This window comes from Maylandia zebra, linkage group LG19 (assembly GCF_041146795.1).
Source record: "Maylandia zebra isolate NMK-2024a linkage group LG19, Mzebra_GT3a, whole genome shotgun sequence".
Taxonomy (NCBI): Eukaryota; Metazoa; Chordata; class Actinopteri; order Cichliformes; family Cichlidae; genus Maylandia; species Maylandia zebra.
The window spans coordinates 16,068,194-16,329,028 of NC_135185.1; the positions used below are offsets into that span (position 1 = coordinate 16,068,194).

The 260,835-nt window shown below is 39.5% G+C and overlaps 1 protein-coding gene across 5 annotated transcripts; it reads right to left on the bottom strand.

Annotated features, from left to right (window-relative positions):
- Positions 1–1,842: 1,842 nt before the first annotated feature.
- On the bottom strand, positions 1,843–144,478 carry LOC101471592 (leucine-rich repeat and fibronectin type-III domain-containing protein 2). 5 transcript variants are annotated; one of them, XM_012921348.4, is made up of 6 exons: positions 143,654–144,478; positions 98,460–98,632; positions 65,999–66,117; positions 40,315–40,402; positions 11,361–12,757; positions 1,843–7,765 (listed from the first exon to the last, which is right to left on the bottom strand). In XM_012921348.4, exons 5-6 carry the CDS (start codon positions 12,734–12,736, stop codon positions 6,784–6,786), a joined length of 2,358 nt encoding a protein of 785 aa, XP_012776802.1. In that variant the 5' UTR covers positions 12,737–12,757; positions 40,315–40,402; positions 65,999–66,117; positions 98,460–98,632; positions 143,654–144,478; the 3' UTR covers positions 1,843–6,783. The 5 variants fall into 5 exon arrangements, with proteins under 5 accessions (XP_012776802.1, XP_004559318.1, XP_076733615.1 ...); XM_004559261.5 differs by lacking the exon at positions 98,460–98,632; XM_076877500.1 differs by lacking the exons at positions 65,999–66,117; positions 98,460–98,632.
- Between the last annotated feature and the right edge of the window lie 116,357 nt (positions 144,479–260,835).

Below are 260,835 nucleotides of genomic sequence, written 5' to 3' on the forward strand. Positions count from 1 at the left end.
AGCAGATATATTTGTTACTAGCAATTTACTCTAAAATCCCAGAACTGTTTTCACAAAAATCAAATCAAATGTGTTTGGTTATTTTCCTCTGGAAGGAAAACTCACCAGAGTCCACTGACTACACTGGAAAGAGGCTCTTCTGGCCACATTTGATTTTATAATTTATAATATAATATAATTAAATACACTAGAATTTGTTTCAGCTGAATAGATTCGAAGTGAAAATGCTTAAAGACATGTGGCCTAAGGATGAACAGTCCTTTTCACGTGCTGCACATTAAGGTCTCTGTTTCAGAAATAGAAGAAAAGCAAAGGTGCAAATTGCACAGTTGTTCAGTTTTGTGCATCTTGCAAAGATAATCCTGTATAATATAGAATTAGAGATCAGAAAATCATACAAACATTTACTGAACCTGACTGTTTTCCCCAATAGAGTGGCTGAGCAGCAAAAATCATGTCTGAAAAGTCTAGAGATTACAGATACAGTTACAGCTATTGTATGCACACAAAGGGACCGAGAGTAAGCCTGATGAGTGAGAGAGACAGAAGCTGATTTTTTTTCATGAGTCATCCAACCATTACACCTCCGGTTAAGAAATCACCAGACTGTGTAACCCTTCATCACTAAAGGACTTTTTTTGTATTACTCAGTGGTTCAATAAGTAAGCAAGTAAGACAATTCTGCTTTCCTCTGCATTCACTTTTTTTTTAAGAATTATTTTTGTTGTGGTATTAATATCTTAAAATATTTTATATTATTTGAAGTACCATGCTTTGCCATTATTTATGCTGTTTCTTTATAGCTTCTCGATTGCAAGAATCCATGTTTTCCTGTGTGGCAAATCATACCTGCGCTATATTTAGAAAGGTGGATGTAGAAACAGGCTGTATTACCTCATGTAGCTTTCTTCTTGTGGACTGTACGGTTACATTTTTTTTTCATCAACATTCCAACTTCAGCAATAGTGAGGGAAAAAACATTTCTTTGTTTTCCAGATACATCAAAACATCAGGTTTATTTACCAAGGCTTTATGCAAATATGATGACCTGCAGACTGGGCTCATGTTCAGTTTCAGTGAATAAATGCTAAGTGGCAGCAGACTTTGTAAACACATTGACGCTCTGATTTGTTTTCAATGTAGCTGTCACAAAAATAAACAACAGTGTAAGAAAAAAAACACACAAAAAGACTACTGTCAGGTTTGTTAAAGGTGCTTTTTTCTTCAACTTGTTTTACTGAATAGCAACCTGATAGCTCTTGCAGATCTCACACATAAACCTGTGATGTGAGAAAAAATGCAGTGTCCTTAATTTACTCTCTTAAAAAATGCTGCTGTCTATCTGATAACCTTTCAGCTCAGATCCTATAAAAGTGTATATCTGAATATCCGTTGTATCGTGAAAACACAAAGCCCCATTCCAAACGAACTTCCCGACGTTCAGCACGCAGCGGTCATCTTCCTCTTGAGCCTTCAGGAGGTGCACATCGCTGTCTTATCAAGCAGCGCTTGGCCCTTGTGGAGATTATATTTACTCTGTGCTGCCGTAAGCACCTTTCCTGACAGATTATATGAATTAAGGCCTTATTATGGGCTCTGGCCAGGAGCTGCATGTACCGGTGATTTGTAATAAGGGCAGTGCTGAGGTGAGTCAGCAGCAACTGGCCTGATTACAGCAGCTGGACCTCAGGAGGAAAACCCGTGGCTCATCTGCGGTAAACAAACACCGCATGAGGGGAAGAACACTCCATTAGCTTCTTTGTACTTTGTAGGCAGACGCGGTTAGACAACACTTTCCATTCATAAGGATCACATTTGAAAAATGTCATCAATAATGGAATCTGTAAAGTAACTTGATGTCGCAGGAAGAAGAAAGACAGAAGAGCCATTTTGGTTCATAGGAATTAGACAATATTTTATATTCTTTTGTAGCAAAATGTTTTCACACATAAACAGGTTTTTTTTCTTGTTTTTGTCCTGGAACCTCAGGTGAGAATCATGACTATGTTGAGTCAAATACACACTTAAATTTATATCTTAGTTAGCAGAGTGGAGGGGGATGTTATATGATGTCACAAGCAGAGACGGCAGGTTAAAGGGTCACTTCACACATTCACTAAAATACATATTTCAACGTGTACCCCCAGTGTCACAAAAGCAAATGTTTTCTGGTTTTATTTGCTCAAATTCCAAAATAAGCATCCTTGAAACTTCAGACGAAATAAAACAGATGGGAATAGATTTAGGTTTCTTCTGCTTATAGTCACAATGAATTCAATTTCAAAATCTTTAGCAAAACAACTTGTTTTAATATGTAAGGTAAAATGCTCTCCGCTTATAATAATGAGTGAAACTATCAGGATATAATGAGAAATTAATAGAAATGAAACCAAAAGAGGGAGGATGATTTGTTGCATGAAAGTGGACAATATAGATAAAAATGTACCTAACTTGGTTTTTTTTTTGTGACTTTGTTGCATCGTTGTCATTAAAACCAACTGTTATTGGCAAATTAGGCAGACAAGTGTCTGCAAACAAAATACCTGAGATACTAAAGTAACGTGCTGATGATATTGGGTAATCTGACTTATTCTGTTAAGAATAAATAATAAATGTTATGAATCACACGGTCTGTAGCACTCATTCATTTGCAGCAAAGACAAAAATCTTCAAAAATGTAAGCTAACAATTGTTTAAAAAGTTGTAATGTTTTGGCAAACATTAAATTGAGGGTAAAACGACATTCGTTGAGGACTCAAAATCTCAAAGATAAAGATTAACACTTTATTACGGGCTCAGTCATTTCGATTTTTTCTGTTCAGCATTGTGTAGGTATTCCTCAGGCTAGCAAATTCCTGCGAAAAGTTACATAGTTGGCAGTGATTCAAAGTGTTTCATACAGGTTTTCGTGGAAAACAATATGCTGGGAACAAAAAAAAATCAGACAGTGATACAGAAGCATGTCTGTGTAGCTTATTGCTGCACCTGGGCTACAGCTCTGGTACAGAAGAACATTTACACTGATATTGGAGGGTTTTGATGAGAACGGTTTTGCTGCTGCTGCTGCTGAATTAGGTTTTGTTCAATTCATGAATCAGATCATTTTGGAACTGAACTGGAAAATGGGAACGATTGTCAAAACAGTAGAAATGTTATTATAAAACAATATATGGTTCTTAAAGAAGTAAGGACTAATATGGGTACTTTTCTGTCACTTTTATGCAAACAAACAAGATAATTTTGCAAAAAAAAAAAAGAAAGAAAGAAAAAACTGTATAGATGTTTTTTCCTTATTTCCTTAGTTTTCTTTTCATTGATTTAATATCAATCAAACTTTTGAGTGTAAATCCAAAACTGCTGCTGGTTAAGTCGAACGTGGGTCTTAAGGTGAAATATGACATGTCTCTACTGATTAGAGTCACAACACTGACAGTTGGTAAATAATTGTGTGGTGAAAGCATAGAAAGAGCAAAGAAGGCAGAAAAGTCACTGCACAGGTATGTTTATATCTAGCCTTTGCCACAATAACACAAAGAATGTTTCGTTTTATAAAGGACTCCATGTAGATTGCTTTTGTTCAACAAACTGTGATGTGGAAACTGATTATGAAAATCCATATCTGGCTACAGGCAAAAAAAAGTGAAGTAAAATAATACCAATCGTAGTTTAAACATAACATTATTGCCATTACCAAGATGAATGTTATGTGCAAACACACCTACACATTGATTTTATGTCATTTATGCTCTCACTCTCTTATTTGCAAACTGTGGAAGCTGCCATGCTGACCAACAGAGACTGCCCACGAGAGTGAGCTCAACAGTAAAACCTTTGGATTTAAAAACAAGGTTGTTTTTTTATGTTTTATAATGCAAATGTAATATTTTAAATGACACAAAAGTAACTCCATGCCTCAACTGTCTCAGTCCTAAATGCACATGTGGCTTTCTGGAACAAAGTGCTATCCCTGCAACTGAATAATAAGAATAATAAGAAAAAAGTCTCATTCATCCATTGGAGCAGTGCACGCTTCGTCCCATAACCCTGTTGCAATCATCTTGAACAAATGATTTATGTCGTTGGCCACTTTGTAGGTATTACTCTGAATTTATCATTTATTTTAGACACATTATTAGAGAATGTTTGTGCTTTTTAAATTGCTGAATTTATAAGCTCATGATTTTAAAGCTCATTTGGATATACTGTATGTCATATACAGTTAAACACACTTAATGTCAGCAGTGTGGCTCACTGGCTAGAATGGATATACTGTATGGCACGGATACAGTGCAACTCAGTATTGCGGCAAAACATGTAATATACACTCTGGTCCACCGCGTCCATTTCACGCTTTGCCTCTCCAAAACATGAAATGGACACACATACAGAAGTTACATTACCGCATTACCAGCAGTGGCAGATAATATATTTAGAACCAAGAAGTCAGTAGTGACCAAAAAAACATATGCAGGACATTCCAAGGTCCTTAATCGCCACAAATGGTTAAGCTAGGGGGCTAATATGTATTTACATGTAAATGTGTTAATAATATCTATTTAAACACTTTACTGTGATTCTTTTCAAGTTGGCTTGAAATAAAATATCTCCCTCTTCTTTTACTGCAGCTTACTGGAACTTCGACATGCGTGTCCTTTTCACGCTTCGTAGAGGCAAAGAGTGAAACGGACACGGTGGACTGGCGTGTCTATTGCACGTTTTGTGGTGATATTGGGTTAAACAATGATTAAAGCTTTAGGTAAACAGGGTCCTGATCATTTTTGTAACAGATGTAACAGATCTATAGAAGAGATACATTGTTAAACTATATATATATTGGTCTGCATTTTCCAACACCGTTGTATTGCACTAGAGGCAAAGCTCTCTGAAACCATGAGCAAATAAAACCAAGATTGTCTACAGTGTACATGCAGGAATACCACTTGAGATAAGTTGGACAATAAGTATTTTAGTCATTTGAGTGGCTTGACCCTTTAACAAAAGCCACTCCTCCACTTCCCCCTTGCAGTATCACATAAAATCCCATTTCAGTAAGCCAACTAACAATGATCAAGTTGGTACGTCACAGTAAAGCACCTTCTCACTGTTTGCTTCACATAAAAATAAAAGTACTACTGCACGATTGCCCCCTTCCCCCATCCCCATTTACATTCTCACCCAGTTATTGTACAAAAAGAATGCCAATATACAGAACGGTACACCTACTGTAGGGAAGAAACGAAAACCGATGACCATCCCACATGTTAAAATGCAGCAGAGATCCACAGAATATCGAGAAAGGCATTAAAATGCAGAGATGTTGCAGTTTTGATCAGCAGTAATCTGAGTAGAGTCTAATTCAAAGTATTTTACTGCAATGTACAGCCCTGTATGAAAGAGAATGAAAGATAAATGGGCTCTCTGATGGATCAATTGAAATAATACATAAACCAACAAAGGTTCTGTATCATGTAACTTGGTGAAATGTTTGGCCCTTAATGAGTTATCGTTCCCCTTTTTTCCTTTCTTCTAAGCAGCACGATGACCTTTATCAAATGACAAATTCCTCCATTTAACCTGGCTAAATGAGTAATTGCCATACTCTCTTGTTTGTGTTACCTCATGAGAATAACAGCCTGACGATAGATCCTGCTTTTGGCAGCTTTGGGCAAATGATTAAGTGGGCTTGATGGATTTCAAACACCATCCACGTCCAGTGACTATAATATATCTTGATAACATCTGAAACCGTACCCTGAGGCGAACACTCTGTTTACATCAATGGGCCTTTTGCCTGCAGGGACCATTGTCACCAGGGCTAACCTATGGGGAGAGTATCAAAGCACTCAAACTGACATTTTGTTAGAGCAGGATTTAACCTGAGCTGGAAACACACTGGATTTTGACTGGATGGCAACAAATAGTTTTTTGACAGCTTTACAATCAAGCAAAGAACTTTGTGTGTGGAGCTGTTTGTGTTCAATCTTAGCTGTAGTCCTACTTGCTTTAAAATAACAACGTACGATACATAACCTGAGGTACAAATACAAGACTGGCTTGCTGTGGTTCATTGTTATGGTATCTAGAAAATAGGACCATATTGTTACTGAAAATTAATCATGTTATCAAATTGAAAGTGTTTGCAATGGCTGTATGAGAGATGGTAGCCTCTACATATGTGTATGTGTGAGAGGGTCTATTTGTATGTGACCAACAGCTACAAACTCAGTACCGAGATGTGCTTCTGCTGATGAATTGCCTCAAATAATAAATAGTAAAAATGATAGAAAAAATGACTGAAAATAAAAATGACTTTGTTTTAATTTTCTACTAGCTCCTCTGGTCTTTCTACTGTTGCAGTAGTCCCATTTCATGCTGAGGGTCCATGACATTATGATCCACTTCACCACAATCGAGGCAAATCCTCTTGGTATTCAGTTGTTTTAATAAAGACATAGTAAATCCACTTAGAATTTCTTGTCTTTCTTTCCCTTTTCTCCCCTCAGGGATAATCTCATGTACCCTGTGGTTTGGGAAATATTCCTTGTGGGCCATTTCTGCAGTTGTTTTAAAATGGGGACATTTTTCAAATACAGTTTGACACTGTCAGAGATGAGATCATGACCAGGAATCTATTGATTTGAGTGTCTTATATTGTCACTTGGGTTAGCTTCATGCAGAAGATAGTTTCCCTTTGGGATATCCTTCACTTTTCACTCATGTTTCTTTTATTCTCATATAGATTTATTGTTTGGTCATGAATCTCACATGTGGTCTTTATGGTCTTCAAACCGTGCTCTCCATTACCCACTCGGAGCTCTCAAAACTGGGCTTCTCATCCTCACTGTCATCATACTGCAGCAGCATGCCATTAACAGACAGACTGCGTTTAGTCCAGATATTACTGATCCTGCGTGGGTAGCTGCTGCGACTCTGTGTGGCCCCTACGTGACCCATGTCAAACGAATGGCTCCTCTTTGGCTTACCCTCCTGGGGGAGCCCTAGGATGCGTCCCAGCATGGTTGTGGACTCTGCCCTTCCAAGCAATGGTTCTTTATCAGACGGTGGTACCACAGCCACTGCCATAGCATTGGAACTGGTGGAGGGTCCAGAAGTCCCTGCGCCATCTCTCCCTGCCCCTCGCAGCTCCAGTGAGGTGAAGGCCCCTAAAAGGTGGTCCAAGTTTGGGCGTGCTTTGGGGCCGTGCCTCCTGAACTTGTTGCTGGGCAGGGTGGTGCACTCACTGCTTTGCATGCTGTAGCGGTCACCAGCCCCTCTTGCTGTTTGGCTGTCTAACGAGTTAGAAGAGGAGGAGGACGAAGAGAGACTGCTCTGGAGCGATCCACACTTGAACTCTACCATTTCCTCACGCATGACCACCACTGTAGATTTGACCTGTGGTGGGGCACCGTTGAACCTGTTCATTCCTCCGTTCGTCTGAGAGTATGTGTTACTCACAGTGGGCAGTTTATTAGTCTGGATCCCACTCGTCACCTTATAGCGAACCATGAGGATAATGATGAAAACCAGCAGTGTGGCCACGATGATGCCACCGATGACCAGGATCATAGTGCCACCCATGAAGCCACTGTGAATAGACTGACACTGTGGGTAATCCTCAGTGGTGACAAATTGGACACAGCCTACAATATTGGTGGCAGTGAGAGTCGTAGCAGTATCATCCCAAATGGCCAAGACACACAGGTCATACTGCATCCCTGGGACCAGATTAGTGAGTACAAAGGCCCTGTTAGTCATGGGAATCATTCTGAAAACAGAAACAGAGAGACGACATTAAAAATACAGACTTCTTGCCACAGGGATTTAAAACAAGGCCATAGTGCCAAAATGTTGAAAGTAGTTTGAATTAATATCTTATGCTTTGACATATCAAGGAAATAGTACACAATTAACCATGCTAAGTAGTTATTTATATGCACAAAGTAATTCAAAAAGATGACTTCATTGCTCCCGGTATATACCATTTGATATCCATGCAAGCAAATAGTAATGAGATAAATAGTGAATGGACAATTTTTAAATATTGTTTTGGCTAAATGTAATATCTTGTACAATCCATTAAACACGCATTAAGTTGTTTCAAGTCAATTTGTTGTTATTTCTGATGTTTTAATATGACTGCTTAATTAAGCTTCAGTGCTTTTTGAGTTAAACTGAAACTCAAATCTGCAGTAAGTTAATTGCCCAAGAGCTTTGCCAATGAAAAGGGTGTTTTCAAAACCTGTATTTTGTTGCACAGACAGCAACTGCTTTTATCCACTCATTCATCTGGATATTTGATCTCAGAGACATTTAATTAGTAAATCCTCTTTCTCCACGTGTCAAAACATGTAATTTAAAACCCTGCGCATGACTTTCCAACTGAATGCAGTAAAGTTTTTTAAGTGTTACAATTGTCTTGCTTCTTTGTAGGGTAATTTGCTGTGCTTGACAGGTCGCACATGCTGCCATCGAATCCAAAACTTCAAAGTAGTTGGATTTAAAATGCTGTTTTGATGCTAAATTAATAAATCTCTGGTAATGCCAATTAGTGGACATGCACAGTTTAGAAAATACTTTTTCTGTGTTTAGGATACTTTACGTATAATTTGACGACCACTTTCAGCTACCGTGCCCTAGACCATTAGATTTTTAAAAATCTAACACAGGAGCAGTACCATAAGGAACAGGTTGCACCTTGAAGTGACTTTCTGTGATTTGGAAACTGAACTGAATTAAACAGAATTAAATAGAATGGACGTTGGCCATTGATCTTCTGCCAAAAAAGACAATAGATGAATATAATTGGTCTTCAATCTTGCTTTAACATCATGGTTAGAGAAGCCTCAACAAACTTTCGAATCCAAGCCATTTTTGAGGGGTGTATAAAACATAATGTATTTCAACTTTTGATTTGAAAATGTATCATATTCCAACACAATTTTGTAATTACATGTACAATACAACAAATAATTTATTGATGTGAAACTGGAAAACACTGGGGTAAAAAAGGTTTAGACTCCAACATACCCATAAGGGCATGTATAAATAGATTCCTCAGTCATTCATCCATTGTTGCTTGCTGTTTTCTTATAGCATATGTGTTGAAAGCTTTGATCCCTCTGAAGTGCCTCCACCAAAGAGCCCAGACACCAGCGAGGCTACAGTTCATTATTCATCCTTAATTGCCTCTTTCTCCCATAACCAGGAAGAAGCTGTGCTTCCTCACATGTTCCAGTGGACTCATGCAATCCCTCCTCTGCTCCACATGGCTGTGATAGATTTTTAATCATGTCATTGTTTCAGTGCAGGCAGTGGGAAACTACATCGGCCAGCTAGGGGTGCACATATGCATGCTATGAAAGGATATCAGTATTAATTCAGAAACAGTAGTTGTCCTGTCTTTTCACATTATCTTTTCCTTCCAGTTTATAATGTGTATTCTGGTGTGCAGATAAATGAATTGCTTTAGGCCATTTTTTCTTCTGTATATAAAGTACATACTGAGGATTACATTAAAGAATAAAGCATCAAATCACATGGTAAGCAAAGTCAATGCTCAACACTTAAATTAATGGCTACCAACTGTGCACTAAAGTGAAGTTAAACTAAGAAATTCATCCTTAAATCTGCATTTAAGAACTTGCATGGTTTTAATATCTCAAACTAGCATTCAAACAAATAAATGTACATGTTTTGTTATATGGGGCCAGTCTTGACTGACAACATCAAGAATGCAATTTAAATAATCTCTTTTCAGGGAAACAATTTTGCTGCTGCGAATCACTGAATGAAAAAGGAAAATACATTTTACAAAGCTTACATTAGCCTTACAGTTGCAGTTTTGTACAAATTAGAGAAAATTCATAAGGCCGTTTACTAGAACACAGATGAGTCATCCACTGTTTCTGTCACTGGGATGAAAAAAAAATCTCAAAATTCATGTTGTTCCCTTTTTCTGGCATGAAAAGCTGGCACTAAGTATGAAAGCAAGGATATCAGATAAACAGCTTATTATTGAATTTACAGTGATGGCAAGTTGCATTAAAAGCATTTGGGCAGAGTGATATCTTTCACAATTGCTGTGCACAGTTCTATTCTTAGAATCCTAGCTAATACCCAGCCGTTTGGATTTTCTTATTATTTCATTAGATCAGGTATTGGTGATCAGATATGGTGTTTGATAGAGAAAGTAAGCCTCAGTTATCAGTGCTAGTAAGCCTGAAATGAAAATGCTCAATTTCCTGCCTAAAACAGACCATAATGTGGTAATGTATAAACTTCAGCATACTAGTCATTCAAGGATCCTTCAGTGAGTTTCTTTACATAAGTTAACATTAGTTTGAGGAAACAAAACACATTATGTGGCAAAAAAAAAGGTGTAGGGGGTCGGGTTAGATCAGTGAGTGAGCAGACAACCATATGCCGTATGGCCGGAGAGCACTAGGCCCAAGTTAGAGTCTGACCTGCGGCCCTTTGGTGCATGTCTTCCCCTCTCTTCAAAAAAGGCCAAGTTGTCCTATAAATTGGGACTCATACTGTATGAATAAATCTGATTGTTGTTACTCATCCTTTAACCTCCTAGGACCTGGTGTCCACATATGTGGACATCACATATTGGGTTGCCTAGAGTCTAGACCACAATACGAAATTTAGCTCTACGAGGGCCTGATATCCTCTTCTCAGAAACTACATCAGGTAAAAAGATAATTCTTTGGTTTTACATTCATCAGGTCCCAATCAGCCAAAATAGCAAAGACAAATTAAAAATGCATGCAATGAAAGAGTTGGGGTCTTAGGAGGTTAATGTACCTAAATGCATCAATTTAATATTAAACAGCATGGCTGTATTTTTGTATTTCCAAACAGTTATCTTTGCTGAATGTTGCCGCTTTCACTGTCTCATTTGACATAGGAAATTGATTTCACAGAGCCCAAAGATCTTCAGTAACAGTCTCCAAGCTCACACTTTATGGACTTGAGCAGCTTAAGAAGGATACATTGAAATGAGGGTCTATAATCCTTTTTCTTCTTGGATTTCTAATTAATGGTTCAGGGCAAGGATTGCACTTTGGATTGCACTTTTTGCTTAAAAATGTGAACACAGCAACCCGTCAATTCTTAATTTAAACAAAAAAAATCTCAAGAAGGATTAAGAAAAATGAATGTTGATCTTCAAGTAACACTTCAAAGGAACTGACTGTCTCAAGTACTCACCCACCAAACAATTAACAGCTGAGAGAAGAAATCCAACTGTATGTATTCTAAAGCTAAAGATTACAGTCAAGACTCAGTGTGCCACTTTGAAGAGAGAGTTTTTAGCCCATACTTAGATGTAATCAAGTTTCAGTAATCACTCTTACCTGTAAATGAGGACTTCATCTTCAGAACAATTGTACTGAAGCTGATACATTTTGACCTTTGGAGTTGCTTTGCTAACACTCCACTTGACCAGAGCAGAAACAGCGGTCACTTCTGATACAGACACCACCTTCTCTGGAAGAGTTTTAGGCTCCCCTTTACTGATCTTAGTAGAGCTTGTTATGTCTGACAGGCCTGACTTGTTCTGGGTGGTACGGTTTGTACCATTACTCAGATGGGGGAGTTGAATGATTGATAGTTCAATGGACGCTGTAGATTCTCCTGCAGCATTAGCAGCAATGCAGGTGAATGTACCGTAGTCCTTAGATGTGGTAACTGTTATATCCAGAGTCCCATTTTCATATACAGTTGCTCTGGAGGAGTTGCTAATCAAACGGTCATCAGGAGCAACCCAATGCACAGTTGGCATTGGATCGCCAACAGCTTTGCAGCGCAAGCTAGCTGTCTGTCCCTCGAGCACGAGCAATTTGTGTGTATGTTGTGTGATCAGAGGGGGCTCACACACAAATTCCTCCTCACGAACAGACCAAAAGTAGCGTCCCTTTAGACTGGCAGGAGAAGCACAGGTTTCCATATCGTCCTCCCGTTCCAGTCTCCGAAGCCAAAGCACTTCACAATTGCAGTGCAAAGGGTTTCCACCAAAGCTTAGTGAGAGCAGGGGTGCATATGGTGTGCTCATCACCACATTGCTCTGGGAACGTGCAAAGATAGGATCTGGAGGGAGCTTCTGAAGACGATTAGAGGTGAGGTCCAAGCGTGCCAGTTTGTCGAGATCTGTAAAGGTTCCCTCAGCAATGAAGGAGATGAGGTTATGGTCCAGACTCATTTGATGGAGGTTAACCATCTTTCGGATGGCCTCCCAAGGCACAGTGCGCAAGTTGTTATATGACAGATCAAGATCCTCCAGTGTCAGTAACAAGTCATCAAAGGCTACTTTAGAGATACGGCTCAATTGATTGTTGTTGAGGATCAGGTGTTGCAGGTTAACCAGTCCTCGGAGGTCATCTGGTCCCAGTTCAGTCAACCGGTTACTATCCAGGTGTAACGATCTTAATGTCTCCAGGTCAATAAATGAGAAAGGCTGGATGTCGCTGATGGTGTTCCGGGACAAAGTGAGATCCACCAGACCTGTCATATTGGCAAAGTCCAGGGTGGAGATCTTTAGGATGAAGTTGCCACCCAGCCGGAGCTCCACAGTTCGCCGGTCAATGTCTGGTGGAACAAAGAGCAGACCTTTGGAGGGGCATAAAGTCCCCAAGGACTCTGACAAGTTCTGGCAGACACAGTATTTGGGACATGCATGGACCATCGTAAATGCAGTTCCCAGGAACAGGAGACTGATGACCACTTTGTCCATGTTAGCTTATGCAACGAGGACCTGAAAAAAAGAAAAACAAAACAAAAGATAATCAGAATCAGAATACTTTATTGATCCCTGGGGGAAATTATTTTGTGTTACAGTGCTCCATTAAGCTTTATGATCAAAACTAACGTTATACATTTTCAGTTGCATGTAACTTAATGAGCCTGTGTGATCATGGATTGTGTACAGGGTTAAGAGCCATGAATCCAGTTCTGACAGAATGCCAGTATAGTCTTTGGACCATATGGTCCAAAAGCGCTTGTTTAATGAGCAGGTCTGATATTTATGCTTGAGAATATTTTACATTAATATTCTCTATTATAACCTTCATATGCATGTACTTTGCAATGCAAAGAAGGTGTGAGAAATCACACGAGGATTGTCTGAATGAAGCTCAGGATTAAACTGTGCTAAGAAGCTATTTTTAATGACGCACATGCTTATAAGCTGTCATTACAGATACCGACATACATGCAGTGGAAACTAGTTCAAGTGTAGGGTACCTGAACTAGTTTCCACAACAAACAATGCATGTTGTGTTCTTTCTTGGGATGTTACACAATTTTGTTAAGACAAAATGCAAAAGTTACATGAACTACTCATTTACTACATTTTTTTTATGCTGTGCGCTATATATGATTTTACACAGTTTTTCTCATTTGTTTCCTTTTTTCATTGTGTCTGCACCATTGTAGTCAGAAATTTGGAAAGAATATTACACAAACCACATGTGTTAGACATGGAAAAAGTCAGCCTGCCTCTGTACATTAACAGTCCTCACACCTGGCTGACTGCTCCAAATGGATGGCCACACTTGACTTCATACAGCTAGCTTTTAATTCCCCCAGATATTTGTATCATTAATTCCTAATACACTCAAAACCTAAAAATCAATTTCAATCATCCTTTTTTTTTTACATGAGCAATTTTGATTAATGGGAAACTCTGCCTTGTAGTCTGCATGGTTCTCTCTAGAACCATGGAAGCATGGTTGTAATTTGTTTTACATTAACTACGTCAATTCAGATATTCATTATTATGTATGTGTGAGGTGCTAGTTGCAGCATTGTGACTTATGTGTGACTACCTTGCAACATCTCTTCATGTGTAGGCTGTGCTTTTCAATAACTTAGAAGAAGAAATATATGACTATTTTTTCCAATTTACAAAATCAATCTGTAATCATATCACAAATGCTTCCTCATTTGGGTTGTGTGTCACAGTGAAATGCTTAGAAAGCTCATGCAAAGTGGTTTGTTTTTTTTTGCAATACTCACTTTCACCAAAGAAGTTAATTTAAAAAAACAAAGCCAAAAAAACAGCGGAACTACCAAAATTATGATCCACAGTTTTGATGAGGCCAAATGGTACTATAAACCTTTTAATACCAAGAAGAAATACAACACAAAATTCTTAGAAATAAAAAAGCAACATGTTATAGATATATGAGAAAGAGAGAGAGAAAGAGAGATTTCTCATTTTTCAGTTCACACAGCTAAAGTCCTTTTCTTAATTTTTAGTATCGTAGAAAAAAGCTACAATGTGGTGCTAATATTTATGCTACAGACTTTTCTGAGGTTTCACTGTCTCAATCCTAATGTAACAATTTAAAATCAGCACTATTTAAAACTGTGAAACTCTGTGCAAAAGGTTTTTCTTTTAGCCAAGTACTGCAGGCTGGATGCCTACTGTTCTGATCCTCTCAGCGCTCTGAAGCTGATCCCCAAAAGGCCTCATGGTGAGAGCTGTCAGTGATGACAGACAGGTTGCCTCATGTACTCATTTTAATGGACACCATCTAGAAACAGCAGCTGAAAAGTCCTATAACCTCAAAGAATCTGCCTTTATATTTTATGTATCGTTTTTCATTGGCAGTTTTTCACTTGAAGGGTACAATTTTGGTGGGTAAATATTATCAAAAAATATAGAAATTCTGTAGAAATTCATATGTATTAGATATAATCTCAGAAAGATTCCTAGTATTATCTACGTATATTCAACGTGTATTACGGTTACTGGGCAGAGAAATGTAGGCAGAAGAGATTCAGAGGTGACCTTTCAGGAAGAGAAGAGGTTCACTCACAAAGGCGTACAGTATAAACCGTGGACCATGTTTGAGGCCCATATCTATTTACTCATGACCTTTACCAAGCCTGCACCACCATCTAAAATTTACTGTAAGGGACAAAATAACAGAAATACCAACAAGGATATGTTCTATACAGTTCCACAGTACATCAATGACGCTGACATATAGTTCAATAAGAAGAGATCATTAGAAGGAATTGAGCATGGTTTATTTATGTACAGAATTCAATTTGAGGTATTTGGCGGTTAGACCTCAATGGGATTAGGGCAGGACCCCCTGGAGTCTAAACGCTGGTGGTGGAGATAAAGATGGAGTCTTGAATAGAGCCTGAATAATTAGAGATGGTGATCGGGGAGAGGGTTAGTTGGAGGAAGGAAACTGCAAGACAGACACAGTGAGATTTAAAGTACGCGGAGTGAAGGCTGATTGGCCGGCAGAAAGCCGATTGGACTAGACCAGTGATGTCACAATCAGCTTGACAGTGTGGGAAAGTGGAAGTGACTACAGATGAGTGACTACAGATGTTCCTTATTGATCTTACGGATAAGCTTCTGTGAAATTAATTCAACTTACGACACAACAATAGAAGTCGAACAAATAGACACAAAGTGTTCATCTACTTTGTTAGATATTTTATAGACATATATTTTATTGTAGTATTTTTGTAATATACTATATGTCTATGATTGCATCAAAAGTTCAGAGATCTTTTAGCACTGGGAAATATTCACCTTTTCAAATTTTTCGTATTGGTTGCTGTCTTTGTATGAGACTCTTTATCCACTTTATGTAAAAATGCCGCCCATATGTACTTTTAAACAGAATTCATGAGCAATAAAAGCGATTATTTTTTCCTGAGGCACGTAATATAGAATATTATTGCACCATTAGGAGCTTCTGCTTGAGCTCCTTGAATTTAGTTTCATAAATGAATTTATAAATCCATGAGCAAATGCAGTTTTCAAACTTCTTGTTCTTGTATTTTATCGGTAAAGGTTCCACACAGTAATGTGGAGAAATGCGAGATTAGAGTAATTAATGTTTTTTTTTTTCTTGTTTTGTCCATTTGCTGAAAGAGAACATGTATTATTGGAAATTATTTTCTGTCAGAAACAAACCAGAAAGAAATCTTATTGACTGCTAAAATGCACTGATTGGACAGCTGATGGCTTTCAGTCAGTTTGAACTAGATTGAAGTATTATTCAGGTGACCCCAAACTTTTTATACATTATAAACTGAGTAAGAAATCTAGCTGAAAGCAAGGTATATACTTAGTTGTATGGAGACTAGTTTAACTACAGTATTACTACAGTATTAGCATTGGTTAGCTTAACATAAAGAACAAACTGTCCAAAGGAAACAAAACTGGGCTGATTAATATATTTTATCTCTTTCTAAAGGCTATGTCATGTTTGGGAAAAAGATTGTGACTTGGGTTGAAATACAGCCATTCACAACAAGTTGATGTGATGCCTTACTTCAATGGTTTTAAAGATGTAAACAGAAGACACTTGAATCAGAAGACTAAATCCAAACACCATACTTTTAATCCAACAAGCTAAATATCATTAACAGGTGACTGAAAATGAAAATGTAAGGTCCAAAAAACAGACAAAAAAAAAAAACAATAAGATGCACAAAAGAACAAAAATACACAACAAAAATGTAGAAACTGGGAAAACACAAAGAACACTAGTTTGAAAGGAGAAAATGACATAATGGTGGAAACCATTAACTGCTTAGTACAAAACATAAAGATGATCAAGCAAGTTGATGGTAAAAGATTGTGAAGATAAGATATGGAGAACAATAATTGTATAATACGACCGTATGTAACAGAATTAAAACCCCATAACTATGACAATGACCAAGCATCTTTTTGTGACCCACTGTGAATGAGACCATTCTAACCATTGGTGTAAGGAGTGCATCAGCCCAACAACGCAAAGAAGACATTGTGCCTCTCTCTCAGATGCCAGTGGCTTTGATATAAAGACAGCATCCCACACCCTAGTAATGAGGACACGCTTGAATTAGGGGAACACAAACACACAAGGACGAAAAGTTTGTCAAAAACAAGGTGTATTTTGTAAGTGGAAATTTGTTGTACAAGGGTAACCATCACATGAACATGCTTACACAGCTGTGTTGCCATCTGTTAGACAAAAATCCGACTGTACTATATAGGTTGAGTTAGCCCTGAGGGAGATGACGGTCACTCTGATGGTTTTGCCTTCCCTTGGCACCAACAAAGCCTTGTCCGCATCAGTTTAATTCCTAATGCAGGTAAGCCAGGCTGTAAACGTCAGGACAATCTATGTTATACAAATTTTCATTCTTTCTTCGACCCATTGTCGTGTTAAAAGAAAAAACAATAAAACCTCTAGCTGAGTCCTTTCACCGAGATTTGTCCTTTTTTGCCTCAGTTGTCAGCTTTGTTCACAATCTTCCAATACATTGCTGTCTCCTTAACAACGGGAAGAGAGCGCAGTGCAGACGGAGCTGGACTCTCGAGCATTACATCTTTCTCTTTCTTCTGGTATGCTTTGATAAAACATGTCACAGGCTGACAGCTCAGTAAGCCTGACTGTGCTACATACAATCCACTGATGTCATGTTGCATCATTTGTGGGTGCTGACGCTCAAAGTAGTGACAACAGCTCTCTCTCACTACCGTACGGGGTTGCCAGCACATATAAAGGTGCCTTACGCAGGTGTAAAATGACAGGCTAAGCAGTCTTCTTCCTTTCACGTAATATAAATCTTTTGATTTGATTATTAGAATATATATGTGAGAGTATGTACAAGCATAAGAGGACAACTGCTCACAGGATTTAGAAAGTGAATTTTGCAATTCTGGAATAATCTCGACAAAAGATGGAAATTATCAGAGTGAAAAATGGAGGGAGGATACAATGGCTGAAACCTTCTCTGGATGTTAACCAAAGTAATCTGTGTGCTCAGTCAAACATACGTGTTGCACAGAATTGCCAGTGACTGGTAGCAAAGAAAAGATTAACTGAATAGCTCCACCTTTCCAGAACACAAAAGCCAGCTACTGAGGATTACATCAACCAGCTGTGAGCTCGTCTTTTCAGCTACCTGTCCTGACAAGCTTCTCAGACATGGCTCTATGAATTACATGCAGTCCTGTATCAGACTTGAACCTCCTGGATAGCTGCACAAGCAGACTGAGGCAAAGCTTGGAGGGAGTCTTGGCACAACAAAGTTCTGTTGTACCAAGAGTTTTTTTTCTTTTTCAGAAGGGTGCTCTGATGTTAAATTGGAAATTTCACCACTGCCAGCTGATTTTTGGATTCTAGAGACAATTTTTAAGCCTGGACAAGCTTCACTCTTGAGGGTGACAAGTGTCTAAATCCTGTCCAGACTTTCCTTCAGCAGATTCACACACACAGCCTTTTGTCTATAGAGATAATAGAAAATACTTTACTGTAGGATACTAAAGGAAGAAATGGGATCAAGCTATTAAACTGTTCTAAGGTCCTTTCTGTTCCCCATCTAAATCTGCACACTGCGTGTTATATACTGAATACAAAAATACAAAACCAATGATGAACTGAGTGTTGGTACAGTCAGTAGAGAAATGACAGATACAGATAATATCCTAAATTTAATGATATTTGTTGTAAACCATAAAACACTAATAAAGTGATTAAAGGACTGTAAATTTAGTTAGCTCTTCTGTGCGCTGTGGTTAAGCTCCATGCTTGGCACCTTTCTTTTTAATGAGGACAGAGTAACAAAGTGAGAACAGTTATTTCTGGTGTCCAGGAAATGCCAGTGCAGCATTAAGCAGTCTGGCTGGTTAATGGTGGGCATTGGGGCACTTTCTCTCTTTTCAATTATCCAGAAAAAAACGAAAAACAAACTCTACTTATTCAAGTTAAACATAAATTATTGATCCATCTTCTTCCACTAATCCAATTCAGTGTCATGGGGCAAGAGTGCTGGAGGCTATCCCAGCACAAGAGGCAGGGTATACCCTAGACAGGTTGCCAGTCCATCACAGGGTCAACAGAGAGAGCGAGGGAGAGACAACTATTCACAAAATTATTCACAAAGATTACGCAAAGACATCTGCCAATTTTCCCAGAACTGGACTTCCCAGGAAATTCGCCACATGGTCAGACTGCAAAATAACCCAAGAGCGACATCAGATACTCCAGACCTAAGTTGACATGTTAAACATTAAAGGTAATATTAGAACACTTGGGAAAAACACTGAAAGACTTGTCTTTAAAAAGATACATAAAAGCTTAGATTTGAGAGAGGGTGTACTTTCTTTTCATCATGGCTATATTTCTATAGTAGTAGCCAGGTAAGTACTTTAATCTTTGCAAGCAGGTGACTCAAGACTGACCAATTAAATCTAATCTAACAAGCTGTATATATTTTATAGATATACAAGCATTTCCCAGCCAGCATTTTTTTGTATTATGCTGGTGTTTATTTCACTGCTCCTAATGATGGTTTGAAAAAAAAGGAAATTCATATTTGCTGAGAAGGAAACTAAAAGTTAAGAAAGCTACAGAAAAAAACATCCCAAAACAAAACAAAACCAACTTGTCATATGTTCATAAATCTGTTATGGAAGAAAAAATATTACCAGTTGTATAGTTATGTTTCAATCTTACACAAACTACTCATCTCTTCTTGGTTTCTATCAGTCTCCTTTCCTCTCATTACAGACAGAAGTTATTCAAATATATCTCAAGTCTGAGATGAAATCTAACTGAAAGACATAAAATTTCCAGGATGTTTAACTATAAAATGAAAATAAAAAATCCACACTTTGCCTTCAGCCTCACACAGCTTATGAAGTCATTACACAATTAGACGGGGCTATGTAAGACACAACTAAACAGATCTATTCTTTGTGGGTGGGTAAAGAAGCAAACTTTGATATGGCAGACTTAACTTTTGTTGAAAATGAGACGTTCTTGAAAGCTGTGTTCACTTCAATTCTTAGTCAGTGAGTGTGTTAGCTGTGGGCTACAACTTCAGCCCTGTGTTTGCTACATTTTGGCTTTTAAAAGTAAATTGAATTAGTTGTTAACAGCACCTTTAATGTACAAAAAAGAAAAGGATCACTATCAAGAGTACCAAGAGGGATTTGTTTTCCCCTACGCTTTCTCTGTCTTAGATTTAAGGATATGTATTTCCAATGAACATGTAATATTGACATCCTTGCAAAGTTTAATTCACACTGAATCTCTGAAAATATCAGTTACTGATGATGTTGAACTTATTTCCTGTTGTTGCTGTTATTGCTTCACATTTCACCCTATGTAGCAGTTTTGCGTCGTGTTTCTCAAATAAGTTGTCCAATAAACGAACCAATAGTTCAGGAAAAGAAAGCCTAATTGCATTTGAGCAAAAAAAAAATCTCCCTAAGCTTTCTTTTCAGCACTGTTTGCAGCATGCACTTGCTGATACATCAACATCTTTGACATCATTAACATTTGCAGGGTGTGAGTGGGTGTGTGTAAGTTCTCTGTGAGCATATGAGTAACCCTTTGTTTTACTGTTTCTTCCCTACATTTTCATTCATCACACATGACAGCCACGTCATAAACAAGTCATCAAAGTAGCAAAAGGCAGACATGTTAAAGCTGTGTAGGCCTATCTTCTTCATTCCTCTAGTTTACCTTTGTCATGTGCTCAGTGCAGGCATATCGCTGACATCCAAAGGCAAACACATGTTGTCACGCACGTGATAATTAATCAAAGAATACTCACAAACCCTGCAATAAAGATAAAGATTTCCTGCCCTTGCACAGAAATGAGTGCTAACAACAGGAGGTGGGGTGCGGGGAAGATGGCGGGTACTGTAGGTGAGGAAGGGGGTGGGGGGTTGAACACCCTCAAACAGCAACAAATTAATTGATGCCAACTTGAGGCCTGCAGTTAGAAATGTGACTGTTCATCATTTTAAAGCTATTTTCTGACCCAATTAACCTTTATCAAATTAGACAATGTCCATCTATCGCTGTTGTTTTGTCTGGCATAATAATATCTCACATGCTAAAATTCCATAATGTTTTCAAGTCTAAAAAAGGCAGAGAAGCAATTTGGACAATGCTAGTGGTCTTTAGATTAAAAAAAAAATTAATAAAAATGTTAATAAGTTTTAAGATAAATTAAGACGTGAGCTGCCAGAGTCTTAAGCCAAGTAAGAAGCTTGATCATGATGGCTATACAATGTGCACAGGCAGTCTGGAATGTCTGATATGAGCTTAATTCATATTCAGCAGATAATGTGCCAGTGGAGGTGAAGCTGAATCATCTGAGCAGAACAGGTTGCACTGAATTGTCAGGGATATTGTGCAACAAAAATGTGCCAGAAGCATGATTAAGACGCGGATCCTGCAGATGGAGAGTCGGGCTTTGACAGGGTTTTATTTTCTTTTCAACCACCATAATGATGTAGGCTGCTTAAACCATCTGGAGGTTGTCGCACAGTGACACACACTTGACGCCGCTCCTCCTAGGTAAAGAAATTAGCTGGTGAAATCGTTGTTGGTCACTGGCATTTCAGTCCCGTCACGTGAGAGTTGTAATTACTCAGATTCTTTCACTGAATGCTTCAGTTTGAATTTTAGCTGGCTGAGGCAGTTTCCCCATTGATATCATTTTTCAGCAGATGTGTTGAAAGCTCGCTGTGGGCAGCTCGTCCAAACAAACTACAGTGAAAATGCTGATCATTGAAAAGCTGTCACACAATTATTTTATGCCAAACAGTGTAGCAAAGGCTCAACTATACCTGTATGTGTGACTTATCCGTCAGGTCTGTTGTTAGCCATAAAGTTAAGACTGCAGCAAAGCAATTAGTTTAAGAGGAGAGAGCTACAGCAAACCAAAAAGAGTCTGTAATCATGACTGCACCACAGTTTTTACAGTCCTTTCATTCATTACTTTTTTATTTTCATGTTTAACCATGTTTAGTTTATATAAAAGGCCCTGAATAAAAAGTAAAAAAAAAGCAACGAATAGAGAGAAGAATCACAACAAACTAGCGTTTTAGAATATTGTAATGACAAAATTACTAAAGAATTACCCAATTCTGTAGCTGCTAATAGGAGGGGTTTAGTAGTATACAAGGATATATTGTAAAACAAGAGAACCTTGTAGGGATGAGTCAGTATTCTGTGCACTTTCAGAAATCTCCCACTCAAATTTGACTTTAAAGCTATATATATAGTTCCAGTGGTGGATACGCTCTTGTATTCATCACATAACATCCCTCACACCACCTGAGGCAAGTCATAGGTTCTGCTCTGTATCAGACTTAAATGGGTAATTGACAAGTCATTGCCTACGCCTCATGCTCTTGCTCCCTTTATCCAACTAAAACATCTTACTTGTGTCTCTTATTCATTCAATATTTAGTTGGCCTCTTGCACAATACTGCTGAAATTTCAGATCAGACCTTCTGAACCGTTCAAGTGTGAGATGGAGCAAAGCGTAACATATTCAGGGTCATGACAGTGTACATGTGTATCTCTGCATTATCACTTTTTTTGTACGTATTCCTATGCTTGACAGCATGCCTAACACGAGAATCAAGATCCTGAGACACACAAGGCCTGAGGATAAGAAATTAATAAATATGCAAGTTGTGAAGTCATATTTTATTCATAGTGATTTGCCTCAAGCCTGAATTATACTTTTTGCACCCACGAGTCCGCTAGGGTCCACTCAGCTCCGCTTGACCTGAGTGAAAATCTCCATCAGATGGTGAGTAAAAGGGTCTGTGTGGATGCCAGTGTTTGCCTGAAATTTGTAACCTTGCAGACTAGACCATGGGGAATTTAAATTATGCCATTACAATGGACAAACTACACATTCACCCCAGCTGGTAGACTTCAAGCGGACATCAAAGAAGTATAAAAGGAATGATTGCTCATCTGTTGGGCCTTGAGCTGACTGTGTCTGTGTCTGCAACACAATCCAGGCATCAGTGTAAAAAAGCCAAAAGGCTAATGCTGTAGGAAAGAAAACATCTTAAAGACTCAAAGTTCTCGAAAATCTACAGTGAATTTTTATATGACAAACTTTTGGGCAAGTAATTATAATAAGTACATTACAAAATCATCTTGTATCTCAAATCCACATTATTTATTTACTGGGTTAAAAAAAACTTCATTCTTTCTTAATTACACATCTTAAAAGATATAAAAACTTGATCCAACATAAAAACATAGTTTTGAACATTTCACATGAAAGATTTTCCTTACTTTTTACCGTGGTTTTCTCACTGTAGCTAATATCATATAGAAATGCTCTTTAACTTTTATTATGATAAAGATCCCTCTGCTTCCTCCCACTAGCTGCAACACTTAGTTGCAGCGATGCTAACAAGCCCATTTTTTTCATAAAAAATATCTTATATGCTAAACTCAGTGATCCAAATAAATTAGTGTCTGTTGTTTGTTTTGAAGCAAAATACAAATACACTCCTTGTGCAGAGGATATCTAATACCACTGCTAGCAAAGCTACAATCAATCTGTGGCTAATGATGCCCCACATTCTCTCACAGGGCCTAAACATGGAGATGATTATAGCAGTTAGGTATGTCTGGCTCTTTCCCCAGAGGAACATTTTGAATTAATTGCAGACTGACAAATAGTGAAAGTCCCCATGCCCACCCTTCTAGCCCTAGGTCAAGCACAAAATGAAACAAATGGAAAAAGCGAAACAGGGGAGATGTTTCTATTAGGAAGGCACACTATTCAACAAAGGAGGACTGGGAGTCGAATTAATACACATAAATTGCAGTATTTGTCCTATGAGGTAAGCATAGCTTCTAGAAAAAAAATGACTGTGATAAACTACAGCCCATTGCTCAGATTTTCTATTCACAATCACTATGTGAAGGAATATTTAGATTTTCCAAGGTCAACTTTTACAGAGTGCCTCTTTGCAAGTTCAAACACACATTTCCTCACCTTTGTGCCAGTATTTGATAAACAGGCCACTCATAGAGCTTTCATATTAGCAGTGGATGAAACTACAGTGTAATGGTCATTTTTTAGTGATACAACCACAAAACCTATTAGCATAGGTAAGGGTTTCCTCAGTCTATTTAGGGTATTTTTTTACTTATTGTTTTGTTTTTACAGAAAGTGAGTTTAGGGGAAAAAACCCAAAAGGCAACAATAACAATAAAACTTCAGGTGCACAACTTCTGAGTGCACTCTGAGCACAGTGGCTCCCATCATTTGTAAATGGGAGATGTTTGGAACCACCAGGACTTCCTAGAGCTGGACAAACAGCTTAGGTCAGGGAGGTAACCAAGAACCCAATGGCCACTCTGACAGAGCTCCAGTGTTGCTCTCTGAAGAGCAACACTGCAGGCTGTCCTTTTGTGTGTTTTTTTTTTCAGAAGGCCTGCAGCACTTCACGAATCAGGCCTTGTAGAGTGACAGCCTGACTAAAGTTTTCCAAAGGCACTTGAAGGGCCCTCAGACCTTGAGAAACAAAATTCTCTGGGCAGATGAAACAAATACTGAACTCTTTGGGCTGAATGCCAAGCGTCATGTTTAGAGGAAACTAGGCACCACTTATCACCTGACCAATATCTTCCCTATACCGAAGTATGGTGGTGGCAGCATCATGCTGTGGGGATTTTTTTGGCAGCAGGAACTGGGAGACTAGTGACGGAAAGGTGAATGCAGCCATGTATAGAGACATCCTTGATGATAACCTGCTCCTGGGTTTTCTGAACCTCAGACTGGAGAAAAGGTTCATCTTCCAATAGGACAATGGCCCTTGAGTGGCCCAGCCAGAGACCAGCCTTGAACACATCTGAAAAAAGATCTGAATATGGCTATCAACCGGTGCTCCCAAATGAAACCTCCCCTAGAGGAGAGAAGAATGCAGAGAAGAAAGGGAGAAACTGCCCAAAAATTAAGTTTTGTGTGTGTGTTCCTACTGTACCCAGTCCAGACGTTGGGGCCTAAATTAAAGTAGCTGGTTGGGTTTGCAGTTCACAATTTCTGAAAGCTGGTGATGACGACACCATATTACACTGACAATTAAAATTATGTGTAAAGGCTTGTTGTTTTCTATGGGAAAGCATATAATTCCACATAACATGGCTCAGCCATGGAATATATAGGGTCATGATCATTTCATGTTTTTCTGTGAGACTAGGGTGTTCCACTTCTATTGTATAGTATATTCTTGGCACTGTCCTTCAGACATTGTGAAAAAAAAATCCTGGCCAGTGGTCTCCCTGGACACTCCGTCAAACCCCCCCCCAAAAAGAAAAAAAAAATCAAAAGAATCACAGAAGGAATAGAACCAGCTCACTCGCTCTCTTATCAGAGGCTGCCAGATGCCAACCCACAACATCATCCCACACACAGCCTGAAGGTGCACCACAACATGGAGCCATTGCAGTGGGGAGTGAGAATGAGGGGGAGAGTGAGATACAGTAGAGAGGAGGGTGGAAAAGGAAGAAAGAGATGTATAGCCTAGGAACATTCAGAAGGAAAAGTGGATCACGGTGCGAAGGAGGGTCGACTGGAGCAGAGGGAGTCCGGGCAAAAAAACTTATGGAGACCAATCGCCTTTTCCCCCTGCTGTGCCCGATAGGCTAAAGACCAAAGAAAGGAGAGAAACAACTGTAGATATGCTCTGTTACCATGAAAAGAGAGAAAAAATGTGTTTTATGATGGTTCCCACGTAAGCTTTGTGGCAACAGTAAAGATGATGCAAATCACTTGTGAGTAACAGCCTCCATCCATCACCCTTGTTACAGCTCCAATGTATAGCACAACACCAGCGGCAAAGCCACTCAAGCTCACATTGTATGCAAAAGCCTACAGGCTGTCTTTTTCTGTGGGTGGAAGATTTTCTTAATTTTACATGTGGAAGGCAGAAAACCTTTTACCAGAGTGAGACACACTGTTTGATCAAGCCATCTGTGATTAGATTTTGACAGGCTGCTCAAAGTGTGCTGGTTGACAGCCTCAAAATTCAATTTTATTTCACTTTCTCATGTGCTCTGCTTAAAGACTACCATCTATGGTGACATTCAGATGCACACACAAACAGACACACACTCATGCACACGATGGCTGGCAGCTGTTCAGTGCCTTAACTTCTTTTTCAAGCCACCAGAAAAAGCTGATTACTGGCACCAGTCATCCTCCAACCAAACGGCAGAGAGCTAGCAGAGTATGAGAGCAGAACATTTAAGTTTAAGAGGAAGACAGAGAAAGACAGGAACATACAAGAAGCTGTCATGGAAAGCACTGAGCCTTGTATAGATACATAATTTGAGCGTGCCAGGTGAAAGAGAGAGGGAGGCAGCTTAATGTGGATGTTTTAAATGGTTAAAGCAACACTGTCAAATGTCAAAGAATAGAACTGGTTGAACCTGATTAATGATGAATAGCTTATATAACAAAAAAAGGGAAATTGTCCATAACAAGCTAAGGTGCTACTTAGCAAAGTACAAAGTAAATGGCCTGTATGGTAAATGGCCTGTATTTATATAGCGCTTTCCTAGTCCCTAAGGACCCCAAAGCGCTTTACATATCCAGTCATTCACCCATTCACACACACATTCACACACTGGTGATGGCAAGCTACATTGTAGCCACAGGCGCACTGACAGAGGCGAGGCTGCCGGACACTGGCGCCACCGGGCCCTCTGACTACTTAAAGGCATCGTAAGAGTGGCAATCATATGGTTATTTAGGATAATACATGATGTACATAGTTTAGAAAATGCTTCAAGTCTCAGTTCTCCATATTCATTAGTTTTGGTGTGTGAATCTGGACTGTAGATTGCAGATTGCTACCGGCATAGTTTTTGTAGTGGTAGCTTATCTGCTACCTTGGTTGTAATGACTGTTTTGATTCTATTAGATTGAAGCAGTCTGGTCAATGTTCTCTGACCTCTTGCATAAAAGAGGTACTGAATATTTTCTCATTTCCACGCCACTTTCTGTAAACCTTACAGATGACTGTGCAGGAACCAACCCTTTGGGATGATCTCCCTGTTGGAGCTCAGTCTGGGGGGAGTTATTTTTTCTCCTCGTCTTTCCTCATGTTGTGCATTTTCCATTGTTATACCTCTCTGACCTGTCTTCCCCATGTGATGTTGTAATGTATGTATGGTTGGAAGGGTAAGATGGCACTGGCAAAGGTCAGTGGCCTTAACCTAACAAATTTCCCACACGCGGGACTAATAAAGGTTATCTTATCTTATCTTATCTTACTTTAGCTTCCTCTCAAAGACATGTGTGTGGTTCGGTTAGCTGGTAGCCACAGACGTGAAGGTGAGCATGAATTCTTTCCCGTAGATATTTGTTGGCCCTGCAACAAATTCCAGTCTGTACTTTGCCTGTTAATCTCGAGGACCATTAGGATTTGTATTTAACAAAATCATGTAGACTGATAAGATAATTCATTTTTAAAACAAGTCTGAAACATGACAAAAATAACAAAATGCACTACAGAGTGATCTCCTTTTAAATCAGTGTATTAAGATTACCATGCCACAACTCTTAAAGTATGTTTTTCTAATAAGATGAAATCATACAAAATCTTCCAGCAGCTGTAAAGTCTGAAATGATCAGAAATTAACTCATATATTCCAGTCATACACTGATATAAAGTATATTGACCTTATTAACTACTATTGGCCAACTGACAAATAATGTAGCACTTGCCAGTCTCAGTGGCCCATGTATTTGTTATTCAACATCAGTTGGAAGTTTTTATTTTCCATTGTTCGATCTCTGAAGTCCGAGTTATCGTCAATGCTGCCTCCATCCCTAGTCCTTACCCTAAGGATTGAGTGCAGGGTTCAAATTGGGGTCATCACTGACATTGGCTTAGATCTCATAGGGATACCTTATCTGACCTACTGACCTCACAGTAAGGGAAGTGGAAGCTTTACTTATTTTGGCTGACCTGCTCAAACAATGCAAGCACATGAAATGTCTAGACAGTCAGAGGGAAAGTGTTTGCAAGAGGAATTAATGCTGCCATCTGTAATCCAAACTTTACCCAACACGGAGAACTCTAAAGTGCTAAACTCCACCCATCTGTCACTGCAAGAAGGATAAAACAAATACCAAGAACTGTAAACAAATATAAATTTAACCCAAGCCTATCCTCAGACTGAGAGAAAGCTAATCAGTCTGTTGACAGATATGATATGAGGTGATTAGTCTCCATTTGTGGCTCGCAAACACTCATGCCAGGAAAATATGTGGCTATTCAGAAGACTGTCCATATGGGGAATTGTTATATAATTCATACTGCATGTGTTAAAGAGTTTAAGCTTGCTGAATGAGAGACAAGAGGCTTGAAATAGGGTCCCTCATATACAATGAGTCTACATGTTTGCAAAATGGCTGACAGGTAGAACTCATTGAAGAGAAATATGCCTGGGACAGAGGTACACAACGGGGGGAGAATATGAAGGGCACAAAAGTAATCAGCCAGCTGTCAGCCAGCTTTTTGTCAAACAGGAACATGTCTGATGTGAATCTTCCATTGTAGGGAGAATGAAGGATGTTTCAAATGTGTTTGAAGATGAGCTGCTAGAATAGATTCCCATCAAATCAAAATAATCTGCATGAAATTCAGAAAGCCAATATTCCTGCTACAATAAAAGGATTAACTTTTGTTTCTTGTTTCTTATTCAATATGTGATTTCCTTTCAAAGTCTGATAAGAGTCCATTTTAATTAGTATCAGCAATAATAAAAGATAATGAAAGAAATCAAAGTGACGTATGATTAAAGCTGGCAGCAATTTGGAGAATCGTCCCTTTGATGTGAGATGCACTTTGCTGCATATTCTGTATAGTGATATAGTGAACGTCCCTGTCACAGATGCTGATGCCTCTTTTTGTCATCTTCCATCAGTGAAGGCTTGCGCGCATATACATCCAAATAAATAAATAAACAGTAGCAGGAAAATTATAGTAGGCTTGAAGATAAATACTTTTCAGAGTCTCCCCACCTCTGAACTCTGTGGGCTTTGTGGTGTCACCAGTATATAATCAACTTGTGATACTGGAGGCAGCAAAGGCAAAGGCACAACTCTGTTATTTTTATTTTTTTATTTTTTTTGTTTTGTTCTGTTGGCGTCATCTGTTAGAGTTAAATTTCTAATTCAGCTCTCTCCACACTACATTCTCTTCTTCCTGTGCTGCATCACAGTTCAGAAAACAGATGTCTAAAAGTAACCATTTCAAAATAAAGTCTGGCCTAGGTTCTACTAATTTATCTTAACAACAAACAGGCTTTTTTTTACGATTGCATTACCACCATGGTTCAAATGGTATAATCCTTTAAGGTCTGACTAATGATAAATCACACGTAGCATTAGTATCAGTATGAAAATTGGGTTTTACGACTACAGCTGCAGAGCACATAATGCACACTGTGGCTCGATAAGCTGTGGGGATGATTGTGCTGACCATAGATGCCCATTCAGTAAAGTATATTGATTGAAATACAACATTCAAAGCAAGTGTCAGAAAGAGCAGTGTGTGTACTGTCAAACTCAGTCTGGAGGCCTCCTGAAATCCATTTATCGATCCTTGCTGGATGCTCACTGCTTCTTTTGACAAGGTACCCTCAGAAGGATGTCATTGATGCACAGTACTTCAAAAATCCTATACTCCTGCACCACGTAAAGCAGTTTGATTCTAAACTCTAGCTCTTTTGTACCTTATTGTTCTCTTTTTAAAGGAGTCCTTTAAATGTTTTAACAATATTAATGATCTGGAACAATTCTTTCTTCACTTTAAAGAGAACAAATCTTACTAACTTTGAAAATCTATGCTGAGGACATGTCACCTGTGAATTATGTTTGTAGTTAAGTGTTCGTGGTGTTTCTTCTCTTCATCTTTTCAGATTTAAATTAGATTCGATTTTCTGTGTTGGTTTATTTCTTGTCCTCACTGCATTTGAATCTCATAGACTCTGATAACTGTACAATATATTTTCCAGCACCATAAGAGACATCTGGCCTCATATACTAAAGAGGATTTGTCACCAGTTAGTTCCTTTTTTTATTCTGTCTGTCATTTCAATCAGACACTTTTTGAAAAAGTGCTCAATTTTTCCCATGCACTTTTCCCACGAGGAAAAAAACGATACAGTATCACAAAAAAGATGCTCTTTCTTATCAGGATTGATCTTCTGCCTTTTGACTCTGTGTTAAACAGCAAAACAACTTTTCTTCCTCTCCAAAGTGAGAAAAACACATCTGACAAAAGCACATGCCCGCTTGTGCAAATTTTAGCAGCATTAGCTGAGCTCCGGGGGGGTTGTCACACTGAATAGGGGAGTGGGATCAAAAACTTAGCGCTGATTAATTCTCCTCTTTTTCAGAAACTCTTCAATGTGTGCAACAGGTTTGAGCAACAGAGATGGCCTAGTTTGATTCAAATTTCTTTAGCTGATGGGTGCCGCTGCAGAGGGTTTCATTTGTGGACTGAATCTCATTAATTATCACACGTCAATAAAACACAAAGTAATCCCGTGGTAATAAGTAATTACATCAAGCGATAAAGAAATATTCTTGTTGTTGTTCCAGTTGAATGCTGCAATAATAATATTCATCTGCTTTGATCAAGTAAGAAGACCTGCTGTATTAAACTAAAACTGGGTTTGTAACGTCACCTTGACTGAGCTTCGTGACCCCTGCTGCGACTAAAATGGTAAAATGGCCTGTATTTATATAGCGCTTTACTAGTCCCTAAGGACCCCAAAGCGCTTTACACAACCAGTCATCCACCCATTCACACACTGGTGATGGCAAGCTACATTGTAGCCACAGCCCCCCTGGGGCGCACTGACAGAGGCGAGGCTGCCGGACACTGGCGCCACCGGGCCCTCTGACCACCACCAGTAGGCAACGGGTGAAGTGTCTTGCCCAAGGACACAACGACCGAGACTGTCCAAGCCGGGGCTCGAACCGGCAACCTTCCGATTACAAGGCGAACTCCCAACTCTTAAGCCATGATCGCCCCATAAAGGATGAGAAAATAATGTTGGAAATGTTTGAAGATTTTGAATTTTTAACTACATAAATAATACGTTTAGATCAGGGGTAGGCAACACTAGGCCTCGAGTACCAGTGTCCTGCAGGTTTTAGATATCACCCTGGGTCAACACACCTGAATCAAATGATTAGTTCATTACCAGCCCCCTGGAGAACTTCAATACATGTTGAGGAGGTAATTTAGCCATTTGAATCAGCTGTGTTTGATCAAGGAAACATCTAAAACCTGCAGGACACCGGCACTCGAGGCCTGGAGTTGCCTACCCCTGGTTTAGATCAACTTCCAGCTTGAAATAGTTATAATATACAGAAACTTGATTCTACAAAATACCTGCCTGTATTATGAAGCACTGCTGAAAACTCCAATTTAGAGGCATATGGCAATAATTGTGTAAAAGGGTCATTTCAAATGCATTGATGGGTTTTCCAGGATTAAAATGAAGAACAGTCAGGTCAGTCTGCATTACATTTTTCTGGTTTTAATGACTTCCTTTCAGTGATGATAACTACATCCGTCGTTAAACACAAGAACGCGTTTTGTGCTCTGGATTTTCAAAGGCGTCACTTGAAGCTGCACTTGCTGATGTCTTCATAACGACAATAACAACTACACCAGTCAGCCACAATGTGGATGACATTTCATAAAAATTCTACTTGGAAACTTTATTTTCCATCAACTTTTTTCTGCTTCTGAATTTTAAGAAGCAAAAACCAAAACACTTTAAAAGAAAAGACAATTTCTCTTTAATGAGACTGTGTTAAACTCCAAGAACACTGGGACTTACATTTCCCATGATACAACTCTGTGGTGTATTTCTTGTAAACACTTGTCTTAAAAAGTCATTGGTTCTGGTTTGTTATGCATGCTTTCAATTAAAATGTGATATCTCTAAGACAGCACTGATGCCGCTTAATTATTTATCCAAATTTCACAAAGATCCTCGAGCCTAAACATTGAACTGACTTGTAAAAAACGAAACATTTAAGGGTGACAAATGAGATCTGTGCCTGTAGTCTGATCTCACACTTCTTTTTTAATTACCAAAGGTGAAATACCAAAACAGTCATCAGTAATCTGAATCTGAATATAAAGATGATATTTTGAAATCAACAGATCTTAAAGGAGACAAGTTCACATTTTATTTTTGGACTTTACAAAAGTTACTTTGCATGATACACAAATGTAGTTTCTGTGCTCAAATCGCCACATTAGGGATACTCCCTCTGACAACATCAAACAGATTCAAGGAGGGAAAAAACATGTATGAAATCAAGCATTTAAAACAGTCTGAAGCCTGACATTTTCCCCTATAATGGCATACATTGATGTCAATATTTGGATAAAGTCTTTCCATGCTTAATAGGAGCAGCAACCATTGTGAGAGGATATACTGTATTTTGCAGAAAATATGTAAAAGCTTATTAGGTCCACTTTAAAGAAAAAAACCCATCAGTAATGCAAACCTTTGAGCTCATTAAATTCATGTTGCTCTGACACAGACTCAAAGACTTTTATTTTGTTGCACCAGACGTGGGCAATGTCGAAGGCGACAGAATGTAGTAATGAAAAGAATGAATAGGGATAAAACAAGTGTTACACCCACCCACAGTCCTCACTAATTTAGTTTCTATTCATCTTCATAAAGCAAAAGACAAGAGCTGTGTGGGTTTGCTGAGTGTTGTTCCTTGATAATTAGATCTGCAATAATGTTGTGTTGGGCAAAAAAAAAAAAAAAGCATCAGTCAATCAATTAATCTAGTACTATTGAAAACTAGACTGATGTACCGTATCTGGCAGTGGGGTAACATTACACTTGTTCAAAATGCATATCAGTTGTTCGTTTGAAGATAATAACACACCCACTAGCAAACTACATCAGCGGGGGGAAGAAAAGAACTAGGCATGAGAGAACAAATGGCCTGCTAAAAGGACATTTCTTGCAGTGAAGATGCTGTATGCTCTATACTCTACATGTATCTTGATATCTCCTTTGGAAATCATAACGTGGAACATGGGGCAGATCAGAACATTTTCCATGGCGCCAGTGAAGTAGAAAGAGCTTCTAAGCCTGATATAGATACTGTAATTGGTTGACCTCTGGAGTGTAGTAAGGCGGAGAAAATTCTCAAAGCAGAAAAAAAAGGAAAAGGTTAGAAAGAGGAATGCTGCAGCCAATCAATAAGGAGCTGCAAGTAGAAATAAACCAAAGTAATTGAAAAGGAGTGGCATGGGTGGTTGTATTGTGTTTTTTTACTATGTTAATATCGATGATGGGTCATTCAACTTCATAAAGAGTGGTCAGTATCGCATTTGAGCCACAATTGTGGTCCCCTGGAAGTTGGGAGAAAATAGGGTTAGATCTGTATAGAAAATTATTATTTTGCAGAATGGTTTTATAGCAGAACAAACTGGCAAAAAAACCCAACAAAAAAACCCAAGGCCAACAACAACGACGACAACAAAAAAAAGCACATAAAGGATACACAGTAAAGGAGCCATAAAAGCCATAGAAGCCAACATTCACAGCCAATTCCTTGGTATGTTTGGAGATTTGAAAGCTCTCAGAAGCATCAATGGTTTAATAATTAAACTAAAAAATGCAGCAGCTTTGCAGAATAATTGAAAGTGGTTTGTGATAGAAACAATGTGTGTGGCTGAAACGAGGAAAAGGTTTTTCCTTGTCCATTTTAATCACTTACTGCCATTACATTTTCTCAGTTTATGGGAAAGTGTTTCATTTGGTTTGTTTTAAACTCACTCACTCCATGTCTTAGCCTTAAAATCAAGTGATCTTCACACATAAAGAAGAGTCTGTATCTAAACCACAGAATAAAGATGCACCACATGGTTAGTGAAATTTCACCTGATAGCTTTGAGCTGAATGTTTTGGTTATCATCACCTGGGTATTTTGAAATCAGACATGATGTGGGAACCCAAGGGACTTTCAAATGGTGAACTTGTTTTTTTTTCCAGTGGGGTTTATTACTTACAAAACTGAACGTGTGAAACAGACTGTCACCTCATAAGGAAAGTATTTACTTAGGATCAAACAAGGAGAAGACCAGATTTGCCATAAACTTATCCACACTCACTTTCCACTTCATTAGGTACACTTGTTACTGTTACTGTCAGCTGCTTGTTAACATAAATATTTAATTAGGCAATCTTATGGAAGCAACTCACTGCATTTAGTTATGTAGACATGGTCAAGACGACCTGCTGAAGTTCAAACTGAGCAGAATCAGAATGGGAAAGAAAGGTGATTTGAGCGACTTTGAACATGGCATGGTTGTTACTGCCAGACAAGCTGGTCTAAGCAACTCAGAAAGTGCTGATCTACAATCTACTTTCCCACAGAACCATCTCTGGGGTTTACAGAGAATTGGCTGTAATAGCAAAAATATCCAGTGAGAAGCAGTTCTCTGGAAATAAAATGCCTTGTTGATCCCAGAGGTCAGAGGTGAATGGTCAGACTCTTTCAAGTTGATGGGAAAGCAACAGAGACTCAGATATACTTATTACTACCAGGGTATGCAGATGAGCATCTTTAACCTCACAGCATATAAAACCCTCTTTCTTATATCTGGACACTCTTGTCAGTTATAAGAAACGCAGGCTACAAGTTACTCAGGCTCAACAAAATTGGACAACAGACGACTGGAAACATTGCCTAGTCTGTTGAGTCTTGATTTTTGCAACAAAATTCAAACCCGTAGTTTGACATAACGAACATGGATCAGTCCTGTCTTGTCTCAAAGGCTGCTGGTGGTGGTGTAATGGTGTGGGAATATTTTCTTGACATGTGGCGAAGCTCAAAGCTCAAATCATTTCAAATGAGCTTGTTGAGAAAGACCATGAGTTGACTTTACTCAAATGCACTCCACAGTCTTCAGATTTCAATACAATAGAAGTTGCCAGCAAGTGTATATTCAGGCTGTGTTTGCAATGCAAATCTGATGACCATTAAACATGGGCTTATTTATACACAGTCTGTGGTCTAAATAAAACCTAGCAAGCTATTCTTTTTCTTTTTTCTTTTTTTAAGTTTCAATCAAAAGGCAGTGCAGATGTTTCTTTAACACATCTAGTTCATTCTGTCTGTAGATTAGTCCAATTTTCATTCAATCTTTTTATCTCTGATTATGCAATAAAAATGTAAAAGCATTGCGTATCTAAGAAAATGTGTATGCTTCACCCAAAGGATGTTAGATTGTTGAAGTTTCTAACATTGATGTTTGAAGTGAATTGTGCCACACTAAAAACCAATAGCGACTGGATGAGTAATTCAACACAGTTTATGTTGTTCTCACTGGAAGTGGATCCCATAGCAACTCCAGCAGCTGACTTCTCCCTCGGTATCTTTGATCACTTTTCTTTCATCTTTTGTGAGCCTGGCACAAAATTGCTGCATAGCATGATATATGACATTCCATCTCAGCAGCGTATGAAAAATAAATTAGATTTCCCTACACCATTTCCTGATCACCCCAACCCCCCTCTACCACCAGCCCTCCCTCCTGTCATCACACCTGCCTCTTTCTTCCTGCCGATGCATGTGGCTGCTCAGCTGCAAGACACAAACACTCAGAGTGTGTTCACACCAAGTATGTGTGAGGAGGTTTTTTTTCAAGCTAGAAGCCTTGATTTGTACTTTGAATGGTAGTAGAAAGAGCCAAACATGGACAATTTCCAAGACCTGTAAAATAGGTGTACTGCTATGGCACTTAGTAGATAGAGTGCATTATTTTACAAGATCAAATTGATTTTAATTTTACACACTGATGATGATGACCACCTGTTTTCATCCATTCAGTACTTCTGTGTAACATCTGTGACTGTAGCAGCAGACGTGTTTTGAATTTTAGGCTGTGAACAGATTCAATCCTGACAACCTAACTGTGACAAAATCTACTCTGTCATGGCATATCATATTTTCAGGCAGAAATAATAAGTGGTTAGGTTTTCCTAGGGAGCCATGGGAAGAAACAGAGGCCTCTTTCTCAAATTTTCAAGAGGATTCACCAAATCAAAGCTCCTTTGATAGGTTGTTTTCCAAACATATTTGCATTTCTTAAAATTGTCATTCACAATAGAAAACAGAGGTTGTTTAAGTCAGCTTAGCTAACTTACATTATAAGACCATGCCAATCTTAACATGTTAGAGAATAGCAAATACATTTGACAGATTTTTCTTTTTGTGTGATTTTTGTGTTTCAGCGGGCTGTTTTTCTGTTTTAGTGAGCATTAGATTGTTGACAAACCCAGGTTAACCACATTTCCCTATGCCTCTTGTATGCTAAGCTAGCAACAAAGAACATGGAAAACATCTACCATTTTAGATGCTACAATTTCTGCTCGTCACTGTTGTGAGTTATTCAAAACGTTAAACTTGCAAAGCAAAGACTCCTACAAAAAGATAGGAGATATACTCTTAGAGAGCCAAGAAGTTCTGCACAGGGATTAGTAGATGTGGATTTGGGTGATGGCTGCTTTCCTTCACAATGCACATGTCCACTGGGCTTAAAGTTTATATAGAATATTCATTATAAATTACAGCTTGGAGGTTGTGATACTTATTGTACATTTGTTCATCTTACTTAGTTATCAGATGATTAATTTGAAGCAGATTGCAATTAAGTACAAGAGAAAATGTAGATGTTATCTGACTATAGCAAGGCTCCTGTAATTTGAAAGTTAACATCTGTAGCATGTGTGCCAACAGTTTCCATTAACATTTCAGTGTTCTTGGAATCCTGGGATGAAAAGGGGGAACTAACAGAAACAATGCATGATGGATTTCCAGAGACATTCCAAAGAGGAATGCAATTACTGAGTCAGAGCTTGTCGGCTCCCCTTACTGTTGGTCAAAAATGATTTAGCAAGCTTTCACTCAGTGAGGTCTAAAAATATGTCCTCATCTATCTGTGTTTTATTTTCTCAGCCTCAGGAGTTTCCTTTTCACCAAAAAAAGATATTAATGAAAATATGTGACGCACCATCTTCCACGTCACAAAAGACACCTATGAATCATCTTGTACAACTGCACTTTACTTTATATTATGGGCATTAATATAATCACATTACACTGTATTAAATCCATCCAATCCAAACCTGTGTTAGATGTATAAAAAAGGTATGTCAGAGCCAAAGTACCAGCTTCAAATGATTTGTAACAGTTTGATTCTCTCAGTGCCAACAAAAACCAGACACAAATCCATTCTCTTTAAGTACTGTATGCTCTAAGCTGGACGTACTTTGGATGAAAACAAATCCCCCGCAGCTCTGAATGTAAGCATTGCTTTGTTTCATTGCAGGGCTTACTAAGACTGAGGCCAAATGGAGAAAGTAATGATATAAAAATAGAAAAAGTGGAAATAATTCTGCATGTCTTCAAATATCTCTATTTTTTTCACGAGCTTCATTTCCTTCTGAGTGAACCAGAATAAAGTGTCAAAAGCCTAAGAGCATCGCATTGAATCTCCTGCATATCATGATGGATTTAAAGTGTGCATCAAGAAAGTAGGACAGCTTTCACAGAGGCTCCAGACTGATGCTCAGTGACATCACTTTCACAGCAGAAGCCTCATTTTGAAGCATTTATAATCATAGAATCGCACCCATAATCATCATCACACTCTGCTGCACCTGCAACCTCTTCATACGTTTAATGTTATATTCAGATGTATAGGTGGAATAATGGGTGTCTGCATTTAACAACTCATCAGACAGCTACAAATGGTTCATAGTATGCACACTGTCAGTTTTTTCAGCACATTTATAGCCATCAGAATCCCATTGTGCAAGTAATTAAAAAAATTAAAAAAAAGCTCTGTGAGTAAGTATAAGAGAGGGCAAATATGTCCTAAACTGAGAAATAATTTGAGTTGTCAAATATACAAATACAAACTAAAATGCTATATTAAAAGTATTTAGTCAGTGTATCACTAAAGTGACTAAATGCACTAATTTTCAGTTACGTCCCTGTTCCAACTCCTTCTAAGTAATCCTTCTCAGTCAGTTGTGTAACTCTTTAGGTTGGTCAGGAATTTAACCTTTAAAGGAATTTAACATTTGGAGAACATTCTTGTGTGATTTTTGAGTAGACTGATACCTACTTAGGCAATAAAAAGCAACCTGGAACACTAACTTTAGCATATATACAAGAAATAAGGCAAATAAGTTAGTCAGCTAACTGCTGACCCCTGACCCAGGAAAACTTTGCATAGTTCCCTTAAGAATTTATTTGCAAAATCAGCATTTTTATTTGATTGTGTTTCAGACTGAACAGCTACTAAATATTGACACCAAAAAAAATCCTTCACACCAAATGAACTCCATTCAGAATAATCACAGCTAGTCACCCTCTTTTTCAACAAGTCATTACCATCTTGATTGGCTAATTTTAGCATCTCCCTGTTTGATGGCGGAGGTCATTTTGAATATTGTTGTACTATTACTGGGAAGTTAAGGCTTTGACGCTTGGTATGTGGTGATTGATTGACACTTGCTATCCCTCCTGCATTCCTTGTAGCTTAATCATCTAACATTTGCTCACGTGTGAATTCATCTTTGTTTGCATTACTGTAAGTTTTTACATTTTTTTTTTTTACTTTAGTCTCGCTGCTTCCAATTTGGGACCTTAGCTGGAAAAGTTAAAGTTGGTACAGTCTAAAAACTGCAAATCAGTGTAATTAATTGGTGGGACATGAATACATGAACCTATATAGAGAGTCTGTGGTGGAAACAGCAAGTGGTGTTTATTTTTTCCTATACTAATTGTATAGGCATGATATTGGCATCCTTAACATTGGCTTTCTTAATGCTTGTTTCTATGATAATTCCAAGTCTGTCAATCCAAAAATCACTCCAGATAACTCTTTGAGTGCTTTGTGCATCACCCTGTAACTCAAATATAAATTTGAACAAGTGGGCACTTCCATCTGCTGATCAAGATTATGTGATAACGCTTAAAGCCCCCGAATAGCTATTGTGTCAACATTGTTCTGTCAGGAGCGGGACTGTCGTAGTTTCACTGGAAACAGACAGTTACTGCCCATTTTTGTATTCATATTTCACAGGGACTTCAGACAAGAAAATCAAGATGAATAGGTAGGTGTGTGACAAAAATGTAACACAGGCAACCTTGAGACTGATTTGGAGCAAAGCTGAATGGTTTCTCCTTTGCTATTGTGAATGTTTCGGTATAACACTTTAATGAACACTCAGCCAATAGGATTGTTTATCTATCGAGTAATTTTGTCAAAGTTCTGCAGGGTCTCAGAAGATATTCAATTGTTTTCAAATGCAGGGTAATAATTTCCTGAGTAGATGTACTCTGACATGCAAAATTGGTGGAATATTTCTCACAGTGCATCCAAATAATATCATCTCACTGCTTATGTATTTACCCACCTTACATTTACTTTGTAGGCATTTGTCTCTGAATTTAGAAATCATCAGGGTTTTCTCTTTCAAACTTCGAAAAGCTCCCTGCTGAGTCACTGAAGATATTATGCAACTATTTTCACAAAGTGAACAGCAGTAATATTACGAGCAATGACCCGTGTGTGTGTGTGTGTGTGTAAAATTGGTGGTGCGTCACTTTAGATCATCAATATGATGTTAATGTAGTTATTAAACCTTTTCACCGACAGACCATACTAAAAATTACTCTGTAAAAACAGAAATATAGCACACACGTTTTGGTAGGTGGTTAATTGTGCAAGAACGCAACACTTTTAAGTCCATTTAATTCACCTTTTTGGCAGCTAAGACAGGCTATGTACATGACAGGTGAAAACTAGAATACTTTGTGCCTGCAATGACTAAATAATATGCAAGGCCTAATATGTGGAGGGCAGTGTTATTAGACTGTTTGACTTGTTTATGTTCTCCACATCTGTTATGGAAATTTTTAGGATATATTTTGACAGTTTCACTTTATTTCAAGACTTTGAAGAAAAGAAATGCTCACTAATGGCTGTAAGAGTCTGGTAGGAGTCAAATTGGGATTTCCTACTCAGGGCATTTAGGTATGGGGTAACAGCTGTATGTGGGAATGAATTTAATGGAAATGAGAGAAAAGAGGTTTCACTTGATGACAGTGAGCTATACACTTAATGAGACAGTCGAATATGTTGACATAGCTGCTAATTCACTGAAAGAAACTACAGGGTATTAAACACTGTAGTTTCTTTTTTAGCCATTGAGAGAAAGGTTACATACACTATAAAAAGAAACACTGTGCACTATCATGTCTTTCTTACATTTCCATAATATTTATTGGATTAAATATCTTTTGAATAGTGGATATCCTGCCAAGCCCTCATTTTGTATGTGTGCTGGGAAAAGAAAGGTCAAGGACTAAAACTATTCCTGTCTCCGACACAAAAATTGACAAAACGAGATCAAATCTTACCTATATTGTGCGGTATTTTGCCATATGGTCCCTTGGAAATATCTCAAGGCCACACATTCACACTCAAAGTGCAAGGTGAAGAATTAGCCTGGACAAAATAAAAGAGAAGTATATAAGAAGCCAAAAATGAAAAGGTCACCAAAGTTCAATTGCAATATACTTCTGCTAAGGACTATTTTAATTAGGAAGAACACATGCGGTGACGAATCACACTTCATATCGTACATGTCAGATATATGTCTGTGCGAAACAATATAGGTGTTATCATGCATACTTGCTGTGAACCAATCATGCCACTAAGCTGAGAAACCTTTTACAATTCAGGGAGCGCTATTATGATTTATAAGGAATTATCTGCTTCTCAAACAAAAGCCTATAAAATCTTCTTAAAGCACAGTGTAGGAGGGAGGGAGATTAGATTGGTTTATGGAAAATTATTGAAATAGAGCACAGCAGGGTGTTTGTGCAGGGCTGCAGCTCCCGAGTGACATTATAATCTCTGCAATGACTTAATGCACATTATTTGTCTCTTTTCTTTCATTTTTTGCGACCAGTTGTCCCTACAAGCTGTTTGCCTTTCTAAACACACAGTCTGGAAGCTGTGCTATGTCTTTGCCGTCTGTGGGAGTAAGAGTGTGGGTGTGTTTGAATGCGTGTCTATGAATCTGTTTGGGCACAGATTCATGTATGTGCTGCATTACAGACTTAATGCAGGATATCATGCATAACCATTTTTTTGTTCTTACGTGCATTATATGCCCTCTACAGTGAACAATATAATCTCTAAGAGTGTGCTTTGAAAACATGGTCTTGCTGTAAGTGATGTTCAGAAAATTAATGACTCTTTCTTTTCTACATTGATAACAAACATATTGGTATTCCACTTATCCTTTAGGGAGTATCACTTCTCTCTTGCTTTTTAATAAGTAAGTCAAATCAGTCAATTGAAGTCCAGAGGCAGGAGAATCCCCACAGTCCTCAGGGCATCAGCACCCAATTCGAAGTTCATTGTTGTACAGACTCCCCCATAGTCTCCAGATCGGAACTCAGTCAAATCCAACCAGTAGCAGTTCCCAGTCTAGAGCTTAGCCAGCCACACCCAATATTAGATTCTAGCTCAGGGCACACAATGATGCGTGCTGCGACAAAGTTTCTGGGCTGCCTTTCCTCAAGAGTCTCTCCATCTAAAGTAATGCATTATCAGGGACTGTAACATCTAGTCCTTCTTACTGAATCAGAACTCTGGAGTGATCCAGTGACCGCTGCAAAAGGGCAGGTGACAATCAGGGAAAGACCAGATGACAGCCTGGAAAGACTGCTGACAGGAGGGAATAGACCCTAATGGGGCTGGTGTGGGTTAGCGCCTCATACCAGATTCTTACTGAATCTTGCCTAACTACACAAAAGCCAAATGATCCAAATTCTCTAGTTTCAATTTTGTATTTTTCTGGAACCGAATCACGGGAACAATCACCTCAAGGTTCTTTATATTGTAAGGTAAAGACTATACAATAATACAGAGAAAACCCAGACAATCACATGACCAAGCACATGAGCGAGCACTTGGAGACCGTGAGAAAGAAAAATCCCTGTTTAACAGGAACAAACCTCCGGCAGAACCAGGGTCAGGGACGGGTAGCCATCTTTTCATAGCTAGTCAATGCTCCCTTTCACTGAAACCCCTTTTTATCTACTGTTCTCTTCTTGCCTGTCTTCAATGTCTCATAACACACCTTGTTTCATTCAGGTTCATTTTTCTCCTGCATCCCCTTTCCTCATCATCTCACAATGACAGGCTGGTGAATTGAAGGTGTCCAAGAGCACTACTAGCTGTAATTTCCATCCAGGCTAGATTTTGCTCATCAACAGTTGTCACAAGACCAAGGAATCCTACAAAAAGAACAACCTCAGCTTTTAGCTGGTCCCCAGTTGGACTTGACCTGTCAGTCTCAGTGTTACCAAACACAGCATGCACCACATACTTACCTAAGAGAATTGATCTGACTTCCTGGAATATTTAAGGTGAAATGATCTGAGAAGGTGTGTGGTGGGTTGATGCTGATCATTTGAGATTTCCCCGGTTATAATGTCATTATTAGCCTTTAAGGCACAGCAGCCAGGGAATGCAAATAACACATTATTGACCTGCTGTCATTAACTGTCTGCATTTAAAGACACTGCTTAGAGCAAATAACCTGCTGTGATGCCCATTCAGGCTTGGAAAATGACTGAGGGAATTGAGACTTTCAAAGATGCCAGGAGAGCAGAGTTTCATTATAACAACACAACAAGCCTATTAATAAAATGTATAATGCATTTGAAATCTGTTTGCTCCTCTTTCCGTGTTTCAGTCACCATCAAATTGATCTTTAAATAGTTCATTTACAAATATGAACTTAATATGAATGTAAAATCAGCAGCTTAATGAAGTGGTAGTGAGGGGACATTCTGTTTCAGCAGCTGAAATCAAATCTAGTGAACCAGCAGGCAATGAAGAAAACAGCTTGATGTCATAGGTGCTCAGAGAAACCATTTCACTGCTATTTGAATAATCTTCAGGCATTGTGGACATAATATGTAGTGATATTATTATGTGACTGTGCAATGGGAAAAGTTTAATTAGGTTTTGACACAAGAACAAAACAATCCTGACCAACAGGTGTATCATCATCAGGGCAAATCCACCTTGACCTACAGTCTAGACTTTGTAGTTTCTATAAAACCAGCTTGTTCTTAGTCCCAGGACTATGTCGTAGTTTCTAAGCCACTGCCATGTCACAGATATGTGCAGGATGTTCTCACACTCTATGCAATTTGGCATGATTTCAGTGACGTATGTAGCTTATAGCAACATTAGGGGCATATTTTAGTAAAAGATCCGTATTTGGACTAAACCCAACTGAGATTTTTGTGACTAAACTTCACCAGCAAATAAAAATGAAATGAATGAATCTAAGTGGAAAAAAGTGCAAAACATGAAGGTCCAAACAGGAAATAAACTGTGATCTTGAGAAGATATGACTTTTCACCATCACCTCTCGAACCTGAAAATACAGACTGAGGAGGAAGGCTGTGATCTAGACAATCAGCAATGCTGAAGCTGGTTAGAAATTGTTACTAAAAATATCACTCCGCTTCCTCCTTTATCCCTGTCATAATTGCAACACCCACTAGAGACCAATGTCTTCTGAAGACAAATGTGTTATCATGTAAAGTTTTTCACTGGTTCTTTGTTTGAATTTTATGGATCGGATTTTGCTATGAAGCATTATTTCCTGTTTAATAGTTGGTAATAAGAAAAAGGGATCACAAGTCTTTAATGAAAATATCTGGATATTGTGGATATTATAGCAAAACTCTGCTCACTGAAAAAACGAATTGTCAGTAATATAATGCATTTTCAAGTTCCTAGCAAAGATAACTAGTTCTAAAAAAAGAAAGAAGGTCAATCTTGGAATCCATATATTCAATTAAATAGGGCTGTTGATTTTTGTAGCATTATTTGAAAGACAAACTATTGAATCTGGGTGCTTAATCTCAGTATGGCATCAAGTAAAATGAATAAATTCCATTTCATTTGCCTTCTTTGAAATTTCACTTTGAGGAGTTGAGGTCTGGCAGAACAGATTGCCGTCTGGAAGAAAATAACATGAGAACAAAACAGAGACTGATGAAGATTTTAATGAAATGTTCTGTTCGCTTCAAACTCCAGACGTGGCTCACTGATTGGCATTCATGCTTGAAACCTGGAAACACACGGTGTCCCAAACCAGTGCCTGACAAAAATGACAGAATGTACAGTGGAAAGTTTTACCAAGTATATCCAAATTAAGATGTTTTATGATTCATTTGAAGGGTTTATTCATGTTATTATCAAGGCCAGTGGCTAAGAAATATATTATTCAAAATAGGGACGGAGAAACATACTTTTAGACTTACTGTAATTCCAGATTTATCAGCTGTATCTCTTACCTGTTACCTCCTACAATTACTCTATCATTTTACTATTAGAGCAACCAAGTACATATTAAGAAATAAGACAAAATGAAATAGTACTACAAGACTACAAGTAAAACGGACAAAGTTTGCTTGTTTATTCCCTTGTGAAATGTATGTTACCTATAAGCCAAAAGACCTTGAGAGAGTCCACACAGGCACATGTAGAACATGCAAACTCTACAGAGAAAGGCCTGACCCAGCCAACAAGTCAAACTAGAAGCGCTTTTGCTGTGAGACAACAGGAGTGAAAACTGCACCACTCTTCCACCCTCCCCCAAATATTATTTATATTAAAAAGCATTATGAAAACAAGATTTCAGCTCACAACATCATCACCTTGGGGACATGACCAAAATACTTGCAAGTAGATTTCAGTTTTATTCCTCTAGCAGGCATTGGTTAGCTCTGGATTTGTTTTTAACGTTCAGCTTCTCACTGGGGTTCTTTCCAAGTAATTGCAATGGCAGTTAAATGGATATTCTTACATTCCCACCCCATTTTTTCAGTATGTGCTTCAAGCTAAGACTTCCACTTATTTTAATTGCAGAACAGTGTCTTGTGCTCTGTACTTGACCATTTCACATGAGGAAACTGTATATTTGTCGTTCATTTTGAAAGATATGTTTTTCAGTAGGAACTAAAAGCCACTGGTAAAATATCAAGAGAGGAACTAAGGCATTATTGATCTTTTCATAACATTCGTTGACAAGAGAAACACCAGCATTATCCCTAAACATCAAAGGCAAAGCTATGGGCTTTCAGATGTTGGGCTTGCTAAAAGGATATCTTCAACCATTAATGTAAAGCATTAAAAAAAAGAAAAGAAAAGAAAGACTTTAAATATCAGCTATCATACATCTACTATGTCTACTCTGGCACACTGTAAGTGAGTTATTCATTTTCTCTTTTTCAGGAAAGTGTGTTTCAGTCACGAGAGCTGTTGGGAGCTGGCAGGCTTTTACCATTCTGGCTCAAACTAAAAACCCACTTTGTGACCACAGCATGTTGGTTTCTTCATTCACTCATATTTCAGTTCACTTTAACTTAATAGTCAGTTTACACCAGTGAGGCTACAACACATGCTGTCATCCTGTCATCCACATTACGCATCATTCAGTCATTATTAACTGACTCACGTTCAACTTAAAAAAAAAGAAAAAACAACAGAGGAAAAAAAAATCACACATAAATTCTTCCTCCGCAATCTGCCTCGGACTTACACGCGTCACAAAGATGTTAGTGGGTTGAGGTAAGAGACAAACATGGGTCTCAATGACAAGCCAGGTAAACCCCCCGCAACAACATGCTACACTGCACCTCCCGCTGAGAAGTGTAATCACATTTTCTGCCAGGGTGGTTCTAGTGCCCGTGAGAAAAGGGTTTATCGAAACACACACACTGTCATTATGCAGTGCGTGTGGTTTCCCCTCCATATCTGTGACCACTCATCCAGCCAGTGCAGTTTAAAGAGCTTCAAAGCTTCAGAACACACACACTCGTCATTACACTGAAAGCACTGGAGATAACAGACAGAAGAAAATTGCAAGGCAGGTGAGGGATGTGTACTGAGTGGTATTTGTCTGCTTTTGAGCACACATACAAGGATCTTGTGTTGAATCCTTCAAGCAAGACCTTGAAATGTGTATACCTACACAATAGCAGCAGCCATGACCTAAATAATTATGTTTTCGGATTGCCCGACAGTATCATATTCATAAAAATAAATACACTGCAAAAAAATATTTTAAATTATTTACAATTTGGCCTCCGTAATTCACTTAAGAGTTGGAAGGTCAAAGGTCACCGGCATCTCAAAAAATACATTTTGGTCATAACTCATACACCAGTTCTAACAAATTTCCATACAAATTCCAAATACTATGAACTGATGATTTGATCATTTCTTGGGTGCCTACCTATTGATTTCATTCAAAGACTTTACTTCATTCTGTATATGATACGAATGCAGACAGAACAAAACCAGAAGGGAGTAATTTTTGTTCCACTGTCATTAATTGATCATAATGGTGACTTAATCTATTCCACTGCAATCTTAAAGCCTCTCATTGATTTAACTTGTCATAGAGCTGACAATTTTTCTGTAATCGGTTATTTTTAGGGCCTTTCTGTCCAAGCACGACTGCAAAATCTACAGTGAAGTGATTTCCAAATGGCATCCATACATACACTGGTGCGTCATTAGGTGAATAAAGTGTGTCTTATGATTTTGTGTCAACCCTATATTATTATTATCACGATTACTATTATTATTACAACATACAATTGTCTATAAAGCAACAGATACGTACTGGAGTTTACTATATTGGCACTTTGTGGGTGATAGGTGTGTATGTTTCCATACCCCACTTCATAAATTGAGAACAGTTTGTAACTTGGCCCTGGCCTTCAGAGTCACCACATTTCAACCAACTCAACAAATGAATAAAAGTATTACACTTTTTTAAAAGTCTACTCCATCCATTATAGTTATATTTTTATTTCTTTTACTTTTTGCCAGGGACGGTTGGTTGATAAAGCCATGGTTGGTTGGGTATCAACATGTATTTAACCCATAATGTGAGCTTATTATTTAAATGTTTCTTCTGCAACTTTCATTATTTTACTGTAATAACTCTAAAAGTGGGCTAAGAAGTTCTTTGGCCTGCTTATAACTTCAAACTATGTTATATATCCCTGACGTCTAGGCATGGAGAAGTATGAGCATGTTTACTCCAGTTTGGATGACACAGTCAGATTGGCCATCTGGAGTTTTTTTTTTTTTTTTTTCCTTGGAGGTTGGTGGATGTGTTGTCCAGCAGCGAGCCAGGTTAAGTTTAAAATGCATCCCTCTGTGATATTGGCTGGTGGCTGTCATGAGTATAGTGCATCTTTCTTCCCCCAGGTAATGTTACTTTGGTGCCATTCAGACACTGAGCAGACAGTAATATCTAATGTTTAATGTAAAAATGAAATGAAGTGTAAAATTGAAAAAAAAGGAAAAAAAGAAACATCCCTGGGGCAAAAGTGGCCTTATGCCACAAATTGATTCAGTCATTTTGGCATGACAACAACTACTGTCAGGACAACAGTGCTCCCAAAAACATCCTCAATTCAGCTAAATACTTTGTTCTTTTGCCTATAATGGCTCACAGGATTTATTCCCTCCTGAAAGGTATCTCAATACAGATCCACAGCTTCAAAATGTGAAAAGCAGTCCTAATTTATATTGGCAGGTGCCAGGATCGTTAACCAAAAGAGCTTGAAAAGAAGATGAAAAGAGCCAGCAAAGCAACTTAAACAGGCTAACACAATCTTCCCTTTTCAATATGTATTGATATAGTTTATTTAAATGGAGTGAAGGTGACTCAGATCATTAGGTAACGCTTCAAGGTTTCAACTTTAAACTGGCCAAGTTTCCTCTGCACACCCATCTTGAATAGAAATGAGGACCACCGCCTCCACCCTTTGTCTCCCTGACACTAAGAATATTTATTAATTTAAAACATTTGTCTTTTTGACCTTCATTTTTTTCCTGTGTTTGGGCAAGATACACATATCTACTGTAGATACATATACTCGTGACATTGTAAACAACTTTAATGAGCACAGACAGTTTAATCACACTTTTTGCTAATAAACTCTTGACTGAAAAAAATGCTTGGAGAGGACACATGAAGCACATTCTTTTTAAAATGCTAACCATCAAACAGCAAGTCTAACATTGACGTGCACTGTGGATTCTTTGTGGAATCTAAAATATGAAGATTTTGGTTGATTTAGGACTGTTTTGTTTTACTTTATGAATCTACTTCTGTTGTCTCACAGTTCTGATGTGTGAAGTTTGCATGTTCTTCCTACATTTGCTTGGGTTCTTTCCAGGTACTCCAACTTCCTCCCACAGTCTAAACAACAGGATAGTTTCCAGTAACCCCACTCCACCCCACACCCCCTACCCCCATCATGGATGGATGAATGGATTTGCCAGTGAGTTAATAAGGCCATGATTGCTATATTATTTTCACTAAGCAACATAAACATTCCTTCTTGATTATTCATTAAAGAGAGAAATCAGCCATTTGATTGTATTTTTGATTGTAATCTTTTCCTAGTATGTTTCTAATTAATCTACCCAGCCCAGATTTACATGCATATTTGCTCCATTACATTAGTTGTAAAGGTGCTGATTTATTTTAAGCAACTTTCAGTGTTTTTATTTTATAGCTTTCAATGAAGCACTGGGGAGGGAAAACACATTTTGAGAGCCTGCCTGCTGCTAAATTGGCAAATTAAAACGTCTATAATTGCCACTCTGAGCATGTGGTCAATTTAGGAGTCTGTTTGGCTCCTGATAGCCTGACTTCTAGTGTCAAAGACTTTAGATGTGCATGTTTGAAGAGTACAACCCTTTGTATATTTTACAAAAATGGAAAGAATTTTTTGGATCTGTTGCTTGTCTATAACTTCTTCCGATGGTTGTTTTGTGATAATGTGGACCAGAGTAGAGCAATAGAAAATTCAGAATCTATGAGTTTGGACAACTTTGGACAGATTTCTTGACAATCACAGGAGCCTCACTTGAAACAACTAAAAATCAGTGTGCAGGCTTGTGCAGATACTCCACTTACAGTATGTCCTTTCTTTTAATAACAACCTGGTTTTTGTGCATAACCAAACCTGCCAGGATTCAAATCAGTTCTGTGAAATCAGTTTTACTGCAATAACAACAGATGGGAATTTAAAATTATGTGACTGTTTGTAGTGAACATGCATTCCCTACTGTGGTAGATGGGCCACTTTTTGAAAGCTATTTTAATGAATAAATACCTCACTTTGCAGTTGATGCGGTCTAGATTGAGGTTCAGCTTTGGTAGTTTTCATTTTTTTAATGGGGTAGTAACGGTGCATTTACTTGTATTGCAAAAGCTGTCTAAAATATAATTAGACCGAAAAACAAAATCAGACTGTGATAAAATAACTATAGAGAGATACTTGTTCATGACACATGAAACGCACCTAGGTGGTCTGGATCTACTATTTATGCACAATATTTTTAATGGTCTCTTGAATCAGCAGAAATCAGTTTTTGGAAGCTGACTAATCAGAACAGAATGGGCTCATTGGGGCCTTGAACAGATAGGAGCCAAAACAGCCTGAGCTCAACTGAACTGTTGCAAACAGGCCACAAAACGTTGTCCTGTTCACTGGTACCATCCTGTTTCAAAGCAGCAACCATCGTTCCCATCCCAAAACAGTCAAATGTCACATGTCTGAACGATTTCAGACCTGTGGCACTCACCCCCATTCCCGCCAAATGCCTGGAGAGACTGGTCATTAAAGACATCAGAGCTGCTTTTCCACCATCCCTGGACTCGCACCAGTTTGCATACAGGGAGAACCGGTCAACCGAGGATGCGATCGCCACAGTGCTGCACACATTACTGAAGCACTTGGAACACAGGAACACCTATGCACGGCTCCTCTTTGTAGACTACAGCTCGGCTTTTAATACCATCCGGCCATACAAACTCCGTCCCAAACTCCACCAACTGGGACTTAACTCCTCTCTGTGCAACTGGATTGTGGACTTCCTCACTAACCGTAGACAGAGTGTCAGAGTGGGTAAGAACACCTCTTCCACCCTTGTGGTCAACACCGGTGCCCCTCAGGGGTGTGTTCTGAGCCCTCTGCTATACACTCTCTTCACCCATGACTGTATTTCCTCCTGCGCGTCCAATCTCATTGTTAAGTTTGCAGATGACACTACAGTGCTTGGACTTATATCCAACAATGATGAGACAAACTATAGGACAGAGGTGCAACAACTAGAGTCATGGTGCCACGACAATAACTTGGTCTTAAACACCAAAAGACCAAGGAGATCATTGTAGATTTCCGGAAGAGGGGCCATAACAACCATCTGCCTCTCTTCATTGGCAGTGAGGCGGTGGAGAGGGTGAGCAGTTTTAAATTCTTGGGGGTAACTGTGACCGAGGACCTGTCCTGGGGCAACCATATCACCTCAGTTGTACGGAAGGCCCAACAGCGCCTCTACTACCTGAGGAGACTGCGGAGCGCACACATTCCCAGATCTCTGATGTTGAACTTCTACAACTGTGCCATCAGCAGCATTCTGACGTATGGATTTCTAGTGTGGTTCCCCAGCTGCACCAAGGCCGATCAGCAAGCACTCCAGCGGGTGGTGAAAGAAGCTGGCAGAATTATTGGAACAAGTCTGCCAGAGATCAGTAATATCTTCCCCACTCGCTGTCTGAGGAGGGTGCACAGTATCCTGCGGGACCAACATCACCCTGCGCGCCACCTTTTCCATCTGCTGCCCTCAGGGAGAAGGTACAGGTCTATACAGGCCAGAACATCCAGACTGGCCAACAGCCTGTATCCACAGGCTGTGAGGCTCCTGAACTCTCTGCCCCCCTCTCACGGACAATAACCATATCCAACTTCTTAATAGCAATGAACTGGTCTGCATTGGTGCATCATATCTTTATTCTCTTCCCCCTCCTGCCCCCCCCCCCCTTTCTTAAATAGATAACTATCATATCTGATATCATATCTCACAGTACAATAATATTGAATGGGTTGCATTGTTGTATTTTGTCATGTTTCTCAGGTCTTTGTCTGAATTTCTACGAACATTATTGCTAAGGATTGTCTTATTGCATTGGAGTCACACTGGGTTAAATATGTACACTTGGGTTTTAAGGGGTATTTATTATTTTCTTCTTTTTTTTGGGTTGTATGGAAGCCCCAAACGCAATTTCATTGTTCTTGACAATGACAATAAATAAATAAATACTAAATAGAAAGAGTGAAAAAATATATTGCGTACATTGAGTGATGACATATAAATTAGACAAAGAATGAAAATGAAGGTTTCTTTAAAGATACTTCCTTATGAGAGTATGAGAAACAATTAAGTTATTCTCCACAACCCATGTCACAGCTGGTTTCACTACAATTCTGTAAATGATCCCTTTCACTCTTGCTGGTACCCATATTTTGGGAATCATTCGTGACTTTTATGTTGTGTTTCCTGCCATATGTCAAATGCAACAATCAGTTGCAGCAGTGAAACACACTGGAAACCATTTTTACTCACTTATTGCTATTAAATATTATGTTGACTTTACCTTTTTTTAACCAGATCAAAAAATTTCACATGTAGACTCCATCCATTTATCCGCTTATCCTTATTAGGGTCACATGGGTGCTGGAGCCCACCCATCTAGACACATAATATTTAAATAAAAGAGTAAATTGTGTAACAAAATGTCCCATGTACCAACAATTTGCTAGAGTTACTGTCACGGTTCTGGGTCCGTTGGACCCAGTATTTTGAGTTTATTATGTTTTGGTTTATTTCTGCTTCATGGATTGTTTTCTTCTCGTAGTGATGATGATGATTATTATTAGTTTCTTGTTTCTGTTTATCCATGCTTAAGGATTTGTTCTCAGTTATATCTCACGTTTAGTTTAGTTCAGATTCCATGTGTTATTCTGTTTGTCTCTCAGTGTAAAGTCTGCATGCTTGTTTAGTAATTCATGTTTCCTGTTTTATTGTGAAAGTCTTTGTCTTATGTTAGTGTGTGCAGCTTAGCTCCCCCGTCTCGTTAGCCCTGATCTCTCCCAGCTGTGTCTCCCTCCTGTTGCCGATTCCCCCGTTACTACCCTGTGTATATAAGCCCTGTGTTTTCCCATGCTCAGTGTCGTGTCGTACCATCAGTTTTTGCCTGTGTGTTCTTGGTTCCAGTGTTCCGTCCTCACTTTGTTTGTTTTCCTGCCAGCAATAAAGCTGAGGTTTTTTGAGTTACATTCCATTTTCCGAGTCCTGCATTTGGATCCTCATCTCTGCCTGCCCGCACACAGAGCCTTGACAGAACGACGCGACCAGTAATGGATCCAGCGGACTCACCGTGGAAGCGCAGCTCCCGTTTTGACGGGACTCGGCTAGCGCTTGGAGGGCCTCCGTGCTGCCGTTCCTCACTGGCAGCCTACCCTTCGGCCCACTCGTCTGCTTCCTCCCCGCGGACGCCCAGGTCCTTGCAGAAAACGCTCCAGCCGGTCCCGGGAGGATTACTACGAGCCTGCAAGCAATCAGCTCACGCCTGCACAAGCCTTTTACAAGATGTTAGGGATTATTATCGTGCCACCTGACTCACCCAGCATTTCCACATCACAGCAGGAGCAGCCACAGCAGAGTCCTCCCTCGTCACATTCCGCCAGCGCCGCTCCCTCTTCAACAGGGAGGCAGCGAACACGCAGCCAGCACTCACAGCTCCAGCAGGAGCCTGGGATTCAGCTCAAACAACCGCCTAGGGTGAGTGACAGAGTCTCCCTTCATTCGCCTTTTTTGTCAAGGGATAGACAGACTGTTTCCCCCAAAGCTGCGAACGCCAGCTACATGAACACTACAGCTCGTGTTTCTCCGGTTCGGGAAAATAAGAGTTTTCGTTTTAAGAATGACTATTTTCCCATTGGTTCAGAAGACTGTGCGCCTGATGTTTTTTCAGATCCAGGAGTTAAGACTGTTCCGTCTGGATCTGTTTATTCTGGAGCTATGTTTATTCAGTTAGCCGCCCGGCCTCAAGCTCAGTTAGCCGCCCGGCCTCAAGCTCAGTTAGCCGCCCGGCCTCAAGCTCAGTTAGCCGCCCGGCCTCAAGCTCAGTTAGCCGCCCGGCCTCAAGCTCAGTCTCCAATTCCACCACCGTCGTCATCCCAACCATTGTTTCAGTCACCCTCAGTTCAGCCTCCTGTTCAGCAGCCACTAGCCCTGCACCCTGTGTCACTTGCTACCCCGGTACAACAAGCTCAGTCAAATCAATCTAAAAGGAACTGTGTTTCATCAGTTTGTTCTAAGCAGAGCAACAAACCTCATGATAATGTAATCATTCCTAAAAAGCTGGCCAGTTCAGAGACTGTGACGCGCTCCAGGGCCTCCCCAGAGGCTGAGTTTCAGCCCTCAGCCTACTCTGGACCCCTGGAGGCTAGGAACCCAGCTGAGGACTGCACCCGGCTGTCACTGCCTGAGCAGAGTCAATGCTCTGGGCGGCTGAAGTCTGCTATGTGTTTGCCAGAGGCCCGTGCGCCTGCTGGTCCTGTTGCGTCCCTGCCAGAGGCCCGTGCGCCTGCTGGTCCTGTTGCGTCCCTGCCAGAGGCCCGTGCGCCTGCTGGTCCTGTTGCGTCCCTGCCAGAGGCCCGTGCGCCTGCTGGTCCTGTTGCGTTCCTGCCAGAGGCCCGTGCGCCTGCTGGTCCTGTTGCGTCCCTGCCAGAGGTCTCCGCACCTGCTGGTTCTGTTCTGTGTGTGCCAGGGGCTCCAGTGCCCACTGGTTCTGAGACTGTTTTTGCTGGGGGGCCCGAGGAGCCCGTCCAGCGTCCTGCCTCGTCAGCTGGGGGGCCCGAGGAGCCCGTCCAGCCTTCTGCCTCGTCAGCTGGGGGGCCCGAGGAGCCCGTCCAGCCATCAGCTGCAGCCTCATCGCCAGCTGCAGCCTCATCGCCAGCTGCAGCCTCATCGCCTGCTGCAGCTTCATCGTCCTCGCCTGGTCCAGCCCCCGTGTCTTCGGCCTCGCCTGGTCCGGTTTCAGCATCTGCTTCGGCTTCATCCGCCTCGCCTGGTCCAGCGTCTGCTTCGGCTTCATCCGCCTCGCCTGGTCCAGCGTCTGCTTCGGCTTCATCCGCTTCGCCTGGTCCAGCCACTGCTTCATCCTCGCCAGCGTCGCCTGGTCCAGCCTCATCAGCGTCGCCTGGTCCAGCCTCCGCTTCTGCTTCAGCCTCGCCTGGTCCAGCCTCCGCTTCTGCTTCAGCCTCGCCTGGTCCAGCCTCCGCTTCAGCGTCCGCCTCGTCTGGTCCAGCCTCCGCTTCAGCGTCCGCCTCGTCTGGTCCAGCCTCCGCTTCAGCGTCCGCCTCGTCTGGTCCAGCCTCCGCTGGTCCAGCCTCTGGTCCAGCCTCCGCTGGTCCAGCCTCTGGTCCACCCCAGAACTGCTTCCTCGCCGCCGTTGCCGTCCGCACGGTCGGACCCCAGAACTGCTTCCTCGCCGCCGTTGCCGTCCGCACGGTCGGCCTCCAGAACTGTTTGCCCGCCGTCGCCATGTGCACGGTCGGCCTCCAGAACTGTTCGCATGTCGCCACCGTTGCCGTGTGCACGGTCGGCCCCCTGGACTTTTTGTAGACTCTTGGTGAGCTCTGGTTTCGTTTTGTTTTTGATATGCTTTCCTGCGTTTTTTGGACTCTGGTGCTCCTTGTTTTTTTTTTTTTTGCTTGGGCCTGGTTTCAGTGTTCCGTCCTCACTTTATGTTTGTTTTCCTGCCAGCAATAAAGCTGAGGTTTTTTGAGTTACATTCCATTTTCCGAGTCCTGCATTTGGATCCTCATCTCTGCCTGCCCGCACACAGAGCCTTGACAGTTACACAGTTTTAAATGACAACTTGTGCTCCATTCTGTGGAGGATATAAAGAAAACTGCTGAGTCATAATTAGCTGTTATCACCTAGACAACCCCTGGTTTTTCATCGTAATACCTTGTCATACACTTAACTCCTCTGGTACAGTATTTCACATCTATTCTCTTCCCCCTCTGGGATTAGAAAAAATCCTTACTACCAGTCATTTATAAATAGAACACCTCATCAGCCTGTGCATATTTTTTGACGGAAAGCCAAAGCTTCTCAACTTTGTGATTCAGTCTGAGAGCGGATCATTTTCATTCTTCAAGCCCATCTCCTGCTGCCTGTCACTGGCATTTTAGCACCATTTGTCAAAGGGCTTTATGCGATTGGATGGGCATGATGCATCACCAGGATTTTCAGATGCAGGTTGGACTCTGACGACGGTGCTCCCGATTGGTCTCAGTTGTTTCCGAGATGAATCAGAAAGGCTTTTAATAAGGAAATCCAAAGAGCTCACGGGCTGTATGGGTAACTTCAAAGGGAGGTTAATATAGATCCCTCGAGCACTTGCCACTCTGCCACAACCTTTACACAAGCTGAAGAGCAGGCAGAATTGCATTAAGTCAAGGAAACTCAATTTTTCAGCCTATGAAAAGTATATTTGTTTTTGTGCTCTCAGAACTTCAGGGTGAATTTGGTATAGCGCAATAAGATAAAACACAAAGAATAACAGCAATAAATGCAAGATGGATGCTGCCCGGAGGCTTAATGTGCAGTATCAAACAGCAAATACACACATAACATTATAACTATCCCTGCAACTCAAAGAGGAATATCAGAGTCCAAAAGAAAACACTTTAGCTCCAACGTAGGTGAATACAGTGTGTGCTAAAGGCCAGCTTTATAGTATAAAAAGTAACGTTGATAGAAGCTCACAGAGAGTCTGTAACAAGCAGCATGAGTGCAATCCAAGCAATTTTCCCTTCACCACCAAAATGAAGTGAGAGTAGCTGCCTTTTCCCATGTTATCTGGTCCTGCAGCTGACAGAGACATCAAAATCCTGACACACATACTATATTGCACATGGCAAATTCATGTCATCTGCACATGCTGCCAAAGATGAAAGCTAGAAGTCTGATACAAGGCATGTGGGAATAGATGTACAGTAATGAGAGCCCAGGGGCCTGACTTAATGAGCAGGATTAGTGAATCGTGATAGCGCTCTTGTGCTTTAAGAGGGGTGATGAGTCGGGTAGTGGTGAGAACTGGACAGCTGAAGGAGTAGCAGTTTGTCAGGTAGAGGACGGGCTCACCTCAGCTACCAGGAAACTCTGAGACCAACAGAATAGACCAGATTGTAAAAGCTGACAAGTGCAATCAATAGATCGCAAGTTGATATTAACTTGCTATCGTCTTTTTGATTTCCTGCTGAGATGGGACAGAATAGGAAGGCCATTCCCAGGTTCAGCAAATTTGCCATTTCTTCTCCTGGCTGCAAATTTTCAAGGTTGATTTTACATAGACATTGTGACCTTAGAGCACTTTAAAGTAATTTTAAGTTAAATTCAAATTAAAAGAGGCACTTTGATACTTCACTGTTACCTGCTACAGCACACGGGTATGAATGACTGCCATTTATCGACAAAAATGTTGCGAAAAAAAGGTTTTTGCTGAAAAAAGATTTATGATTTATTTCTTTTCATGTTCTATAAAAGTTCTACATTAGCCAGATTAGAAACAAGATGTATATTAATAAAAAAGAATTTTGTTTTAGGTTATAGTTCCTGTAATATGAGGTGTCTTTTATTATAGAACTATAACTCTGAGTATTGTCAATGGGTTAAGAAATTACAAGCATGATAACTAACCATCAGTTTCTGATCTAATGTGTGATTGGTAAAAATACTGCTCTTACATGTTGAATATCTGCTTAATAATTGACCCTCAGATTAGAAAATGTCACAATGAAGGTCACATAAGCTTACATGGGATACAGGTGTTACTAGAAGCTTTGTGAGGTAGGCATAACCTACAGGGTTACTTGATGAACTATAGTAGGGTCATATGGCTCTGTTCCCATACTTAATACAGGGTTTCTGAGAAGATTTAGTCATTCAAAGTATTCAAAGCGTCTTAAGCAGACATTATAGCCTGAGCCAACCTGAATGACCTACTAAAAGAAAACATATAGCATGGACTTTAGGTCATACAGAAATAAATATTTTGCCCTTCATTTTGGTTTAATAACTTTAGTAGTTTTAGGTAGGGGAAGGTATATTTTATCTTAAAACACCAGGTTTACTGTTTTAAAGCAAAATGTTGTGATATTATTTGATGATTATGTACAATGTAGGATCAAAGTGGGAAACAGTCTGCAACAAACCTATATAGTATTTGTGGCTCACGAGCTTCTCATTTCGTCATATTTTACTTCCAAGGAGACTTTCTTTTAATTTATTAACAGTTAGTTTCGAGCAATAGTTCTCCAGGCTTTCTGAAGGTTTTTCAAAGATTTCTTTGGACAATGGCTGCTTCCTCACTCATTTTCAATACCTGACTATTTTCCTTTTTTGCTTGTTCGTTTATTTTGTTAAGCCGCTCACCAGTGTGTCCTGTGAGCCATTCAAGCATAATACAGAAAGGGGAAATTCAAAGGATCAAACAGTCAATGTATATTTGCACATATTCAAACAAACTCTGCTCCTATTACCAATTTTCCTGAAGAAAATTATGAAGAAATGAGTGGTGACTCTGGATTTTTGCACAGTACCATATAACACCATGCCTGCAGCTTTCCCTTTGTTCCTGGCGACATCTCTAGAGTCAAAAGGGGGGCTGACACAATGAACCTAATATATGGGTCATATTATGCTCATTGTACAAGCACCTTGCACAGGTGCTGTACCACAAATTGAAGTAAAGCCAAAGGCCAGACAAAAGGTTCACACAAACTTCATAAGTAGCTCCTTAAAATGTGAACTCAACAAAAATCATTGTCAGGAATTTTCAAATAAAAATTCAAAGAAGAGCACAAACAATAAACAGAACATCCATCACTCAGGTGGTGGTGATTTGTTTGATTGAGAGCCAGTGTATTCTCAGGCTGGGCCAAACAGACCAAAGCTGTCTAATACTGCTGTGTAGAGGACTGAACAGGCCTCTGTGGAAATGTCAAAAGATGAAAAACACATAAAATATCAGACAAATATATATCTTTCCAAAAGAATATTTGAATGCTGGACCAAATAAAGAAAATAAAGAGCAGGATACATCAAGACAAACTCCTGGGATAGACAACAAAATTCATTTTCAAAGTGAAGCTGACAAGATGACAATGCTGGACAGATATCTGTTAGATTGAAACATTGCTCTGTTAAATTAAATTTGCTGGCGTCTATGAGTGCACTGTGTGTCAAACACTATATTTAACACATAAATGCATCCACAGTCTACTGTACCACACTCGGTTGTCTGCCTAAGCTCATGTTATGATTAAAGATAATGGACCGGGGATGGTGGGGGTGGAGAGGTGTTAGCTCCCATCCGATAACACATTTGCAGACCAGCACTCAGTATTTGAGAATCACTATTCGAGGTAACATTCTTAATAGCAATGTTGCAAACTCTGTTTCTCAGAGGAATTCAAACTATTGGCTATTAGATTTGCCAGCTTGAAATTAATTTTGTAGTACGCCTGTAATATTCTACGACAGCAATGTTTTTACTGTAAAAATTACAAAGCAGCGTGATCTATAGTGAAACATTTCAAAAACTGAAGTGTAATGATATGTTATAGAAGTATAATTATGTTATAAAATTATTTTTAACAGGTTCAATCTGCATGTCCTCATCTACGTACCACAGATTTAGTTCCTTTGCTTTGTTTTTTAGTTTTCTAGAATAACACAGTTCAGCTATCCTTTGTACTGGACAGTTACCAAAATGTTAACAACTACCCTGAGAATGACCACTAGCTTGACCTAACCAGTTGCTAACATTGCCCTCAGCCACATAAACACCAGAAACCACACCACACAACATATAACTATTAAACCACGTCTAAATTAATCATCTGAAGTTACTGCTCAATGATGCCACTAAATGGTAAATGGCCTGTATTTATATAGCGCTTTACTAGTCCCTAAGGACCCCAAAGCGCTTTACATATCCAGTCATCCACCCATTCACACACCCATGATGGCAAGCTACATTGTACACAGCCACCCTGGGGCGCACTGACAGAGGCGAGGCTGCCGCACACTGGCGCCACCGGGCCCTCTGACCACCACCAGTAGGCAACGGGTGAAGTGTCTTGCCCAAGGACACAACGACCGAGACTGTCCAAGCCGGGGCTCGAACCGGCAACCTTCCGATTACAAGGCGAACTCCCAACTCTTGAGCCACAATCGCACTAGTCTCTGTGCTTCTCCAGAGTCTCCAGTCTCCTGGATTTTCTGCAATATCACTCTACAGTTTAAATCCTTTACATTGAATTTATGATAAATAGCGGGATGTGATGCTTGTCTTGATTTTGCTCAGATGAGTTATGGGGTAGTCTCAAGCAAGAGAGTGTGACTCAGGACTAATGTACCTCAGGACAATGCTGTATTATACTATAAGTGTATAGAAACTTCCTGGTAATATTGATTTGCCTCAAAGGCATTTACAATATTCAGCTGGAGTCACAATAAACGGTACATTAAGCAAATTTTTTTTTTCAGGAAAATATTACAGTACAGTTTACTACTCTAAGGGTGCTAAAAATAACTTATTTTGAAACTTAAAACAAAGCACCCTTATAAACAGTTATTCTTAATAATTCTAAATTCTAGTCATAATACATGATGAAGTCTTAAAATGATGGTTTATTTTATTGTTTTAAATTTCACTTTTATATTTTGATATAGGCTATATATAGATATATAGATATTGGGAAGGGTATTTTTAGGTTTTAAATAAGGCTAGCTTACTCTGTTTCCCATTTCTCTGAAGAAATTACAGAAGGTATGTCACTGGAGGACAATATGCTGTCTTAAGTGAATGAATATTTCTCCATGTGTCTCCATATGGCTAGCTCCAGAACTAGTATCTCAAATAAACAGCTCTTCTTTTCTGTCTTTCCTGTCCATTCACTCTGGCCAGCTGCAGCAGATAGTTGCCTCCTTGAGTCTAGCTATGGGGGAGGTTTCATTCCACTAAAAGGGAGTTCTTCATCCCCACTGTTGCCAAATGCTTGTTCATAGAGGATTGTTGGACTTCAATATAAAATATAAAACGTACCTTACTGATCTGACCTATATTAACTGAGCTGAAACGAAGCCCAGTCAGCAACCACAGACTGTCCAAAAGCTAAACCTAAAAATAAAACAACACATGCCACATTTTGGAATGAGAAGAGAAATATAGGTCTGCCAAGTAAAGCCATTTACTTGTCCATGACGGTCTTATAGAAATCAGCTCAGTTCTTCTGTTATGCCTGGGGTATGGTGCCTCCTTACCTGAACTCTTTATCTGTTTTCTCCCCCCGAAAGCTAAATTGAAACAAGCACGGATTAACTCAATGTCACGGTAGCTTTGTCCCTGGGATAATGGGGGACAATGAGCTCCGCGGTGACAGCAGTAAATGATGCCAATTTTCTCCCAGAAAGAGAAAATGATAGAACAAGAATGGAGGGGAAGAGTTTGGGGAGATAGCTTAAGACTCTAATCCAACTTTGTAAATCAGAATGCTTGGGGGCTTTGCTGAGTGTTTTTCCTGTAGAAGTGATTCATATCATCACATCATTGCAATGTAAGCAGTACAAATGCTGGCTGAGGGCTTGTGACAGGATGGTTTTTAGAAGACTGGGTAAATGTCACATTTTGGAGAAAAGAAAATTTGACATTTTTCTTAAGGGAATGAAAAGGTTCAGTTTTCTCCTACTGGTAGGAGTGAACACTATGCAGTATAATTCTCTATACTGTGAACTTCTGTTCCAAAACTGTTCATATGTTTGGCTACCTTTGGCCTTTGTTACTCACTGACAGAAGACCCTTATCTGTAGCTAGCACATCAAGGCTTCAATTGACTAGATAAAGGAATCCTTTGGACTTATTTGTGCAAAGCAAGCAGTATTTGATAGGATGTCAGTATTTGAAGCCTTGGTATGGAAACGCTTTAATGTATGACAGCTAATCTTTTTAGGCTAGTTCATTTAAATAGTGTATTTATGCTTGCTTTACTTTTATTACATTTCACAGAAAACCGAGTCAGCTGTATGTTTGTTCATTTTTCATTCTATAAAATGGAGGATAGTTCTTATCTATTATACAGTGTTTTTTTTTTCCTTTTCATTTCTGGCTGCCCAGCACAACCTTTTAACATCTGAAGATATTAAATTTTTTTTTATATTGAAGTTACATTAAAGCTGTGTTTATTTTCATTCATTACATGAAGGAACCTTTAAAAAAAACCAAAAAACAAACACGTCCATGCTCACAGGTGTACACACGGGTGATCACACCCACAAACTACACCCTTTTTGGCTCCTACCTCAAAGCACACGGTGTTCTGTTGATCTTATGTGCTGCACAATAATGTTTAATATTTAGTATTTACTGTCATATTCCCATATATCATTGTGATGTTGTTTATTCTATTACTTTTGTTCTCTTCTGCTTGTTTTCTTTTTTCTTTCTCAGCAGGTGACCCAGGTGATTGATATATGCATTTTTTTTCTCTGCCCGTTCTGTTGGTTTTTGTCTTTTGCCCTTCTCCCCCGTCCCTCTTCTCAGCTGTTTCTCTTTCCCTCTTTCTTTCTCCCCTTCTTTCCCCCAGTCAAGTCTGTCCCGTATTCAGTAAGTGAAAATAAAATAAACAATAAAAGGTGAATCAAATGGACCATTACGGCAAGGCTGGGATGATCAATTTGGTAAAGTAAATCCGTTGGGCATCTTTCTTTGCCTTTAGACAACAATTCTGATGGCAAAAGAGCCAAACGTGACAGGCAAAAAAAAAAAAAAAAAAAAAGAAAAAAAAAGCTGTGTTTATTTCTGTTATTACTGCCAGTTACATTTCTGACTCTTGAAGCTCCTGTATAGTCTCATACCTTTTGACATATTGCTCAGCCTTTTCAACATCATAGGAAATAATCTCTAAGAAAGATATTGGGTGACTGACTTATCGGGAAAATAGAGCTGCACACATATGCTCTGTGTTTTTAAGTTAGCAAGCACAATCTGCACACGGTCAATCCCTGACAGATGCCTGATAGCAGTTCAACATCCACACAGGGCTGACCCGGGAAGAGCTCCGCTTGGACTCAGCAGGGGGATTTATATGATTTCTATCTCTGAGGTCTAAAAAGACATGATAACCTATTGATCTTAAACATCATGAGAAATGAAAAGAAGATTAACTGAAATGCTATGGATTATAAAAAAAAAACCCTCACAAAATATACACTGAGCACCAGAGAGAGAGAATAATACCAACAATCGCTTCAATATAAGCAGTCATCCCATACTAGGTCAGGCCTGCCTTTGCTCTGAAAATAGCTTTCATTCCTTGGAGTCGTGGACTCTAATGTTTTGGAAACCTCCCTTTAAGATTATGTGATGCTAACTATTCATGCTTATTTAAAAAGTGCTTCACATTCATGCTGCCAAGCTAACATTTTACCACATTCAAATTCAGACCTGCCAACTGGTGAGGTCCCTGACATCCACTGAACTGAAACCTGTCTAAAATTACTTTTGATTTATGATATGTTTGATTATCATGGTGGATGTTGTGAATGAAAGAAGGGTCCGGCAAAGGCTAAGGTGTGTTGTGCTTTCTGTGCACTCGTCACAATTGTGGTTATTTGGGTCATGGTATCCTTTCTACCCCACTTAATCTGGCCACTCTCCTCTGAACTTATTCATCAACAAGGAGCTGCAATCTGCAGACCAGCTGTTTGCTATGGGATCCCCACCATTCTGATAAAACTAAAAAAGCCCCCAAAAACCATTTCACACCCACACACACACACAACATTCCCCCTCCATCACATCATATATTGGTGATTGGATTAATACCTGAATATTCAGTCAAAAAGGTATTACTTTTTAAAGTGTTCAGTAAGCACACTTTAGCTGCATTAAACAAAACAGCAACAAAAGCATATCCCCATCCATTGGTCTATTTCTTGTCTTTCTTTTTGTCTCAGTAATATTTCTTTTTTCACCATCATAACCTTCCTAATGGTTCTGCCTTCAAGAGTTGGCAAATTCTTCCCGCAAAACCGAATGGGGCAGCAGATTAAATATCTAACCTGTGTCCTCCTGTCATTTTCAGTTATGAGAAGAGAAATGGAACCCGGGACCTCGTTCATCTATCTGAAAAATACATCACACACATTTGAGACACAATGTGTTACAGCTACACCAGAAACAAAAGCACAAAAGCCACCTAGCAAATCTACCCTTTACATATGCAGAAGTAACCAGGTTACTCTGACAAATCAGGAGAAATTGAACAAACACTGTATGTTACTGCAGTAGGTTAGTGTTTACTGCCTCTCCCTCGTCAAGCTTGTTTTGAAACTGTAGCTTTCTTACTTTATGCAGGATATGTGCTGCTTCCTGATTCATTGAGCATGTGGTGGAGTGCCCTGTACTGCGAATACACTGTTTTCCTTTACAAACGTCTAAATATTGGAGTAAGAGATTTAGTACTACATGACCCCTGCACCCTAGCAGTGCAGCGTGGGGAAGCAAGTCACCTGATAATTTGTTTTGTGAGCTCCAGCTACTACAATATTCACTGCTCTTTGTGGATTTAGCCAACTGAGATCAACAAGATATAAGCAGATGGTACGTGAGCTATATGGCTGATTTCCAACCTGTAGCCACTAAAGCTAGTATAAAGGTACAAATTCAGTCAGTAAATCTAATCAACACCACAAACCTTAAAAATAAATCAGTGCAACCAGTCCAAGACCTACTATGGATGTGAATTGGTCAACACTTACTGCCCTGAAAACCAACCCCCCAGCACCAAAGGTTTCTTGTCACCTACAGTATAGTGTAAAGGTCTAGCAAATAGAATGCTTTTGTAGTGAAAAAAGGGGTAAATACCTTATTTGGAAAATTTGTTATTATTGTTATTTGTCCCCTTAATTCTCCAAATTATAAGACGCTATAGATTATTTTATGACAAACAGACAGCTAGTGTACAACCGTGCTGCCATGGTGGAAATACATCCATCCATAATGAGTGAGAAGAAATTCAAAGAGTCTCCAAACATCTTTGGCAATGAAAAAAAAAGAAACTAGGAGACATCATGTCAAACAGCCAAGAATTACAGCTGTCACTGATGAGCTAGCTGATGAGCTAAGAAAAAAAAAAAAAAAAAAAAAAAAAGTGAATGTTTACTGTCAAAGAAAATTATTCAAATTGCTTCAACAGCCAGAAAGAAGAATGTGTGAATCTGTGCTTGACAGAAAAGATGAACAAATATGGATTTCAGCAGATATGGTTTTACTTTTATGAGTTCAGTTAAATTCACTTTAATGATATAGGTCAAATTAACAACAACAATTCCCTCAAGGCACTTTATATTGTAAGCTAAAGACCTTACAATATTAGAAAGAAACCCAGACAATCACGCAATTCCCTTTTAACAAGAAGAAAACCATCGGTAAAAGCAGGCAAAGAGAGGGGCAGCAAGCTGCCCTAATTGGTTGAGTGAGGGAAAAGAGAAGAGAACAGAGAGACGGGGCAAAATACAGACCGTGGCATAGACAGACAGAGTTTAATAATTACTAATGATTAAATACAGTAGTGCTTAAACACACGAGGAGTGAAACTGGGAGCTGGTTCCATAGTAGAGGGGCTCTATCTCCCATTCTATGTTTAGATACCTTATTGATTGATTGATTGAATCTTCATTTTGAACATGTTGAAAAAGTACAACAAAATAGAATTAAAAGAGACAAATGAACAAAGCAAAACAAAAGGAAAACGAGCAACCACAACTCCAAATAACGTTCATGTTCAAAAAGGAGCAGGAAGAACCTTAGCAACCATAAGTAAGACTGCAGTCTAAGAGCAAAGTGGTCTGTTAAGATACTGTGAGGATAAGATGTTTTAAGATAAGATGTGGGGCCTGATTCTTTAGGACCTTGTACGTGAGGAAAGATTTAAATTGGAATCTCAATTAAACATGGAGACAATGAAGTAAAGCTAATATGGGAGAAATATACTTGCTCTTTCTAGTCCCTGCAGTGTTCTGGATCAACTGAAGGCTTTTCGAGGAGCTTATAGCACAGCTTAATAATAATGAATTACAATAGTCCAACCTAGAATTAATAAATACATGAACTAGTTTGCAATGGAAGCTTTGCATGTAATCATTAGCTAATATTCATGTCTGGCTCTCTTCCACAGTATGCCTTTTGTCCTGGGATCGTGTGATTGTTGGCATTTTCTCTGTATTATTCTAGGGTCTTTACCTTACAATATAAAGCAGCTTGAGGTGGTTGTTATTATGACTTGCTGTGATATAAATACAATTGAATTGACAGGTCATTGAAGGTCATCATGTGGTATTTAGTGCCAATTTAGCCTCTACATAAATTCCATCCTTAGAGAACCACAAGCAAGTCTGGTGCTTTAAGCCTGTATTTGTGCATGGACACATACACAATGTAACTGTGAAACTGTTAGGAGTTGCTCACATAGTCATTTCTGTAACATGAGCTAAAGGGGTCTTGATATTATTATTGCTTTGGCACATTGGAGTGTCAAAGTGTTTAACATGACAAAATGATGCACAAAATGAAAGGTTTTTTTTTTTGTTTCTTTCTTTTCCAGTTGAACTTTTACAACTCCATTTTTTGTTGAAATTAAAACACTGAAGCACCCCAGAAACTCTATCATCAATTTGCACCTCCTGGGAAAATCAAAGCTCAGTTAACATTCTGTTTTTAAGTATTTTCAAAGAAATGGTGGAAAATATGAATAACTGAAGAAATTCTGCCTATACAAAAAAATAAAAAAATAAACATGTTGGAAGAGGCTACGAGGGAGATTAATAGAAACTGAATGCAAAGCAAAAGTGAACCTCAAAGAAGGATTAATTTGATGCAGAGCTCTGAGAGTTGGCAGGGTTCAAAAGTAAATTTTTGTTGGCAACGTGTGGTTGTGGTGGGGAAATATTCTCTTCCTACTTTAAGTACAGAACTTAAGTAAACTAACAAGTTAGACTCTACCACTATAGCTTGAATGACTATACTTTCTTGTGTATTATATTTGTACTCACAGTAAAAGCATCTGTTGTGTGGTCAGGTCAGGTATCCAAACTCATATTGATTCATCTTTATTCATACAACCACTCTTCTATGTGGTTCTCAATCACATCTGTTGAGTCTGTTAGGTGACCTAAAACAGAAGGTGCACAACAAAAACCCCACTGTTAGAAATAGGAAGTTATGTTCATCTGGTCATACTAAAAACAACAACAGTAAAATAATAAAAATGCTGAATTAAGCAACAGTTTTGGTATCTGGTGCCAAAAGCACACGGTTATATTGAAAGTGCACTTTAGAGTGTAGGAGGGGCAGAAAAAAAGAAAAAAAAAAACACCTTTTGCTTTCCGATTTGATGATTACATCACTCAAAGTGGATTTTTTTCAGTCTTCACAGTTAAGGGGAAACATATAAAGATGTATCTAAAAAGGTCAAACAGAGGCTGACTCAGGTCCAAGATGTTTCGGAAGAGGCCTCCCTGACCAAATCTCTTAGCTTCATAAAGGGAGGAAATGTGAATGGTGGAATAATACAGCTCTTAATAAATCTCCTCATTAAAATTCTGTGACCATGTCATAGCACATGTCCTCCCAGAGCCCACTGCAGCTTCTCATCCTAATGAGAGCAGATAAAAGCACCGAAAGTGAGGGAGAGAAAGGTAGACACAAGCTGGTTTCAGAGTGTTTATTTAGGCAAAAACTGTGTGTTCTGGCTTCAGGCTGCATCAGGTGAGGTGCACAAACAAAAAGCAATTTTGAAGTCCCATTACAATTTCTACTGTTCTTGTAGAATAATGCGTCTCTGCAAAAACAAGGCTCCTCTAAAGATCTGCATCTCTCAAGCACCCGTCTTTGCCAAATCTCACTGGATGAACCAGAAGGAGCCGCAATCTTATGGCAGCGGACAAGACACACCAAATTAAATAGTGTCACTTCGATACTGGATAATAAGCACTGTGTCGCAGTAGTCGAGCATAACAAAAAAGCAGATGGCTTGATCTCTGAAAATAGCCATTCTTTACAGTATCTCCATTAAAAGCTGCCAGTAGCTCCAGAGATGTGAAGCTTCTTTAAATGGTTTGCTCACATAAAATTATGGAAAACAAATATATTCTCAACTCAGTGTAGCCATGTTGATACTTTTTAGTCTGTTCACATTTTTTTTATGTTTCTCCAAATGAACAGAAGTGAAAGTATTTTTATTAGAAACCAGAAATGGATACCCTAGACAATCTGCAGAGTACACAGTCTGCAGTTTTCTGATCATTCTTAGCAGGAGAAAGTACTTCTAATGACTTTGTCAGTGTCACTCAAGCTAATGGCTCATTGTGCTGCAATGTAAAACTATTACACATGTACCAATAGTAAATTAATTGTTTTGGCTTAATTCAAATGAATAAAGATACTTTAATATATCTACAAACACTGTCAATATGGGAAAAGAGGAAATAAAGTTGGATTTCAAGATCTAAGACGTCACCTGCTGCTCAGAATGGGGACACTGAAGTGGGGTCCTCATCCTTGGCACAGATAAACAGAGCGCAACTGATTACATTTCTTCACCTCTATGTCATGGTCCATCTAGACTGTGGACACTGTTTCTGACACATTTTCGCATCAAGTTTTTCAAATGATCACTTTTTCAGTGCTGTAGGGATGATACATGTCCCCACTCACTCTAACGGTGAGCCAATTTCTGCCTCCATCCCAAATAATCTGGGTCTCTATAAATTCAGATCATCTGTGTTCCATTCAGTCATAAACTATGATCTATTTAATGATAACTCATGTTAAGCCAATATGCTTTTTAAGAAAACTCATTGATAGGCATTGCAATTTTGGAATCTTTCTCCATGCACAGTGTCTGAATGTTGACTTAAGAATACTGAAACTCTTTCAGAAAATGTTGGGGTTTCTTTCCAGATTGTAGACACAGACTGAGAGTAATCAGGTGAGATTTGTATTTCCAAACATCACCAAACCTGTACACAAATCCATCAATATGTTCTCCATAATGTTTGGTGCATAGCTGCATGGATTTTCTCAGCACATCTGTCATTGTAGATTTGACACCACTGTTATGAGTGAGTGGTGCAAAAGCTCATTTTAAATGCGATTTGTGCATCTCAAGTGTCCACAGTGAGACACATCTGAACAAATCCAATTGTAATCACATTTCAAACCACCTAACCACCAAACGTGGTTTGGATCAAATGTGCAAAATGTGATTTCATGTTGCTTTTTAGTGTATAGGCCTTTCTAAAATCAATCTGGATACAATCTTGATTTGTCCAAAGTAAGAAAGGCCTAAGTAATCATTTCCACCTTTATGCAATCATTGTTTATTCCAGTGACTGGAATCTGCCTCACAGTGGAAATGTTTGCTGAATTCAATACAACTAAGAACACAAGAACACACACAACAATAATTGCTGTAACGTGTATCTTGTAGCAATTAAGAAGTTTATACACTTAAGCACAGGTAAACGTCAATTTCTCACTTTTTTCCTACTAGCTGGAAATTAATGTTTGAGACAATATTTGCCATGCAAAATATAAATTAACCTTTCAAGCTAACTAATCAACGACCACGACCGCATTGTTCATTAGGAAACAACAAATTCATGGGAATGTTAAGCTGCAATTCCTAATAAAAACTACAATCAGTGAAAAAAAGAGAAAACAAACTTTTCCTTTAGAGGCAAAGTGTTATGTTGTTGTGTCAAGTGAGTTCTGCCTCTGTCACGGTGACAGGCAGCAGCATATCCTCCCAAAATCCCATTGACAAGCTCTTTCTGCAATGAGAGATGTTACTAAGCCACAGAGATTTCCTGACTCCCTTGGTTGAAGCGGTTAGGTGTTGCCAAGTACACCTCTGCTTTCATTCTGGCAAAACAATATACTTAATGAGATTCCAGAGCCTGCAAGCAGTGTTCTCCATCTCTGCGTAAACCCACCTACGGCAGCCCAAGTGCCCACACTGGCTCGTGGTGGGCTTAACATTGTTCAAGTGCAAACAGGCATGGAGTTGTAAAAGTTCAACTGGAATTCAGACAGTTACAATTTCATGCTGTATAATTGAGGCGCTGCTGTTGGCATACATGTGGCGTAGGTCATCAACAGCTGTCACTCTGGATTATGGTTGATGTAAGAGAGTGAAACATGGCACACTGAAAAAATAATATTCTTTTCCTTACTTTTCCTTTTTATTTCTCAGCACCTAAAAATTGCTAGAGTGGTACAATACCTCTGCTGTGGTGGTCCCTTCCTTCATACACTCAACAAAAATATAAACGCAACACCTTTGTTACTGCTCGCATTCCCCATGGGATGGACGTAGAGACCTAAAATTCATTCCAGATACACAATATAACCATCCCTCCCAAACAGTGGTCACAAATCAGTCCAAATGTGTGGTAGTGGGCACATCTGCTATATTGAGATAATCCATCCCACCTCACAGGTGTGCCACATCAGGATGCTGATCTGACATCATGAGTAGTGCACAGGTGTACCTCAGACTGCCCACAACAAAAGGCCACCCTGGAATGTGCAGTTTTTTGCGCTATTGGGGGTCTGGGGACCCAGAACCGGTCAGTATCTGGTGTGACCACCATTTGCCTCATGCAGTGCAACACATCGTCGCATGGAGTCTATCAGATTGTCAATTGTGGCCTGTGGAATGTTGGTCCACTCCACTTCAATGGCTGTGCGAGGTTGTTGGATATTCGTGGGAACTGGTACACGCTGTCGTATACGCCGGTCAAGCACATCCCGAACATGCTCAATGGGTGACATGTCCGGTGAGTATGCTGGCCATGCAAGAACTGGGACATTCTCAGCTGCCATCTGCCCTGAACAATGTGAACCATGATTCATCCGTGAAGCGCACACCTCTCCAACGTGCCAGACGCCATCGAATGTGAGCATTTGCCCACACAAGTCTGTTACAGCGACGAGCTGGAGTCAGGTCAAGACCCCGATGAGGACGACGGGCATGCAGTTGAGCGTCCCTGAGACGGTTTCTGACAGTTTGTGCAGAAATTGTTTGGTTGTGCAAACCAATTGTTCCAGCAGCTGTCTGGGTGGCTGGTCTCAGACGATCTTGGAGGTGAACCTGCTGGATGTGGAGGTCCTGGGCTGGTGTGGTTACACGAGGTCTGCGGTTGTGAGGCCGGTTGGATGTGCTGCCATATTCTCTGAAACGCCTGTGGAGACGGCTTATGGTTGAGAAATGAACATTCAATGCACGGGCGACAGATCTGGTTTACATTCCTGCTGTCAGCATGCCAATTGCACGCTCCCTCATTGCTTGTGGCATCTGTGGCATTTTGCTGTGAGACAAAACTGCACATTCCAGGGTGGCCTTTTGTTGTGGGCAGTCTGAGGTACACCTGTGCACTACTCATGATCAGTGTTGGTCAAGTTACTTGAAAAAAGTAATCAGTAACTAATTACTGATTACTCCCCCAAAAAAGTAATCCCGTTACTTTACTGATTACTTATTTTCAAAAGTAATTAATTACTTAGTTACTTAGTTACTTAGTTACTTTTTAAAAACACGATTTACAACCTGAAGAGGTGATAAAGTGATAGATCTTTCAGCCCAATTCTACTTTTTCTACATAATCCATCATACAAAATGTAATCAAATGGAAAAGTCTCTTTTTTTAACTTGTTTTATCAGTTTTAATCTTTTAACTTTATGCATCAAGCAAAACATTTAATTATATGCAACATTTTCTGACTTGAATAAATTAGTTTAACATTTAAACCTATTTTCTACACATTCCAGCACATAAAATAAAATATTTTTTGTGTTTTCACTCACTCTTTCAAACAGATGCAAGTAAAACACAGCAGAAAATAAATAAAGTCAAAGACTCAGCGGTCCTTTTGCTCTATTTTCACCTGTAAAGCAGGAGCAGGGTAGGCGGAGGGTTACCCTGGTGCAGGTGTGCTGCGGTCAGTTGAAGAATCCGCGCGAGTGTCTCTGTGAGTTTCCCATCACGTCGTAGCTACTCGGTGCTTGCTCGGAAGTTTAGGGGTTTTTTTCGCTGTAAAAAGAAGTTTTCTTCCCACGCACGATGGACGCTAATGTTTTTGTCACTTTTTATGGAATCAAACTCAAAGTAAGGTCAGTACTTCCACGCTTTAAACGCTGCACGCTCATACTCTCTCCGCACTCGATATATTATCCATTGTTGATCTGCACACAGCTGCTGTCACCAACGTCGCACTTGCTTACGTCACTGTCATGAGACATTCTCGCAAAAAAAATCACGGTTTTAGTAACGCAGTAACGCAGCGTTCCTACGGGAAAGTAACGGTAATCTAATTACCGATTTTGCAATAGTAATCCCTTACTTTACTCGTTACTTGAAAAAAGTAATCAGATTACAGTAACGCGTTACAAGTAACGCGTTACTGCCCATCTCTGCTCATGATGTCAGATCAGCATCCTGATGTGGCACACCTGTGAGGTGGGATGGATTATCTCAATATAGCAGATGTGCCCACTACCACACATTTGGACTGATTTGTGACCACTGTTTGGGAGGGATGGTTATATTGTGTATCTGGAATGAATTTTAGGTCTCTACGACCATCCCATGGGGAATGGGAGCAGTAACAAAGGTGTTGCGTTTATATTTTTGTTGAGTGTATAAAACAAGCTGCATGCAAGCAAATAAATATCAGATGCATTAGGAAAGGCAAGAGCTCATCCTGAGAACATCTGATTCAAAATTACTTTCATCAGTCATTATGCATGGTCATTTATGCCAAATGATCAAAATGGATGGATAATACTTTAATAAGAAATGAGAAATACTAAATAATATTCAAGAAATTACTTGAATAAAGAGTTTTCACTGTCAACCACAGATGTGCATCCACATCACAAATCTGTTGTACAAGCCAACATTTGAGGAGAGAGGAAGTCCTGGAAGTTTCTATTGACCTTGTTTTGTCTTTTACAAAACAAGGTCAAGCATATGCACATCTACGTGCATTCTCCTTATTCCTGATGTATTGATCTTTCAAATCACACCCAATCTCTTGCAAAGAGGCTTGTCATCAAAGCGTTGCAGATAAGCTGAGTATTCCATGACTTTACCTCTTTGAAAGAATTTGCACATGACACCTGAGCTGCAAATGAGGTCTCTCATAGATGTGAAGTCAAAAAGAATGCCACACACGTCCCTCTGCCCTGCTGTTGGCATCGTTTTGATCCAAGCGCTGGGAGAAGGGCAGGGGTGGATGGCGGGGTTGTACCTATGAATGCTAATAAATTGTGTCTTCAAAGACGTAACACTCCTCTAAAGTCACCTTAAACTCTTATACGAACAATATGTCTAGACTCAAAAGTAGGCCTGAAGATTATTTTCCATAACAGAAAGTCATTTTTACTTTACGGCACACAGTCCTGAAAAAAACAACAACAAACAAATCCTTCCATTCAACTAAATCATGAAAACATGAGAGATGTATGGTAGAGTTGAGAATGAGTGAACCTTTAGAAAAAGTTACCAAACAAACATTTTGCAATGCTTTGCTACCTCTCAACTTCATACATTCATATCCCAGCATGCAAGCTAGCACATTGTCTCACCCATTTAAATAGCTATTTTGTCATTGCCAGCACCCCAACTGTGCCATACATTATTAATATATGCATCACTTGCTTCACTTCTTTCATACTGTATGGGCATGCGTTCAGTCTTACATTACATTTAAATAAGCTCTCTGAACCACCTCTTCATTGAACCTACTGTGGTTTTACAACACTGTAGGCTCAGTGCAGGGGAGGTTAGCTTGACCTGCTGTTGGTGCTATCTTTAGCTTTGCAGCACACAAATTGTTGTTTGCCACAGAGGGCCTTTTGGTTCATAATTCATGTATTTGAGCAAAATCAGCTTGAAAGGAATTAATGCTACCTTGGCTCCAACCAGCAACCATTTATTCATTATATACATGCTTAACTGTTGAAACCAGTCTTGCTGCTTGACCTCTCAGGAGAATACCGAGTGAGGATATGTGGAGAGTTGTGTTGTGAAGCAGCTTGTGTGGGGGATGGAGAGTGGTCACAACAAATTAGTGAAGAAAATGTATAAAATTAACTAGAAGCCTATGTGGAGAGCACATCTTCTGCAAAGGCCAATAGCCTATTTTGGAATTTTTGAAGACAGTGATCCAAAGCTGCACCCGATTTTATAGAGGCTCATTTTTGCCCATAACCCACCACGCTAGCAGATCTCAGGGAATGCAGCTTTGTACTTTTTTTTTTTCCTCTCAATTCCTCCCCCTTGGCAGAGGAATAATCAAACATGGATTTTCAAATAACAGCAGGATGGAGTAACTTTAATGTAAAGTAGGCCTGTCTGCTCTGATCTCATAATACCAATATTTTTACCCAAGCTTTACAAATGTAACTACTATATCCTATCCCTATATGTTTATTATATGTTAATACCATATACTGCACATAATATGTGCAGCAAATACATTAAGCCTGTTGAACAGAACTCTATGACAGTGATGGTGATCTTGCAGCTCACTTGGTTTGTTGCATAGTAATCATATTCCTCATTTATGGTCTCAGTTACAAGCTTAATGTTGAATGCAACATTAAAAAGCATATGGTTCAATTAGAATCCAACACATGAAAGCTAATTCAGAGCATTAGGTGCATTCAGTTTTTAACTTGTGATATCTTGTTTTGTTTTTTTAAGAAAGACTCAAACACAAAAGGCTTTAAATTCCATTTCTTTTACACAGTCTGTGTACATGGTGTGAAATGGTGGGAAGGAAAGTGTAATACAGTGCATTGCACACAGTTTAACATCCCAACAGGCTGATGCAGAAATGAGATTGTGGTCTCATTTGCATGGAAGAGCTATGATAAAGCTGCATATAGTAATCGCCTGTGTAAACTGGCCCTCCAGTGCTGTACACAAGATGTATGCAAAAAGCAATGACATATTTTAAAATCCAAAATTCTTTCTTGTTGTAAAATGTGTTTAGGAAGAGTATTGAGAGGAGGCTTTTATAAAGACGCTGCACCTCCAGCTCCTGTTTTCATTTTTGCTGTCAGGTTAAAATGCACTTGCGTCTATTAAACTCAGTGTACTGTAAATGTTAAAATGTATTAGACCCAAAATGAACTCCCAAAACAAGCTCATTTCATCTCCTGTCCTGTGCATTATCTACCCTGTTTACACTAACTGCTATTCATTTGCATACAAAAACACCAACTGACTCATTCATTTTAAACATTTCCTTCACACCAAGTTCTCAGTAAAAGAACACGGGTCCGAGCTGATGGACACATTATGCATGTAGGCACTGCAGCAGTGAAACTGCTCTCCTTTGCCAGAGGGTCATTCCTTGACGACAAAGGCTGGCATTTTCAAAGGTCAGCCCATACAGTATGAATACATGGGATCTCTCTTTCTAACCTCTGCTCGTGGCATGCAGTCTCTTTTGTTTCTTTTTCTTTTTGGCAAACAACCACTCGGTGAAAACGGCACTATGGTGTTGTTTTGACTCTTGCATTTTACGGTTTACAGAACATGCCTAAGGTATTGAAATGTACTCAGTGAATTATATGTCTGATAGCTTGTACCCTAAAAGCATCACTTGACAACCGCTTTTAAAACAGAGCTTGTTTAAAATAAACTAGGCTGTTTGAATGCCTTTCACACAGATGACGAATGCATACATTTGTCATCGAGACAGATTTTTAATTAACGTCAAGGCATTTTTATTAACAGCAAAAGCTTATTAACTGAAAGGCCATTTGTTGTCCATTAATAAAAACAGGGAATAATTAAGGTTAAGTCCTGTCAAATTTATGGATTAAATTTGAGTTGAGTAATGGGTTAGTTAAGTGCAAGTAGTTTTGTAGTCACCGCACTAACTTGTAGTTTCCAAAGCCCCAGGGTACTTTCATTGTGACGGCCATACACTACATTTATCTTCTTGTCAGAGTTAATCACAGACAGTCTAGTGAAAAAACCAAAAATGTCTCATTTAACACTTCATCGGCAGAAAACACTTTCCCTATTCGGATATCTTTTGTATTTGAGTGCCATTTCTGGTTTTGTGCTTATCAGTGTGTGTGTTTGTTAATCATGACTGAAAATATAGTAAGCATAATTTAAATCTTACTTTTGATTACCTTCAAGGCATAAGGTTTAATGCTTTAAAGTAGATGTATGACAGTTGCTTCACAACTACAAGGTTTGGAGGTGTGAATGTTATAGAACGTTATGCCCTCTGACCTGGGTGGGTTTTCTCTGGGAGCTCTAATTTCCTCCCATATTAGGTTAAATGTTGGCTAGAAGAGTGAGGTGGTGAGTCATGGAAAGCATCAGACATGCAAACACATACAAGTCAGTACTTATAACCTTTCTAACATTTTTTTTTTTTTAACATAAACAGCTTAGTAAGATGCTTGTCTCCCAATTTAACTTTTTTCAGTATTCTGTTCGGGACCATTCTCTAAAGAACCCAGCAAAAACCATATTTGAACTGTATAAGCTTGTGTGTTTTGCTTACACTGTACAGAATGATGTGCATTAAAGAAAAGTTTCTCCATATGAATCAAGTGACAGTAACTGAAACAAAGATTTGGAAGCCTCCTCTCTAGGATGTCTTTTACAATTGTGACTTAGACACAAACTGTTACAAAAATTGATCTATGAAATATCTTTAAACAAGTTTTTAAAAGGAAAATCATCCATTCATTTTGCATCATTTCAGTGAGGATCAATACTTTTATAAAAAAATTAATCCATTACCTGATTAGAAATGCTTCACACGTATCAAATAGAAATTAATATTCAAAGCAGAATATTTTTTAAGCATTTGCAAATATGCTTGGTTGAGGATCTTTAAGTACAATAATTCTGAAACTGCTTTATAATTTCAAAAACATTTGAAATGCGGTGTGTAAAGTCAAATTTTCCAGTGCTATTAATTCTGATAGTTATATTATGATTAAATTTAATAAATGGTTGCTTGGATCAAATCATCAAGTCATTAGGCCATTTCTTTGCTTTCACAATTCCCTCAGCTGTTGTAGCTTCACCTACATTTGTATCATAAAGGTTTGTAGCCACACTGGAGCTGGTCAGTGTGCCTGCATTATGCTAATAAGCAACCTCTGTATGTCACATTCTTGCACTATTGTAGGCGTTAAATGTGTGTCAAACACTCAAGCGCTAAATCCTTTATGACTTAGGAATGTCTAACAGCTATTTACAGATACATAGGTGTGTGTGTGTGTGTGTGTGTGTGTGTGTGTGTGTGTGTGTGTGTGTGTGTGTGTGTGTTAAAACAGATAATGGAGACCAGACTGATGGTTCATTTGTCTTTGCTGCTCTATCACTGAAACACATTCAGAGACTTTTGATTTGAGCAGTTGTGTATAGAAAAGCAGTCCAGGTACATAAGGCTTTTGGTTATGATGGCTGCACCTTTGATTGCTGTACCAGTGCTTATAACACCATCCCGAATAGTCTGGAGCTGTCAGGAGAGGACCATCACCTGTCACAGTGGATACTGGACTACCTCACTGGCCACCCACAGTATGTGAGAACACAGGGCTACATCTCTGACAGGCTGGTCTGCGGTACCAGGGCCCCGCAGAGAACTGTGCTGGCACCGTTCCTGTTCATCCTGTACACTGCAGACTTTTCTATCAACTCCCCAGGCTGCCATCTACAAAAGTTCTCTGATGACTCTGCCATAGTTGGCCTTATTACAGGTGAGAATGACTCAGAGTACACACAGTGGATTCGGGACTTTGTGGACTGGTGTCAGTGGAACCATCTCCTGATCAACTCAGAGAAAACCAAGGAGCCGGTGATGGATTTCCACAGGCGTGGATCCACCACACCGACACCAGTGGAAATCCAGAGAACTGGCATTGAGATATTGGACTCTTATAAGTACCTGGGTGTTCACCTGAACAAAAAACTGGACTGGAGTCACAACACTGATGCTCTTTACAGGAAGGGTCAAAGCAGACTCTACCTGCTGAGGAAACTGAGATGTTTTTTGACTCTGTGGCGGATTCAGGCATCTTCTATAGCGTTGTCTATTTGAACAGCAGCTTATCTAAAGCTAAGAGGAAGCAGTTGGATAAGCTCATCAGGCCAGCTCTGTCCTAGGATGGCCCCTCGACCCAGTGCAGTGCAGGTGGTAGGAGACAGAAGAACTCTGGCAAAAACAACATCACTCTTGGACAATGTCTCCCACCCCATGCATGAAGCTGTTGCAGAACTGGAGAGCTCCTTCAGTGACAGACAGCTGCATCGTGCACAAATGAGCGTTATTCCAGATCCTTCCTCCCATCAGCTGTTAGACTTTATAACCAGCAGCGCTCCCAACAAACAGAAATAGTTGTTTACATCCCTGCTGTCATTGGCACAGTTTTTCCATTTTCTGTAAAAAGCCTGTTGTTTTGTTTAAGTACAAATATACAGCACATTGTGTACATTTAAAAAAAAATTCTTATGTTGAAAATTGTCCTCACTTACTGTACAGTCACTATTTTATTTTTCTGTTCTTTACTTTTGTCTGAATCTGCACATCTACCTTTGACTTTGCTGCTGGAACACTTGAATTTCCCCAATAAGGGAGAATAAAGGATATTTCTATAAAGAATATTTGTGCAACACAAACATTTTTATTTTTTTCTCCTCATTTTTGCCCACCAGACAATATGTTTTGTGTTTTCAAGTTGTCTTATCAACATTTTTCATTGCATCCTTACAGGCTCAGGAGATTAAAGGAGGAAACGACAAATTTGTTTTATCTGTCAAAGTTTCTGGGGTATACAGCAGTGAAACTTGTACTAAACTCAGGAATTGACATTGCTGATGTTGATATGACATCAACATTACTTAACGATTTCACTTTTACCAATAATTACAATTTCTTTAAGCATTTCCGCAGTCTAGAGAAAATACGGAGGCCAGACTTTTCTGTTTGCTTGTTTATATTATGTGACAGTAAATTGTTTTTGTCACCAAAGCCATTAGACTAGAGTATTATGAACTTTTCAATTCCCAATACAATTTCATAAGACCACATATAGGACCGGGAATGTAACTGAGCACATTTACTCAGGAACTCAGATTTAATGTACTTGTACTTTAGGTGTTTCCAAATATTTTGAATTCAGTTATTGTACTTTGTCCTACATGTTATTTCTGTTAAAGTCTGAGTTATTTATTTTGCAGATTACTTGCAATATTATAGATCATGCTATTGAACAATGTGTACATAGTTAAAATCAATAGCATCTACAACATTAAAGAGATATCTACATCAAAAAATTAATTATGATCCAATAATGCCATGTATGTAATTCTGAAAATTCCACATAGTAAGTAAATTAAATGTAAGTACCATGAATATATTTTGATGAAACAGCCTGTGCAGTGATTGGGTTCTTCAGTAGTTTAAAAGTTCAGCAGAACTTTTAAAGTTTTTTTTTTTCCAATTTGCAACGGAAGAGAGAAAAATTGTAATTAAAATTTTTAACTTTTAATTAATTAATTAATTATTTTTTGGGGGGAGTGATCTCCTTATTTCTTTGCAATGTCTCTTGGTGACATTTCATTAATGGAAGTTTCGAGCAGTTTAATCAAGGAGTCACTTCTTTAATACCTTCTTAAGCCCCATTTGGACAGGATTCGCAATGCAGCAAGCAATGGGGAAGAACATACTCGGCTCTTCTTTTATATATTGCTTTGTCCTAGATGGAATCTTGCAGGAATCAAGGTCAGATGCTTCTATAAATGTACTTGATGAAATCGAGTAAAATAAATAAATAAATAAATACTTCCTAGGGTCTTAGAATACTCAAGTCTAAACCTGAAATGCATATTAAAATGCTGTGTGATTGATACAGTATTCTAGTTTATTTCAAATAAATCTTAGAAGAAAGCTGCTGGAGAATCATCCTATTATCCTAGTGCTATCTGTACATAAAAAAATTACATCACAAAGAGAAACTCTACATTGTCTACATTGCTGTTTGTATAATATGGTCAAAGAAATTACCAGTACCTATGTGTAGAAAACTCATTTGATGAGCTTCTGCAGAGTTTTCTTCTGATGGCTTTCTATTTTTTTTCCAATGGTCATTTTATATAAACTCTTTATGCTGGTGTTGCCAAGCTTCAGGCATTTTTTTAAGTTTAGCAAAATCATTCCACCTTATTCAGAAAAGTTACACTTCACACAGAGAAAAAAGAGGAGAAAGAATATGACTACTAAATGAGATCTAAATTAGTCTAGCAACTTGGGAATATTAAAATAATCCACCCTCTGCTAGAGGGATAAATCCACTCTGACTAAGCATTTGACATGCAGTATTTAAAGCCCTAATGATTAAATCAATCACATGGACATGGAGCCATATAAATAAACACATCTTTCTGTACCATAAAATCCTTTTAATACTCTTGGATTTACCCAGTGACCCCATGGAAAACAGTCTTCTATACGTTGTTTAATCCTATTTATATTATAAAACTGCTAAATTAATAATAAATAATTGAGAACGCTGAGAGGCGATAAAAAAAAAAAAAGAATTGCATATGGGTTGGTTCCAAATTGTCCACCCCTTTCGTGTTTGGTCAAGCCTTCAGTGAGCTGATTTACAGGCAGAACTGAAAATTTCATTACATTAAACAAAGTTCACTGACATAAGAAGAGATGTTAATAGTAAAGTAGCCTGTAAATGACTGTACATACAAAGGTTGGGCTGTGTCGCATGTGATTAACTTATTGAAAACACCCATAAAGTATTCCATTAAAAATTCAGAATGCTGTCAGTCAGTGAAATATGACTGCATTGCCTTGCCTCCCTTTGATCAAACAGTGATGTTTGTTGATAACAAGCTGCCTTCTGTTTGCAGAGCGCTGTAAATCCAGCTGCTCATGGCAAAAAACAAGTTGCTGAAGCACAAAAATACCAGAAAACACCCCAGAGAGACATGAATGAATAAATAGGGCTGGCTCTATATTTAGCTTCAGCATCAGCATGGAGTCAGCTCTTCTGATGAGGCAAATGAAAAGTTGCTCCACATTTGCATGAGGTGGGGCTTTTGTTGTCTGGCAGTACAATATATGTGTCACCAGCTAATTAGAGGAAGAAAAACACATCCCTCTATCAATAGTTCCTTTGATCAGGAAAACATTAGAGGTTTTGTCAGTAGTCAGTCACACTAAAATAAAAAGATGTCTTTTTCTCCTTTTTTTCTATTAACTGAAACTAGAAATGAAATAGATTTGCACATTTTATGTGCAGATCTGTTCTGATTCTCTAAGTTTTAATAGACTTTAAAGAAGAAATGTCTTGCTTTGCATTAATTGGAAGCATTCATTGGATATCTTAATGACCCAGTGGCCCCTGAATGATGGTTTAACCTATGGTTGTTCCCTTTGTTCACTTCAAATGATACAATATGACAAGTTTGCCAGTATTACACCCACACTTGCCTTATACATGCTGAAGCTTCATGAAAACGCACTCATGTAGCACAAAAAGATCTAGTTGATATAAATAGAACACATGTTTTGGGTACTAAAAATCATTCCCTTCCCTACAGACTCATGCACCTGCTCTGAACTATGTCATTGCTGTGAAGGCTTGGGTTAAATATTTTGCTAAAAGGTGAATAACCCCTCTTGTCAGATATTCCCCATCATATTTCCAGCAGGGATAGACCTAATGACATGATGATCAGTATGTGTAATGTTTGCCTGTTACCCTTGTAGTAGAGGTCTGCATTCCCGCGGCTGTCCCGCGGGAGCCGCGGGACCCGACCAGATTTCTTGCGGCGCGGGAATAAATTTCCAAATAAAATGCGGTAGCGGTCGGTAACTCTGGTGTAATTTGAACGGGAGCGGGCGGTCTGAAAATATAGCGTGCCCGACATTTTTTCGGAACAGCATATCTGTGATTTCCTCATTCTAATTGAGCACTGGTACAGCCAGTGCTCACGCCTGTTACACGCACTGAGCGCATGGATCAGTGCTTTTTGCACGTGCATTTTACTTGCACAGTCTGTGACTCTGTGCGCGCATCACCTGCATCAGAGCGCGCTTTACCAACATGGCAGAGCAAACTGAAGATGCAATTTCCTTGAAGGACGTTCAGCTGGGATTAGACAACGGTCAGTTTACTTTAAGGAAACCCACATCAGGCAAGTCTGATGTATGGGAGTCTTTTTCATGCGTCATAGACGCAAATGGAAAAAAATTACCCTTTGTACAATGCGATAAATGCCTCAAAGTTTTACCCTTTTGCAGTCACAAGACTGGAACCTCAGGTTTAAGGCGGCACTCATGTCCCATCACAAAGGGGCAAACAAAACTGGCATTTACTAAATCTTTGCTGGTGCCAGAGAAGTTTAAAAAAGAAACCAGAGACAAATGTGTTCAGTTTGTTTGCCAAGACATTCGACCGTATGATACCATCTCTGGAAAAGGCTTCACACAGCTGGCCCAACATTTGGTCGACACAGCAGCAAGAATAGGAAAATTCGATGTCTGTGAGATACTACCACACCCCACAACGGTGTCAAGAAATGTTGAAATGAGGGCTCAGAGTCTACGTAAACATGTTGTGGAGGAAATCACTGCAACAATATCGAAGTTTGGATGCGCTGTTACAGCAGACATATGGACAGAAACATATCGAAAAACGTCCTTTTTGTCTGCAACCATCCATTACGTTAATGAGCAATCTGAGCTACATTCAAGAGTGCTTTTTGCTGCCCCTTTTGACCCAAGCACCTCAAAGACAGGTGAAAACATTCGAAGGCACCTGCTGCAGAATCTCAGAGTGTTTGGCATTGATGCGAGAGACATGGGCAAAAAGATTATTTTTGTCACAGATCGTGGAGCCAACATGATCAGTGCCTTACGAGAATACACGAGGCTAAACTGCACAGCGCACATACTAAACGTGACTCTCTCCAGTGCGTTTGGTACTGCCATAATCGAAAAGTCTCCAGAGATCGCTAGCCTTCTGACTGATGTTAAAAAGTTGGTTACATATTTCAAACACTCAGGACAGCAGGGCAAGCTTAAAAAGTCACTGAAACAATCCATAGAGACACGATGGAACTCTAACTTTGACATGTTAAATTCTGTCTTGGAACAGTACGAAGACATTGCATCTGTGCTGACTGAGAGCAATAATTATGACAAGATCGGACGCATTAGCATCAGTACTCTTAAGTTACTAGTATCATTCCTAAAACCCTTCAAAGAGGCAACTGACGACTTGGAAACTGATAACACAGCTCCCAGTGCCTCACTTGTTCTTCCGTGGTCTGTGCGATTAATTGAGCACTGTACATCAGCCACAAAAGACCCTCTGCTCTCTGAAATTGCAACCGTCTGTGTAACACGGCTGAAAGAATTACTGTCAGCAGACAGCACTTCATCCCATTCTGTTCACATGCTTTATAAAATAGCAACCTTTCTGACACCAAATCTGCGAGGTCTGAGAATGTTAGATGAAAGAGGGCGACAGAATGTGATACAGGGAGTCAAGGAGATGATCGAAGATTTAAAGTTTGATCATGCACATGATGAGGATGTTGAACCAACACCTGCCAAAAGGCCTACTGTTCTTCATAAATTTTCAGATTGGGAGGAAGAGGAAGAATCATGTGGATCAAAATCACTAGATGTTCAGATTCAGGAGTACAGGACCATAAAACTTGAATTATCAAGTCAACAAAACATTTTGCAGTGGTGGAATTCCAACAGTTCCCAGTTCCCTGCCCTGAGCAACCTTGCAAGATTTGTCCTCTGCATCCCGGCAACGAGTGCACCTTCCGAGAGAGCATTCAGCCTTTGTGGTTGGATTTTGGAGGAGAGACGTTCAGTACTGAAACCCTCATCAGTCAGTGACATTCTTTTCCTGCATGGAAATTTAAAATAATTTGGATTTTTTAAGTAAGTTTCGTTCATTTGATTAATAGTTTATAATTTTGAGATGTCGTTTATTGTTGTATTTATATATGCATATTTTCTTTTGTAGGAGAGACCTTGAATTCGACATTGGGACATTTTTTCGTTAAACTGATAGTTTAAACAACCATTTAATTTCGCAGTGGCCAACTATTTTGTTCTTTTGTTTACAATTTTAAGTGACTTTTTTTTTTTTCGCGACACTTTCCCTACTGTGTTGACAGAAAAATGTTACGTTTGTATTTTACATAAAAATAACAAGTAGGCCACAATGCTGTATTCGTTTTTATTTATTTTATTTTTGCAACACGTTTTCCATGTTAAAAGATAAATGTTGCATGTTGACAGATAAATGCATCTTGTTTAAGAAAAATAAATACAATCATTGCACAACCTGCAGTTTTATCTGTTATCTCTATTTTTTGGTGGTACCCCATTTAAATGTGAGATTTTGGAAACCAGATCTAAATTTAGCGGGAACGGTCGGGTCGGGTAGAAAATTATTCTAAGTGGGCAGCGGGTGAACAAAGACTGAATATACAGCGGGAGCGGTCGGGTGCGGTACAAAACCTTGTGGGAGCGGGCGGGAGTGGGACTAAAAAAACATTCCCGCGCAGACCTCTACCTTGTAGCTTTAGCCTAAAGAATTCATGCTTCCTCCTCAGCCCGTATAATGTTTTTCTTTGTACCCTTAAAAGCTCTTTAAATGCCACTCATCAAACTCCAGGCAGGCTGTCATATGCCCTGCTCTAGTGCTATCTTTAAAGCCACTCCACTAAAGGCCAGATTAATAGAACACTGATGACAAGGCCATGCTTCAAGGAGGTTCTCTTATTTCTGCAATTGAGTTCTGAGGTTTTTTTCAAGAGTCTTCAGGCTTCTTAGTCAGTTTGCTCACCTTCTTATTTAGCTTTCAAACTTGAATTATTAAGGTTTCTGTCTTCACAAAATGATGAAAACTTTAAAAATGTTTTATTCTCTTGCTCTAACACTGGAACAATTACAACTTCATCATGACTTGGACATAATGTGGGTGTGTGCCATTCTAAACTAAGTCATGTGGAAGCTTAAGCCAATCACAGACTTCCTAATTGAAGTTCCAAACTGAAGGTAATTGAAACAAACACTACAAAGCTGAAGTGCCAGAGCAAAAATGTCAGTGTTTTTTGCGAAGGAAAAACTTTGGGTTTGCTTTATGTATAACACTGAAAAATAAAATGTGTCACTTATATATGATATATGAATATCAGGTTTATATTAATAGGAAATACTGGTGTAAATCGAAATGTACAATAAAGTATGCAATAAGTAAGTCTCGTGTTTTCTGAGTTTTGTTTGAATCCTTGCATCACATCCTTGCATATTATTCTCATTAGAGTAGTTAGTCATTTTGCTGAAAAATGTCCCCTTACAGCAATATTATTAATTTGTTCAGTGCACTGCTACTTTCTACATACCATTTAATCCGGTTTAACTCAATTTGGATTGAGACGTATGAGGAATCAACTTGCAAATGTTATATATGCAATCATATAGACATTGCAGTTTTTACAATGTGGGGATTGCACAACAATGGAGACTTTTGTAAAGCTCAAGAAACAGCTGTTTGTGTACCGATGGATTGATCTTTTGGGGGCACAATTGTGTTCTGTACATTGCAGAAAGGTTTTTGTATTTATGAATCCTCTCAAGACCATGAATTTGCACAGCTTGCCATGAACCAGCTCATTCTTTTGAGGAGTGATGTTCAAATGGGATCAATACAAATCACAATTTATGTCTACTGCTAGTATATACTAATGAGCCAAAACATTATGACATTTTCTAGCTAATATTTTGGTTCCAACAATGATATAGATACATTTAATGCACAAGCATACAGCCTGTGTGAGTCTGACTTGCCACATAATTTATCACCAAATAATGTTTTGTCCCTCTTCAGATCTTCAGGCTGACTGACAGTGTCCCACAAAATAAGAAGTTTTGACGTTGCTACCCACTTATCTGATATTTTGGTCTTCATTAAAGCTGCTCATTTCCTAGTCTCTCTGTAATAAATTACTGTCTATTATAAATGAAACCCAGGCGTACACCATGTTATAATTTTATCACTTTACTTAAAAGTGGTTGGAATACAGATTTTTTTTTATATGTGGTTAGGTGTAAGGATATGATGTGGATATAGGAAAGTAGTATATCTAACTATCTTGCCTAAAACCAGTGTTTCCCAAACCCTAATCATTGTTTCCTTATCCCCATCACACCACACTTTTAACCATCCTCTAGTACAACTTGGAGGTTTGCATGGTTGGATGGTTTCTACAGTCTTATCTGGACCCTAAACATATGTAATACTTAAAGGCACAAGTCCGAGTACTTAGTCTTGCACACCATTCAGGTCTTGAGAGTGTAGTGCACAGGGACAGCAGTTTGGCATGTACTGTCAAGAGCAGAAAATCAGGTCAAGTATGGGAGTTTCTAATACTGAATATTCTCAGCAGTGAGCGGATAGCATAAGCCCTAAGGGGGGAAACCTGTATCAGGCTACCCACCCTCCGAAATTGCTTATTTGATGGAAGCACTACAAATGTGTATAGCCTCCACTGAACTCATAAAAGTACTGACACAAATAATATGCAGTATCTATACAACGAACACATTTCTGGGTTTTGCTCTATTCTTCAACATCAATTTTTAGGTGATAATCAATCTTCAGGTGGTGATCCAACCTTATCTTTGTTTATTGGACTGCCCAATGCATTTCAGATTGACTTTTATAGGAAAGTTAACAGGAAGCCTTCTAAATGCATTACACAATGGCATGGTATTCATGTAAACTGCCGACAAGTCAATAAGCAATAAAGACAGTTGGGCCAGTTGGAGTTGAGGGACGATAGCAGATATAAGTTCCAGCATATGAGAAGTGTTTCACATATTAGATAGACATGAAGCTCTGAGTCATACCAGCTCTGAGAGAACAAACAGCTGTGGTTCTAATCATCACTGTCAACAGCACATCCAGGAACTGTTACTCAAAACTGAAGAGGCTGTGTAGGCTGCAGAATGTACTGTCTGTCTGTTTCTGTTTCTATTGTCGGCACAAATGTATGTTATAATGATAACTCATTTCATTTTGTTTTTTCTTGTGCCAAAGATAAAAAAACAGAAGAAAGGAATAAAAGACATTACCCATGCTGTTATACGAGAGCGTATTCAAATACAACTACTGTCAAACTAAGTCCCATTGTATGTGTTTGACAGTGACAATCACAGAAGGCTCTATTTAAAATCAAATCTGTATCTAAGAAGCCCTTGAGCTTTCAATGGGCTAAACGGCAGGTTAGGCAGACAGTGCACGTCGTAACACCATAGAAAGCTGAGAGTTTGGTTGTTTTTTTCACTTCTGGCTGACAGAAAATAGCCCAGATCCCCTTCCATTCTCAATCAATACTTTTTAATCAAGGCAGACACTTTTTCAGGTCACTGACAAGTTTTTGATGAAGAGACGTGTCTTTCGCAGGTTTTATCAGGGCCAAGGCTGAGATTTTTTTAACATCTAATTTCACATTCTGTTCAAGTCTTTAATAGGGCTTTATGATGGCTCAGAAGTGATCATCACTGTCTCATAAAATGCCCAAATACTTTTATGAGACAGTGATATCCATCTGTCTTTGTCAGAGATACTGCTACCTTATCTGCACTTGCATTTAAATAGCAACTAATAACTTAATAACTGGTTTTATTGCTTTCATATTAATATGCATGTACAGTGGGGCAAAAAAGTATTTAGTCAGCCACCGATTGTGCAAGTTCCCCCACTTAAAATGATGACAGAGGTCAGTAATTTGCACCAGAGGTACACTTCAACTGTGAGAGACAGAATGTGAAAAAAAAATCCATGAATCCACATGGTAGGATTTGTAAAGAATTTATTCGTAAATCAGGGTGGAAAATAAGTATTTGGTCAATAACAAAAATACAACTCAATACTTTGTAACATAACCTTTGTTGGCAATAACAGAGGTCAAACGTTTACTATAGGTCTTTACCAGGTTTGCACACACAGTAGCTGGTATTTTGGCCCATTCCTCCATGCAGATCTTCTCGAGAGCAGTGATGTTTTGGGGCTGTCGCCGAGCAACACGGACTTTCAACTCCCGCCACAGATTTTCTATGGGGTTGAGGTCTGGAGACTGGCTAGGCCACTCCAGGACTTTCAAATGCTTCTTACGGAGCCACTCCTTTGTTGCCCAGGCGGTGTGTTTTGGATCATTGTCATGTTGGAAGACCCAGCCTCGTTTCATCTTCAAAGTTCTCACTGATGGAAGGAGGTTTTGGCTCAAAATCTCACGATACATGGCCCCATTCATTCTGTCCTTAACACGGATCAGTCGACCTGTCCCCTTGGCAGAAAAACAGCCCCATAGCATGATGTTTCCACCCCCATGCTTCACAGTAGGTATGGTGTTCTTGGGATGCAACTCAGTATTCTTCTTCCTCCAAACATGACAAGTTGAGTTTATACCAAAAAGTTCTACTTTGGTTTCATCTGACCACATGACATTCTCCCAATCCTCTGCTGTATCATCCATGTGCTCTCTGGCAAACTTCAGACGGGCCTGGACATGCACTGGCTTCAGCAGCGGAACACGTCTGGCACTGCGGGATTTGATTCCCTGCTGTTGTAGTGTGTTACTGATGGGGACCTTTGTTACTTTGGTCCCAGCTCTCTGCAGGTCATTCACCAGGTCCCCCCGTGTGGTTCTGGGATCTTTGCTCACCGTTCTCATGATCATTTTGACCCCACGGGATGAGATCTTGCGTGGAGCCCCAGATCGAGGGAGATTATCAGTGGTCTTGTATGTCTTCCATTTTCTGATGATTGCTCCCACAGTTGATTTTTTCACACCAAGCTGCTTGCCTATTGTAGATTCACTCTTCCCAGTCTGGTGCAGGTCTACAATACTTTTCCTGGTGTCCTTCGAAAGCTCTTTGGTCTTGGCCATGGCGGAGTTTGGAGTCTGACTGTTTGAGGCTGTGGACAGGTGTCTTTTATACAGATGATGAGTTCAAACAGGTGCCATTCATACAGGTAACGAGTGGGGGACAGAAAAGCTTCTTAAAGAAGACGTTACAGGTCTGTGAGAGCCAGAGATTTTCCTTGTTTGAGGTGACCAAATACTTATTTTCCACCCTAATTTACGAATAAATTCTTTACAAATCCTACCATGTGAATTCATGGAATTTTTTTTCACATTCTGTCTCTCACAGTTGCAGTGTACCTCTGGTGCAAATTACTGACCTCTGTCATCATTTTAAGTGGGGGAACTTGCACAATCGGTGGCTGACTAAATACTTTTTTGCCCCACTGTATCTCTGATGGTTGCAGGTTATTTACAATTCAGTACCTGTGAAATTGTTCGGTTCTTCTTAAAAGTTTGCTAGGGAATGATGCAGGCTGCCAAAATCTTTAATGCTGATGTCATTCAAAGGGTGTCAGAAGACAAAATCTGATGAGAGTTGTTGCTCCTAAGTTTCTATTTGTCTTGCCCATTGTCCATAATCACCTTTCTCCTCATCTGGATGTGTGGAAATTATGATAAATATCATGTGGTGGTGTGGTGATATTACCAACTGAAATTATAAATGCTTAAAATAAGTTTTAAAGTCACTTTTAATCATGCTTTTGTTTTGGTTGGTTTTTCTAGAAAACAGCAACAACCTGGCACTGAATAAAGTTAAGGAAGGGAACATATCTATACACTAAGGACTAACTAGCTTATTGAAACCATGATAATAATCGCCATCAGGCTGGTAATCACAAAAGACATAAAATAAATAATGAAAGCAGAATCAATGCTGACAGATGTAAAATGAGAATCAAGGCAGAGTCCCAAAACAATGATGAACGGACGAATGACTACTAAGTCACAAGTGCAGTCACGACAAAATAAAATCTTACATTAAAGCAGGTGCAATTGATTCAGCTAATTAAAAGGGGCAACTCTTTGTGACTGTTTTCTCTTGTTAACAAAGACAGATATGTAACACACAGAAGTAGCTAATTTAGTCTAAACTTTTATTTCCCATGTGCCTATAATAAGGCTAATCAATTAGGAATAATGTGAATGCTCAGGAGCCAGGATGGCAAGAGATTTCACTGTTCCTCCCACTCTCCCAGCAGGGTGTGAATGCAACTCTTTAGAATTAGCATGCATAATGGCTAAATCTTTTCATTTTAATGGAGATTACTGCCATCAGTCGAATAATTGGCTCCGATGCACTAGTCACTTTTATTTAAGTCACTTTAACTAAACTACAAACTGTTGAACTAAAGAGACACAGTTTGGTGAGTCAGTGGTAAATAAATTCCAGACTTAACTACTTTGCTTAAGAGATTTTTTTTTAAGGAAAAGATAATGATGACATCCTGACTATCTTTCTCTGTCTGGAAAAGCATGATGAGTCATTTATTTTGACACTTTACAAGGGCATAAGCTACACAACTGAAACAACATTATGTCAAACCCATAAGCAGCAGAAAGAGAGACATAATGGTTCTTTCCTACACAACCACCCAACAAGATTTTCATGTTTCCAAAATTAACCTAGACTTTGACAATCACATGGAACAAAAAAAATCGGTACCTATAATAGGTAGTAAAATGTTCAAGTCAGAGCTCAGTAGAAAGTCATGTTGGATTTGCAAAGGCTAAAAGAAACATGCTTTACCAACTTCACTTTCTAGATACATCAAGCAGACAATAAGAACCAATAGGTCCTGCATGATTGTGATTGTGCAACACTGGCTGCATTATTACTGGAAACCTCCCCACTGGATGTAGCTCTTTGTGCTTAGTGTAAGTAGGCCAAGGATTTATATGAAAAAGTATATATTTTTGTCCTTACTCTATAAAAGTACAACCCAAATGGCATAACAAAATCCTTAGCCAGTGAACAATTGAAGATACTTTATCACTGTCTTACTCTGTTTTCCCCCAGAACTCAGTCAGCATGAGGCCAGTTTATCTGTATCTATAAAAGAAGTCTTATTTAGCACAAAACACTGCCTACTATAGCACAAATGAAAGAATGTCTAGGTAGAAATATATGTTAGGCCCTCAGGAAACCTCTAACCATATGTCACTGTTTTGACTACAATTACACACATGAGAAACAAAACCTTAGCTGGCTTACACGTTTCTCCTAACATGTGTGGCAAGTACATGCTTTCAAACACACCCACTTATCATTTTGATTAACTAGCTAATGCTTTACTGTTCACCAACCAGGGTGGAAGTTTTGGGACAAGTTCACAAACACTTGCTGAAGGATGAAAAAACTATTCAGAGATCTCACCATCCAGACATTTTCTGATCAAAGCTCAGTCAAAGTAGGCAAAACACATTTTGCTGCACAGAAAAATCTATTACAGTTTCATCAGCCAGTTTTTATATAATCTTCATGACTGTGGGATGTAGCAGATTTTGTTTGAATGTCAAGTTTGGTTTAGTTCTTTGAACTCAATTTGCTTGGGCAACGTTTTAAGCATATCACATATTTCCCGATATTCCTTTCACAGATCTCTTAGGAGAGGCTTCCAAACACACCCACTCTCTGAAGATATCTGCAGTGGAAACAATACATCTCGGCTTTATTTAAAAAAAAAAAAAAAGAAGATCTGAGCACATCACTTCCAATGCATTACAACATGTGCCTAGCAGTATTTTCTTCCTGTCAGAGAAACCAGCTATTTCACCAACTGACAGTCATAGTTATGCTGTATTCGATGGTGCATCTAAGCAGTACAAACAGTACATGCAATGCGTATTGATGTGATGCAGTAGTAACATAGTAGTGACCTGTAATTCGTAGGACAATCACATTGTAAGCTGAAAATAGTGTACCATATGCTGGATGCAGAACATAGACTGTATATAAATAGACATAGCCACCTAGACATCATGGAGTGTTTTCTTAAGCCAAAAGCTATCATATTTGAATTAGGGCTGGAACACAAGCTCAAATAGCAAACTGTGTGCATGCAACACAACAACACTAACACATTTTAAAAAATAAATTTAGCTAAATAGAAATTTAAAACTGCAATCAAACCTTAAATTGATAGAACAGCTTATTCTCTGCTAGACAGTGTTGCCTGTATCGGTCCTTGTGGTGGAATTGAAAAGCTCTATTATAGAAGGTGCCCTGCTGTCTGTCCAGTAAGTACTGGCGGTCAAGGATTATCCAAAAGTGTATTGAAATGTGTCTTATTTGCAGCCAGTCACAGAGCCAGCCTTCTTAATCAGTTTAGTTAGTTTGACTGTATCACCAGACCTGACGGTGCTCCCCTCTGCTCCCCCAGCCGACCACATAAATGTATACTCAAAGCTCACCACAACTGACTTATTATTATTATTAATTTTTTAGAAAATCTTCAGCAAATTGTTGCACACATTAGACGATTTCAACTTTCTTAGGAAATAGAGACTCCTATTTTTACAGATGCTTTCTTGTTTTTCCAGATCAGCAAGTTCATATGGAGACCCCATTATAGACACAGGTTGTGGAGTTGTCCGCCTCATTCTTCCCCTCATTTATACTTCCAACCATTGCAGAACTGTGCTACTGTAGGTGGCAAGTTGTAATGAAAGTCTGAGGTGTCCATGGTGTACTCACCAAAATTGAGGCACCATCTTCAACCATCTGTAGCATACAGCAAGCCACATTATTTGTTATATAATTCCATAAAAATGCTCTCAAAGGCACCAAACGCACAAATATAATCAAAAGCCCCAGCTCAGCGACTCCGATTAGTGGCAGTCAAGCTTAGCAGACGATTATCAGCTACACTAGCCTGCTGGTGCACCCGTCAATCAAAATGGCTAGGTTTCATTTTTCAGCCCCAGAAGCTGCCACTTGATTTGGCCAGGATATACTTTTTTCTTCCTTTTTTGGTGACAGGGTTATTGATAGGTTTGTAACATAAACCTATTCACTGGAATGTTCAAGACAATTCAATTGCACAGCAAAGCAAGACACGAGTAGGCAAAGTTCTTTATGTTGCTCTCGTCGGCTCCCCCCGTAACACTGCTCTTTATTGAGGTTACATGAGTATGTATAGGTTCATTAACACATGATGTCTTACATAGGTATACATGGGGACAAAGAATACCTTGTCTGTGTGTCGTGTAGGTGTGTGTGTGTGTGTGTGTGTGTGTGTGTGTGTGTGTGTGTGTGTGTGTGTGTGGGGGGGGGGGGTCGATGTGACCCTGTGAAGAGTCCCCAAAGCTGGTGCCCGGAGTCTAGCGGTCCATCTGAACAAAAGGCTCTTATACTTAACCAGATACAGAGTAGGTGTCCTCCTATACCATAAATCAGTAAGAGCAGATATAACCTTTCTCCTGACCTTAAGTTGTGTGTGCATGCCAGAGTGCTCTGGGAGGCACACAGAGTCTCCACAGACTGCTATGGCTCAAACCTCTATCAATCTACAACTAATTATAAAATTCTAAGCATATATGAGTAAATATTTCCAAGCATAAATGACAATTCACTATATAAACCTGACAGTTATCAATACACAAAATGATCCAATATTTTCTGCAAGGCTATTTCAAAAGGGAAACTCACCAAGCAATAAAAAGAGAAATACTCTAAGCTACAAAACAAACAGTTTTTCCATTTAAACTTCAGTAAACCAGAGTGTCAGAGATTTACAGTTAACAAACAGTCAGGTGAATAATCAACACTGAGACACTTGTGTAGGTTAACGTGCTGCACGGGTGAAAAGCTCAGAGCAAATCACACCCAACTGCAGTATTCGTTTATTTTTATAGGTTACATCGTCAATATGCAAATATAATCACATTTCCTGTTACGCAGGTCCTGATGCTGTCTGTGTGTAAGCTGTGTGTAAGCTGTGTGTGTGTGTGTGTCACAAAGTATGTGTGTTGCAAGTCAATTTCTAAGAATAATATAATGCAAGTCAACTTCTGCGGATATGTATTTCTGTAGGTTCAAGGTTCAAGGTTCTTTATTTGTCACATGCATAGTTATCCAAGTATAACACACAGTGAAATGTAGCCTGACACGCTCCTCGACATGTGCAAAAATTGGGGGGGGTGTAGAGGAAGAACATTATATATATATATATATACATACATATAGTATATACACTGGGTGAATGTGCAGTAGTAGCAGCAAGCAGGTGAATTCTGTACATTAATATGAATAGACATCTGACTATTTTACAGGATAGACAATATAAACATATTTAAAATTAAAGGAATTGAAATGTACATTGTGCCTTGGTTTAGAGTGTCTGGAAGAGAGTCCTTTCTCCAGTCAATTATAGATGATGTGAGAGGGCGGGTGTGTGTGTTTAGGGCATGGATGGCTTGGGGATAGAAGCTCCTCTTGAGTCTCTCTGTCCTTGCCTGGAAGATGCGGAACCTTCTACCAGATTGCAGAAATTGGAACAGTTTGTTGCCAGGATGGGACGGGTCCTTCAGTATCTGCGCTGCTCTAGTCCGGCATCTCCTGGTGTAGGTGTTCTGAAGCGGGGGGAGAGCAATCCTGCAGCAGCGTTCTGCTGTACGGATCACTCTCTGGAGAGCTTTTTGGTCCTTCACACAGCTGTTCCCAAACCACGATGTCATGTTCTGTGTGAGGATGCTCTCCACAGCGCCTGTATAGAAAATCCTGAGGATCTTTGGAGAGACCCTGAACTTCCTCAGTTGTCGTAGGTGATACAGGCGCTGCCTAGCCTTTTTGGTCTGGACCTGAATGTGGGCAGCCCATGTCAGGTCTGAGGAGATGTGGACACCAAGATACTTGAAGGACTGCACCCTCTCCACTGGAGCTCCATTGATGATGATGGGCTTGTAGTCTCTGTGCTGACCCCTTCTGAAGTCCACCACCAGCTCCTTGGTCTTGCTGACGTTCAGCTGGAGGTGGTTGTCCTGGCACCACGATGCCAGATTCTTCACTTCATCCATGTAGGCCGCCTCATCGTTGTTGGAGATGGCACCCAACACCACTGTGTCGTCAGCAAACTTCACAATGATGTTGGAGCCATGGGTGGCCACACAGTCTGAAGTGTAGAGGGAGTAGAGCAGTGGCGAGAGGACACATCCCTGAGGTGCTCCTGTGTTGATGGTGATGCTGTTGGAGAAGCACCTGCCCACCCTCACCACCTGAGTTCTGCCAGTGAGGAAGTCCAACACCCATGCACACAGACGGCTGTTAAGTCCCAGATCCCTCAGCTTTGTGAACAGTCTGCAGGGCACTATTGTGTTAAACGCTGAACTGTAATCAACAAACAGCATTCGCACATAGTTACCCTGTTTCTTGTCCACGTACTGTACTGGTCTCTTGCGGTAAATGAACACAGAGTCACAGGGTCAGCTTCCTGTTTCTACAGAAAACTGTGTCTGGTGAAATATGTGTAACATAACATTTGAAGCATAATCAAAAAGCTCCCTAACACAGAGTCACCATCTATGTCCTTGAAGTCATCCAAAAACTCACTAAGTCCTTGTTTCAATACTTTTAATCACTCGATAGCCATGGAAACATGTTGATATTTCCTGAAAACACTTGGCATGTTAATTGATTATTAGTAAAAGATTATAAACAACCTTCAACTCAAATAGCTCTAACTACAACCAGTTCACAAAGAGCAACATTTCTCTTAATCTATATAATTTATAAAGATCAAATCAATATTCCCTTAGCTATTATCAAAATTCAGATTATGGAATAGGAAGTGTGTGGAGGTTGAGAGGTAGGTGCACTATGGAAAGAGCTGATTGACTTTTAACATATCAATTAGACTGGAATAATGGGACAGAATGACTATTTCCATTCACCCAATGAGTTCCAGAACACTGATTGGCTAACATTATTGATATTCTGTCTTATTTACCATTGTTGCACTGAAGTTTTTGTATAGATTTCTAATTCGTGTAGTGATTAACACCTATTACATCTTGTCGCATGCTGCAAGAAGGGCAGGATGAAAAGAGTCCTAATTTAATTGTCTAACACAGTGATTTTTATAATATTAGCTGCTGTTGAGGAACTGCTGGAGTTAAGTGATGAGGGGGACTTAACGATCACACTACACACTATGCTCAGGTCCAACTGAGTCACAATCGGCCCACCTCTTTCATTGCCATGCTTAATCATGCCTGAGCGTGGAACACAGCAACACTCCTCAAACAAATTGGACATTGGGGTTCAAATGTGCTTGGGGGTAATCATCTTTCTGCCCACTTTCTTAAAGCCAATCAGCCTCCACTCTAGGTTCTTTAAATTGCACTGCTCATATTTCATTCTTCCTTGTAGACTCAACCATGCGACCCACCTTGTCTCCATCCCCAACTAATGCAAGTCACTCATCCGGCCCTAATTCCTGCCACTGCTATGATGTCCATTGGAATCTAATCGCCAAATAGCATAATTGAATTCAGTATATCAATAAATCATGTTAAATTCCCTCTAAGGATCTCTTCTTATTGAAATACAGTAGGAGGTTAAAGAGTTTAAGTTAATGAGCAATGGTTGCTGGTTAAAATTTTCCATGTTTTACAGTGACTGTAGCTCAACACCGATTCAAATCAGTGAAGAATATCAGCAGTTTGTATGCTGCACAACACACAACCCTGCTTTATTTGTCCATTAGTGTAGGTGCCGATTACATATGTGTGTAAACAACTCTGTAAACTTCCTATAAGGTCTAAAACTAGTGTTGTCAAACTATAGGCTCACCATAATGTTCCCTGGCAGCGAAACACAATTTACAGTCTCCCTTTGTTTCCGGCTGACCCTCCTTGTCCTTCACAGTGCCCTGAGATTCTAAACCTATAAAACAGGTATTATTTTCCTCAGCTAGTGACGTAACTTGTTGGAATATTTTACACAGATTCTGTGGCAGGTATCGGTCAGAAGGAGTTTGTTAGTGTATGGCCCTAACCTCATCTAAAGGTATCATTGAATCCATGACAGCTGTCTACAGTTACCAAGAAGTAAGGTAGAAACTGAGAAAATTATGGGGAGAACAAAAATATGAAACTGACAAAAGATTCAATGTCAGACTGATGAGTAAGGAAGAAACTTAAAAAAAGGCAGAAGGGAAAAGCTTTGAACCCTTAAAAGTCACAAAGGAAAGGCTTGACTTTACAAGAAAAATAAACAATATCAAAGCAGTTTTCACTCTTGATCATTCAAATGTCTGTAGTCTAATTATAGATGTAGAGTATGTCAGATGTAGCAATTTACACACATTTTTTCCACATCATTTTCTTTTGTAATGTCAATAAAAAACATGTGGCAGATCCAGACCTTCTTTTGTTAGTCAGACTGGGCAGATGGCGTGAGTAGATGAATGAATGACACAGTGTTCAGAAACTGACTCACTTCAGTTATTTTTTTTTTTTAAAGCAAACTGTTCTGATATTCTCCATGTTTAATACTACATCCTACAGACTGGTTAAACTGAAAGACTTAACCTATTTGATAAAACAGACAACTGCATACTTTGTAATTCGCTGATTTAAATCTGCCTCTTTTTTTAGTTGCACCATACCATTTCTGTATTAGGTACTAATATAGGAGAGTGCATTTACACAAGACTCATTTAATGAAATCAATCTGTTGTTTTGCCCAGTGCCACATGCAGAGCTGACTGCGTTCTGCGTATATTTGACCCTGTTATAATTTGTATACATACAGTACATGATATTTATTCCAAGCCTCTATTAGCATCTAGAAGTAGTTTTGATTCAAATTTAGGTCTTTTGAATATAGGAAGTAAAATAAAAATAAGGAAGAAATGACAGGAGGGAGGCTGGGAGCAGAAAAAAATAATCAGGGGGTGAGGAAGGGAACAATAAAACCAATCAGGGAATCAAGGAATAAGAGAACTAAAGGAAGTAGAGCTTGATAAAACAGAATCAAGCAGAGAAGGCCGAAAGAAGAAAGAACAAGGCAGGGGAGGGAAATTCAAGGAAAAGAAAGAAGGAGGGAGAAAGAAGGCTAGATATAAACTGAGGGGCTGAGGAGGGATGATCAGGTATTGTGTGAAATCCTTGTCTGTTCTTACTAATGACTGGCTAAAATCCCACAATATAAATTGGGAATAAAATGGGAATAAAAACGTTTGACTTCCACACATTGAGTGCATTAGTTTATCATCCTGACATTTAACAGTTTCTTGGTTAATAATGCAGCTGTGAGATCAGCCTGAGGACTATAAGTTAACTAATAAGTGCACAACTAATGCCACTGTGTGGTCGACATGAAACCTTAGTGCTTGCTTGTTTTCAACACTTTTGGGGCATGATTATAACAAATAGATGAGCATGATGAACTAATCTTATTTCACTTCAATCCACCCTTAAGACCCTGGCAAAAACACCATGTTAATTTGAAGTGGATAGATTCATACATTGCTGCTTAGGGATATCAAATCCCTTCCCCCATGGGAATCGGTTAGAGGAAGCAATGTTAGATTGAGATGAAGTGAAGGCTTTGAAAACTTAGTAGTAAGTAAAGTTTTTGTACTATATTTAACCTTAAAGCAACCTTTGTAGGTGTAGCTCACTTACAACATTGAACTGCTAAATAGACACAGTAAACAAGATCCTGTCAGGATGTCTTTGCAGGAATGACACTTTAAAAGCTTTTTGAAACTGGCGTCGTCATTCCCAGAAAACAGCTGGATATCATCTTTATTTCCATAGCTGTAGCCAAATAACCTGCGACACGGCTTTGCTGGAGTTACTGTGGCTGGCAGCATTCAATTAAAATGCCTCTGTCTTCTTATGCAATTAACCCAGTTCCTTGGTGAGGCAGGGATCTATGGGGAAGCAATTAAAATCCAAATTCTTCCCAGTATGTGGACTTCATAGGGAAAAAAAATCCTTGGACAGCCTAATGTTTGTTTGGTGTGTTGACTTGTGGTTTTCTTTAGATATAAGAAATGTTAAGGGGGGATAAAGGACAGAAGGAAGGACAGCAGAAGCAAAATGAAAAAGAAAGCGGGGAACTATGTAACTATGTGAGAGAGAGGAAGGAGGGGATAAAATTCAGAGCCAAGCAGAGATGAGTAAGGAAGTAAGAAATGAAGAGAGAAAAAAGAAAGAGGGAAGTAAGACTTGCAAGATCAAGAAAAGGAAGGAAGGAAGAGTGTGTGTGTGTGTGTGTGTGTGTCTGGGGGGGGGGGGGGGTTAAAAAGGGATGACCAAAGATGGAAGCTTACGTGAAAAGGATTAAAAAAAAAAAACTGGTGAAAGAATGCAAGGATGAAATGAACTGTCAATAAATACCGATATAAAACTCTATTATTTATCTATTAAGCTTATGATTATAGTCAAGCAGCAACAGAAAGGAAGACTGTCCTTCTGTTTATTTGTTCTCAAGTCAGACTCTGTGAGTTCGTGTGTGAACGCACTATGCACTGACCTTGAATTCCTCCCGCGGGCAACAAACAATCCAAAGTTGTTCTCTTCCTCCCACGGATGAATGTTGCAAGGTGACGTTTGTGTGTGTGCTTGTCTGTGTGTGTGTGTGTCTGTGTGTGTGTGCGTGCGTGCGTGCATGTGTGTGTCCTCCACCTCATCCGTTCACTTTTTCACCTGCAGGAAAACAATGCGGAGAGACAGGGAGCAGGATGGGATGAGAAATGGCACTGATCTTGGACATTTGTGTGGCTTCTAATCCTGTTTATTTAGAAGAAGAGAGACGAGTGGCCCTAGAAACCTATAGCCGAGGTCTGGAGTTTGCTCTGTTGTTTTGGGGGCCAGCATAATTTTGAAACCTGCCTCTATATTTGCTGCTTGTTTCTGGATTTATTATATCTAGTAAGATACATGACAAGATTTCTTTATGACTGGTGTTTTGTTTTTAGACAATTTATTTGTTACATTTTAGGGGGGAAATGCATAAAATAAGCATAGCGTCATCACAATTTTAAAAATCAATGTTCCCAACACAACTGCTGCGATCATGAGGCTCACCTTTCTAATCTTTAAAGAGTGGCTCTAATAATGATCAGATCAGGATCTAAGCACACACAGTCTATCAAAATTAATTCATAAGAAAATCAGATACCTGTAAAATGTGAACTGTGTTTAAACTACCTCTTTAAGTTTCATTAAGACATTGACCTAAGACTGGACCTCTCTACGATCTTTGCATAGTGGCTGCCTTAAAGTGTTTTTACTTGAGCTATCAATTAAAAACAGTTCAACTGGTCTAATAATAAGGTTTGTTGTGGATTACTCAAAAAGTAATGCATTCCACATTATCCATTCCTTTTTTTAAATTTATGGGTCATGTTGCTTATTTAGTCTTTGAAGTAATAATACTTGTGTTACTCCACAACACACCCTGAGATGTTACATAATTACCAGTTAAATTTAGACTACTGCTCCAAACACTGGCACAGATCTCTATCCTAATGAGGAAACAAGGTCTTTCTATTAGTGTTTGAGCGCTCTAACACACTGACAGCAAAGTTGGTGAAATCCAGGTCAAGGAACACTTCACAGAAAAGTCTTGCCAGCTGTAGCAACCTTTGACTACTTGGCTGGGGTCGGCATATACTTGTGTTTTTTACTAGTTTATGCTGGTATTTTGTCGTTGCAGAATCAGAGGGAGATCTGATTTTATGTACGTAGAAGTACAGTTTGGGTTCAGATTGCATTTTACCTTCTTATGCTTTGTAAGCTTGTACATTGCTTTACCATTTTCCCCTTCCTTCACACAAACTTTCCATCTGCAAAGACTGCATATAATTAAAGAACGCGTGTTTTGAAATGCTTTGTTATGCACTGCATTGTTTCTTTGCTGAAAAATGTGAAGTTGTTTTGGTATAGCTTAGATCTTTCTAATGAAGATAGTGTTTACTGATCGCTTATCATTGACTGGAAATCAGTGTGGTTTATTATTTAAAACTCACACACACACGTACATTTTAGCTTATCACTTTTCTCATTTTACCTGACTACGTCATGCCTGAACTTAGAGTTGCACTGCTGGGTAAGATGTGTGGGTATAGTTTCAATTCCAGGTTCACACCATAGGCACAGTTTTCTTCTAACCTTGAACCTACTGTTGTTCCCTACTGTGTGGCCCCATCATACAGCCTTGGGTCAACATGGTAATAAAGGACGCTTCTTTGCGACATGCTGACTTTGCAAATCACTTCAACATGTTTTCCAGGCAGGTGCCCGCGGCGTACATCACTCAGCCACCAGCCAGCTTCTCTTGGAGCTAAGTGCTGTGCCAATTATTGCATGACACCACCATCCATATCTGTTCTCATGGAAATTCATAATTTATGACACATCCTCATTTCTGCCTCCAGGGACCTGAATGCTATTATCCTGCCAAAGTGAGATCTGATTGGGCAGCTGCTATCTCAGTTGCTTCTTTGAAGTCTCATTTCTTCAAGTGCCCTTCTAAAGTCACTATAATGTATCATTGTCCAGCAGATATCCAGCGAGCCGCATAAACACCACGTATTGACTCTGAGTGGAAACTGTAAATCTTTGGCTGAAACCTTTAGAGTTGTCGGGTTAATGCTCTAATATTTAAATCCATATCTATCTGAACACAAAAAATCATCCCAGTTGTCAGAAGACACTCCCAAACAGACTGAATAACTACTTCAGTGCATTAATTTTAACATAAACACTCTGCCTGTAATTAGATATAAAGTTCACAAACATCTAAATGATGAATGCAGTAGAAAATGACTAACACTCAAAACACAAACACAGCCTGTTAGCTTTAAATCATAGTAGGTTTGTTCTGTTTGCCATTTGGTTCATCTTTCTAACATTTCTGTACTGTTAGCTTAACTTTTCCACCTTTAACCTTAGCTTGACTGTTTTAAACCTTAAAACTAACTTTAGCCTAATGGTTTCAACCTAAAAATAATAATATTTATTTCGGGGTTTTTTTTAAAGAAAGAAAAAAAAAAACACCACGAGTTTAAATTTAAACCTCGGTCCATTTTTATGACATGTGCTTATGGGCAGAAATCTGTCACTGCGAGAGGAAGCTTTTTAATATATTATAATATATAAAAATTCTCCTCTCGCTGTGAGAGGCGGTCTTTATCCTTCAATTCGGGTCGTCTACCAGAGCTTGAAGGTCATACACTGTGTCTTTGCTTTTCCTGCGACTGCTTTCTACTGGACAGAGATCTCAGATCTTTTTTTTGTCCACTTTGTCGTCTTCCTCCCTCCACTATTGCCTTCACCCACACCCACATTTTCTTGAGTTCTTTTCTCAGCCTTTCGTATTTCTTAAGCTTCTCGTGTTCCTTCTTCCTGATGTCGCTATCAGTCGGTATAGCTACATCTATCACTACAGACGTCTTCCTCTACTTGTCCACCACTACTATGTCCGGTTTAATGGCCATCACCAGTTTATCTGTCTGTATCTGGAAGTTCCACGGGATCTTAGTTTGGTCATTCTCAACTACCCTAGACATCTCCCATTTTGATGTGCCTGTACACTATGTCAGCCACTTGGTTATGGCGTTCCATGTATGCCTTGCCTGCTATCATCTTGTACCCTGCTGTTATGTGCTGGATTGTCTCAGGGGCATCTTTACACAGCCTGCACCCAGGGTCTTGCCTGGTGTGATAGACCCCAGCCTCTATCAATCTTGTGCTGAGAGCTTGTTCCTGTGCTGCCATGATTAGTGCCTCTGCGCTGTCTTTCAGTCCACCTTTGTCCAGCCACTGGTAGGATTTCTGGATGCCAGCCACTCCCTCTGCAACGGGGACAGGGCCTTTCCTTGGTAGATCCCGCACTTGATGGTAAATTGTACAATTAGCTTAAAGCTGGCATTTGGTATTGTTTGCCACGTCTCATTGAGTTCCTGATGAAAGCTTTTAGGGTCCTGTGATCTTGTATACACTGAATAGAAGTGGACTACTGGAACAAGAAGGCTTAAATGAGGAAGAGTTGAGAACAGGAATATATATCATATTTTCCAGTCTATTGCTCTGTCATTGAACTACCTTTTTGGAGCCACTTCTTTTTAGGAGATAGTTCTTCAACTTTATTAGGAAAAAAGTTGGCTAAGAATGCCACAAAGCAATGCCACAATTCTTTTTCTCCTCACACATTTAGGTTATTAATAAACTTTTAAAGTTGCACTTTATAAACTTTGGTTATTTTGCGTCAGAGCATATCTCCTAATTGCAGTTTGCCTCTTTGATATTTAACCTTATTCTTTTATTTAGAATTATTAACCATATAGCTTATAGACCTTATAGACCAGTTGTGATGTAATGCTTAATACACTTCAAACACATCTCTGCATTTCTAAGCCAAATATCTTTTATATCACTACAGCTTGAAGAACTTGATAAAATAAATTGTACAAATGAGGATGGAGGTTTAAAGATAAAGATCTTGGTCACACTAATGTAGTGCTCTCCTGCTTTTTGGGTAAATGAGGAGACCTACAAGAAAAAAAAATGCATGTTAATATTTCATATGGAAAGCTAATTACTTGTTACATCCTGCAGCGGGTGGAGGTGTTCTTAAGGCACTGTTGGATGATCTCATTAGTACTTTAAAGCCTACTAAGGCTTCCACAGTCAATTTGCTAAATGCTAGCAAGTTATAGTCTTAATAAACCAGCATGCACTGGGTCCAGCTCAATGCTCGAGAACACGGCAGTCATTTTTACAGTTTATATTTTCTCGTTCTGCTCACTGTGACGTTATAATCTAACACAATCTAACAGACCACACTGTGGCTGCGACATTCTGCCCTCATGTGTAAAGAAACTAATCCCGGCCTCTGACGTCGAAATATATCTGTGAATGCGCTGAAACAAAGCTGCTACAATGGGCAACCTTCCAAGACTGTGACTGGACATGGTAAAACATCTGTGAAAGGTTTAATCCCTCAAAAATGAAAAGAACAAGGAAAAAAAATCTAAAGCAAAGATTTAAAATGAAATAGAAACAGACCGCTGCCCCTTTTGATTATTAAGCATGAATCCTACTTATGTACTGCCTTTCTGGATATTTCCTGATCAAAGGTAAATTTCCCAAACTCCTGCCATAGAGAGATCTTAATACTTGTCTACAGAGCCAGCAATGGATATTTTAATGACGCATGCAGAGTTTAATGTGATTGTTCTGCTTGTCAGCATTACCTGAGAAAAAGCCTGTGGACTCATTTAGATCCTGCATACCACAGATCTGTGCAAAGTGCTTATGAGTGTACAGACAGATCTCAGGGATGCAAGCTTTTCCTAATGCCTTTACTGAGATTTTTTTCTTATTATAAGTCTAAGCTGAGATATTTTGGCATGTCGTGTCATAAGCTTAAGGCTGGAAAGAACTTGATTTGCAATTCTTGATCTGGACCAATAGCCAAGTCTTTCCTTAATGCTAGTGGTGGTGTCCTTATGGGTCAGAGTCTATTACAAACGAGAACCTTTCCTCACCCAGCTCTCCCTCTTTCACTGAAGAGGAAATACAAATGTCTTGTGTTGGGTAAACAAAAATCAGCCCAGTTGTTTCCTTCTCTTCTGTGATCTATTGCTGCCATGAAATGACACAGAATAAGGAGTCACAAGAAACTCCAGTCACAATGCACAGTGGAAAAAACCACTGCAAAATAAAGAGCGTGAAAAGGAAAGAAACCGATTTTTTCAGGATGACTGTGAGCTGAGGTCAAAGAACCCATTTAAATGGCTTCACTGCACAGAAAAACACCTCACAGTTTTCTTTGCAACCTAGAATGGCAGCTATGTCATCCAAAGCAGCGATTAGATTCAGTTAGCATTTCTGATATCACACAATAAGGGACCACTCAGAATAAATATGTAAATATTTAAATAAATGTGCATGACAGCAGAGCTCTGTTGTGAAATATATGCTGTAAATTTTATCATATGTGACAGCTTATATCAGCATGATGTGGTTTCCCATAATACTGCTGAGATTAAGTGATACGGTGCCATCGGTTTATTTCATTGGCAACTTCTGACTATCAATTGTGCTGTGGCAAAAATGCAGCAGTTATCCTTCTTTGCCCAATCCAGTTACAGCACACTGAACAGCACACTGACATAAGAGAAACAACTAGAAACATACTAGAGATACGACAGTAATGAGAGACAAGGAAAAAGTGACACCTTACATGATGAATGCGCTCTTTTTACTTCTTTCACAAGCTTTTATGATTGAAGCTATAGATGTGCCTATAGCTCACAGCATCAGCTGAATATATGATACTATGGATACAGCAGCTTGCTGCTCCTTTTCCTCTGCCTTTATTTAGGCTTAGTTTCACAGAAATTCAGCATTTAGTCAACTAAATGCTGAAAACTGTAGTAGCTGCCAGCTGAATACTAACAGTATAAAATTTGACAATATTTAATTCATTGTTTCTTCTTATTATTCTTATTATTCTTATTCTTATTGTTATTATTATTATTATTATTATTATGCTATCACCTTCTATTTAAAAAAAATAAAGAATTTAATCTGGAGAACATACCATGTAAAAAACTTCAGTATTAACTTCCTAGACAATACACAGCAGCACAGCATTAATCTAACACTCAACAATGCCAGTTCGCTGCACACGCACAAACCCTGCATTAGCTGGTGTTACATCCAGTGTAAGCTGATGTGTCAAAGTACGTCTCAATGAGCTTTGGCAGAAACAGCATCTGCTGCATATTTCTAATTCGGCTTTCTATGGATTAGAGGAATACACTGTATTGCATGGTAACACAAAATACTTTGAATTAATGCAAAGTATTAAGAAAATATCTTGAGTGATCTGATTATAGTTCTTCGTACTGTTTACTGCATTTCATTTCAAATGAATGAGCTTTACTATGATAAAGGTTGGTTGAAAAGGGATCATGTCACCCAGATTACAAACCTGTTAATGTAGCTGTATTACTTATTATGTCATTTAAAGGAAAATGGTCTGCACACTACTAATAAAACTTTAAATTACAGGGAATCTTGAACCAAACAATACTGTCCAATGAATCTGTACTCGGCTTCCATTTGTTCTTTCAATGAAACTGTCCTCCTCTTTGTTGTTTTCTGCAATCTTTTGTTTGACCCGTCGTTATGTTTGAAGCAAAGTAACCTCTAGCAGCTCTGTGCATAAATGAAAGTCTTTCAAACAGGTTCAATGAAAAAAGCATGATCTTTGATCTTGATGCCAACAATTATTATACAATGTAAATTACCAGAAAAACTTGGTAATAAATGGTTTAATAGCATTTTCTTGATTTTTCCTTTAAAAACCCTGAAAAAATGTAGTCAGGCTAGACCAAAACATTTCCAGATACATATTTGCTTAAGCATAAGCAAAACAGCAGCAGTTTTAAACTTCACTCTTTGCTTATGTTAGCTTGATGAATGCAATGCTGTGAAGCGAAACCCAACCAATAAAAAAGTGTTTCTTCATTTCCCTTTGGCAGTCTTGGGTTTGTGTGTCTTTACATAAATGTATGTGGGAGAGTCTAACAATGTGATGAACAATGTTACATCTTAAAGCGTATGCACCCACAAGAAAAGAGTACAGCCAAAAAACATTTTTATGTCTGTGAGCCTTTCTCTGCCCTCATTATTGAGACATCAGGGATCCATATGCCTCGCACACACTTCCAAATCCACCCGAAATACAGAGACACATGCATGGGCATAATTCATTCTCCCAGCAAAACAAAATCAATCATCATATTGGTTTTAGATGGCTGTTTGTGACTATCTCTGCACGTGAGGTTTGAGTCACGTGCCTGATCCTTCCCATTAAGCTAATTCAAGGCTTTACTCAGGGGCTACCTTTAAATCCTAAGCTTAAGAATAATATGTAGCGCAAAGAAGCCATGGGCGGTGAATCCACTTTGTGACACCACAAAAAATGCTTTCCTGGGCTGTGCCAGCATCTTAACAAGGCCACTGTTTACTCGCCTACCCTGGCAATAAGCGTTGCCAGTACCCCGGCAGCCACCTGTTTATGCCCATAGGTGGCTGTGGATCGGGGAAAGTGCTGCCTTCTGCTTTTCCTGGTCAGAAGTCAACAGCCTGCCATCACACTTAATCCATCCTGCAGAAAATTCTGAAATCCACTAGTAGTATTTCTAAGGGCGGCATGACAGCACAGCTTCATCTCCAATATTTCAATTGTTTTGAGGAACCATCATATCTGAAGTCCCCCCCCCCCCCAAATGCTGCAGGTGAATAACTGCTCATTCTTCTCTTTTCTTTGCTCTTTTAACTCGGCTCTTCCTTCAGGCAACCCAAATTGAGCCAAGCTTGGCAGTCAGAGAAGCAATTTGTTAAAGGACTGTGGAGTGCACTTGTCTAATGTTTCATTAAATTATCCCTATTCACCCGCCTCTAGCCTGTAGTAAAGCCTCTTATGGCGGCATTGGGATTTCGAGCAGCAGGACTGAGGTCAGCTGCAATCTGATATTTCTTTCCGTGGATGGAGAATGTTACGGAGTAACTCCAGCTGGGGTTCCAAGGGTCAGTGCTTTGTTTTTCCATCATATGGGACACTGTGTCCCTCCAGCTGCTCAACAGAGGCTAACACAGACAATTAGGGAGCCGATAGCTACATGAGCTACACCATGTGCTTGTCTGTTGTTTCACACATTAGTGTTTTGCTGCACATAATTATGTCATGGTTGTTATTAGGTTCCTTGTGCTAAGTAGCTTATTAGTTTAGGTCCATATACACAGCTACTCTTAGAGACAATCAGATTCAAACTGAATTGTTTTGTTTCCCTAGACCAGAAATACAAGGTAGCCCTATTAAAGAAGCTAACGCAAACCACTGCCCTGCACTTCATGCATATCATGTCATGCAGCGTATTATTTCCTTTCCTCAGTTGTGTACAGTTGTCAGCTTCTTGGCTTATTCCCTTGAGGCAGAGCATTAGCATCTGTAAAGGTTGGAAATCTGCTATGGCTAATGTAGCTACAGTGTCCCAAGGCAGCTGTTAGCTTTTGCTGTGGTTTGCTTATCAGCAACAGAAACATGCTTTGATAAAGCCTGAAGCAAAATAGCACCTGAGAGAGAAAAAGCACAAAGGCTCCTTTACTGTACACCTACCACATGTTTAATCTATAGCAGAACTGTACTGCTAACCAGGGCTGATGTGGGACATTTTTTGGAGAACAATCTCCAAATTTTATTGCTGAATAAAAGACTAAATATGTGCATAATTCTAGCTTTAATGCCAGCATGCAGCACTATGCCCTAATTCAGCGCATTAGGAATAATACAGTACAATGCGGTTATAATAGGTTCTCTCATTTGAAACTAGCTTGCAATGGAATGCAATTCATCCCATACAGGATTCTGCTCGTGGTGTGTTTTCTCTGTTACTGTATTTCAAATTTGTAACCCCTGCGTGTTAAATCTAGGTTAAGTCCCATGCTCTCTGACACGCTTTCTATGTGTACAATACATGTTAGCCTATCTCAGTAGTGCTTAGCTAATCAGTTAATTTACTTCAACACTAAGAAGCTCAGGTACATTTCACTACCATCCTAAACTGTTCATAACCAGGAGTGCAGCAGGTACTTAACACACCCACACCACAATTTCTTCGTCCTTTACTAAGCACAACCACATAATGCTTCTTAAATATCCACATTTTCAAGGAAGCCCAAAGACAGAGAATCCCGTACACCAGAAACTGGAATGAACACACTGCAGTAAGAACATATTGGCTCTGCAACCTTTGATCTCAGCTGGCATGACCTGAATAACAATCTGCCATGAGCAGGAAACCCTGCTGATCTATTCCATATGTTGAGAATGTAACAATATTATATCACTGACACTAAATGCACAATAAATTTTAGTTGTACCATGTAGCTTTGCACCTTAGGAGACGATCCAGTGGAATAAGGGAGTAGCTGAAATTATTCTACATAGGTATATACTTCATTTTCATATCTGGCTATGGCTGTATCGATAAGTCTGGTGTGTAGGAGACTCTTCCAGCAAAATGTATTAGCTGACATGGTATGAAATTTTGTATCCCAGAGGATGGAGACTTAATTATGATCCACTGACATTTCTCGTCCACCAACTTTTCAAAAGCTAGAAAATTCTGTGTTTGAGCATAACATTTGGTAACATTTAACATAATTTAACAATGACTTATAAGTATCTTAAATCTAGACGGGTGTAATTTGCACACATATTAATGGGTTTTAGTTGACATTTGTAGATTTACTGTGGAATGCATTGTTGGAAAATCTCTGGAGAATTCCTATTGCTATACATAGAATCACTGGCGATTCCAAATTAGACATAGATGTGAGCATGAATGGCTGTGTCTCCGTTCTACCCCCATGATGACTGACGACCCTGCCTCGTTTCTTATGACATCTGGGCTAGGATGAGAGGTTGAGAAAATGGATAGATGGCTGTATTCCAATTACATTAGTGATCACATGTGCATCACCTACAAATGAGTAACGACTATTGAGAGGAATTTAATTAAAAGAGTTTATGAAAGAATATGTGTTCTTTGATATGGTAGATAAGGTCAAGGTAGAAACAATGAAATGTGTCCTTTTACCTTCTGGCAAACTGTGAGCATAGTAATAATAAGATTAAATTGCATTGTCTGCCAGAAAAAAATTATTGCGAGATTAACTTGAACCAATAATGAAAAGAAAGCCTAGCAACATAAATCAATCATGAGCATGTAATGACATTATACTGTGGGCCCGGTTGCTTTTTGCCTTTAGCTGTATTGTCTGTTTTCTCCCTTGACAGCTTTCTTTGAAAAGCAGCTAAAACCAACTAAGCCAAGATGTGATTGCCCTTAACATGAGACTCCTTCTGGATACTCCTTCCCTGTATCTTTTTACCTTTTTTCTCAGTTCAAATTCCAGTGTTTATATGCCTGGCTGGCTGGAAACCTAAAGTTATTTCACCCAGGGAAATGAGGAATGGTGGAGCCTTTAGTCATAGAACTGGTGCAAATTTGACATGTAGGCTTGTGTCTGTTTCTCAGGGAAAAAAAACTGCATCATCATTTCTCAAGTAGAGAATGCAAATAGTGCTGCATCGAAGCAAAAATCTAAACAAATTTTGAGCTGTGTAGTCAAAATTCATCAGCACTGAACAATTCTTAAAGCTATAAACATATTCTAAAATACACACAAGCGCCACTTTATTGAATTATACACTAGATTATTTAAACACAGGTTCACGGCTTGCAGTTGCTTTAAAAACCCACTCAACATGACGCTTCTCACTTCTCACTCACTGAAGTGTAAGATTATTGGGCAAACCATAAGTACACCACCCACATGAGCAGCATCTGTTGCTACATTTCCCACAGCCACACTGTTTAGCCTCACTAGACAACCTGGGAGCAGGGAAATTTAATTTAATCCATACCGTTCTAAGATTCACTTAAAGTAATTGGTTGATCAATGATTAACTTTTCCCTGAAAAGGTCTATTTATCCATTTGAAGTGTGAAAAAACAAGTCCATCGGGACAGAGCTAAAGTCTGGATTTAAATAACTGTTTGATGCCTTTTAGTAGATTTACAGTATTTGTTGACCTGATATTTATTTTTCTATAAAGGACCAATTAGACAATCTTTACTTTGTTCTGATAATGTTCTGTGTTATCTGTGATCTGCAATTTTTAAGACTTAAAGCTGCACTAGACATTTTTTAAAATAACAGATTAAATGACTGTAAGAAATGCAATACAAAGAAGGTTGCTTGTCATAAACATAACAGTTCCCTTGCAGCATCTTTCAGCTCATGGTTCATGTTTTACACCCTGCAGCTTTAACATTTTAGTTCACTGTGACAGTGAAACAACCCTAATCCTAGCCAGAAGCCATTTTTAAGATAAAAATTGTAACGCCAGCAACACTGAACTGCTTAGCATCTAAACATAGGCAAACAAATAGCAATGAGAACACTTTATTCAAAATATGAATGTTATTTCCAATAGTTGTAATTTGTATTTGGTAGTCTGTTTCAGCTCTGAGATGTTCATGCCCTTCCAGTCACCTTAATGGAAAGCCTAGGTCCGTGACAGCAGAATATCAGCGTCAACCAAAACAAAACTGTGAGAAATACTATGCAGCCCACTTGTCAATGCTTCCTTTTAAAGTATTGTGTAGCAACAAGGGCAATTGTAGGCTTAAAATGTACAGAAGGGCATCAGCTGGCACTGAGGTCAGCTGATATACTGGGAATGCTGGCTGAGCGCTATGCACAATTGAGCAACTTGTAGCATTGGTTTAAAACAAACTGGAGCAGTTAGTTTTGTTTTATATTCTTAGATTACAGTACTGCGCAAAAATATTGACCCACCCCATATTTAATATATATGGCAGGAGAACACGTAATATGCAGTATCTCTAAAACTATCCATCATTCATGCAATTCATTGAATTCACACGTTCCAATCATTTCCAGGGGCACATACAGTGGGGCAAAAAAGTATTTAGTCAGCCACCGATTGTGCAAGTTCCCCCACTTAAAATGATGACAGAGGTCAGTAATTTGCACCAGAGGTACACTTCAACTGTGAGAGACAGAATGTGAAAAAAAAAAATCCATGAATTCACATGGTAGGATTTGTAAAGAATTTATTCGTAAATCAGGGTGGAAAATAAGTATTTGGTCACCTCAAACAAGGAAAATCTCTGGCTCTCACAGACCTGTAACGTCTCCTGTAAGAAGCTTTTCTGTCCCCCACTCGTTACCTGTATGAATGGCACCTGTTTGAACTCATCATCTGTATAAAAGACACCTGTCCACAGCTTCAAACAGTCAGACTCCAAACTCCGCCATGGCCAAGACCAAAGAGCTTTCGAAGGACACCAGGAAAAGTATTGTAGACCTGCACCAGACTGGGAAGAGTGAATCTACAATAGGCAAGCAGCTTGGTGTGAAAAAATCAACTGTGGGAGCAATCATCAGAAAATGGAAGACATACAAGACCACTGATAATCTCCCTCGATCTGGGGCTCCACACAAGATCTCATCCCGTGGGGTCAAAATGATCATGAGAACGGTGAGCAAAGATCCCAGAACCACACGGGGGGACCTGGTGAATGACCTGCAGAGAGCTGGGACCAAAGTAACAAAGGTCACCATCAGTAACACACTACAACGGCAGGGAATCAAATCCCGCAGTGCCAGACGTGTTCCGCTGCTGAAGCCAGTGCATGTCCAGGCCCGTCTGAAGTTTGCCAGAGAGCACATGGATGATACAGCAGAGGATTGGGAGAATGTCATGTGGTCAGATGAAACCAAAGTAGAACTTTTTGGTATAAACTCAACTCGTCGTGTTTGGAGGAAGAAGAATACTGAGTTGCATCCCAAGAACACCATACCTACTGTGAAGCATCATGCACCCAGGCACCTTGACTACTTCAAACATTTGCAACTCAGCCACAATGTGGAAGGCCATTTAAAATTGCTAAGTTTTATAGTCAATCGCTACAGTCCTCCAAACTTCATGAGGCCTTCAGATTAGTTTAAGCACAGTGTGTTTCCATAACCCAGCAGCTACATCTGCAGCCAAAAATATTTCCATAAACATACTCCCAAACCATGTGGACTGCCTTCCCAAAAGATTTGGAGCCGTTATAGCTGTGAAGGATGGGCTGACATCATATTATACTCTATGGATTAAGTATGAGATGTCTTTCAAGTTCATGTGCGTGTGAAGAAGTGCCAATAAGTTTAGCAATGGTGTAACAATTTATTGAAAAATGTGCAAACATGCATGGATGAAGAATATTTGAGTTAAAGACAGAATTTGTATAACTTTAATAAACCTAAGCATTAATATTTGGTATGACCACCTTTATTCTTCAGCACAGCCTAAACTAGTTACAGTAGGTCAGGCAAGCTGTCTTTGAATCCCATTAAGTAGTCGATAGGAATGGTTTCCCAAGCTTTTTCAGAAAAAATTCAGAGCTCTTGTTTGGATGTTGGCTGCCTTTCCTTGTGTTTTCTGTTAAGATGATCCCACCCTGCCTCAATAATGTTGAGGTCCAGACTCTAGTGAGGACAATCTATGACCAATAATGTTCCATTGTGTGTTTTTTCTATCCAGATATGTTTTTCTTGCATTAACAGTATATTTGTAATTATTGTCAGGTTGACAAATGAATCAAATGGTTCTCAAGCCTTTGCAGGATTTTTCCATTAAGATTCTGAGCTAAGCTGTCTGTTATTTGTAGACAAAAAACTGGTTCATCCCTTCAGTTTATTGGCTTGTTTTATGCTTGAATGATTCATAGTCAGCTTAACAAACATAAACAAAAAAGGTCAGATAAAAGTACTGAACGAAGACTCATGACTTTTGCACAGCACTGTAAGTTTCTGTTTAAAGAAGGGTTACATTCACCATGTGGAACAAACCATACCTCTATTATTTAATATGTTAGCTCTTAAGTATCCAAAAATGCACTAAGACATAAAATACCCAAACCTATGAATCTATAAGTGCTTGACCCTTCTGAATTAGACGGAAGTAGCATAATTAAGTATACATGATAAAACACAACTGATAAGAAACAAAAGACAACCAAATTTATTATTTGCCTCAAATAATTTACCATTCAAACTGTGATGCCACCCACTGGATAAGCAGAAATATGTTTTTTCCTTTGCTTTTAGATATTTTTCAGCCCTGAAGGCTCGGAGCTGTAGCTTCGACATTTGTGTGGTTCTGGGATTAAATTTTGGAAAGTTGGGTTTTAATCTTGCATATTCTTCTAAACTTAAAAAACGAATTAGTCTCAAATGCATTAAAATAAACCATAGTGTATAATGCAATCAGCTCAGGCTTTTCCCTGTGGCTACATCCAGAGCTTCTACCTGTAATATGCAGCACTGAAATAAACATCATGTGTTGAATGTCCCCTAACTCAAAGTGTTGTGTGTGTTTGTTTAAATTTCATTGTGCACATTTTTAGAATTTATTTAACTAGTAAAACTAAAGGTTCGAGCTGGACTACAAGAAAGTCATGGCTCTGACTTCTGCATCCTCTGCAAGCCAAATAACAGACTGAGCATGCTCAGACAGGCTTACATTTATAAATTCAACCTGACAGTGATAATTGCTCTTGGTTTAATGTATCCTGAGGAGTTCTAGCTTTCTTTTACACTTGCTTCTTTTAATCACTCCTGAAGAAAAAAACCAGAAGATCCATCTATTATCTAAACCAGTTTGTCCTGTGCAGGAACAAGGAGGCTGTGGCTCACAGCGAGCCAGTGATTTGGTGCACATGGACAGGATGCAATGCTGTCAGAGAGCTAACACATTTGGGCAGAAAACTATTCACACTAACCTTTCCAATTAACCCGAGCTTGGACTAGACAATGTCGGGAAGATGTTTCACATTTTTCCTAGTTGAAGTCAAGACAAGTCTTCATGACATCACAATGGCTTTCTCAGACTTGGCTATTCAAACTGAGCAGGATGACACTTTAAATCCATAACCAAAGACTTTTTGGGTTTCTTTCCTCATTCTTCCTTACACTCTTAGATCCTTACACTCTAGTGAGCAACCCCTTCTGTTCTATTTTTCTTTTCTTAATCCATCCATTACAAAATGTCAAATTTTATCTCGCTGAGTCTCTACAACACACAGCAGCTCTTGTGGTCATTGTCACAGAGGCCACGAGGAAGTGTTATTGCTGGATAAAGACCAGACGGCTTACTGTCACAATGTGGCTAGTAAAACATCAGAAACTCTGATTCTATTTTAGGTTGCCTGTAGTATCAGACTATTTAGCCTTGTCCTTGTATACCAACCATTTTGGAAAAATTCTTGGTATTTCTTTTGACGTATGTTTTGTAATTTCTCAGAATGATTAACCAGTATTAATGCTTTCCTTTCATTTTTATATGCATTTCTGGAGTTAAGGAGTACAAATTCAGTTCACAACTGTTAAACTTTGTTACCAGTTTTTTTTCTTCTGGTTACTCAAAATTTTGCAGTGAAAGAACATTATTTGCTGCTCTGAATGAACTAGTTTCTGAGGCACTTTAAGCATGATAAATTCCCTTAACTATATAAATCATTAAATTGATTGTAGACTATAATAAACAGCACTGATATTCTAAAGGGACTTTATATTACCCTCACTGTAAAAAACTACAATTAAAAATATTACATAATGTTATTTTTTTGTAGTTGATATGTAGACTTTATGGGCACCTACATTACACCTACAGGAGCTTTTATGAAATCCCCATTTGATATGTAGACAGATAGATAGTAGATAGATAGCTAAGAGTAAGGACATTGCCAGGGCAATTTCAAGTGACCACTTGAGGAACTGGAGTTATTGGAAAGGAAAGGAAAATATTTAGATGCTAAAAATCCCAAAATGGTTTTATTCAGCATCAAATTCAAATTTAAATCCAGATGTCCATTTTTTGACAACTTGTGATGTTAAGGGTCTACCACTGGTAGTCTGTTATTTTTATCTTGTGTTCCACCAAAAAGAGCCCACAGGTGTAAAAGGGTAGTTATGCAAGTCATTGGCATGGTGAAAAAGTACTTCAAAAGGTAAGACTTACATCAACTCATCCTACACAGACCTAAAGATTTGTAGTCATATCCAACAAGCCCTGGATTTTTTTTAAACTACATAAAGAAATGTCAGTAACAATGAAAGAAAAAAAATACAATGTTGCTGAGAAACAGTTATTGTAAACAATGAGCACTCGGAATGCATTCTAGCTGGACTGACTCACATGTTACATAGCACTTAGTGGCACTGTAACCTTACAAGTTACTTTGATACAAAAGCAAACACGTCTAATTGTGCACGCCCTACAGTGGGACTTTGAGTGCTTGATTTGACCTCCACAGTGGAATAACTGGCAGCTGAAAGCAAAAAGCTTTTATTTCACTTCTTGAATTAAACATACACCAGTGAACTCTCACAGAGATCAAACAAGCTACGTAGCAGACAAAATCCCAGACCAGAGATGTGTGTTTTCCCTCAAGGCTTAGTTTATTCATCCATAATTCCTTTAACCTCAATTAGACATCTGCCAACTAGAATAGAGCACATAAACGACTCTAAACGAGCCAGATTGTCTGCAATAGTTGAATAAAATGCACAGTTTCTGCCCTTGAGGTCCTCTGTTCACTCTGGAGCACTAAAAAATGAAAAGCTGTATGGTGTCAATGCCTTTAAGTGCACATACAGAGGCTATGTTGCTACAGTACATGAAGCATTTTCAAGAATGGTCTAGAGAATATTTTTATTCTCCATGACCAGTGCATGCTGAAGCCCTTCTATCATATTGCCTGCCTGCGGGCAAGCAATAAGAAAACCAAACTTTGTTTCAAAACTGCAAGCACCTCTAAATGTAAAGTTTTGCAGCAGTGAAAACTGACTCAGTTTGAATTCCTAACGCCATCCAAAATGCTCACAGCACCTCTGACAGATTTGCACTCTGTTTCTTTCAAGTCATTATCTGTGAATGTCAAACTGTTGAACTGAAAAAGAAAATGACCAAAAATGAAGCAAGAATTCCTCCACTGAGCAAGAACTGAGGGACTAACTGAGCAGATTTCCAGAGCTAGTTGCTTCACTGTTATGACAGCATTTACTGGATACTTTATTGTCACTGCTGAATAAAAAGAAACTCCTGTTAAAAAATAACACTCATCGTAAAAAGTACAATTCATTAATTTGGGCAAGGTTGTTTCTTATTGTTAATTTTGATTTCCTAAAATTTGATTATAAAATTGGTGAGCAAGCTTAAAAAACTGTCTTGAATATCAAAAGACATCTTTATTATGTTATGTCTCACAATAGAACACAGCGAGAAGGCACTCTGAGGTTAATATATCGCTTCAGTTTTACTGGGACTAAGTAAATTAAGGATAGCATTAGTACGGGCAGGCCACAAACTCAAGCTTAGATGCAATCCTTTTAAATCAACTAATCTCAAAGTCAGGCCACAGCAGCTGATGGATCATCTTCTAACCTTCTACACATCCAAATCTCTATAGATCTACAGGGTGTACTTTTCAAGTTACTGTATACTGTGAGATTATTATATTATCTTATGCCACGTTATACCCCTAATTAAAGATTGTGAAATCATTATGTAGTTTTAGGTTGCATTATTCTCCTGACTTAGAAGGTGACAACTATTACATTTATTAAACTGATTTGCATTATTATATTAGTATACTTCTGATTCATAAGAAATACTGTTTTCAGAGAAACATGGCCTTATTTGTCTGATTAGAAAAGAACAGAACATACTGCACAGGAAGCCAAGCTCATAACTTTAAAAAGAATGTGGATGCTTAGGTTTTATGACTGTGGAAGGGGGGCCAAAGCAATAAGAATGTGAGAAACGGTCAGACACGTTGAGATCTGCTGTGACCCTCTTCACGCACATCTCCCCATCCCGATGGTTAATGCTCAAAAGTGTTGTATGGAATAATGAGAATTGTATGGAATAAAGGGATTGTTGATTAAGCATTTATACACCGAGTGGTGTTCTTCCTTCAGCCCAAAGATCAAAGAATTGAGGATTTAACAATACCTTCAAGCTCCTTTTCACTATAACTCTAGCGTGCTTATGAGAGCTCTTTCAGACATCAGGACAATTAACAATTTTCCACATATATCACCATTCTTTCAGCTCAGTTTTGTAGCATCATCCACGCAATACTTTCATCATCGTCTCACACACATCGCCTTTTCTCTCAAAACAATGTGCATCTTTAATCATTCATCCAAATTGCAATTTTACCCTTCACTTATACATTCACACATTTATATATAACAAAAGACACTGACTGCCAAGATAAATTATTTCCATTACCATATCACAACTTCACTTCATGTTCCTCTAGTACTAGTCATCCTACCATTTCGACTAATTTAAAAGCATCTAAGCCCAGGTTTGCCCACGTTGCTGGTCAATTATAGCCGTTATCTGCCCGGGGCAGCGACCCGATTGCTAAGTCCTATCTTAATTTAAAAGCGCTTCCCGCAGTTCGACAGGAACCCCACCCCAGCGTCCTGTTGGCGTCTGGAGCTTTATGTAAGATTACTTGCCGTCCACGTTTGAAATGGTCACGCCCAAGGGCCCTCAGAACATTTTGCACCCCTAGGAAGTCCAACTTCCCGTCCTAAGTACTTTAAATAATTCTGGAAGCATCACTGTGGACTCTAACCGCCAGTTTATTATCTGATACCCGGGTCCCACCCTATAATCAATGTGGGAATAAAATTCCCTGACCAAATGTCCTAATCTAATCTCTTTTCTTGGCTGACGTAACACACACATAACACACCAACTTCAAACATACGTCACAACAACTTTCAACTTCACCCTAAAATTAATCACAAATTTTATCAAATATCCCCAAACTTTACTTAAATTTATTTCTAATTACCCAAAAGTATCATGGACATGTCACCTGAAATCTACTTAACAGATTTTATAATTTAGTTTAATTTCCACTACTGAGCCAATTTAATGGTAACAATCATCAATTCAGTGGACAACTAATTTAGAATTCATCCAGTGTGCACAATTTTCAACAGGCTTGCCCTACCTATACTCTTTTAGACCGGTCTGTTGTCCACCTCATATCAGATCGTACCTTAAGGTCCAAATTAGTCTTAAATTAGTATTAAATCCCAGTTCTTTAGTATTCTTTACGGCCAAGAAAGACACAGGGCTCAAAGTGGTCCTTTTACTTCAAAAATGATCTTTATTTTACATATCCGGGATATGGAGACCTGAACACAAAACACACAATGCCAGGTCTGAAGCACAAACGGAAGTCTAGGTATCTATATATCTATATACGTCACACCACTATAAGTTTCGATCAAAGACTCTGCTTAGTTTCACTTTCTGGCTGCAAAAGCATGCTCTGAAAAATCATGTAATTTCCTCTCAGCCTGCAACCTAGTTTTACACTGAAGTCTGGGCCTCTCGTATATAAACCAATATAATCAGCATATAAGCATTTACGATTATATATTTATTACCTAACACCTTAAAGCTGTATGACTGAATCACTAATATGTCATCACTGATATCTGTAAAGATCTCTAGTTTTGGTTTCTCCAGCCTTATGCTTTCCACATATGCAAATGAGAAGGGGAGCAACCAACATCAATATAAATGATTGCTTATGAAAATATTTTTATTCATAAATGTATGCCACTTAGATCTGAAACAATTAATTAATGAATCACCTATGATAAAATTATGATGTGCTTTTCTTCTAGGCAGAAAAGCTTGAAAATAGCTCTTAATTGTGACATATTAACGTGCGACTGCAAATGAAAAACAAAAATATCATTGTTCACTGTATATACAATTAAGGTATGATGTTTTACTCCTATAGTAATATAGAGACAGGTGAGAGCTAAAATGCCTTACTAATACTCTACGCCTAAGCATTTTTCATTCTATGCTCCATATATGCTTCAGGCATATATGGAGCATATCAGAACTCTGAAAACAGGAAGTTAGAAGTTATGATTGTGCCCAAAAGGTCTCACAATATCACACTAAGGAAAACATACTAAGTCCTTGTGCTGTTGTGGACTTTCTACAGTGACCTTCATGCAATATTGAAATATTTTTAAAAGTCAATTTAAAAGGAACCGTTCAGACTTTTCAGTAGAGCACAAATGAATACAGCGTTGAGAGAGGAATGAAACATCTATAAAAATGAAATGGAATAAATTGATTTGTTTGTGTCCAGATGAGCACAGAGTGAACACCTGGTGCCCGTGTCTGGTGGAAGGCTAACACATGGTACCATTCTCTTTGCAGATGCTAATATCTGAGCTCTATTGTTGAAAAAAAAAAAAAAAAAGAAAGAAAGAAAAAGAGAAAGACTGAGACCCAGGTCAAGGCTTCATTTAGCAATAAGGGTCATATGAGGATTGTGTTCTTGGGAAAATTTAGCACAGGGAAGTATGCGCACTGGATTCCAAACTGTGAATGATGTAAGCTATATGATGTTGATTTATACCATTGATTGTCCATAAATTAGGAGGGAAATTTGACAAAGCTTCCTTTTGTGTTCCCAGCCGTAAAACAAAATGTTCACCACTGCCCATTTATTATTGAAAGAAACAAATAATCAAGTACCAATTACAGAGTAAGTCAACAACAGGGAAAACATACTAATTTAATCCACTGCATGACCAAGGCATCTTGATAAGATTCAGTACAGGGATAAAACCACAAAACCAATAACAGAATCTTTTTCATTATGTTGATCTTCAATATTGTAAATGGATGGGAAGTGTTGCTCTGGGTGACTCATTCACAGCAAAGTAGAAGAATGAAGCTGATGTCTTTGCTACTCCAGAAATAATACAATAACAATTTCATCAGCAAAAGCTGACCATAAATGTGTTGACATCTTTTTCAGCACAATTTCTAAAAGGTTATACTTAAGGTTTGCACAGTTTCTGGTCCCTTGGAATGTAACATTTACAGCATTAGCCGCACAATGTAGGGATGCTGTTTTCTGATTGGTATGGGGATATACTGAAAGATGAGATATTTTGTAATTTTAAAGACAAAATTAAAGAATAAATCCAGCTGGTAGTATGATACTTGGGAAATAAATGGTTAATTCCAATGGAAGTGAGTTCCACAACAGTGGAGCCACAATTTCAAAAGCACAGTCTCCTTTTGTCTCTAATTTGGACCTAGGTACAGCCAACAAAGACTGATCAGCTGACCTCAGATCATCATTATGTACTTTACAATTACACTGATAAATGTATTGTGAGCAGTTTGGGATGCGAAACTGGAGGAGCCAAGGATGCACTCCTCTACTTTTTAATTCCCATGTGACTTGTTCTAGTTCCTGAAAGATACCAACCCTAAAAATAAATGCTATCTGCTGGGTCTTCAGGTCCTCACATGCAGTAAATGAAAAGGATTTGGATATTCAATCCTGCAGCAAGCAGCAGAGCACTGGGTGTGCTTTGCCTAAAATTTAGTTAGCAGAGGTGGCTGTAGATAGGAGATAACAATGGCAGACAGCTCCTCGGGTTACATGCAGTCTCTCCATAGCAACCATATGTAATTATACTCGCACTGAGCGACTGATACTTTCAAAGTATTTATGCAGGACCTATTGTTTGATTTAAAAAAAAATGAAAAAAATAGAAGGAAACATTTAGTTTTTAAATTAGTAACATGGCAAACCAGAAGAGGATTGCTTATAATGTGACTTTATTCCATTCTTTTTTTTAAACATATTCTTCTTATGAAATAGGTAGAAGGTAATATGCTAAAAACAGCATGCCAAACTATACAGGACACTCCTTCACAAGCCTACAATTATTGATATATTCACTTTTTACAGTAGTACAAAAGCGCAGTAACCTTGACAGAATTACTTAAACACTTAACCATGTAGATTAGACTTTATTTTATAATACTTTAATGATAATCATAGCAGGATTAAATCAAAAGCTTACCATCTGGATCTGAACTTCATGCACATTCTAAACTGTGTAATTTCTATTCTGAGCAAGATTCAATCATAAAAGTTGCATGCTTGTAAGCTGAGCCTTTCATTGGGATATCAAGCACTTTCTCACGAAGGCTTTCAGTCACTTTGCGATTTCAGACATATGTCCTCACAGACAACTCATGTCAAAAACTCTGACCAGTACTCATGAAAAAATAAAACATCTTTCAAAGAATAAAAGCAGGTTATGAGCTGTGATCCTCGTTAAAGTGTAATGACATGATGTTAACTCGGCTCAGCCAAAACAGCATGACTTCTGCATTGTTTTTGGTGCATGTATTCCCAGTCCACAGGGCTTTCTATTATTTATGACAGCCTACATCTAGGCTGCAGAAACTGGCAGTGGATTTGAGTGCTGGGCATGCTGGGAAACTGACAGATGACACCACTCTGCTGGTTGACACGCTTGGTCTCTCTGCTGGGGGAGGAGTGCTGAGCGAGAGTCGGCAGTCTGGTTCGTAGACTATCTTTAGGTATAATGCAACCGTGTGTGTTAAGCCTCTGCTTGACTATTAGTTTGAGCTTTCTTCCTCATGATAACAAATACCAGCATGTGCTTAAAGTCGCTTTCATGGTCTCTGTGTAAATTGTACTTCATACAGAAAAGAAAGAACAAAAACAAAAGTAACAAAGCATCCCTAAATAGTTTCAGTGTAATACGTAACAGTGATAAAGGTTAATGAGTAGCAAAACTGTACAATGGAAATAGACACTGAGCAATGAGTAGATGTCCCTGAAATTAAGACGCATTGCCAACCCTTGCTTTCTCTAAGAATGTCCCATAAAACGCTATGCTTTTGTCACTGATTTTATTTATATCAACGGCTTTAATCACAACTAAATTATGCTATTTGCTATTTTGTGTTGTGGAAACTTATTCACTAATGTACCATTTCGCACTGTATTGTTAACTGTTGAGTTGTTAAGTGATGTATCTAAAGTTAGTTCCAAAATTAGGCTTTTATTCTACAAATAAAGTAATAGTACAAATTGAGGATAAAAAACAAGCAAAAAAAATGTCAAAGGTAAGCCTCAATAATAAGGTTAGGTTAGAGCTGGAAAACACCCTTACTTTATGCAACTCAAGATACACAGAATATTTAAAAATTAATTATTTTAAAAAAATGTCTTTGAGTGTGGTGGATTTAAGCTCTGCTAATAGATCTAAATGGATCATACCAATTTGTTTGTCTGTTATCTCAAACATTTTTATTACCTCAACACCCTGATGCAATATCCTATTTCACTTGAATGTTTGTCTGAACTTCTAAATTTAACTTGTGAATTTTAGCATGCGATATAATATTTCACTCCTCTTTTCAATATAGTTTTCATTTATTTCTGACTGTTACTTTTCTAATTTAATTAGCCCCATTCAATTCAGGTGCATAGGCAATAGTCATCTTAAAGTGCTTTGTATTGCAAGATGAAGACCATAGAGAGAGGTAACCACAACCATCAGACAGTTTATTATGATCAAGGATTTGGCGACAGTGGGGAGAAAGAACTCATTTTTAACAGGAAAAGACCCATGGCTCTTTTAAATTAGGTTAATGGCTAACTGAAGAGTTAAGTTAACTTGAAACTGAAGTTCAGTAAAAAAAATTGCACTAAACTTGGCTTGCAAGGAATGATCTTGCAAGCCATGTTAAAATAAATTCTGTATACTCACCTGCCAATGTTAGCAGGTTTAACCTGCATTTGCCTTCAGAACTACCTTAATTCTATGTGGCACATATTCAACCAGGCACTTGAAACATTTCTTATCGATTACATGTCCATGTTGACATGATATTGGCTGCACATCCATGACTGAATCCCCCATTCCCCCACATTCCAAATGTGCTCTATTGGATTGGGATCTGGTGACTCTGAAGACTTTTTGAACTCATGTACTGTTCAAGAAATCAGTTTGAGATAATTTTTTGTCATTGTGTGCTATCATGCTTGAAGCAGTCTCAGATGCTTGAAACAAAAAAAGGCACCTGAACTTCTTTTCGTCTGTGAAGACATTTGTCCTCTCATTGAAGAGGCCTCTTCAGTACTAAAACAATTGACAGAGTCATGGGTACCATTATTGAACAGAAGTCCTGTTGTTATAGAACTGAAGAAGGCTGTAGCATTTAAATGATGCTCAGTTGGTACTAGGGGGCCCAAAAGTGTTCCCAGAAAATATCACACACCATTACACCACAAGCAGTCTCTCCCTCTGACTCAAGACAGGATGGATCCATTCTGACTCTGCTATCTCAGTGTTGCAGCACAAATCTAGACTCATCAGAACAGGGAACATTTTTCCAATCTTGCATTGTCCAATTTTCATGTGCCTTTGCAAATTGCAGTATCAGTTTCCTATCCTTAGCTATCAGAAGTGTCAATAATGTGGTCTTGTGTTGCTGTAGCCCATGACCATCGTGGTTGAACATGTTGTGTATTTATCACATATGCTTTTCTGAATAACTATTAGCTCGAAGAAGTCTGGTCACTATCCTCTGATCCCCAACTTCAACAAGGATAATTTCATATGTCAGTTGTTAATGGCCCATCAGTATGTGGGAGCTATGCTGAAAATCCATGCAGGCAGTAGTGGTACAGATGTGGACCCTATGTTAATGCAAGCCATGTACAAAACATTATACCACATATACCAAACATCATGCAACAAAGGCAACTAGTTAAGAACATACAATTCCAATGGGTTGATTCGTTTTCTGAGATAAAGCTTCCAGAAGAAAAAAACAGCAATAGCAAAGCTGAGGTGTTTCCAGTAAACATAGATTTTAGCTCGAAGAAGTCTGGTCACTATCCTCTGATCCCCAACTTCAACAAGGATAATTTCATATGTCAGTTGTTAATGGCCCATCAGCATGTGGGAGCTATGCTGAAAATCCATGCAGGCAAGGGTGGGACTTTTTGATGAGCACACCATGTGCCCAATCACAAGCAAAGACAGACTGGGCTCATACCATTATGAGAAAGAAGGAAGGGTGGGGAGAAGTTCCAAAACAGCAAGTGTAGTGGTACAGATGTGGGCCCTATGTTAATGCAAGCCTGTTGGGAAAACATAAAATAAGCAGTATCTGGTACATTGCAATAATACTGGAGACTGCAACACTGAGTGTAGAATTTATAAAATTAGGAGTTGGATAAAGTGATACCTGTTTTAATTTTCAGCAATGTTGTATTGCAGAGGACAAAAGGTTTCAAAACTGTGCAGGCCTTAAACCTCATGTGTGTTCTCCCTAGTGGTAGAAAATCCATAAAAATAAGGCTTTTTTTGAAAACACTGAATAAAATAAAAATGCTCCCTGAAAAAGACTAAAGTTACTTTTCAGTATTGAATATCACAAAAAATAAACCATGTACAAAGTGTCTTTGAATGACACAGATGCAGAAATGTCTGCATGTAGCACAGAGCCTCAGGCTCAGTGTCTGAGTGTTTAAACGAGTCTCAAAGGCCTAAATGTGCACTTGAAGCCATTTATATTCTTGATTGGTTGATCGGCTGCTCACCACAAACAAGCATAAATCTTGGACTTTTAACTGGATTTTCATAAGTTTTACAGTTTGTCCTAATGATAAAAAACCTCCCTTATGGCCATTCATACGACACAAAGTAATTAAGCAATAACCAATTAACCTGTTGAACCCCAATGCCCCCTGTACCAGGCTCAATAGGGAGAAGATCTGGTTTAACGGTATGTACCACCAGATCTGTTATATAAATATAGACATGTGTGGTATTCCACAGATATGTCAAAATGTCAGCTAAAAGCCAATGAAACCATTTCAGCAACCACCAAACAGTTAAAATGAAGCAAACTATTAAAGAGCAGGTAAACATATAGTGCAAAAAGTTGTAAATACAAAGCACGTATCCCTCTGTTCACATGGTGGCACATACACGGACATTCTGCCAAATTACAAAACGCTTAGCTATGTCCCTGTCATGAGATTTTGCAGTGAAGTATTCCCAGCTGGCATTGCCACTATTGTTCTAACTGTGCAACTATCAAAACCTTGCAAAACTCAGTTTGCTAGTAAAAGAGCTTAATCAATCAAAGCTCACACTGATTGCAGCTGAAATTTGTCTCCTAGTTTTTGGAGTTTTTTGTTTTTCCTCTCATCCTTGATTGAGATTGGATGCACTTTGTCATTGGACACTTTGCAGTTAATCAGCCTGCACTGAGCTGCGCTGGTCAAAAGGATCTTGGATCTTCTCTTTTTACAGACATCCACGGTTGCGTGAAGACATTCTGAATTTTGATGTGTGCGTCTGAGATTTGCACAGACAACCATAGAGAGAGGAAGCAATCGAAGTCAGGCAGGCACCCAAGTCAGTCAAGTCTTGTTATCCATGGGAAAAAAAATCAATGTTTTCCCTTCTTAGTGGGCTTGCTGCTCTGCACAGCTTTCACACACAACAGCAGAGTCTGAATATGTGGGGCCATGCTGACTGACATTTAAGGAGTCAGCTTAGCAAAGCTGTGTTTAAGTATTAATTAGAAGGGATGCCGTTTACTTTGAATGGAAACAATTAGCTGTTTTTGAGCACAGAATGAGTTGGGTCATAATTTCATGCCATTATATAAAACACTCTTACCTGATTATATTGGACCTACTCACTTGGGTTTTTGGTGTGCGGTAGTTTCCAATCTACAATTAAATTAAGACGTTAATGATATCACCATGTAACCATATGCACCTATCAGCTTGATTGTTTTCTGCACTGAAGCATATCAGCTACACCTGTGTTTCTCAATCTGTTTGATCATCAGAACCAATATTAAGCTGTTCTTTGTCTTTACTACTTAGCATCAATTTCAATAAATTGACACCGAGTATAAATTGGAGTTTTTGGATAGTCATACGATTGTTTTTAAAACTTTGAACAAATCATTTTATTACTGTCCCTATAGCAGCACTTGTCTTAATAGGAGGGCCCATTTTGTTGTTTTAAGTGTAAACATCATACTGATTTTATTCTTATGCCATGTACAAAACATTATACCACATATACCAAACACCATGCAACAAAGGCAACTAGTTAAGAACATACAATTCCAATGGGTTGATTCGTTTTCTGAGATAAAGCTTCCAGAAGAAAAAAACAGCAATAGCAAAGCTGAGGTGTTTCCAGTAAACATAGATTTTTCTGTACTCAGAAGTGGAGCTGGAGGGAAAAAGAAGGATTGATTTTCTGCTTTTTGTGTCTTTAGTCTCTTTTAGCAGTGCTTTTTATGCAGAGGTGAGCTCGAGAAATATACAGATCGTGTATGATGTTAAAACTACTTAAAAGTAAGGTGAAATACATTTTGCAACATGTCGTTTAAAGACATCAGGTCAAGACAAACATAACTTACACAATATCAGTATTTATTATGTTATGTTTATATCACGGTAATTTTATATCCTTATATGTGGAAATATATGTAGAAAGGTTTCTATTCTCTGCCATTAAATAAACAACTGCATACAATGACATGTTTGGTTTTCATGTAAGATGGGTTAGATAAATAAGCTTCATCTCCATATAGAAAACAATCTGTCACTGAATGATTTCAAGAAACATCCATCCATCCATCCATCCGCTTCAGCTTATCCTTTTCAGGGTTGCGGGGGGTGCTGGAGCCTATCCCAGCTGTCATAGGGCGAGAGGCGGGGTACACCCTGGACAGGTCGCCAGTCTGTCGCAAGGCTAACACAGAGACAGACAACCATTCGTGCTCACATTCACTCATGCATTCACACCTATGGGCAATTTTGGATCAATCAATATCTCAAGAAACACTTCAGAGTAAAATAAAATCCATGAATGTGACAATATAGGACTATACAATCCTTTTTAGCTTTTGAATAAAGTTTTTACTATTCTTTTACTAATTTTCCTTTTATCTTTCTGTATTCCCACACACTGCATCCAACCAGTAAGATATACTTTTAGCCCACAGACTATATATTCTTAGATCCCCTTATGTTTCATACCGTATCTGTGGTTTACATTGAATCACTCCATATGAGAGTTTGATAAACTATGAATGCAAAAGGAAAGTCATGTTATTTAACATTATTTACAACCATGTATATCAAAGACTTTTTTGTACACCTAAACATAAGAAACAACAGTGGAAACAAAATTAATGATGTTCTGTTTTGCTGCTCAAGTTTCAAAGTCCTGCACAAACATGCATAAAATGAGCAAGAACACAAAGAAATGCCTGGAAAGCTTGACTGGTGATGATAGGAAAACCTCCAAACATGGAGTGCTAAGTAGGATGTAGGCTACTGTATGTCAGGGATGGGCAACTCCAGGCCTTGAGGGTCAGTGTCCTGAAGGTTTTAGACATTACCCTGCATCAGCACACCTGAATCAAATGATTAGCTCATTACCAGGCCTCTGGAGAACTTCAGGACATGTTGAGGAGGTCATTTAGCCATTTAAATCAGCTGTGTTGGATCAAGGACACATCTAAAACCTGCAAGACACTGACCCTCGAGGCCTGGAGTTGCCCACTCCTGCCTGTATGTTGAGGTAGGTGTTTACCTAATGAGACACAGGTGGGGCATAAAAGGGCAGGGAACCAAGGCAGGAAGTAGGACTACGGGGTGATTGTGGCTCAAGAGTTGGGAGTTTGTCTTGTAATTGGAAGGTTGCCGGTTTGAGCCCCGGCTCGGACAGTCTCGGTCATTGTGTCCTTGGGCAAGACACTTCACCCGTTGCCTACTGGTGGTGGTCAGAGGGCCCGGTGGCGCCCTCTGACGCCACCGGGCCGCCCTGGGGCGCCTCTGTCAGTGCGCCCCAGGGCGGCTGTGGCTACAATGTAGCTTGCCATTGCCAGTGTGTGAATGTGTGTGTGAATGGGTGGATGACTGATTGTGTAAAGCGCTTTGGGGTCCTTAGGAACTAGAAAAGCGCTATACAAATACAGGCCTTTTGCCATTTAACACAAGGGTAAACAGGAAATGAAAACCAAATCATGTGTACTCTTCAATTTATCAAGTGCAGTTTTTTTAACATAAAAAAAAACTGAAGTAAATAACATTGTGTGGGATATCAAATAACTGACTCTGTTCTCTCAACTTTAGCAGCGCAAAGTAATGTTAGCGTCACCAGCTAAGTCAACAGAGTGGTGCTATGAGACAGCTGCAGTGCTTAAGGTAGAATTTCAAACAGTATAATTCAATTCAATTTTATGTATATGCTGCCAAATCGCAATAGCTGCCGCCAGGGGTTATATATTGTAAGGTAAAGACCCCACAATAATAACCAGTATAATGAGCGGATTACTTGTGAAAAAAACAAAAACAAGCAGGTGTGGTTGGGGATGGAACCAGAGTGATCCTTTATACTCGTAATCCTGTTACAGTATTTATTAGTGCTGTTAATGTAATGTTTAGCTTAAACATATAGCACTAGCATTTAGAATATTGTATTATACTTTTGATGAAATTAGCATGTCCAATTTTCTTTCTCCTGTTTCCCTTTACAGACACTTGCTTCTTTTAAACACATCTCGAAATCTCCAGACAGCGAAGGAAGTGACCCTTTTTATTTACTTAGAATAACAGCAGACTTTCACAGTTTGGTTAACACGTTTGCCTAATAGACACAAGATCCCTAGTTCAAGATCAGGAGGAGTCACCCTGGGAAGGGTTTGTCAGGAAGGGCATGGGGTGTAAAAAAACCCTTCTTTGTCAAAAGTGTATGCCAACCACACTGCAAGCTATTGCTAGCTACACACTATAATTTTGAAAAACAATGTTTGATTAAGAACTACCTTCAAGTAAGCCTGAATATTTCTACACACATAAAATATAACAACTCTTTATGTATTCATGGAGTGGAGTGATTGATTTAAGTTGGTATTTTATGTCTGAATAATAGGAATGTCTTTTTGTGATTTTAATGCATACTGATTCACTGAGTTTTATGACCTTGGTTTGTACCTACTAATATAAGCTGTGCAAAGAGAATCTGCCTCATGCAAACATCACAAGATTCACACAAGCTACACATGAAAGTGTGTAGCTCATTTTTTGTGCTTTTATTCATATATACAAGAAAAAGTGATTCAAGCTTTGACTAGTATTCTTGAAAAAGATTATTCGCTAGGCACCTGCCAAATGCCAGTCTTAAAGCATCTCCTTTCCATTTCTACTGTCACCAGTTAAATTCCATTAACATAAGTAATTGAACTCATTTTACCCCTGTGAAAACCCATTTGACTTCTAATCATAATCTGATTCCTAATTTTAGGCAGCAGGAGATCAGTGTCTTCTCTTTGTTTCACTAGCACTGCTGGACTTGTTCACCTGAGTGTATGAACATCTTTTTTCTGCATAGGGCCATTATCAGAGCTATAACAAAAGAACATGACGGGCCTGTTTCTCCTATCTTTAAATCATCACCAATATGTTATGTTTACACAACCACTTCACACTAATATACTTGGTGAAGTCTTCTGATGGTGTACCGTGCTCCAAGTTATGTAAAGCATTAAGACTGAAATGGTAATGCAATTTCAAAAGCAGTGGGGTTGTATTTCTTCATTTAAGGTATAATGTGTTTCTTGGTCCTTCAAGAAATAAATATTGCCTCAATACAGCTCATATAGCAGATTTTCCCCCAACAAACACTTTCTGCTAGTGAATAAACATAATGAAACAGTTGCAGCCCAATCTAAAAGGTCATTCTAGCCATTCATAAATGCCAATGGCATTAAGCACGTTAAAGGGTATCAGAGCAGCCGCTGGGGGAGAGTAAGCGAAAGAAGGGGAGCTTTGACATAGCTGAACATCAGCCTTGTCTGAAGCCAAACTACCACAGTTATCAATTCAGGCCTGGGTACAAAGATGCAGTGTGTTTCTGAGGCCATGTCTGGGCAGAGCTGGCCCTATGTAGTGTTTATTAGTCAGTAACAGCTCTCTTTGCAATCTTGTCAGAGCCCAGAGGCAGGATGAAGCAGCAGAGGCCAGCTAAGGCTGTCAGCGCCACCGAAATCAAAGTACCTCCACAGTTTTATCACAGCACAATCTCCTGCCATGACACCGTCACCAATGTTGCTGTCTGAGTTTGCGCGCCACTTTGAGCAAGATCTGGTCTTTTAGTTGGAAAACACGAGGAAACATTTCTCTACTACTGGAAATATGATTCAGGTACTACTGGACAGTAAGCACTTTTTTCTAGTATATATATATATATACTAGTGTGTGTGTGTGTGTGTGTGTGTGTGTGTGTGTGTGTGTGTGTGTGTGTGTATATATATATATATATATATATATATATATATATATATATATATATATATATATATAAACAAATCGTCTCTGTGTGAACTAAAATAATATTAAAAATAATATAGTATAATAATATAATACTAAAAATGAAATACTTTCCCTAGAAAACATCTATAAACTGGTCCGAAAAAGACTGAAAGGATAAGAGCAACGTTGACCTGATAATGGTGACATGGAGATATATTTTTAAATTATCTAGAGAAATTGAAAAAGATCCACTGGGCTGTTTGTTCATAATACATAAATATCCAAATTCACATTTTTAATAAAGACGGAAAGGGAAACTAGAGTTTTTGCTCGCTGGCATTTCTCACACTTCACAAAGCTATTCCAGAAATGTCACAAAACAGATTTTATGAGTAAAGTCATTGCAGCTTCTTAGATTTAGTCAGAGCTACTTAAAAAAGTACAGCTGTGTCTTCTTCACATGTTCTTTAGTTTCTTCTTTCTCAAGAAAAGCTACATTTTAATGTCACATGTATTTGAAAATCAAATTTTAAAAAAGCTGTTGATTTGACTGGAGAGGAACCTTCAGTGATGATGCATGAGGCTTCTTCATCCTCAATAGAGGATGAAAAACCGATTAGACAGACTGGGATTGGTGCTTGCCTAAGATCAGCAGGTGCCTTGTTTGCAAGAAGCAGTCGACACCCCAGGACTGCCCCACATGCAGTGCATTGCAGAAAAGAGCATGCAGGCGAAAAATTGTTCCTCTAAAATGAGCTGCATGATGGATGGATTAAGTGACACTTTTTTTGTTCTGCCAGTATGGAAAATCTCAGTTTGTGAGCTATTGTTGCAGAGGACTAGCAATTTACTCAAGCAGAAGAATGAAGCAGCAGTTTTGGGGATAATTTGCCTTTTAGTGAAACTGAATCATGCGAATAAAGTAAAGCTCAGCTCAGGGTCAGCAGGACATTGTTCACTGATTATCTCCTGGTATGTTCATCAAGTTATTTCAGAGAGAACACTGTACAGTGCTTAAGGCTATTTTTTTTAAAAAGAATCTCTGCAAAAGGATCATGTTGAGTGTGGAGAGCTGTATAATGAACGCCTCTACCTATAAAATCCTCATATTAAGAAAAAATGTAAAAAGAAAGTCTTTCACAGAAGTCAAAGAGAAAATGAGCATTTTCTTGCTCGCTTCTCATATTTCCTCCATTAGGTCTCAGGTGTATGTAACCACTGAATCACTGCACCCTCTGTTCAGACGGTCTAACAGAATGACCAGTCTGTGCTTTCGTATGAGTCAGAAGAATCTCAAGCCTTCCTGTTGTTTCAGTACAGCTTTTAACACCCTCAGGCTCAGCAAGGAATACAAGCAGTCCTTCATTTCAACCCAACATATTTTCCCAAATGATGGTTTCACAGCGTGTTGGCTCAAAACTAAAAGTTAAAAAATGAAAACAAATCTAGAAGAATGAGGGTAAACAGAATTGAGCTTAACAGACTTTTATGGCCCGCTCTTCATGTTTTTTTGCTTGAGGCCAGCAGCTCAAAGCTGTATTAACCACTACTTCCAATGCATTGAGAAACCTGTTGTCAGATACTATACAACTAAAACTCTTTGACGTCCTACTTCAGAAAACAGCAAATAGGTTCGGTTGGAGCTAAAACTGGGAAAGTCTGACCCATTTCACACAGTCTCAGGTCCAGTCAGTGTGTAAATGAATATGTTTTAAGAGAACATTTTCCTTCCTCTCCTTGTGAATAAAACAAGGTATAAAACTTTAATGTAGAGATGTAACCTTTTTTCAAAAAGGTCAGCACTTGCATTGGGATAATAAAAAGAAAATCTAACACGCTATAGTAGAAATTAATGAATGAACTCACTGGACCACTTTTTGCCATATCCATACTAAAGTGATATAACTAATATGTATGAAAGACTTTTGTATCTATGTTGATGTATCCATTAAGTGTTGCCTTCAATCGACTGTGTTGGACCATTATAACACTCATGGCACTCATTGGGTGTCATGAGTGTTAATAATGATTTGAGCACAAAATTTAGAACATTCAACTGATTAATTTTGAACTTCTCAGACAAATCAAACACTTAATTTAATGGAACTACCAGCTATGTAGGTAATGTTGGAATAATGTGACCGGGGGTAAGTGCATGCACAGCATTGTTCTGAAGGGTAAGTGCATCTTTAAGATAGCATGTAAGTCTATCCATTCAAGATAAGGCTGACACAATTGTCTACACCAGAGAGACTAAAACACATTAAAAGACTAATGTAGGAATCTATTAGGTCAATTGGACTTTTGGGCAGAAAAGACTCCTTTGTAATTTTTAAACTGTCCATTATGAGTCTTACACTTCTACAGATATTGTTATAACCAGTTTTCTCCTATGAAGTACACGATCTAAAGGAGAAGCTGATGCATTACCAGTTGTTCATCTAGCAGCCATAAACATAACTGTTATGAGGTAGGTTTAATCCAACTTTTTAGTGTTATTCATCATTTATTGTTTTAATGAATGTGTCCTCGGTGCAGGATTAAAATAAAATCCCATGGTCACTTGTCAGTTTACTCTACCTGAGCAGTGACCTTTAGGAAGAGCTATAAAACACTCTGCAAGAGTCACTGACGTGAACATTACACCCAGGAGTTCAGTCAGCATATACGGACTTCTTGTGGCCACAACATGTCAGTAGATTAAATGCCAGTAAGACCTTAAGGCCACTCTTAAACTACTGCATTAAAACAGACTAATCACTGTTAAATATTCATCGGGTAACTATTTGTTCAAATAATTATTTTACCTTCTCCATCAGTTCGTCTGTGTGTGTGAGAGTAAGGGGTTCTTCCTGTCTTTTTGTATATCTATTCAGCACCCACTTCATACCAGGAACAAATTGAGGCTTTGCTGAGCCTGTTGACATCTAAAGGATAGCCTGCTGTGGGATTATACAGGCTCATCGCCTGAGGCTGTGTGGCTTTCCTCTGTGTTTGCTTCACCGGTAAAAGGCAGAGACATAATTCTAAGATATTGTTTGTTTCTTTTTTTCTTTTTATGGCACTGATCTTCTTTTGGTAGCAAAAACTTCAACGTCTCAATTACAATTCACAGCCACTACTTTAAACTGTGTATCCTGACTGATATGGCCCATAACCACAAGTTCATCAGGCTGGGACACAGTTGGCATTCGCTATCACACATTCAGCTCCAGCAGTGAATTATGTTTTTGCTCTGATTTTATTTTTTACACTGTCAGTGAAACATGCTGTTTGTGTTGAAATTTGCAGAAGCACAAAATGATCACCCGAGGCCCAAGGCGTTACATTCTTTAGCACTCACCTAATTTTCCTATTTTTGGCGGTTTCCTCTTCATCCCAGGATATGCTTGCCAGCGGCTTATTATAACTAATTACGGCACAATTACACCACTTCATGTAATCATGTGGAACACAAGCCATGCAGTGCAACACATCTTAGTTACAGTTAAAGGGAAGAATGCAAGCTAAATGACTCCATTCATATTATAGAAACAATATCAGCTAGACTTGGTTAAACCAATGTTTGTTAGCACATCTATATATTATCATTGCTTAGAAACAGGACTAAATAAGAAAACAAGGGGCCAAATAAGGGACTTTGTTGTAACACCACTGCCTTGTCTCAACATCTCCTTAGGCAGCAGGACACTGGGTTATGGCAATATTGGGATGGGCTGTCTCCTAAGTTATCATTTATCTCACCCTAAAATTATCCTTTTCCTAACCCAGTCACTGAAAGTGAAAGTAAAAGCAGGAAAACCTAAAAGATTTAGTGAAAGAGAGAAAAGAAAGCATAAACAAGTGCAGGGCACAAAGGTCCAAAATGGGAAACAAACCAGGATCTGGTGGCTGATAAATCTGCAGATTTTTACAGACCTGATACTTCTTGGTGGTTAAATGTTCCAGCCCCAAAAGATACCTTGTTTGTAACGCTGACGCAAAGGGGACATTTAATGAAATTGTATTATGTGAGGCAAGGTGGACATGAAAACTCCGAAGCCAGATAGCTAACAAATGTCTGTAAAAGAAAAGAATAAAAATGTAGTAATGGCAAAGTATAAATCTTACCCTAAACCTAATTCAGATGCTGCGGTGAGACCTTAACAGTGAGATGCATATAAGAAAAAAAACCCAAAAAACAAAACAATGAATGGAAGCAGAGTTAAATAGAACAGCTGTGTGAATATTGCATCTGAGAGCATGGGGCATGTAACATAGCCCCTTTATCTCGGAGGCTAATCTTCTGCATTGTAGCCTGCTTTTAGAACTGCATTTAGAATGCATTATTTTTCATGTCAGTAAACACACTGAGTTTGAGGACTTTGAAGAAGAGATTACATAATGGTTGACTGCTGGGGTGACTGAAAAAGACAACTCTGTACTAAGCACAAATGTAACCAGCCTGAAATTATTTTACTAAACGATTTGAATATGGATAATTTGTTTGCAACCCCATCTATATTACACTCTATCAAGATAAGTCCTGTCAAAGAAAACGGGGGGGAAGTGTGCGTCAAACTCAATTTCCAGTGACAATCAATAAAATCAAACCACTCAGATGTGTGCTGTTGTAACACAGAGAGATTTATAAGGGGAAAAATATTTTACTGTCTGAAGCTTCACAATTCCTCTCAACTGAATGCCTAATAAACAAGCAAAGGAAAGGTTGGTGTTCAAAAGCAGCGCAGAGGGAACACTGTGTGCATACTGTAGGCTCATGCTGACTATGAGACGTAAACTCACTGCTGTGAGACAAGGACGGTGCTTTGCAAAGAACCCATCAAGAGAGCAATCATCGGGGAGGACCCGAAAGGAGCACGGCGAGATTAAAAGACCTGCTATCAATTTATCAAAGACGCCGCTGAGACGGAACTTCAACTTTAAGGCAGAATTGGGACATTTTCCACCTAATGACTGCAATTTATAACAGAGCATGGACAACTCTGAAACTAAAATCTTGAGAGCCAATTATAATAAACACTTAAAGTTGCATCCTTGTGAAGCGTACTTGTTGATGACGCTACCGACTGCACAAAATATGCTAATAACTCCTGAGAATTCCACTCAAACGAACACAAATGTATACCGCAGAGCTCAAGAATATGGTGTGGCACATGTCAAATGGGATTTAAGGTGCAGTAGAAAAGGAATGAAAAGATGTCAAGAAAACATGAAAAGAATAATGCTCCTTGTGTAACTTGGCTAACAACTTTGTTATAGAAAAACAAGCGGAGCAACAAATTTCTTGTCTTCTTCTTTCATTTACCACCTTGACAAACTCTGCAGCAGAGTAAAGATAGTTGCCTATGTGCAGTAGCATCTGACCTTTTTGGAGCCAGTCTGGGCGACTCTGGCTGTCTTACTGTGAATAATAAGTGGGCCTGCTCTCTCTTTGACCACAGACCTTCATCCAGACAGTGATTTCACACGTTTGCCAATGCCAATGACTCATTACTTCTGTCTTTTGTGTGTGTGAGTGTGTGTGTGTGTTTTTCGCACTCACTATTTCTTTATTTTGCTCAGGGGCTTAGGAAGATAAGCTGTTCCAGCCCCTCTCTAAATTACAGCTCCTTCACTGTAGCGACATCCCCAGCAGAGCCTGAATGTTATCACTCCACAGCGGCACGAGGAGCTCTCCATTTTAGATCTCTGGAGCTAAACAGTTTTTGTTGCTAACCTTGGGGCCCACTGCACATGAGCAAGTAAGAGGAGCAATCCTGATGGAGCTGCTGTCATGCTTTTGGTGATAACTTCAGCAGTGTCTGTGTTTTCTTGCAGTGCAGCAGGAAAAAAGTCAAGGAATTTGTAGGTGTAAATTTAACAAGCAGCATTCAAATAACACAAACACAGTTTTGTCAGCCTGTTTATACATTAATGATATATAGTGAGTTCGCTAAATACTGTATTGCTCACTCACAGGTTATGCTAACATTAATATTTACCGATAGATGGAGCATCTGAGCCAACAGCTCATGTGAGGTGGCACTAAGATCAGCTTTTATCTTGACCTTGTTCATCTAAACTACAGCTATGCTAAATTAAGTTGACCCTGGTGTAGGGGTATTTTTTATAGAAAACAAGTTGGGAAAAGGAGGGACATTTGTGACAATGCCACCAGCACAACCACAACTCTTACCATCAAGAAGCAAAATGTGTCTTGTATCAGGGATAATCACTTCTAATCGCCATGTTGGCAGACATGTTTGCCACCTTTCCCCTCTGAGGCTGTGATCCACAGAGTCTGTGAGCTGTAATTTACTGTAACAGGCAAGGGTACATTACACTTCGAGGTTGTTGATAGAAATCCATCTTACAGTCAGCTCTAGAGTGTGACTTGAAGGCACAGAGAGTAACAATATAAAGTCTTTAGAGCAACACTCGGCTTTCTTTTCCATTTTCCTTTCAGTTTTACGAACATCAAATATTCAGACATACTGTATTTGTAAAGAAAACAAAATAGCATATATCCCATAAAGCATATTTTTATCCTGTATGAGACACTGGAACCCACATGACTGCCTTTTACTTTCAGTCTATCAGCTCTACTGAACGTTGTGTGAGCAGCAAAAGGCTTAACTCACAGGCTTTTAAAATGTAAAAGTTAGTTGAAATCCTGTAGCTTGAGTGGGCTAGAACTGCTGACTGTGATGAATGAACCCACCATTAAATGATGGGCGCCACTGTATTCAAAAGTGCAGCAGTAACAACAACAGGGAAGTCGTGTGGGAGGGGAGAAAAGGGTCACAGTGAAACTAAAATGCCAACTCTCAGTCTTTACAGTCCTACTGGGTCTGGAATCGAAACAAAGAGAAGAATGGGAAACATAAAAGAGCAGGGAGGGAGTGAGGTTATAAGATGAATTTACCTTTTGTAATCTGATGCAGTGTAATTTTTCCTAATGTATTTAAAGTGCTTAGTCATGATAGCGAGAGTTTTAGTCATATCCCAGACGTGCTGTCATCCATACCAGTTCTATAATCATGTCACCAGAAAATACCCCACTTCCCACTGAATTGCTCTCGAGTTTCGCATCCGCAGTCTCTGCTATCTGTGTCCCTACGATCATATTGGTTAGTCAGCAGTGACATCTTAATGTTCCGACTTGTGTTTCACAAAGGAAGGGAGCCGTCGCCTGTGCAAGCTCCCTGAGGTTCTCTAAAAGCTCCACAATGGCTCTACCTTCCACAATATGTAGCTCACTTTGATATACTCTAGAGTCAAGAGCTTCCAGCTGTGACCAGCAAGAAGAAGCCACATCAGAGTAGTGTTGTGGCCAACCCCCAATCCAGCGCAGTAAGGTGATATAGCAGATGCAATAGAATGGCTCTTTGTGAAAAGTTAAGCTGCTACCTAAAGGTGATGAAAGGTGTATGGCAGGCATTTCATCTTCAGACATCTCATATGTAGTAAGTCGTTGTTCTCCTGCAAATATCCACTAAAAACTTGTGCTAAAAATACTTCTCTCAATGGGAACTTAGCACTATGTAGATGTTTTACAGAATACTTTTTGGAAAGAGCTCCGTCATTGAAATAATGCATTAACGATCTGTCAGACAGTTCACAATGAAAAACCATGCCCACACTGCTTTATTTCATTTTTAGGATTTAACTTGCTTTTCCATCTATTAAAAAACCCCTGAAACATTTCCCTAAAATCACTAATCATTCCACCAGTCTTAATGTCCGACCCTATGCTCTAAGGATAAGAGACACTTGGAGACTTGTCATATTTTAAAATTCCTTTGGCACCACCACTCATGAGTGAGATTTAAAAAAAAAAAAAACTCAACAAAAATGAGGAGGCCTTTTTACTGAATGTTAGTAACTCGGTAACCTCCAAACCTCCATCCTTCTTCATTAAGTGGCTTTACATGTATGTATGAGAACATACCAGATTCCAAGACCTCCAAAACCTCTGTGCTTTTACCCCCACAAAAACAAACAAAAAACTGCGGCTTATTCACCAGCAGTATTTTTTGATTGCTGCTTTTTGAAAATACCAGCACTTAGCATTAAGGTTGAGGAAAGATTGTGGCCTAGCAAGTAATATATGGTTAATTTATTAAATGTTAAGGTACTGTGATGGCTGCATGTACAGCTACACAGTGGTAATACCCACCATGTTAGTGTAGAGGCTTATACATTGCATTCACATTTGTCTTTAAATATAGGAATTAATTTACAGGACAATAAATGCCTGGTTTTGGCTTAGAATTAATTCACATATCCACATAACACTGCATTCTAAAATAAGTACGCACATTTTAGTTTACACTGTTATGTATAATTTAATCTTTGTTTTCTGAGTTACCTTAGTTGCAGCTGCTCCAGTCCCTTGATTGAGGACCCAAGAGGTGGAAAAGGGGCGGAGCGAGCCTTGATGGAAAGCTGCAAACTGGCTCATTCCATGACTCGGGACCATGGGGGGGGGGGGGAATTGGAGTTCATTATGTCATTAGTTAGGTTTTGTGTGTTTTACCCCTTTTTGTGGGCTTATCAGCCACTATTTAAGTTTCCCCTTTGTCTGGTTAAGTTAGGTCGGTTTGTTTGAGTTACCAGTATGGTTTGTTAACTTTGAGTAGAGGGCTGTTATTTTGACCTCTTTTATGGGCCCAAGATTTTGACTCTTTTTGCATGATTTAACCAATTATGTTTTTGGGTTAAATAAAAAAATCCTTTTTTGACTTTAACCTGTGCCTAAGTTTCCTTCGCTGCTCGGTCCATCACAAGTACTAAATCACTTGAGGAATAAAGTCACAGTGATTGCCTCAGTACATGAAGGACATAGTACATCCTGTTTTAGTACTTAAGCAGGAAGTAATGGTTTTGCTTTACAGAGAGTTTTCTTCTAGGCATTCAGGCCAGTTTAGATATAATGTAATGGTTTTGGAGAGAAGGACCCAAACACTGGACATTACAAACAAGTAAATCCAAAATCATCCAGGAAAACAAGGAAACAGCACTAGGAAGTGAGCCGTAAAGCTTGATTCCTGCAATTTATAAGACAATCTGGTAGGTGGAAAGTGGAAACAGGGGAGTGTGTATACTGTTGTGATTGGCTGACTAAAGACAAGTGGAAAAGCAAAAAAAAGGCAGGATGCACCATGGATAACAAAATAAACAGTGATCAGACAGTATTGATAGGAATCCAAAAACAGGACATAAAAAGCTTAATTGTCACAATTGGAACGTTTTTTAGATATTCTTCTTATAATTAGCAAATCGAGGATAATCTGTAAATTAAAGAAGGCAAAGTGTGGTTAACAGGTTCCTCAAGATAATTGAAACATCACCTCTGAGTGACCATAAGTCATATTCATAACTACTGTACTGTATATTGCTGTCAACATTAAGGTGTCTGTTGGGTTTATCTAGGCACAAACCCCGCTCGAACAAAAGTCCAAACTGCACGACAAAACAAGACAAGACAGAGCTCTTTGTTGCACTCTAAATAAAGAAAGCACATTTTGTCAGCACAGACACAGATAAAGGAAATGTTAGAAGGTTGAAAATAAATCGTCTGACTGTCTGTTCTGCCGGTGGGAAGCTCCAGATGCCACACCTGAGACTTTGGAGGCAATTGGTAAAACAACAGCAGACTTTTTTTTTAATGTTGAGAGCTACTAATTGCAATTTCTTCTCAAAACACTGATGTGTCACGTGTACCAAACTGAATTTAATAGTAGTTCGATAAAGGAAGCGATGGAAATAATGGTTGCAAGCAAAAGTGGGAAACAAAGCTGTTGGATTTTTTCTTATTAATGGGTGGATATTTGTAGTTTGTGTCAAAAAACTGAAAAGAATAAGTGATGAAGGCATAGGACTCTACAGATGAAAACCAGAATAACTTTTACACATGACATTGGGCGTAATTCATGGTGTCCATTATACAAACAACAAATCACAGCTGAACAAGTGTAAAGAAACCTTAAAACCTTCAATGGATATCAGTTTTTCACACATATTCCATCTAATCTAGAGAAGTTAGATAACATTTAAAGACCATTGTGTTCTGAGGTGAGCAAGCAAGAAGACAAACACGCAACGCCAGGAAAAAAATAAAGAAAGGAATTGCTGGAGCTATATCTAGGGGCTCCACCCCAACAGCTGATGTCTCCAAACACTACATCAAGTGTCAGCTTCACTCTGCACATATGCCGCACTCCAGCAGCTGGGCTGTAGTCAACATGAATGCAAACAAAAGACCAACACAGTGACAACAGTAGTGATGATTAAATTCATTAGGGAAATGTCTCCCTGTAATGCATGGCAATTTGAGGTGAAGAAAGCACATGAAAATGCCCTGCAGCTGCACTCTCTTCCTGAGTGCTACTTTTCTGTACATTCATTATTTTAGCAGAGATCAAACGTATCTGACTGCCTTTACACTCCTCCCAGCTTCAAGCTTAGATCCTTTTCTTTATTTCCTCAGCATTCTGTGCATCCATACATCTTTCTGTTGGTGAAGGTGAGCGAAGAAGCCATGAGGGAGAGTTTTCTTCACATAGCAGATGAGATGCCACAGAGGGTTTAAGGCTAAATCCCAAGTTATTTTCCACTTAATTTTTGAACTGCTATTGCCCTCCATAAAAGCTATTCCACTTACGCTAACAGGAATTGATCCCCTCTCTATTATTTCCCTGTGCCTTGCTTAATAAAAAAGTCCTCTAGTTGTCATTCCTCCTACATCACTCTCATAATTTCCTTCACAAAACAACAACTTTCTAACGTTCTCTGTGAGCCTTCTGTGCACGTTGAGCTTCTCCCCACGGTAAAGCTGCCCTACTTCTGAGTGCGTCCTAAGCATCCATCTGCCATACTCGTAAATTGTGTTTCCCTGCGATTGCAGGTTATCTCATCTGTCAAAGCAGGCCTATCAATTTCACCAAGCAGTCTCGACAGAAGGCATTAGCCCTCCAGCGTCATTCTGGCATCAAGCATTGACAGACAATAAATGCTAGTGATATCAACATATCAGATGAGCACTGCTGACAGTTCTGTTGGGACTGTTAGCAATGAGCAGCTAAAGACACAAAAGCAATTCATGCTTTTGTTGTTTTCTGGCTACAAAGGAATGCATATCAGTTAAAGGAATGTAAAAAAGCTTCAAATTGCTAAACTTAAAGCAATAATTGAAGGCAAACAGCTATGTGCCTTGTGCTGCATGTTAGCTGATAGCCAAGCATTAACAACACTGAAGGAATAATTTGAATTAAAGTTTTAAGATTAATGCCTTACAAATCCTGGATCCTACAGTTTCCAAAAAGGAATTCTAACACCTTTAGCAGAAACATTCCCATGTGTTTCAAACGCCGGGCCCTCTTCTGTAACACAGTTGCTCAACACTACACACTCACCACACCCAGTCTAAACCAAAAAAAGAACTAGTGACATCACAATTCCTGTAATGACGTCATTCTTCACGAGCCACATGAGAAAGTGTGTAACTGCTGAGGCTGAGTAGAGCCATTCACTCACAGATGCATTCAGGGTTAGAGCATCATATGAGTGTTTTCTGTTCCTTAAAGTGGGCGGGCCTTGGTTTGCAGTAGATAATTTATTCCTGAATTAGAATCTACCACTGTTTAAATCAGAATCTATTCCTCTTTGTTTATTGTTACTGTCAGTGCAAACTGATTTAACCATGATTTTTAATCCACACACATAAAGAATGTGAATTTCTGTTTTCAGTGTCATTGTACAGTAACTTTGACAAGGCATAGAGAAGGTTGTTTATTTGTTGTTGTTTTGTTTTTTCATTGTCATTTAGTATAAAGTACCAAATGACAATGAAAACACTATGACAACATAAATGAGGGCACTTGTTCAATGACCTCAATAGAGAATAGCAAACATAGCATTGAGACAGACATTTCTCTTGAGAGCCAGTGAATGATGGTGAGCAAGTCCAGGGGTATATCAGCCAAACAGACTCAGACTTCAAGTGAATAATATGCGCCTTCATAGGTTTTTGGTTTATAAAGAGTTATGACTTAGATATCAAATGAAATAATAGCTTCTGCCTATTATTTAGGATTTATTTCAAGTATGCACAGGGATTTCTTTTGATTTTCTTTCTTTCTTTTTTGTAAGAAAGGCTCTCTCTTCACCAGAGCAATCTTGATTTTTTATTTATTAATTTTTTAAATAATCCAATGATTACATTGTGAGATAGTGATTTTCATAACCATCCATTTTCAGAACAATTTGATGTCCAAACATCGCCTCTATGCCACCACCAATACTAAATAAACAATCATAATAGATAGCTTTTCCAAATTCTCTTTATCTAAACACAAGCACCTGGACAGTGCAATGACTGAAAAATGGTCATATTAGTCCTACATAAGCTATTCCTGCTCCATTCAGACACATTGCACATTTGGACAATGAGATGGACTGTAATAAATTAGGCCTACGTGGCTCTGGGAATAAACAGGGTGTGGCGCACCTGTCAATGAGTCATTTTGCATCAGAATATTGCTTGTTTTTGTTGTTGTTTTCTGAGTAAAGGCTGTTGGGTCTCTACAGTAGATGATTTCCTTTTGTTTTATTTTATTATTATTATTTTCTTTTTACAGAAACTTCCTCACTCTGTGTGCTGGAAAGAAATTCTCCATGGTGGGGACAGTCTGGGTTGGGGCGCAGCCATCGATGTCGATAAAATATCAGTACAAATCCCTCTGTGGAAAGGAAACGCTCCCCCTGGGCGCAGTTTGACTGCGCTGTCCGTGGTGCTGAAAAGACTTCAGCGGCCGCGGAACAGGTTCCACCTCCGGACACGGAGTTCGTACTCCGTCCCCGCAACTGCCAAGTAATCCACAAGAGGGTGGTGATTACAGTGGGTGGTGGCGTTGGAGCCTCATGGCGGCCATCCCTTAACCACACACACACACACACTCCCGCATTTGCGTACCTGCCAAACCAATATTTTCGTTGGCGATAACCAGCACATATCGGACATGCGATTAAAACCTTCTTTTATTCTCTCTCTCTCTCTTTCTAGCTCTCTCTCACTGTCTCTCTTTCTCTCTCTCTCTCTCTCTCTCTCTCTCTCTCTCTCTCTCTCTCTCTCTCTCTCTCACACACACACGCAGCAGCAGCACCAGTCCATCCGTGTAACTTAAAGGGAGTTTAATAAACGTCTCAGCCTACTGTAATCACAGGGGGACGTTTTGGAAAGAGTAGGCTAATCTCTTCCTTCCCTCAACCCCCCCCCCCCCTTTCTCTCTTTTTCTTTTTCTCTCTCTCTCACACACACACACACACACACACACACACACACACACACACATTTGCAGACCAGCAAAAGGGGCACGTTTATGCACACCAAGAATTAGCATGCATCGGACACAACTCCCCATCCTCTCAGCCTTATGTCCAAGCGCAGTGTTATTTTTCTACATAGGTACAATAAAGAAACGTAAAAATACATTAAAACACAGCGTAAAGCTCCGACGTTTCTCCGCCGATCAAGTTACTTTCTGAGAATACCTGTAATTGCCCAGAAGTGTGAGCCACTCTTCACTGAATTAACACAACGCCTGCCTTAATTCCGCAAATACAATCGAATGATGTATCACTTGGGTTTAAATCCATCATCGGTGTATTAGAATCACACTAAAAGATGATTTGTAACCAATAGACGCAGCACATATACATAAAAGACAATGCAATAAAACTGTTAAGTGCATCTTCAATCCCCGTGTAGTGTAAGACAGGCAAACTCTTGCACGAATCGGACATTTAAGGTTTCGACTTACCTTTAAGGGCAGGAAAGTATCCATTATGTGCCGCCGCGAGCTTTAAACGGTACACTCTTTTTTTTCCTGCTTCGAGTCTAAAGCCGCTCCCTTCCCATTCATGCACTAATTCCAGAAGAGGAACTGCAAAAGCAACTGCCCGACCAGCCGCATATCGCTTCTTCTCTCGCTCCTGACAATTTTTTCCCCCACCAGCAGATGCTCTGGAAAAACCTGCGCTTTTGCCGGGAGCCAAGCTGCGACACAGAGCTTCACAGCATTTTTTGTAGTTTTTCCCTTTAAGTAAAAATAACTAGCTCGCTGCTGTGTGGGCTCGTCTGCATATTTCCATGTGAGAGTGCAGCTACATGGCATAGGCGTTTGTCTATTTTTTCCCCCCGCGGTGCAGTAATTACTAGTGTTCACGTCCTTGGAATCGGTTGCTTCTCTTTTGTTCCTAAACACTTATCCAAGCAGAAAGAATGTCTCCTTTTAAAACGAAGTAAAGGCCGTAAGTCCAGAAGAAAACTTTCTTGTTTGTTTTCAGTGATTCGGAAGTTATTAGTTAGTCCAAGAGTGAGCAGATGGCGAGACGCGAAATCTGCGCCAGAAAGACTGCAATGGAGCGGCGGATAATCCTAGATGGCACAAACACCATGAAGTATCACGGAGCCCAATGGACAGGCGGTGGGTGGGGGAGAGGGGGGCAGAGACAGGCAGGTCACCCAGACGTGCAGTGCATGTATGCAAAAACCCACTGTAGCGAGTTTGTAGCGATAATTGCGCGTAAATAGCCACTTTGGCACGGTCCACAGCAAGCACCGTTCTGTCTGCAGAGGATTAACGATCACGGATTAGCGTGTGCTTAGGGCTCACTGCAACAAAGTAGCCTATCAGGGCTGTGAGCGAGCCTGGTTCTGTAGCATGTTGCAATCTGTATGAGTATGTGGGCATTTTTCCTGTGCATTACCCTACCTGCAGAAGCTCTTAAATGCTTGCAGGTTGCATTCTCTTTGACCTTCAAAGACCAGCAGAACTCTTTAAACAATTAACAGATATTACACAAAAAGTGAAGAAGGGAATGAACTGGTAGATTTACTGTGGTCACAGAAAATACATGAATTAATATTTAGAATAATCAGTGTTTCCCCATTAACTGAACTGTGGAACTGTTCTCTCAGACCTTTTTATTCTTAAGTTTCTCGTGTTGCTTTTTCCTGATGTCCTTTTTGGTATGGCTTCATCTATCACTATGGCCATCTTCCTCTGCTTGTCTACCAATAGCATCTCTGGTTAGTTAACTCAGGCCAGAAAACATCATAGCAATCTTCTATTGTCCAATTTTTGTGAGACTGCATACATTTTAGCCTTGTGTCCCTGTTCTTATGTGACAGTGGCACCAATTGTGGTCTTCTACTGCTGCAGCCCATCTGTTTCAAGGTTCTATGTGTTCTGTGTTCAGGAAAGCTCTTCTGCTTTTTTTTTAGCAGTAAATGCTTGTTTGAGTTACTGTTGCAGTCTTAGTCACCTAAAACACCTTTCTTCCTTATTCTGATGCTCCGTTTGAACTAATTCTATGTGTGCATATCCACCAAGTTGCTCCCACGTAATTGGATAATATGATATTTGTGTTAATGAACAGTTGAGTAAAGATCAAAACAATAAGCTCATTAGCTTTTAGGACTGTAAGGTGCGTAAGGTGTGCCTTCCCCGGGTGGTTCCTCTGGTTACAAAAGACTTAGATAAGAGACAGTCAGATTAATACGTGTGTCAGAATATTTTATTTTGGAATTATCAATTTTCCTTTTATTGTGAAAATACTGAAATGAAATACAGCAGTGAAGAGGTGACATATTGTTCATCATACTTCTGTTTTTTTCTCAATCTATTCATAGATAAAGAAATGCTCAGTATTTACTTCTATATGCATCTGACTCTGAAAACATCTGACCAGTTAGAACTTACATCAATTAACTATTTGAATTTAAAAAGGGTTATTTTTCATAATATCCATAAAAGTAATTAAGTATGAGAGTGATTAAACAACATAAAATATGTTTTGAGCTGTTAAAGAGCCACAGGACTCCAATCACAACGTTAGGATTAAAGGGATTTATTATTTCAGCACCTAAACTATATTCTGATGCCTAATGTGGAAAATGATTTTGGTCCTGCACATGGGGAAAATTGCTGCATTGGAGCTTAGTGACAGGAGCATTTGTTTTTTATTCCAGGTGTAGTATTGCACACTTTTAAATCAGTTGTTCTTCATAAGCCTCAAAATAGCTCACAGCCAAATCACAAATAATGAAAAGTGAAAGTGTGCAAGTGCATATTTCTTTGCATATATTCACTACATCAATAGGACATTTTTTTCACGTTAACTCAGTTCAATTCAATTCAGTGTTATTTATATAGTTCCAAATAACAAAATCATTCACTTCAAGGTGCTTTATATTCTAAGGCAAAGACTCTACAATAATACAGAGAAACCTCAACAATCAAACCCCTATGAGCAAGCATTTTGGTGACAGTGGGAAGTAAAAGCCCCCAGCAGCCTAAGTCTATTGCAACATAACTAAGGGTGGACTCAGGGTCACCTGATCTAACCGTGACTATAAGCTTTGTCAAAAAGGAAAGTCCTAAGTCTAAGCTTAAAAGTAGAGAGAATTTCTGTCTCCCAAATCCAAGCTGGGAGATGATTCCACAGAAGAAGGGCATGAAAGCTGAACGCACTGCCTCCCATAGTACTTTTAAATATCTTAGGAATCACAAATATGCCGACAGTCTGAGAGCAAAGTGCTCTATTGAGATGATATGGTACTATGAGGCCTGATTATTCAGGACCTTCCATGTGAGGAAAAGGATTTTAAATTAAATTCTGCATTTAACTTGCGCCCAGTGAAAAGAAACCAATGTAGGTTTCCATGGCAATTTGATAATAACTTAAGACGTTTGGATCTTTTACTTCAGTGTAAGCGTGTAAAACATATAACTCACATGCCAGATGGTCAAAGTTAGTCCAAAAGTGAGCTTATGCTATTCTAACTAAAATTTTATAAATAATCCCAAATGAATTATCTCTTTATTTTGATAACAACAACAGTAATGCTTTTTTTTAACAGTGAGCAACAAAATATGCAAAACCTGAAAAAATCTTGCTGAAATTACTTTTATTTTTTCTCAGGGATGTTTCCCACTTTTAGACTAGTTGTATTTCTTTACAGTTAAATAATTAGGATAAAAAAAATAATTCAATTATTATTGTTGTGCCCACCTGAGATCCAGTTGGGTTGTATGTAACCCATAATCTAAAAATTGTTACACCACTGATTCTGTTCATTGTACAAAGACTTCTATAGCTGGCAGTGACAGCATATTTTTATATTAATCACCAACACAAATTAATTATATATATAGTGAATCAAAGTCTTTTAAAAAGTAGTGTTCAAATGAAAATATTATGACCAGACTTGCAGCATTATGTTGAACACAAACATATTTATCTGTCTTGACAAGAAATTTATGTTTTTTTTTACCAAACTATTTTCTAGTATAAACATTTGTTATACACTCGTGAGTGCTAACACAAGCATTCAGTTGAAGAGATGATGGTCATGTGACAGTTAATTTGTGTTAGGTGAAAGCAAAGCTTTCATGTTACTTCATAGCACTAAAGTTTTGTGTAAAGGATTGTTCCTTTATAGCGAGTGTAATGCTTACTTACATTAGGTTAATTACTATTTTTGTATCCACTGAATTGTTTTTGTATCCACCTCGGGAATGTCTGGAGGAGGCACAAAAATATGTTCACTAATCCATTAAATCCACAAAGGATCAATAGTTCAAGCTCTTTCAGAGTAAAACAAACATTATAGTATTACCTATTACATCCAGACTACATTTTAAAAACATGAAAGTAAATCCTGTTTTTCATAACCAGGTATTTGCTGCCGCGCTAGCAAACTGAAGCGAAACCATATTCAGTCAGACATACTTAAAGTTAATGAAATGAAATCCTTTGGTATTCAGCAGTTTGAAATAGTGCTTTCAAGGCTTTTGATGAGTCTATTTTCAGACAGTGTAATTAAGCTTGATCTTTTAGTACCATTGATTTATTTCTTGATGCTTAAAGGAGGTCAGAAAAACAAGTGGTGCCATGATTGGAAGGTTGTCAAACATGGTAAGGCAGTTTGTTTGCTAAATAATTCATGGTCAAGGTGCCAAAGCTTTGCAATATGAACATCATGCAATACAATTCTTAACATTTCTTGACGTAATCATCAAAACAAAATGATTGCATATAAACACCATTTCCTGGACTGAATATGGTCTTTTTCTACACAAATCAGATTTGTCCTGATCTTCAGAACCAGCAACCTTTTCACGTGTTGTTAACTCCAGCTAATTATCTACAAGTTAGCAGGTTTTTTTCTCCTCCAGTGTTCCTGAGCAGAAAAGATTCTCTGGCAGCTGTCTCGTAGCTGCTAGTCTCTGTAGGTGGAAGTCTCCTCCTCCCCCCTCTCATCCTTTTCTTTTGCCTTCTCTCTGTTTTTTATCGATGCAGACGGTGGGGGACATAGCTGCTGTGCCTCTCTTGCCCACTGTGCTATTGATCTGTGTTTATATCCCTCTTTTGAGATCCACTTAAAACAACATTCTGATGGCAAAAATATCCAATTATACCAATTAGTTAAAATACTCATAAAATGATTCTTTTTAAAAGACAGAGATGTGACTGTATGTCATCTGGAACTGTGTAGATATAATTTAAACAGTGACTTCTTCACTTATTGTAATTTCTTATTGCAGGAACACAGTGTACAAATAATTTAAGTCAATAGAACACACGCAGTATTTCAAACCATGGTTCTCATTTCACGATATTTTATGGCACCAGTGAAAAGGCTAATAAACTACACTGTCTCTTATTTCATCCTGGCACATATTTGTAGCAGTACTTGTTGTGACTCTTGTGTGTAGACTCTGAGCCACACCGAAGTCATTATAATGATTCCAAACAAGGCTTTTAGCTGCAGTTAAATTACAGTAAAGGAGCTGTAGGTGTCCCTGTGTAAATGGAACTGGAGACAAAGGGTGCCTCATTTAGTTAATGCACATTTCATGACCAAACTGTCAAAATATAATTTGCACAGACAGATAGTTGATGGAAATAAACAGAAACGTGTTGTGGAGAAAAATGTTAAAGGACACAAAGACAAGATATAACAAATCTTGTGCATGTGCTCAACAGCAAACATGTCAAATCCATGGCAACAAAGGCAAGAAAATAAAAAGAACAGGTAATGAGTTAGACAAATTCAGCCAAGACAGTGTGATTATGGTTTTCAGGAGGATGATAGAAAACAGAGGCAGGACTGAGAGGTCCGGCAGCACTGATGGAAGTAGTTCAGACAGACTGACGCACTTTGATATACTCTTTAAAGCACTGATTCACCTTAAGGTTTGGCCTTGTTGCAGTTAGCCTCCATTGCCACTTTAAAGATTTGAAGTTAAGGTTTGTATTTTTTACTTTTAATTCCATTATTGCTTTTGAGATTTTTTTTTACAGGAAAACTACTTGTCTGTCCATCCAACCATTTTTTAAACTGTTTATCCAGTTCAGGGTCACCGGAGTCTGGAAACTACGCCATGTGTAGGTTTACAGAGACAGGTTTCACGCCCAAGGGGTTTGGTGCTCCCTGGACATGACAGGATATGCAAACCATAACAGGGATAGCACAGAGAAAGAGAGAGACAGCCAAATACACTCTCACATTCACACCATTTGCCAGTTTAGAATTAGCAATTACAATGATATACATGTCTTTGGACTGTGGTAGGAGGTTAAAATACCCACACATCTCCACACAGAGAAGCCCAAGCTGAAACTCTGAAACTCAGACTCTTACAGCTCTGAAGTTTCCTGTTAAACATGGCCAAAGTTTTAAATAATGAGGCCAGCATGTGCACAGCTAGACGTTGAGAGGCCAAAGCTCAGGCTACAGACTGTGGTTTTGTCTTGTTTTTATTTGTGGCTCTGAATGTCATCACTGAAATGGGATATTTGTCTATCATCATCTTAGGGGTACAGCCCGTCCTGTTATCACAGAAGCCCCACTAACCACTGTTCATTTTGTTTGTTTGCAAAGGGCAGTCAATCAGCTGTTAACGCTGGATGAGAAGTCTCCACCTGTATTTACTCTAGAAGACTCTATAGCACTGAAAGGAGTCCAATACAGGTGAGTGAGTCAGAGAAGCTCACTTCTGTTTGATGCCAGGCATCTGGGTGAGCTGTGGAGGATTTGCTGAACTTGACGGTAGCTGTATTTTACTGGCTGCTAGCTATTTTTAGCCTCTATTAGTTGCTGTTCGCAGGCGTTAGTGAAACTTTTCTTTGAAGCTGATGTAACATTTTTGGGGGATTCTGATGCTTTTTGAATAAACTCTCATATAATGTGAGAATGCAATCAAACAGTTTATCAGAGGGAAAATTTATGGGCTCACCAAACAATTAAAACACAATAAAACGTTTTTTAAATGATCAAAAATTGATTTAAAAAATGTAAACAAATATATACAGCCTAATGAAAAAAATCCCCAGTATCAACTATATTTCCTTCTGCAAGACAAACATTTGTTTATTCATTTAAATTCAGTTGTATTTATATTGTGCCAAGTCATAACAACTGGAAGTTAGAAATAAAAACAAGGGCCTACAATGGCAGCAGAATCTCAGTTACAAATATGTAAGTTTTACATAATCTTCAAATTCCCGATTTGAAACAGACATGATTTATAATAATAAGAATTTGAACTTGTGATTTACAGTCTCATTTCCAGGGCTCTAAATTGCTATTTTGTCAAAGCTGCTGCCAAGGTACAAGGTGTCCTTTGGCATCAGCTGCAGTAATATTGGATGCCAAGAGCAAACACTGGTAACCATGTTTTACAAAGAAAGGTTCTCCTGTTTACAGCAAACTTCTTTGTCAGTTTCCTGGTTACCATTTTGTGCCCTGCAACAGTGAAGATATCAGCAAGATGGAAACTCTGGAACATATGTCTATGTTCTCAAAGCATCGATTTCAGATGGTATGGAACCTAAAAGTCTGAAGTCTTTCTGATTAGATATCCAGCTTTTCTGAACCACAACTATTTGTACCAGGAGGCAGTGTAAAAAAAAATCAATTTTTAAAAAATTCATATTATTTTCTTTTATTATTGTAGCACTTTCCCATGTTTTCAATCTAAATACTGACTACATTACTCTACTCCAATCATCTTCTTTCCCACCTCCTTTGAGCCAATCAGCTTTCGCTTTGCATGGTTTAAATCTGTGCTCTCTGTCATTCTCCATTTCCAACTGCCATTCGTGCAGTCCACCTCCTCCCCATCTCCATCTGACAGACACCTCAGTCAGAGCTCCATCCAAGCCTCAGTCTTCATCTTCTAGACTCTGGGGTGGTCCTGTCCTAAATCCTATCACTGCTGGGATTCCATTCTGCAATGATGGGTCATCAGAGTCCAATCACCACATATATTAATTTCTCAATCTCAGTAAATCCTGTTCAGTTCTTTAAAGTGATCTCTCCTTATTGAAATAGCATAATTACCATTGAACTATGCACTTTGTCAAGTATATTGCCATAGCGTCTGTTTAGGTTCACTTCCTAAAATCGCTCTCTGGGTAGTCACATCCCTGTCATGGTCCGGAGTCTGCGACTCCGTGTTTATGTTTAGTCTATTAGTATTCTGTGGTTTTGGTTACCTTGGGTGTTTGTATTCTTCTGTTCATGTTCCTATGTTCTGTGTCCCCCAGTCTGTGTTTAGTTGGTGTGTTATGTCATTGCGTGTATGTGTTTCCTGTTTTATTGTGAAGGTCTGCGTCTTATGTGAGTGTTTTCAGTTTGCCTCCCTAGTCTCGTCACGATAATCACTCCCAGCTGTGTTCCCCACCTGCGTGTAATCTCCCTGTGTTCTCTGGGTGTATTTAAGTTGTGTCTTCTGTCATGGTAGTTGCTGGTTCGTCTGTGTTGTTTCCCCTCGGTCTCCCTGCGTCTTCCCGTATGTATTTCTCCGGACCACCCTGCATCCTCGTTTCTGGTTTGTCTTATTAGTTTACCCAGTTTAGGTTTCCAGTTTCATGTTTTGTCGCCACCGTTGTTTGTACTTACCCACCTCTGTGAATAAACACTCACCTGCACCAGAGCTGCCGCCTTTTGGTCCCTTTCTACAATTCCACACGGCTTGCCCCGGCAATCCGTGACAATCCCACATTAAAATGTGAAGCCTAGAGCTTCTTATAAATGCATACGTTTTTTTTAAGCTTTAAAACACTGGTCATCGATTTTGTTTTGAGTTTTACTGTATCATAAATTGCACACTGTCAATTTATGATACTACATTTACTTAAAGGAATACAACATGCTTCAACAAGAAAGTAAGATTCAAGATTCAAGTTTCTCCCTTATTACTCCTGATAGTTGCCTTATGTCTTCTTGCCTGCGTCCACTTTTGTGTTTTAAAGTTTGATTTATAAATGCTTTCTTTATTCTGTAGTCTTTGGTAGTTCATCCTGACTCACAGAACCTTTCAATAGAAGGCAGAAATCAACAGAAGGCACTTTGATGCAATAGAAAGTTAGTGGAAAGTCACCCTCCGATGTGGATGCACTCAGTCTGTATGATTTGCACATTCATTATTTTTTTTTTTACATTAAAATGTCACCTTCAAAAATGTTCTAGCACAGCCAGTCTTATGTACAGGAAAATAATCCTAATAATCAAAAATCAACCAGTAAATAATGTCTGAGTTTGTTCCCTGAATGATATAAAAAAACACCTTTAGTGGAAGCTAAGATTCAATCACTGAACACTTACATTTGCAGGACTTGTGACAGTTCTTAACAGTAATATCTATGGGGAAAAATTCCTGGCTTCCTTCTTGTTTTGTTACTTGCCATGGTAAAATGCCACACAGCATCTCAATTCCCACAACTTGTCAGTATGAAACGGGGAAGGATTTTGCTGTTTCACCACTTGACAGTTTTTCTCCTGCATGCTTTTATGCCAGGCTGACAGCATTGTTGCGAAGATGCATGGCCCTGATCCTATGTTGCTGTGTTGCAATCCATCAGAGGTGCAGAGGATAGAGTTCAGCTTGTCTCTATGTTTCTACTGATCTCCCATCTTCTGCACAGAGTCGATTGGAGTATCGGTGCCTGTGGCCAGCTGGCACACTGACATCTGTGCAGTAGAAAAGTTAACCACATAGCAACAGGATCATCAGATAGAATAAAAAAAAAAAATCTCAATGATCTGAATTAAAGGCATGACAAATTTTATGGTCATGGCAGTTAATCTTGTTCATCACAATCAACCCGATGACCTTTTATGAAGCCTCATGGAATTAGCTGCAAGTGATTGATGCTCACTGCAGCCATATCGTGTTCATAAGGCCATGAATGATGACAGGATTCGGTAATTGTTATCTACTTGTAATGATGTGGGATCACATTTTTCAATGACTGTAGCTTCTAATTAATGTGTTTGTAAGCTTGTACTTTGATTTCAAATCCTGACCTTCATACTGTAGATGTCTCATTATGCACAGAACAAAGAAGTTTAATGATTTCATGTTAAACTGGCATCAGATAACTTAAATATATAATGTAAAAATGTATAATAATATCAGCTTTATAAGTTTGGACATGCTTCCTCTTCTTTATATTCATTTTTACATTATAGAACAATAGTAACTAGTTCATTTATGAAATAATGCATAATAAAGAACTCATAATTTGTAGTAAGAAAATATTCCTATACGTTCTTTAAAGTTGCCAGCAGCTGCTGTGTCCTTATCATTGTCTGGAACCAGCAGCATCACTTGAATGACTTCAAACTCATGCACTTCCATCTCAAACATCTCAGTTTTTTTTTCTTACCTGATCATTGTGAAGGTCAACTCACTGAATAGGCCTTTTGTAAAACAAAGCTGCTCTGCTTGTCTTTCTCAGTATAAAAAGGTCTACAAGATGCACCCTAGGTGTGAATGAGTTTGTATGCTAATTGGAATGTCAAGCTACCCAGCAGTGATTGGCTTCTGGCTCATGATAGTTTGTTATATAAGCAGCCAACATGGCGATTGCCTTGGGTAGAAGATTCATTAATTTTCTTCCAGTTCCATCCAGCCAGTCCTGGTTCTTCCTAGAGCCCTTGCTAGGTGTTTTGCTTGTTAGTCTTAAGGAGTTTGTGGGCGTGTACTGCCATTTCTTTTGACCTGGATTTCTCTGTCAGTAAGTTATGAAGTAAGTGGTTATATTTTGATTTGTTGCTTTTAGGTATGTCATCTTGGTTACAACACCCCAAAGTGATTTTAAATGCCCAAAACCTTGTGAAAATATTATCAGTTAAACACACAATATATATTTGTTTTACGAAGTTCTTATTGTGGCTTCTCGAGACATGAAAGTTTGGCTTTCCTTGTTCTTGTTCTGTAGGGATGCTGAAACACAGGATGAGACAGTAGCTTGTCATTTACTTTTTATATTTTTTTTTATACTTTGATCTCATAACATATGTATGCACATAAATATAAAACATGCCATTTGTTGCAATATAGCAAACAGACTCGTTTTCAAGACATCTAGCCTTAAACAAAAAGCCAGTCCATGTTCTTCTCTCTCTGAAAGAATAATCTCATCTGTTTTATTATGTAGCGCAAATGATAAATCTCTCGCACGTGCTCTTTCATCCACATGAACAATTACTGAAGCAATGTAGTCAGTGCCACTGACACAAAATGATGAATAAACCAACCAGATGACAGTCAGTACCTAAATCAGTCAATCAGTCAAGATGCCACCCTAGGGAGACTGAGAGACATCCATCTTCTCATGACAGCCGATTTATTTACTGACCACTTGATCCAGTGGGAAAATGTGTTCATTTGCTTTGGAGCAAGAGACAAGAGCCCCACTGTGGAATGCTAATGAGACACTGAAGAAATAATAAAAGGTACATACGATACTTCTGGAGATTTACTGTTTCAGTTTTGTTATTCTGAAACCTTGAGAGAGGTGCATGCTTTGATACTGTTTTGGTCTCTCCCTCTTTTATTACTACATTCCCTCCGTTGTGGTTGTTATAGATTTAATAAGAGAAATCATTATAGGATAGGAGCTTTTACCTAAACTCACTTTTGAAATACATTCAGAACAAGGTTAGAAGCAACCTCGCTGCCCCAAAAAATTAATTAATAAAAAAAAATATCTATATTTCTTTATATGTTTTTACTGCAGAAATAGAGAATGATGAAATGTGAAGACCCATGGTCATCATTATCACTCAGCTATTACTACACATTAGAGATGGCACGATACCACTTTTTTATGTCCGATACCGATACCGATATCATAAATTTGGATATCTGCCGATACCGATATGAATCCGATATAGTGGTTTTTAATCAACAAAACTGTTTTTTAAAATATCTTGCTGCATTTTGCAAGTCTGCAAGTTCATACTCAAGTTTAAAACAACAACTACACTAAAGCTATTCTGTTATACCTGTATACAAAAAAAATATTTCATAGTTCAGCAATACTGATCAATCTAATAAACTTAGACCTACACCATCCTCCCTATTCTGGTATTTTAAAGAGTACTTAGCGTAAATATTAAGCAACCTAACTAATAGGGTTCCAACTCCCAGCAACAACAAAAATAAATAAAGAAAAAATAGGGAACCACCCCTCACGCGCCACCTCATGATGCTTAATCGACGTAATCAACCTTAATTTGATGCAGTGTGGAAAAAAATGCACAGAAATCAATTATTTTTCAAGAAATATTAAATAGATTCAACATCTTTCTTCAACAAAATTGCAGACTGCACAGATGGTACCTTCCCAAAGGAAAAAGTACTATAGCTTACTAGGGTATATATATTAGACTTAATAGTCACTATATACAGTAATTGACTTCTATTCATTTTACATCAAATTAAAACTTTGGGTGTCAGATAATTATTTATTAAAAGCTTGACATTTTAAATGAGAATAAGAAAGAAAAGTATGTCTTTGTGCCCCCTTTTCCCTGTTAATGCCCTATCGGCCCCCCTGGCTAAACTTTGCTAGATCCGCCCCTGCACAGTTACCAGCCGTCAGCTACATAGAAAAAGATCCTGGAGTAGAAAGTAATATTAAATACATTCTAACAACAGCTGATCAAGCTTAAACGTGCTGCTGTTGTTCACCCGCTGGTTTCCTCTTTCTGGTGCAAAGTGGGCCAAAAACAAAGACGGACTCGCGACAGAAAAGCCGATCAGCTGATCATTTAAGCAGTTTCACGATTGAAGTAGCAGCCGGAGAGCGAGAGGCAGTCGCTCGTTAAGCTTAACGCAGGAATGCTTTACAAACATTCAGAGATGGACTTACACACTTGCTTTACTTCTCTCGGGGATAACTTTGTCGGAGATGAAATGCCGGGTTGCTAGCGAAGCTCCAAATGCTATCCAGACCACAGGTCCCGCATGCCACAGCCGCTCTATCACGTGATGCATACTGCTCCGACGTGCTAACGTTCTGAGGTGAGTTACGGCGTGTTGCAAGTTTTGTGAGGTGCTTTCGTGATATTTAATGGATCGGATTACATTTTTTATTTTTCTCCGATATCCGATCCAGTCATTTAGGTCAGTATCGGACCGATACCGATACGTAATATCGGATCGGTCCATCTCTACTACACATATCACTATGTGATGCAGTAGCAGTCAATATTTCTTGGTGAAAATGTATTGAATATTGAATATCAGCAATAAAACTTCACAAATGCGAGTAGAGATGTAGCTAGAGTGCACCTGTTGGTTAAAAAAAGTCAGTCCCAGCTGATGATGACTACCTCAGAATCTACATTTCACTCTTTCCTTTACATTCCTCCCTTGGCAGAAGGCCACAAGAGCAAAAGATGAGGGAGAATTTTGTTTTGTTTTGTTCTTTTGTGATGGAAAAAAATGCATAGAGCAGGATACATTAAAACCAAAGAAAGAAAGAAAGAAAAACCCTTCCCACTAGCCATCATTGCATAGCATTGCAGAGAATGGCTATTTATCACCCAGTAAATATTGTTTAAAGTAATACTAATTTTAAGCTTTTCATGCAGGGCTAACAGGCAGGAAATGATGCTGCATTTTACTTTTACACTACAACTTTTAGAAAGGGTAAACTATAACTGCCAGAGGACTGAATCAGATTGTATCCACAAGGGTCAGACTACTGTGGTTCTCTCGGGTCAACAGTGGTGCGTATCTAACATTAGTAAAACCACAAACTAGCAACAGTATAGAACAAGAGTCTGATTCATGGTAGCGTGAACTCACAAACAACAAAGCACAAGAGATCTGCTGCTACAATCTGTTTTTGGTACTAGGTAAGTAAAAAATTGTGCAGTTTTATAGTACTTTTTTACATTTAAGTTTGAATTTGATGCCAAGATCTAAAACTGTATTACATATTCCGTCATTACGGTTTCTTTATCAATATTTCATCATTATATCTCTATGTGGATCAGTGAATATAACAATGCTGAGACAGAGCAACAAAGTTAACAACAACTGTCAGACATAGCTTGGAGAGATTATGTAAAACACAAGTTTTATAATGATCATCTTTTTATGCTTTCTCTATAAAATCTTCTTTTCAAGCTGCTGTCAGATTCTCACCTATGCATTTGACAGCATAAGCAGATTTTCAGCAGCACTCCTGATTTTCTTGCAAGTACAATTGAATGTTTTCAGCATCTTTCCAGGCAAATTTCAATTTGCCTCTTGCAGTTGGCAATTACCTCCTCACGTCTAAATGCTGACAGAGCACTGTGCAGTAGCTGTACTGTAAGTTAGAAATACTGTACATGGCTATATAATATAAAGCTGATCGGCTGGTGGAAAGGAAATAAAAGAGTTGATGAACAGCTGTGGTGCATGGACAATAAACCCCATTATTCAAAAGTGGATGTACTGTGAAAAACTGGCACACTATTTTATTAGCCCATATGCACTCATTAGATAAGGAAATTTGTGGCCCTGTCTTTTAACTCACACTCAATCAGACTCCTGTTGTTATGCCGCAGGAGTTGTTGTAGCTTATCCTTATTAAATCATTTTTATTTTTCATATAATTGCATTATAAATATCTCATTTGTTACAAATATTGAAGAGGTATAGGTCAGTGACATGCATTAGCAAAGGTGACTAACTGAACTCTAAGACTTAACCAAGTGAGTTATAAAACAGTTATTTTTGTTGCTAATAAATTATACAATTTTAACTCATTTGATCTCTAAGTGACATGCACAATGAAGAGCACACTGTGTGTATACTGTATATCTGTCTGGGCTTAAACTGTTACTGCTCTGAAATCAAGTCCTTGAGACATCTCTGACACCTCTTGCAAAAGAAACTTTCTGAAAAAAGACAATTTTGATTATCCAGCTCAACTGAGGAGACTAAAGATAATGTTCATCAGTAACAGCTAATATTTTTCTAATGTGTGTCAAAAGCTCAAGGTGTCCTTTATTTGTTATATTTGTCATGTTTTTGAAATGTACACGTGGGAGGCAGACTGGATGAACAAAACATGAGTCATTTGAAGCTGATATAATGGCCCAAATACAGGAATCTACAAGGGAAAAAAAACCTGACTTCAAAAACCTAGCAAGGAAAAACACAGGGATTTTAATAGACACTCAGACTGAGGGGAGGGGCTGGACTAGTTACATGCTTAAGATAAACATGAAATTGGAAACAGGATTGAAACCATATCAGAAGAAAGAGAAAGTAATACTAATCACAAGAAAAAGGAGACAAAGATATACCAAAATCAAACCAGAAACGATTAATGACCATACGTGAAATACGGAAATGAAAAAAGTGAAAATGGAAGTCATGTTGAGCATCTTCATGTGCGTTCTTTATGAAAACACCACCACCTGTAACCAGAAATGGACCTTGGAAGAGAGAAGGGTTAATAAATGTTAAAACTATAAAAATGCTTCCACAAATAAATAACTTTAAATGTTATGTTTGATTGGGTATATTTGCAATAATCATTCACTGAAATATCATTTAACAAAGTCTTCATAAAGTAACACGAACAAAATAACACCTTATAAGAATCACCTATATAAGAATCCTTGAGCTTCTTCACAGCACATGAATTGAAACTCCAGCAAACAAACTCTGGGCACAGGGATCATGAATTTATTAGCTAATCCCCAAAGCAAGAAAAGAAAGTTATGGATGCAGTGTAAATAATAAAAGCCACTGTAAACAAAATAACTGAGTGTGTTTTGGATTTATAAATATAGCACAATTTGAAACTACAATGTAATAAAAAAAAAGACTACATTATACCTTTGTGGATGACAGTATTTGAAACCAAATAACCAATCTGAGCTGCCGCATGAGTGTCTTTTCAATCCAGTCCAATTTCTCTATCTGCCTTTTTTTTTTTTTCAGGGTCACCAAAAGGTCTGGAGTATCTCCCAGTGTGCACTGAAAGAAAGGCAGGAAACTGCAGCTGAATTTACAGTCATGTCTTCATTTTGACATACTGTATTAACACAATTGATCTAAAATCAGACAAAAAAACATAAAATCCGAGTAGAAAGTTATATTTTTTACTGTAACAACCACAAACATGTTTAATGACTCATATTTCATAACTTTAAATGCAAATATAAATTGTCAATTTTAAAATCCTATGCACAAGTTTTGCAAACAACAAAGTTATTTGCAGCCATTTACCTTTTACCCCCTTTTTTTAATAACCATTTCAAACTATTTACAGAACAATCAGCTGTTCTGCATTCAATAAGATGCAGCACAAATTATTTGTGCCACTCCAAAAAAATAATTTCTGTCCACTATAAAGGAGAACATCACAGCCTGATACCTGCAGGCCTGACAGCAGCAGGTGTATCACTCCTCATGTTTTCATTCAGCAGTTGCCTCATTGTTCTGTCACTCCTAAAACTTCCCCCTCTCCCTAAACAACCAAACAACCATGTTGCCATATCATTTTTTGATTGGTCGACAGAGGTGGCGCCAGTGTACGGCAGCCTCACCTCTGTCAGTGCTCCCCAGGGTGGCTGTGGCTACAATGTAGCTTGCCATGACTGTGTGTGTGAATGGGTGGATGACTGGTTGTGTAAAGCGCTTTGGGGTCCTTAGGGATTAGTAAAGCGCTATATAAATACAGGCCATTTACCATCTTCATTTCTACCTTTTCACTCTCCTCTGTGTCACTTTTTCCCCATCCATAAACACTGCAAATGACTGACAATCCTGTCGATTACAAACACCACCTTTGACAACATTAAAGCTCCAGATCGATACATAATTACCAGCAATTTAATTATCCATTCACACTGTGGGTAAACTGCTTCTTCTATGAAAGAAAAAAACAACAACTAAACATGCTTTGTGTGTTGATTCTTAGAAAAGAACACTAAAAGCCAATTATGATTACATTAGTCTAGTCATGCAGACAGGACATGATGATGGCTCAGCAGGCTATGCTGGGAGCCTATTATTTACCTGGGTTGGGCTTTTATTTACTGCATGCATTTATTTCTCTTCATACAAGCGCATTTGCCTAACCTTACCTAAATCCAACAAAATGCACGTTTCAGAATATGGCAGTTCTTTGAAAACAAGATTAGAGAGAATTTGTCTGACAAGGTGCAGACTGATGGTTAAATCCCAAACAGCCGTATACATGCAATGCTCCATTCGTTTTACTGGGATTTTACTCCTTAAATTGAAATACTAACACAGCAAACATTAGTAATCCTGTTGGTTCAAAGAGAAGGGTCAAATTCTGAATAAAAAGATTGTTTTTTTTCTGCAATGGTGTCAGTTTCTTTCCTTGTAAAAACAGATTTTTTTTTCTTCTCGTATGTGTGTGTTTATATATATTTTTTTAAAGCAAGAGGCTAATCAATCTTTATCTACACGTAACAGCTAATGAAAAAGATAGCAAAAGCTCTGTGTAAAAACTATGATCCAAGTTCAACCTGAAAGCCTCTTTGAACCTTAGTTCCTTGTGGAGACCAGTGGCTTGAAGTCACTTTTATAACTACTCAAAAAGACAAGTTTCACTGCTAAATAAATAATAAATCTCTTAATAATCCTTCTTTGTACTTGTACCTAGAAATGTTTTTCAAATACATGAAAGAGAACTTCATTAATTTCATACTGCACTTTCATACTGACTTTTGAGATAATCTCTTCAAAGAAAAAAAAAGATAAGGATGAGGTTGAGACATCTTAACTTTTAGTATCTAATGGTAGATCTAGATTCTCCTGCTGTACTCATAATCTGTGTAGCCCACTTTAAGATAAATATTTCTGTATATATACACACATTGGTGTAGCTCTGCAGTTTTCCATCTGACAAAGTCAATTTAAGCTCTTCTTTAAGGATATACTCACTTTTAGGTAGGAGTCGTGTGCCCCAGATGACCATATTGGCAAAATCTCCCCTATATTACATCAGAAAGCAGAAAGAGGCACTTCTAGAGTCATTCAGTAAAAGCTCCAAATTCACTAATAAACAATAACTGTTGTCCACGTCGCCAGGCCAGAATCAGATGTGGAAAACTGTGATTTTTGTTTTTTTATAATGATTCAATGTCGATGATGTTATAGAACTCAGCTATAACTAGACCTACTATTAGTGGCAACAGGTTTCATTTTAATAGCAGTTTGGTAGCATGGCTCCTCCAAAGGGGAAAGGGTCATAAATGTGTTGAGAAATGTGAGAGAGCCATTATCTACCCGGACCACGTCATGTCCACACTGAAACAATTAACCAGAAAGCCAATTTAACTGAGCACAAATCTCTCTGTGAAAGGTTTGTGTTTTACTGCTAAAGGTGAAATGCTGACATCGTGGCACCTTGCTTCTTTTATCTCTTTTTTGTGGACAACTTTGTCAGGCTTGTGAACAAGTGTGCGCATTTTTATTTATCTTCAAGAACTAGCTGCTGCCCTGCCTCTGTCACAGGCTGGGTCTCCGACCCAGCACTCTGAGTTTTCTTTGTATTTGTCTCATTTTGTTATGTGATCAGTTTTGTGTTATTTCCTATTTTCCTTTAGTTTAGGCAGTTATTGTTCTTGGTTTTCTATGTTTTGGGGTTTTGTAATTATTCATCACGTATTAGGTCTGTTAAGTTGTGTTGTCATGTTTTAGTATTTCCTGTTTTATTCTGGCAATGTCATGTGTTCTTTGTTTATTGTATTTAGCTTTCCTCTCCTGGTCCTGTCATTAGGTTTATGTCTGTCAGCTGTTTTCCCCCATGTGTCGCCACTTCCCCTGATCACCTCATGTCTGTATTTAAGCCTTTTGTTTTCTCCATGCCATTGTCGGTTCGTCTGTTTAATCTCACCTCAGTCATAGTTATAGTTTTTTGGTCTTAGTACCTTTAGTGTTTTGTTTCTTAGTGTTTTGCCTGTTTGTTTTGGTCTCTTGGTTTATTTCCTGCCGGCATCGCAATAAAGCTTCACCTTCTGTTAAAACCTTACTACTCCTCATCGTCATCTGCTTTTGGGTCCTGTTTCCACACACACACCGGCGCACCCCGCCGTGACAGCCTCCTGCCCTTCAGAACTGCTTTGAAAGACCTCAAGCATAAAAAGATACTGTCCACCAGACAAACATCAAACAGATGACTGAGGAATGTGGCTTACATGCATACAGTGTGCAAAGGTTGTTATGTAGGAAGAGTAGAGAGAATGAAACTGGTTGAGAGATAGGGATGGGTATCGAAAACCGGTTCTTGTTGAGATCACAGGGGAGTTTACGGTTCACCAGATGGACTGATTGCATAATGCTGCTTTTTTTCTTCATTTTATAACTATTACAATACAGTAATTATGTCAGTCAGTCCTGGAATCAATTTCTTACAGGCTTTGAGGTCTGTATCCTGTCAAACCATTGCCTATACAAATGAATGAATGAAGGAATGGGCTGAATTAATGAGGAGTTGAATATGATGATTAAACAGCTGAGTCTTATATTGACTAGAACATAGAGAATAAGCAATCAATAACAAGGCAACAAGGCCACTGTGTGGTCCTCACACACACACACACACACACACACACAGTTTGCTTTGTTCTTATTCACAGGTTTTGGTTCTATCTGCAGAAAAAGTATGTACACTGTATAATATCAGAGGAATGTTTGAATAAACCAGATTCAGAAATGATCTTTTAAATGTCAGCGCTGGGTAAATTCTTTCAGATTTTAATACGCTAATTGTTTTAAAAACCTACCATTTAAAAAAATATTTTGCTGGTTTGTTGTGTGCAGAAAGTCACAGTGTACCATGTTTTTACTGATCATCAATATTCAAAATGATATATTTTATACATTCTATTGAAAATTCTACAGGAAATGGCAAGAAACACTGTTACTTCCCAAAACATACCACAGGTAGTGTTTGTGCATTGGGCTGATAATTTCTTACAAGTATACAGTATTTTCTCTACTCCATTACTAAGTATGTATAAATGGACTATCAAATTGCAATATGAGGCCAAAACTGGACTCTTTTCAGTGAATTGAGTTATTGCACAGTGGGAATTCATGGAGCTGGACATAGAGCTGTTGCACACAACTATTATTAAGAAATTCAATCCTGAAGTATTTTTAGATTCCTGCCCTGGAAGTTCTGTCCTGACAACTTTTATTATTACCACATCTGCACTGGATGCTCAATCAAGCGTGTGTGTTGAAGCAGCGACCATTCAACTTCAGTTACTTTTTGGAAAAAAAAAACAGAGTGACAAGGAACTAAATCCAAAGAGTACTGGTAATGTTGATATGGCAAAATATAAAAAAGAAAAATAAATTTTAATTTAGAAAGTCAATTTATCACTTAAGCTCATGTGTCCTCTATGTACCAATTTAAAGTCAGCAGTGAAAACAAAGATATACACATGTAAGTGGTCAAAATCTTGTGATTTATAAATATTGGCTAATTTAATTTTAAAAAATTTTTCACTTGTGTGGGCTGATGTTAACTTTAACAAAATGGCATAGGTAGAGTGATGCCAATGAGTAATAAGGATGTATCTACATTTCTACATCAAAATGTTTGGAATAAACCCTGAAAAAAAAATGAAATGCAGAAAGTAGTGAGAGTCAAACCTTCTGATTCTTCTCCCTTCACATTCCTGCTAGTTTCACCAAGATGTGTGATGCTTTTCCCTCCTGTGTTAAAAGAAATGCTATTATTGATATATTTGTAGTCTGACTGTTACATTACCGAACTGAATGAATCTTATGTCTCCATGATCTGTGACCGACTCTGACACAGCTTGAATACCATTTGGTCAAACAATCTGTGACCCCCTCCCCCAAATCCTTCTTTGACAAGTTCAGCTTTGACATGATGTTTTTGCTGTGCTCAATGCTGCAAGACTGAGTACTGACTTTGAGCTCCCATTTGCTTCTGTTACATTGCATTTAGATGTTTTTTTTTATTCAAAATTAGCCTGGGTATTAGCCTAATATTGTCTAGACTGTATCACTGTCACCAGTGAAGTGATTTAAAATTGCTACCTGTTGACCAAAAAGACATCTATGTAAAATGTTGTCCAAAAGAAAGATATAGAGCTACACTGGCACACTTTAGGCACTTTCCCCCACTGAGCTTTATATTTGTTTTGTATAGCACCTTGCACAGGTTTTCATATGACAAATACCATCTCTACAGTGAGGAACAGTGGTGGTCGCAAACACCATGCTGTGGGTGTGTTTCTCAGTGGCAGGACACTCAGTGCAGTTCAAGCTGAGTGAAGGATGAAAGAAGCCAAATGCAAAGTGTGACAGGCTTGAAGGTGGAGTTGACACAAATTTAGGTTTATACATTCATGCAGAGTCAAAGAAAAAGTCAAAATTTCTGCATTTATTGTTCAAAGGAAACATACACAGGAAGGTGAAAGACACCAAATGAAATGCATGAGGCTGACTCAGAGGACGCTGGCTAATTGAGAACAACTTAAAAAAATGCTGAGGAAAAATAACATAAAGAAAAGATGAAAGAGAAACAGGACTTACAAAATAAAACAGGAAATGCTTCTTCCTAATCACTGGACTGTCATTTCTTTCATTGAATACAGAGATACGAACGAAGAGCTATTCCAGAGTGCAGAGACCTGAGCCTGGATGCTAGTCCAACGCTAAGGCAACAAACACTTAAGTGGCCTCATGCTAAGACTCTGTCCTTGAGTGACCCAGCCAAAGCTTTGACTTAAACCCTAAATGTGGAGTGACCTGAAGATTGTAGTTCATGAATACTTCCCATCTACTGTGGATGTATGTCAAGCTGTGGCTTCACGGGACTTCCCAAGCAGGGATAAACTGCCTAAGACGTGTTCAGAGGAAAAAAACAACAACAAAGCTGGTCTCTTTAAATGCACCCAACAGCACTTCTAACAAGTATTCAATTAAGTCTAAATACCTTTACCTTTGGTAAAGTAAAACAACAAAAACAAAGAAACAAAACAAAAACAAAAATAGCACTGAGCAGGATTTTTTTTTTTTTTTTTTTTGGAGTCTGTGTCCTGCACAGGAGAGTTATTTCAAAAGCTTTATTTTACATTCTTTACTTGCTTCACTTACAGTTCATTTTTGCTTATTGGTTAGGTTTTTAAAAAAAAGCAATTCTAAGATGGAGTGCAGAAGTACACAGGCGTGTAGGGAGGACAAGTCAAGGTGTGGCTTGATAGTTCTTGACAACTATATTAATACTGCTATATACAACTACATAAACCGTATGAAATGATACAGATTTTTTATAGTATCAGTCCTTTATAGTCTTTCTAACCCTGTAAAAATACTAAGAAATCCTAAGAAATTGAAAGGAAAACCCAATTCTTTCATACAATCTCCAGATGACAGAAATTATAATTAGTATGATATATCAAAGGTTCTGACTGACCTTACTAGGGGAAAGACTAAGACCAAGTACCTACCATGTGAAGAAAAAAGCCAAACAAAAACAGTAGATTGTGTCTTAAAATCACTTCATTTATTGGGCAAGATGTTAACTAATGCTACCAGTTTCTAAGTGAGATGATGCATTTTCTTGAAACATAGCCTTCATCAAACATTGCTGATGTGAATATGAACAGACAGAAAGTGTCTGACAAGGTGACAGCAAGGAATGGTAGTCAAGGAATGAAAAACATTGAAGGTGTCATGTTAGGACAAAATGAGGACTTGTGTTGCTTCTGTGTGTCAGTGAAGTTTCCATTTTATTAGTTATTTTTATGATACATTTTGAGAGTTTTAGACTTGTACATTAAGTATCTATATCATAACTAAATCTTTAACAAATATTAATTTATTGTACACTTTTTGTATGCACAAGACAAAGTACAAGATTACTACACAAACAACAAAAAAATAATTCCACATGTTATTATTTTTGTAAGATGATGGTTGAAATGACCAACTGTCAGTTCCTGGAGAAATCCTTTGTGATGAAATTGTATCCACTCACAGGTAGGGATGGGTACCGGTATCCGGTGCCATGATGACACTGGTTCTGACATAAACGGTAGTAACCAGACCGAAAAGCAGCGCACATTTCGGTCTGGTTAATTTCGGTGCTTTTTTTTTTTTTCCTGAGATGTCATACACTTTGGATTCCAGCCAATCATTTAACTTTGCAAGCGTAGTAGGCGGGCCCAGGTACGTAGGTTCTTTTAGAGCAGAGCTACAGATTAAAAACGCCCAAGGCGAAGCGGTCAAAAGTCTGGCTGTACTTCACAGCAAAAGATGCAAACTCAGCAGCCTGCAACAAGTGCTTTAAGGTGATACTGTGCAAAGGAGGTAACACTTCGAATCTGATGAAACACCTGGCGACACTTTTTTTAAAAGCCGAGAAATGCACCGTATTTGATAGCTTGCTGCAAGGTGTGGTGCCTGTTATCAGACCCGGAGTTTGCAACATCCCCCAAAAACCCGAAGAGGAGAGTCCTGGCCCCTAGCCCTGCCAGTGTAGCAGAAATGATGACGTATGATGATGATGGCAGCAGCAGCAGCCGTTCTTCTCTGGGTGAGTCGCTTAATGTTGTTCGTGTGTAATTTACGTTGAGTAGGCTAACCACGTTATTACATTAATGCATGTAAGGTGAACTAGCAAACACCCTTGTAGTTACATGCGGCTGTCTTCTTGTTTGATGGCAGATACTACCTTCACCCTGGCTGTTGTGATATTTTGATACCATGGTAGCATTTACAGGATATTGTTTTATAGTGATATTATACAGGAAAACTGTTACTCAATAAGGCCCATTTACTAGTTGTTTTTCTCTTTCTCTGTGACCCAAGAATTAATGTGTAAGAATCACAGGATGGTACCTCAAGGTCGAAAATACCACAGAGACGAGACCACTTCCTTACTCCCATCCTCCCTTCCTTATCTTTTAGAAAAGAGCTTGTTAAAGGCCAGGTGGTTTGTTTCAGAATTCACTAATGAAAGAACTCTGTATTCTATGTCTAGGAGTGTATTTTGCTGGAATGATCATAAATTGTAGCTGAACTGATAAACTACACAAAGGATACTTCTTTGCTCAGAAGGCAGGAAGACGTTTCCTTATTTGGTCTGTACCGGTTTGAACTGAGAACCTGCTGACACACGAACCTTTTTTTTCCTCTATATAAACTGTTGTATACTGAATAAACCTTTGAGTTGATTTTGGAAGAGCAACCTGAAGCAGTTTCTGTGTCATTTTGTTCTCCCAAGCTACTCCCGGCGCTGAACGGCATACCTGAGCTTACTTTGAATAATTAATTTTATACAGAACTCTGCTTATCGGTGCTCACGCCTTGGAGGAAACCCGATCCATGGAGAAACCCGGGACGGAGATTTCTTTCAATTTGGTGTCAGAAGTGGGATCCGCTGACGAAGGTAAATACACGTCTTTAATATTTATATGGGACTGTATTATACCTCTCTCAGTGATTGATCTATAATGAAACGGGATATGCTGACAAAGTTTCACTTAGTGATCCAGAGAGATACACTGACGACTTCTTTAGTCCCCGAATAAAGTAAATTAAAAGCAGAAAGACACAGGAGATTGCCTGTTGTATTGCGAGAAGTTGCTCGTTAAGTGAGAAATTGCTCACCCAAACAAAAATTGCTAGCTAGCGATAAGATTTAAAGTAACCTCAGCTGTGCCGCAGCAAAATACTAACATAAATCCTTCAAGCGTGTAAACCCCTCTGGAAATCACTGAACATGGGTCAGAATAATTCAAAGACCACAGACAGGTCCGATAAAAAATCGAAATTACCTGTAAAACCAAAAAATAATAAAATAAAATATAAAATCACAAATAACGGCTCAGTACAACTCCCACTTCCGGTGACGTGTAACCTACGTCCGCGAATCGGTGAAGACTTCCATGATTACGTATCCAGAACATGCGGAAGTACTTACGTGACTGACTTTGTTTACAACTTAAGAACTGTAAGTTCAATGCATTCTAATTTATTTCCGGAACCCTATCCCGAACGATTATCGCCAGAAAACAGGTCAGTAAAACTGAAGGCTAGTGCAGATCTTTTCCCTACTACCACAAAAGCTAAAAGTGTTAAGATGATGTTGAATTTTGATGTTGAAGGCTCAGAGGAAAGTGAGAAACTAATGTATGCAGGATCATCCGCTCCAGCACAGCCAGGAAGTTTCAGAGGACGGAAAGATAAGAGTAGAGATATGTGTTTTTTGCTGTGGGAAGATAGGACATTGGTCTAGGGAGTGTCGATTTGCAGCTTCCAACAGGGCACACGCGCCTCGACCACAGAACGCAGTACAAGTTCCTGCCACTAGGCGTCAGCGGAGCTCTTCCAGTCAAGGTAACTGGCAACCACAAGAAGCACGCAATAAGGGCTCCACATCTAGGCAGCCTTACAAAAGAATTTTAACCCACAAGGTAGACAAGCTAGAGGTGCAAATTTAGCTCAGTTTTCCAGCAGCCGCAGACACCCAGAGCAAAAATGAATTTGTGTATTTCATTTAACACAAAGGGTGAAATGTTTGCTGACACTGATAACAGCTTATGTTTTTTCTTTGCTATGCACCGACATTATGGAGAAGGAACAGCCTCTGTGTCAGCTGGACGCCTCAGCAGAGAATGAACTCAACATCCTTTTTCTGGTACTCTATGTCACACACTGTGCCAAAAAAAAAAAAACGTGTACAGACGCCACTACCAGGTAATCCCATGACTGGGAGCCACACTTTTGTCTCTCTCACACTGTTCAACAACATGATAACTGCTCACACCAGAGATTTATTGACTGCACACCTTATCACGCACAGCTGAAAAACAACAAGCCAGTATATGTCAAGCAATGTCCCATTTCTGCCGAAAAAGCCTCAGCCCTAGATGTCATCATAGGAGATTTATTGACTACAGGAGTAATAAAGCCCACAGTATCTCCATATAACACTCCTGTCAATCCTGTGCCAAAGCCTAACAAACCTGGCGTATGGCGTTTCATACAAGACTTAAGGCAAATTAATGCAGTCATTATGCCTCTGCCACCTCTCAGACGTTCCCAGCATATTGACATCTATTCCATCCACAGCTATACATTTTACCGTGGTGGACCTGTGTTCCGCCTTTTTCTCAGTACCTGTGCATGAAGACACACAGCCGTTATTTGCATTCACACATAGAAATAAGCAGTACACTTGGACTCGTTTGCCCCAAGGCATGATAGACAGCCCTGCGGCTTTCTCAATGGTGGTCCGTGCTACCCTGGACAGCTTCACTCCTCCGGAGGGCTGTACTGGATGACCTCCTCCTCTGTGCTCCGAGTGAGGAACTATGTCAAACTGCTACACACATGCTTCTCCAGCACCTCCAACAGACTGGCCACAAAGCATCAGCAAAGAAAATGCAGTACTGTCAGACTTCTGTTCAATATTTGGGATTCACACTGTCTCACGGACAACGTTCCATGACTACAGACAGGGTCAAAGCTGTGACCTCTGTCCCTCAGCCCACTACACAGAAGGAAATGTTGTCCTTCTTAGGCATGGTGAACTATTGCAGACAGTGGATACCAGACTGTTCTTTTCATGACCACATTCTGCGTGACTGTTGTAAAAAAGACAAGCCTCCTCGAATACTGTGGTCCACAGAAATGACTGCCTCTTTCAATGCATTAAAGGGAGCGCTGACCTCCGCCCCTTGTTTGGGTCTGCCTGACTACCACTTACCATTCCATCTGTACGTCACAGAGAACGGCACAACCTGCACAGGTGTACTGGCCCAAGAGCATGGCAGTGGCTACCGTCCAGTAGCCTTCTACTCAAAGGTGTTGCCAGCAGTAGTTCAGGGAATGCCGGCCTGCCTAAGGGCAGTAGCAGCTTGCTCTATCATGATAAGGGACTGCGAGAAGCTCACACTCTCACATGACACTATTCTACACACCAATCACCAGGTTACGACCATTCTAGCAAACATAACTACACAACATATGACTGCACAACGTCGCTCAGGTTATGAAGCTACACTGACCTCCACAGCAAACCTCACCATAAAAGCGAGCAGCACACCCAATTCGCCAGCACATTTATTGATCCATATGCTGTGTTCTTCTGACCAACAGGATGGCTCAGACAGGCTTGACGATCATGACTGCATGACACGTATACAGGAATCCACAGCACCAAGTCCAGATTTAGAGCAAACACCTATCCCAGACTCAGCCACGGTTTATGTGGACGGGTCCTGTTCAAGGCCGAATGACAACTCATTTCTTTGTGGCTATTCAGTGGTAACATTGCCTGACATCATACTAGAGGCTCACTCATTACCATTTCACTCAGCACAAAAAGCAGAGCTAATGGCTTTAATACGCGCCTGTGAGCTCCATGTGGATAGGCGTGTGACAATTTACACAGACAGCCGCTATGCGTTTGGCGTCGTACATGACTTTGGCACATTGTGGAGACAAAGAGGATTTAGATCTGCTGATGGAAAATAAATTGCTAAATTCTGATTTTGTTCAAAGACTTTTGCAGGCTATACAGCTACCATCGGCCGTTGCAGTTGTAAAAACGAAAGGACACAGTACAGCTGACACAGACGAAGCAACAGGTAATGCCTTAGCAGACGTGACAGCCAAGGCTGCAGCTGCATCACAGCTCCCACCTCCACAGGAAGTATTATCTGTGCCCCTACAGCTGCCACTTGTTACACTCCCAGACTATTTAGACACAAATGTTGATTTAAAATTCATACAAGAGCAAGCCTCTGCATGTGATTACACCTATTGGGAGAATAATGACTGTACCTTAGATGACAGAGATGGCCTATATAAAAATCTTAAGGGTTTGATTGCCCTCCCATCTTCCCTACTGCCAGTCCTTGTCCGACATTTTCACGGTATGAGTCATGTCGGACAAAGAGGGGTAATAATGGCAATAAAATCAAAATCAAGATTTGTAATTGAGAAAACATCACATGCAGTAAAAAGCATATTAGCAACCTGTCTAACATGTGCACGGACTAATGTAGGGAGACCAAAAGCGAAACATCAGCATTTACCACAACCAGATTTTCCATTTCATACATTATGACTCCATCTGCAGTAACCAAATTATCTCCATTTGAAATAAGACTATTTCCAACACCATGGTCAGCTTCCAGAGGGGCACCGCTAGTAGAAGGTGATATATATTGCATTGTCCGACTATGTTCACAATCTGGTAGAAACACTGAATAATAACTATCAGAAAGTTTGTCTCTCTCAGCCTTTCCCCTCCACAGTTCCACCAGTGGAGACAAGGAGATGCGGTGTTGGTGAAGTCGCTAAAACCAAGGACACTCAGGGAGGCCGCGCGTTTTCCAGCCCCCAGACTGTACTGGCAGTGACGAAGAACCAGCATCCTCACAGACGGACAACCTCAGTGGATTCATGCCAGCAGGGTTAAGACCAGCCCAACCAGACCATCTCAGGCGTCGGATCAAGCAGACGACGTCTCCGGCGAGCCAATGCCCGGAACCAAAACAAATAAACACACAACGGGTAGATGACATCTCCGGCGAGCCAGCGCCCGGATCCAATACACCTACACACACGCAATCACTGATTAACACACAACGCCTGAAAGAGCCAAGACTCAGAGAGCTCTTTGATGCTTCACCTGAACAACAACAAGGTACTCAAACATCCAGCAGGAACAGAAAGCCGAGAGTACCACAGGATGTCTAATCTGATAAAGCTAGACTCATTCCATCCTGATAATGGAGAAAATGAAATGCCCATTGTCATCATACGACGCTTATTCTATGTCTCTCGAACCTGGGACCAGGCCAGAAGACGACTGAAGAACTGTTTTTCTTATATATTTAGGTTATTTATCATATCTATCGCATTAACTTTAGGATTTTTCTTTGCTATTTTGTATTGTAGACTGCAACCATGTTCACATTTCTGCAGGTCGTATTTTGCTGACAATACCTCATGCTCCATTTGGCAAGACACCAACTAACCCTGAGACTCCATTAGGCGAATTATTGAAGTTATCTAATGACACGGCAGGGACCTGCGCCCCAATGAAACGCCCTAAGACTAGGTTAAAGCCCTCACTACCCCTAGGACAGATCCCTTTCCATTTTAATACTAGTATGATATGTCTGCGCAGACTAAAGTTAACTGGCCCAGACACACACATAGATTATACAGAGGATAACTATACATTTTTCTCTGACTCCCCAGGTGCACGCTGTAATGAGACATGGCTAGCTGTCTCATTGGCTGAAGTTTTATCATATCTGGAGGAACACACACAGTTCAAGTTTGAGCGGAGAATCGATCATTGTTCCCCCAGAAGGTGTATTAAATGATACTGACTGGGGGGAGTTAGTTAAATCACACATGGTCACGCGCCTAACTAGAGCAATCCCTAACGGTTATTGGTTGTGCAACAATACTCTTAGACTAGCCTTACCTGTTAATTGGGCCGGTACCTGTGGTCTAGTGACCGTTGATGTATGCTGTACTTTCATTCCCAATAATACCGCCCCTAACGGTTCATTCACACAAGCTATGAATAGACTTGAAGCATTGAAGATAGAACTAATTGCCAATACAGGCCACGGTCAGTGGCTAGATAAGTGGCTACAGGACACGTTTGGAAAATGGAAGGAACTAATTGTAGCCTTTGTAACCGTTGCCGCATGTTTTCGATAATTATTGTCTGTTGTGTGATACCATGTATACGCTCTCAGAATTTTTGATATTAAGCTTACTCGAAGGACTAGTTACATTTATGATTTGTTTCACATTTATGATTTGTCTTTATATTATGTTATTACATTCTGTCTTTATACTATGTTATCATTTCATGATAAAAGGGGGGAACTGTTGTGATATTTTGATACCATGGTAGCATTTACAGGATATTGTTTTATAGTGATATTATACAGGAAAACTGTTACTCAATAAGGCCCATTTACTAGTTGTTTTTCTCTTTCTCTGTGACCCAAGAATTAATGTGTAAGAATCACAGGATGGTACCTCAAGGTCGAAAATACCACAGAGACGAGACCACTTCCTTACTCCCATCCTCCCTTCCTTATCTTTTAGAAAAGAGCTTGTTAAAGGCCAGGTGGTTTGTTTCAGAATTCACTAATGAAAGAACTCTGTATTCTATGTCTAGGAGTGTAATTTGCTGGAATGATCATAAATTGTAGCTGAACTGATAAACTACACAAAGGATACTTCTTTGCTCAGAAGGCAGGAAGACGTTTCCTTATTTGGTCTGTACCGGTTTGAACTGAGAACCTGCTGACACACGAACCTTTTTTTTTCCTCTATATAAACTGTTGTATACTGAATAAACCTTTGAGTTGATTTTGGAAGAGCAACCTGAAGCAGTTTCTGTGTCATTTTGTTCTCCCAAGCTACTCCCGCCGCTGTAACTAACCTGCTGAACGGCATACCTGAGCTTACTTTGAATAATTAATTTTATACAGAATTCTGCTTATCGGTGCTCACGCCTTGGAGGAAACCCGATCCATGGAGAAACCCGGGACGGAGATTTCTTTCACTGGCCAAAAAGGCTAAAATGACCAAAGAAAAAGTAGAAAACAGTTAAACATGAGAGGTTTTTGGACAAAGTTGGTGTTTTTTTTCCCCCATTGATTAAGCACTGCTTCCAGCCAAGAGTGATACCATAAATCCCCTATAGCTGCAGAAAAGGCTAACATTGTTATCTTTTTACAACAAAAAACAGCTAAACATGAGAGGTTTTTGGACAAAGTTTGTGTTCTTCATTCTTTAAGCACTGGTTCGAGCACCGTTTAAGCACCGGCACCGTTTCAAAAGTACTGGTTTGGTACTGGTATTGGATAAAACCTAAACAATACCCATCCCTACTCACAGGGCTTTATTTCTCACAGAGATAAGGCAAAAGCAGGAATGCAGTTTTTTTCTTATGAAAGAAACTTAACAAGGCCATCCAGTTGTTTAACTGAACCTTCAGAGCAACGTTTTGTTTGCCTCCACAACGTTTAAAGCACTTCCAAAATCCCCTCAGAGTTAAATTAAAGCCAATCTTCCTGCTTTGTACTGTGTGTATTGTTCAGTATCTCACTTTGATTAGTGTTTTACCCCACCAGTTCTTTCGTGCTTTAAAAATGTGCTTCTTCTTGAGGGTAATTATCACTGTAACAGCATCAAGTCTTAAACATAATACTTGCGCAACAAAACCACAGTCAAATTGCTTAATGGTACCACATTTTTAGTTAAACATAGTGAGAAGAAGCATAAAAGACACATACTGAGGCCAGATGCATTAAAACGCGATATTTCAGAAGGTTTTGCACTTCAACATTGATTCAGTAAATCCAAGTTATCCTTTTTTAAAAAGGAAAAACATTTGAACACAGCGTCCTGTGGAATGTGTTAATCTAAAATCTTTATACTCTCTATGTCAAATCCAAAAGAGGTTGTTTATTTATCAGTCAGGGTTCAGTCAAATAGGAATTTATCACAAAAATAAATAAACAAATAAAGCCAAGGTCTTCTGGTTGGTGTGTAAAAATGTCTTAACTGTATAATTTCTGACTACTTTTTTTTCAGCAAATTAAAACGTTTTTACTATTTGGTACAGACATAAAAAAGACTATCCACATGACATGTCGACTCCCACACTTGCTAAGGATGGCTGTAGACATGCCTGTATTCACCTGTTTACAAAAAAAAAAAAATTTCTCTCCCTGTTAATATTATTTGCAGGATAATTTACTGGTGCCTTTTGAAGCATTTAAATTAATTATGCCCCCAAAAAACTTCAAAAAGTTACTTGGTGAATTTAATTAATTGAATTCAAGATTAAGAGTCTTCCAGCAGTGCAACTGTCTGGGTCACTTTCTACTTGTCACTCAAAGCTGCCACACCACTCATAAAGATTGATCTTAAGTCTGTGATTGAATAAAAATTAGATTTTCCGTTTGTTTGTTTTTAACCCCAGGAGTTGCCAATTGCACATAATTAAGTGATTAATAATTAAAAGTCCATCTCCACCTTATTAAAGACTTGTAGATGTAGAAAATCATGAACCAGTCATCTAAGGGGAGAGCATCTTTTAACATTTCTTGCGTAGAGCAAACAACCAACCACCAGTGAAACCAAACAACATGCTAAGGAAGAGAAAAAAAAAAGTATGACTAAAGCCGCCTGACTTACAACCTAAAGTAGATTGGGGATGTTAACACTCCTGAGCCAGCATTCCTTGCAGTGATGCCAGACAAACTAAAGAGGTTTTGGAAAATAACCATTCCCTCTGGGAGAGATTTGGCCTACTTCCAACGATTGATCTGAATCAGAGGTACTCCTTACAGATGTCATGCTAGATTTAGATTCTAATGGGCTGTCAACTACAATCAAAAGAAGGACTGGCGACATGTAAAATGACACATTCCACAGATGAACACATAAAGTTCAAAAACCACTAAAGAGCCAGAGAATTTATATTCTAACACGTGATGATCTGCGCTTCATATTAGCAACAACACCCAGATCTTCTTTTGTGTTCGACCAGCAGGCTGCTTGGAATCCTTTGTGCTCTTATGATTAATGGTAACAGCATGAATGAGTACAGTGTAATTAGAGTTTATCACAGATGAGCTGCTACTTTTCACTGAATTTTGAGGAAGGCTGTAACAACAAGCTAAAAATAAAAAAAACTGACAACTACTCCTAATGCACCAGACCGGTTTTCTTTTCCTTTTCTGTGTCAGGGGCCTTCACTTTCATTCAAGGATATGAGTGTTTATACTGAGAATTATGGATTGCTCATTATACAAACATTGTATGCTGTATACTTGCTTCCAAGAGCAGAAAAACTCATTCAGTTACACCTCTATTCCTACTGTGACCATAGAAAACAAGGAGATATGTCATGCATCCACAAACATATGGATGTATTTTTACTGTATTATGTGGTAAAATAAGGTAAGTATGCTCAGTGATGAACGTGTCATGTCAGTGCAAGAATGCACAGTTTGATTGGTCTTTTTGATTGTACGCTTTGCAGACAGTGATCAAAAGTTTTGAAGAGCACAAACACTTGCCCAGTGTCTCTGTTTTACGGTCTGTACATCTCCTACTTCAATATTCATTTCTCTCCCGCTCTTTTCTAGATCATCTAAAAATAACACTTAAATCACATAACACTAGCTACATAGTGTTGTGATATTTACCAGCTTTTTGCTGTTTTTCTTCTTTACTATATATAAGAAGTTGACGTAGTCTCTCCATTCATCCATTCGTTTTAGACCGGGTAAGAGTTGCTTTGCATTTTTATCATATTGTTTGCTAATGTAAGTTTTGTGTTTCAGACTTGAAATAAGTCTGCCTAAAAACACTGGTGGTCAACTTCTGTTGTTTTAATGTGTTATTTTGATAAAAGTAGCTTACGTTAACTTGATTTCACTAGTAAGCATTAATTGCAAGATCATCACAAACTGATCAACAACTATAAATTTATTGAAACCATCCTGAAAGTTCTGACATGTAATAAACACACCAACATATGGACTAAACTGAGAGGTACCTTGTTTTCCCAGTCACAGCAATATTGGATGCCTAGAGATAATATTATGTTGTGCCTTTGGCAGCTTGAAGATCATGGTTTCTCTCCCCTTTGTCTCTTCATGTGTTGCATTCCTTCCATCCATCCATCTATCCCTTCATCCATCCCTCACCCCACCTCTATCAGTTCATCCAGGAGTACATCAAGATTTTCTCAAACCAGCCGAGAGATATAGTCTCTCGAGCAAGTCTTGGGTCTTCCCGGGGCCTCTTAGTGGAAAAACCAGCCTGGAATACCCCACCTGTCCAGGAGGCATCCTAGTCAGATACTCAAACTACCCCGACAGCAGTGGCTCCACTCTGAGTCCCTCTTGAACGACTGAATGAATTCCTAACCTTATCTCTCAGAGAGAGCGGATCCACTCTTCAAAGGAAACTAATTTCTGCCGCTTGTATCTGAAAACTCATTCTTTTGGTCACTAGACCACAAGTGAGGGTAGGAGAGTAGATTGACCAGTAAATTGACAGCTTTGCTTTAATGCTCAGTTCTCTCTTCACCACAACAGATCGGTACAGACCAATACATCTCTCGCCTCATTTGTGAACAAAACCCTGACTTCTTTTAACTGAATTTTTTTTGTTTTTCATTTTTCCTCTCCCCACTCTTTACTTTAGCTTTTACTGGCTCAGGCATTCAAAGCCCCCTCCACAATTTTAACCCTGAACATCTAAAAATTATCCTTACCCACTGTGTTTAAATAAGACAGATAGATAGTCAGAGATCCATTAATGGTCATTTTAAAGTCAGACCCTGTCATAGGTCATACACCACTCTCTCTCAGTTGCATTGCACTTATTGCTGACTGGACCCTAATTGGTCATTGTTGCAATTCATCTTATTGTATCCTGACTCAAAAATGTAGATTATGCAAAGATAATAGACTATACAAAAAGAGGTTATAGGGTGGTTATGGGTCATAGAGTTCATCAGTATCATTGCACAAAACTGATATCTGTTTTAATTATGTAGTGAGTTAGAAAAATCAGTTTTGCCACAATTTTTGCATTCTGCACATAAAACCCACTACAAAGTACACAACCAATTGTCTGTAGTAGTTTTATCTACTTCTAATCTCTCCATACAACAAAGCAGATGACAGAGAACCTGAAGATTTTACAAAAATTGGGACACAGTAGCCTTATCAAGAACTGAGGCCACTGCCTGAATAGATAATATGTATTCAAATATACTGTATAAGTAGCCCCACATTGTGCCATACCAGCAGAACTCATTAACCCTTTAAGACCTACCATAGAACCAAGTCCGCCAGAGCTTATATTATATTTTTACATGCTGTGGAGCCATTTTTGGGAGCATTTCAAGTTGCTATACATCAGTACAACCATTATAGCCCAAACTTTAATAATATGTCTGCATTAGGTGCATAGTAATTACATAAATTGCAAAAAAGTGCAATAAAGTACAAAAAAATTGAAAATCGTTTTTGTTTTTTTAACATATATTTCTAGTTAGAGAAATTTAAGAGGCTTATCCCTCAAAACTGTAAATACAAAAAAGTTGCACAAACTAGTTTCCCACCACAGGAAATTTATTTTAAGTGTCTTCATAGTTTTATTTTTGAAATACACCAATTTTTATATACTGCAGGAAAAACGAAAATAAATATTATACTGCAAATTTGCAAAAAAGCAGCATATGCATCAAAATAAACTATTTCCAGCAGTGCAATATGAGTCTTAAGCATCCCAGAAACAACACAGAAAGTCATGAAGTCAAACATAACTTTTAAAAACACAAGTATAAGCTCTTGAGGCCACGATGGTAAAAAAAAACTACATTTCCGCAAAATGACGTCACTTCCGGTTTCGGGCAGGTCATGCGGTCATGTGATAGTTCGCGCTGATGGACGTAGGAAGTGTTACAAACAGCTGATCGGATCGGCGAAGCGTGTTTCTGGAATATCATGTTTTTGTTGCTGCAAGTGATTTTTATGCAGTTTTTGCAAAGCTTTATGTGGAAGGAAACTGTGACCTAGGACAAGCTGATGGCATAAGATGTAAGTACAACTCCTCCGGTTTCATATGCAAAAAAAATGATTGCGCTAGCTTACGTGGTTGCAGAGCTACCGGGATTTAAAAATAGTTACGCAAAACAGAGCGTGCCTGCTCCGATCGGCTGTAAAGGGTTAACATGACTGCAAATTAAATAAAGGCTGCAAGTGCTGCAGTGGGAGAAATAAAATGGTCAATTTATATGCAAATCGCAACCTTTTACAGACAAGAGCCAAAAATAAAACTCCTTTCCTCACAAATATTTTCTGCATTACATGTAATGATGTACACAGCATAATTTGCTTGACTGTTGGTAGACTTTTTGTGTATAATCATTAGGCCTTCCTAAAAATGTCAGCCCTTCCAACTTTCAACCCATGCTAATGTGAAAGTCACTAAATAACCTTTCAAAATGATTTAACAATATTTATGAGCTAGCTCAAAAATGTAAAGGGGATTTTTCTCTGTGTTTTTGGAGAGCAACACATTAGAAGTGCACTGTAGCAATGCCCAAGCTTAGGGCTGAAAAGTGGCATACAGTAAAGTCTCCTCTCGGTCAAATTTACAAAATACGGTGCAAATGAACAAGCAACAAAAGGTTCTCAGGTGTAAATTACATGGATTAATAATAATTTGCTTACTGTGAATTTATTTTTGTAACCAGTATGTGTCTGCTTGTGTGCTTGCCGTTATCGGTATTATTCATACTGAAAATTGTGAATGATAAAATATGTCTTGTTTCTGTTGTATTTTATTGTACATTAACAATTAGCTGCAAGATACTCCTTTTTTTCCTAACAGGTGCCCTCAGAGCAGCCAAGATGATCTATAAAAGAAAAGCACAAAAAATACAACCTGTGACCATTAAAGTAGAACTTTGGTTGGGCTTCATCCTTATACTTTAAAATGCATTACCCCAGTCAGCTCAAACCCCAGTCCTGCTCAGGGGCTAGCAGCAACATGAATGTAAAATGCAAGAAGAAGAAGAAGAAGAAGAAGAAAAAGAAAACCATTTTCTACTAAAATACAACAAATTCAAATTTTATGTCAATGCCTGAGAGTTGCTGAAAGTTTTCTATACTGCCAACAAATCCCCATGAAGACATGTTAACCTGCACAGTGTACACAGTATCTTACAGGGCATGCATACTGATGAAAATCAGACTTGCCCTAATGTATAGAGTGAAAACAGTGCCAGATATTTTTATATGTACTTCATAAGCCTTGTATATACAGGGAGTGCAGAATTATTAGGCAAGTTGTATTTTTGAGGAATAATTTTATTATTGAACAACAACCATGTTCTCAATGAACCCAAAAAACTCATTAATATCAAAGCTGAATGTTTTTGGAAGTAGTTTTTAGTTTGTTTTTAGTTTTAGCTATTTTAGGGGGATATCTGTGTGTGCAGGTGACTATTACTGTGCATAATTATTAGGCAACTTAACAAAAAACAAATATATACCCATTTACATTATTTATTTTTACCAGTGAAACCAATATAACATCTCCACATTCACAAATATACATTTCTGACATTCAAAAACAAAACAAAAATAAATCAGCGACCAATATAGCCACCTTTCTTTGCAAGGACACTCAAAAGCCTGCCATCCATGGATTCTGTCAGTGTTTTGATCTGTTCACCATCAACATTGCGTGCAGCAGCAACCACAGCCTCCCAGACACTGTTCAGAGAGGTGTACTGTTTTCCCTCCTTGTAAATCTCACATTTGATGATGGACCACAGGTTCTCAATGGGGTTCAGATCAGGTGAACGAGGTGTCCATGTCATTAGTTTTTCTTCTTGTATACCCTTTCTTGCCAGCCACACTGTGGAGTACTTGGACGCGTGTGATGGAGCATTGTCCTGCATGAAAATCATGTTTTTCTTGAAGGATGCAGACTTCTTCCTGTACCACTGCTTGAAGAAGGTGTCTTCCAGAAACTGGCAGTAGGACTGGGAGTTGAGCTTGACTCCATCCTCAAGCCGAAAAGGCCCCACAAGCTCATCTTTGATGATACCAGCCCAAACCAGTACTCCACCTCCACCTTGCTGGCGTCTGAGTCGGACTGGAGCTCTCTGCCCTTTACCAATCCAGCCACGGGCCCATCCATCTGGCCCATCAAGACTCACTCTCATTTCATCAGTCCATAAAACCTTAGAAAAACCAGTCTTGAGATATTTCTTGGCCCAGTCTTGACGTTTCAGCTTGTGTGTCTTGTTCAGTGGTGGTCGTCTTTCAGCCTTTCTTACCTTGGCCATGTCTCTGAGTATTGCACACCTTGTGCTTTTGGGCACTCCAGTGATGTTGCAGCTCTGAAATATGGCCAAACTGGTGGCAAGTGGCATCTTGGCAGCTGCACGCTTGATTTTTCTCAGTTCATGGGCAGTTATTTTGCGCCTTGGTTTTTCCACACGCTTCTTGCGACCCTGTTGACTATTTTGAATGAAATTGTTCGATGATCACGCTTCAGAAGCTTTGCAATTTTGAGACTGCTGCATCCCTCTGCAAGATATCTCACTATTTATGACTTTTCTGAGCCTGTCAAGTCCTTCTTTTGACCCATTTTGCCAAAGGAAAGGACGTTGCCTAATAATTATGCACACCTGATATAGGGTGTTGATGTCATTAGACCACACCCCTTCTCATTACAGAGATGCACATCACCTAATATGCTTAATTGGTATTAGGCTTTCGAGCCTATACAGCTTGGAGTAAGACAACATGCATGAAGAGGATGATGTAGACAAAATACTCATTTGCCTAATAATTCTGCACTCCCTGTAATTATACGATTTATTGTGATGCAATAGTTCCAAAAATCACACTCAGACCTGTGCATACAAACACAACATGCAAATCATCTCCAGACTGCTTTCCTGTGGGTAGAAACAAAAAATGTGCCCACAGTTGAATGGCAGGAGGTAGTATTTTGTACAGATGGACCCAAACAATGCTAGAGGGTCTCTGGTGAACACCATGACTTACCTCAGAGGAGATCACTTACTAATTTAATTGCTTTATAGCCTCTCAGATGAGGTTTTATGTGAATTTTTTTCCTTTAGTCAGTGTATTTTCCTTTTGCCTCAGTTGAAATATCAGTAGCTAGAAACCTAAATTAGCTTGCTATTGTGTGTGTGTGTTTTTTTTTTTACTGTTGATGTATAATCCTGCTCAAAGCTTTCTAATTTATGTATTATGTATTTATGTATGTGTGAATTCAATTTAAATCCAAATAAAGATTTCTGTGTGCAGTGAAGTTATATTAGAAAGCTTGGGTAATTTGAACAAGAGAAAACATAAAACATAAAATTGACCTGAAATTCTATCGTAAATATTACAGATTTAAGGCATTTAGTCTATATTACAGAATCATTCTCAAAACATCAAATCCAGAAACCTTCAGAAGTTTATAATTTGTAAATTAGAGACAATTAGAAACACAATTAGAAACTGTGAAGAGAAAACAGACTCAAAGATATTGTATGTACATGGGCGATGCCCCGACACGATCCGATCTGTTCTGCACTAACATGTGCACTAGATGTGTCACAGAGGAATCGCGCGGGGCGTCAGTACATCCTTTATTTATACTCAAACAGCTTTAACAACAATAGGTGTGGCATGTATAGAACTCAATAACAACTCCTTAAAAGGAGGAACCGTTAGCTTATCTGTTGAAACAGAAAAAAGGCGTTTAACGGTCATAGCACAAATTCTCTGCACGTAATGTCTTACTTCCCTATTCTGCAGTTGTACAACTCATAAGCTCTTCTTCCTTTAAATGAAGCTACAAAATAAACATGACACAAAAACTCAAAATCTCCCAACAGAAACAAAAAAAGAGAAACAAATGATTTATTCATTTGATTTTTGTTTAAGTATACACATTTCTCAAAAACAAGAAAATAATTGTATACTATACTTTGTCTAATGAACAAAGTCAGTTCATTAGACATACAAATGTAGCCAAGATTTTAAGATGGCGAGCCAACTCACTGTTGCACAGTACCCTTAGTGAAGGAAACCACATCTTAAAAGGTACTGATCCGCCAAGTGTTGCAATGGCTTTTTGAGCAGCAAGCTTGTTGTGTTTGAACAACAGCGGTGGACCCACCCATTCCTCAATATGGTCCCTAACCTTCATCAAATTCAAAATCTGAAGAAACTAACAGGTGAAAGGTTCAGCTGTTTGCTGGCTACTGTGAAAGCATCTCTCCCTTAAGAGATACTAGTGATCAATGCCCACACCTCAGCTCTCTTTGCTCTGTGCAGGCACTTGAGGTCCTTAAACCCAGGGTCAAGTGCTGTGGAAATCTTTATATTCTGCTTGTTTTGTTCTCCTCTCTTCCCATGTCAGTGCTGAAGGTCTGCTTGAACTTGAGTATGTAGGCAGGTCATTCTCTGAAGTTTTCTTCACCTGAGACGATAGTCCACTTTACCCCCTCATGATACAGACTTCTCTCCTCCACGGAGTTCAATAAAATATCTGCTATTCAAAATCAATTAAACTGCAAGAAAACTATTCACATTTACATTAAGTCCTACACAAAAAGGAAAACATCATTTAGATTTATGTGCAGATTGAATAAAGCAGTCATGACTGGTCTTTTTTTTCAACAAAAGAAAAAAAAACATTGCCATTTTTTTTCATTAGTACAGTTGCAGGTTATACTTGTTTTCTATCCTACTTGACCTGTCTGCATGATTTGACAAAGCTGATCATACAATTTTCTACCTCTCCAAGAAATAGAAAAGGTAGTTGGCCCAGGTGGAATGGAATTCATATGGATCTCATTGCTTTCGTTGCTTTTGACATTTTTGCTTCATTAACTGACATGTGGAGCAACACACAGTTCTGTCCTTGGACATATTTTGTTTAGTAGATATCTATTGCCACTTGCCCCATGTGACCTGCATTTTTAAGAAAGTACCCTAACATTGCTATCCTGATGGCTGCCAGCTGCATGTCTCATTTACTCTGTGAATTCCTCCATTACTACCATCAAGGACTAGATGGCTTCCAATTTCTTGCAAATTAACTAAATACAAATAAAGTACTTTTTACTAATAATGATTATGTTTCTAACACTCTCACTCCCCATTTTGGCTAATTTAGGCAATTTGCGAGAAACCTGGGCATTATCTTTGATCAAACTCAATCTAAACAAGCATGTCAGGTGTCCTGCTATACTGATATTGGAAATATCTGTTTTATCCCAAACAAGTGCAAACCTAAACCATATCTATGTATATAAGATTATTGCAAATCACTATATACATGCTTAAATGATGCAGCAGTTTCTTGTCACTGTACAGTATGAAACCCATCAGCAAGGATTTGATGCAGGGAACACATTATTCCAGCTTCATATTCGCTACAGAATCCAGTTCAATAATTTAATTGCTCCATTTTACATCTAAAACCCATGAACAGCCTATTCCACACTCATGTCCTTCAGATTGTGGTGTTACAGGTTCTTTTATAGGCTTTTACCATTTTAGCCTAACATTGTGGAAAAAACCTGCTCTCACTGATACACAGTGAAACAACAGTTATGTCCATGTGTATGACTGCATAATGAATCCTGCTAATTTGTTACTTCAAGTATATTTTGATGTTAAACAGTTTGTAATGTTATTTAGCTTTTAAGGCCCTTTACCCATGGGTCATACTTTTTTAGCAGTATCGCAAAACATTTTTTCAATGCAAAACAATTAGCAGGATTTTGTGAAGCACCACTTTTCTTGTAATATTGTTGTATGAGGGCAAAGAGCTGCACTACAATTTATGGACTCCAAGACCTTAAGGTTCCTCCCCTGTGAAATAGAAAATGTTACTTTACACCTTTTCTCCTTTAGTATTCTTGGATATATGATTTTGCAAATTATTACCAGCTTCCATAATCACCTCACTGATGCTCACCTACACTAAGGTACCCCCGCTGACATTTAAATCTGCTTTGCCTCCTAGTCGGTCAGAATGGTAATGTATTTTATGCATTGCTCTTAGAAACAAAACACTAATCAATAAGATCAGTTTTCCGTTATAGGATATATGTTACAAATGGGGGGGAAAAGGTTCAGTAGTAGGACATTAACTACTACTTCCACTGTCAAAGATGACACACATGAAGCATTTGGAATTTGCAACGGGAGTGATGGTGTAAAAATGTGTCTGTCCATTGCACTCTTCGGCCTACATCAGAGCACAACAACACCCTGGGGCATGACCTCAAAGTCGAAGCAGGGGACGTCACCCACCATTTGTTCTGAAGCAGATATATTTTCACTTGCACAGAAATTGAGTTTGGATCCAAAGCTTCTCTATAGGGCTGCACACTCTAATGGATGTCCTACAGTGTTTAACAAGCATAGAAAGAAGCATGAGGGGAGGAGCAGAGAAGCACATTCCTCCTTGAATAGCCCTCAGAAGCAAAATCATAGACATGTATTCAGATACACTGTGTGGTAGCTCTTTGTAGTTGACCCCACTGTTCTTGGCATTTTCACAGACCACTTCATGCAGTTGTACATGGAATACAATACTCCGAAAAGATGTAAGATATTTTCCAATTCTAAGAATTATTAACTGGTTTCAAACTTTTCTACATTCTACAGACTGACTCACACTAAACTTTCATGCTGCTATTACTTCATGACCTATCCAGTTTTTATTCTCCAGCTTTATAATTCAACGTACATATCTGAGATTTGATTAAATGTGGGAAATACAGAGAAGGTCAGTTAAATTAAGAAAAATCCAAAATAGGGTATGCTAAATACATTTATTCTGCCAGAGGCCAGGGGCTGGTGCCTCCTAAAAAATGTGAGACAGAGTTTACATTTTTTGCAAAGAATATTCAGAAAGACAAAGTATAAGGATGTTGGTTTCTTTTGAAAAAGAGAGCTGATTTACCTCCTTTACACAAAAATAGTAGGGATCATCTGCCTCACTGTAAACACTTTAAACACAGAGTTTGTTTTTACTAACACTTTAGTATGAAATATGAATGAAGGCTTTTTTTCCCTGTTTTTTATTTCCTCACTTGAAGGTAAAAACTCTTGAAATGTGTGTGACCACTACATTATATGTGTACAAGTTTCAGAATGAATGCATGCTCTGGGATTTGCTTTCAGCAAAGTGAGTTTTGCAGGATCAGGAAGTCTCCCATTGAGTGAGTTTTGAATACTTCCCTGTTCAAAATGTTTTCCAACTATAAATCTCTGCTGAACTATTCAATTTAGTGTCCAGTGTCAGGAAAGGGAGGGTTCAGCCTTTAGAAATCAAAGAAAGAAAGTCAAAGGAGCTTGCAAAGAAAAGCGTCTGGACTTCTTTAAGTTGCTTGAAGACGTTTCACCTCTCATCCGAGAAGCTTCTTCAGTTCTAAGGTCAAATGGTGGAGAGTCCCAGATATAAACCTAGTGGGAGTAACCCCCCACAGAGGGACAAAAGGACCCCCTGATGATCCTCTAATCGCCTGAGCCAAGGTGTGAAACTGGGCGTGGGTCCAAATCAGCCAGAGTTTTGGGTGTGTTCATTGTGAAACCTGGCCCCACCTTATCATGCGAATTCCTGAGGTCAGATGGCCCAGGATGTGAGTGGGCGTTAAGGCGTCTGGGAAGGGATCTCAAAACTGGATTATAGATGGCAGAGAGTTGGTGTCGTAAACCCCCGCCTCTGTTCAAAGATGGTCGCTCACAGTGGACATAGATGGCTTCTTTCACTCCTCTTTCAAACCATCTGTCCTCTCTGTCTAAAATGTGAACATTGGCATCCTCGAAAGAGTGTCCTTTATCCTTAAGATGCAGATGGACTGCTGAGTCTTGTCCTGTGGAGGTGGCTCTTCTGTGTTGTGCCATGCGCTTGTGAAGTGGCTGTTTGGTCTCTCCAATGTAGAGGTCTGAGCATTCCTCGCTGCACTGTACAGCATACACCACATTGTTAAGTTTGTGTCTTGGCGTTTTGTCTTTCGGGTGAACCAGTTTTTGTCTGAGCGTGTTGCTGGGTCTGAAATGCACCGGGATGTCATGCTTGGAGAAAACTCTCCTGAGTTTCTCTGATACACCGGCTACATAGGGGATGACAATGTTGTTGCGTCTGTCCTTCTTATCCTCCCTCGCTGGTGTCTGGTCTTCTTTTCTGTGCCTCTTTGCTGACTTTAAGAACGCCCATTTAGGATAGCCGCACGTTTTGAGTGCTTCCTTTACATATGTGTGTTCCTTCTTTTTTCCTTCAGGCTTAGAGGGAACATGTTCTGCCCGGTGGTGTAGGGTCCTAATTACTCCAAGTTTGTGTTCCAAAGGGTGATGGGAGTCAAAGAGGAGGTACTGGTCCGTGTGTGTGGGCTTCCGGTAAACTTCGATGTTGAGTTTGCCGTTCTCTTCAATGTGCACGGCGCAGTCCAGGAACGGCAAACAGTTGTCCTTTGTGTCTTCCCTGGTGAACTTGATGTTTTTATCCACAGCGTTAATGTGCGCAGTGAAGGATTCCACTTCTTGTGTCTTGATTTTGACCCAGGTGTCGTCCACATATCTGTACCAGTGGCTGGGTACTCTTCCTTTGAAAGAGCTAAGAGCCTTCCTTTCCACTTCCTCCATGTAAAGGTTGGCTACAATAGGTGGCACGGGGGAGCCCATGGCACAGCCATGTTTTTGTCTGTAGAAGCCTTCGTTGTACTTGAAATATGTAGTGGTGAGGCAGAGGTCTAACAGTGTGCAGATCTGATCGGGTGTGAAGTTGGTCCTGTCCTCCAAGGAGCTGTCTTCTTGTAGTCGTTTTCTGACAGTCTCCACGGCCTCCGTGGTGGGTATGCAAGTGAAAAGAGAGACTACATCAAAGGACACCATGGTTTCATCTGGATCCAGGGTAAGTTTCTGGACCTTGTCGGTGAAGTCGGTGGAGTTCTTGATGTGGTGTGGGGTGTTCCTCACGAGAGGCGCAAGGATGGTAGCAAGGTGTTTAGCAATGTTGTAAGTGGCTGAGTTTATGCTACTGACTATGGGTCTGAGTGGGACAGCTTCCTTGTGGATCTTAGGAAGTCCATAGATGCAGGGTATGGCATCCCCTGGGTAAAGGCGGTGATATGTAAGGCGGTCAATAATTTTGTCCTTTTCAAAGTCTTGAAGGCAAGCTATAACTTTCTTTTTGTAGCTGCTTGTGGGGTGTCGCTTCAGGGCTTCGTAGGTATTGTTGTCACTGAGGAGAGTAGTGATCTTTGTATGGTAATCTGTAGTGTTTAGGACCACGGTGCATCTTCCCTTATCGGCTGGTAAAACAGTGATGTTGTGGTCTTTGCTCAGGGAAGCGATGGCCTTCTTTTCCTGTATTGTGAGGTTGGATGGAGGGACTTTGGCACTGGAGAGTGTGGCTGAGACTTTCATCCTGATTTGCTCTGCTTCTGTCTGTGATAATTTATTAATCCGTATGGCAGATTCTGTGGCTGTGATGAGGTCCACTATGGGCAACTGTTGTGGAGAAATGGCAAAATTGAGTCCTTTGGCTAATACTCTCTTTTCAGGTTCAGTGAGAATCCTGTCTGAAAAGTTCACACCTGATGCCAGTCAGGAGAAATGGGTTAAGAACTTTTCAGACAGGATTCTCACTGAACCTGAAGGTTCAGTGAGAATACATAGGGGATGACACTATGTAGCCGGTGTATCAGAGAAACTCAGGAGAGTTTTCTCCAAGCATGACATCCCGGTGCATTTCAGACCCAGCAACACGCTCAGACAAAAACTGGTTCACCCGAAAGACAAAATGCCAAGACACAAACTTAACAATGTGGTGTATGCTGTACAGTGCAGCGAGGAATGCTCAGACCTCTACATTGGAGAGACCAAACAGCCACTTCACAAGCGCATGGCACAACACAGAAGAGCCACCTCCACAGGACAAGACTCAGCAGTCCATCTGCATCTTAAGGATAAAGGACACTCTTTCGAGGATGCCAATGTTCACATTTTAGACAGAGAGGACAGATGGTTTGAAAGAGGAGTGAAAGAAGCCATCTATGTCCACTGTGAGCGACCATCTTTGAACAGAGGCGGGGGTTTACGACACCAACTCTCTGCCATCTATAATCCAGTTTTGAGATCCCTTCCCAGACGCCTTAACGCCCACTCACATCCTGGGCCATCTGACCTCAGGAATTCGCATGATAAGGTGGGGCCAGGTTTCACAATGAACACACCCAAAACTCTGGCTGATTTGGACCCACGCCCAGTTTCACACCTTGGCTCAGGCGATTAGAGGATCATCAGGGGGTCCTTTTGTCCCTCTGTGGGGGGTTACTCCCACTAGGTTTATATCTGGGACTCTCCACCATTTGACCTTAGAACTGAAGAAGCTTCTCAGATGAGAGGTGAAACGTCTTCAAGCAACTTAAAGAAGTCCAGACGCTTTTCTTTGCAAGCTCCTTTGACTTTCTTTCTTTGATTTCTAAAGGCTGAACCCTCCCTTTCCTGACACTGGACACTAAATTGAATAGTTCAGCAGAGATTTATAGTTGGAAAACATTTTGAACAGGGAAGTATTCAAAACTCACTCAATGGGAGACTTCCTGATCCTGCAAAACTCACTTTGCTGAAAGCAAATCCCAGAGCATGCACACAATCACTGATACGTTTCCTGTGTTGATGTAAGCAGCGCATATCAGCATTTCTGTTGATCTTTTCTCTGCTAGTTCTGTGAGTTCCTTTTGACATCATAACATTATTAAATAATACTCATTGTTTTGGAATTGGCGGTCAACTAGCACGTCTAACTCAACCTGATCCTAGTTGGCCGTCCGACTGCGGTCTGGAGTGTGGGGCCTCCCTGCTGCTGCGGAGTCGGGGCGGTCTGCCTCCCCCCACCGCAGGGAAAAGGGTAACACCACCTGGGTCTGGGTGCAGTTCCCCCCTCCAGGGGCAAGGGTACCTAGACCCGGTTCGTAGAGTACGCTTGGGGAGTGTGATCGTGTGTACAGCGTCTCTTTATGTCTGTCTCCACGTTGGTTGAGTGTGGAGTAAGTGCATATGAGAGCATGAGGGTGGGAATGGATGTTTGTATATGTGTGTGCCTGTATGTCTGTGTCTATATGTCAGGTTGGGTGTCAGACGCCACCTCTCTGGGGACATCTCACGCCCTCCAAGGTATGGAGGCCTATCTCCCCCCACCACCACTTCCCCTACCAGTGGCGGACTCCCTCAGACATCGGTGCGTTGGTGGTTCTTTGTGTCCGGGGATGGGCGTCCAGGTACACACCGGCTCACTCCTTGGCGGCCGCTTATCGGGGCCTGGAGCCTGGGGCTCGCTCGGGCCACTTCGGAGGTGGGGTGCCCCCGGCCTCTTGGCCTGGGGCTCGGTCACTCAGGCACGGCTGGCTGCCGGCGGAGCTCACGGGCGCGTCACTGCAACTCCCCCTGGCTTCTGCTCCGCGGCTGCTGAGTGAGCCCTCATCTGGGACTCTCCTCAGCTCTTTCTGGGACAGTGGCGCGGCTGCCCCTCTGTTGGTCTTCCTTGGTCTCTTGTGTTCTGGGGGCCTCTGGATGTCTGGAGTTTTGATCTCCTCCATACCTGCTTCATGCCCTGGAGGACGGGGCTGTGGCCCCCCCCACACCCTCTAGCCGATCATTACATGAAGGAACCTTTTAAAAAAAAACAAGCACGTCCATGCTCACAGGTGTACACACGGGTGATCACACCCACAAACTACACCCTTTTTGGCTCCTACCTCAAAGCACACTGTGTTCTGTTGATCTTATGTGCTGCACAATAATAATGTTTAATATTTAGTATTTACTGTCATATTCCCATATATCATTGTGATGTTGTTTATTCTATTACTCTTGTTCTCTTCTGCTTGTTTTCTTTTTTCTTTCTCAGCAGGTGATCCAGGTGATTGATATATGCATTTTTTTTCTTTTTTTTTTCTGCTCATTCTGTTGGTTTTTGTCTTTTGCCCTTCTCCCCCGTCCCTCTTCTCAGCTGTTTCTCTTTCCCTCTTTCTTTCTCCCCTTCTTTCCCCCAGTCAAGTCTGTCCCGTATTCAGTAAGTGAAAATAAAATAAACAATAAAAGGTGAATCAAATGGACCATTACGGCAAGGCTGGGATGGTCAATTTGGTAAAGTAAATCCGTTGGGCATCTTTCTTTGCCTTTAGACAACAATTCTGATGGCAAAAGAGCCAAACGGGACAGGCAAAAAAATAAATAAATAAATAAATAAAAACCTGATCCTAATATAAATTATTAATATAAATGATGTTTATCATCATCCATAGCTGGACTGGCCATCGGGGATACCGGGCATTTGCCAGGTGAGCCGATGGTGATTTTTCGTTTTTATGGGCCGATGTTTTTTTTTTCTTGTTTTTTTTCGTAACGGTATAAAAACTGAAAGGCGGTGGATTGGCCAGATGCTGGCAGATGTGTAAAAATAACTCAATTGTTTGGTGGTGGCTATTGCGGAGCTTCCACAGATTCAGTAACATTAGCAAGTGGTGGAGGCCAACAGGTGAGGCCGGTCCGAGTATCAGGGGAACTGAACTTCAGGTGAGAAGTTAAGACTTGCAGTCTATCTGGGTCAGATATAAACCAAGTTTAGGTGTCGTTTATTTTCGTTGTGCTGACTTCTTACAGTCAGTTACAATAACTCGTACTGTATACTAGCTAGCATGACAGAGTTTCTATACAGCTGGGTGGGTGCTATGATGTTACTGATGGTAAACTTTATTTTATTCATAAGGTTAATTATTAGAGTTGCCAACCGTCCCGTAAAAAACGTAATGGTCTGGTATTCAGAGAAAATATGTGTTTCATATTGAGCTGAAAAGGAACGTGATTTGTCCCGTACTTCAGCTAGAATGAAAAAGACACTGGAGTTATTCTGTGTCTTTATGCTGCACAGCTATTTATTCTTCTCTCATTCTCTGCCCCTCCCTCCCCTGTTGTTATTTCAATCATGAAACTGATCAATGATCAGCTGATCGGCTTTTCTGTCGCAAGTCCCATCTTTCTTGTTTCTTTATCGCTCACTTTGCGCCAGAAAGAAGAAAGCAGCGGATGTGGCGTTAAACAACAGCAGCATGTTTAAGCTTGATCAGCTGTTGTTAGAATTTATATAATATTAATTTCTAGTATCAGCTGATGTTTGCTGGAGCCACAGCTGTAAAAGCTGCTGGTCATGATATCGGTTTGGATATGTGGTGAGAGGGAAACATGAAGATGAAACCAGGAGATGTCCTTACTGAATCATCAGAGCTGAACAGATGATGCAGTAATAGGGTTACCTTTTAGGTGACATGAATGAGTTGAAGGGAAGTTATGAACTGTTTCTGAGAAATAACACAAGGATCCTTTTTTACACTGACATCTGGTAACTGTGCAGGGGCGGGTCTAGCAAAGTTTTGCCAGGGGCCCAGGTAGGGCATTAACAGGGAAAGGGGGGAACAAAGAAATACTTTTCTTCCTTATTCTCATTTCAAATGTCTCTTCAACAAATAATTATGTGAATATTAAAACAAATGTTTTCATGTGATATAAAATGTATAGAAATCCATTATTGTACATAGTAATTTTTTTCAGGGTCCCATCATAATTTCCTCAGAAAATGAGTACTGTATATGATGCCAGTATTTTCCCACGTTTTCTAGATTCTGTACCAGTACTGTGTAAAATGGCATCAAAAAGTCAATTAAGTTTTATTCTTTCTCACCTGTCTTTCTGTCTCTTTTCACTTTTTAAAGGTTGCCATGTTAGAAAAAATATTTTGCCCTGCCATGCTTTTTATTGATGTGGTAAATGAATAGTTTATGAAAATATCTCTAAATCTGTCATTTATTATTTTTAGTATTCAGTAATGATCATGTCTCACCTCTAGTCTTCTCTGTCTTAATTTCAGGTTTCCTCCATGTGTTGTAGATAGTTCAGGAGGTTAACTCGACCAAGCAGTCTGTCAGGAGTTGTGTCGTGGATGAGAGGAAGAAGGAACCCAAACGCAGGACTCGCAGGTGGGTGAAGACTGGTGAGGATTTATTATAAGGAGTGGATGAACAGAGGGTAAACGGACACTGACTGGCTGGACAACTGAATGGCTGACTGACTGAGGAAAGGCACGGGAAGGACATCACATCAACATCAACATCATCAATGACACGACAGAGAACTGGTGAAACCGAGGAACTTAAATACACAGGTTGAATGATGACAATGATTGGAAACAGGTGAGTACAGGGCTGAACATAATCTGACTAATGACGCGGGAGACAAGCTGACACGGGGAAAAAACAGGAAGTGAGGACATTAATGTGGCGAACTAAACTGAACATGAACAAACTGAAATCACTGGGTCAACGACCCAGGAACCCTGACACAGTCTTTGGGTTTCGGCTAAGTATTGTTTAGAATACCAGAATAGGGAGGATGGTGTAGGTTTAAGTTTATTAGATACATATATACCAACAAGACGGTGTACATCACTGTCACAACAGCATTTGTTTTCATTCAAAAGCTTTTTCCTGTAATACCTGGTGGGCAGTGTTGGGGAGTAACGGAATACATGTACCGCCGTTACGTATTTAAAATACAAAATATGAGTAACTGTATTCCGTTACAGTTACCATTTAAAAAGGTGGTATTTAGAATACAGTTACTTTGTTGAAATAAATGGATTACACTGTGGTACTTTCCTGTTTCATTTTGTCGCGGGTCAGGACTGTTTGGGTTTTGTTTGACAGCTACGTTCTGTTGTTCCAGGCGGCAGCGTTACGGTTGCCATGGTTACAGGGCGACGCTCTCTCTCTCTCTGCGACTGTGTGTTTCCTGGGTGAGAGAGCGCCTTTTCGTTGTTGTTGTTGTTGTGCTAAGCTAACAGGCAGAATGCTACAAGCATAGCTCTAAAGAATGTAGCATCATAGGCAGTGTTGTCCGTGCTGCAGGGAGAATGGACTGCCATACACGTTATGTGTTTGTGAGCGCGAGGAGGGAGAAAAAGGGGAGTGGAAAAGTACGAGCTGTCATCGAGCAAAAACGGGAGCTGGAAGCATGTAAATATAATAATAACCACTTGTCAAGGGGTTGACATTTGTAAAAGCACAGTAAGAGAGAAATGAGACACTGGCAGACCGACTCAGAGTTTCAAAGACGTGCGCACGGGTGAGAGTCTCTGAGCAGACTAACACACCGAGCACCGTTTACTCGCTTTATTTATAAGGCAAAATGGGTTACATAGTACTTCCTCTTTCAACTGAAGAGGGGAGAGCTCAGGCATTGTCTTAGCTATCTAACTTCTGCACACAAACTGAAAAACAACGACACAGCAGTATTCATGCTTATCTGACATCGCAGACACTGAAGTAAAGAATGCATGTATATATCCTGTCTTTGTCAAACATCTCACACACTTAAGCAAGGAATACATTGTGTTCTTTTCAACAGTAAGCTTTACCGTGTGAAAATATATAAACACTTGATTATAAGGCATACTTGTTTCTACTTGATTATACTTTAATGATTTAACTAAAATAAAAATTCTCTTAACACCACTTCAGCCAAGAAGAGTGCCTGACAAGCCCAGTTGTAAGTAAGCTATTAAAACTCGACTGTACACCGTGTTCGTGTTTTCCTCCGAAAACTATAAGTTCCGTTGGAGCAGCCTTTCAACGCCTCTGTCTGTCTCTCACAATAAAAGTTGACCCACACAACAAAGTAAAGCTATTTTTCGGCTACGAGCCGACACGGACCCCGCCGTATTAGTCAGAGGTCCCTTTACTACAGTTCGGAGTTGCGGACCTTCAGTAATAGTAATAAATCACACAGCAATAGTACATTCACGTTGTTGTAAAAAGCATGATAATATATTAAGTAATCCAAAGTATTCAGAATACGTTACTGTCATTGAGTAACGTAACGGAATACGTTACAGAATACATTTTGGGGCATGTATTCTGTATTCTGTAATGGAATACATTTTAAAAGTAACCTTCCCAACACTGCTGGTGGGCCAGTCTCTAATCAAAATGCCCGGGTCGATTTTTTTGTCCCAGTCCAGCCCTGTCATCATCATATGAATCCTGTGACGACACATGGTGGTGGCACTAGAATGCCATTTTAATGTTCAACTTTAACAGTTCACACAAAGCAAACTCATAAGCAATGATGAATTTTTGGACAAATCAAGAGTTTCATTGACTCGTCAAGCAAAAATCCCAGAAACCTTCACATAACTCTAGATCACCTGCAGAAAGAATGGGATAAACTCTCCTAATTCATGTGTCTAAATACTGCTGAGACTACTGAGAGATGTGCACCTACTAAAAATAAAAATTTACAGTGAAATAATGCACTTAAAAGAAGTACACTGACATAACTCAGCTCTGGTTTGTAACTGTAAGTGGCCAACTAAACAATCCAGCTTGGCCAAGTGAATTTCTTTGCAGTGTGAAAACTCCTGAGGAGCCAGGACATGTGCGATTTTAACTTATCACTTTTTGGGCAAGGAAGCATGGTGTTGTGAGGCTGTAAGAATTGCTCAGATCATGAGAGTGAGTATACAAATTTTTCTGTACCTGCAGACTGAATCATCATCAGTTTTAAAGCATTCTTAGTGATGAAGATAGGATCCAAGGCCTTGCAAACAAAAAAAACCCACTGGTTTAGGTGATAAAGCTAAGGAGAGAGATGTAAACACATTTCTCTGAGTTGAAGCAGTAATGACAGGAGACTGACAGTCGAACAAGTGAGATATATTGAAATTGAACATATTTTTCTTGACACCTCAAGCTGTTCCCCATCTGTTTTCTGAATGGATGGTTCATTAAATTTGAGCATTTCCAGAATGTACATGTACTTTACACTAAAAGCAAAGGAAAAGAAAATTTGGTTGTATTTTTATAGGCTATCATGGGATGATTTTACTGCTTCAGCTCCTCTGAGATCTAACTGGGTTCTACAGACAAATGAAATAAACACCAGGCCATTGTCATGATTGGAGTTTTATACCTCCAAGAATGTAATATGTCAAAGAAGAAATATTATTAATGCCGTACAATCCGGGAAGAACATACATTCTATCTATTAGAAGGAAATGAAGCACTGGTCCAGACTCTGTATGTAGGCCACCCTGCATACTTATTTTAATTCCACGCTAATGCCGTATTGTCACATTGTGTCATTCTAAAGGAATGAAAAGGCTCTGTGTCTGACATTAATACTCAATTTCTGACAGCTGCTTCTAAAGCAGTTAAGCCAAACTGATGCCTTTAATGTCCCTTTTATAATAAAAAGGAAAAGCTTTGAATTTATTTAAGCAGCACTGCATTCAATACCGTATTGTTGTCTGGGAAGGAAACGTGCCATGTCATGTGTTCACTGATAAATTTTGGCTATAATTGATTATGATTACAGTTACATGATAAAAACTAATATAATTATCAAAAGTTAATTTCACGAGTATTTCAACAATGGCTAATTTTGCCATTCTGCCTCTGTACACCACCACACTTTTTAAACAAGTCAATCAAGATTTGATTGAAGTGCAGATTTTGAGCTTTAAAGTCACACACAGCAAAATCTCCAGTGTTAAATTAACACTAGAGAGTGTCTATATGGGTCCACACCTCTGAGTGTTAACTAAAACACTGTTGAGTGTTAAATTAACACTTTTGACAGTGTTATTGTCACGGCGAGTGAGGTGAGCCGTGTGGAGGAAATGAAGGAGGATCCAAGTGCAGGCAGTCGTGAAGGTGTAAAGGTGGTTTATTGAACATGAAAGTAAATACAAACGGCAAATGGAGCTGGAACTAAACTATACTGGGATCAACTAAACTACAGAGCACAAACCTTAACGAGAACTACCAGAAGAGACTAACGGCGGACAGCAGGGAGAACACGCAGATGAGGCAGGGTGGAATACACAGACGGACCAGCAACTACAATAACGGAGGACATGACTTAAATACACCCAGAGAAACACAGGGGAATTACACACAGGTGGTGGACACAGCTGGGAATGATCAACAAGACGAGACAGAGGTAAAACTGAACACACTCACATGAGACCCAGACCTTCACAATAAAACAGGAAATGAGAACACCACACCAAGACGCAGACCTGACACTGAGAGACAGACAGAATGACACATGGAACCTGAACTAAACTAAACGTGAGATACAACAGAGAACAAATCCTTAAACATGAAACTCAAATAATAAACATCATAATCATCATCATAAACACAACAAGAGAACAAGAAAACAATCCCTGATGCAAACTAAAACCAAAACATAATAACCTCAAACATGGAATAACAAAAACATGAAACTCCACATACTGGGTCCAACGGACCCAGACCCGTGACAGTTATATGTTTAAAAGTAACCTAGTCTGGGGGCGCTCCGTCTCTGGGCTGGGGCCCGGGCCGGGCCTCGGGGGCTTGGATCCTGGTTGGTGTGTTGCCGGGGTTGTGGGCGGGTGGGTGCATGGGGGCCCGGCCCTGGTGCGTCGAACCACCTGGGGGGCTCTTCAACTGGTGGGGGAGATGGTCACATCTTGCAGGAGCTTTCCTCTCTTCAGGAACTCTCTCTGCAGGAGGGGGAGATACAGGAGAGGTGGAGGAAGATCTCAGCCTGGGCGTTTACTGTCTTATGTAGTCTGGAAGATGAGTGGATGGTGGGGTGGGTGCAGTTTTCTCTGTGGTGGGGTTGGGTGGACTGTCCCGGGCTCTGTGGGGCCGGGAGGCGCTGCTGCACTGGGCCCCGGTCTGGATGGGCCTGGGCCCCCTTTCCCTGGCGGGTCGCGGAGTGTGGGAGTGCCTACTGGGGTCAGCGGGGGAGCTGGCCCCAGGGAGGGGTTACCTGCCCCTCCGTTCCTTCCCTCCCCATCTCCAGCTGCCTCTCTCTTCCCGCTCCACCACAACCACCCACACATGCAGGGCCTTGGAGTAGGGGTATGTCACCAGGGTGCAGAGGAGGCTACCCCCCCCCCCCCCCCCCCCCCTCTGTCCCCTTCTGACTGCCTCTGCCTCAATTTTATCCCACAACTTAGACATTCACATTATTCACACTCTCATTACACATACATATAGGATCTTGGGGGTGGGCACAATCACGGAGTCCAAATTACCATCAGGGTGTACACCTCACCCCTGGCGTCGTTGCCCACCTCTCAATTTTAAATACACTTAGACATTGAGGGCTATCAGGAGGGACTATGCGCTTACCTGCTGCTCCTTGGCAGGTAGCTCCATGCCCTCCTGGGTTTTAATTGCACCTTAGAACACACATGCATCAACACTACAATGAGCGGGTGGAGGGAGGTTTGGAGTCTTCTCCCACCCCCATTCTCTGCGGCCTGCTGGAGCGGGAGGGCTAGGTGGAGTTGGCCGTCCGACTGCGGTCTGGAGTGTGGGGCCTCCCTGCTGCTACGGAGTCGGGGTGGTCTGCCTCTCCCCACCACAGGGAAAAGGGTAACACCACCTGGGTCTGGGTGCAGTTTCCCCCCTCCAGGAGCAAGGGTACCTAGACCCGGTTTGTAGAGTACGCTTGGGGAGTGTGATCGTGTGTACAGCGTCTCTTTATGTCAGTCTCCACGTTGGTTGAGTGTGGAGTGAGTGCATATGAGAGCATGAGGGGGGGAATGGATGTTTGTGTCTGTGTGTGCCTGTATGTCTGTGTCTATATGTCAGGTTGGGTATCAGATGCCACCTCTCTGGGGACACCTCAGGCCCTCCAAGGTTTGGAGGCCTATCTCCACCTACCACCACTTCCCCTGCCGGTGGCGGACTCCCTCAGGTGTCGGTGCGTTGGTGGTTCTTTGTGTCTGGGGGTGGGCGTCCAGGTACACACCGGCTCACTCCTTGGCGGCCGCTTATCGGGGCCTGGAGCCTGGGGCTCGCTTGGGCCCCTTCGGGGGTGGGGTGCCCCCGGCCTCTCGGCCTGGGGCTCGGTCACTCAGGCACAGCTGGCGGCCGGCGGAGCTCACGGGCGCGTCACTGCAACTCCCCCTGGCTTCTGCTCCGCGGCTGCTGAGTGAACCCTCATCTGGGACTCTCCTCAGCTCTTACTGGAACAGTGGCGCGGCTGCCCCTCTGTTGGTCTTCCATGGTTTCTTGTGTTCTGGGGGCCTCTGGATGTCTGGAGTTTTGATCTCCTCCATACCTGCTTCACACCCTGGAGGACGGGGCTGTGGCCCCCCCACACTCCCTAGCAGATCGTTACATGGAGAAACCTTTGGAATACAAGCGCACTGATCCACACAGGTATGCACACGGGTGTTCACTGCTCGTAGACCCAAATTACACCTTTCTTGGCTGCTACTTCGAAGCACATCTGTCCTGCGTGCTGCACAACAACATTGAATATTTAGTATTTACTGCTGTTTACACTTAGCTAGATTAATGCGATGGTGTTGTGTTTAGTATGTTGCTTTGTTTTTTGTTTTTTTTTGTCTTTTTTTGCTTGTTTTCTATTCTTCTCTCAACAGGTGATCCAGGAGATTTATTATTTTTTTTCTCCCCCCCTTTCTCACTGTCCCTCTCCCCTTCTGTTTTTCCTTTCCTTCCTCTTTCTTTCTCCCTTTCCTATCTCTCACTCATGTCTGTCCCGTCTGTAACATCTGAAAATAAAATATAATAAATAATAAAAACAAAGATCGACCAAATGGACCAATACGGCAATGCCACGATGAACCATTTGGCAAAGTAAATCCATTGGGTATCCTTGTTGGTCTTCAGACAACAATTCTGATGGCTAAAGAACCAAATGGGACAGGCGAAAAAAAAAAAAAAAAAGTAACTTAGTCAGTTTTGAAGATTAACAATGGCTAACACTGAGCAGTGCTGATTTTCTAACACTGGAATATTTCTAACATTTTGAGTTATTTTCCAGTGTTAGAAAATCAGCACTGCTCAGTGTTAGCCATTGTTAATCTTCAAAACTGACTAGGTTACTTTTAAACATATAACACTGTCAAAAGTGTTAATTTAACACTCAACAGTGTTGTAGTTAACACTCAGAGGTGTGGACCCATATAGACACTCTCTAGTGTTAATTTAACACTGGAGATTTTGCTGTGATATACACAGATTAGTGTGTAACTATTACCTTCAAACAAATTGGTTCATTCTCATGAACTTAGAGAAATACACAATACCCAGTTTATTAAAGCTGACATATCGCAACACCATCTAGAACAAAGTGGCTATTCTGACTAATCTTGTTTTACATATGTGGCTAGAGACCAGAACCATATGTAGTACACCTTATAAGTTACTTTTAATTCAATTCAATCCCAAATAGTTTTTTCAAACTATATATGACCATTTAATGTTTGTGTGGGTATATTTTTATAATGTCTTTCTCATAATGTCTTTCTTCTACTCCACCACTGCTGCATTACATTCTCCTCAGGTCAAGCATCATCTAACACACAAAAACCTGCTTAAACAGGATATTTATTCCCAATAAAGTCACATTTACTTATGTCAGCAGATTACATTGGGATTAGTTTTAATACTTGAATGCAGTCAATGACTGCTTAACATCTATGACCCATGCACATGGACTCATAAGCCCATGAACCTTCGACGTGCTCTGCTAGACCATTACTGCAGCTGCTTATAGCTGCTAGTTTGTCGGTCTCTCTATCTTCATTTTGTCTTCAGTAACTAAAAAAGATGCACATTTGGATTACAGGGTAATTAAAAGACCCACTGAAGAACATAGTATTTTGGGCACCAGTATATGGACTGTTGATTGTGTATTTTTCAATTCAATTCAATTTTATTTATATAGCGCCAAATCACAACAAATATACAAACTATACAAACTAATAATCAAGCTACAATCAAGCTATATAGTTTAGCTAGGAATACATCCACTTAAAACACTAACTAATGTACAAGAGGAGTGAAATTAGAAACTGAAAGTAACCACAAAACATGATAAAATAAATTAACAGTGAATATCATAGACTTGGATAAAGCAACTGTGACTTATTGAGTGAATAATTTAAAATGCATACATGACAATAAAATGTACAGTATTGGAAGCAATCAGCCACAAGCTTTGAAAATAGTAATACAGCTGCAAAATATTTTATTGAAAGGATGCAAAAGGGGCACAAAACACTGTCAGAGGTGAGCCCAGTCCATTTATTCCAGCATTTATTTTCTTTCTTCATAACCACCTTTATTTGTTTTACTGGCATGTTTAAATATAAATAAAACATTCCATAGAGATAAAATGTGGGAAAATCCAATAGCACGAACACAAAGACATCTTTACGAATGTAAGCAGTGTTTATAGAGTGTTTTTCGCACTGTATGTGTGTTTATCAGTGTTTACCACAGCTACACACTCTATTTGTATTACCTGCTGCCGCCAAAAGATTCAGTAATAGATGTCTCTCTCATCTCAAGAGCACCTTTGTTGTACTCCTCAGACCACGTTTATAGTGCTATAATTTGCATACATCACTAAGACATATTCAACTCTGTATATTTTATATATTTTATTATTATTATTATTATTATTATTATTTTATTTTATTTTTTTACTATTTAATTTGTAAAAATGTGTATACACACACACACACACACACACACACACACACACACACACGTAGGAAAATATTTAGTATACACATCCAGAAATGCATACACTATTATATATTGTACATATATTTATTAGTTTCAGGTTGGCCATTCTTGTATTTTGCTCGATTGTGTTGTTGTGTTTGCACATCTCTGTTGCTTGTGGGGCTCGCACACAAGAATTTCACTCGCATGTGCTGTGCCAGTGTGCCTGCACATGTGATGTGACAATAAAAAGTGATTTGATTTGATTTGAGAATAAATAGTTCCTTACAGCTGGGTATTATTTCGGCTAAATTGGGGCGTTAACGGTTTGGTCTTTTACTCTATACTGTGTCTCCTGCTGATAATAAAATACACAGTTAGGCCAAATTGCTGAGTTTAGCTATTTATTTTTCAATATAAGAATCCACCTATTCCAGTATTGATCGTAATTTTAGTGTTTTCACACTAGTGTTTTCTGATTTTTTTTACTTCAGTGTGACTCTGAAAATAAAATATGGCACTGGGAAAATAAGAGTTTACACATAATCCTCTAATTTAATAAATTCACCATTCCATGTTCGCATTAACATAAATGTAAATATACACATTCTCTGTACTTATGAGTTCTTGTAATGTCACAACATGCATTAAGTTGCCATAAAACATATAGTTTCCTGCCTGCCTCCTTTTATATGCTTTCCATGATGTGGTGTGATAACCTCGGTCAAGACACCTGACAGAAACATAGTCCAGACAACAACAGTAACTGTTGGGGCTTCATTAGTGTGCATCCAGTGGCATTTGGTAGGCTCAGAGCTGAGCCTAGGATGACCCATATTCCTACCCCCTTATCTCTGATTGCTGCACTGTGGCAGGGGCTTGATTAAGTGTTTTCAGCCACTGTGCTGCTGCTCTTGAAGTGTGGTGGGAAAAGTGAAGGCAAGCATTTGACTTTCAAATGAGCCTGGCGGAGCTAAACTTGGAAGCCACATATAGGGGGACTATTCTTGAGCACTGGAGACAAAGAAAAAAGAAAAGAAAAATGATGGGGAAGTTTAAAGGAGCAACACAAACAAAGGATAAAGGTCTAAGACAAGACAACAACCAAGAGTGAGAGCCATGTTACTGTGTCGAGAAACTTTTGTGTTGTGAATGAACGCATGCAAGTTGAAGCCTCGCTTTGTAAAGTGAAGGTATTGCAGGAGAAAGGATTGTGGGGGGTGCACTGAATCCATTTCAATGTAATATGTGTCATTCAGCCTTCTGCCAAGGCACTGTGCTATTTGTGGCCAGAGCGGAGAGGGAAAGTTAATGATTGCTCATAATGATTGTCAAAGCCAGAACAGCAGTTAAGGTGTTTTAAGTGACAGTGGTGATAATATGAGAATTCACACACTAACAGATTTCAGAACTTGCACAGTTATTGTCAGGAGTTCTGTCACAGATTAGTTTTAAGAAGGTGCAAATTGCCTCCAGTGTTGATACAAACTTAGAACCTAAAAGAGTGAGAGGCAATCATTAGATCCCAGTTTAAAATATTCGTGAATAGTACCATTTTAAAGTTTCTCACTGTTAAGAGTTATTTTGACTGTGTTAAGTGTTAATTGCTGCATACATGGTGTAATCACACTCCTAAGAGCAGGGTTATAGTGGTGGTGAGGTCACAGAGGAAGTCAGACTTACATTGTATTCTCTAACTGCTCCCTTATTTACCTGGGACTGCCACAGCAGATGGACATATTAAATATGATTTTTATACTGGATGCCCTTCATGATCAACCGTGCCAGGGACTTGTCTCCCCCTTGTTCTGTTTTTTATGTATGATGCTGATGTGTTAACCACCATTCTATGAAAGAAAATATACAGTAAATGTATGCTAGAATCTCTGGGATTAGGACCTAGTATCTTGATTTTTGTTCATGTAACTTAATAGTACTTACACCAAAGCTTTAATTTTTGTAAGTCAGGGCTGCTGACCTTGGACACTTCTCTAATTATTTGTATACTCAAGTTCACTACAATAAAATGGCCCAAAATTGTAATTTATTACAAAGAATTTATTCATTACAGAGATTACAAAGAATTCCAAATTTCTTTATCTAATCACAAATGAGTTTCTAATTTCTGGATAGAGATTGGCAGTAGCTCCTCCAGGATAAAAGCACTAGACCTAGGTGAACTTAGCCACTAACCTGCTTGCACTCAAGTAATCAACCTGCAAACAATCTCACTCCTAAACATGCATGCACATTTAGTTTCCTTCCTTGACAATAAAATCACAACATTTACACTAAAAGGTTTAAAAAGGACATATAGCATTAAAAAGATACCAAGGTTTCCAGCCTATGTTCATGTTCACCCAAGAAGGAAAAGGAGCACTGTGTTCAATGACCAACAAACAGTTGTAAATTTCATGCACCAGCAAAAAACCTGGGTTACGTTTACTTTCAGCATTTCTAAGTTTCTCTGTGTGTTGATATTCTAAGGTTTTATTTCTCATCTAGTTCTGTTCTTGGTTTCAGTTTAGATCGTATTTCTTGAGCCCTTCATGTCTGGTCTAGTTCTGTCTCTGTGTTTTGCCTTCCATCCTTCTGTGTCAAGTTAGTAGTAATTCATCAGTGTTTAGTTCTTTGTTCTGGTTCGCCTTGATTTTCTCTCTGTATTCATGGTTTCTTCTTTAAGCCTTCTTTGTTTTACTTTCTGGATTCTGTTCTCAGAAAAGATTGTTTGTATTCCATCCCTCATTTTGGTTATCATGCTTCTCTGTTCTCATGGCTGGTCTAGTTTTCATTTGCCTGTGATGTTGTTTTAACTAACTTACAGTTTTATTGTGCTAGTCCTCATCCTGTGTTTAGTTTTGCTTCTTTTGTATTGTTTCCCTTGGTTGTTGTCATCTGCGCTCCCACCTGTTTCCCATTCTCTCATGAGTATTTATTGTCTGCCTCACCCTCTGTTTATTGTCATGTCTTGGAGTCATAGCTGTGTGCGCCATGCTCTGTGTTTCCTCATTCTCTAGAAGTGTATTTTCCCTAGTACCATTTTTACAGTGGTTTGTTTTTGAATTTGTTGAACAGCCAGCAATAAAGGCTTTTTTCCATTCTACTTCCGATTCCTGAGTTCTGTATTTTGAGCACACCCTGCCCCTTACACACTGACTAATAATTTAGTTAAACAACTAGGAGAATAGTGGTGGCGCTAACTGTGTTATTTCAAGCTTTCTATCATTTTTAAATATAAATATTTAGTGTAGTATTGCTGTGAGCAACAAAAATCTCACATGATGAGCTATTGCTACATGTTCCAGTAAAGGTAGGCAAATATGCCCCACACTGATGTTATTATCATACCCTACATGTATACTATACTAATACTATTTATTTCTGCTACTACTTTCAGGCAATTGGTTGCATATTGTGTGATAAAGAATCTAATAAAACTTCAGCTTCAAACAGCTGAAGCTTCAAATTCAAACATGTGGTTAACATGGGCCTTATTTTCAGCCCAAACCTCTTTTCTTAAAGCGCACCATACAGAGAGTGAAAGTTAGAAGTCTAAAAACCTCTTGAATGCCACTCTTTTGGTTTGGTCTTCAGCAACAATCCTTAAACTGAAAATAGATTTATTTATTTATTTTATTCTTTATTTATTTATTTCTTTACTTTACTCATCTCTGTCTCATACCACCATCTCTCTGGGAGAAATTTTTTTTTCAGTTGCATTGGGTTCATTTTTTATAAAATGAGTTTAAAAAAAGACTGGCAGTAGAAAATGAACTTGCAAGTAAAAGCAACAGGACATTTTTTTTTTTCAGTCAAACCCAATAATGCAAAGTGACAAGTGCACAAAGCAGCAACACTGAGTGCCACCACCTGGTTGGCTCTCATACATTTGCATATCACCCAAATGTTGCATCTACTTCAAATTTGCCACTGAGTGATGGAGTGTTGTGTACTATTGAAATGAATAGTTACAGCTGCAGCAAACCAGTCGCAAAAGCAGTGGTGGGTACAACCTAAACTGAAATTAGGTTAGCTCTCCAATGTCGTTGTTTCAGTGGCTGCATATTTAGGTAAATCTTGTGCTTTAAATAAGGGGTTGACTTTTTAAAACCGCTAATAATAAATGCTATTGAAGGAGTTTTCATTTTACACTTAAGATGTAACAGCTGTTATAATTACAAGTGAAAAATCACAGCTGTAACTGAATCCTAATCATGGATCTCAACAGATCTGCTCTGTGTCACAGACGTTAGTGTGTGGAACACCTGCACAGATGAAATGAAGAAAAGTTCATCAATACAAAAATTCACACAATTGTTTAAAAATAATAAATTTGTTAGGAGGTGGTGGGTAGGTGTATTGTTGTTGTTTGGGTTTTGTTTTCCTTTTGGTTATAGGTAGGCGAGGCGGGGCTTGATGGCATTCCAACACACCTGCGACGCATCGGACGTCATCAGTGAGCGCTTTTAGGGAGCAGAGTCACGGACGTCTGGTGTCGGAGTATTGTCGCTGTCACAAGTGGTAACGAGTTAGCACAGGCTGCATCTGTTGATTTTACGCTGTGGAGCTGTATGTTTTAAGGATCCACGTTTTGCCTGCTTCTCTTTGTCTTAGCCTGTTCCATCGCCTGCCCGCCTACCTAGGATTTTGTGTTGGCTATTGTGGATCCGCGACGGAGTGCCACGTTTCATCAGGCTGCGATCACCGCAGCGGCTGTGGTTTGGGTGGTCAAGTAAGCTCTCCAACTCTCTCCGTCCACTTGAGTTTAACGTTCGGCTATCAACGGTACGCCATAAGCTCTGTTTTGTTCCTCGCACACTTTAAAAAAAAAAAACAAAAAAAAAAGGGGCAGGGATAGCTCAGTAGGTAGAGTGGTGGCCCCATGATCGGAAGGTCGGGGGTTCGACTCCACTGAACAGCTACCCTGAGGTACCCCTGAGCAAGGTACCGTCCCTACACACTGCTCCCCGGGCGCTGCACTGGTGGCTGCCCACTGCTTCACTGGGTGAATGGGTTAAATGCAGAGGAACTATTTCCCTATGGGGACTAAAACGCACACTTTTTTGTTGTCAGGTAGCTCCGGTGCGTCTGCTGCCTACCTGCATGCCTCGGCTCCGTCTCATCTCCTCGGTGTTTATCTCCTGGCACATTTTTATCCATCACTGTATATAGCCCCTTCCCTTGTAAATATCCCCCCTACTCGTGTATATAAACTTGCATCACAAACTATTTTTGCGTCCGTGTGTGTGTTTCTGCCACGTAATCCATCTGTGTAATCCAGCATACCTGACAAAATTGCATGAATATAGGAAATCTTCTAAGTGACTCAGAGTTGTCTCATCGTGCTTTACTGAAGCCTTGTCCTAATTTTTATAGATCAAGGCAAGAGTGCCCTAAGCTTTAAGTGTCCATTAAGTTGTTTGTCATATAGATATAAAAAAAGCTCACAGATTAAGCTGGTGTTAACCACAGGGTTTTTCATTTATATAAAAATGTAGTTTGTTGTTGTTGTTTACATGCTAAAAATAGTTTTATTTGTGTATGTTCATGTGTTGTATATGAGTGTAGACTTGTGTATAGTTAAACATGTATGGATCATATAATGTCGAATTCTGAATATGGATTTTTAAGTAATGAAATTTGAAATAAGGGAGTAGGAACAGGAAAAGTGTAAACTTCATCCTACTTTTTCGAGCACACATATTTTGTAGACATAGATATATACATGAAAACAGTTAAGTTTTTCTTTTTTCTCTTGTTATTTCAGTTATATTTGCATGTTCGAAATAAAATTCTACCCATCCATCTAACCATCTACCCATCTAACTATCCAAAGTTTTCACTTCACTTTGTGAACTTTCTTCACTGTGTTCCTCTAAACTACATTATGAATAAATTTTCCAAAATGTATGAAAGCAAAAAAAGGGGAAAACTTGTTCCAGAGAGTACTACTAAAGGATATACTTTATTTTTTTTATTCTTGTAGCTCTCTAACAGAAGTAATTCCTTTAGGTAAGGTAGGATTTACAGTCAAATGTTCTGAGCTTCCAAATCAGATAGTTTAAATTTAAAAATGACAAAAAAATAATTTTGGCAGATCAAGAGTTTATTCTAAAGTTCCTCTTCGTTTTTCAGCACCAAAGACATCATAAAGGTAAAGGACTAGGAAATGGGTAGCATGGAAGCAAACCTTAACTCCTTCAGACAATGGAAAACTATGAAAGAGAAAATATGCCAACACAATGTGCAAACAAACTTTCAGCAAAACCAAACTAACAAACAAAAAGCCTTCCAAACATACTTTTAAACAGTCATTAGAAAATACGATGGATGCCACTTTGGTTTTCTTGGTTGACACAGTCCCGATTTATCTGCAGATACAAAATGTACTGCGTGTTAAAATACATTAACTACAAAGTCATGCCAGTTGTCACTAACAATTTGACATTGAATGTCCATGTACACAAACACATGGTCACGCAATGTCATGTTGTATTAAAGCAGGCTGAATAATAACAGGAAAGAAAAAAATCATGAATTTCAAAAGTGCAGCTAAGCAAACTTGGAAAGGTCCATTAGCAGTGTTTACCAAACTGAGATGCAACCATGACTTATGCCAACTTAAAAAACTGTTCTGTGACACAAGCAATTAAAAAAACCCAGAAAAAACAACCCTTCAAGTAAAAAGGTCCAGTAAATCAGACGTCCAGCCATACTTGATCCCCAAAGCTCAGGGCTAAACTCCAGAGAGATAACCAGCTGAGCTATCTAGCAGCTTTGATGATACTGTGAAATTTCTCTCCAGTGAAGACTTACTGAAGCGCCACTTGGATTTAAACCCTGAACGTCTGAGTTAAAATTCTGTTTTAACAGTTAGACTGTATCTTTAGAGGACAATACACCCCAAGCTGAGACCCAAAACTAACATTTTACACAACCTACATCACTGTGATAGTTACAAGGAAGCAGGGAGCTCCAATGCCATTTTATTGATAAGTTATGACTGTTTAAAAATTTATTCAAGAATAAGGTTCAGAATTACAACTGGACTTGAACCTCAATCTTCAAGTTAGACATCATAAAGCATAACTTTAGTTAGGCAAAATATCCATCAGCTTTGATGAAGGTGTGAATTTCCTGCAGATCGGCCATTAAATATGAAGTTTGCAGTTGGTGAAGTTCCTTCAACCAAAAAAACTGGGGCAAAAATCCTCTAAGACGCATAAAAAAAATAAACCTGTAAAAAGTATAATAAAATCCAGAGAGAAGATCGCTCAAGTTCATATTTTTATTTCTGAAAGTTCTTACACAGAAAAAAGATGAAGAAATTGTTTTCACTCTTTTTTTCATTTTTAATCTTGTGTTTTGCACATCATGGAAGTAACAATGTTCATTTATCACATGTTAATTTAAAAAAGAAAAAAGAAAGACCAGTTTCAAGATTGCATCTAATGAAGTATTGTCACAATGTGTTATTTATAGTTAAGCTAAAATTAAAGCTCTGAATACTTTCCTCTCCTATTTTGTACTTGTTCTTTATGGTGCTTTCATGTATATGTTGTCATAACACAGTTTGATTTTATGGCAGAAATAAGCATGTTAGAGCCTGGTGTAAAGTCACTTTCCTGAACTCGACCTTTGGATCCAAATAGAGTATTTTTATTAGAATTATCTGAAAAATAAGACATCTTATTCTACAGTCAAAAACATCTGCGTTCCAGTTGTATGTCTTAACACAGGGTAAATGGCCTGTATTTGTATAGCGCTTTACTTAGTCCCTGTGGACCCCAAAGCGTTTTACACTACATTCAGTCATCCACCCATTCACACACATATTCACACACTGGTGATGGCAAGCTACATTGTAGCCACAGCTGCACCTGTATAATGCTAACACTGAAGCTTCAAAATGCACTAATACAGATGGTTACATCACTGTGACTAAGTACATATTTCATGCATAGTTTGAAAGAAAGACTGATGTGCTTTCCCGAGGCTCTGAGAGATTCTGCATACAATAAAACCATCAATTTCCCAGTGTGAATGTTTTTCATTAACTTCAAGGAAATCTTAGATTCTCATCACTGTACTGTTCCTTCCCATGTGCTTATTTTTCTCTCATTTAGCATTATGATTTAACCTGATAACTGCAAAATTACTTTTCCAAGATTAAAATTCCAATAAAGCTTACTGTAGCAGTTGCGAAAGAATATTAGTACATATGTGGCATCATTGTATACAGTATTTATTACAGTAACATTTCACCCTATTGGACAATTTGAGGGCTTACAGATATGTATTCCCCCTTTTTGAATTATGCCTGAAATATGAAGCACACTTCAGTGTAAATACCTTCCCCCCTATTCATCACAGAAAAAAATAAAATAAAATGATGTTTTCCAGATCTAGTGGTGAAAATGAGCCCTTAAACCTGATATCTGACGCTTTGACACTCATCGCTGCACATGGCAGGCGAGCTCTTAACCTTGAGTCATTACACTCGTTCACCGTGTCAGATGAGTTCCAGCTAACAGCACAGGGAGGTGATTTGGTGCATGCATACAGGCCACAGAGCGAAATGGCTGAGGCACTAGAGATGAAGTGCATGCTCAAATCTCCAGCCAGTATCCCAGTGAGAGACAGGGCCAATTTCCTCCAAGAGCGCTTGTCTCCTCCGCCAAGTGTCATGTGTAAGGATGAGACAACTCCAGGACTGCCCGAGATGTCTGATGAGCCAGGATGTGAGAATGAGGAAACTAGCAAACATTACTCGGGCAGAAATGCGCGATGTTCTCAAAACAACACCAAAAACAACCCCGCACATGCAACTCACAGTTCCAAAGGAGTCACCTCCATCCATCCAACAGTGTTTGTGTTCATGTGAGTTTTTGACAGAGTTTAAAGAGTCATTCAGATCTATTAGCAATAAATAAGACACGTCGATTATATTTAGCCATAGCACGAGGAAGAAAATGTGTTATACCCACAGTAGAGTAAGAGGATCAAGAAAGAGTCATCACAGCAATCACTGATAGCTGTATGCTCAAGGTTAAGGGACACTTTGAATTGATGGATAAGGTATCTCGAACATTTTTCTGTGAGGTTTACGCTAAAGTGGATCTGATTCTTGTCAGAATGAAGACATAACCTAGTGAATTATAATACTGATTCATCTTTTTTTCTTTTTTTACAGGCTGTGACCAAAGCTGAAAAATGCTGGTTTTCCAGAATGGTGCTTCTGTGAACTCACGTGGTGGATGTTTTACAAAAGGAATTTGTGAGCAATATGTTAGTATAGATTATTATAATTATGCCAACACTTAGTTTTACAATTTCCTCTTCTACGTTTATCCATGGGTCACAATTGTGAGTTAAAAGGGTCAAAATTACAAGAAACAAGCTTGTTTGTTAGATTCCTCATGAAACTGAATCCTGCAAATATTTGCAGCTCCATCATTTTACTATCCCTTTACGGCAAAAACAGACAGCTGTGTAGCAGTGAGTCTAAAATAAGGCACTGTGATGGTGACTCCCTGAAGTGCAGCTGAAAATAAAATCAGCGGGAATTGAAACAGTAGATCAGAGTATTTTTTTATTTTTTTTATAAACAATTGAGAGTAAGCAATTATGGATAAAAGTCCCTCTGATCTCATAATTCAGAAACACTAGCAAAAACTTAACTCTATACAAAGTAGTTCAATATTTAATTAGCTTTATCCATTTATACAGTTTCAGTGATGATTTTGCAAAGACAGCACCTTTGTTTCTGAACATAAAAAAATCACTTACTTAGTTAATAGCTCTGCTATAAGCTGGTGGGTGAGTAAAATCACAACATGGAGCAGGTAATGCAATGCTTATGGAAGCTGTAAAATACAGAGAGAACTACAATTATCACCTTCTTTTTTCAAGTGTGTAGTTGGAGTCCACTGATAGAAGATGATTAATCCAGGGTTATTTACTGTCACAACAAATATATAATATTATTTATCATTTGTTAAGTCAGTGGTCTCACCCCTACCGCCACTATACACGTATACAGGTATGCATATAGCTGCTGTTATTCAAGAGCCAACATGAATTGATTCGGTTTCTATGAGTCCAGCTACTCCTGTGCCAAATCTATTTTTAATTTTTAAAATTGTAAACTAAACATTGTGTGGATGTAGTTGGGAAAATAAAAACACATGAAAGTTATCATGGTGGAATTTGGGAAACGCATGGGTAATTTGTGAAATTTAAAAACATTTTAAACAGACTAAAAAATTAACTGAGAAAAGTATTTGCACAATAACCAATGATGCTAATAGTTAGTTGTAGCCCCATTAACTGACTAACTAATAATAATCATAAATTTAATTATTATTATTAGTGACAAGCATTAGTAAATAAGTTTAAAAATGACTTATAACGAAAAGTTGTACAATAACAGTATCTATCTATACAGATATATACAAACAAACAGACAATGCTATTCCTGCTTTTTTTTATATCATCAGGACTCCCGTTATCACAGTGGATGGAGTCCTTACAGCTGTGCTTCTTAGCACTGTGAAGTTAATTGCTTTGACCTGGCCTCCCAGGTGCAAATCACTCCACGATTAGAAGGTGTCAGTGATCCCCTACCTCTGCCTGCCACACAAGCACACACTGCACTTGTAGACCAACTCACACACCATTACAGTTCTTCTACACTCCACCTTTATTCTGTGTGAGATTCAATTACAAGTAAAACACACCAGTAGCTGAAGGTAAGCTAGAATATCACATGCAACCACTGCAAGGCACACTTCATTCTCTGCTGACAAGCAACATCATCCAGCAATAAAATTAAATGGACACCAATAAACTGTTTATTCAATCATCCATTTTTTTTTAAATATTTTAGCATATTCATTTCACACTTTTGTAATTTTGTGTAAAAAATGAAATAAAAAATTAGATCACCTAGTTGAGAACAGGCACCATGTATTAAGCATGAGTCCTATGGTGCATGTCAACTAAACAGTTTCATGTGATTTTAGGACTTTTGATGACTTTCCCAATGCCGCGTGCAGTGACACAAATCATTGTTTCGCTATCATACTTTGCCTGTATACATATATAAGATCATTCGTTTATATGTTTTCTTTTTTCTTTGGTTTTATCATTATTCCTTTGGGATATGATGCGGCAATGCTCGACAGACATCTCTTTGAAAGATCTGTCTGGACACTTTATATAAGGGGTCTCAGCAATTAGAGCAGAATGTTTTATTCCAATAATCCCAAGATCCTTTGATCTGCAATGCAGATCAGTGGCATGGATGAAAGATGGACTAAGCAGTGTCAAATTCTTCAAAGAGCAGCTTGTTTCTAATAGAAGCCTCAACATGTCCGTCTATGACATGGACGTAATAAGAGGACGAAACGTCACAGAAGAGAAGGCAACAGGACTGACAGAGCCCGAATGAGCAGGGAAGGTCCTTATAAATGTTCCATTAAGTTTCTGACACCTACAAGAAAACAGAGACATTGAGATCCGCTTCTCTTGAACACTGAGGAAGCCCTTCATGCCACTTAAATCACACGGGTTTCTCAGTATTAGAGACATAACAAATTCTTTATCATCTTTTCAAAAGAGCTGAGAACGTTGAAAAGAAAAGTATTTTGAGTAAAGAATCTGCCATCCTCTTATCACAGAGTATTTTAAGATGTATTTTAATGTATTCAAGTCATATTTTCAAGGCTGTATGTGGTACATGCTATTACATGCTACCCACTAAATCTTTATGGAAACACTTCAACAGTATGATAGAGTTGTGCAGTCCTGGATGTTTTATCACAGATCGGTCTGTCAGTACAGACAAATGCTGTATCGTCTGGCATTCCTGGCATTTTTTCTGGAATGAAAGGAGCTGAAAAATGAATGACCCTTACTGGCAATTATTTCCAATTACAAAAAGAAAAAAGAAAGGCAGGTAGAATTTTAGCGAGGTCAGCATGACAGCATCAGGAAACTATTGTTTTTTTCCTCTCATAAATCTAATCTATTCAGCTTGGTTTAACTTCATATTTTTCTCTAGTAATTTCTGCATGGATCTATTGTCCAGCAGGGGGTCCACCCAGAGTTTGAGCAACATTGCGTTAGCAGAACAGCAGTAAGCATCATAGCTGCTGTTTTTAAAGAAATCTCTTCTTCACACAACACTCCTATTGTCTTAAGCCCCTTCAGTGTTCCGATCATTAATAATCATCAAACCAACTTTTTTTTGATCGTCTTCCCCTTGCAAACAGTAGGCTTGATCAGAAGGTGAACTAGGCCTTACAACCAGAGCTGTGTGCCATAGATAACATTTCTCTTTGCTAAAACATATTGTTGGACCAGGTGACCAGAATCCTCCCTGTAATAGGTCTAGGCTGCTGGGGGCTTCCCAAGATACACTGAGTGTTCTTCACTCACCTTTTTCACTCATTTAATCATTAGTTATTGTTAATCTCTGGCTCTTTTCCAACTTGTATCTTTATCTTGTCTCCCTCCCCTCACCCTAACCTGCTACAACAGAGGTTTCTTCTTGTAAACTGGAGTTTTTCCTTCCCGCTGTCGCTAAAGTGCTTGCTTATAGGGGGTCATGTGATTGTTGGGGTTTCTCCGTTTTCTCTGTATTATTGTAGGGCTTTTAGCTTACAACATATACCCACACTCTATTACATTATTCAGGAGTAGATCTATTCTACCAGGAGTAGAATAGTTGATCTACTTTAGTAAAGCAAATTTATAATTAAATCAGATTATCTGGATAGAAATTTCATGTTGTGATTCTTGTGTACTGGATTTTTATTCAGTGACAGCAGCTTAAATATAAGTACCCCAAAGAGATACAGTGCAACATAAAACTGCTCTAAATACTATCGTAAAATCTTACAGCTCCCACTTAAAAATAATTGGCTGTTCCAAAGACTTGAGGTCTTGTAAATGGAGAAATTTAGGAATAAACAGCAGAGAAATGCAGAAGATTTCTCAATTAAAACTGTACTTTTAGTTGCTGTAATTTGGATTAAAAAGAGGAACCAAGTCAAAAGATCGGAGGAGGCCGCGGTCAACTTCTGTTTAACTTCTTCACCATGCTGATTTTACTACATGGCTAAAGACCCCTGCACTGTTGCAAGCGTCTTTACCCCTTCATGCACTGGAGGAGAAAATTATATTCATCTGAAAGTTGCGCAGTATTTAAATACTGTGGGAATAAAGCAATGTGTGGCCTTTTCTTGCTATGAAAATATTTGAAGTGTGAACAATTCTACTGTGCCAGAAGCATTTTTCGTGAGTTCATACGGTATACAAACTACTAAAAATTAACATCTGCAGCTAAAATTCTTAAAGTATGTATATCTATTATTTGCTTCACCAATAGCTCATAAGATACCTGAAATTATCTGCAGATAACTTGATTTCAGTGATCTCCTTTGTCAAAGACTAAATGACTGAGATTACCACGATACGGATATTTTGCTGGAGCAGCCCTGTTTGTTTACCGTCAGATAAGATCACATTTTATTAGAAGCTATGGCATGAAGTGCAGAGCAAAATCAAATTATTTTCAACAATGGGCTACAGAGATAAATATCCTGCATCCAGCAGCTCTTTGCATGACATTAATTCTTTGGCAAAGATTAGCATTGTGTGTACAGGAAAGTAAAGTCGAGTCGTTTGTCTTCGGCTCGGTCCCTTCACTTGGAATTAATTGTTCTCCATATGTGGAAGAAAGAGAAAGGATCTTACTCTATCCAGACTTCGTTTGTTATAATTACTGTGTCTACAAAAAACAAAAGAACATATTCTGATGTGTGGGATAATTTGACCCATTCATCAGCTCCTGTTGTAATCAAACTGCTTGCCAGTTCTTCTAACAGCAGTGGGACCAGAGCCATAGACAGTGATACTGAGGCACCTTTGTTGCTTTCATCAACATTTTTGGATGTAGTTTGATACCAGTAATTATTGTCTAAAAGCACCATACCAAGTCACAATCAGACTCCAGGAGTGAAGTAATGAGTGCCGACATGAACGTTCCTGGTTTCCCATTTCATCTTTTTAGTATAATTATATATAATTTGTATGTTCCAATAAAATATTTCCTTCAAATGTAGAGAAATTCATATTCACACAGGAATAATTAGAAACATTTTAATCTAACCACTTAAAGCAATTCCATGTAATTTCAAGATGCTGTTTTTGTGCTATGTTCCACCATGGTCCTGGTCTTTAGACCAAGGCTTCTGAGGTGCTGGACATTCAATTATTAATTATTAATACATATTTTCTGTTTGGTTTATTGTTTACATTTTGATCTTCTCTAGTTCTGAGTTTCAGCTTTGATTTTTTTTAACTGTGTGTTTTTATTTGCTCTCTCACTATTCTCATCCTCCTGGGTCTGAATTTCCCTATTATTGTTTCTACTTCCTGTTTTACTTTAGTAATTATTTGGTAATCACTTGAAACCTTCGTTTTTCTCTCGCTTCCATCTCTTTGCTTATCTTCACCTGTACCTTATTCTCCTGTGTTCAATTCCCTGATTACCCTCATGTATAAATAGTGCTGCCTTTAGTTTGTTTTTGACCATCTGTGCATTGGCCTGCAAAAATGGCTCTCATTTTCTTCACGCAGTCTGCTTCTGTGTGTTTTTGTTTGTGTCCACTTCTTCTACACTCTAGTTTCTTGATAGATCAGCACATATACTTTAGAAACTAGACATACCCCATTCCCCCCCCCCCCCCGAATAGTCGAAAAACAGATGATGTGGGTGTAATCTTTAAACCTACAGTATTTTGAATGACCAGCAGGGAGTTTCGTCACTCTGGTTGGAAATCTTTGGGGAAAAAAGGTTCTTGTCTCACTTGCTTTGTAACCTCCATTAACAGCTTCCCGTGGAGCTTATGGTCTCAGTCACTAGATTAGAGGGTTACTGACTACAACATGATGTTCACTTTAAATATTAAGGTCCACACACATACAAGCCAAAATGGAGTATATACAAAATATACTTTACCATGTAATTGACAAGTCACTGGCATATGATGTTGCAGTATCCTTTGTTCCTCTCATCTGGTTTAAAAATCAAAAATAAAATTTTTTATATAATCACACGAGAATATTCAAAATTGGACAAAAGCATAAAACAACATTTCCTAAAATGCCATGCCTCTACTTTAAATGTTAAAGACAAGAAAAGCACATTTACACAAGGAACAAAAGGAATAGCTGAAACTCAACTCTGAATCATAGAGAGAAAATCTGGCAAGAGAAAAACTGTTAGAAAAGATGTATATACACTGGGCTGATGAATTAGCTGAACAAGGGCAATGTATAAAATTGACGGGGAAAACAAATGGACAGAAGTAGTTCCATGAAAACCACAGACTAGATAAATAAAACTAATTAAACTAGTTTACTAAATAAAACTTTATTTTCAGAATTCAAACTAGATGACACAGGGATATAATGCAAGTGTGAGTCTTATATTATAAAGTTCGTTTTGATTTGAATGTTAAAATTACGCCCCCAAAAGATTAGTACATACAGTAACATGTCTGACTTTGTGCTGTTATAGTTTCATGGGTTGTAATTTTATTCAAGTGCTGAGTCATATTCCTTTGTGCTGTTACTAGGCTGAATGAAAGCTTTGTCCAAGCAAGAGATCAAAGGCTTTTACCTTCCTGAGCCGTTTCCTGCTTCTGCAGTTAATCTCTTCAGTGAGAGGAAGATGGAATATTATCCAAAGCAGCAGTATAAGAACATGAGAACAAGGTAGGAACACTTTAATAGGCATTGCTACTGAATTTGTACTATAATAATCAACTCAGGGTTACAATTTTATGTCAGTTATTATTTGTCTAATACTGTAATGTTATTAGTGTACCTGAAAACTCCACATTACCCACTTCACCACCGTTTATTTGGAACAAATCTGTCATAATAAATCCACCCCCGAAAGCTGGTGGAGTCCATTTATTCCATTCTCTCTGTATGATCAGACATTTCCTTGGGTGAGAGACTTGGAGAGAAGCCAGCATATCTATCCCACTCTAATCCACTGATGGGCTGAGAAGCTAGTGACCCATCACATGCTGTACATCATTCACTGCTGACTGCAGGGTGCTCATGTTTAAGTTATGAACAACAGCAGACTGGGAATCTTAATTCTTAAACTGTAACTCTAGTGGGATTAAACTGACAAGACTATTGCAGAGATTCCCAAAAACAGAACAGTTTGAAATGACATAAGAAACGTCTTTCCCTTCCTGCTGAGGAACCTCAGGCAAATTCAGCAGAGTTAAAGATACAGCCTGTGGGTGTGTACATGATTTCATATTAACAAACCGGTTACAGTATATGTTTTGGTTGTCCTTTTCTTTCTTCTTTTCTAGCTACATTCATGAGAAGTCACACAAGGGGAAAATTTAGGATGTGATAGCGACACATCTGGGTCTAACATGGGCTACTTTGGACACTAACAACAGCATTGTTATGGCACTTTGATTGCTGGAACTGGTGAGCTTACATGGGTCATGGAAGATGAAGTGTGGGCCAGATGTAGCTCAGAAGTTATAAGCAAGACTTGATACACATCACGAGTGATTTCTGGGCTACATTTGGTAAACCTGGCATCAGTCACTCTTTGTAAGTCAGTGCCTTCAGTTAGGAAAACAACATAATACTTCAAAGACAATTAATGAACACAAAAAAGATTATCTCTGGATCTGAATCAGTTTCACTTCCTGCTAATTTGCATCCTATAGCATGGTTAGTAAACCCACCATGCTCTTAATAGAAGTCATTGTACATTTAATCAAAAAGAGGTTGTTAAAACCTTTTGTAATGACTTCAATACTAAACAGAGCTAGTTGAGTACCACCTCGTTTAAACTTAACTGCACAATTGATTCTTACCATTATTGTCCATTATGGAATCCTTGGATTGTAAATACATAGAGTGCACAGTATAATGGATTATGGCAATTGTTTCTTCTGGGTTTTTTTTCTCAGCTATGCACAGAAGACATCTACACGATTAATTATCTGGAGATTACAATATAATGTTGCTGTATTTCAATAGTTGAATTGTCTGTCATTTTTCATTGAAGTTGAATTCACAGTGCAGAGCACAGAATACATGTGCATGCATAATTCATTTTGGTGAGTGTATGAGACTTCAACATATGGTATAAGGTGAAGAGATCAATCCAATTTAAATTAAAAATCACACAGAATTATCTGTGCTTTTATCACCAAAAAAAAGAAAAAGAGATTACAATATAATAATAAAGTAAAAAGTTGGCTTTTATCTAACTAAATTAATTAAAGTAGTTAGAAGCACATTGTACAAATATAATAAAGCTTTCTTACGATCCTCTTTGTCCTGATGGTAAGGCTAACAGGATCATTCTTCTTGTTAATACCACACAGTAAGTATAATTGCTGTACTCTGTAAGTTTTAATAGGTTCCTTGCACTTAACAGTTAGTGATAGCATCCAAAGATGCTAAATCAGCAAGCAGCTCTCGTATGTCCATTGGTAATTATTTCTATCAGCCTTGAAGCGCAGCTGGTGTGAGTTTAACCACTCCAAAAGGTATTGGTGTACAGAACCTTTCTCATTTGCCATACTAGCCCTGGGCTTCCCTTCTAACTTGCCTATAGAAAGCCTTTAGGGCACCTTTCCTGTGCTGGTTGCAATTATTAAGTGCAGGGTTCACATTTTCATATTACTAAACAGCACTTATCTTGTTATAATTTCATTCAAAGGTGCTAGCATGTATTAGGAGACAACTTGCAAATGTTTTATGCAAGTTCCAAAAGTTTCCTCATAGAGTTATAAACAGAGATTAAAAAACAAAATAGTGTGCAAAACAACACAACATTTGCTTTTGTGTGCGTTTATGTGTACAAAATATATACATGAACACATCAATCCGTTTTCTTCCACTTTTCTGGGGACGAGTTCCATGGGCAGTAATCATGGAACCCTAATCAGGAGCTCTGATCTCCCTCTCCCCTGCCACTTTCTTCACCTTATCCCAGGAAACAGGTATTCCCAGACCAGATGGGAGATACTATCTCTTCAGCATGTCCTGGGATCTACCCCGGGACCTTCTCCCCATAGAATATACCCAGAACACACAGAAAGCATCCTTATCAAATGCATGAACCACATCAACTGGCTTCTTTCAATGTGGAGGAGTAGCGGCTTTAGTCTGAACCTCTCTTGAACGACTGAATTTCTCAGTCTCTCTCTATGGGAGAGGCCAGCAAACTTGCAGAGAATGTTCAGTTCTGTTGCTTGTATCTGCCATCTCGTTCTTTTGTTCAATACCCAAGGTTTGTGATGTCAGCTTCACTTTTATGCTGAGCTATCTCTTCATTAGGAATAAACCAGTCATATCTCTGTGGATTATTATTATTATTAACCTTTATTTTACCAGGAAAAGTCCCAATGAGATTAAAAACCTCTTTTTCAAGGGAGTCCTGGCCAAGAGGCGACAACATGTTAAAATTAATGGATGTGGCCTAATAAATGAAAACATTTAAATCTGAAACTATTTTTAAGAAAATTAAAAAATATATTTTTTAAGTGTCTATTTATCAATCTAGTGAGGATATGGCAAGCAAGCTGTATAAACACTCCAGGGTAACTGCTGAAGGAGCAAGAGGTAAGCTGATCGGGGAAACACAGAACAGATGAGGTGGGACTGGGAGACAGGAGCCTAGATATGAAAAGAAAGACTGAAGACCTTTTCAAGGGTGAAGAGGTAATACACAGAAAAACAAACATGGCTCTGAGTAGAAGCCTGGCAGATCTGGATTGTGGATTGGGAACCTCTACACTGATCTCTCACTTTCCATGTTGTAAGTGAAGTGAAAGAAAATTGTTAGCCTGGGGCTAAGGGAACTCTAAGAGTGTGGCTAGAATTACTGTGGTGAGCTTAGCAGAGATAGTGCCCCTCATTCATTTTCTATGAGTAGTGATAAAACCCCCATGAGGTGCACAGAATGAGTACAAGCCTACAGCTAAAATAAATCTGTTAGCCCCCAGTCAATGGAGCTCTTCAGTCACTCAGCATTTGGCAAACTAAACACACATGCTGAGACCATTATGTTGAAACCATACTGAAGCGTAATGGGGTCAAATAAGGTTCTTAGCTGATGACCCGCAGGGTGTTAGAATGGTGTTTAAACAAATGCTAAACAAGCACATTTTCAGGAACCAGTTAAGTCCATAAGTATTTGGACAATGACTCAAATTTTGTGTAATATATGTGTAAATATAAATATAATACACATGTAAATCCAACAATAAAGATGTGATTACATTTCTGCTTTAATTCAAGAAGTCTATACAAAAGTAAGAGGTTATTAACTGTAATTCCTAAACAGCTACTGCAATACTTTTTGTCAAACCCCTTGAAGTGAAGCTGAAAGTGTGTACTTCAGTCACACATACATTGTGTTGGTGTACAGAGACAAAAAGATAAAAAAATTTCATATTAAGTTTATCACGGTATGTCTGAGAATGTCTGCAGAATTCTACAAAACCTGATAACTGTGTGTAAGCAATCCACAATTTACAAAACTAAAGGCTGAATGCTTTGAATGTATATGAAAAATGGACTAAACTGAACATTTTTTCTGTCATTACGAACGTAGACGACAACTAACCTATAAATTTGTCAGTCTAGCCTAAGCCCACCCTAAAGCATAACCTACTTTACTGTCGTTTTTTTTTTTTTACTCTAATTGGGATCCTAACTTAATGTAGCCCTCTAACGCAGAGTGCTGCCCTCAGGCAATGGAAAGATTTGAGCTCCACGTCCAGTTTTTTTAAATGATTGCAAGCGGACAAAATACTCAAAGTATCAAAGAAGAGTCCAAGGAGTTGTTATCAACAATCTTTGAAAGTGGAGGCTGCTTTTCTTTTCAGTGGAGCATCTAATCCTTCTTTATGACAATTTCAAGCAAGTGACTGACAGCAACCAATCACAAACCAGTTGGGGAATAAATATTTTTTTTCTTCATGACTGGTTGTTGCTAGATGGTCACCTGTGTGACTGGGGCCTTACATTTACTCTGTTAGCACATAGCTTTATTGGGCTGTCAAATTAAGAGATGGCAACTCTGTTGCCTTTTATTTTTTCAATTACAAAGATTTTACTATATAACCACATTACAATGGTAAAAATAAATAAATAAATAAAAAAAATGAAGAATAAAGCAAAATAAGAAGTACAATTAAGTGATATGTCTGTACATTTGGAAGACTGGAACAAAGGAGGTGACAAAGAGACATTTGTATTCAACAGTTGTTTCAGGAGGAACACAAACAATTTAAGGCTGCCAAACAATGTCTAATGCAGGATGCAGCAGATCCATTATTGTTATTTTATGGAGTTCACCAACAAGTGCATTTGTTTAAATTAATTTTGAATTGGCAATGATTGTAACCTACGTGTTTTACTGTTATAGCTGAGGCTTTGGGGCACAGTTTAACATAAAGCAACTTGAGGGCAACATTAAGTTAACACGTCGCTTTCTGACTTTGCTTAGACACACAGAGGGCAAAACACAGACCTTACTTTGGCATTCATGAGGCTGCTGCCTTGAATGATTGATACACCAGAAATATAAACGCATCTTCCTCAGGTGTATTAGTACTCCATCAGAACAAACAAGCTTCAACTTGTTTATATGCTGCCATGGTTCAGATTGGTCTTTGGTTATCCATGACTCATGATAATAAGGAGATGAAGTTTAAATCTTTCTTGCAAAGAATGCTGTCACATTAATGCAACTCATTATATCGCTAAAAAAACAAACAGCTAACCATTTATAAATTCTCAAGTTACTACATTTAAATCCATAGTTTAAATCAATGTAATTTCAGTTTTATCTACGGCTATGTATTTATTTATTGTCCTTAATTTTTATTGTTAAAAAAAACAATGTTAATGATTCTATTTTAACCAAAATAACATATGAAAACTATAATATGACATTCGCAGAAAAGTATGCTAGAATAGTGGCTTTTGGTGTTCAGAGTGACCCACACTGTTGTAAAGACTTTCAGGCCCCCAAAGGTATAGCAAGTGAATGTCAAAGTAATTGCAGATCTAAGCTTTCCATGCATTTAAATTCTCTATTTCCAGAAAAGGACAAGGACACTAAGCTGCAAAACAGAAACCTTGAAGATGAATAACAGCCTTGCTGTTTTTTTCCGCCTCATTTCCATTACAAAGCTCAAGTCACTTTGTTATCACAGTTGAAAAATTGCACGACTTTTAGCAAACAAGTAGGAGTCTATTTTTCTTGTGTTAACAAATGTCCAGAGTTTGAGCAGAAAAGGCCAAACAGAATGACACGAACATCTGAGCTGCTTATAACAAGACTGACTGTGTGTTGGCCTGATTCAAAACTTAACAACATGACATAAATGTAGGAAAACAAAGTTCCTTAACCTTGACAAATATTGTCTTAACGTCTTCAAAGACAACTTTATGTGCAGCTGCAACCAAAAAGGAAAAGCCACTTTTGACTTTTCTGGGTACTCACTTGGATCTCTTGCACAAACTCCCCCAAAAAACAAAAAACACTGAATGAGATTTCCAGTCACTGAAAGAGTGACACTGTAAAGTTTTAGAATGCTGCATGCTTTTATTACTGAGCATAAACCCCCAATATGCCCTGTGGGAAATGCACAGAGGTGTTAGACAGGAAGGAACATGTTGATCTTGAGAAATATGAAGACACTGCGAACATCTTTATAAAAAAAAACTACTGCAACACTTGGGAACATGTTCTGTCCTCGGTGCTACTAAAATTGAAAGTATCTACGGGCTATTCAGAGTTCAAGAGTAAGACAGTGTATGGATAATTCTTATGAAAAAAAAGAAGCTTGGAGCTAATATTGACACTCCTAAATGAACAGCGAATCAGTACCCAGTTATTTATCTTACCGAAGGTCAAATGAATCTATGTGAAGGTCACACCATGACAGTTTCAAAGTTTCAAAAGAAAAAAAAAAGTTTCCTTATTTTTAGTCTCTTTGCTTATGTCACGGTTCGGCTGTGTGGCAGGCAGGAGGTTGGACTCACAGGACGTAGGACTCACAACATGGGAGGTTAACTGAAAATGGCACCTTTATTGCTGGGAAATCCACCATAACATAAACTCACAAAAAACAAACAAAAACCTTGAGCATAGGAACTAGGGACTGAAACACTGGAAAACTAAGCGGGATCACAAGAAAATAAACCTGGAACTGAGAAGCTAGGAATCTAAACAGGAGCACAAAGAGGACCACACAGCAGTGAGGGTGTACAACACAACAAAGGGCAAATGAAAACATGGCTTAAATACACAAGGCAGGAACAAGGGAATGGGAAACAGGAGGGAAACACAGCTGGGCCTAATCAGACTTAATGACAGAAGGGGAAGCAAAACTAGATACACTGCGCCCAGGACAAGGACTATCAAAATATCAGAATCAGAATCAGAATACTTTATTCATCCCGAGGGAAATTAGGGGTTACAGCAGGCAGCACGCTAATGGCGCATGCGCACTCACAAAGGAACCTTCTGACCAACTTTACACAAACATCACATTGGGCAGACATGTCAGAAGGTAGGCTGATAGGAAAAAAACAACGAAAATACACTACATGAGGTAAGAGGAGGAGAAAAAAAAACTCCACTCAGACTGAGCTCCTAGTGGGAGAACAGTTTGATAAAAGAAAAAACACCTCAGCACAAAAGCACATGACTATCAATATACCATAGAAACACGAGACAAGCAACAGGGGCGGGTAAAGGGTAAGAGAGAGCCGGCGTAGACAGCGCATCCGGTCCTGCAGCATCTGTGCTGGTCCAGTTGACTGCTATCATCCCCGGTAGGGCACAAGCATCGAAGGCGTTGGAAAGGGAGGGGGATGAGTGAGTGCTTATCAGTGTAAGTGTGTGTGTGTGCGTGTCCATAGTTTAGCTGAGACAGTGTCCTTCGGCCTATCAGGCTAAGTAAACAGTCGTCCAGCCAATCCAGGTGTCCTTCATGGGGCGGGAAGAAAAGTCATCACACAGTCGTTATCAGGGAGTTGTTTTGGTGGGCTCCAGCCTTGGGCCTGCAGCTGGGGCCGTGGTGTCCAAATGTTGAATATTGTTGATTTCTCCTTTGTGAGCAGCTCGAATTCTAGCACTCCGAGGCTGGTCTCTCGATCTCCCGTTGAAGAGCTGCGAGCCTCCCCATGATGGTATCAAACTTCTGTTCCGTGGTGTTGTCAGTCTTTTGATTCTGAGACCTCACAACTGCAGTGATCCGTTCCGCGATGTTTTCCAACTGTCGCTCAAGGGTCTCATTTTGAGCAGGCCTCTCTCTGATGTTTCCCCTCATACGCTCAATGGTGTTGTTTTGAGCCTTCACAGCAGCTGTAAGCGTCTCCAAGGTGTTGACCATATTACGTTCGTTGTGAGAGGTCGCACCTCGTCCCGTCGCTTCGAATCCAGCGGGCAGCCTTGTGGGGGTTTGAACAGCCGGTTCCGCTTTCTTATTTCTCTGATAAACCAGGGCTAAGCCAACGCCGATCAGCATGAACCCTGTTATCATGGTTCCGAATAGGTAGATATCTTCAGCGTCCTCGATCGACAGTCCCGCCAGGCACACGGTCCTCCAGTTCTGCCACCCGTCCATCGTGTAACCGGCAGGGAAAGTCCCTCCAGGGCACTCAGGCTCTCCCGAGCCCCGACTTCTCGTTGAGAAAAGGGTGTCAATAGCACTCAGAGACCAGTTGATCAAATCCATAATTCTCTTTTAGGTTTAGAGAACGACAGTGAGAGACTGTTCCAGGGAAAGTAAATTCACACAAGACAAGACAAGGACATAGAGGCGAAGCAGGGAAGATAAGGGTGAGGAGGAGAGGAGAAAGTGCGACCGCCTTCGCTGAGAGCTCAAGAAGAAGGGAAAAACAGGAAACGAGACATTCACAAAGATGTGGACTTAACACAGAGACACGACTGACTGGGGAGACAGAGGGAACATGGAGACAAGATGAGAAACATGGAATAAGGGGAAGTCAAAGAAACGGGAACCTAAAGCCTAAGAACAAAGAATATAACATAAATATAATAATGAGAATCAAAACCATGAATAACAATAATGAAAGAAGATAAATTAATCCACAACAACATAACAGTTTAGCAAAGAAACATCGTTGTTTCACATGAGCTGGCATTCATCAGTTTGTCTATGTGGCTAAATCTATTAAAGTTATTTAATATTTCTTACTAAATAAAACATTTTAATGGCTGGAAAGATTGGAGAGGTGAATTAGTAATAATTATGTTTAATAAGAACCATCACTCCTGGTATTAAAAGGTAAAAAATGAATAGCTTTACTGGCTATATCACAGAATATATCTAATTTTGTGAAAGGTGGATAGAGTACTAGTGAATGATTTTGTGGAGTGGTCTGTTAAAAAATATCTTTTGAATGTGATCTCTGAATGAGATCAGAAAGCTGATCAACTTCAGTACATGAAGTGTCTATCCTCAGCCAGGATGCTGATGGAGAAGTACAAATACCTGGTCGTCCACATCAACAATAGAGTGAACTGGAAGGCCAACACAGGCTTTACATAAGGGGTGGATGAACAGGCTTTATTTCTTGAGGATGTTGAGATCCTTCAGCTTGTGCAGCAAAATGTTGGAGATTTTCTCTGTCTGTTGTAACGGGGGTAGTTTGAAGTGTGCTGGATGAGCAGCATCAGAACTGGTTACATCTAAAGATGGAATAAACTGATTAGAAAGGCTGGCTCTGTGTTTGCACTTTGGGTGCAAACTGGACACATTTGAAGCGGTTGTGGCAAAAAGATTACCAAAGAGACTGTTATCTGACATGGATAATCCTGACCACCCTCCTTACTGGACAAGCAGTAGAGCTCCTTCACTAACAGACTGATTCAGCTCAACTCCCACAAGGACAGAAGAAATCTTTTGCACCTCATGTAGTATCGCTCTACAATCCAACACATTGTATATTAGGGTATTTAGCATAGTGAAAAGCAGAATGGGAGCCAGAGCCTTGAACTTTCAGGCCCTTTCAGCCCCTTGGATGCAGGAGATAAGATAAGCCTTGAAACTTTTCTTTTCGATAAGGTGACTCTGAATCATTCTTTTGTTATCTTGCAATAGGCCTAGGCTGCTGGGAGCTTGCTATGATGCACTGACTTCTTCACATACTGTTTTCACCCTGTGTATGTATTATTTATCTCTGGCTCTTCTCTTCCACATTGTGTCTTTTGTCCTGTCTCTTTACCCTTACCCCCAGCTGGTCATGGCAGTTTCTTCCTGTTGAAGGGGAGTTTTTGCTTCCCGCTGTTGCAAAGTGCTTGATCAGGGGGTCATCTGAATGTTATGGTTTTCCTTTACCCTACAATATAAAGTGCCTTGAAGTTGTGTTGTGATTTGGGTAATGTATAAATAAAATTTATTTGAACTGTCTCACAGAGAATCATCTGTTTTCTCATTTTAACATTTTTGTTTCAATGTAGTTTTTTTTTTTTTTTTTACTTTACTTTGAATTTATTTTTTCATGAAATTCACTGTTGTAACCAGAGTCTCCCAAATCTGTGTTTAACAAAGGGGAGACTCTGGTTGCTTATCTTATCCTGGGAGCTGCAGACATGTATGAGAATGACTTGCAAAAGTTGAAAAAAAAAAAGGAGAAACTGAATTTCTAGGAAGAACGAGAAATAACTAGATGATTAAAGTGTTTTTTTTTTCTTGGCTGTGTTAGCAGCCTGGATCAAGGCACCTTACTGCACAGGATTATCTGTGCTTGAGCTTGAACCAGGGGCCTCATAAGATGTGAGCGTCTATTTTGTTTTGTTTATATGAATCATGAGGCCCCTGCTAGAAAAGAGGACTGACCGCAACAGGCATATATAATGATTTGTTGCACCTTTGCTGGAGGGATGCCAATAACCATGCAACTAACATTACAGCATTTCATATACCTTCATTTATATGTGGCTTTGCCTGCCACAAATTGATTTTCTATTTTTGGAGCTGCACATCCCCCCTCACTCTCTCTGATATACTCTCAGACAGATGCCGACACACCTGCAACACGACTTTTTTTCCCCCCAGTGCACACTAACCTCCTTTTCTGAGATCTCTCTGAGCTTTTAACCTGCAGTAGCATCACAGTGCCTATACTTAAACACTTAGAAATCAATTGTGTGTCTACATAAACTGGAGCCTACAGCATTGTTGAGGCAACCCTTGCTTGCGGACATGGACTCTCCAACCATTTTTGGCCACAGCACCTCTTCATAGATCATTTTAAAAATGCCGCTTGGGCTCATTCTCGGTCACATAAGCCAAAACATTCAGGCTTATGTTCAAAATACAAAGAAAAAAAATCCATCCATCCTTTTTCTTCCATTTATTTTGAGAAATAGCAGGAAATGGATGGAAATTGGCCTGCAGCCTATCCCAGCTGTCATAGGGCGAGAGCGGGGCATACCCTGGACAGGTCGCTAGTCTGTAACAGGGCTAACATAGAGACACAGACAGTCATTCACATTTACATCTATAGTCATTTTAAAATCCCCAGTTAAACTAAGCCCACTAACTGCATATCTTTGAACTGTGCGAAGCTGGAGTACACGGTGAGAGGATCCAAATTCCTAACAGAAAGGTGCCGGCCAGATGGTGGATTCAAACCCAGATTTCGTTTTGCTTGATGTGCTGACAGGTGGTTTTTGTTTTCAAAATGATACACATCTGCATTACACAACGGGAAAAGCATCTTCATTATGTTGTTTCAGCTCATTAAGGGATTTATCTGATATATTGTTTTGTGTGTAGCTGCTGTGATGCTGGAAAACTTCAGAGCCATATAAGAGGATGTTAGAGTAACACAAGTCAGTAACAGTAAGTAAGTTACTGTTAAGTAACACAACACAGTCACTTTTCTCTTATCAAATTGTTGATAGGAGAAACCTCCTTGTCCTGAATTGAATGTCACTTTATCTTCTGTTGTATGTGGACTAATATGAGGAGTATGTAGGTATTAACTCTGACATATCGTTACGTATAAAGATTAATTCAATTTTATTTATATAGAGCCAGTTTAAAACAACAGCCATCTTAAGACACTTCTAAGGTAAAAAAAAAAAAAAAAAAAGCAACAATCAGACAATCCCTCAAAATGAGCAGTTGGCAAACAGGAACAGGAAGACAGCTCCAACAGGATCAGGCTGAGGGAGGGGCATCCATCTGTTGGGACTAGTTGGGACAGTGAGTTGAAAGAGAAGAAAAACGAGAGCGCACCAGATGAAGAGCAGAAAATAAGCTTAATGACATGCAATAGTGGCCAGTAAGTGCAACAGCAGTGAAAAGACAAAGGGAGACGCAGAAGAATGCTCAGCACATCATAAGACTAAGCAACATAACTAAGGTGGCTTTTGGTCACCTGATCAACCGCAAACTATAAACTTTACCAAACTTGACATTTTTAAGACAGATGTGTTCCCAAATGTGAGCTAGCTTCACAGGAGAGGTGCAGCGTGAAACCAAAGTACTCCTCTGGGATTATATGATGTCTTTGGTCTTTGTCTTTTTACAAGATTTGATCATTCAGGACTCAGAAGGATGTTGAAATTATTTCAAGATTGAACAAGTAGCCCATTAAAAGAAGCTAATATAAAATATGATCTGAGCAGCATTTTGGATCAGGTTTCAGAACAACCTGATAACAAAATTTAACATCGTACAGTGTACAAGTAACAAATATGTGAACTAGTTTTTTCAGCATGCAGTATACTGTAATGTGATTAACTAATCAAAATGTCATACTCTCAGTTCAGTTCACCACCATGCTGTGATGGTGCTAAAATAGTAATCAGTATTTCTATGTTGACACTGATGAGCTTAAACAATGACATTATTGTCATGAACCGTGCGTCTCTGTGCTAATTCATTTATTTATTCCATATATGTGTGTAAGTTTTCCAACCTACTCTCTTGTTTCTCCTGGTGTAAAGAAAGAAAAGACAGTTAATGTCACGGTCCTGGGTCTCCTGACCCAGCGTTTTTAGTTCTTTGTGATTTTTGTATTATTGTACTTGTGTGTGATTTATTCTATGGCTTCTAGTTTTGATCCCTTGCCCTTCATGTCTCTCTGTGTCCCCTCTGTTCTGTGTAATTGTGTGTCTTTGCATGTTTGAGTTTCTTGTTTTCTGTCACTCTGCATTGTGCATTATGTTCTCATGGTTGGTTTTTTGTTACTCTCTCCAGTCTAGTCTCTTGTGTTCCCAGCTGAGTATTTCCCTGTGTATTTTGGTTCTTAGACCTCTGCCTTATGGTTTATGTCTCTGTATTTCTTAGTTGCTGTCTCCACTGTGTCAAGTTCGCGTCTCTGTGTGATACTTCCTGTTTTACTTTGATGGTCCGTGTCTCATGTGAATGCGTCCTGCTTTGCTTGTCTCGTCAGTCCTGATTTCTCCCAGCTGTGCCCTCCTTCTGTGTCTCATTCCCCTCGTTACTTCCCAGTGTATTTAAACCCTGTGTTTCTCTGAGTCAGTGTCGCGTCGTCCCTCATGCTGTGTGGATCTCCCTGTGTGTCTCTCTGTGAGTTTTCCAAGTTCCCAGTTTAGATTAGTTTGTATGTTTTTTCCCTGCCAGCAAATAAAGCTGAGTTTTGAGTTCACCTCCCTGAGTCTGTGAGTCCTGCACTTTGGGTCCAACTCCTGCCTGCCGCACAGCGATTCATGACAGTTAAAGGAAGTCGCATAAAAGTGATTTGACTTTGGAACAGCCAGAAGGGCCTCACCTGTGGATCTAAAGTTGAAAGCTGGCTCATCTGGGGTGAATAATTCTGATCTGTAGCTTGCCATCAGAACCAGACATGCTTTAAAAGTGCTCAGTTAATTCTTAAAACGCTATTAAGGTTTAACTGATCCAAACTGAGCCACGAACTACTAAATTCTTAACCACCTGGAAATGCAAGAGTGGTCGAGCCTGTAGAAAGTTAATGCATGAATGATTTATTTCACAATATGATAGCACTGGTTTAATTCAAGAGATGGTTTTCAGTGTTCATAACCCAGTTATAACTCAAAGCCAAAACTACTTAGTAGTTTAATTGTCATGCTAACACACTGAAGCCCGGAAACAGCAAAGAATTAATTTAAGTAAGAGCCATAAAATTATAGTCTATATACTCTTTTCTACAGCATATATTACTATTAACTGTGAACAAGCTGTTGGTGGTATATGAAAGCTGAGATTAATCATCTTATGTAATTTTATATTCACTGCGGGTGGAGATGGTTAATTACTTTCTGTGTAGTATTTAATTTGTGTTTCAGTTAAGAGCTGTTGCTGACAGGTGATGTAAAAAGCAAAAGATAGATCTGATAGATCGGACAGCTAATGATTATAATGATGTGCATGACTCCCTGCTGTTCATGGGCTTCAAATAAATGCACCTGACAGGAAGGTGGAGAGACTATTTCTCACACCAAAAGAAACTGCATTTCTCTTTTGGCAAGTTTTACCAGCAATTTATAAGGTAACCAATACACCAGACCTTGTTTCATCTGATGTGAGCATAGAAGAGAATTCATGTTAACATAATTTACATCCAAAACCAACACAAGATATGAATCCCCAATATACTGCTTAGAAAAATGGATCAAAAAAATTACTTGTGGTTGTGGTTACTAAAAACCTTAATTAATGACCTCTAAAGGGAGTTGAAAAATAGCTTTGTGTAGCTGCTATTTCTGGTCCTTTAAGTGGGACCACAGGTGCCTTTCAACTGAATATTCAAAGAATGTTAATTTCCTGAGAACTAATGACCAAGAACTTTCCCAAGGCCCAAAGTTCCTCCAGTGATTTGCATTTACAGAGCATGGGATTGACCCAATGAGTATACTGAATAATCAGAAATACAGTGTATTCCCATTTTCTTTGAATTTTGTCCCCTACAAAAATGGACAACAAAGACTGAACTCGTCATTCTGAGGCTCAAAGTAAAAATATCTTTGTAGATCAGCAGCATTTTGTGGCATTTAGCACCCAGGAGCAACTTTTGAGGGGTCTGTGATGTACCTGCCAGAAGAGTTTCAGGCTTTGATATTGAAAGTTCAGTATCGGGCCTTTGGGTATCTTAAAGGCCACTTAACAAATATAAGTGCAATGTTAATTTTCCATTAACTTTTTTTTTTTTTTGGACAACTGTTGTAGTGAGGTGTTAATAACTATATAACAACCCACTATTGACAATTTGCATTCCACAATAAAAAAGTCATTGTTGCTTCGGCAGCGGTCCCCAACCTTTTTCGTGCCACCGACCAGTTTATGTCTGACAATATTTTCACGGATCGGTCTTTAAGGTATCGCGGATAAATACAACGAAATAAAACCAGTACTGGTTCCAGAAAAAGAAGATTTGTTTATAACACATTGGAAAAGACTCAGGGAAACCAAGTTAACGATAAAAACGACAAAAAATAACGATAAAAAATTATTAAAATCCTGAAATCCATAAATTTCACACCCGAGCCTCAACTCTCATGGCTCGGTACCAAATGACTCATGGACCGGTACTGGTCCTTGGCCCGGGGGTTGGGAACCGCTGCAGTAAATTACAGCCTTCAACTTATAGCTTTATGTCTGTACCAGCAGATAACACAACCCAGGGATGTGTCGTGCACCTCAGGTGAAGCTGACAAGCTGCTGAAGTACCTTTGTATCTCAAAGTCTGTATCTTTAGTCCACTAAATAGCAAGGAAACAAAAAAAACAAAAAACAGTTCTCCTCGCCCAAAAAACAAGCAAACCAAAAAGCCCCACCGCAAATTCTCCAATTCAGAAGCACTTCAGAGATGACATCCAATCAACAAATAAAACCTTGAAGGTGATTAATACTTTTTACCTCCTTTTTTTATAATAAATCAAAACACACCTGTGATCTTCCTTTAGTCGTCACTGAGTCTTAGCCTCCTCCTTTCCCACAGGAAAGCTCTGTCATGGTGAGAGTGCCACAGACGGGTGTCAAGACCTTTGATGTTTCTGAAGTTGACAGGTGAGTCCCAGGGCATTGTCACTTCTCTCACACTGTTATCTCTGTGCAGATAACAGCAGGATCTGTTAGCAGGTGCCATTCCAAGGTGTGTGGGAAGAACCTGAACTGGGTTGGCAAACTGCAGATGACACTTGAGCTAAAAGGTGATGACTGACAGGAGACAGATGGGTGCTACAGTCTGTCACAGTTTCAATCTGCAAGGAATTTCTAGGGAAACGTTACAGGTATTCATGTGCACGTGGTATAAATCTTTAATGTGTGCAGCAAAGCTCTAAGCAGAAACATATGTTTGAATTTATATAAAATCTGACATCACTCTCCAGTTAGATAACCCAGTGATAACACCTATATAACAATATGTTAGCCTGATTAAAAAAATAAAAAAATAAAAATCCAACTTCTCTACCAGCTCAGCCCAAAACCCATTTGACTCAAATGGAAATATTAATAGTTAAAGCCTCTTCTAAATTTTACAAATTAGATTATATTATATATATATTCACTTTGAGAAATGTGAATACTGTATCTAAGAATCACAATGTTAGCCCCAGGGGTGATTAAAGCAAAATTATTTGAGTTTTAACCACTTGGGGGCAGCAAATATCTCAATTATATCCACAGAATCTGTGTTTGTGCGTGAATTCTTACAACACAATCAGCAGTTTAGCAAGCATGTTAGGCCATTGAATGTTTTTCTCTGTGTCAAATACACTAGTATGAGGTCATCATGTTGTGTAGAAATCAGCTGCCAATAAGCTCAAATGAATCGTTTGTAGTATTTATATGTAGTAGTTATACTGTCCACTGCTGGGTGGTCCGGAAATTACAAACTTAAATAGGAACCAAAATAATAAGTTGAAAAATAGTAAAACACTTTAGAGAGCTAATACGTACTCTGTTCAGTGATGTCAATAGTCTTACAGCTATTTGTTCTGCGGCTAAAAGAACAGTGGAATAGGGCTACTAGAGGTTTAAAATAAAATTATAATAGCAATTTATGAAGTCAGAGAAGGTTACAATAATAAGAGAAAAAAAATCCCAAATTTCTCACAGTTTAAGTTCTCATTTTTTTAAGTTCAATACTAAGGAATAGTCTAAAATTCTAAGGTTTTATAAGGTAAGTGTTCTTATTTACCTACAATGTAAAAAGCATAATGCTGTTATTCATGGTACCCAGGGGCATAAAAGGCTCATTAAGTTCCAAAAACATCAGGCCATTTATAATTTTTACTAAACATTTCCAAATGGAAATAAATTATTTCTTGGAGATTATTTTCCATGGGGGATTCGGTGTTATTCACTTCATAAGAGGTACTTCAAAGTTAATTTCACACAGAAATGGTTGACATTGTTTGTTCACATGCTACAGTACTGGATTTGCCTGGGAGTTGTTATGTATTTACAAGTGGAAGCACAGAAGCAATTAAAGTAAACAGTTGAAACCTAAGTCCCATAAGTCCCAGTGTTGTCCCATGTGCATGGTTATGTACATCAGTGTGCTCAATACTCACAAATTTAAATATTCATAAAGGTCCAAAAATAGGTGATATTCCTATTTTTGGACCTTTACTCTGTCTCATCAATGTTCATGTTAGCTACAGACAATGAAGATAAACACATTTGATGACCCAGTCAGAAGTTTAGTCACTGACTATTTTGATTTTATTCATTTGAATATATATTAGAAATGCAACACAAAAATTTAGCATCCAGCGAGGAAACAAATGTGTCAGATTAATTGGCAATATTAAGTGTAAACTGCAGATTTTTTCTTCTTTTTTGGATTGTGCTCAACTCATGAACAATATAAATGATGCTTCACAGTATTTATTTGTTGTGCTGTCTTAACATTATTGATCATAGCAGCAAAGACTTGACAGTTGGCCAATATGAGAACACCATACTTATTCATACAGCAAATGTTTTCAGTTAAGTGTGATTTTCATCATAATCATGAAAAAGTAGACATATTCTAATGATGATGGCATATCACACAGGACTGGTGTGAATTACCTTACAGTTTCTGGCAGCTGCACTATATAAGATGTCGTCATATAAATATCCTTTCTGACAAGTGTGTGGAAACCTGCAGCAATTTGAGCTTTAAGACTTGACAGTATAGCATCAGCTCTGACAGCTGTCCAATCAAGGTTCAAGGTTCAAGGTTCTTTATTTGTCACATGCATAGTTATACAAGTATAACACACAGTGAAATGTAGCCTGACACGCTCCTCGACATGTGCAAAAATTGGGGGGGGTGTAGAGGAAGAACATTATATATATATATATATATATATATATACAGACATATAGTATATACACTGGGTGAATGTGCAGTAGTAGCAGCAAGCAGGTGAATTCTGTACATTAATATGAATAGACATCTGACTATTTTACAGGATAGACAATATAAACATATTTAAAATTAAAGGAATTGAAATGTACATTGTGCCTTGGTTTAGTGTCTGGAAGAGTCCTGACTCAGTCAATTATAGATGATGTGAGAGGGCGGGTGTGTGTGTTTAGGGCACGGATGGCTTGGGGATAGAAGCTCCTCTTGAGTCTCTCTGTCCTTGCCCGGAAGATGCGGAACCTTCTACCAGATTGCAGAAGTTGGAACTGTTTGTTGCCAGGATGGGACGGGTCCTTCAGTATCTGCGCTGCTCTAGTCCGGCATCTCCTGGTGTAGGTGTCCTGAAGTGGGGGGAGAGCAATCCTGCAGCAGCGTTCTGCTGTACGGATCACTCTCTGGAGAGCTTTTTGGTCCTTCACACAGCTGTTCCCAAACCACGATGTCATGTTCTGTGTGAGGATGCTCTCCACAGCGCCTGTATAGAAAATCCTGAGGATCTTTGGAGAGACCCTGAACTTCCTCAGTTGTCGTAGGTGATACAGGCGCTGCCTAGCCTTTTTGGTCTGGACCTGAATGTGGGCAGCCCATGTCAGGTCTGAGGAGATGTGGACACCAAGATACTTGAAGGACTGCACCCTCTCCACTGGAGCTCCATTGATGATGATGGGCTTGTAGTCTCTGTGCTGACCCCTTCTGAAGTCCACCACCAGCTCCTTGGTCTTGCTGACGTTCAGCTGGAGGTGGTTGTCCTGGCACCACGATGCCAGATTCTTCACTTCATCCATGTAGGCCGCCTCATCGTTGTTGGAGATGGCACCCAACACCACTGTGTCGTCAGCAAACTTCACAATGGTGTTGGAGCCATGGGTGGCCACACAGTCTGAAGTGTAGAGGGAGTAGAGCAGTGGCGAGAGGACACATCCCTGAGGTGCTCCTGTGTTGATGGTGATGCTGTTGGAGAAGCACCTGCCCACCCTCACCACCTGAGTTCTGCCAGTGAGGAAGTCCAACACCCATGCACACAGACGGCTGTTAAATCCCAGATCCCTCAGCTTTGTGAACAGTCTGCAGGGCACTATTGTGTTAAACGCTGAACTGTAATCAACAAACAGCATTCTCACATAGTTACCCTGTTTCTTGTCCACGTGGCTGAGAGTGGTGTGTAGGACGTGGGCGATGGCATCCTCTGTGGATCTGTTGGATCTGTAGGCGAACTGCAGCGGATCTGTGGTGTCTGGGATGGAGGAGGAGATGATGTTCTTCAGCAGCCTCTCAAACACCTTCATTACTACCGAGGTCAGTGCAACTGGCCGGTAATCGTTCAGGGATGAGGGTTTGCTGTTCTTGGGCACAGGGATGATGGTGGATCTTTTGAAGCATGTGGGGACCACAGACTTCGCCAGGGACTCGTTGAAGATGTAAGTGAACACACCTGCTAGCTGGTCAGCACAGCAGCGCAGCAGACGGCCGGTGATGCCGTCTGGCCCCGCCGCTTTCCTTGTGTTCACTCTCCTCAGTGCCACTCGGACGTCATGCTCCGCGATGCTGGTCACCGGTCTCTCGCTGATGACGTCACTGTCCTCGGTAGTCAGGCGGTAGATAGCATTAGCTGCCTGGCTAACCTCGAAACGGGCGTAGAACCGATTCAGCTTGTTGGTGAATGCAGAGTCGGCGTTGATCGGCGCAGTGTCCCTGGCTTTGTAGTCCGTAATGGTGCGTAGTCCGTGCCACATACTCCGTGTGTCGCCCTGGTGGAAGCGGGACTCCACACGTTCCCGGTACCTGCGTTTGGCATCTCTCACCGCGCGCCGCAGGCCGTATGAGGCCCCTTTGTAGGCGCTCATATCGCCAGTGGCGAGACCCGCGTTGTAGGAGGCGGTCCTGGCGTTTACTGCAGTGCGGATCGATCTGTCCATCCACGGTTTCTGGTTTGGGAATGTGGTGACTCTCGCAGTGGGGATAATCTCCTCCGCTAGCATATTGACGAAGCATACTGCTACTTCCGTAAACTCGTTGATGTCGACTGCGCATGCTCTGAACATGTCCCAGTCTACGTCGTTGAGTGCGTCCTGTAGCGTAGCAAGTGCGTCCTGTAGCGTAGCACTATGGAGAAAGTCCTCTGTATAGCTTTAATTTGACAAAGTGAAAAATAACACTGCATGTGCCTGCTGTGTGAAAAAATATATTTTAAAAAAGCGCTCACATTACGATCAATTCTAAATATTTTCAGGTACTCCGTTTGGAAGGGGTTAAAAAAAAAGTACATGCTTGAAAAAAATAATGGCTCATGATCATCACAGTATGACACAGTCAGTTAAACTGCAGGCCTCGGATATGCCTCCCCAGACCATCACTGACCCACTGCCAAACCAGTCATGCTGGATGACGTTGCAAGCAGCATAACATTTGCCACAGTGTCTCCACACTCTTTCACATCTGTCACATATGCTCAGTGTTAACCTGCTCTCATGTGAGAAGGAAATAGTGTGCTTATGGCAGACCTGCCAGTTCTGGTGTTCTCGGGCAAATGACAGTCGAGTTGCACGGTCCTGCGCACAGGTCCCACTAAAGTATGTCAGGAGCTTACTCCATGCTCACGAGTCTTTTCTAACAATTTGATCACAAACATTCACAAGAGTACAATGCTGGAGGTCATCTTGTAAGTCTCTTGCACTGCAGCCTCTGTTCTTTCTTCCACACAGCAGCAGATACCAATCCTGCTGCTGGGTTGATTCCTATCTATGACCCTTTCTAGTTTGCATCATGTAACAGCCAGTCTCCTGGTGTCTCCTCCACACTCTTGAGGCCTTGCTGGGAGACACAGCAAACCTAAAGAAAAAATATATGTTCTCACTAAGTTTGCTATTGACATAAATCCACCCTTACAGTATATGTTGTCACTTTGTCAGCATATATGGAAGTTCCATCCTGGTAGAGCTAGATTATCTGTACAAACTAAATGGGGTGGGTTACCATCTCATGCTACCAGTAGTTATAAAGACACAAAAACCAAAACTAGAGGAAAAAAAAAAAAACACAATCCGAAGTAATAAGAAGAGAGAGAGCAATGGTCTATGGGCACCACATGCTCAATGTGGGTTTTTTTTCTCTTTTCATTTAAACTCAAATGAAAAGTCCATGTCGAGGCATTCTTAATTTCATTTATCACCAGAATAAAAGGCACTGATTATTAAAACAGTGTCGTAAAATCGAGCACAGAATTTACATTTCCGCTGCAGTCACATAATCTTAGCCAGATAATTTCAAAATGTATATTTCCAGTTGTCTGCTTTACACTCCTCTGCAGCTGCTGTCTCATCTACATGTGTAAACACTAAGTACATGATGTACCTGTAGCGATGCACAAAATCAGATCTAGTGTGTGAGAATGTTAGTGTGAGAAACTATAATTAAACAGAGGAACATGACAGGTGACGTCAAGTTTGAAGGCATGCATTTAACTGCAAACCAGGTAATGACAAAGAAGGTGATACAGATTACATTTTGTAGTAAAAATTAACAAAATAAAAAAAAAAAACCATCAGACAATGAACAGGAAACAAAGAGAATGTAAGTTGGTAGCCTAAGGCATTTTGGTATCTGTTTCATCACAACAAAAACCATCAACAACAACATTATTTATCCCGACAGATGGAAGTTGGAAGATTTTTCCAGAGGTTGGATGCAGCAGTAGCAACAGCACGGTCACCTCTGGTCTTCAGCCACGACCTAGGTTGCACCAAGAGCAGTTGACCCGATGATCTTAGGGTTCTCCTAGGGTTATTAAGGGCTAAGGAGTTCAGCTAGGCGCAGTATTTTTTATGATTTTAAAAGTAAGCAATTGTCAGCAATCAAGCAATTAAGCAGTTGTCAAATTCTTTAGAATTTGGGCTAATATGTGATGGTATATGTGATATCTGCAGCAGCAGAACCATCACATATTCTGCCTCAGAGGACCGTTAATTCCATTCATATTATCACAGTTGTCCTTTACCTATAGGAAAACTAACTTCTGACAACTGTGAGCAAATGCCCAGTTACACTGTTCACAGCTAGCATCACATGTGGCATGTGTTGGAGTTTCCAAAGGTTTAGGTGAACCCAGCAAGCAGTTGTAGGTATTCTGTTCAGGTACTAATGTTACATTGTTGAACACCAGCAACTAACACAGATATACATCTGTGTGAAATGCATGTGTTGCAAAGGGTTTCTATCCTGAGGGATACGTAATCCAGCATTAGGTTTGTCAGGTGTCCTCTGGGATTCCTCTTTTAAACTTTTTAGATTGTTCTCCAAAGGTTATGTAATCTTTTCTGGCCTTTGAAAGGGACTCCAAACCTTAATATCGAACTAAAGAAAGAAGCTTTATCATAACTCATGAGACTCATTGCTGTTGTTCTATCTCTACTGAGCTTCACATGCTCATTATTTCAGTCACACTCGTGTTTTCACATGCTTGAGAAGCATAATTTTTAAAGCCTTTTTCACGCCTGTGTGGTTTGCCTTCAGGTCATCAACAGTCAGGTAATATTGCATCAGTTTAGAAGAACAACATAATCATATATGGATAAAGATATAATTCCATTCTGACTTTTGTTCATTTTAAAGACCTTCCTGGGCTAATTCCCACACAGGGAGCTTCTTATCTTCAATCAGCAGCAGTGGCACCATTAGTAACTGTCAGACCAATCAAAATGTGTTGTACAGGTATAGCAGAAAATAAAAGCCATGTGACCACTGACATTTAACTGCTGCTCCTGTGCATGTGCATGTGCGTGCATGCGTGTCTGTCTGCGTGTGGGGGGTGGAGGGACCGAAAGCATTCCAGACAAAAGGAAAGTTCAATACGCTTGACAAGGGTCTCTCAAATTTTTAAAAGCGCCGTTCTTGAGGTCGATTGGGGTCCTCAAAGCTCCTCTGATTCTCAGCGTGAGTTGAAAATAACAAGCTTTATCTTTCTCGCAGGCTCTTTTTCTGTATTATGAGGTCTATAGGGGACTAATCACATGGAAACATTTGAAACAAGGTAATCTCAGGGTCAGGCTGCCTTAGGTCACTGTCTCACAGGGGTGCGAGAAAATAAAGTACTCACAATTTACTGTGAATTCAGTTTTACACCAAGAGGTAAAATTCATTTTTATAAAGCTGGAATTCGCTCACAAATGCATTTTCATAGTCTAATTCATTTAATCTCTAGATTACATAAATATCTGTAGCACAACTGGATGTTTGCCTTTTAAATTGCGGGACAAAATGTTGTATCATCCAGCTCTTGCAATTAATGCTCACTTGGGAGATAATGAGTGGTTATGCAATACACAGCAAATCTAAAATTAACAACTTAAATAACATTTGAAGAGTAGACACTGATGTTCATATGTCTGTCACGGGCCCACAGTTTATACTGATGGTCTTTTCCAGTCTATGGAACATGCATTTTATTTCATTAAGGCCTGATGGAAGATTGCTCAGTTTTCCAGACTTCATTAAATCTCGCCTTCAGAAGTTTATAAATGGGCGAATTAAAAGTCATGGCAACATGCTGAACCTGAACCTCCCATTTGCTGTGGAAAATGTATAGACTGTATATAAAAGATGGACATTTCACTGCGATGTCACATAATTAAGTGAAATTCTAATGTGAGAAAGTGAAGCTGAGGGTTTTTGCTGTAACCAGCTCACAGTTTAGATGATGAATGTGAGAAACTAGAAACCAGAAACTAAGGGCTATTGCATGAGGCAAGGGAGAGTTACAGAAACGTACTCCCTGTTTTACTGTCGTTTTTGATTCGAACATCATGTTGTACTCACCCAGGCTTAAAAGTAGTGAGAAACCCAGAAGTAAAGAGTTCACTGAATCATACATAGAGCAAGACTGTGCTGCCACTGCTGGGTGCAGTAGCTCCACCACCCCACTAGGGGGAGGAAGCGGGTTTGTGTACTCAAGTTTCTCTAGTAAATATAGGAAAAGTTCATGGAGTCTGGCCAAGTTGATACCAGCACACAAAATATTAGCTCTGAAGTTGGCTGTACTGGAGCATGAGAAATATATGCTTGTAAGTACGATTATATTCTGTGTTCATGTTAAGCATGTGATGTAAAATGGGTTGTTGACTCTCATATTTGAAGCCGGCATGTTAGCTGCATTGCCGATGCTAATTGTGTTAGCATGTCAATAGGAAACTCCATGTGTGTTCTGCCCTCCCTGTACGTTGATGCCCAGTTTGGCAGATAGATAAACAGTTCTTCAAAAGGAGAGGCAAAGGCTTCCAGTTCTCATTGCAGGGTTTATTTGTCTCCCTAATGAAGGCACTGTAAAACTACAAACATAAGAAAAGCATATTAAAACATACATCTGGAACATAATATATTTCTCACATTACAAAGTACAGACTGAAGACTTAGCAACTTGAACTATAGCTGGTATAACCAAGAAAAATAAATGAAAACATGTTAACTCCAAATCCCGCTAGCTTGATGCTAACACACAATGGAATTTCCTCATGCTCCAGTACAGCCAACTTCAGAGCTAATATTTTGTGTGCTGGTATCAACTTGGCCAGACTCCATGAACTTTTCCTATATTTACTAGAGAAACTTGAGTACACAAACCCGCTTCCTCCCCCTAGTGGGGTGGTGGAGCTACTGCACCCAGCAGTGGCAGCATAAAAACAGTAATTTTCCTGTAGATGTCTTTGCATTCAAACAAAAGGAGCTGCCCTGACCTGGCAGAACACAGGTAACTCTGCATTAGCTACATCCATGTTTTATAATACTCCCTCTGGGAAAACTCACAAAAACGATGGACATCATGTCTAAAGATACAGGAGATAAATACATTCCACATAAAACAGGGAAATAGCTACAATGAAGGGCACGGAAGGACACGGTGACAAACACAGACCCAGATGAGGTGACACAGGAGACATGGACAACATGCAAATACAAAAGAAGAAAGAAAAGAGCAAAGAACAGAGGAAAACCAAAGGACACAGAAGAGACAATGACACATCAAATAAGATTATAACAAACCACCCACTATTACTGAGACTGTAGAACTTTCAGGAAATTATTTTTTACTAGTAAAAAAAATAATTAAAAATTAAAAATAAATAAAACAGCTATAATTCAGTGTACAAATGACAGAAAATAGTACTGACAAGCTGCACATTGTTAGGAAGTAGAAACAGAACAATAGTGCAGACGTTTCATTGAGTGTCATCAGAGCTCCAGTCAGTCATTGCAGGTGGGGGCGGGGGTATGAGATTGGTGGTTGTAGGGACTGCAAATCAAATACCCTTGAATGGTGCATTAGAGCAAGAAAAACCTACACTGGGTTCGTTTGAAGAAGTCTGGAAAAGGTTTCGCAGACATTGCATCACCGCTTCTGTCTGTCTGTCTGTGTCTGTGTGAGTGTGCATACCTGTGTGTGTGTGTGTGTGTGTGTGTGTGTGTGTGTGTGTGTGTGTGTGCGTGCGCGCGCGCGCGCGTGTGCTCACTCACACACTGAGCCGTACTGTATGTGCGCAGTTCACATCACAAATGCACAAACGCAAATCCTCTCTCTGACTAACTCATGCTCACTCCCTCTCTGATCAGAGTTCAAACAGCGGTTTGCTGGGTATTTTCCCCAATGCACTTCATTACTGAGGTTGACAAGTTTTAGATCCATGTAATCCAGAACATTATTTAAAATAGGAATAATAAATATCTAAAACCAAACTAATGTAGAACTGAAATCATGGCTATGTTTAGACCCGGCATGATTTGCAGTACCTGGCATGATTTACGTACATGTACAACTATAACACATAATTACTTTAAGCCTGACTCAGACTAAAACATTTAGCCTTCTAAGGGCCCTGCACACCCACACTGAGGTGCCTCCACTTACCATCTTATTAACCCTCTGCTCAGGTTCAGGTTGAAGTTGTGTGGAGCTGTAGTGAGAATTACATGAGGTCAACACAGTTCATATAAAGATGATAAAGATGTAAGTTGTCAAACCCTGCAGGTGTTACAAAACTAACAGCCAGAGAAAAAGTAATCAGATTACAGTAACGCGTTACTTGTAACGCGTTACTGTAATCTGATTACTTTTTTCGAGTAACGAGTAAAGTAAGGGATTACTATTGCAAAAACGGTAATTAGATTACCGTTACTTTCCCGTAGGAACGCTGCGTTACTGCGTTACTAAAACCGTGATGTTTTGCGAGAATGTCTCACGACAGTGACGTAAGCGAGTGCGCCGTTAGTGACAACAGCTGTGTGCAGATCAACAACGGATCACATATCGATTGTGGGAGAGAGTATGAGCGTGCAGCGTTTAAAGCGTGGAAGTACTGACCTTACTTTGAGTTTGATTCCATAAAAAGTGACAAAAACATTAGCGTCCATCGTGCGTGGGAAGAAAACTTCTTTTTACAGCGAAAAGAACCCCTAAACTTCCAAGGAAGCACCGAGAGCGCAATGACGTAATGGGAACTGCCGTATCCTTCCACTGACCGCTGCACACCTGCACCAGGGTAAACCTCCGCCTACCGCAGTCCTGCTTTACAGGTGAAAATAGAGCAACAGGACCGCTGAGTCTTTGACTTTATTTATGTTCTGCTGTGTTTTACTTGCATCTATTTGAAAGAGTGAGTGTAAACAAAAAAAATATTTTATTTTATATGCTGGAATGTGCAGAAAATAGGTTTAAATGTTAAACTCATTTATTCAACTCAGAGAATGTTGCATATAATAAAATTTTTGCTTGATACATAAAGTTAAAAGATTAAAACTGATAAAACAAGTTAAAAAAAAGAGACTTTTCCATTTGATTACATTTTGTATGATGGATTATGTAGAAAAAGTAGAATTGGGCTGAAAGATATATCGCTTTATCACCTCTTCAGGTTGTAAATCGTGTTTTTAAAAAGTAACTAAGTAACTAAGTAATTAATTACTTTTGAAAATAAGTAATCAGTAAAGTAACGGGATTACTTTTTTGGGGAAGTAATCAGTAATTAGTTACTGATTACTTTTTTCAAGTAACTTGACCAACACTGCTAACAGCACAGTGATAGAAATGTCAGTCAAACACAGCCAGTACACCCACACAGATGCTGAAGAAGCTAATTTAGGGAAAAGTGTAAAAACAAACTAAAGAAAATTAAGATGCGTGAGAAATAGATGTGTGATGAGCATTTATTACATTTGTAAAAATCAATTCCTTTGCATTAAATACTTGTCCTGGTTGCAATGTCACTCCTAAACAGAAACAGATGATTCCAGCTGGATAAATATTTTAGGGAAACTATTGATTTTGGATTTGTCTGAGGTGCAACTTAACTTGCATTACATACATACAGTATATCATTGCTGTGGTGCCTTTTCTCAGATTTGTTTTAATTGTAAACCAGTCAGGGAAATATCTGCTTCTTTATCTCTGTTGTCAGATAGAGGGGGAGGAGGTGGAGGTGGTCAACAAGTACAAGTACCTCGGGCTGTGGGTGGACAATAAACTGGACTGGTCATGCAACACAGAGCACCTGTATAAAAAAGCCCAAAGCCGACTGTACTTCCTCAGGAGGCTGAGGTCTTTTAACATCTGCAGGAAGCTCCTGAGGATGTTTTACCAGTCGGTGGTTGCTGGAGTACTTTTCTATGCTGTGGTGTGCTGGGGGAGCAGCACAGCGAAGAAGGACTCATCCAGGCTGGAGAAACTGATCAGGAGGGCTAGCTCTGTGGTCGGCATGAAGCTGGACACTCTGGTGACAGTGGCAGAGAAAAGGACATTAAAGAAACTGATGGACATTATGGACAATGCCAGGCATCCTCTGCACACGGCCATAAACAATCAGAAGAGTCTGTTCAGTGACAGGTTGCTTCTCCCAAAGACAAGAACTAACAGACTTAAAAACTCCTTTGTCCCACACGCCATCAAACTGTTTAACTCCTCTCTGGAGGGGAGAGGGAGGGGAAACAGGAGGACAAAGGAGGGAACAACTAAGCTGTAGTGCCTCTTCACCTCACTGTGCAATACCTTTTGTGCAATACTTTTGTAAATAGTCAACGGTGCAATAGACTCAATACTTGAAATGTGCAATTCACTTGTATTTTTATTTTTATTCCTATTTATTCTATTTATCCCCTTCGTATATTTTATTTATATTGTCTCTGTATTTATATATATATATGTGTGTGTGTGTGTGTGTGTGTATTATATATATATATATATATATATATATATATATATATATATATATATATATATATATATATATATATATATATATATAATATTCTGTAACTCTGTAACTTCTGTCGGTGCTGTGCTTTTTTGGAAATCGAATTTCCCAGAGGAACCCACCCGAGGGATTAATAAAGTTCTATCTAATCTAATCTAATCTAATCTAGTCTAGTCACAGATTTTGTCACAGGCTGGGTCTCTGACCCAGCGCTCTGAGTTCATTTTTGTATATTTCTCATTTTGATATGTGATTAGTTTTTGTGTCATTTCCTATCTAGCTTTAGTTTAAGCTGTTATTTATTATTGTTCCCTTGGTTTTCTATGTTTTGGGTTCTTGTATTATTCTTCACGTATTAGGTCTGTTAAGTTGTGTTGTCATGTCTAGTTTTAGTATTTCCTGTTTTATTCTGACAGTGTCATGTGTTCTTTGTTCATTGTATTTAGCTTTCCTCCTCCTGGTCCTGTCATTTAGGTTTATGTCAGTCAGCTGTTTCCCCCATGTGTCTCCACTTCCCCTGATCACCTCATGTATGTATTTAAGCCCTCTGTTTTCTGCATGTCATTGTCGGGTAGCCTGTTTACCTCACCTCAGTCATAGTTCTAGTCTTCGTCTGTATTTCCACGTTAGTCATAGTCTTAGCCTGTTTATTTCCACCTCAGTCATAGTTATAGTTTTTGGTCTTAGTACCTTTAGTGTTTTGTTTCTTAGTGTTTTGCCAGTTCGTTTTGGTTTCCTGGTTTAACCCTGCCGTCATTTTAATAAAGCCTCACCTTTCTGTTAAGACCTTACTACTCCTTGTCCTCATCTGCTTTTGGGTCCTGTTTCCACACACATCGGCGCACCCCGCCGTGACAGAACGACCTGACCAGTATGGACCCAGCGGATATCTGTGAGGACTTTTGGGAGTTCAGCACTCAGGTGACCATTCTCCGTGGACAGTGGATTTGCTACTCCGCGTGCAGACAGGAGAATGAGAAGGTGTCAATCGGAGTTAAGCTAAAACAGATTCTGTCTGCATATCCTGCTTATGCGGCGGGATTGTCGGAGGATGTGCAGGATTTTGTTCGCACAGTTTTGCCACCGCAGCAGCATCAAAACCGCGAACAGGAATCACTGCCGCTGCCTTACGAGCCTGAGACGGTTCGTGTCGGTTCGCTGAGACTCGCCACAGCGTCGCCACCTCTCAGCTCATCAGTTTCCACACCCTCGTCACAGTCTTGCCACACTCTTGCCACGGTCCAGTGCGAGGAAGCACTGGACGCCATAGATTTGGACTACGACGAACGTCAGTCAATATTCAGCGCTCTATTGGAGGAGGAGCTCCGGTGGAAGCCATGGCTCATTCCAGAGCACGAGCACTCTTTCCGTGGAACTCGACTAGCTCTCGGGGGTCCCCGGAGTTACCAGGGACTTCCACCCATTGCTCCGCCGTCTTCCACTCTCAAGAAAAAGCGGCGTGCGCGCCACCGACGCTCCGCACCACAAACGAAAGTGAGTGACTATATTTTGGCTCCTCATGTTTCTTCTCAGGAGAATATTAAAGCTAACACTGCCTTACCAGTTCATGAGCCCGGCTATAATGAGACTGTTTATGATTTTGATGTTGCTAAGACTGAGAATATTTCGGCCGAGTCTTCCACGGACCATCCTATCCCTTTGCAAACTTATCCCGCTTCTCTGTGCGTTGATCATGCCACGAACTATGCTTCTAAGAAGCCTAATTATGAGACTGTTTGCACTGGAGATGCTAGCCATCAGGCTCAGCTAAGCTGCTGTAGGACTGCAAATGCTAAGACTGCTAAACATGAAGTGGACGGCGGGTTCATTTTTGATAGATCCGTTTTTGTCGACCCTGTATATGTTGACCCTGAGCCTGCCGTTTCTGCGACTGTTTTTTCTGAGCCTACTCCCGTTCCTGCTCGTGTTTCTCCTCCCGGGGCAACTCGGGCCCAGCGTACCTCTGCACCCGTGTCTGTTCCTCGGGTGGGGGAGACTGAGGCCCAGTTGGCTCCCGCTCTGGTTTCCAGGCCGGCTGAGGCTCTGACCCTTTCTGCACCCGTACTTGCTCCTCGGGTGGGAAGGGCAGTTGCCCAGCCGTTGCCGGTACCTGTTCTGGTCCCTAGGGTGAGGGCAGCCAGGATACAGCCCGTCTCCGCACCCGTACCTACTCCTCGGGTGGGAGTGGCTAGTGTCCGGCATGCTCCTGCACCCGTCCCTGTCTCTACTGAGGGCTCAGGAGAATTCGGCCTGCAATCCACACCGCCATCGCCACTGCATGCCTTTCAGTCGGTAGTTCGGTCGTCAGCCCTGTTAGCAGCCCGGCCAGTAGCTGACATTCCTGTGCTTCCATTAGCCCAGCCCTTAACCCACTGTGCAGCTCAGTCATTTGCTCCATCACCTGCTCAGCCTTCTGTCCAGCCGGTGGTCTCTACCCCTGCTGGTCATGCCTCAACAGCTGGAAGGCCCGAGGAGCCCGTCCAGCCTCCTGCCTCGTCAGCTGGAGGGTCCGAGGGGCCTGTTCAGCCTCCTGTCTCCGCTGGAGGGCCCGAGCTGCCCGTCCAGCCTTATGTCTCGTCAGCTGGTGGGCCCGAGGAGCCCGTCCGGCCTCAAGCCACGGCAGCTGGAGGGTCCGAGGGGCCCGTTCAGCCTCCTGTCTCCGCTGGAGGGTCCGAGGGGCCCGTTCAGCCTCACGCCGCGTCAGCCGGAGGGCCCGAGGAGCCCGTCCGGCCTCAAGCCACGGCAGCTGGAGGGCCCGAGGAGCCCGTCCGGCCTCATGCCACGTCTGCTGTACAGGTTGCTTCTCGGCCTGCTAGGAATGGCGTGAGCTTTCTCTCCGCCTCAGACTGCCTTCTGCTTCAGCCGTCTCTTCCGGCTGGAGGGCCCGAGGAGCCCGTCCAGCCTCGGGCCATATCAACTGGAGGGCCCAGGGAGCCCGTCCAGCACCATGCCACGTCTGCTGGGGGGCCCGAGCCGCCCGTCCAGCCTCACGCCTCGTCAGCTGGAGGGCCCGAGGAGCCTGTCCAGCAACCTGCGACGTCTGCTGGAGGGCCCGAGGAGCCCGTCCAGCACCATGCCACGTCTGCTGGAGGGCCCGAGGAGCCCGTCCAGCACCATGCCACGTCTGCTGGGGGCCCGAGCCGCCCATCCAGCCACCTTCTGCTTCTGCTACGCCTGGTCCAGCCTCAGCACCTGCTCCTGCTTCGCCTGGCCCGGCTTCGGCTTCTGCTCCTGCTTTGCCTGGCCCGGCTTCGGCTTCTGCTCCTGCGTCGCCTGGCCCAGCCTCAGCGCCTGCTTCGCCGTCGCCTGGCCCAGCCTCAGCTCCTGCTTCGCCGTCGCCTGGTCCAGCCTCGGCCTCTGCATCTGCTACGCCTGGTCCAGCCTCGGCCTCTGCATCTGCTATGCCTGGTCCGGCCTCTGCATCTGCATCTGCTACGCCTGGTCCGGCCTCTGCATCTGCTTCTGCTTCGCCTGGTCCGGCCTCTGCTGCTGCCTCGCCTGGTCCGGCTTCGGCCTCTGTTTCTATGTCGGCCTCGCCTGGTTCTGCGGCTGTGTTGCTGTCGCCCAAGCCTCGTTTTGCCCCTCGGGATCGCCGGCCGCTTTCCGGGCCGTCAGCTGGACATCGTTGCCGTCGGGGCCGGCCCCCTGAACTTTTGACCTCTGACCTGCTATGCTCTCGACCTCCGGGTCGGCCCCTCCTGAAGCTGGGTCTCGGACTTTTTTGGCCTGTGTGCTTCTGGTGCTTTGTTTTTGGTTTTGTTCCCCCATGTGTCTCCACTTCCCCTGATCACCTCATGTATGTATTTAAGCCCTCTGTTTTCTGCATGTCATTGTCGGGTAGCCTGTTTACCTCACCTCAGTCATAGTTCTAGTCTTCGTCTGTATTTCCACGTTAGTCATAGTTTTAGCCTGTTTATTTCCACCTCAGTCATAGTTATAGTTTTTGGTCTTAGTACCTTTAGTGTTTTGTTTCTTAGTGTTTTGCCAGTTCGTTTTGGTTTCCTGGTTTAACCCTGCCGTCATTTTAATAAAGCCTCACCTTTCTGTTAAGACCTTACTACTCCTTGTCCTCATCTGCTTTTGGGTCCTGTTTCCACACACATCGGCGCACCCCGCCGTGACAGATTTTTAGTTTTAAGTTCACACTTTGAAAATATAAAAGATAGACATGACTCTACTTACAGTCATCAACTGAGTCAGGACTCCTGTGCTTTCATGTCTTGTTCGTTTTTTGTCCTTTTGTCTTCCTACATTCTCCTGCCTAGTCATCGCTTGTTCACTTCTACGTTATGTTTTGTTACTCTTGTTTCTTGTTTAGGTGTCTGTCTGGTGTCTCTCTGTGCCAATTAGTCATGCCTCCACGTTTGTTTACCTTTTTGTCTTTGTCAAGCCTGTGCATCTCAGTCCTGGTCTTTGTATTAGTTATGTTTCCTGTTTTATTGTGATAGTCGTTTGCCTAGTGTGCATTATGTTGAGTTTATCAGTTCAATAAAGGGCTTGCATTTAGTTAAACTTCCTTCGGCCTCTGCATCTGCAATCATGGATTCTCACTCCTCATAACTTTTTGCACCATTTGCTCTATGGTAAAAACTTACTTTAAAGATAAAAAATAAAAACCTAAAGTAGATAATAGGAATATATATCCCATACTTCCTGAGTTCCTTGGTGCTCTTCAAACTGTGATTCAATTTGCATTAACTTAACAAGCTACTGTGTGCAACTTGTATTGATTTTAGCATTCAAAATGGAAAACCTCCATATATGACCCCAGCTTCCAATCCTTATATAAACATTTGTAAGCCTAAGGCTTTGTGTCCAGGTGACAGATTGCACTGCTTTCACTGACAAAGCTTCCAATTATGCTCAGAATTACTTTATTCATCTTGAAGATAAAATAAATTATGTGTCGGCCCTGTTAAGGACCTCGCAAGATCAGATTACAGAGACGTCACTGAAGCACATTTCACCTGTGCACATCTAAGATACAGCCTCAATGTGACTCATTTGTATGTAAATACAGTGCTGTGCTCCTCTCCCTTTTTTTGTCAGGATTAATTCAATTTGGTGAATAACAACATAAATTGAGATAATGCATGCTCTCATTACATCAGCTGAACTTATTTGATAGCTGTAATAACTTTATTTCATTACATGCCCAAATAGATATGTGAATTGAATATGGGAGGCATTCAAGGGTGGAGAGGAAAACCTATAGAGATAATTTCCTAAAGTCAAGTGAAGCAGATCTGAAGGCTCATCATCTCACAGCTCTACAAAAGAAACTTTGTTCCTCAAAGAGATGCACAGTTATATAATCTCACTTTTATCACTTGGGCAAAACTGACTGCATGTATACACATATATATTTTTTTTCTTAAACCTTAATATGCTTCCCAAAATTGTTTAACTGTGTCACAGCAGGAGGCTCTTTAGCCTGCATTAGTATTGTCACTTTGTAACAAAACAGTTGACTTTGGAGTTGACAGGGATTCCTGTTGCGACACCCCTGTAGTGTTTTCACAGCTGAAAGATTAAAAATAGTCTAGCCTTGATTTGGTTCCATTATTAAACATATCACATTTCTGCAGTGCATTGTCTGTTGCCAGGCTTGGCAATGTGTTTCATACACAGTAGAAAGTCATCTCTCCCATGAGTGCCGTGCACTGAAAATCACAGCATAACTAAACAGACTGGTCTTCTCAGTTATTTTGGCTCTACTATAACCTTCATGATTTGTCCCAGCAATTCACTCAGCACACAGCCACCCTGGTTTTTCTATGCGAGGTGTAATCGAACATTAATATGACAGCATGTATTAATCACACAGACTCCCATGCCTCATATGTGTTACAAATCGAACAGGGAAGTGATTTGAAACATCCTGAGATCCATTTGAAACCATTTCTTCAGCAAAGTATCACCTTCCCAATTAAAATAATGGTTAAAGAGAGAATTATGCAACAGCTGATAACCCTCACACTTATCCACTAAATAGCTAGGTGACTGTCAGACACAAAGACTGGTAAGTGATGACGAAGCAGCCTGGTTATTCCCTAATGACCCTGCAAAAAAAAAAAAGCTAAAAATAAATGGCAACACAACTTCTACGTCTTGTATTTCCTGAAATTTGTAAGTCCGATTGAACACAGAAATTCAAAGTCCGAGTATAAGTCTGAAAAACATGTAAATTCTGTTGTCACCTTTATATAGAGCCAACTTGATGATATTTTGTGTAACACTGTAAAAAAATATTTTAAACCTAACCGTGACTTAAACAGCAAGAGAGATGGAAATGGAGTGTAGGTGCAAATGACTGTTAGGATTGTTTAGCTGGAAGACTTACTGGTTTTGCTAACTCACAAAAAAGAAAGCTATTGGCTGAATATGGTTAGCATGTTAATGCTTAGTTCGCTAGCTGTGGCATGTGAACTAAGGCTGTATCCCAATTCAGGGTCTGCAGCCCTTAAAGGACACATTTCAAGGCCGATTACGTCACAGCGGCGCGCTGAAGGCTGTCCCAATTCAAAGGCTGCTCGAAATGCGGCCCTGAAATGTGTTCTTCATTTCCCTGAATTTTAAGGCTGTGGTAGTGTAGACTTCGTGGTCCCATATATCCCACAATTCATAGCGCGGCAGTCGGTGTGGAGAATTCTGCCGCAGACGACAGAAGCGGGGCGGCCGAAGAGTAAACTGTGAAAAGTAAGTACTGAATATTATGTTACTTATTTATGTGCAAATGTTTAATAACGAAGATCATTAAAACATTACTGTTGGCCACATGTCGGCAAAGTTATGTGACATTAGTGACGTTTGTACTAACTTGGTTTTAAAGCCTTTACTTTAAAATATTCGCCGTTCAATAGCTGAGCTTAATCCTACAGAGAATGATCAAAGCTCATGTAGAAAGAAACAAACAAATGAACAAAATATGTTCTCCTTCATTTCTGTCAAACAAAGCTGTATGACATGTTTCCAGCTGTTAGTATCATGGTTGCTAGGCAACCTGGGCAGCGCAACGGAGGCTAGACCGTCCCATTTCACAAGCCTCGCACTTCCGGCCTTAGCGGTCTTTAAGTACGCGGCCCTTGAGGATCGTTGAGGCTGCGTACTTTAAGGCTGCAGACCCTGAATTGGGATACAGCCTAAGAGTCAAGCAAAAAGTCCCAACTGCAATTCTACGAGAGTGAACTCGCTGCATACATAAAAAATAAAAACAATGATTATACACTAAAAATGTCATTGTTAATATTTGCAACTGAATAAAACTGAGAACATTTTAATAGCAAGTTTAACAACTACTAGTGGTGTGTGGGAAGGGTGCTCTGGGATTGTCGGGTATTGGACACTTTGTTACAGGCTTTTTGGTCCCTGTACAACTAGTCAGGCTTGTTTCCAGTGATTGTTGGACTCTGCCGTGGCTGCCCTTTGTTGCTAATTCTGTTCACTTTTTTTTTTTAAATTGACATTTAGGAATCACTGTACAATACCATCAACTTCAACAATTTGTCACTACATGTATTTTTCTTTTTTCTGTATTTAAACAACTAAAATATCCATACAAAAGGAATGAAAGAAGAAAAAAAAGAAAGAAAATAGAAAAAGAAGCAAAGCAAAAAATACAAAAGGCATGTAGGGAGTGTGTTTTTGTTTCCATTAATATAACTAATATTTCCTCTAGTCTTCTAGTAGTTAACACCGTCAAAATCAAAAACTAGCCTGCATTTTTTAATATAGTCCATCCATTTCTTCCATCGTGATACAAACAGGTCCCTCTTGTAGTTCAGATCTACTGTCATTTTTTCCATCCTGTTCACAATTTCTATGCATAGAATTTGGTACAGCCAAGGGAGAGAGTCGGACTCTGGTCTTGTCTCTGCTTTTTGTGGATGATCTGGGACAGTGAGCTACGCAACAGAGTGTGAGGGACCTGAGAAGAGAATAAGCTCCTCCAAATCAGAGGCCATGGTTGTTAGCTGAAAAGGCTGGAATGCCCACTCTTGTTGTGAATGAGTCGCTGCCCCAAATGGAAAAGTTGTGGAAAGAGGGAGATTGAAGGAAGAATTGGTGTAGCATTTCTAGTATTGTGGATTCTGTACCAGGCTAAAGAGAGCTGACCCAGAAAGAAATGTAGATATTGACCAAAAGAATAAGACTGAAAATAGAAGTGGCAAAAAAGGGATTTTTCCAAATGATGACCAAGCTCTCCTTTAGGGATCGGATAAGGAGCTTATGAATGTGGGAGGAGCTCAAAGTACAGCTGTTCCTCGTTTGCAGATAGGTGCCAAATTAGGATGCTTCACCAGTTGGGGCAATCTGGATCTGGATAAGCAGAAGATGAATGTACAAAATGTTTTTTGGTTTGGTTTTTTTGCTTTTTGAGGCATGGATGCTGAATTTGATGAACATGTTTTCAAACGTTTGACAGACAGTTCACCAGGTACAGAAGGCTACGAACTACCTCTGGCACTGAAAAACGATAACACAGTTGTACTTGCATTTGTATATGGGGAATTTGTTAATATATTTATTTATTTCTATTTCTGTTTTTTTTTTAATTTGGAAGATGTGTATTGAATAATCCTCTGCATTGTATTTGTATAATTTCTGTTTTCTCCCACAGAATGAATAAAAACAAGAGAAGAACAGGAAACAGATCATTACGTTATCCCATGATATTTGTTAAAAGTTGGTTTAAAGTCTGTACAGAGGGCTTGCTTTCACGTATGTACAATTGAGATCTACAAATAGTGGACACATTCTCTACCTCTATTAAAAATGCCAGCATCTATGCTCGAGGATGAAAAAAGATGCTTCTTTTTCTGTTGACTTGTGTTTGTACCAAACACAAAAAAGAGAAAAGTGAGGAAAGCAAGAAAATGCTGTGTGAGGCCACTCAGTGCGAACAGGACTAAAGACGGGGAGTTCAGTAGTGTGGGAAATGCACACAATGGATGAGGAGAAGCAACACCAATATGTCAAGATATCCTCTGCAAAATTTGACTTTTGAGCCAGCAATTAGTGAATACAACACTGATCTTGAATCATAGCAGAAAGGCTGTTGGTGACTTTATGCTACCTAGCTTTAGGATGTTCTCAGGTGAGTGTGGCAGTAAGTTGTAGACTGCCTCGCTGCACCTTGTCTAGAATCATCCCAGAGGTATGCTGAGCCATCTGGAATATGTTGCAATTTGTTTTCTTGCCATCTGAAACACAGTGGATGGAAATTTCATGGGAGTTCTCGAGAATCTGGAACTACTCACTGTGTCTCAGTACTAATGACGGGAAGCATTTTGTCATCCCCCACATTCATTACTACAGCCCACAATTTACAGGGCATTTTTGTTGGGTTATTTTTACAACTATCAAACTTCATGGCTGAAGTTCTTCCCCATCCTTTTTTTTCTGTGGTAAAGGGACTCATAAACCTCAAACTGAACCTAATTTCACTCCCAGGGCGCTAACTTTGTCAGGATTTCTGCAACCTTAATTCCAAACTGCTGTTCCTCTGTCCAGTTTTCCCTGATATTTTTTTTTTCCTTGGGTGGAGAAAGATGGCATTCTCAGTGGGAGTGGGATGACATTTTCTTTTGAGGGATTTGGTGGGGGAAACAGATCATATTTGGATGCTTTGTAGTGACTGTGAGTGCGTGATGACTGTTGGGGTCACTGGTGGGGGGTGATGGTGTGAAGTACAGTCTTGTGGATTCCCACTGTCAGGAACTTGCTGTGCTGGAGCTGTGCTTTTCTTTGCCTGCAATACAGAAACATAATATAAAACCATGTGAACAGGTGGTACAGTACACATCTACATCAGACAAAAGAAAAGATCAGTCAAAGGAATAGTATGGCTGGTTCATCAACTCATGACTTTAAATAGATCAATGTTGTTACTTTGTTTTTGTTGACAATAGCAATATTTATGTAATAATACCCTACAGGACAATCATCTGAAATCAGAGTGTGTTTTTATATAAACGTTATGAACAGAACAGAAAATGTTATTAATATTACCTCCATTGGAAAGTTAGAGTAGATTTCCCAGTGTTTCATATCGCTAAAAAGCAAGCTAAATAGGGACACAATTGCAGCAACAGAAACATCGCCACCCGTTGCGTCACTTCTTCCTTTTAACTGCTTTCACCAATTTCTCAAATATTTCCACTTCTGATGACACATCACTGCATCTCTTTCTAGGGTTTGGGTAATTCCCCTCCACAAGTTATTACACATTTAAGTGTCTTTCTATTGTTTTAATGAACAATATTAGAAATGTGGATAGCTACGAACACTGTCATCATCTGTTGACAAATACCTGCTTTGAAATTCCCATGTTAAAATATCTAGTGTTAAAAAGGAACAAATTTACAGCTTGGTGGAAGAACAGTTTGGGTCACTATAGTAAAATGAATGTTAACAAAGCTTGCCGGTAATCTGATAATGTAGCACTCTACCTTCTGCTCTAAGGCTACGTTCATACTGCAGGCGAAAGCGCATCAAATCCGACTTTTCTGACCCAATACTGTTTGCTCTGGGTCTAAACACAGCGCGTTGTGTTGACGTCTTCTTTTGCGCATGCGGGCCGCTTTGAGGGTTCACACTAGAGCGCGTTTGCAGTCACATTTTATTTGTAGTGTGAACAAGCAGACAAAAAAATTGGATTTGATCAAAAAATCGGAATTGTGCATTAAGACCTGCAGTGTGAACATTGCCTAGATCAGTTCACATCTGGCTCCAGAAAACAAAGATTTGGGGCTAAAACAGTGATGCCCCTGATGTCTCAGTAATATAACATTCATATATTAGCCATTTTTCTTAGTGTTGACTTGCCACCTGCTGAAAAGTGATGAAGTAGAGTGAAAAACTTTTTTTGGCATTGTGCAGTATGTGTTTTGGCATGTTAGCAGTTTTGGTGTAAGTTATACGGTTAATTGATTCCTTTAGCCATCACAACAAACCGTTACTCTAATGCTGCTCCTGCCATGAAGGTAGTTAGAACCACATATTAGATTATTTCTCTCTGCTGTTACCAGACCTTAAATCCTTTGTGTTCTCTCCTCTTCCAGTTTTAGAGTAATTCACAGTTTTAGTATCCCTCATTTATCACACTGTCTGTCTGCTTCTCTCACTCCAGGTTCTTATTTTCCAATTTCTCCAACTCTCCCCCTCTTTGCCAGTCAGGACTGAAGCCAGAGTAAACTTCCCTGCAGTGGAATACCTTAACTGTTTGTAGGGTTTGGCTGCCCGTCTCACTTCACATCAGAAATGTGATTATAAAAGTGTGCAGAAGGAAAACTGTAATTCTTAGCCCCTTTTCTGCACAGGAGATATGAGCTGGTACCCATGAGATTCTTGTTCAATCTATTCATCATCTTCTAGTTTTGATGTTTTTCTTTTTTTTTTTCTTTTTTGCTGCAGTTTTTCAAAGAATTAGTGTGGGATAAAGCCACTGCTAGCGCTGTCTGCAACTTAACACTTCACTTTGGCACTGAAGCTGTCAGTCTTCCATAATGTGCCCTGTTTTAATAAAAGCGGGTTCTATACCATAGTGCTGAATCAACACTTAAAGTAGTATGTAAAGAGTAAATTCCTCTTTGTGAATTGTGTTTTGAAAGTAAAATGCATGATATATTGTTGATATTGACTCCAATAGGTAATTCCATCTTTCAAGGCTTAAAATCAAATCATAGAACTAATAGGTCAGATTTACAACACCACTTACCTTTTAGACCGGATGTACCCCTCCTGTGTAACTTAATACATTTTGTTTATATTGTGGACTGTACAACAACCTGGAATTAACACACAAAGCACATGCAAAATAACAAAACTCAAATTCTATAACCAAAACTGGAACAAATAGCTAAGACTCCAAATCTTAAACAACAGGCACACGGAAGAAAAAGAGGCCAATATAAGCAAAGTATTAAATTTAGAAGTCTGGGTGAAATACCCAGGACCATAACATATTTAGGGATTTACAGAAGACAGCTGGAGGGTTAACAGTCTCCACGTTTACCCTGATTGTTTTTGAAGAAGACAGTATCATGTTTTCTTTTCCTCCCACTTCCCTGCACTTGAAGTTCGAAACATCAAACATCAGCTTGAACTTCTCATGTATCACGAGGAACTGTTGTTGTTTTAGAGTGAGACACAATAACAGTCTTTGTAATCAAGCTAATTAAAAAGCTTTTGAGAGCTGACATGAGAAATAGGATGCATCTATAAAGATAAGCACACACAAAGCCCAGAGCACATGCTACAATATTAACCCTCTTAATTATCCTGACTTTAAAGGGCTCTGAATTTAAAATATATCTGAAAAAGTGCCTTTATGCTCTTTCCACTGACATATTTGACACCTTTAAGTGTGTCTTAAACAGCAAGTGGGTGGGGCATCTGAGCAACTGGACAGGTGTACCTAACAAAGTGACACTACTCCTTGAGCCAGTAGTATCACAGGGCTAGTGGGACTAGTCCTGCGGTTAGCAGGACTACTCCCACTAGCTCAGAGCTGCAGTGAGACAAACTTAACTGAGGGATTTTCATACAGAAAATATGGAAACTCAAGAACAACAGTACCTTACTGTGGAAGTTAAAGGTTCAGGGTTTGCCCTTTGTTGCCCATGATATTGTACTTTGAAACATTTAATATCACTGCAATTAAATGGCAATCTGTTATGTATATTATTAGTATTACTGGAGACAGTCACTGTATCTCCTGCTTGATGGTGTGTAGTGAAGTAAGAGCCTGCATATACAGTCAAATAGTCAGGCACCATATTTTTGATCGATGAATTCTTACCATCAAATGCAGAGATGAACAAGGTGTCTTATTCATCATGTTATACCCATATTCCTGTGATTTAGTCTGACATATTCTGAATATCTGGTAACTTTTAGGATCATCAAAAGAATTTAAAATACATTTCTGAGAGTGTGAACAAAGCTCAGCTGCTCAGTGATAGCCTTCACTTGCAATGCTGATCTACAGAAAACTGTATCACTGTGCACACCTTTACAGCTGCATAAAAATCAGGGTTATTTTGGACTTTTAATTATCTAAGTTTTTTTTTTTTCTTTCATTTTTACATTTTAAACATCCAATTACAATGTCTGGGACACAGTGGGGTTTTGACTGGTGTGCTACTAAAGCAAACCACAGATATGCTGTTTCAAAGAACAGATGTTAAAAATAATACAAGCAGGAAACCACCCAAGCATTAATCCTTCTAGAAAGGACAAATTAATTAGCTTAAAGGTCTGCTGACTTTGATGTGTTCAGACTGTGTGGGTTTTTTTTTTTTTTTGTCTCTTCCACCTTTCATGCTGATGCAGAAATCATCATCTGAATGTCATCGCCTTATGTGACCATATTCAGATCTTGAAAAGAGATCGATATCTGCGTGTTTGCGTTGGTGGGGACCATTTGACATTTCTGCCATCCAGTCATCAGTAATTCATTGCAATGCTATGTTCTGAGAGCTCAGCTGTGTGGAACAAACACACAGCTGCTATCTGCAAAAGTCTTGCTGGCTACCCGAAGTTGAAAAGATTTTTTCGGCAATTAAATCACGAAAGTAACTGTTAACAAGATGGTGTGCAGAAATACAGTCAGAAATGTGGTCAGCTGATACTCTCATTGGTTGCTAGTTAATGCAATTTTGTTGCACACTTTAAGATAACCTTTAAGGCTGAATTATTGTCTGTTATTTTAACTACTTACAGTATCCACAACGTAATTAAGAAGGGCTATTTCAGCTACTTATTTTATTTAAACTGTAACAGATTAGATTCATATGAGGAATGTATATCAATTTGAAGGAGCCAAGTAGGGTAGAGCCACGTCTGTATAACTGATGGCTAGTAATTCAAAACTCAAGCTTGCCAATATATTATTGGCAGAGGTGCTCAAGATCCACAGGCAGCAGGAGTTTGTTTAAACCTGAGAATCCAGGTTAACCCAACATTATGAGACACTGTTCGTATGAACTTCATGTGGTGGATGCAATGTTTCAGCTTTCTGCAGCCATAACTGCTCACAGGTTATGGTCAGGTAATTTTTGTGCTCACTGTTATTGACTTATTTTTTTCAAGTAGGTCTTTAAAGACTTAAGGTATATTTGCCTTTCTTGCTCTGTGAGTATCCTGTAGTGTCGGGTAGCAGTAGAGCCTTTGGGTCCTGTGACCTCCATAGAATTTCACAGATGCCAGATTTGATCGAGATCAGGGGATCTATAAAAATATTCAGGTTAATAGTGTGTGTGTGTGTGTGTGTGTGTGTGTGTGTGTGTGTGTGTGTGTGTGTGTGTGTGTGTGTGTGTGTGTCATAGTAACATTTATAAGAATGACAGCAAACATTGCTCTGTAACAAGATGAACAAGATGATTATTATAAACGATACACATTTTTAGTGTTGCATTATAGCACAGGTTATATATTTCTAGTGATACACAGTGTTTCCTCCCCACAGATCAGATCTCCGTTGGATACTATAAGCCCAAACACTGTATATGATCCTCATCCACAGAGTGAGTAGTGGATTCAGCTCTCAGGCCTAAATCCCCTCTCTCAGCCAAGCTGGTGTTAATACAATGAGATTTGTGACTCCCCTGCTACAAGCAACAGGCCGAGGCGAGGGAAAGCCAGCCATCCAGATCAAATGACTCAACTCTCTAGAGTGCTATGTGCTGTCAACATGAAGGATGCCATCCTGATTTGTTTTGATTAGTGGGTATAAATCTAAGGGAAACAAAGCAAGGAAAGAAAGCAGAGGATTCCCTCGTTTATGCTTGTGTGCATAATGGTCTGACCACTGTTGTATGACACACTTGATGTTGTTTTTCCTGCACTCATAGATCACTGACCTCTTCATTTGGGAGGACACATGGGTTTTTTTAAAAGCGTAAAACAAGTAATAGACATTCTTTTTCTTTTTTTTTCCATCGTGGAAATCCCTGAACAATCTTTAAACCACATCAGAAATGACCTTCTATTGCTGTCATCATTTCCTACCAAACCCATTACCAGACAAGTCATCTACAGAGATGAGAACTCACTACTTTCTCTGTTCTCTCTCCCTCTCCCCTACACTGAGAGCTAAGGTCCCACTAGACATATTCTCTCCTTGAACACTTAATCCAAGGTCTAAAAGTCAGGACGAATGAGGTTTCTATGTAACTTGAGCTCTGTGTGCTTCATTACAAGCACAATTGTCCAATGAAATCTCTTGGGTGCATACTTGTGGGTGAGGAGTTGAAATGGTTTTGAAACATTCATACTAAATTTATTTACTATATTCCATGGTAAATACTTGGACGTCTATGTCCTGTAAAATATGTTACAAAATATTATATTTACATTAAATGTGTCTAAACACAGTAATTTTGTACATTTAATTTTGCAATTTCAATTTCACCCCAAAAGTTAGGATGTAAAATATAAAAGAGAAAAAAAAAATCAGAATTCCATGATTTGAAAATAATTTGAAGTAATTTAAAATCCGTGCTAACAGGCAAACCAGACATAATTTCATTTTTGATTTGATACCATCAACGAGTCTCATGTCTGCGGATTTATCAGGAAATGCGTGGGAGATGTCGTCCCATCCAGAACAGTTAAATCCTTCCCAAATCAAAAACCCTGGATTAACGGAGATGTTCGCGCGGCACGGAGCACCGCCTTTGCCTCCGCGAACACATCGGACTACAAACACGCACATTACCAACTCCGGAAGA

Excerpts from the sequence above, each read along its gene's own strand:
- LOC101471592 (XM_076877501.1), bottom strand. The coding sequence starts at position 12,736 with ATGGACAAAGTGGTCATCAGTCTCCTGTTCCTGGGAACTGCATTTACG. Across the intron at positions 7,766-11,360 it reads GATGAAGTCCTCATTTACAG|AATGATTCCCATGACTAACA; the intron begins GTAAGAGTGATT and ends TTCTGTTTTCAG.